Here is a 288,358-nt window from a genome sequence, read left to right on the forward strand (position 1 = left end):
AGCTAATATCTGTGCCAATCTTCCTCTATTTTGTGCGTGGGATGCCTCCACAGGACGGCTTGATGAGTGGCATATAGGTCCTGGCCCCACATCCGAACCAGTGAACCATGAGCCATGGAAGAGGAGTGTGTGAACTTAACCACTATCTGCTGGGCTGGCCCGTGGGCCAAATTTTTGTCTCTCCCATTTTTTTTTTAAATGATGTTACCATCTTGAATTTCCAACAAAAACAGCACCATATCCTCCTGTAGAATCATAAATATTAAACTAGAAGGAAACAAAAATTATTCAGGGCAAACCTTTCATTTTACAGACAAGGAAACCAACCCAAATTGAGGGCATATAGTGCTTTTATACTTGTATGTGTCAGCGATTTTATCATCTGTCTTGGAAAATAAGATAAAAAAAAATAAGATAAAATACAATTATTTCTTATTCAAATCTTACATTTATTTGCAATTCCTTTACATGAAATCAGGTAGAATTGACTTCTTTTTCTTTAACAAAAATTCAGTGAGCTGACTGGCTAGAAAAAGAAATTGTAGTATAGAACTGCTTCCCTTTCCTTGTGATTATGCCATATAAAACTTGCAACAAAAAATAGGTAAGTGTAACCCACGCAATGAAAGTAAATAGCTAAAGGATTTTAAGGCTTGAAAGAAGTCTTTTTGCAGGGAGAAGAGCAATTTGGATGTGAGCTACTGCTTCTGCATATTAAACACGAAGCTTTGTCTCGTTCACCTCAGTAGTGTGAGAAAGCAAAATCTGATTTGATGGGGGAAAAGGAAAAGACCGTAAATAAAAGGGTGTGTTGCTTCCTGAGGGACAATCTTCCTAATGGCATTCTGCCCAGAAGTCCTTTCTTCTTGGTTGAACCATGTGATTGGAATAAGTTGAGTAACCAGACTGAGATCCCAAACCAGGAGAGATCACAAAGTTGATCAATGCCTTCAGGGTCGAAACTTGAGCCAGTTCTGACCCTGAGGCCAGACTGGTCCCTGATGCTATCGAATAAACACAGTCAGGGAAACTCCAAATGTGATCTTTGTCTGGAGAAGCTCAAGGTCAGTGATGGGGGAGATCCTCCCCAAAGTTAGCTAGTCACAGGCACCCCAGATGTGTCTGAAGATACGATCACCCCTCAACACTATTCCTAGGCATTTCTTGCCAGTGGAGAAGTCTACCCTTGGGTACATGGCCAGATTCAGGAAGGGAGCACCTCCCTGTATTTTTCCCAGACACATCGCTCATCATGGCCATGACCTCTACCCTCAGGAAACCAATGTTCAAGAAGCGAAAAAGATGGGGCTGGCCTCGTGGCCTCGTGGTTAAGTTCGTGCGCTCTGCTTCGGTGGCCCAGGGTTTCGCCAGTTTGGATCCTGGGCACAGACATGGCACCGCTCATCAAGCTACGCTGAGGCGTCCCACATGCCACAACTAGAAGGACCTACAACTAAAAATACACAACTATGTACCGGGGGACTTTGGGGAGAAAAAAGTAAAAATAAAATCTTTTAAAAAGAAGGGAAAAAGACATGTGTTTCTCATCCACAGAAACATAAAAAGTAAATGCTGGAGGTTGCCTTAGAAATTTGAGGAGAGGTGGAAGCAAAAAACAGCCTTTGCAAATGACGAAAGCCAATCCAACCAACTCAAGTTCAGGCGAAGATGAAAATTAATAGTAAAATGATTTGAGGAGATAAAGGTTTTCTTAACATGCCCTGTTCATTTCCTGCTCTGCTTATATGCTTTCCCTGGCAGCAGGCCCTTAATTCTCTGTTTCTCTGACAATCCATCCATCTTTCGAGGTGCAATCAGGAATTCCACTTCTCCCATGAAGCTTTCTCTGATCCTCCAACCCACAGAGTTTCCGCCTTTACTATCTGTTTCATTCATTTGCCACTTAAATATGGCCTCGAGTTGCTTTTTAATATATTTATATATGTGCATCTCACCTTCCTGACCAGGGTGTAGACGCTTCACAGGCAGAGCTGTGTCAGTGACAGTGTCTAGCTGAACTGAGCACAGAACTTTCCAGAGGAGCCCAGGGGAGCAGACTCTCTATCAGCCCTGGCCTGGGTGGAGCCTTCCCAGCGTGCCCTGGGAGACTGTCTTTCGCTGACTCCCTACCTGATTGCTTTCTGGCCAAACAGGAACTACATTTGTCTTGCTTCTTTTCTCACCAGAAGGACAAGAGAACCTAAGAGATATTTATCTTTTATTCAAAAGATAAGGTAGCAGGGAATCAGAAAGTGTTATGAGCTGTCCAGGGAGGTTTATGATGGCAATTACCATTATCCAGATTGTTACAGTTTTCTTAGAAAACCAAACCTTTTCTTGTTGAACAGAGCTGGACTATAGGAAAAAAAAAAGGAAACAATGAAAAACCTTCCATAGCCTCTTTCTGGATGTTGTTACCAGGCACCTGAGGACTTGTTGTTTTTTTTTTTAAATAGATAAGTATACATTGTGTTTACAAGTTCACAAGTTAAATGTGGGTAGGTCCATAAAGCAAGCATTAACAATAAAAATACAGTCCGTACTGTACACTTAAAATGGTTCAGATGATAAATGTTACGTCACGTGTATTTTATCACAATTGAAAATTTTAAAAAATGCTGTCTGTGTGTGATACCAAGCACTAAAATGAGAGTAACAAGTTGAAAATGGAAAATGTGAGAGCACAAATTTATGGCGGGAGATGGGCTAAGCCGTTTTAGCCCAATTGAAAGGCAAGTGCCGTCAATACCTATGACATACCACAAGTTAGGTAAGGAAGAAAATGACCATTAAAGTTAACCATGGAATAAAGGGAGGCTTTTGTTAAGAAATCAAAATTTTACTTGGAATTCAAATGGAATTGAATTGCATAGCTGATTGCTATATTTATCAGATGTCTGTTTTTGTTTATATAATTCACTGGTTTTGGAAAAGAATATGACGTGAAGCCAAGAACTCTGATATTATATAGTGGAATATGTAACCTCATCCTTTTTCCCCTAAGTTAAGTCAGAACGTGCCAAGAACATAGAATTCCAGCTGGACAAAGGAGGTGAGGAACAAAGGGAGGAAATGGCGACTTTGGCCGGTGTCTTTGATGGGCATCTGCAGAGAAAGTAGAACGCTGGAGGCAGACCTCCCTGCTTAAAACCCTCCTCAAAAGCTTCCCCATAGTTTGTTGCAGCATTTCTCAAACATAGCTGACTGCAGAATACTTCCTATACATCATAGATTGAGAAAAATGCCACTAGGAGCTCAAGAACGACTTCATAATAATGATAATAGCTCGTGTTCACTGATACTTACATGCCGAAACTGTTCTGAGCACTTTATATACGTTGACTCAGAGCAACCTGCACGGTAGGTATTGCTAATAGCTCCCATTCTGCAAATGAGGAAACAGAGGCATAGACAGTCACAGAGTAAATTGTTCAAGGTCACAGAGCTAGTAAGGGATAATGTCAGGATGTGAATTGAGGTCGTTTGACTCCAGGGCCTTAATCACTGTTGTGGACTAAATGGCAGTGTTCCCTCAAAATGTACATGTTGAAGTTCTAATTTCAATGTGATGGATGGTATTTGGAGGTGGGGCCTTTGGGAGGTAACTAGGTTAGATGAGGTCTTGAGGGTGGGACTCCCATGATGGGGTTAGTGCCCTTGTGAGAAGAGACACAAGAGAACTCTCTCTCGCTGCATGCCCACAATGAGGTGGAGGCCGCCTACACCAAGAAAAGAGGTCTCAGAATGAAATCTACTGCCAGCCTCCAGAACTGTGAGAAGTAAACTGTCGTTTAAGTTGCTCAGTCTATGATATTTTGTCATGGCAGCCCGAGCAGACTAAGACAACCACTACACCACACAGCTCCTTCTGTCCAGCATGGAATTTTAAGGAATGGGTGTGTAAATGTTTAGGCCACAAGAAACATGGAATAGCATAGCAATGAATGCTGAAATCACAGGATGCCTAATGAGAGATGATTGTAGATTGGGAAGTGTTGCTGCCTCCCTTAGGATCCCACTGAGCATAGGCCCCCACGATTTCTAAAGGCAAGTGGACACTTACAGGGTAGAAACCATGTAAGTGTGTTAGTGTGTTCAATATCATTTTCAAAAATAAATTTTGTTTTTCAGAATACTTTTACATTTATAGAAAAATTGCAAAGATAGTATGGTACATTTGTTACAATTAATGAACCAATATAGACACATTATTGTTAACTTACCTAATGTCCTTTTTGTGTTCCAGGATGCCACATTACATTTAGTTGTCATGTCTGCTTAGGTTCCTCTTGGCTATGACAGTTTCCTAGACTTTCCAGGTTTTTGATGACCTGACAGTTTTGAGACATCCTCGTCAGGTATTTTGTAGACGGTTTCTCCTTTGGGATTTGTCTGATGTTTTTCTCATCATTAAACTGGGATTATTGGTTTTTAAGAGGAAGACCACAGAGGTAAACTGTCATTTTCATTACATCATATCAAGGGCACATACTATCAATATGACTTATCACTGTCGATGTTGACCTTGATCACCTGGCTGAGGTCACGTTTGTCAAGTTTCTCTTCTCCCCCTTTGCACAATGTTCTCTTTGGAAGGAAGTCACTATATGCAGGCCACACTTAAGGAGTGGGGAGTTATGGTCCTCCTCCTTTAGGGTAAAGTATCAACATAAATTATTTGAAATTATTCTGAATGGGAGACTTGTCTCTTCTCCTCCATTTATTTATTTATTGACAATATCTTTGTTCTTCATCCCCAAACTTTACTTCTTAGAGCATTCTTAGGTTCACAGCAAAATTGAGCAGAAAGTACAGAGATTTCCCATTTACCCCCTGCCTCTCTCCAACCCACCCCATCATCAACATCCTGCACCAGAGTGGTATATTTGTTACAACTGATGAACCTACGTTGAAACATCATAATCTATATGGGTTCACTTAGGGTTCACTTCTGGTGTTGTGCTTTCTACGGGTTTTGACAAACATGTAATGACATGTATCCACCACTGTAGTACCTACAGAATAGTTTCACTGCCCTAAAAAATTCTCTTTGTTCTGCCTATTCATCTCTCCCTACCACCCCATCCCTGGGAAACACTGATATTTTTATTATCTCTACAGTTCTGCCTTTTCCAGGATGTCATTTGGTTGGTATAATACAGTATGTGACCTTTGCAGATTGGCTTCTTTCACCTAGTCACATGCACTTAAGATTCCTCCATGTCTCCTCCATGGCTTGATAACTCATTTCTTTTTAACACTGAATAGTATTCCATTGTCTGGATGTACCACAGTTTGTCCATTTACCTACTGAAAAACATCTTGGTTGCTTCCAAGTTTTGGCAATTATGCATAAAGCTGCTATAAACATCTGTGTGCAGTTTGTTATGTGGACAAAGTTTTCAATTCATTCGGATAAATACCAAGGAGCAAAATGGCTGGGTAGTATGGTAAGTGTATGTTTAGTCTTATAAGAAATTGCCAGACTGTCTTCTGAGGTGGCTGCACTATTATGCATTCCCACCCAGCAAGGAATGAGAGTTCCTGTTGCTCCACATCCTGGCCAGCATTTGTTGTTCTTGTCACTGTTCTGGATTTTGGCCATTTTAACAGGTGTGTAGTGCTAACTTATTGTTATTTTAATTTTCAATTCCGTAATGACATATGACGTTGAACATCTTTTCATATGCTTACTTGCCATCTGTATAACTTCTTTGGTGAGATATCTGTTCAGGTGTTTTGTCCATTTTTAATCAGGTTTTTTCTTTTCTTATTGTTGAGTTTTTTGTTTTTCCAATTGCGGTAACATTGGTTTATAACATTATATACATTTCAGGTGGACATCATTATATTTTGATTCCTGTGTAGATTACATCATGTTTACCATCCAAAGACTAATTATCCACTACCACACACATGTGCCTAATCGCCCCTTTCGTCCTCCTCCTTCCCCCTTCCCCTTTGACAACCACCAATCCAATCTCTGTCTCTATGTGTTTGTTTGTTGTTGTTTTTGTCTTCTACTCATGAGTGAGATCATACGGTATTTGACTTTCTCCCTCTGACTTATTTCACTTAGCATAATACCCCAAAGTTCCCTCCTTATTATCACGAATGGCCAGATTTCATTGTTTCTTATGGCTGAATAGTATTCCATTGTGTCTATATACCACATCAGCTTTATCCACTTGTCCCTTGATGGGCACCTAATTTGCTTCCAAGTCTTGGCTATTGTGAATAATGCTGCAATGAACATAGGGGTGCATGTATCATCACACATTCATGTTTTTATGTTCTTTGGATAAATACCCAGCAGTGGAATAGCTGGATTGAGGGGCCAGCCCCATGGCTGAGTGGTTAAGTTCACGCGCTCTGCTGTGGCAGCCCAGGGTTTCGCCAGTTCAAATCCTGGGTGCAGACATGGCACTGCTCATCAAGCCACGCTGAGGCGGCATCCCATATGCCACAACTAGAAGGACCCACAACTAAGAATATACAACTATGTATCAGGGGGCTTTGGGGAGAAAAAGGAAAAAAATAAAATCTTAGAAAAAAGAATAGTTGGATTGTATGGTAGTTCTATTCTTAATTTTTTGAGGAATCGCCATACTGTTTTCCTTAGTGGCTGCACCAGTTTGCACTCCCACCAGCAGTGTATAAGAGTTTCTTGCTCTCCACATCTTCTCCAACGCGTGTTGTTCCCTGTCTTGTTAATTATAGCCGTTCTGATGGGAGTGAGGTGATTTCTCATTGTAGTTTTGATTTGCGTTTCCCTGATAGTTAATGATATTGAACATCCTTTCATGTGCCTGTTGGCCATCTGTATATCTTCTTTGGAGAAATATCTGTTCAGATCTTTTTCCCATTTTTTAATTGGGTTGTTAGTTTTTTATTGTTGAAATGTATGAGTTCTTTACATATTTCGGATATTAACCCCTTATGAGATACATGGTTTGCAAATATCTACTCCCAATTGTTAGGTTTTCTTTTCATTTTGTTGATAGTTTCCTTTGCTGTGCAGAATCTTTTTAGTTTGATGTAGTCCCTTTTGTTTATTTTTTCTATTGTTTCGCATGCCTAGTCAGACGTGGTACTTGAAAATATGCTGTTAAGACTGATGTTGAAGAGCATACTGCCTATGTTTTCTAGAAGTTTCATGGTTTCCGGTCTTACACTCAAGTCTTTAATCCATTTTGAGTTAATTTTTGTGTACGGTGTAAGATAATGGTCTACTTTCATTCTTTTGCATGTGGCTGTCCACTTTTTCCAACACCATTTATTGAAGAGACTTTCCTTTCTCCGTTGTATGTTCTTGGCTCCCTTGTCAAAAATTAGCTGTCCACAGATGTGTGGGTTTATTTCTGGGCTCTCAATTCTGTTACATTGATCTGTGTGTCTGTTTTTGTGCCAGTACAATGCAGTTTTGATTACCATAGATTTGTAGCATATTTTGAAATCAGGGAGTGTGATACCTCCAGCTTTGTTCTTTCTAGCGTTCCTTTGGTTATTCAAGGTTTTTTGTTGCTCCATATAATTTTAGGATTCTTTGTTCTATTTCTGTGAAAAGTGTTTTTGGAACTTTGATAGGGATTGCACTGAATCTGTAAATTGCTTTAGGAAATGTGGGCATTTTAACTATGTTAATTCTTCCAAACCAAGAGCACGGAATATCTTTCCATTTCTTTGTGTCTTCTTCAATTTCTTTCAACAGTATTTTATAGTTTTCAGTGTACAGATCTTTCACCTCTTTGGATAAGTTTATTCCTAGGTATTTTTAAAAAATTTAATTTAATTTAATTTTTTTTGTGAGGAAGATTGGCCCTGAACTAACATTTGTTGCCAATCTTCCCCTTTTTGCTTGAGGAAGATTGTCACTGACATAACATGTGTGCCAATCTTCCTCTATTTTATGTGAGATGCCACCACAACACGGTTTGATGAGTGGTGTGTAGGTTCCATGCCCGGGATCTGAACCTTCAAACCCTGGGCTGCCAAAGCAGAGTGCACAAACTTAACCACTACACCACCAGGCCAGCCCCCCTAGGTATTTTATTATTTTTGTTGCAATTGTAAATGGGATCATATTCTTAATTTCTTTTTCTGCTATTTCGTTGTTACTGTATAGAAATGAAACTGATTTTTGTATGTTGATTTTGTATCCTGCAACTTTACAGTATTCATTTACTATTTCTAAAAGTTTTTTGGTGGATTCTTTAGGGTTTTCTATATATAAATCATGTCATCTGCAAATAGTGACAGTTTCACTTCTTCCTTTCAAATTTGGATCCCTTTTATTTTTTTTTCTTGCCTGTTTAATCTCCACATATTTGTGGCTTTTCAGATTTTCTTCCTGTAGTTGATTTCTAGTTTCATACCTTTGTGGTGAGAAAAGATGCTTGGTATTATTTCAATCTTCTTAAATTTATTGAGACTTGTTTTGTGGCCCTAATATGTGATCAGTACTGGAGAATGTTCCATGTGCATTTGAAAAGAATTTGTATTCTGCAGTTTTTGGATCAAATGTTCTGTATATATCTACTAAGTCCATGTGGTCTATTGTGTCGTTCAAAGCCAAAGTTTCCTTATTAATCTTCTGTTTGGGTGATCTATCCATTGATGTAAGCAGAGTGTTAAAGTCCCCTACTATTATTGTGTTACTGTCAATTTCTCCTCTTATGTCTGCTAATAGTTGCTGTATATATTTAGGTGCTCCTATGTTGGGTGCATAGATATTTACAAGTGTTATATCCTCTTGTTGGATTGTTCCCTTTATCCTTATGTAATGGCCTTCTTAGTCTCTTGTTACAGTTATTGTTTTAAAGTCTATTTTGTCTGATATAAGTATTGCTACCTCAGCTTTATTTTCATTGCCATTTGCCTGGAGTATCTTTTTCTACCCCTTTACTTTCATTTTGTTAGTGCCTTTAGGTCTGAAGTGTGTCTCTTGTATGCAGCACATATATGGGTCTTGTTTTTTAATCCAGTTACCCATCCTATGCCTTTTGATTGGAGCATTTAGTCCTTTGACATTTAAAGTAGCTATTGATAAGTTTGTACTTATTGCCATTTTGTTACTTTTTTCCTGGGTGTTTTAATACTTCTTCTCTGTTCCTTTCTTCTTCTCTTGCTCTCTTCCCTTGTGATCTGATGGCTTTCTTTAGTATTATGTCAGGTTCCTTTCTCTTAATTATTTGTGTATTTATAATGGGTTTCTGGTTTGTGATTAACAGGAGGTTCATATATAATAACCTATGTATATAGCAATCTATATTAAGTTGATAGTCTCTTTAGTTTGACCTCTTTCTAAAAGCTCTTCTCTTTTACTCCCCTCCTCCCACTTTTTATGTTTTTGATATCATATCTAACCTCTTTTTATCTGTTATCCTCTTATCATGGAAATAGGTAACTTTAGTACTTATGTCTTTTAACCTTCATATTATCTTCATAGGTGGTTGATCTGCTACCTTTATTGTATTTTTGCCTTTACAAGTGATTTTATTGCCTTTTTTTTGGTAATTTTCTTATTCCTATTTGTGGTCTACTCTTTCCCACTTAAATAAGTCCCTTTAGCATTTTTTGTAAAACTGGTTTCTTGGTGATAAACTCCTTTAATTTTTGCTTGTCTGGGAAACTTTTTCTCTCTCCTTCCATTCTGAATGATAACCTCACCAGTAGAGTATTCTTGGCTGTAGGTTTTTTCCTTTAAGCACTTTAAATATATCATGCCACTCCCTTCTAGCCAGTAAGGTTTCTGCTGAGAAGTCAGCTGATAGCCTTATGGGGTTTCCTTTATATGTCACTTGTTGCCTTTCTCCTGTGGCTTTTAGGATTCTCTCTTTATCTTTAATTCTTGACATTTTAATTATAATGTGTCTTGCTGTGGGCCTCTTTGGGTTCATCATGTTTGGTGCTCTCTGTGCTTCCTATACCTAGACGTCTGTTTCCTTCTTTAGGTTAGGAAAGTTTTCAGCTGTTATTTCCTCAAATAGGTTCTCTGCTCCTTTGTCTATCTCTTCTCCTTCTGGGACACTTATAATACAAATGTTAGTGCACTTGATGTTGTTGCAGAGGTCCCTTAGACTGTTCTCATTCTTTTTAATTCTTTTTTCTTTTATTGGTTCAGCTTGGGTGATCTCCTCTAGTCTTTCGTCCAGCTTGCTGATCCATTCTTCTGTATCACCTACTCTGCTATTGAATCCCTCTAGCAAATTTTTCATTTCCAATATTGTATTCTTCATTTCTGATTGGTTCTTTTTTATATTTTCAAATTCTTTGTTGCCATTCTCACTAAGTTCATCCATTCTTCTCCCAAGATCATTGAGCATCCTTATGACTTTTTGTTTGAACACTTTGTCAGGTAGATTGTTTATTTTTGTTTCGTTTAGTTCTTTTTCTGGGGTTTTGTCTTGTTCCTTTACTTGGAACATATTCCTTTGCTGCCTCATTTTGCCTCTTTCTCTGTGCTTATATCTGTGTATTAGGTGGGTCAGCTATGTCTCCTGATCTTGGAGAGGTGGCCTTATGTAAGAGATGCCTTATGAGGCCTAGCAATGTGCTTCCCTCTCATAATCAGTTCCAAATGTTCCAGGAGTGATCCCTGTGGGCTACATATGTCCTTCTGTTGTGGCAGGATTGCTCTTGCTTCAGATGCCTAGGGAGCCTAGGTTGTCCTCCTGGCTGGCTGGTTGTAATGCTCAGCTGTGTGTGGCTGCTGTGGACACTTCAGTCACTTTACTGGGTGTGGGTAGCCCCAGCACAGTTTGCTTCAAGGTCTAATAGAACAATCCTGTTGCAGGTTTTCTGCTAAGTGAGTAGGCCACCAGTGTGGCTGGTTGCTAGGCTCAGGGGCTTACAATTTCTGTAGGCCTCCAGGCTGCAAGGCTGTTGTCAGCTCTCTCAGGATTGCAGCTGAGCAGGGTTGGCCCCAGGTATGAGAGCACCCAAATGTTTCAGGCTTTGGAAGGTGGGGCCAATCCCCTATGTGGCTGTTTGAGAAGCACAGGTCTTCTGCAGCTGACAAGCCCCATTGCCCACAGGGCCACACACAGTGTCAACACAGTCCTGCCCTGTGCATGCACCCCAACCCCCTGAAGCAGACCCAGATGCCCCACTGCAGAGGCCCTACACACTCCACCAACACCCCACAAACCCCACTTGCTCCTCATGCATGCCCTGCCCCACAGAGGTGGGCCTACTTGCCTGGCTGCAGAGGATCCAGGCTCACAGCCTATGCAGGCCCACAAGTTTCCTGAGAGCTTACTCTTGGGTGGGGCCAGCCCCAAGGGCAGGCTGCCTGCCTGGCTGAGCTGGATTAAATCTGTGCTCTATTGGGTGGGGCAGACTCGGGGCTAACTAGCCAGGGGAAGAACTCCAATGGCTTCTGCCAGTGTTTGTGTCAGCACACCTGTACTAGGTCACAATAATGGCTGCTGCCAATGTCTCAGTCCCTGGAGAGGTCTCACTTCTCCGAGATGCACTCAGAGCCTATTAGGTGAGTACCTTTTCATCAAAGGACTGTGCACCTTTCTTTCTGGTGATTTTAGGTTGCTTTCTGAAACAGGTGAATTTGTGCATGGGCCCTTTAAGGGCTGGCTTTTTCCCCCTCATGTCCTATCGCTTTTCTGGGGATATTTCTTGTTGTTGTTAGTAGCCAGCAAACACAGATATTATGATATTCGTCTTGGTGCTGAGTCCAAAGGATGCTTATAGTGGTAATGCTCCTCTTCTCAGGTCCTCCACTCCTCCAGGGTAGGCTGTGTACCTTAGGATTTCTCCTGCCCAGCTGTGAAGTGCCATGGCTTGCGAAAGTGGCCTTTTTTCTCTCCAAAAATGAATTTCTGCTTCTTCCATCTTAGTCAGGGCTGTCTCTTGTTGTGGAGGTTCTTTTTATCCAGTTTTCAGTTCTCTCTCAGGGGTAATTGTTCTCAGAGTAGTTGTAACTTTGTTGTGTCTGTGAGAGGAGGTGAGTTCAGAGTCCACCTATGCCACTATCTTGACATTTTTCTTATTGTTGAGTTTTAAGCGTTTATTGTATATTTTGGATAAAAGTTCTTCATAAGATGTATCTTTTGCAAATATTTTCTCCCAGTCTGCGGCTTGTCTTATTCTCTTGACATTTTATTCACAGAATGGAAGTTTTTAATTTTGGTGAACTCCAGCTCATCAGTTCTTTCTTTCCTAAATCATACCTTTGGTGTTGTATCTAAAAAGTCATTGTCATACCAAGGTCATCTATGTTTTCTCTTATGTTATCTTCTAGGAGTTAGTTTTGTGTTTAACTTTTTGTGTGTGTGTGTGTGAGGAAGATTGGCCCTGAGCTAACATCTGTTGCCAATCTTCTCCCCCCGTTTTTTTCTCCCCAAAGCCCCATTAGATAGTTGTATATTCCAGTTGTAAGTCATTCCACCCACTCCATGTGGGATCCCTCCACAGCATGGCCTGATGAGGAGGTGTATAGGTCTGCATCCAGGATCCGAACCAGTGAACCCCTGGTTGCTGAAGTGGAGTGTACGAACGTGGACACTTGACCATGGGGCTGGCCCCTGTGTTTAACTTTTAAGTCTATGATATTTTTGAAAGGGTACAAAGTCTGTGTCTAAATTAATTTTTTTTCACATGTTGATTCAAGGTTGTTCCACATAATATCTTTATATATATACATTTAAATAAATTTTGGAAGACAAATATTGATAACATCCTGTAACCTCTCATGGCATGTAGATGGCTGCAGGGCAGTTTGAGAAATATTGATCTTCTAAATAAAGACCCTCCAAAGCCTTGTCTCTCCCAACTCTGCAGACTTGGCTCTCAGAACTTTCTTTAGACATTCGGTCCTCCAATCAGACTGAGCTCTACCTTGTTTCCACCAAAATGGCCCCTGCTAAAAACCCTTCATCCTGGAAGTTCAGCTTTCACAATGGAAACTTCCCTGGCTGTAGCAATGTCTGTCTCCTCTGGGCTAACAGGATATTCTACTTATACCTCTGGTATAGCATTTTTCAAGTTGCATAGTAGTTGGTTCTTGATCTATTTTTCCTCTACCTTCTAGAATCTGTATTTTCTTTTTTACAACACCCCTTTTCAAGTTATGAGGCATATTTCTTCCCTTTTATTACCAACTAGGTAGGTGGGCCATAGACATATCCATTCAGGTACAGTCTTGCCCTGCCTGGGAACCAGTTGATATCAGGATGGTCATGTGGCTCTCTGCAGATGTGTGCATTTTGGGTAAAACAAAAACATTTGTGGGGTACATGCAAAAGCACACATGGATTCCCATGTACATACATCTAAATATTTAAAAGTTATGCCTTGAGAGAATAAATTGTTAAATAAAATATGTTTTATTCTCCTACCTTGACAAATATACCTTCATAATGACCTGGAAAGGACAATTTCAAATGCAAAATTCTTTCTTTATTTTTTTTGAGGAAGATTAGCCCTGAGCTAACTGCTGCCAATCCTCCTCTTTTTGCTGAGGAAGACTGGCCATGAGCTAATATCCATCCCTATCTTCCTCTACTTTATATGTGGGACGCCTACCACAGCATGGCTTGACAAGCAGTGCACAGGTCCACACCTGGGATCCGAACTGGCGAACCCCGGGCCACCAAAGTGGAATGGGTGAACGTAACCACTGTGCCACTGGGCTGGCCCCAAATGCAGAATTCTTAAACTCCTTGGAGTTCTGTGCTGGAATGGGGTGGTGCAGGAAAGGATGACTCTCATTCCCCCCTTCATCTGTCTGTGCTTCGCTTCCTGCTCTTGGCTCTCTCTGAGGGGCCTCATGTGCAAGACTGTGGGTATTCCAGCCTGTGGTCCAACCTCTGTCCACATCTGCAAACAGCTGCCCTGAGGCCACCTTTCAGGCCCAGAGATCTCACACTGGCAGTGAGGTTGGCCCTGGGAGGATGTACCTCAGGAAATGTCACACCGGCCCTGGAGGAAGAATCAGGGAGAGCCATTTGTGCAGAGGATTCTGGTGTCCCAAATACCTGGAGCATGGTCTAGAAGGGGAGGTGGGCTCTGGGTGGCCAAATCTCCTTGGCCCTGAGGATTCTTCATCCAGTGAGGAGAGATGCAGCTGGAGGAAACACATTTCTCAGCCTTTAATATGCATGTGAATCACCTGGGATCTTATTTGGTGGGTCTGGGGGTGGAGCCTGAGATTTTGCATTTCTAACAAGCTCCCAGGTGATGCCAATGCTGCTTGTACGAGGATCATACTTTGAATAGTAAAACTCTAAAGCATGGGTCCAAGGCAGAGGTCCCTCTTGCCTGGGCAGACTAATACTTTTAGCCAAAAAAGATATATTTGAGAATAATTTAATCACTCCCATGAATAAATTACCAATAGAACTTAGTACACATTCAAGTCACACAAAAATAATGTCTGTGTAATACAAACTTGAATGTGGCATCAATGCCCACACTTGGGGGGGTTCTTTAGTCTAGCATGATCAGGTGAGTGTTACAGTTTTCAGCCCTACCAGTTGGCATTTTCTTCCCCTTCTTGTACCCTGTGACCCCTTCCTGCATGTGGCTAACCTTGCGTCTTTCACTGACCAGTTATGGACATTTCTCTTAGGGATTTCTGTTCTTTCTGCAGACTCAAACACATTTTCTTATTCTTCCTCATCATTTACTTCACTCTTTTCTCCCATGTGCTTCCCCACACTCTCAGAACATTTCTTCTGGCAGTTTCTCCAGCAGACTTGCTGCTTTTCCAGGTTCTTTTGCCCTTTGCCCTCAGCCCTCAAGCCCACTTGGCGAGCCCATGCTGCTTCTCCTGCAGCTGCTGCCTCCTGTCCCCAAGCTCCTTGACATGATCCCCTTTCCTGATGCTGGAAAGCACCCTCCTCAAAGCCTGCCTTCTGGCGTGTGGAGGCAGCTTCCACCACTTCCATGTGGCAAGAGAAGATATTTATGCCTTTCGGAAACCTCATCGTTGGGGCAGGAAGTGACCAACTTCCTGGCAAAGAACTCCCAAGAACATCATTCCAAAGGGAAAAAAGAGAAAACATATCTCTGACGTACATGGGTGGTTTCCTCACTTTTAACTGGCCCTGCCCCAGCCCAGTGATATGCTAAAGGCTGAAGAGCTGCTGCTGGTGACAGAGGCCCACCCTGTGTGACCCTGTCAGGCTCAGGGCCTTGGATGTGGCAGGTGTTTAGCTGGCCTCCATTGAATCGAGTTGAATTTCCTGGGGCTAGAACCTTATTTCCTATTTACTCTCTGCTCCTGTTGATACTTTCACGGGGCACTGCCAAATAAAGTTAATGCATGAAGTTAATTTTTTGCTACAACTGAGGATTCAGCATATGTCAGAATGCTGAGTCAAGCAGATCGCACCACAGGGAACAGAGAGAGAATGCAAACTTTCTTTAGAAAGAGGAATGGTATAACACGGAGCTGGAAATTTCCCCATGCCCTACACAGACACACACACACACAAACCCACCAAAACCTGAAAACCAAAAAAATCTTCTGTGTTGACTGGAACACAAGAGATGTTTGTCTCAGGATTATGCAAGAGATGTTGGGGGAGGCAATAAACAGGCTCTTCCTAAACAGTGACATAATGATGTAAAAGGAGAGAAAACTGGTGCTCTCTCTATGATTGTTGTAGATGCTATGAGGGTGTGTTATATCCTAGCAATGACTGCAGGGGAAATCACTGCTGACTTTGGTGTCATTTTGAATTATTACTATTACAATAATTTTTTTCAAATCTGCCACTCCAAATTCTAATAGTCAAAGGTGTGCCTCCAGCTCAAAAAGATTAGGAACCACCACGCTACTACCATACAAGACTCATCAGGACTAGTCTGAAGGGCAAGACTGAAATAGGAACATTGGTCTTCAGAGTATAATTCCCTGTTCCTGCTACAACCTTCTTGCCCGCTGGTGCTGGCTTCACCTCAACATGGAAAACTTACTGCTCAATAGTTCTTTCTCCCAGGGTTAGTGGTTCCAAGGTATTGTCCAGCTAATCTAATTAACTCATCCATGCTAACATGCAAATGGAAGTGGGGCCTTCCTTCCATTCAATGTGCATTTTCATGGTGGGCTCAGGTGACCCCACCTCTGTAGTGCCTGTGAGGGTAGAAGACTGACACTTGAGGAGACCTTGGCAGGGGAGCTATTTCTGCACAGCTGTGGTCTTGGGACCCTCTTGTTCCATCCCGGCACACTGGCTTTCTCTATACACAAGTGGTGCTCATTGCTGTTATTTGCCTGATGGGCTGGTTGATTGACAGACTTTTCTGGGTAAAGGTCCAAGGGCGTTTTCCATAGCGGTGTCCTTTAGGATAGTGTTCAGGAAGTTTATCCTGGGGGAGTGTCTGGTGTAGCCATGATTCACACTGTAACTCCCTTTTCACATGAGAGCCTGCAGTGTGAGCCTAGCTGAAGCAGGTGGCTTTCCTTCACCCAAATCAGGAGATTGGGAGATGTATTATTCACCTGTACTGGTTGGACAGTTTAAGCTATTTGTTTTCTATGTATCCCATCTGTGCTTGCTTTCTTTTCTCCTCTTTGTCTTCTTTTGGATTTACTGAGCATTTTTTTGTGATTTCATTTTATCTCTACTATTAGCTTACCAGCTGTATCTCTTAAAAATTTTTTTGTTTTGGTAGTTGCTCTCTATGGTTTACAACACACATCTGTAACTTATCACAGTTTACCTTCAAATAACTTTATAATTTTATATCACTTCATGTATAGTGAAACTTACACTTCCATTTCTTCCCTCCTATCTTTTGTGCTATATACAGTTTACTTCAACATATTCTATAAACCCCAAGATACATTGTAATTATTTTTGCATTAAGCAATTATATATTTGCATTAATCAATTATATATATATACTTTTTTTTTGAGAAAGATTAGCCCTGAGCTAACATCTGATGCCAATCCTCCTCTTTTTGCTGAGGAAGACTGGCCCTGAGCTAACATCCATGCCCATCTTCCTCTACTTTATATGTGGGACACCTACCACAGCATGGATTGCCAAGTGGTGCCATGTCCGCACCCAGGATCAGAACCGGTGAACCCCGGGCCACCAAAGCGGAACATGCACATTTAACTGCTTAACTTAATTGGCCAGCCCCCAATTACATTTTAAAGAGATTTAAAAGCAAGAAAATTTTCTTTTATTTTTACCCTGCTATTTATCATTTCTGCTATTTATCATATCTTTATTCTTTTATGTAGATCCAAATTTTCATCACCTTCTGCCTGAAGAATTTCCTTTAACATTTCTTCTAGTGCAGGTCTACTGCCAACACATTCTTTTGGCTCTTCTTTGTCTGAAAAAGATATTTATTCTGCTTTTGTTTCTGAAAGATATTTTCATAGAGTATAGAATTCTAGGTTGACGGTTTTCATTTTCAGTACAGTAAAGATATTGCTCCACTCTCTCTAACTTGCAAAGTTTCTGGCAAGAAAAATGCTATCATTCTTGTCTTTGTTCCTCTGTACATTGTCGTTTTCCTCTGACCATTTTCATCTTTGTCACTAGTTTTTAGCAATTTGATCATGATGTCCCTCGATGGGACTTTATGTTTGTTCTGCTTGGATTTTATTGAGCTTCTTGTATCTGTGAGTTTATAGTTTTCATCAATTTTGGGAAATTTTCAGCCATTATTTTTTCAAAATTTTTTTCTCTCTCTCCTGGGACTCAAATTACAGGTGTGTTCCACCCCTTGATGTTGTCTCACAGGTAACTGAAGATCTTTTTTTTTTTAAGTCTTTTTTCTTTGGACAGTTTCTACTGCAATGTCTTAAATTCACTGGTCCTTTCTTCTGCATTATCTCATTTGCTCTTAATCCCATTCAAAGCATTTTTCATTTCAAATATTGCATTTTTCACCTCTAGAACTTTCATTTGGATCTTTCGTATCTTCCATTTCTTCCTTCATTGTGTTTAGGTTTTCCTCTGTCTCCCTAAGCATGTGAGGCACTTTTCTAATAGGTGTTTTAAAGTTCTTGTTTGCTAAATCCATCATCTCTGTCATTCCTGGGTCTGTTTCTATGGATCGATTTTTCTCTTGGTTGTGGATCGTATTTTCCCATCTTGATGCGTGCTTGGCAAGTTTTGCTTGGTTGCAGTATATTGTGAATTTTACCTTCTTGGGCACTGGATTTTGCTGTAGTTCTTTAAATGGTGCTCTACTTGTTCTGGCAGGCAGTTAAGTTGCCAACAGCAGTTTGATTCCTGTGAGGCTTGCTTTAAGCTTTGTTAGGGTGGTTCCTCAGCAACAGTGAGTCTCTGGGCTAATTTAGCCCCACTACTCTGACAATGCCCTTCTGAGGACTCTACCTGATGCTCTGTGTGTTATGAAGTCTTTCCACTCTGGCTAATGGGAACAGAATTCCATGAGCTCCAGGAATTTTGAGGGCTCTTGCTTTCCAGTGTTTTGTGTCTCCCCCGGTCCCTGCCCAGATTTATGTAGCTTTCTCTCACATGCACAGATCTGTACTCAGCCAAAGGCTCAATCTGCACATCTTTGGAGCTCACTCTCTGGGCGGGTCCCTCCTCTCTAATATGCTGCCTCTCAAACTCCAGCCATCTTGGCTTCTCTGAACTCCTATCTCTCAATCCAGTGAGGCCACCAGGCTCTGTTTGAGTTCCCCTTCCCAATGCTGCAGCCTAGAAACCATCTCCAGCTAGTCAGCTAAAGCAATCATAGGACTGACCTTATTTTTTTTTCCCCCTTTTTTTCAGGAACCACAATCCTGTACTGACTATTGTCTAAGGTCTGAAACCATTGCCTCATAGTTTGTCCAGATTTTTAGTTGTTTAAGATAAGAGAGTAAATCCTTGGAGTCTTTGTTAACTCCATCATGGCCAGAAACAGAAGTTCTCTCAATGCATATTTAAATATATAATATATGACATTTTACATCATGATGTCTTCACTTATTTTTGTCATTCGCAGATTTTTGTCATTTTTTCATTTTATTTCGTGATTTTGGTAAACATCATTTTAAACTGGGAGTCCATTAATTCACTTATCAAACAGCCATCAACTGAGTAACTCCTATGCTCCAGGCTCTGGATAAAGCAGTGGACAAAACAGGTAAGATCGCCACTCCCTGGGTGCTTTTAGTCTAGGGGAGGGAAGACAGGCCAAAGACAAGAAATAAATGAGCAAAACACAGAGTAATAAGAGCTGTACAAGGCGGCGATATGTTGGAGAGTGACAAGGGTAGGTACTGAAGACGGTGTTTAGGGAAGTCCTCTCTGAGGGAAGATATGAGATCTAAGTCCTGAAGGAGTTTAGGAGCAGCCATGTGCAGGAGTGTTCTGGTCAGAAAGAACATGAGGGCAAGAGCCCTGGGAAAGTGGCAAGCCTGGCGTGTGGGAGGGACAGAGGGAAGACCAGTTTGATTAGAGGATAACGAGCAAGTGGGGAAAGCGGTTCCAGATAAAATCAGGCAGGTAGTCAGGGGCCAAGCTTTTGTGGGACAAAGAAGGCCATGCGAGTGCATAATTTATTTACTTAATTATACCATTACATAATTGACTTATTCTTGCCCTGTTGAAACTTCAAGTTTTTGCTTTTTTTTGAGGAAGATTAGCCCTGAGCTAACATCTGCCACCAATCCTCCTCTTTTTGCTGAGGAAGACTAGCTCCATGCCCACCTTCCTCTACTTTATATGTGGGATGCCTGCCACAGCATGGCTTGACAAGTGGTGCATAGGTCTGCACTGGGGATCTGAACCGGTGAACCCCAGGCCACCAAAGTGGAATGTGTGAACTTCACTGCTGCGCCACTGGGCTGGCCCCAGGTTTGTGCATTTTAAAATGTTTTATCATAAACGACACACCAATAAACATCTTTGTTTGTTTGTTTTCTATGCTTAGAAGTATTTCAATATGGCAGAATTCCAGGACTGGGATTAAAGTGTCAGACGGTATGTAGCAGAGGCCGTTGGACCCCTGGGATTCCTTTTACAGTCAGGGGCGTCCTTCCACCAGCTGCTGCGGGGGCTGCTGATGACTCACACCTTGGATGACAGGAGCCTCCTCCCCAGATGCCTGAGAATGACACTCTCCACAGCCTACAGCTAGTGACTGGCTGGTGTGGGGATATAAAAACGCCCACCTCCTTGCCTCAATGCAAGACAAACTCTGCGGTGCCATTTATACTCCCCAGAGCTCCCAGAAGGACCAGGTTGAGGCCACATTTCTCCTGAGGCCACATTCCTGTTTAGCTTCTTCTCTTTCATTATTCTGTTCCCCTCCCTCCCTCTCAAGTTTCTTCTAGAGCACTTCTCATAAATATCACCTGCACAAGGATCCCCACATCAAGATTTCCCACTAGGGAACCTGACCTAAGACAGGATATGAAACTTTTGAAGATTCCTGACTTACTAAATTCTTATTAAGAATTCTATCTTTAGAAACATTATGTTCACTGAAGACAATCTGCCATTTACTTAGTTACCATGAAGAGCAGGAAGCACTTGCAGGTGGCTGATGGGTAGTTGAAGGATAACTAAAGGTCGTGAGTTGAAGGACTAATTGTGGTGGAATGAAGCTACATGTAGAATGAGGATTAAGATTCCATTGGATTTGGACAGGTTAGGAGTATGTTTGTGAAGACTTAGGAATAGCCAGACTTAACCTCAAATGAGAGTAGGCCATGTGGAAACATCCAGGTGAACTTGTTGCTCCTTTTTCTCAGCAACACTGAGAGCCTGCAAGTTACCTCACTGGTCCCAGAGCACATATTCCATTTTCCCCTAAAGGAGTCTGCCAGTTGATCCCAGAGGCCCTGTGGCTTTAAGATAGGAGGACAAGAGAACAGAAACACTAAAGCCAGGGGTGGGAGCAATGGTCAAAAGAAAGAAAGGGACAAATTGAGAGTTGGGAACGAGAGTTCAGACCAGGGGAGGAAAACTCAGGATATCCTGACAACCTGACACTTCAATCATGATTCTTCTTTTCTTTCCTCAGTGGAGAAGAAGGTAGTTCTCCGAGAAAGCTGAAGACGAGCAGTAGCTATTACACACACACATACACCGTCCCCCCACCACCAATTAGTCTTCCCCAATGCCCCATCTCCCCACCATCTCCCTATCCATTGAAGAAAGGATCTTAGATAAGGGAAGTACCCTCTTACTGAGAGTCTGGGCAGATTCCAACCTGGCTTCCAAAGTAGATGGTAGTTCTACTGCCAAGCATTTCTGAAGAGGCTGAGATCTAGAATCATTAACAAATTCAACCAAATGTGAGGAAAACGAGAAAAGACTACGTGCAGGAAGGCAGTTAGTCTTACTCTGGATTCTTGTGCTATGTCTCCCTATGTCAGAATGAGAATAGCAATGATTAAGTACACACCTGAATATACCCCTTATGTACTCAACACGGTCCTTCAGACTCTAAGGTGGCATGTCCATTGAGTTAACTTTCCAGGACTGTGGATGGGTCTCACTGAGCCAGTCACGGTTATAGTAATAACTAAAATTTGCACAGGACTTTACAGCTTCCAAAATACTCTCCAAAATATTGTTATTTAGCCACCATTCATCCGTAAACTAGTTACTCATTATTGTTGTTGTTTTAATTTTTTCAGGTGAGTACACTGAGAGTCAGAGCAATTAAATAACTTGCCCAAGATCCCATAGCCAAGAAGAGGCAATCCTTTTCTTCTGAGTCTGAATCCTGTACAGTTCTCACCCTATCCACCTGCCTTGTTCCCTTCTCTGCTTACTGGAGTCTTGCATCCTCATGTTCAGGGCTGAGTTCTAGGATTCTGGAAAGGGTAAGAGGGAGTTGGCCATCTATGGGCTGCTGAAAGCCTACTCTCTCAAGGGGACCTTCCCATATTTGCTGGAAGAGGAGAATTTATCCTACTCTTTTTTATTTTAGGGTACAGCTCCCAACTTCCTGGACATAAGAAGTACTTCTTTCTCTGCCTGATTTGCTCCTCTGTTGCTCCCAAGATGGTGGACCTCTCCATAGCAATGGGAAGACAGCAAGATGTATGAACCTACCCCTGGAAGCAAAAGCACTGACCTCACATAATTCCCTGGACATGTAAGAAGTGAGTGGGGGTATCTCTGGCCACTGTGAATGTTGAGCATATTGTTTTATAACCCTGTCCTACAGGCTCTCCTTTTCTCTCCCACATCCAGACCTAACTAATTTGCGATGATAGAACGCCATTTCTTTCTCTCATTACCATTAATTAAGTGCCATTAGGAAGGCAAATACTCTGCCTAAAACAAATAAATCACTTAACACATTCCAGAGACAAATTTAAATTATTTAAATTATTTTTAGATAATCTGTCCCTTTAGATTCTCCAAACCATTACTGTGTTCCCTAGTAGGAATAATTGAGAACTGACACAAAAAGAAACTCAAGGGAAGCTCAAAGTCCTGGGGCTATAGCTGACTTGCAGAGCAAAGCCTTGCTGTGGAAGGAAGTCTACAGTGATAGCATTTGGGAGAGTTTGTCATTCCGAGGAATACAGTGGTAGTAATTTCAGCATTTGTCAGCTCTGACTCATAGTGAAGCATGCTGCGCTGTGGGTTTAGACCGAGCTCTGGATTGGACGGCTTCCCAAGGCAGAGTCACCCAACAGGCCTGGGAAGCTCATTAATCCTCATCAGGGCGTGATTACTGTAGCCAAATCAAGCCATCCGTGAGCACAAATGCCCTGTTGAGACTCCCGGGCTGGGATGTCGGGGGCAAGACTGGTCCAGAAATGGGTATAGAAGAGCCTCTAGACTAGAGGCCCCCCCTCCCCTGCTCAAAGGAGCAAAGGCAGCTCAGTTCAGAGAGGGAAGGGCTGGGGCTGTGATGGTGGCAGAAGGGCGGAGACCAGAGGAGGATGAGTGGCTTCCCCTCCCCCCGAGAGTAGTCATGCCTGTCAGTCCTTGGCGTGACAGAGGCAAGCTAAACAGCCATGCCCGTGCCTGCAGGTCTGTTGGCCAACCCAAGAGGTCCTTTGGGGGTGAACAGAGCTAGAAGATTCTGCTTCTCTGGTCAGAAACATTGAGCACTGACTTTGGAGAGCCCTGCCTCAGTTTTGGAGACAACCAGGCAGAGACAAAAGGAAAAAGAAGAGGTGGTTGCCCTAGGAACTGCTGGGGTAACAAGGCAGAGTTCTGGGTCAGATACCAATGCTCTGAGAGGTATTTAGGAACAGGCTGTGGAAGTGCTTTGTGAACTAGAGTCCCCCTATTCCGAACATTCTATGCTTCCAGTTTCTTGGAGGAGACTGGATAAATATACATTGAAAATACACAAATGCTAAGCAACAGGAAATATAATGATGGCGTCAAGCCTCGGCCTTCTGCCTTGAGCATAGTCTTCATAGATTGTCGCCCTTAGCCAGGCCCCAGACCACTGACAGTAGGGCTGAAGACTGGCCACAGCGGACAGAGGGTGTACATGGGGATTCTAGCCGAAATTTCAGAGAGCTGCTTATAGAGCAGACTGGAAGGAGAGAACTGTATAAAAAGGACTCTTTTTTTCTAACTTGAGGCTGAAAAATCTCCTCTTCGCTCTTGGGGAGAGAGACTCTGCTATTGTTTCGGTTAAGACATGAGCTTCCTGAAGACTGAGAAGATGATTCAGGTACCTGCCCTGGAAAGGTGGCTGGTGGTGAGAGGGGTAGGTGCAGAGGATTCAGGGCTGATGTGGGATTCACTGCCTCGTCTGCAGTGATTTAGGCAGCCCAGGACCCTGCCTTCTGTGGGCCAAAATCTTGAGATAGGTTTCCCCATGCAAACACGCAGGCAGTTGCCATGTGGATTATCTGAGATGCTTCTGTGTCTGCCCTGTAAATGTTTCAAGGGAAAATCATTTAGAGGTTATGGTAGGAAAGGAGAGAGACATGATGTCCAAAAGCTAAGCAGATTCAGGCAGGGCCAGGAAGGTTTTCTAGAAAAGAGGATTTCAAATCTGCTTGACTGAGGAAGGGGAGCTATCTTCTGTCTCATGCACGATCTGCAGATGCATCTCCGTGTAGCTCATCTCGTCTGCAGTGGTGGTACAGCTTTTAAACATTCAAATTGGTCACATCTCCTTGGGTGGATTGGAGCAAACTGAGGGAGTTTACTGAGCTCCTGCTGCTTGAGGAGGCTGTGTAGTGCGTTGGAAAGCACCTGGGTTCTGGTGCCAGAAAGAGTTGGGTTCAAGTCCTGCCTGGGCCACTTATCAGTCGTGTCTCAAATAAGTCGTCGCTTGACCTCTCTGATTCCCCAGGGTCCTTAACTATAAAATGAGGATAATTACTCTACAGAGTTGGAGTGAGAATTAAATGTGACAATATACAGCACTGGGCCAAAAGCAGTTCCAGTTATTTCACTTCTGTGCATGTTAAAGCAGTCGGAGGGCAGGACCTGAGATGGAGATGGATTAAGGAGTTGGATGAACAGACATGCCCAGCTTGGGGCCTTAACTATGCCTTTCTCTAATGAAGTGCCATCTGGAGGAGAACCCACCTGAACCCAGGCTGCCCATTCAAGATAGTAGCCCCTCACTTCAGAGACGCCTCCACATAGAACCTGTGACAGGCCCAGGACACACGAGCCATGTGGCCCATGCCTCATCATTACCTTTGGCAAACAGGGTCTCCCATAGGAACTCCCACTAAGCCCAGGCTCTGTAGCTGTGCCTGGACAACACAACACAATCTCAGCATTAAGGCCCAGGGGTGGTGCCGTGGCCCTGTCTGTGGTGTGTCTCCTTGGCATTAACCATATGGGCTGAGAAATGAAAAGTAATTTCAAAAGGGGAAATATTAGTTAAGATCATGTGAACAAACTTCCAGTAGATAAACTTTTATTTTTCTTCTCATTTTTCAGCACTATTTGTGTGTCATGTATGAGAATATGTCTGTCAAGGCTTCAATGTGCCAAATAAGAAAGAGGAATCCGAAGTCCTGGGTTACAGCTCCAGCTCTTATTAACCATGAGAGACTTTGGGCAAATCCTTTAATCTTGTTGAGCTTCACTGATCTCATCTGTAAAATGGGGAGACTAGTGCCTCTCTTAAAGGGCTGTGGCTAAGATCAAATAAAATAATGAATGGAAAAGCTGTTAATGAACTAGGGGTAAAAGTGATACAAATGGCAGCTAGTTTTTGCATGTCAAATGTTCACTGATCATCTGCTTGAAGCATCTATAATTATTGGGTTGACTTCATAGGCTATCTAATGATATCTTGGCAGACACTTGAGCCTGCTCCTTCTCTGCTCATTCAATCTTTACCTCAGTCTCAGCCCTCCATTGGGTCAAAGGAACTGAGACACTGTTGACCCCATTGTGCCTGGGGCAGGTCAGATGTTCCTGGATGGTCATTAAAGATCTTAGGGACAGAAGTGATGATTAGAATCTGCTGGCGTGAGTGTGAGGAGCCTTTCTCTGCTTGCCTTGCAAACCCTCTCAAGGCTCAGGTTGCTCCAACCTTTTCTTCAATAAGGGTAACAAAATAAAAGAAGAGAAGAGAAGAGAAAAGATTCATGGGACACTGGGAATGGGATGCTGACTGCCATGGCCTCCAAGTTGCCCCACCCACAAACCTTCTATAAAACACTTGACTGCGACAAAAGAGAAGTGATCTTCTCTCTCAAGTTCTCTCTCTTAGCTTTTCTTCCTCATGCACTTCCCTCTCAAACACTCCAAAGTTTATAGGCAGCTGGCCCTGTGGTCGGGTGGGAAAGTTCCGTGTGCTCCGTGCACTCTGCTTCCATGGCCTGGGTTCACAGGTTTGGATCCTGAGCACAGACCTACTCCACTCATCAGCCATGCTGTGGAGGTGTCCCACATACAAAGTAGAGGAAGACTGGCAACGGATGTTAGCTCAGGGCAAATCTTCCTCACAAAAATACCGAAAAACAAAAGAAGTTTGCAGAGAACAAGGCTATAGCTACCTAGCTTGAAAACCAAAGAGTGGATGCAATTTCCAACCATTCTGCATGTGAGTTTACTGTTACTTGCTCATCTTGCTTTGAGCATAGACTACCCTGTCCTATCAATTTTCTTTCATTAAAAAAGTAAAACTATTTTCTAGCTATAAAATAATATATACTTGTTGTAGAAAATTTAGAAAATAAAGGAAATGATAAGAAAGAAAAAAAGAATTATCCATAATTCCACTACTGCTAACATCTTGGGTATATTTCCTTTCAGTGTTTTTATAGCCACAAAATGTGGATGATGTGTATACAGTTTTGTGTATTTTTCCTCTTAATGATATGACACGGAAGATTTCCTGTAATGCTAAAATTTTCAGGAAAACATGGATTTTAATGGCCACAATGTCCATTGTACAGATGAATCCTGAGTTATTTAACTGATTCCCTATTGTTCAATACTTAGGTGATTTTTATTTTTTTCCATTAAAAATAACACTCCTCTTAATATCCTTGTACATAAGTTTCCATGTCTCTGATTATTTCCTTAAGATTTATTGTTCTTAGTGCCATTGAATCAATTCTGACTCCTAGCAACGCTGTGTACAGTAGAGCGGAACCCTGCCTGGTCTTTTTGCGCATCCTCTCACCTTCTGGCACTATATCAGACAATGTTCCGCTGTTATTCATAGGGTTTTCCTGGCCAGTGTTTCAGAAGTGGGTGGCCAGGTCCTTCTTCCTTGTCTGGAAGCTCTGCTGAAACCTGTCCACCATGGATGTCCCTGCTGGTATTTGAAATACTGGTGGCGTAGCTTTCAGTGTCACAGCAACATGCAGCTGCCACAGTATGACAACCGACAGATCAACCGACAGGTGGTGTGGTTCCCTGACTGGGAAACAAACCTGGGCTACAGGAGTGAGAGGGCCAAATCTTAACCACTAGACCACCAGGGCTGGCTTTGCTTAACATAAATTACCAGAAACAGAACTACCCGGTCAAAAGAGTAGGAACATTTCTGAAAATCTTGACATAAGGTGCCAAATTGCCCGCAAGAAAATAAGTACCAATTTACCCTTCCACTAATAGTGTATAATTGTACTCATTTCACCACATGCCCACCAAGGCTTCAAATTATCTCAACTTTAATCTTCGCTATTGTAATAAGTGAAAACTGGTTTGCTTTATTTTTCTGCAGTTCTCTTGTCCTGTCATTCCAGCCAGGGTACTCATTTGCTTGTTTGCTGCCTGTTTGTTGTGTAAGCCCTGCCCTCTTCCAAACAAAATCAGAAGTGTTCCAACTAGATAATGAGCCCTGAAAGCCAGTAATTTTCCCTCTTTGTGGCTTCTGTGACCGGCACAGTGCGCCTCACATATGTGATACTGATACATGTTTGGAGGTTATTTTTGAACCACATAGAGACGCTCAGTACCAGAATAAGGTATTCTCTCTTCTGCTGATGTCCGTGGCTCTATTACATTCCCTTCGCCCAATTCTCATTGCTCCTAAATTTAATCTTAAATGCATATAACTATTTAGTAGTTTTGGGGGAGAAAAAACAAACAAAAAACTCCATCTCCTCAATTGGATTATCAGTCACTTGAGAGGAGGGGATGTGTCCTTTATTTCTCTTAGAAAAGATGAATACAGCACTGAGCATATGTGGACATTTCATTTTTCATTCGATAATTCACTCATTTAACAAGCATTATTGGGCACCCATTATATGTTAGGCGCTGCACTCCATGCTGAAGAAACTAGTTCACAGTCTGATAGAAGGAGTCGGGTATCGGGGCATACGGGATGTTACAAGAGCATTAAGAAGGGACCTCAAGCCCAGACTGGGGGAATCAAGGAGAGCTTCTTAAAGGAGACAGTAGCTGACAGGAGTTAGCCAATAAATAATATAGCTGAGGGGTTGAGTGTTTCAGGAAATGCTGGAGATGAGGCTGGGGAGTTGGGCAGAGGCTATTACTTATACAATGAGAATGAAAGCGACCAGTTTAGGGCTTTACCAGGCTGTGTGTAGGGACAATCCCACTAGCATCAATACCCAGCCCTCACAAGCTCTGCATCCCACCAGCTTGACTAAAGGAAGTCAAGACCCTTTCAAGAAATCAGTCATTTTAAGGGTCTTTTCCATCAAGTATAAGGGGACTCTCTGGAGAGAAAGTCCACGTTTCGATGAAACAAACTAGGTTATCACGTGCTACCACATCTATCCAGGCTGGAATTCTGCAGTTCCAAGTCTTAATGCTTCAACAAGGGTGCCAACACAAGGCTGGAACATTTTTCCTGTCATTGGCAAATAATACCCAGCAGTCTATTGAGCTTCATAATGTTGAAATTGGAGCATCATTGCTGCACCTGAAGACCAGGATTATTGCCACGGCTCTAGCAAAGTGGGACGGAAAAAGCTCTTACTGGGTACAGTTCAAATAAGGGTTCTACAGCAAGGCTGCCTGACTCCACAGTAACAGCTCTTTAAACTTCCACACAAGCCCCCTTTCTTCCAGGAGCCACACATGCTGCCAGAGTGGCTAGGTGAGACAAGTTCCAGTGTTAGCTTCCACAGTGAACCCAGAACACCATTCCCCTTGGGCTCTCTGGCCCAAATGCTGGATTTGATTCAAGAGGCCAGTTGCCTTCTTCTGTGTGATGATTTAGTTCCCAGGGCCTCCCCTACTTGTAATCATGCCTCCCTCAGGCCCACCCCAGTCCATCAGATGACTGAAATCCAACCAGAAACAAGGCTCAGACTCTTTCTCAGAGGCTGTACTGTTCAACTTCTGTGTAAATCAATGGATGTAAAAGGATATATGGAGAGAAGGTGGTTGCCTAACCATTCTTATCAAAGGCATTTGAACCCCATTTCCTGCCCAGACAACACTCCTGGCTTTGTTAAAGTACTTAGATTTTATTCTGGAGGCAAAGAGGATTCAATAAAGTTTTTATATAGCTTATTAGTATACTAATTAAGGATTAATATCCATAATATACAAAGAGCTCTCAGAAACTGATTAGAAAAGACAACCTAGTAGAAATGGGTAAATGACGTGAATAAGCAACTCATAGGAGAAAAAGTCCGAATGTCCAGTAAATATATGTAAAAGATGCTAATGAAAATAAAAATTAATGTAATATTACTTTATATCATTCAGACTGGTAAAAATTAGGAATGATAACACCTACTAGTGGTGAAAATGAAGAGGAAACAAATTCTCATACATTCCTGGATGAAATGTGGATTGCTACAAACTTTTTGGCAATCAGGCAAAGACTGCAAAATTTTAATACATAGCCCTTCAACTCAGTAATCACATGGCTGAGAATCTAGCCTATAGAAATAAAAGCACCAGCACAGAGGATGCATGTGCAAAGGTGTTTATTGCTGCATTGTTGGTGGTTGGCAGAAGACTGAAAACAAAGTGAATGCCCAGCATTAGAGGAATGATTGAATAAATCACAGTGTGCATGTGCCATAAGGAATTATGCAGCCATTTAAAGGTATAAGTTGATCTATAGTAACTGACTTGGAGGGATTTCCTTGAAGTGTGATTAACTGAGAAAAGCCATATGCAAAGGTGTATATGTACTCTGATCCAATTTTCAGAAAATGAAGACATCTAATAGCAAAACAACAACTCTAAAACCTTTTATGTGCTTCTGTGTGTGTGTGTCTATTTTTCCCATTGTGTCTTGCAGATAGGAGTGGCCAATGAAATGTAAGTGGAAGTTCTGGATGAAGTGTCTGGTGAAGGTTTTTTTGCTCCTGGTCTTCCCTTTTTCTTATCTGAAATAAGGATGTGACAGCTGGCACTTTTACAGTCATTTTATGGCTTTGAAGATATGACAGTGTGAAAGATTGCAAGGCAGACAGTTTGAAAGAACCTGGTTCCCTGATCACTTTGTGGAGCCCTGGACATAGTACATACAAGAACCAACCCTCAAGGGATTAAACTTCTGTAGTTGGGTCACTATTATGAGTAGCCAAACACAATATATGATTATATGAGCAGGAGGAAAAGGTATGAACGTATACACACCAAGTTCTTAGCAATGGTTACCTGGGGTGAAGGTGGGGGTGCAGGGAGTAGAGAAAGAGAGAGAAGGAAAGTACAGAAAAAAAGGATTTAATAAAAGGTGCCCTTTACTGAAGACAAAACAGCATTATATTATCCCTTTCGTTTACAATTATATATTGACTCTTTCTGGGCCCTCTTTGGTCCTACTTAAAATTATTCCTCCCTTAGGGCCATCCTGTGGCATCTGAATTCCAATGAAGGACAAAGTTCAGATAATTTTCTCATATGATTGATGGACATAAAAAGGTGCCCAAAAGGATGATCATCAAAAAGTTGATGGAGGAATGGGGGTATTTCAGGGTCATGGGATGTCAGGTGGTCATTTCTTTCTTCCTTCAATTTGTATGATAGTTTTAATTTTTATATTGATCTTGTATTATTTGCATAATCAGAAAAGAACAACAAAGCTATTTTCACTGTGAACAGCAAAAACAACAAAAGGTTGGAGTGAGGCAAGACTGGAAACAAAATCAACAAGGAGAGTATTTTACTAATCCAGGTAAGAACGATGTGGGATGAACGCAGGTGACAACAATGGAGATGGAGAGATGTCAAAAGATTTAAGAAATAATGCGGTAGAATCAATAGGATGTAGTGATTAATTGGAAGAGTGGGGGAAGGCAAGGTTTCCAGCTTAAACAAGTGGATGGAGACATTTGCCATTTCCTGAGATGAGAAACAGGAGGAAAAGCAACTGTTGAGGACATGGAGCATCTTCAAAATATTGATCCTATGCCCGACTCCAAATCAGAACAACGAGGCATGTGTTGCAGGTGATTCTAAGGCACAGAGATGTCTGAGAAACACTGGTGAAGACCCCAAGATGGGACCAGAGGACTAGGAACTGTGAGACTAGGAAAACATGGTCAGAGGAGAAGGAGGAAAGCAAAGGAGGATATGTCCTGGAAATCAACAGAAGAGGAAGTTTCCGATGATTAGCACTGTGCTTGGTGCATAATTGGTGCTCAATAAATATTTATTAACTAAACAACTGAAGGAAGGGACAGTGGTGTCAAACACTGTCTAGGAGTCAAGAAAGATAAGGGCTGTAAATTATCCATTGGATTTAGCATCGAAGAGGTTACCTTGAAATCCTGTGGGGTCAGTTTGCGTTGTTGAGCGGTGAGGCATGAGAGTAAAAGTGCAATGAGTTGATGAGTGAATGAAAGATGACAAACTATCACATCATAAATCTGGGTTATGCCTGGGAAATCATATTTCTAAAACATATTTTGTGATATTGAAAAATGCTCACTCTACCTATAATATATATAATTCTGATTCCGGTATAAACTAGAGGCATAAAGAGCTGATTTAAGAGTGTATGCTCTGGAGCCAGACTGCTTGGGGCTGAATCTAGACTCTGACACTGAGTCGATGTGCAACTATGGGTAAGTCCCTCACTAGGTAATGGTGAGCCTGGCACACAGAATGCACTCAGTAAAGAGTCAGCTATTAAATATTAGATATATACACATGGAAACCCAAAAATGAGTGGCAAGATTATATAGTAATTTACTGTATAGTTTTGTGCAAATGTTCTGTAATGAACGTGTACTACTTTTATAATTAGAGAAAGATGTAAAATGATATTTAACAACAACAAAAAAGCTTTGCTGTTAAATGAAAGATAAAGAAAAGGGATTAACTAAAGGGTATATGGTTGATGTTTCATATGTTCATGATAGGACAGACATTTGCCTGTTCCTGGCTTTTGGAAAAGAGCCTGAAAGGAGTTGAGGGTGACAGCTGTGGCAGCAATGTTTCTGAGGGGAAGAAGGGAAGGGAGCATGAGTGTGATTTGAGGAATCAGCCTTGGACAGGACGTCTTCCTGCGATAGGACTGGAAAGAATTTGTGAGTAGGTATGCCATAATTTGTAGGTGCAGAGACAGGAAGTTGAGGAAGTTAATGACTGATAGTCTTGATGTCTATTACAGATGCCAGCAAGGCTGTCTTCTGAGAGGGGGAAATTTAGAATAGCCACCAGAGGGAATGAAGGAGGAAACTGACACACAGAGACATTGCCAAGTGGCACCAAGCCTCTGGCTCTGGATGGAGACGTGACTCTGCCACAGCCCTGACCTATGTCACCTCCAGAGTAGCAGATGTATTCACTGTTCTGTCACACAGCTCTGGCATGCTTGTGGCTTGCTCTGGATCCTTGATTGAATTGCTTCCCACGTGAATTCCACTCCTTCTCCTTCTTACTTACAGAAATCCTACTCAGTCTGCAAGGCCCAGCTCAGGTTTGCTTATTCACTTATTCAGATATTCGCTCATCCAATTTCCAGTTGGTCTCTCAGAACCCCATGGCTTCTGGGTTCTAGAACATGCAAAAGCTCCACCTATGGCCTTTTCTCATTGATAACTGTGCTATCTGATCATGAGAGAGTCACTTCAGGACAGGGGCTTGCCTTGAAGTCTGACTTCCTGATGATTTTTGATTGGGGGCCAGTATTATATTCAGTCTGTGTATGAATGTACATGTGCTTCCTTTACTTCTGCTATTAGGGATTTCACTTACTGGAGGGGAAGCACCTGTAATCCCTGTTTGGAAAAATGTCTGCTTAATGGCAATTCTCCCGGATGTGACCCACTTGACAATAAAAGTTCCAATGGAATCAGGTCTCACTGTAGCCCAGTTGATGTGTAAATACAATCAGACATTTGGCTAGCTGGTTGGAAATGACTAGGTTCTCCAGAGAGCTTAATCCCCACCATACCTTTTCTCTGATTTTATCAGGATCTCCAGTGCTTCCACCTCTCCATTTTCTACCAATTCAGCCTACCTCCTGGCATGTTTCTTCTACATCCTGCCTGAAACCCATGGCACATCTTCTGGCATTCTTAGCATCCAAGCTCCCTGATTTTCCTATCACATCTTTTTTTACAGATCATCAGCCTTGGATCAATCCAGCCATCTCTTCTGCTTCTACGTCAGGGCTACTGAGTCCTTCATCAGGGCCTAGGTTTTTGCTCCAACATGGCCAGTAGGGATTTGAAGGGCCAAAAGACAAGGATTCAGCCCTGATGTCACTGGTGGGAATTAGCGGGACTGCAGGACCAAGGACTGGCCCCACAGTAGCCAGGACATTGGTTACATACAGGGAGATTGAGCAAATATATAATATATTGAGGATAATGAAAGCCAATTTTCCCAATGTTACTGAAGCGAGATACAAATACAGAAGGGGGAAGGCTAAAATAAATTCTGTGATGTTGGATTGGAATTAAAGGTATTGGGGAAAACTCATGGTTTTTAATAGATAGATGTGGAAATAGATATAGATGGGCATGCATGTATATATATTTCCTAGCTCTGTCCACTGAAAGGACAGGAGCCTAGAAGCAATTAATGACACCCCAGTAGCAATGTGCACACTGAGTACCCCGATTCTGGTTTATGAATATCACCTCCCACTAAAAGGAATCAAGCCTCCTTGGAGAAATGGCTGATTTCAGGACAAGGACAGGGAAGTATAAGATGAACCTAGAGCTTGTTACCAAAAGTAACAAAGTGCTCAAAGAACGATGGAGACATCATACCAAAAGGACACAGGAGATAACTTGAAGGAATTCCTATGGGCCAAATGTGGGGCAATTTGAAGATCAAAAAAATAATAATAGCAATAGATTATAAGTCATTGAATAAAATAGGAATCTATGAGTCCATACAATTGACTTTTAACAAAAATTAAGAATTTGTGGGGCTTATAAAATATGTAGAAATAATTAAATGTATTACAACAATAGCACCAAAGCCAGAAAGGTGGTAAATATAAAGATACTATTGAGGGGTCTGCCTTGTGGCGCAGCAGTTAAGTTTGTATGTTCTGCTTCAGCAGCCTGGGGTTCGGTGGTTCAGATCCTGGGTGCAGACCTACACACAGCTTGTCAAGCCATGCTGTGGCAGGCATCCTATATATAAAGTAGAGGAAGATGGGCACGGATGTTAGCTCAGGGCCAGTCTTCCTCAGCAAAAAGTGGAGGATTGGTAGCAGATGTTAGCTCAGGGCTAATGTTCCTCAAAAAAAAAAAAAAAAAAAAATAGGATACTATTGTGTGTTTCTTATATTATACATGACGTGATGTAATATTATAGTATGATTTCAAGATATATCAGTGATAAGTTATGGATGCACACTATAATTTCTAGAGCAACTACTAAAATAAACAAAACTCCATGAGAAACAGCTAAACGCCAATAGAGAAGATAAAATGGAACGCTAAAAAGCTTTTTTGCTTTATATAAAAGAAAGCAGGAAAGGAGGTAAAAAAGAACAGAGAACAGATGGGATAAACTGAAAATAAATAGCGAGAGTGGACTTGAACCCAGCTGTATCAATAACTACACTAAATATAAATGGTCCATTCACTACAATTAAAAGGCAGGCTGGATATAGGACAGTCCAGGAAGCCCTCACTATGAAGGTGTAATTGAGCAAATACTTGAAGGAGAAGAGGTAGCAAGACATGTAGATAACTAGGGTCAGAGTGTTCCAGGCAGAGGGAAGAGCATGTGTGAGACTATTTCAAAAAGGAGAGCTGATTAGCAGACACTGCTCGGAGATGAGGCTGCCTGAATTCTTAATGACTGAAACATCCAGAAATATTCCTAGAATATATTCTGGCAAGTTATCATGGCCTCAGAACTTTGCAGGAATAGCCCTTAGAACATGACTAGTTCTGATTCTCAACTATGCCTTTTCTGAGCTCATTTGTTCTCTATATTCTACCACAAGCTCCATTTGGAAGGCTTCAAAGTTTATGGTGATAATGATCACAGAGTCATGGGAATTAGGAATTGGAAGATATCTTAAAGGTCATCTTGCTCCAGCTTCATACTTGTGGCATGGCTGACAGATAATGAGTCCGAGTCACATCCAATGGAAATGACTTCACACCTCCCAGGGCTGACTCTTCATCTGATGGAAAGCTCTATTAGAAAGTTCTTTCTTCTGTGGGGCACAAACCTGCTTCACTGTAGCTGAATTTTTCTGCATCTAAGTGACCCTGATGAATGTCTTACCACATCTAGTAATTGAGACACAAAGTCCAAGAGCTTCAACTTGACCATTTGTTTCTTGGCTTTCATCACCTTCACAGGGCCTGTCAGATGGTTTAGGTTTCAAAACTTAAACCCTTGGCCTTCACTAAACCTTGCCAATATCTTCCGTCAAGAGGCTTCCTGGACTGTTGAAGGGAAAGTAAACCAAATGGGCGTTTGTTTCTCATCAGTGAAAGCAAAGTGCTTGCAGAGGCCAGCTGATCTATTTTTGTCTGTGGGTCATGGATGATTGCCAAGAATGAATAGAGGTGTTTGCCTGTGGTAAAGACCAGAGACAGGGGTTGGTGGAGATGGTTACTGATGCAGAAGAAAGGTTCATGAACAGGATTTGGAACCTGGGAACCTTGTTAAAATGGTCTTAGCTCTACCACTTTCAATCCCAGACCTCTCAGTCTCCTCCTCACTTGCATACTCTTATCTGTGGGCTCAGGACCACTAAGGGATTCATTCCCCTCCTAACAGGAAGTAGACATCAAGCCTTTGGTTGGGCCAGGTTTTGCAGTATGCTCATCTTACTGTATGATGCTCTGATTGCTGGTACCCTGAGTCCAAAGTGTCCTCTCTGCTATCCTCACTAACAGGGCTTGGCACTGCTTTGACTGGATGCAAGAGGCTGGGGTGGGAGGACATAACCACCTGAAGCAGCACAGAATGTCAGAGGAGTCAAGTTAATCTGAAGGATTTGGAGACTGACTCAGATTCAAAGACTGAGAGTAGGCCAGAGAAACCCCAACTCTACAGGTCCCAGAATGAAGGAATTTGAGAGCCATGAATTCCAGATAGTGGAATTAGGTCAACCTCCTACCACCACTAATCCCTGGAATCTCTCCACCTCTAGGAAGCTTCCTGTTTGCCCCCATTGGGTTCTCACTTGGTGCCAGTCTGACTTTCTTGGGTTTGCTCTCTATTCCTTTGGCAGGAACTGGAGCAGGTGTAATTCTCCTCGTGTTTGTTTAGAAATGCTCTCCACCAGTTGAGAGGAGTTCGGCCTTCCACTCAGTGTTTCGGTGGTTTGTTTCCATTCCTTTATGGCTGTGTTTATGATTGTGGTGCAACCAGTTGGAACTGAAATGTAGTTTCTTTGGAGACAGGGGTATTCTTTAGACACAGCATGAAATTCCTTGGACTGGGAGGGTCCTCAGAATGTAATACGATATCTCTACTGGCTTTGGAAGTATCAAGAATGGATAGGATCCTACTGTTATAACTAGAACTAGGGTAAATGCAGGATTCACTCATTTGTTCATTTACTCAGCTAACGTTTATGAGCACTTTTAATGTGCCGGGCACTATACTCATACCAGGAAGAAAAAGAAGGCCCCCGCCATTCCAGCCAAGATCTTCAATGTCGTCTCTCAAGTCCATCGATCATAGCACTGCCAGGTGAACCTGCACTCACTCATATTCACAGTTACTGAACACCTACTGTGTGCTGGGCTAAAAAGTTGGTAGGATATAGTTCCTACTCCCAGGAACTCACAGTTTGGTAGGAAAGCAAGCTTAGAAACACTTATCCTATTTCAAGTCCTATCTGGAATGAGTGAAATATGCTTGTTCTACCAAGGGCTTGGTACTAAAATAGAGCTATAATAGAAATGTGTGCAGAGTACAGGAGCATAAGAATTAAATTTACTTCAAAAGAGTCATTCATTAACAAGCATTTACTGCATACCTACCACATGGCTGGTGCTGTGCTTGGCAATCATGAAAAACAGCCTCTGCTTTTATGGAATAGAGTTTAGAAGTGTGGGCTTTAGAGTAAGAGAAATCTGAGTTTGTATCTTGGCTTTATCACTTACGAGCTGTGTGACCTTGGGCTAGTTACCTATGTAGGTTCTCTAGAAGTGAGAACCTCAGATTTCTCATCTATAAAATGGAGGCAATAACATCTACCACGTAGCATTACTGGGAAAGTTAAATGAGACTTTTTTTAAAGCACTTTCACTGTAGTCCCCCTTTATTCTAATCTACTTCCCTGTGTAAGAGTGAGTTAGTGCTTGACTGTTGCCCTAGGCTGTGAGCTTCCTAAGGGTGGTGTCTGTGTCATATTTAGTTTTATATCTACTGTGACTGCTGCTTCTTGTATTGACTGTCCCCAGCTCACATCTGGTTTAGAGTCCCTCACAGCTGCTTCCTCCTCCCATGCTATGGGCAGCATCCCTTGTCCGGGACCCTCTGGCTAGCCTGAGTTGATTCTCATCACAGAGGAACAATATAAATACCTGGGGCATGGAGCAAGAAGCTGGTATGGTTAAGCTTTCTCTTAGTTTCCTGCAGGTTTCTGCTATACCCCTTCAATTTTAACTTCCACCCACACCCAGGTTCTTGAACCCAGCTTGGCCTGACCCCTCCCTTGCTGTCCACGTCGTACTGCCTTGTCTGCCTGCTGCTGACTTCCTGGCTGACCTGATTCTCCATATCCAAGCTCACTGGCTCTCTGGGCCTCACTGATATAGCACTGTCTGCCTCAGACTGTGGTCACACAGGAGCCACCCCAACGGACTTCGAGCTCTCTCACCCTGACCCAGTGCCCTAGTGGACACCTTGCTATCAGCTTTTCTGCCTCAGCTGGACTTCTGTCCCACCCTGACCCACTCAACAAACATGCATTGAGTTCTTAAAGTGGGCCAGGCTCTGTGTTATGGAACACACAGAAGAATGACATGACCCTGCCCTGAACGACATCTATGACTGCCCCTGTCTTCAACCTCCTCAGGCTAAAAATGGTGCTGTTGGAAAAGAATTTTCCAGCCTCCGCAATGAGGTTTTCTTGCCCACTTTGATGAATAGACAGCAGTGTGCCTTCTGGCACGGCCCTAGAACCAGCCTTCTTTACCTGTTCTGCAAGAATTGCCCAGGGCAGGAAGCAGTAAATTGTAATGGTTATTGAGTACTTCCCATGTTCCAGGTACTGGGGATACAACAGAGAATATGATATACTTTCTGCCCTTGCAGAGCTGGGAATTTGTGGTAGGCAGAATAATGGCCCCCGAAGATGTCCATGTCCTAATCCTTGGATGCTGTGAATATACTACACTACACGGCAAAGGGAATTACAGTTGCAGACAGAATTAAGGTTGCTAATCAACTGACTTTAAAATAGGGAGAGTATCCTGGGTTATCTAGATGGGCCCAATGTAATCACAAGATCCTTAAATATGGAAGAGGGAGACAGAAGAGTCAGTGTCGGAGTGACGTGATGTAAGAAAGACTCTACTGGCCATTGGCTTTGAAGATGGAAGAAGCCATGAGCCAAGGAAGGCAGGGAGCCTTTAGAAGCTGGAAAAGGCAAGAAAACGGATTCTCCCTAAAGCCTCCAGAAGGAACACACCCCTGCCAACCCTTGATTTTAGCCCAGTGAAACTCATTTCAGATTTCTGACCTCCAGAACTTTAAGATAATAAATTCGTGTTGTTTTAAGCCACTAAGTCTGTGGTAATATGCTACAGCAGTGACGGGGAACTAATCCAGAGCTTGACTGGGAAGATGGGAATCAAAGAGAAGACGACAGTTCCACGTGATGAGTGCAGTGACAGGAGAAGTAGCAAATGCTTGGGGGAGCACACGGAAGGGCTCCCGGTCTTAGTGGGTATGGTGGGAGGAGTCAGGCAGTGCTTCCTGGAGGAAGAGGACTGGGCACCTGCAGGACAGGGAAGGAGCCAGACAAGAATCTGCTGTAACGGTGTGAGGGGGACAGTGACCCGGCCCAGTGAAGAGGTGGGGGAGGGTCTGGACTATGAGGCTGAAGGAGGACGCGGAGGGCTACTCCGGGCTGGCCTGTCTGCATGCACTTCCTCCTTTTTTGAGAGAAATTTGGCTAAAGTTTTTAAAAGGTAGATAAATAAATTGTGGTATATGCATTCAATGTATTATTATGTCTCAATTAAAAAGTAAACAAAAATATTATTTTCACAGAAAAAAATGCAAAAGGCACAAACCCTTTGACCTAGCAATTTTCACTGCTAGGAACTTATCCTGCACCTGTGCCCTCACAGGATCTCAGGAATGAATGTACAAGGAGGCTCTCCGCTGAATGGTTTCTAACAGTTAAAAATTAGAAATAACGCATGTGTCCATAGATGGGTGATTAGTTACCTCTGAGGTGTCCACGGTGTGACATCCCATGAAACATTAGAAACAAAAAGGCAGATCCATTTGGCCTGACAAGCAGAGTGGCAGAACCTTTATCCAAACCAGGATACTTTGAGAGTGGAGAGGGATTCTACTGATAATTATACTGGGCCAGAAGGTGTAAACCAGGACTGTTGCAGGCTAACTGGGACAGATGATCATACTACTGAGAAACAATAATCTCCAAGGAAGATTTTTAGGTGAAAAAAGCAAGATGTATCACAATATACATGGCATGATTCCATTTGCATGTGTGTGTTTTAAGAAAGGATACGCTCATAGTTACACATGCGTAAATGCTTTTTTATAAAAATATATAAGGAGCTGATTACCTCAGTCACATCTGGGGAGGAGAACAACTCCACACTAGGTACTTATATTCACTTTATACTCTACACTGTACTTAAATTACTTTTATAATAAAAAAACAAAGTTGACTGGGTACATATATTACTTTCATAATAAAACTGCAAATTCAAATAGTCACGGAAAGCCAAACATATTTTAAATAGGAGTTTGCTCCCACTCTTCCTCTGGTTCTTAAGTCAGCTCCCTCACCAGTTTCCTCCCTCTGGGTCCAGGCCTCATGTCCTCACACACCACTGAGTCTGAATCTCAACAGGTGCAACAGGAGGTGATGGGAAAACAAACTACAGTCATGCGTCACCTAATGGGGATCTGTTCAGAGAAATGCATTGTTAGGCGATTGCGTCGTTGTGTAACATCACAGAGTGTACTTACACAAACCTACCATACACATAGGCTACATGGTATTAATCTGGGGGGACCACCATTCTATATGCGGTCCATCATTGTCCAAAACGTCTTTATGCAGCGCGTGACTGTATAGTAAATAAACACATGACTATCACATATGATAAACCCCCCCTAGGTTTCCAGTTGGGACAATTATAAAGGTAGAGGCTGTTTTCCAGAGAAGAGCCTCTTCAAAGCTGCAGACTCTCCACTCACATCAGAGGGAACAGCTGCCCGCTTGTAGATAGTATTTTTCCTTTATATTCTCAAACCTATTGCTGGGTAGTAAATTCTTCCTCCCACTCCTTTTTCCCTCTGCACTGAAAAACGAGCACGTTTTACAGCTTTCCTCCTTTAGATGAGAAGTTTCTTCCAAGAAGGGAAGGGTTGAATTTTAGGTCATTTGTCCACCCACTTCCTGAGAAAAGTTCACTTCCTCCGGCCTTATTCCGGACCCCGCCTGAGAGCAACGGGGAAGGACTGTTCTTTGGCTTGGTGGTTTGGTCAAATGGCCTTTAGAGGGGTCGAATTTGTCTGAAGACCTTTTGATTTCCATGAATTTTTGTCACCCTGGAACTTCTCTCTCAAGGAAAAGGAGGGACTAAAAACAAGCAGTTCAAAAGATTGAGAGGGTGGAGGTAGTTTAACTGTTTCCTTGAACAACTTTTTAGTAGAAAGAACCTGTCAGACTCATTCTTTTCCTGCTCTTTCCCTACCCCTTATGACCACTTATCTTTTCTGGCCTGGGAGAACTTCCCCTCACAGCGAGGGGGCAGAAGGTGGGGGGAATAATAACACTAGTTAGTCGCTGAACTAGCGTTTTACCTAGTCTGTCTGCCTCAAAAGCCTGTGAGATCGCCACACATCTGGCCAGGCCCCTCTTCTCCTTATGGGAATTCAGCGCCCCCTTCAGGCAGGGCTCCTTTCAGCTGTAAACGCCCCTGCTCCTTTCACCCTCCAGACTGGTCTCTAGTTGCAAACCATCCCCATCCTTCCTACCCCTACTCATCATCCAAATACCACCCTCTTTTCACTGTACCCTTCCAGTGCTATCACTTTCATGAAGATTTCCCTGAGCACTGATGGTAAGCTAAAAAGATATTGGATTAAAAAATTCTTTAGACACAATGTGCAAAAGATTATTATCATCATTGACGATAATAAAATCATTGACTTTAGCTGTGGGGCACATTCAAGCTTCAGGCTTAGCCCAGTGGCAGCCTGTGGTGGAAGCACTGGATTCTTCAGGCTGCTTTTCTAAACTGTGACCTAGAGCAGCAGGCAGTACTGATGGCCTGGAGGGCCAAGGAGCTCTCCAGCTCAGGGTGAAAGCTAAGCCAGCCAGAACCAGCCCGATGGCAGGAGGTACAGGGAGAAAGCAGGCTGTAGTTTGCACATCAAATCCCAAACTGTTTTGCCTCAAATACAAAGGAGTCCTTTCCAAGAGGAAGTCCATGCCAGCTGCTTACCTGATGCCACCAAAACAATTCCTGTTCACTCTCTCTTGGAGTATGGCAGGGTAAGGTGTGGTCTTAAGACAGAAGGTGGACAGGCATTCAACCAGGTCCTCTGACCAGGGCATTCTGGTTGTCACTGCTCAGACCCAGGGGTTTCCATTTCCAGCTGTTAGTAGAAGGAGAATCTGGGCTTGACTCAGAGAATCATAAAATGTTAAGAGGTGGGGAAGGGAATCAAGGAAAAATCCAACATCCTCTGATAAGGGAAACGAGGCCCAAAAAGACTTCAGAAGTGGTTCCCAAATGTCGATCCTGGTATCTGTCAGTCTTCTGAAAAACGAAGAGAATAATGACAAAGTAGTGAGTTTAAAAAACAAGCTAAATTTATTTAATTTAAAAGATATGCCCTTTATTCTGATTTTACAGTCTTTCCTTAGTTTTAATGTTAAAATGCCTTTTCTTTTATGAAATGACGTTGACAGTAGATGGTAAGTGATTTTAATGCTCTTAAAAAGACAGTAACGACTGTACTTGAAATTCCAAAGTTTGGATACCCTGGGGTCAGGTTATTCACCAGTGGCCATGTACATCTAGTCAGGGGCAGAGCTGAGTTTGAATTTCTATTACTCATTGTTTTCTTCTAAGCCACAGAGACACTTCTGTATGACTTGAGGTAAATGATTTTACATCCTGAGCTTTAGATTTTGCACCTGTAAAACGAAGGATAATAAAATCTGCCCTGCGTCACAAAGTAATCATGAGGCTAAAATGGGATGATGGAGAAGAAAAAACTTTGAGAAGTAAAACCTTCACACTGAACAAGGGCTTGGCGTGATTATCTTATGTCAGTCAGTTGATTCTTGAGGCTCCAGCTGTGTGGATTATTTGCTTTGAAGACTAGATTAGTTTCCTAGGGCTGGCGGAACAAAGTACCACAAACCAGTGGCTTAAAACAACAGGAATTTATTCTCTCACAGTTCTGGAGGCTGGAAGTCTGGACTCAAGGTGTTGGCAGTTGTCATGCTCCCTCCGAAGCCTCTAGGAGATGATCTTTCCTTGCCTCTTCCAGTTTCTAGGGGCCCCAAGTGTTCCTTGGCTTCTGACAGCATATCTCCTATCTCTGCTTCCATTTTCCCACAGCTGTCTTCACTCTGTGTCTGTCTCTTCCAGTGATGGTGTTCTTTTTATATGGAAACCAGTCATGTTGGATTAGGGGCTCGCCCTACTCCAGTATGACCCCATCTTAACTTGATTTCCTCTGCAAAGACCCTATTTCCAAATAAGGTCACATTCTGAGGTACTGAGGACTAGGACTTCAATATATCTTTTTTGTGGGGGACACAGTTCAACCCATAACACCATCTTGGTAAATTTCAAGTTGTATTTTAAGTGGCACCAGCTGCCCCGACTTTAAGGAAAGCAAATTTCATTCTTTCCACCCTTCCAAGAAGAAACACGGTGAGGTAGAAACAAAGGGAAGTGGGGGAAGAGTTCTGGAGGGAAATTAAAGCAGCTGGTTAATCAACAAACAGAATCTTGGCTTCTGAGAGACTGAGCACAGTGAAAGGCAGTGACCAAAGCTTGAAAGCAAATTCCAGGCTGTGCTCACTCCTCGGAGAGCTCTCAGCTGGAGTGCGGCTCCCCCACAGCAATTTGCACTGCCAGGGAAAGGTGAAGGAACCACAGCTCCTTGAGTCAACACGCTTGAGCCTGAAGCAATATTTATTCATGGAGGGTCTGAGCTGGGTTCTGCTCTGCCTGGAGCCAACACACTGGTGGCAGGGGCACTGGTGTGCAGTCAAGCCTTGCCAGACCCTGGGGCCAGTTGAATCAACACCAGCGCTCTTCTTTCCTAGCTGCAGGCCTCCACTTCCTTCCCAGAGAGCTTTTTTGTTTGTTATCCTGATTCAAAGGTCAAAGGCAGCTGTGTTCAATTCTCCCAAGAACAAGGAAGGACGTGGTCACAGCAGGAATTCTGCTCAGATCTGGGGAAGAATCCACTCTCCACTAAGTTTGTGGACCCTTAAACACGTTCCTTGAGGAAGACAGGGCTGCATTATGGCTTTCACTGGCCCTTGGCACTTTGGCCTTTGTGGGCCCCTTCTTCTGCAAAAAAATACTAAAAATTATATTTTATATATTTACATTATATATATATATATTTATATTATATAAGTGGTATAAAGATAAGTATAATCCATACTGGATTCATTATTATATACCCAATATTATTACATTTCTTTCGTTCTGGTTTTAAAAGAACTTAAAATTGAAATATTTTTGTTGGCCCCTAAAATAGCATGAGCTCTCAGCACTGTGCCTACTGTGTCTATGGATAAGTTGGCCCTGGTGAAAGGCTATGCTTTTTTTAAGCATGTGGGTGTGCGGTAGGTAGAGTGAGAGGTGTGTGTGAGTGTGTGAGCGTGTATTAGATCTAGGAGATGATTTACAATCAATGCAGTCTGGACACAGGGGAATGACCAAGTTGACATTCTGAGACCCAAGTAAACTTGTGTTTATAAACTGTGGTAGACATCGGTGGCCCCCCAAAACCATACCTCCCATTAGTAACACTTTTTGAAGTCCTTTCCCACGTTGACTCTGGGGTTGGTTGTGTGACTTCCTTTGCCAATGAGATATTAACAAACATGAGACAAGTAAATAAGTGTTTGCACACTAGGGCTCTACTTCTTGAAATGCTTCCTTTTGGAACTCAGCCGCCATGCTGTAAGGAAGGCTAACCTGCTAGAGAGGAGGCCATGTGGAGAGGCCCTGGAGAATGAGACACCATATGGAGAGAGATGCCAGTCAACTCCTAGCTGTTCTAGTCTCCTCAGCTGAGGTTCAGAGATGTGAACGAAATGCACTTGGATCTTCCCATCACTGTTGAGCCTCTAGATGACTCCAGCTGCATGAGACATCAAGCTGACCAGAAGAACCACCCAACTGATCCCAGCCCATACTGTAGAGTTGTGAGTAAATAGTCATTTTAAGTCACTGAGTTATGGGGTGGTTTGTAAACAACCATAGATAATTGATACAAACACTAATTAAGAAGAGTGCACACACACACACAGAAGAAGCTAACCAAGAAGCCGCAAGATAGGATTTGAATATGTGGAAAAGAGCAACCTAAGCAAAGGAACAGCCAGAGCATGCCTCAGAACTGACTAATGACGCACTCCCAGGAATAGTGACATAAAGAAGCATTTTGCTATGTGGCTGAGGCACCCTCTCATTTCTCTCAGAATACACACATAGGTGGCAACCTACTCCACTTACTCATAAAGCCAGTCCTGATAAAAATTATTATCATTTTAGAAAACTAGGGCTAAATCCCCAGGACCCTAAGAGGGGCTTCTCCCTTAGGAAGGGTAGCCAGGAACAGCCAGGTTTACACCTTCTACTTTATAAAATGGCCAAATGCTAGGTCTCAGGGTCTTATTATTACCTATCCTGGTCCATCTTGCTTACTACCATGATTTGGTTTCTTGTTTATCTATGCACTACCTAATCTTTGGAGGTTAACTGCTTCTCTGCTATCTGACTTTTTGGTCCTCTGATGGCAGCACCATTGCCTGAGATCCAGAGCTGGACAATTAGCACATGGTACTGTAGTCGGCTGTTCACTGCTCTGCAATCCCCACTAGAGCACGAGCTCCTCAAAGGCAAAGATTTCTTCTGTTTAACATTCTGTCTCCAATGCTTACATAGTGGCTGACATATACTAAGTGTTCAATAAATGTTCAATGAATTAATGAGAAACCCAGAAATATGACAACCACAAACCCAGGCAAATGGGAGTGGAAGGCATACTGGGCATAAAACATCCCTAATATTTACTGGCACTTCTATTCCAGATTCTGTGCTAAGTACTTTATGAACCTTTTGTTTGCTCTTTTTGTGTTTAGCAAGTCTTAACCTCTGGAGAGGTTAAATTATTTATCCACAGAGCCAGAATTCAACTAGGATCCTCTGTTCCCAAGTCCATGCTACACTTTTTAGCTCTCCTCCTGGATACTGAATACTACCCAGCTATTCCTATTTGAGGCTTCACCAAACAGGGGCAGATGGACGGGAGACTGACAAGGGGGCTCCCTTTGAGAATTTTTACTTGGGTCTCAGGAAAGAACTTATCCTTGAGCTCGTGCTGGGGATGATTAGGTACAGACAGAAGACGCCCTCAGTCTTTGTAGATCTTTCCATGGGCAAAAGGAGGGAGAACTTGGCACCCAGCCGATGGTGGGAATAATAAGAATGAGCCCCTCCCAGACTCATGGCTCTTACTATTCTCTGGAAGGAATGACAGGCAGGAGAGGGCAGCTAGACCTGCCTATTCATCGGGTGGGGCATTACCACTTGACCCTATTTCTCTAAAGTTCCATGATTAAGATCGGGAGCTAGGGGTGGGGCAGGGGCTTGGCATTGGGGATGAGGTAAATGAGGTAAATTCGGGCTCTTGAAGGGCAGGGTGGAGCTGTGGTGACTCAGGGGGCAGGACCCAGTGTGGGGCAGCCTTCGGCAGGCAGGGGCAGATCTGAGGAAAGTGTCTAATCACATACCTGTGCCTGTGGCTTTGCAGGCACCATTTGGCAGCTGCAGTGCAGTAAGGTAACCTGTGGCTTGGTCTCCGATATCCTAGGCTCAAATCCTAGCACGGCCATTTACTATCTCAATGGTACTGCCAAAATCATTTGACTTTTCAGAGCTTCAGTTTCCCATTTTATAGTGTGGGACTAAAAAGCTGGGTTGGGGTGATGAATAAATGAGAAAGCAGCTGAAGGTCAGTTCCCCTCCAGCTCCCTGTCCTATTGGCCCTTGATATTAGGCAGAGCCTTCAAGGTGAGCTGTATCAGGCAGGGCCACATTTTGACTTTCATGGACCGCTTTTGCTTCCTGGGCTTGCTTCTTCCATAAAAAGATATTAAAAATTCCATTTCATGATTGCACTGATACAAAGATGAATATAATCCAAGCTGGATTTATTATCGTATATTCATTATTGTTGCACTCATTTTTCTTCTAATTCTAAAAGAAATTAAAATATTTTTGTGGGTCCCTAAAAGTATCATGGGCCCCTGGCACTGTGCCATGGATAGGTCAGCTCAGATCTCTTCCTTCTTTCTAAATCTTTGAGTCAGGTGACTCAATCAGGGTGACTCAGGACCACGAATTTACAATCGAAGAGACATTTTTCCCATAAGAGGTTTATTGGGTCAGTGAGAGTGTGCGTTGTACATGACTAAGGTGTTCCTGTGTTGGTCTTGGTGTATCTGCATTTCAGCATGTGGCTATTTTGGAGTAGAGGCAGAGTAGTATGAAAGCCTAAATTATAAAGTCCCTGAAACTTATTGGTTCATTCAACATATATATATATATATATATATATATATATATTTTTTTTTTTTTTGGTGAGGAAGATTGGCTCTGAGCTAACATTAGTTGCCAATCTTTCTCTTTTTGCTTGAGGAAGATTGTCGCTGAGCTAACATCTGTGCCACTCTTCCTCTATTTTGTATGTAGGATGCCATCATAGCACGGCTTGATGGGTGGTGTGTAGGTCCATGCCCAGGATCCAAATAGGCGAACCCCGGGCCACCGAAGCAGAGTGCACAAACAACCACTATGCCACCGGGCTAGCCTCCAACCAATATTTTTTTTGAGTATCTACTACATGCTAAGCCCTGTTACAAGAACCGGAGATAGAGTGCAATGAACAAAAAAGACAAAGTCCCTGATCTCATGCATTTTACCTTCTAGTGAGGGAAATAGACAAGAAATCAAAAAATTATGTCAGGTGGTAAATGCTAAGCAAGGTGGGTAGGGAGAGTGGGTGGTGGAAAGGTGGGAGTGGAGTTTGCTATTACATGTAAGATAGTCAGGGAACATGTCTTAGTCAAAGGTGATAATGGAGCAGAGCCCCAAAGAAATTGAGGGATGTGGCCATCTGGGGAAATAGCATTCCAGGAAGGAGGAAAGACAAGTACAAAGACCCCGTGGCAGGAGCATCCTCAGTGTGCTTGAGGAACAGCATGCAGGCCAGAGGCTGGAGCAGGGAGAGGGGCAGAATGGCAGGAGATGAGGTCAGATGGGTGGCACAGGGCCAGATCATGTAGGGCTTTGTAGCCTGTTGTAAACATTTTAGCTTGTAGTCTGTGTGAGGAGAAGGCACTAGAAGAATTTGTTAGAGGAGTGACATGATCTGACTTAGCTCTCAACAGGGTCACTTTGGCTGCTTGCATGGAATAGACAGGAGGGAGCAAGCGCAGAAGCAGGGAAGTCAGCTGGGAGGCAATAGTGTGCTCCAGGTGAGTTTATAGTGAGTTGCAGAGGGTCAGCAGTGGTAGGGCTGAGAAGTGGTCAAATTGTGGATATGAAGGTAGAGTCCACAAGATTTGCTAGTATATTATATGTCTGGGGAACTAGATAAAGAGAGGAGTCAAGGAAAATTCCAAGATTTTGGACTGGACAACTGGAGGCATGGAATTGACATTTACTGAAATGGGGAAAAGGGAAAGGTGTAGGGAGGACTCTGAGTATGGTTTTGAATGAGTTAATTTTGAGACACTTCTTAGACAGAGAAGTCTCAAGCTGAAGCACTGACTAGGGCTCTGTAGCTCCACATTGACTAGTCTTTGGATGTGGGCTGCCCCCAGTGAAAGAGTGCAGAAATGAGCCAAGAAAGCACCTTTCAGCTGACAGCATTGCCCAGAGAGGCACACAGCTGTGAGCCATCAACAGGCAATACTGCTGGCTGCTGAGGGAATACGCATCTTAGTCCTGAAGGGCAGACCTGGATGGCACATCATAGTATCCACTGCAAACGACCTCTTGCGCTGTTCAAATCCACTCCATCTGGGAACAGCTTCTCTAGGATTCTGGTCGGTCTGTTTCCTTGGGAAACTTATGGCAGGTTAGTGAGATGAAATAGCCATCCCTCCCACTGTCCCACTACTGCAACTAGTCTTGAGGCCACAGCCAATACTCAGCATCTTCCTCTTGTACAACCTATTCTACAGTCCTCTCATCCTTGGTAGACACCTCCACTGTTCCAAGTGGCTTACTTGGTGGTGTGACCCAGACCCTCATCCCCAAGGGATCTGAGCTGTGGGTCACCATGCCCTTCTCAGATCAAGGCTGCTGCACTTTCCATTTACCTTTACAATCAAGAAGGGGAGAATCAGGAGACATCCTAGTGGATTACATGAGTGCCAAATATATTCTTCCTTGCACCTCCCCATGTAACACAGCCTACCACATCCTGATGACCAGGGTCAATCACCTGAGCCAGTGTGGTGAATCCTTCTTTGTCTGCTGATCTCTTGGCATGAGGAGCCTGAAGTGACTAGTCGGAAGCCATGGCTTAAAACTTACTGGAACTCCTACAATACTTCCTCCTGGTAGAAGTATTCTCCCTTTGGGAACCAGGGCCTCTAGATCCACAAAGCCCAAAGCTGCAGGGACTGGAAGGACAAGGTCACTGGAGTGATGGTGAGTGAGTCCACTTCTTGGTTCCCGGACCAATGTATGCTGCCTATTGGAGACACAGCACCATACAATGGTTGTTGATTAGGATGAGTCTACATCCTAGAGGAAAATGCCCCAATTCTGCAGGATATCAACTCCAAGTTGGTGTCTCAATTGCATCTTTAAGCAGCCACTTCACCATTCCATCAGGCCAGCAGCTTCTGGGTATGAGATAGGACTAGGGGATACCATGGTCGTGTGCCCACTCCCATACCTCCTTTGCTGACAAGTGAGACCCACGGTCCAAGGCAAGGTTACACTCAATCCCAAGTCAGTGATCTAATGCTCTGTAAGCCTTTGGATTGTGGTGTTGGTCAAGGCTCTACTGGCAGGTAAGACAATACAAATCTAGAATATCAACCAGGAATGTATTCTTGTTCACTTAAATCTGTATTTGATAATTGTAAATGCACATGCAGTTGTAAAAGTTAAAACAGAGGTCCCATGTACTCTTTTACCCAGTTTCTCTCAATGGTACATCTTGCAAAACTATAGTACAATGTCACAACCAGGATATGGACAGTGATACAACCCAGATTGCCCCAATTTTACTTGTACTCATTTGTGTGTGTGTGTGCATACGCTTAGTTCTATACAATTTTATCACAGGTATAGGTTTGTGTATCCACCACACAGCGAAGATACAGAACAGTTCCATCCTTACAAGGATCCCTGTGTTGGCCTTTTATAACCACACTTGCCTCTCCCTCCCTTCCCCTATCTCTAAACCCTAACAAACATTAATCTGTTTTCCATTTCTAAAATTTTGTCATTTCAAAAATGTTTTATAAATGGAGTCATACAGTACATAACCTTTTGGAAATGGCTTTTTTCACTCAGCATAATTCCCTGAAGGTTCATCCAGGCCGCGTTCATCAATAGTTCATTCCTTTTTATTACCGAGTATTCGGTGGTATGAATGTACCAGTTAGTGTAACCATTCACTCAGTGAAGGACATCTGGGCTGTTTCCAGTTTTTTGGCTGTAATGAATAAAGCTTCTGTGAACATTTGTGTACAGGTTCTTGTGTGACAATAAGTCTTACTTTTCTCTGGGATAAATGCCCAAGAGTGCAATTGCTGGGTAATTGTATGCTTAGTTTTATAAAAAACTGTCAAACTGTTTCCCAGTGTGGCTGCACCATTTTACATTCCCACCAGCAATGTGTGAGTGATCCTGTTTTTCCACATCCTCACCAGCACTTGATGTTGTCACTATTTTTCATTTTAGTATGTGTGTAGTGATATCTAACAGCTAATGATATCGAATGTCTTTCCACGTGCTTATTTGCCATCTGTGTATCTTCTTCAGTAACATGGCTCTTCATATTTTTTGCCCATTTCCTAACTGGATTTTTTTTTTACCGTGGAGTTTTAAGAGTTCTTTATGTATTTTAGATACTAGTTCTTTGTCAGATATGCGCTTTGAAAATATTTTCTCCCAATTGTAGTTTGCCCTTTCATCCTCTTTACAGGATCTTTCACAGAACAAAAGTTTTTAATTTTGCTGAGGTCAAATTTATCAATTTTTCTTTGTATGGATCATGCTTTTGGCATCAAGTCAAAGAACTCTTTGCCTAGCCTTAGTGCCCAAAGATTTTCTCCTGTTTTGTTTTCTAAAAGTTGTATAGCTTTACATTTTACGTGTAAGCTCATGATCCATTCTGATTTAATGCAATATGTTTAATCCCAGTCAAGATAAGTTGTTCCCTCTTCCAGGGTGAAAAAGGCCCAGCGTAATCAACTTGCCACAAGTGGCTGGCTTGTGTCTTTGAAGGATGGTGCTGTATTGGGGGCTGAGCATCAGTTTCTGTTCCTGGTAGGTTGGTCATATGTGGCAGCAGTAGCTAGACCAGTCTTTGTGATTGGGAGTTTGCACTGAGGTGGCCAATGACAGAGGCCATCTGACATCAACTGGCTGAGTCATTCTATTTGGGTGTTTGGAGGCATTCTATTTGGGTGCTTGGCTTCTGGTGGTCTTCATACTTCATGCCCACTCCCATAGGTCTATCCATGTCTCTCCTCCAGACCTCCTTGTCCCTTATCTTCTAATCTTTCTTCTCCCTAGTCCCCTGACCAATATAGCCAAGCCATTCACCACTATGAATTCTTCTATATTCTTCACCTCAGGCTATTCTCTTTCTTCACAAGGAAATGACAAATACATGAAAGGTCTGTCTATTATGAAGATTTGCCCTCACCTGTGTTTCAGGGCTGCCCCTGGATGGGCTGTAATGCAGCACCAATCCATTTGTGGCTTGACTAGTCCATGAACCAAGACTGGCCTTTTCTTCCTCTATCAGCTGATCATGAGGGCCCCCCTGTGCGGTCACAAGTGTGAGCTGAGGGAGAGGTGGTAGATGACATGGGTGTCTGGAAGCTACATAGCCTTTCCAACTTAGCCTCAAAGTCAACACAGAATCACTACCATATTCATCTGTGAGAAGCACTCACAAGCTTTCCTAGATTAAAGGAGAAGAAATCAGACTCTACCTCTTGACGTGGGAAGAGCAAGGTCACATTGTAGAAGAGTAGGTGGGATGAGAGCTATTGGGTCATCTTTAGAAAATGCTCTGCTACAATAAGGTCTCTCTACTTGGGCTGGTGGGAACTTGAATGATTCCCAGCCCCATATGAGCTCTAGGAATTTTTCAGCTTACAGCTTCTCAGTAATTGTTCTTTCCCTGGCAGTTTTTCTTAGGCCTGGACTAATGAAGTGTCATCCTATGTGCACACAGCCTGGTATTCAGCCAAAGACTCCACTCCTTATACAGAGCTCATTCTCCATGTAGCTCTCTCCTTTTTGGCGTTTATCTAGCGAATTCTAGCTGACCTGGCTTCCCCAAACTCCAATCTCTGTCTCTTCAACTCAGCAAGACCATGGGGCTCTGTTCGGGTTTTCCAAACAATCTGTAAAATTGCAGTGGTGCTGTATCGGGGGGCTGAGCAATCTGAAAATTGCCTCCACCACTGAGGGCTCACCTCATTTGTTTCCCTTCCCTTAGGGACCACAGTCCTACTTACTTATAAGATTACTGCTTCTTGTCCAGTGTCTGGAAGTAGTTGTTTCATATCTTTGATCCAGTTTTTCAGATGTTTATGGCGAGAGAGTAAGTCCCGCTTTTCATGGGTGGAAGCAGAGCCTGAATATATTTTAAAGATAAAGCCAACAGGATTTGATTATGAGTTGGATGTAGGTTGTCACAGAGATGTCAAGGATAACTTCAGGGTTTTGGCCTGAAACTGGAAGGGTGGCATTGCCATCACCTGAGGTTAGATCAGATTTGGGGTGGGGTTGGGGTGGGGGTTGGGGGGGATGGGCGGGAGATGGGGAACGTAAAATTAATTTAGTTTTAAAAATGTTAAACTTGAGATGCCTGTTAGACATCCAAGTGGAGATGTCAACTTTTCAGCTGGATATACGAGTCAGGTGTTCAGGTTGGAGGTCAGGCTAGAAATATAAAATTGGGAATTGTCTCTGTTTAGATGGTATTTGAAGCCATGAGTCCAAATGAGATCATTAAGGAAGTGGGTGTAGACAGAAAAGAGAAGTCCAAAGACTGAGCCCTGGGGCACTCCAATATTAAATATTTGGGAAGATGAAGAGGAATCCTTGACTTGTTTGTGCCAACTCTCCCTTTCCCCCATCCCCACAATTTCTTCTCACTCCCATGACTGGGAGTCATCCTGTATGCTCAATCAGCCTACTCTTACTGCTTTTCTGTCACTGACTTCTGCTGATCTGTTTTGTCCTGTGGCCATCCAAGTTTGGGCCTGACAGATCAGTTCCAGGACTGATCTTGGGCCTTGGAAACTGCTACAGCCAATCTATGTCCTTGGAGTCCCCTGGAATTATTTAATATCCATCTGGCTCCATTAGGACTGACTCTTCTACCAAAGTCTAGGTTGGGAATAAGGCAAATGGCCCATGACTTTCAGAGAGAGTAGTGCCCTGCAGCCAGAACCCCTTATCATCTGCGGTGGTACCTCCCATGTTGAGAGCTCAGAAGAACAGGGAAATAGCAGATATATCATCCTAGACCAAGCCAGTTTCTTCTGCCTAAGATTCATCCTGCACAGTATTGCTGTGTGGACAATTTGGTAGTTTTCCTCTATTCTATTCACCTCAAAACTCTAAATTTAAAGGGAACTTTGTACTTTCAACTCTAACAATTAATGGCTAGATAGAGAAGGATGAGCCTGCAAAGGAGACTGAGCAAGAGTGGTTAAAGATATAGAAATTAAACAAGAAGAGTGTTGTATCACAGAAGACAAGGGAAGATGTTTTTGTTTAAGAAAGAGGGAAAGGTCATTCAACAATTCAACAGAGTCAAATGCTGAAGAGGCAAGATGAAGACTGAGAGATGACCATTCTACTAAACATGTATATCACTGATGACCATTGCAAGAGCTGTTTCAGTAGAACAGTGAGAGCAAAAGCAAGATAGGAGTGGGTGGAAGGGTAAATGGGAGGTGAGAAAGTGGAAGTATTTTGAGGAATTAGATTGCGTAGAGGAAGAGACAAAGAAGGCCACAGATGGAGGATTTGTATTCAGGAATTATTTTTTATTGAGAGAGCTGAGTTTGTTTAAACAACCATAAGATGGATCCATTAGAGACAGAAAGACTGGATACACAAGAGAGAGATTGGATAAATTACAGGTAAGGTTCATGAAAAAGTAGAGGATGGGATATAGAACACAAGTGGTGGAAATGCTCTTGGTTAGTTAGCAGGAAGAAAAACTCCTCAATTGTAACAGGAAGCAAGAAGGAAGGGTGAAGGTGTAGGCAGGTTTAAACATTTGATTACATATAGGAAGAACTCAAAGATGATGACTTGTGTGGAGAATGAGTGGGGAGGTGGGAGCACCAGAGGAGTTAGGAGAGTGGAGAAGGTTTGAAACAGTTGTTGATAGGAGTGTGAGCTGACGAGTGAAATGTAGTAAAATTTTCAACCACTCTTTGGTCTCACATGGAGCTAGGGATCCTGAATTATAGTAGAACCAATCTGCCTGATGGTAAGACTTTCTTCAGCAGTATTTGGTTGCTTGGGTGCAGGCAGGAAGGAAGCTGATGGATTGGTTCATTTGGTGTTGGGATTTAGCCATACAGGGGAGATGAAAGTCTCTCTCACCTGCTTGCAGGCCTGGGTAGATGGGGATGAGGCAGCTGCCTGGCTCTTCTGTGGAGGCATAGTCAAAGGGAAATGGGAAGAGGGTGGTTCCTCTGTCCTCACTGAATGAGTTTCCCTGCAGTTCACCTTCCAAACTTCCTGTCCCTGGGAGAACTGGCCCTTTGTTAGCTTGACAGATTCCCCATGTAGAGCTCAGCCCCCCTATAAGCCGTCTGCTGTTCTGCAGGCTTGTCAGGAACAATCCCTTTCAGTCTTCAGTGAGGTCTTTTTATACGTGCTGCTTCTTGATTCACACTGTGCTTGTGAGTACATGGGAGGGACAGAGTTTGACTCCTCGAGGAAGGTCACTGTTAAGGTCTAGTGAGGACAAAACAGCTTTCTTTAATGCTCCAACTCACTTGATACTCCGGTGCAAACACTGCCTATAAAGAGCAATGGGGCTTCTCTTTCCTCTGGCCCTTGGCTTCTGTGGAGAGTAAAATAGAATGGAGACACTTATTTTCTTCAGCTCTGGACTTTTTACCCAAGGAGGAGAAACAGGGCAGCCAAGTTATAATTTGCGCATGTGTGATATTCCTAACCTGGTCACTGGGCCAGAGTTGGCGTTAGGAAGGTAAGGGCTGGTGGTGGAGGATGGAAGGAGTGGTGGAATCAGGTTCTAGCTCAGGCACAGGACTCAGCTGTGGCTTCTACTGCTTAGAGAACAGAGGCAAGAGGGTGAACACAAGAGTGAGCCACTGATGGCTCTGCTGAAGAGTGGACAATGTCCCCCAAACGGGCTGGCTTTGAGAATAGGCTGGCCTTGGGAAGATAGCCATCCCCTACCCTGACCCTGACATACACACTCCACCCAGGGAAAAGCCAACCCGTGTTCCCTGTGTGTCTCTGCTCCCTCTGGGCAGGGGAACCCCATTAAATGATAAGCCACTATCGAACTGCTGAGGACTTGGAGGTGACTTGCCATCTCTGGGCCTGTTACTTCATCTACAACTCGAGAGTTGAACAGGATGATTTCTAACCTCCTTCAATTTGGGCTATAAATCTGACTGAACTGGAATGATATCAGATTTCAATTGTTTTATGGTCATTGGGTCCCAGGTCTTAATGCAAATTGGATGATAAATAAAGAGTCCCAGCACTGGTCACAGGGCCGGTGGAGGGAAAGAGGGAGAGGAGAGAATAATTTAGGATGGCTCTGCCCTGAAGAAAAGGTTGAGCTCTCATGGCTCTGACTCTACTTTTTAGGCCTCAGTTTCCTCAACCAGAAAATGAGACTTTGAAGTCTAGATCTTTAAGATGCAGTTCTGATTTTCTGTGCTGAATCTGTCTTCTGTCTTTTGAGCCCCAGAGGATAAATACTTACTGAACTATTTGCTTCGCATGTGTGCAGGGCTGTAGTGGAACATGATCCCTACGCTCAAGGAGCTCACAATGTGATTAAAAAGTAATAAGCCACACACACAGGAAAATATAGTATAACATGCAATATCAATTGCCAAATGAATAATACAGACACCCACAGGATGGCTCTCTCTGGGCATGCTGCAGGCTGAGGGAGCCACGATTAGAGCTTGCTTCCCCCCTTGGCCTCCTGCTACTTCAGCTCTCAGAAGGGGTTTCGTGGGGACCACACTGCTGGGTTCAGTTCCGGCTGTACCATTATAAACTTCAAGGAAGTTTACAACCTCTCTAAGCTTTAGTTTCCAGATCTTTAGGAGGGAATTAATGGAAGCACCTCCTTGCCAGTTGTTGTAAAGATTAAGCGAACTCTTGACAAACTAGGTACAGAGGGAATATATCTCAACATAATAAAGGCCATGTGTGACAAGCACACAGCTAATATCATAATCAACTGTGAAAAGCTAAAAGCTTCTCCTTTAAGATTAGGAAAAAGACAAGGATGCCTACTCTTACCACTTTTATTTAACACAGTATTAGAAGTCCTAGCCAGAGCAATTTGGCAAAAAAAAGAAATAAAAGACATCCAAATAAAAAAGAAGAAGCAAAATTGTCTATATTTGCAGATGCCATGATATTATACACAGCAAACCCTGAAGACTCCACCAAAAAGTATTAGAACTAATAAACAAATTCAGTAAGTTTGCAGGATATAAAGTCAACAGATAAAAATTGTGTTTCTATACACTAATAATGAACTATCAGAAAGAAATTTTTTAAAAAATCCCATTTACATCAAAAGAATAAAATCCCTAGGAATAAATTTAACCCAGGAGGTGAAAGATCTATACACTGAGAACTCTAAGGCATTGATGAAAAAAATTACAGAAGACACAAATAAATGGAAAGATATTTCATGCTCATGGATTGGAGGAACTAATATTGTTAAAATGTCCATACTACTCAAGGCAATCTAAAGATTCAATGCAATCCCTATCAAAATTCCAATGGTATTTTTCACAGAAATAGAACAATGATCCTAAAATTTGTATGGAACTGCAAAAGATCCTAAATAGCCAAAGCAATCTTGAGAAAGAACAACAAAGCTGGAAGCAGCACACTTCCTGATTTCAAGCTATATTACAAAGCTATAGTAATCAACACAGTATGGTATTGGCATAAAAACAGGACACATAGATCACTGGAACAGAACAGAGAGCCCAGAAATAAACCCACACGTATATGGCCAATTAATTTTGACAAAGGAGCCAAGAATATACAACGCGGAAAGGAGACTCTCTTCAATAAATGATGCTGGGAAAACTGGGCAGATACATGCAAAAGATTGAAACTGGACATCTATCTTACACCATACACAAAAATCAACTGAAATTCATTAGACACTTGAACGTACGACCTGAAGCTTCATAAAACTCCTAGAAGAAAACATAGGGGGTAAGCTTCCTCACATCAGTCTTGGCAATAATTTTTTGGACTTGACACCAAAGCAAAGGCAATAAAAGCAAAAATAAACAAGTGAGACTACATTACACTTGATAAGGGGTTAATATCCAAAATATATAAAGAACTCATAGAACTGATTGGCAAAAAAATCAAAAAAGCCAATTAAAAAATGGGCAGAGGAACTGAACAGACATTTACCCAAAGACATACAGATGGCCAACAGGTACATGAAAAGGTGCTCAATGTCATTAATCATCAGGGAAATGAAAATCAAAACCACAATGAGATATCACTTTATACCTGTTACTGTTAGAATGGCTATCATCAAAAAGACTAGAGATAACAAGTATTGGTGAGGATGTGAAGAAAGCAGAATCTTTGTGCACTGTTGGTGGGAATGTAAACTGGTGCAGCCACTATGGAAAACAATACAGAGGTTCCTCAAAAAATTAAAAATACAATTACCATATGAACTAGTAATCCCACTTCTGTGTATACATCCAAAAGAAATGAAAACAAGATCTTGAAGAGATATCTGCACTCCCATGTTCACTGCACCATTATTCACAATAGCCAAGATATGGAAACAACCTAGTGTCTGTCAACAAATGAAAAGATAAAGAAGATGTGGCACATATATACAGTGGAATATTATTCAGCCATGGAAAGGAAGGAAATCTTGCCATTTACAACATGTGTGGACCTCGACGGGGCATTATACTAAGTGAAATGAGCCAGACAGAGAAAGACAAATACTGCATGGTATCACTTACATGTGGAACCTGAAAAAAAAAAGGTCAAACTTATAGGAACAGAGAGCAGGAAAGTGGTTGCCAGGGGCTGAGGGGTGAGGGAATAGGGAAAGGTTGGTTAAAAGGTACAAAGTTTCAGCTGTAAGACGAATAAGGTCTGAGGATCTAATGTAAAATATGGTCACTATAGTGAAACACTGTATTGCATAATTGAAATTTGCTAAGAGAGTAGAAATTTTATGTTCTCACCAAAAAAAAAAAAAAGAGACAAATATGTGAGGTGATAGATGTGTTAATTAACTTGATGGGGGGGAGAATCCTTTCACAGTGTATACGTATAGATCAAATCACCACGATGTACACTTTAAATATCTTACATTTTATATGCCTATTAGACCTACATTTTTTTTTTAAAGATTTTATTTTTCCCTTTTCTCCCCAAAGCCCCCTAGTACATTGTTGTATATTTTTAGTTGTGGGTCCTTCTAAGTTGTGGCATGTGGGACGCCACCTCGCAGTGGCCTGATGAGCAGTGCCATGTCTGCGCCCAGGATTTGAACCGGTGAAACCCTGGGCTGCCGCAACGGAGCCCACAAACTTAACCACTCGGCCACGGGGCTGGCCCCCCTATACCTACATTTTTTTAAAAAAGGAAGTATAAATTAAATTTTAACATGCTCCTAATGAGAAGGCATTCCTCTTTTTATCAGCAAGGAAAGTTTTTAATTAGAAACAAACAAAAAGTTATGATCCAAACAAACAAAAAAAGTTGGGGAGATTATCCACGTAAGACATTTACATAGTGCCGAACACATAGTTAGTGCTCCATAATGGCCCCTTTCCCACCCCGACTCCCAAAGAAGCCCAGCTGTGGGAAAGTGACTCTAGATTAGAGAGGGCTCAGGACAGCTGGCCTGGTCTGATACGACCCTGGCTTAAGGCAAGATCACCCAAAGTCTACGTCTGTGTGTACAGAGGACCTGCAGCGGCAGGAGTAGAAGGAGTAGACCATTGTCTAAGTCTAAAGGTGATTTCTGCTTTCCCAGGAAAAGGCTCCAAGTGCAGGTGGAGTCAGGTCACGATGAGAGCAAGTGAAAGAATGTCAGGCAGTGAGGACAAGAAGGAGCAAGATGGTGGGTATACAAGGTAGGGTCACAATAGGGCCTGGAGCTTGTTCCAGGCACATAAAACAGCTAGTTCTGCCTGCATTTAGTATGGGATCATGGCTCTCTTGTTAAGTTCAGTTGTTTAGTCCTAGTATTTACCCAAACTTTTAAAGTTGCTCTATTTCACAGTCACACGCACACCCACGATAAGTCTGGAATTGAACTGGCCATGGATGGTATAGGACCTTCAATTTGTCTCCTTCCAACTCAGTTCATGACATGAAAAGACCTTGAAGCCATGGCCAATGGAATGCCTGAGTGTGGATAACATCTGAATCCATTAGTGTGTGGTGAGAAAAATATACAGTGTCATAAAGGGGGGGGGGTGGCTGGTACCAAATTATGTGTGTGTGTGTGTTTGTTAAGGAAGGTTTGGGCCTTATGGTAGATAGTACCTAGTATAGTGCCTAGCACACAATGGACATTAAATATGTTTTTTGGATAACTGAACAAATGAGCAGATGTATGACACTCAGTAAATATTTGCTGCCTATCTTGGTTCATGTCTTTAAAAATGGGGAGAATATAATTTCCTCCATAAACAAAGTTGATATTCCTGACTCACCATTAAAAGACCGTTCACTTGATATTTATGTGGTGTGATCTAGGCTCTAGTCCTGGCCCCATCACTAATTAGCCATGTGACCTCAACTAAATGACTAATTTTCTCTGTGCTTCTTTTTTCTTTTTAATCTATACAAAGAGGAAGTTGAACTGAGCACATGCTAAACCTCCTTCCAAGTGTGAACCTTTGAGATTATTCTGTGGTTTTGAGATAAGAGCTCTTGTGTGCAAGGTCAACTCAACCACAAAGGGACCAAACCCATGAAACTTGTTCCATTAGCATTGTGCTGGAGCTGAATTGCCCTACACAGCTTGAGTCAGGTATTCTTAAACACAGGTCTCTGGAGATCCTAGGGTCCATCAATGGGCTTCATAAGGTCTATTAACTTGCAGCCTCTCCTCACACTCTTATAAGCAACATTTTGTGTATTCTTGTGAATTCTTCTGGAGTGTATGTCCCTAGATTTCGAAGATTCTCAAAAATGTGGCTAACCCCCAAATGTTTAAGAAATCCTTTAGCTTTTCAGAGGACAAGTGTAGAAACCTATGCTCCTAATACTATTGCATTTAATCCGATAAATGAGTAAGTCTTGGTTGAAGCCATGGAAAACTAATGGAAATCAGAACAAAGCTCTGCACATTTCTATGCATGAGACAGTCTTTCAGACTACAGGTGAGTCTGAAACCCTCTTGACAGATCAATGACAGGAAAATCCAACAGAAGTCCTGACTGAAGAACAATAATCTTTGAGCTGGGTAGACTTCCACCCAGGTGGGGTTATCACAGAGAGGTCTGTGTCAGAAAAGTTCCCCAGTGTAATGATAACCTCTATCTCATGTAGAGATGTCCAAGACTGTCACAGACAGGTGGCCGTGATAGAGAATGGGCCCATGCCTGTAGCCATCAATGGTTTGGTTCCTAGACCGGCACAAACCAGAGACAAGCAGGCGGAGGGTGAAAGAGGCAGAGACCCGGTTCAGCTCTAATCACTGCTGTGCTGTAGAGTTCTTATGATGATTCAGTGCAAACCACTCAACCCTACTGGATGCCAATTCCTTTATTTCATAGGGGTATTCAACGTAAGAAGAGAGAACTTGAATTCCTAAGAAGAAATCCCAGGGAATTAACAGGGTTTACTTTTTAAGAAAAGGGGGAGGTAAATAGGAAGTCAAGATATTAATGGGGATTTACCTCAAGTCCAGACTTGGGGGTCGTGAATGGGTCTTAGGGAGATTCAGGGTTCAGGCAACCAGATCTACTATCAAAGAGCCAGGCGTGTCCCCAGTGCAGAGTCTTTGGATCTATCTGTTCAGCAGCAACTACCCAAGGGCTTGTTGCCAAGGCTCTTAAGGCAGGTTAGCTCAAGATGCCAAAGCCTTGTGCTCACAGGGTCACAGATTTGATCTTGATGTACACGCCACTGTTTCCACACTAGACTGAGCCCTCGCCCCAGCCAGCAGTTACACATGAGCATCACAGGGGACTGGCTGGGAGAGTGGAGTATAGATCCCCACCTTTGGAAATCAGCTCAAAGTACACTCTAGCTCAAGCTACACACCTTGACACCTCAGGTTTGGAGCCAAGTGTTTATATCCCGCACGTCATCGTCATTTTGCAGTAATTTTAAAAGAACATATAAGCAGGGAGAGAAGACAAGGTTTATTCCTATGGGCCTTTAGGCTGAGGGACTAGCCCAGAGGATCGACAAGTTGGACTGACTGGCGATTTCCTTCCGGAAGTGAGGACTCAGAATCCCCTGACTTCAGGGAAACCGCAGAGCTCTTCTTTCTTGCAGGGCCTATCTCTCTGGGCACTTCAGCCAGAGCCTGCAGGGCTGGTCATCCAGGCTCACAGCGAGAACTGTAGCTGAGTGTCAGGCACACAGAACTGGAGGGCTGGGCCTTTGACGACAGCTCCCAAAATAAGGTGCCAAGTCCTACTTCTCACTTTCCCCTTGCGCCCTGTGAGACACTGGCACTGGCTGTGGGGCCATTACTCAGCAGCCTGAATGTACAGAAATAGGCCGAGTGCACTGACCCAGGTGGTGACAGCTCTTTCCTCTGGCAGGTCCTGTCCTGGGGTGGGGGGCCCAGGCAGGGCTGTGTGGGGACATGACCTGGCCTCCCACTCTCATTTCTCGTCAGGCTGTAATCCTATTAAAGGACAGGACTTCACTTAACTTTCTAGGCCTTTGAAGGTGTCTCCTTGCCCCTGGGCAAGTTAACTGGTGAACACACTTTCTTGCCGTCTCCACCTTTTCAACACATACTCTTCCTACTTTCTTATCCTAAGTGAAAACCTGGTCTGCCTTGTTCTCCAGCCTTCTCCAGAGCAGGCAGCTTCTCTCCCTCCTCTGGTTCTCAAGGTTAGAACAGGTTGGCATTCTCCGAGCTCCTGTTCCTTCTCTAGGTCATGGCTCCCCCATCCCTCCCGGGCACACCATCTCATCTTACTGGCCACCACGTCCATTTGACTGTTTACTGATCTCCAGTACTCTCTTACCCTCCTCAGTGGCTTTAACACCTGCCTCACAGCTTTCCTGGCCACTGCATCCCTGCCACCTCAATTTTTTTTTTTTTTGAGGAAGATCAGCCCTGAGCTAACATCTGCCACCAACCCTCCTCCTCTTTTTTGCTGAGGAAGACTGGCCCTGAGTTAACATCTGTGTCCATCTTCCTCTACTTTATATGTGGGATGCCTGCCACAGCATGGCTTGACAAGCAGTCTGCACCTGGGATCTGAATCAGCGAACCTGGGGCCACTGAAGTGGAATGTGTGAACTTAACCACTGTGCCAGCAGGCCAGACCTTTTTTTTTCGGAGGAAGATTAGCCCTGAACTAACATCCGCTGCCAATCCTCCTCTTTTTGCTGAGGAAGACTGGTCCTGAGCTAACACCCGTGCCCACCTTCCTCTACTTTATATGTGGGACGCCTGCCACAGCATGGCTTGATAAGAGGTGCATAGGTCCGTTCCCAGGATCCAAATTGGTAAACCTCGGGCCGCTAAAGCAGAGAGCGCGAACTTAACCACTGTGCCACTAGGCCAACCTCCCTGCCACCTCTTTTTGATCCTTCTGATACCCGGGCTTCACTGTCATTTTGAAAAACTACAAATAACCCCAAAGTTTGTCAAACCTGTCACTCACTGTGAGGAACGTAATTTGGACACGGGTGTCAGAATGACCCATGTCATCTCAAATTCTAATAACTCTATTCTGATCACAACCCACTTAACTTCTACCTTCTAGGTATTTCTTCTTCACCTACTCATCCTTCCCAGAATCTCTAGCTTCCTCTATATCCGGCCTGGAGCCGTCGGCCTGCCATTTCCAGGGTGTTAACAGATCCCTCATTCTTTATTCTTCCCTGCTGAGTTCCCATCTTGGGTAATCCCTAACTCGGCTTTCCTTGCCTCTGCTCCCAGATTGCTGAGCTCTGCTGGAAATGTACAAGCTTACTGGGGTGTCTGAGCTCTCAACAAACCATTCCATCAAGACCATGTGTGTCTGACTCTCTTCCCTACTATTTGCTCTTCAAGGTAGGAATTTTGGCATCCTAGAACAATTATAAAAAGTTAAAACTTGTCTAGGCACTTTACACATACTAATTCATTTAATCCTCCAAGGACAATGAGGACAGTACTGCTATAACTTTTCTCCTTTTTTGATGAGGAAACTGGGGCTCAAAGAGATTAAGTAAATTGCATAAGGTCACAGCATTAGTAAGCAGCAGAGTCAAGATGAGAGAATCTGGGTGAGATATTATACTATGTCTCACCACCAGATGATCATAAGCTCTGTGGAAAGTTTGGTGACTTTCATCAGAGCTCCTGCTGCAGTTCAGCAATCTTGAAATCATCCCTTGTTCACTCCTAATTGGACACATGTATATTTTAATTCTGACTACCGTTTCTGGTCAATTTAGATCAGAGACCAAAGGCACTGCTTCAGAAGTCCTGGTGAGCATCTAGAACTTGAGTCTCCTTCCATTCTCTCCTGCCTCACGGCTGACTGAATTAGCTCCCATGTGAGCTTCCCTCGGGATAATACACACCATAACCCCAGACCCCTCTCACTGTTCAGCTGGGCTGCAGTGTCTCGTCTCCATTTTCTAGGGAAAGGAGAAGACACTGCAATTCTCATAATGGTTATTTCAAGCCATTTTCATGTGAATGGGCTTTGGAGCTGGGACTTAAATCTCTCCTCTACTACTCACTGGCTTCCATGGGAAAATGATTTAAACTCAAAGAAGTTTAGTTTCTTTATCTGTACAATGGGAATAATAATACCCTTAAGAGGGTTGTATTATTAAGAGCCTAGCAGCACAAATTAGGCACTTTTTTTTTTTGAGGAAGATTAGCCCTGAGCTAACTGCTGCCAATCCTCCTCTTTTTTTTTGCTAAGGAAGCCTGGCTCTGAGCTCACATCTGTGCCCATCTTCCTCTACTTTATACGTGAGACACCTACCACAGCATGGCTTGCCATGCTGCGCCATGTCCGCACCTGGGATCCGAACCGGTGAACCCCATGCTGCCAAAGCGCAATGTGCGCACTTAACCATTGTGCCACGGGCCGGCCCCAAATTAGGCACTTTAAATATTAGCTCCTTTCCCTTCTTTTCCCCACACCCACCCTTGTTTCTTCATTCTCTGCAGCTGACTTCAAAACCTTCTTTTTGGGTGATTCCCTCAACTTCCCTTATATCTCTATCAAAAACTTCTCATCGACAGTACAACTTTCTCAACAAGGAGTTGGCACTTTGAAGACAACAGCCTTAACGTTTTTCAGACCCTTTGTCACAGTAATTCCACTTGTAGGAATCTTTTAGGAACAAGTAGTTGGAAATGTCTATGTGTATTCTATAACATAATTATTCTATATATATTTTAAAATATTCTACATAATGTATAAGATTCTATATTCCATGTTTTTATAGACACACAAAGATATTTGTGGGGTTATTTATTCTGGAAAAAAATACAAAGTTTCTCTGTATCGTTGCTCATTATGTCTTCCTTCCCTCCTGCTTCTGAGAAACAAGTAGGCCCTTTCCTTCCGAGATTCAACTAGAAGTATTTTGTAAAAGAACTTTTTTAAAATGACAAAACTAATATATGCTTATAGAAAATTAGAAAATACAGTAAAAAAAAAATCACTTATGAGTCCACTCTCCAGTGCTGACTACATTTCAATGTACATATACATATATATAATTCACTTATACCTTTTAAAACAAAATTAGACATTACGCCTATCACTTGATAATTTATATTATTTCCTATCTTTTTCCTGTCATTACAATAGCATCTTTCCTAATGGCTATATCTTAACCTATCTAACCAATATCCTATGATTGTTAGAAGCAGTTAAGCTGTTCTTATTTTTTCAAGATTATACACAGCACTGTGATTCTGCAGCTGAATCTTTGGGCTCTTCCTAAATTATTTCTTTGCCCATCTCTGTTCCAGATACCACCGCTCACAAGCCTCCATTTCTGGGGCCTTGAGCCATGGCTTCTTCATCTCTCCCATAGCACGGGCCCTTGCCTCTGGTCAGGCTCCTTCCCTTTGGCCTACAAGCATTATTACAAAACTGCTCCAGGCATATCTATCCTTCAAAACTCTCCCCATTGATTCTCCGGCCTTTCTCTGAAACCCAATAGCCCTTCTGGTCTCAGAGGTAGGGCTCTTCCTTCTGCTTAAGGCAAACTTCTGGATCTCCTTCCTTCCTGCTTCCATCAATTATCCCCACTCCTCTCTTTAAACTCTTCCTCTTTCCTGCCTCTTTTCTCCTAGCCTATACATTTACTTAATCTTTCCCATTCACAGATCTTTTCCTGACCTCATGACACTGACCCTCCATGCCCAACTTATTTGCTATTTCCCATTTTCTCCCTGACACTGCCACCTGGCTCCAATATTACCCTCTACATTGTCAAAGGCAACTGACATGATTTTTTCTTCATCTTGTATCATCTTCATTTTCTCTTCACCTTCTCATTTCTTCCGACTTTATTCAATTTTACTCCCTGAAACTCTGTCCTGGACTGTTTCTTCCTAAAACGGCTCCTTCTCAGACACTTCTGTCAGCTCTTCTTTCTCTAATTAGCCTGAAATGTGGGCTTTTCTCCACACTAATGGTCCTCAAAGTGTGGTTCCCAGACCAGCAGCATCAGCAAAGCCTGGAAACTTGTTAGAAATGCAAATTTTCAGGCCCCACCGCAGACCTGAATCAAAACCTGGTGAGGTATTCACTCAAGTTTGAGAACCGCTGTGCTACACATTCTCCCGGGCCCATCTCCTCTATAAGCCCCACCTTAACTGTTCTTTTCACACCTAATACTCCTAAAATTCTTTCCACCTTAGACTGCTCTTGAGAGCTCCAATCCTATACATACAACTACCAACAGGGCATCTCCACTGGTTACCCGTTAGGTGTCTACAGGAAAATAATCTCCTCCCATAATCCTTTCATTTCAATTGTATCCCATTCCTCTCAAACCATACCATCTGCCCAGCTGCCAGTGCCAAGATCCTGGGATTCATTTGATTCCTCCCGTTTACCCATCTAAAAAAGCATTAGTTTGCCCTTTCCGGAGTCTCTCTCAAATTGGCAATGCCCTTTCATCTACACTGCCATTACTTTACTTCACTGAAGCCCATCCTCCTTACTGCTTGGATTACTAGAATCAGCTTCTAACTAGGTCAACTGCCTAAAGTCTGGTCCCTTTCCAATCTGCCCTCCACATTGCTACTGGAATTATCTTTCTAAAATAAAAATCTGATTGTGCTTGTCCCCTGCTTAGTCATTCAGTGGCTGTCCAGTGCCTTTGGAGATAAAGTCCAAACTCAGTATGGTGGCGCTGCAGGGGCCTTTATGCCCTGATCCCTTCCTGCCCCCGCAGCCTCATCTCCTGCTGTTCTTTACAGGTTCTCTCTGCTCCAGCCCTAGGGGGAAACTGGAATTACTCAAGAGTTCCTCAACCAGGCCACTCTTTCTCACACTCTCAAACTGTTGTTCAGGCTATTTCCTTAGTGAGGAATGCCCTTCCTTCACATATCATCTGGGAAATTTATTCTTCTCCAGGGCTCAGCTCAGAGTCAGCTACAGTATGGAACCTTCCTGGATGCCCAGATTCAGTCTGATGTGCTCCCACAGCCCCCATGTCATGACTTCCTCAGAGACCTTATCACACTGTGTTCTGTTCTCTTGCTGTCTGTCCTAGGCATGTGGGAGCAGCCTGAGGACAGACCTGTATGTTATCTTGGTTTAAGTGCAAGGCCTGACGCACGGTAGGTGTTCAGCAAACAGCTGCTTAACAAGAGGAAGACTCTCTTCTCTTTTCTTGGAAGGAATCTACATTTGCTGCCCATTTCCTAACCACCTCTATTTTTTCATTCCCAGACATATTTCATCCCTCTCTTGCAACTGAAATAGCCCTTGACAGAGACAAAGAAAGATGTGCTGACTGCCTATTAATCTGGCTTTATTTAAGCTCTCATCTTCATCAACTTCTCTGTGGCAGTGAACCACTCACTTCTCAAAGCTCTCTTCCCTGGGCTCCTGAGCTGACACTTTCTTAATTCTCTTGACTCTAGTCTGCACTCTGACCATACTTCTTCATGCTGTTTTCTTTCTTCCTCATGCTTTTTGCACCTGCTATGCCAGGCACTATGGCAAGCACAGGGCTGGATGGTGGGGATGGGATATGTGCAGTAATGTGCTGGTAAGCTGGCTGTCTGAGAAAAGAAAAAGGTCCTGATTTGTAGCTTTTGTCTATTCCCTGTGTAGATACTCTCACCAAGACTGATTTCAGGCTACCAACATTTAACCACCAGCTCACAAAATTCCTGAATATTTAATGATTGGCTGTCACGAGTAGGAGCCAACTCCAGCACACCACTGGGTATGCAGAAATGAATAAGACCAGTTTGACATCTAAGGAGGGTATAATCTGGTGGAGGGAATATAGAAATAACTCTAAGACTAATGTGATAAGCACTATTACAGTGTTTAGACAAGGCACTACGGGGTTGAGTGGAAGGCAGGCTTAATTAGGAAAACCTGTGAATACTTCCTCTGGGAAGGGAGGGCTTGTAAAGGCAGGGGGAAAACTATTCCAGGCAGAGGAAACACCTCAAACAAAGGCAGGATAGTACTTAGGGGAATGGCTAAAAAATCAGTAGGACTGGGATGCAAAGAATGCAGGATACCAGAACGGATTCTGCCACTATTTAGTTTTGTGATTCTGGTCAAACTGGTTAACTTCCCCAGGCCAGTTTCTGCATCTTTAAAATAAGAATTTGATTTCCATGACCCATTTCTGCCTTGATTTGATGACTGACCCTGGGAAGAGAAAGAAAATACAAAACTGGGGAAGAAGGAGAAAAGAAGAAACATATATAGTGTGGAGCTTTCAGGCAGCTAAATGCTGCAGTGTTGGCAATGCTGCAGGACCCTGCGTCTGTTAGTCTTCCCTGCTAACTTCTGGCTCAATCCCAGTTATGAAAACCCCACACCCATGTTTGAGCCATTGCATGGTTGGCTGAAAGCTCAGTTCTTTTCTTTTAAAGTTAACAAACATACTAAATACTGACAGTATATGTAGTAACAACTTAGTTCATCCTTCTGCTTCGAGGAACACAGGATTCCCCTTTTTTCTTAAAAAGTATCAAGAAGATCCCACAGGCTCCCCTAGTAATTTATTCCCTTTGAAATAATAATTATTGAGTCTGTCCAGAACTCCCCCATCCTCACCTCTTGCCTGTCTTCTCTAGAGAACTATCTGATCTTCATTCCTTTTTAAAAACCTATAAAAATATTTTGAGTCATAAAACAGATACCGAAAAGTGCATAAAACATAAATGCAAGATATTATCACAGAGCAAACACCCATGTAACCACCAAACAGAGCAAAAGACAGAAACTTGTCATAACGTAGGAAGTCCTCCACGTGTTACTTCCCAAGCACAACCCTCCAGAGGGAACCAGTCTTGATTTATTCTAATTATCATCTTTGTTTTGCTGTTTACCAACCACGGATGTACCCCACAAGACTAGTTCAGTATTGCCTGTTAACACTTGATATGAATGGAATCATCCTGTATGTATTCCCTTGTTTTTGCTTCTTTTGCCCAGCATTCTAACCTTCATTCACATTGCCAAGTGTAGCAAGTTCATTTCTCATTTTATGGTTATATACAGTATTATCAGTATCCTAGGTTATCCATTCTACTGTGGAAGGACATTTGGGTTGTTTCCAGCCTTTGGCTAGTAGAAATAATGCTGCTGTGAACATCCTTGTACACATGCCCAGTGACGTGAGCTTCCCCAGGGTACAGGGGTAGAATTGTTGGGTCATAGGGTATCTAGATCCTCATCTTTATCCTTCATTCTCTCCCTTATTTGTGGGAAAATCTTTCTCCACTTTTTCTCTTGTAAAGAATTCTAACTTCTGTACCTTTTTTCCTAATTTTCAATCATGTTTGTCGATCTTCTTTTGCTATCAGTACTGATTCTAGCGTCTGCGTCTGCGTATCACCTTCCTCCTGTAGTTAAGAATAGTTTCCTCTCCCAAGGAGTAATTTTGTTGCTGTTCTTGTTTATTACTTAAGTAGGAAATATATTTGGAACATTTTGAGAGTTCTTCTCTTTACAATGTGCACAAAACGGAAAGCATATATTTGATTAGTAGAGAGCCAGGGACAGGCTTCTTTCTGTGAGGCATTATAGTATGGGAATTAGAACTGCGGGGTTTTGAGTCAAACCAAATCCACAAGCTGCCACTTGCTGGCTATGTGTCCTTGGGCAAGTTCCTTCTTTTGTGCTTTAGTTTCCTTATCTGTCAAAATGTGGATAACAATTATACCCACTCATAAGGTTACTGGGTGTATTATATAAAACAATCTATGTTTGATCAAAGTTCGAGGTTTATAAACTTGGTCTTTAGGCTTGGAGAAGAGGAAAGACAGGCATTCAGAATGCCTTCAGGTTGCATAATGAGGATACATACTATGAGTTTGTATCCAGTGTTTATACTGAGCCTAAACATTCTGTCCACCTTCCTTGGGGGTGGCTGGCTAGGGTAGGAATGTGAGATGCTGCCTGTGGCCACAGAACACAGAGTGAAGTGAACTGGCCCATTTGGGAATCAAACCCATAACCCTGGCTTCATGCATTATTCAACTGGCCAAAATGACATGAAAAATGAAAAAGTGAATGAGATTAGAAATGCTGTCAAAGTAAACAGGAAGGCAAGAGGACACCACAGGATAACTCAAATTCACAAGCTGCTCTTTACAGGCTCCTTTCTTTGTGCAATTTATGGTACAGGAGAGTTGGCTGGAACAGAAACCATTCCCAATCATCAAAAAACCACATTCTAATTTTCCTTATCCTGCAGGCACTCCACGTATAATTCGAGACTTTGTTGCTTACATTTCTTGGTTTTAGGAAAGTTTTTCAAAGCCAAATACTTAATTACAGGTGCAACACTTCAAGGCCAATACCTCATTACCTAATTAGGGAGCTGAGAAATGTTTATCATAACCATCTTCTTCCTACCCCTGCCCTCAAGTTCTTCATCTTGACTTGTCTGCTAGACAACCTCTTGTGAAAACACTGATTTTCGGACTCTGTCTTTGTCTTTTTTTTGAGGAAGATTGGCCCTGAGCTAACATCCATGCCCATATTCCTCTACTTTATATGGGGGACGCCTGCCACAGCATGATTTGACAAGCAGTGCGTACGTCCGCACCCGGGATCTGAACTGGCAAACCTCAGGCTGCCAAACTGGAGCGCACGAACTTAACCGCTATGCCACAGGACCGGCCTTATCACTCTCACATAAAGTTATCTAAATCCAATAAGGCTTTTGAGGAAGCAGCATGTCCAACTTGATGTTAACTGTTGGGCCGAATGTTAACCCATTAGAGAGGCAACAATGCCTACTGGATTTTAATTTTCTCAGTTCCTGTGCCACTATTGTTTTTTCACAGATACACTTAATAAATCCTCCTATTATGCGTCTTTTCAAATAATTCTTGGGAAATTGTGTTTGAGTATATTGTAGGTGATGGGGAAAAGGTGGAAGAAAAATTAAAAAAGGGAAAAGAGTGGTGCTGAATTATCATCAAATAACATGGCATGACAATATTTGCTAACTTCATGTCAACATAGCAAGGCCAGATGGTTTATTTATTGTTTCTTGTTTCAGTAACATATATTACCTGGTAATATATTGCTAGAGGAAGGGCTCATTTGTATAAGTACTTTTAGACTCTGACTTTAAAAGTAAGGCTGTTAACAGGAAAGTAAAAATCAGCCCTTGCCATTTTCATTTGAATGAAAATGTTCTGGCACAAACTCATGAAGGGGATCCATGATGGTGAGACTATCTGTTTGCAGAGGTGCAGATGCCAGCTCCGAGTAAGAGAATGCCACATTCTGCAAGTTCCCGTAAGTTGGAAACCACGGTCTTGAACATCAGCAGTGACAGCATAATTTGGTGCTCAGATGCCAACTGAAACCCCAGTGTTGAATTTGTCCACTAAATTCTCAAAGAAATCTTGATAGTTGGTATTTTGGCACTGACAATGACAATGGCAACAAGTATTATTGGCATCAAAAAGAAGGCCAGGGAAGAATCTCATTAAGTGAGAGCAAAGAATCTAGAGTCTGCACAATACTTCTCAAATATTTGAATCTTGCATCCTACAAAATCAGAGCTACTAAGAGAGCAACATGGCCTGCTTTGAGCTTCAACTCTTATTCTATTGGCCTACTCACTGGCCAGGGAACACAATAGCCTAACAAGCGATCAAGACTTGGTGCTAAAGGCCAGGGAGCTGCAGCTTCCTCCCTAAATGTGAACACTTCTTAAACAATGCAGCAGAGCTGGGGGCAGCAGAGAGGAAATGGGAGGGTGGGCTCTGTGTGAGCAAAGGATTTAGTTTGCTTAAGAATTCAGTTTAGACTGCAAACTAGAGCTTCTTTAAACAGTGCCTGAGGCCACAAGAGTCATCAATCTCAAACACTGGGGAACTGGAGATTTTTTCCAGAGGCCTATTTGCTCCTTTTGAAAAGTGCTGCCAGGACTGGGAGGCACAGGCCTCCTTTGCTGGAAAAAAAAAAAAAAAAGCTTCCCAGGTGATTCTGATTTAGTCCCCATACCTTTGAGGGCCACAGCTCTAGTGGAATGGGAACAGGAATGAGTTTGAAGAACTGAAAAGTCCTTTAAATCCTTATGTCCATTTATCAAACATGGATAATAACTCCTGTCCTCCCTACCTTATGAGAATAACAGCTAGCAGTAATTGTTCAATAAATGTTAGCTATTATGCGCCAGGCACTGTCCTAAGTGCTGTTCATGTAATAACCACACAATCCCATTTTACAGATGAGAAAACTGAATCACAGAGAGGTTAAAGAACTTGCCCAAAGTCACATAGGCAAGGCTTAGATTCAAAGCCAGGCAGTTTGGCTCTAAAGATCATGTGTTTAAGTATTATTTATAATGTTGTAAAGACTATAACAAAGATATGCATGAGGAAAGCATCTTATTTTGAAAATTTAAAGGTGCTCTAACAAGCCGTTGAACAAAGTTCCTGGAGGGAAACGTCTGAATCAAGACAGCACCTGCTAGATAGTAGCTGCTCACAAACAATTTCATTCAAAGGACTCAAAATTTGGACCTTGCCTGTTTCTCAAATACTGATTTTAGACTACCAAAGTGCCATTAGATAAAGTGACTCCTTTGACAACCGAAAATGAAGGGAAGATCTCTTAGCAGACCAGGTGCCTCACACAGGGCTTGACACCCTGCTGAGTAAATAAATGTTGGCTGAATTGAATACCTTCCAATCAAAGGCATTTTGAAATGAGCTATTCATATTCCACAAAATAGCCTGAATACAAATTATTTAGAATGTCAAAACAGGAAGGGGCATGTGGCAAGTTAAGGAAATTAAAGAGAAATGGAGTATAAATGGAATAGTAAACCTTTGAAATTCAAAATAAAGAATCTGATTAGATATCCTTGAAACCCCCTCTCCCCGCTTAGCATGGAAGTGGGAGGGAAGAGCTTTTGGGATGGAACAAGCCTATTCTTTAATAACCGATAATACCTCTCATTTGTGTTGTACGTATTAGCTGTAGGTATACTCATCTGAACAAGCTGCTTAATATGCTCAGGTGATTTTTTTTAAGGCTGATTTTACTTTACATCATTCCATAACAACCCTGCACTTTTTAGCTTGCACTCAAATGTAGCTCAGAAATAAAACAGGGTTTTCTACCACTTTAGATAACAAAATAGTCCCGTATAACAAGTTGGGCTTGAATTCCTGGCATCAGATCTAATGAAGCAACAGATTCACCTCATGTCCAACAAAATGCTGTGTGTGGCCTGCTTATAATTTCCAACCAGTATCTAAAGAGCTAATGCATAATGTAGGTTTTTCCATAATTCCTGAGAACTTAATGAGTAACTGGTTGCTCTGTGATGTGGCATGATCTCAACCTAGAGCAAATAGTCTATGAAACCGTGTGTGAGAAGCAATGACATCTGGTGAGCAAGAGCTCACCTGGGCCTACACTCAGCCCTTGAGAGAATTATGAAGCAGAAACCACCCGTGCCTAAATGCCAAAGGAGTTTCTCCGGTACGACATTCTCACCCAGTCTCTCTTCTGACGCACATCTCTAAAATGCTGCCCACATTACTTAGTTGTGGAACAGATTTTCTCTGTGAGACTACTTGGCCTTTGCTTTAAGAGCAGTGTGAAAGGAAGTCCAGACCCTCTTGGGACTAGGAAAAGCAGAAAAACAGACCTAAGAGCAGTGTCTGTCTGCAGTGATAGCTCTTAAAAAGCATATGCTCATGTGATATGTGACCTATACAAGATCATGGCCATAGGCTAATTTCAAGCTGGGGGTTAAAGCAACATACACACATACGTTATGTCCAGGTATCCGTATCGCACAGCTGAGGTTTTAAAAAGTGCCCTCTATATGGTGTGTTCCAAAAGTCTTAGTGAAGTTTTAAGTGATTAGGGCTGGAGAATGGGAGTGGTGGGCTAAACATGCCCTCTGCCAGTCCAACAAGGGTAGCTACACATGGTCTTGATTTATCTTCAGTTAAATGTGCAGCTCAGATTAAAAGAGACATTTTAAAGGACCAATTAGTCAATCCTCACAAAAGTAAATTAAGAGCCTGTGTTGAAACAGCCAAAAGGAAACTCTAGTATAGCATTGTAGCAATAGCGCTTGGAGTGTATTCAAATAGAAAAGCTTGGGCTGGAAATACTTGTTTAGAAAAAGAACTACACTCCACCCTCCTTCATCAAGTAATCCAAACCGTCTTAAAAGCTCAAGGTCTGACCAAGCAAGATGTATTTTATTAAAACCTCTTTCAGCGTGAACTAGATCATATCCTTGAGAATAAACAAATTTTATTCAACGAACAAGTAGAAAGGATTCTTGAGTACTACTATAGTTCTTTTGTGTAGACTGCTTCTAGGTTAATGCAAAAAGCTCAGAAAAGGACATCAGATAAAGTAAAAGGCTTTATTAGTCAGGATCAGCTCAAAGTCTGACACCGACACAGCAGGGATAATTATTATCTCATTACATTTGACCTTTGGCACCCATCTGAAGTTCTATTTTCCAAGTGGGACCTATTACACCCAGTAGACTCTCAGCACAGTTTCTGACAGCCACATTTACCCCAATTTCCTTCAGGAAAGCTGTCAGGAGATGTGCAGGGATACAAAGAACAAAACCATCTACTTTAGTTATCCTTTTCTTTTTCATGAATTCTTTTTCCCACTGGCTTTCAAAGCAAGAACAATAGATAGCATTATTGGCAGGTATTGGTCATAAATAATACCTCCCCACAGTCTAATACACAAAAATCAAACACGAAAAATAAGAAGAGCTCCTAAATATTCAGTTAATGCTATGGTGTGCTTTGTTTCAAAAACAGCAACTCTACAGCTTCCCTTTATTTTTCTCCTTGGATAAAACCATAGAGAATCCATGTTTAATTGACCTACACAGTTCTGGTTGTTACAAACTTACATTATAAGAATCAAAGGAATTAAAGAGTTATCATTAAGAATAGATTTTAAAATCATGATGAAAATATGAATAAAGTCTACATAGTCCTCAGGGATATGGATAAAATGAATCAAGTTTCATGATTGGAAGGGGACTCTCTTTCAAGGACACGGTACATAGAAAGCAAATGGAACTTGTTTCTATAGATTACAAAGGGGAAAAACATAAAACAATGGTTCATTTCAAGATGATTGATACATAACTGTTGATTAAGGGAAGAGATGTTCAAGACATTTTACATATTATTAACTTAGAGTCAGTCTATACACTCTCTATATTAAATAAGAGAAAATTCCATGACTTTTTGGCTCAGGGCTATACCAGAAGGTCATAGCTTTTCATGTATATGAAGAGAATCCAAAAAATCAAGTTAAAGCCAAGATTTATTTCTTAGGTTCTAGATTTTCAGTTTGAGGCTATCTTCTTTTATAAAAATACCAGTAAAATCATTACTTTTTCTTAAAATATGACTTATTTTTTTTAAAAAGTTGCAGCCCCCAGAAAACTGAGAACTGAATTCAAACCCCAGCTTCAGTGTATGACTATTGATTTTATAATCTTCTTCCTCTAATAAATGGCAAAAACTATAACTTCTTATAGAATGTGATGTTGGATTGGTAACATGGTAAGATTGCTTGGTAAAAATACGGGGACCTTAAATCTCATATGGGAGGTATATTTGGTGGAAAAAAGACAAAGGTTTCTAGTGTTGTTCTCCTAGTTTCTCCAAAGAGTCGACATTAATCACTGCTTTTAAAATAAAGATGATTTTAGCTTAAGAGATTGTATTTTAACACTGAATCAACATAAATGTACTTATCTGAACATCACATTTTTACACATACTTAAGAAAAACTCACAAAAGTGTAGTGAAAAGATTATATATTTTAAATGAAATTATATTTGAGGCAGCATAGATCCAGGGGTCTTCAGCAGAAGACTTTGTCAGCAGTTGGCCTTCACAGACAGGCCTCCTGCGGTGGCTAGGCAGATCCTTTCCACTGTGCACAGAGTCTCAGAGTAATAAGATCTGAATCTTGTTTTCTGCCTCTATGAGCTGGGATGTCATTATTGTAGCAAAGATGCATAAGTTAAAAAGTGAAGACTACTCATTCAAAATGTTACAGAGTGGCAAACTTACTTTATGAAATTTAAACACAGCATTCATCCCAAGGAAAGTGTGCATACACTATGGTAGTAGTACCAGACTAGGTAAATCTCAGAGTAGAAAGAATTTTCTCTAAAAATGAAAAAAACGGTAGGTTTCTTAAAGACCAGAGTTACCAAGTCACTCTGCTGCATTTTTTATCTTGTTTTAAATGGGCCAAAGTTCAGTTAACTCACTCAGATTAGTATCTATAATTCTGTTGACTGTTCAGGACTACAGTAGTCATCTTGAGATTTTCTATGGAAGTATGTACAGATTTTCCTCATGGAGCTGGGCGTAATGGTGACCTAGAAGAAGAAAATTTAGGTTTCAGAGATTTTCTAAGATAAAGTTCAGCTATTACCTCAGCAAGTTATCACTAAAGAGTATTCCAGGTTAAGATGTCTAGAAATTTGATTATTTAGTCAGTCAGCCATTAGTCCCAAATATTTTGAAAGCAATGTCTCTTTTGGCTGATTTGTACTGAATATAATAAAAACTTAATAGACAGTATGCAAGGAAGGAAGGCATAGACTTTTCATGTGAGCAGAAAATATTTACCAGTTTAACCTCCTAATAGGAACCAAAGAGGTTACAATTACCATCCTCTTTGAAATCACCCTCCTAAATTTACAAATGATAGGTATTTAAATGGCAGCTGTTACCCTCTTCTGAAGAAGTCTACATTATCATCATGTACATAAAGAAAAAAATTCTTTTAAAGAAATTTTAGCTTCAAAGATTAAAATTATAATTACAGAAATGTCTTAGACTAGCACATTATTTTATAAAGCTTTTAAGATTCACACATTAGTGAAAACAACTTTTCACTGAAATTGCATTTTTGCTAACGCATAGCTGAGACTAGCTCCCCTGAAAAAATAGGAATTTCAGTTATAAACAAAGAGTAGACACAGTGATAATTTTGAGAGAAGAAAAGAAAAGACTCCTAATAGCTTCTTTTCATGTTCTGTAGCAAGGTCTTGGCTGGAGTTTGTGTTTGAAGTAATCTTTGAAATGTTTCTAGTTTCTTTCTTTTTGCTGAGGAAGATTTGCCCTGAGTTAACATCTGTGCCAGTCTTCCTCTATTTTGTATGTGGGTCACTGCCACAGCATGGCTCCTGACGAGTGGTGTAGATCTGCACCCAGAAACCAAACCTGGGCTGCCAAAGCAGAGTGCGCCAAACTTAACCACTAGGCCACGGGGCTGGCCCCTCTAGTTTATTTTTCCTAAAATTATGGGATAGGCTTTATGATAGTAGGTGGGGGATACGAATACCTTTTAAACTAGAACTGGCCTAAGGTTATTTAGCTTCTGTCCTTTAAAAGGGCAGACATTGCTGCTCATGATTCTTGGATTGGATTTCAATCATTCTACCATCTTCTCCTTAACACAGAGCGAGAGCTACTATGAACCACAGTGGAAAGTTCCTTAACGCATCTCCCCTCTTAACTTGTAAACTGATTAACAGAAGCTCTCTGTTCTCTTTAACTGGTACCCACAGCTCACCCAATGCTCACAGCTACTTCAGCCTCCATGATTATGAGTCACTTGCTTTTGATTCACAGTTCACAAACCTATTTGTGCCAGCAATATCTGTTTTTGAAATTATCTAACTTAAATATTAGTCAACCAATGAAATAGGAGTCCTAAAAAGATAAGTAAAAGCAAGCTGAATGTTTAAAAAAGTGTAGATACAGGGGAGTAGCCAAAAATATTAGTATGAGCAAGATAACTACAAAAGATTGGGGAAAAATCATAATCTAGAAGGATTCTGCACTTAAACTGCTTTGTAAATCCGTTTCACTTTATTTTAAATAATCATGAACTGTAATTACAAACTGGAAATCTATATATGGATCTTGGCAACTTGCCCATGAGCGGCAGCTTTATCTATAAGAAGGGGAGAGAGTTTATAAAAAGAGGTTGCCAGGGGCTAGGATGTGGGGGAAATCTATATAAGACAGGGAGGGAACAATGTCAAAGGAGAGGCAAGATATTTTTGAATTGATATCTTGGAAGATGAAGAAGGCTTTGATGAATCAGGCAACAGGGCTGAGAGGTACAAACCTCGACAGAAGAGATTTTAATGAGAGTAAATAGAGTTGCCAGATAAAATATAGCACATGCCTAGCTACATTTGAATTTCAAACAAACAACAAATAACTTTTTAGTATAAAAATGTCCCATGCAATATGTGTCCTGTATTTTTATGTGCTAAATCTGGCAACCCTAGGATTAAATAGATTTCCTGTTTTAAAAAAGAAGCATTCTGACTTCTGGGAAGAGATCTGTGCCTGCCCCCTTGAAGTTAGGGGCTATATCTTCTCACTGGGCCCCTTCAAGTTAAGAAATGCATCTTCCCACCATTGCTGACTTACCGGGCCTGGAGAAGTCTTTCCGCTCTGTCTTCTAGAATTGGGGGTCTGGGATGATGGACTTCGTGGAGATGAATTCTCAGCCTTCCGTTTGGCTGCCATGGCCAATAACCAGTTTTTATTCTCTGGGGAGCTATTCTCTTTGCCTACCACTTCAGATCCTTCACCACAAGATCCCAAAGGAAGAGGTAACGTTCCACAGCCTTCTGAAGCATAAGGACTGGCAGGAGAAGGAGGCTCTGAGATACTCATACTAGCTCCTTCAATCTTGCTGGGTTTGGTTGGACCGAGAGAGTCCTTACCAAGGTCTTCTTGGTTACCAGCAAGGCAGCACAGATCCAAATGAAGCTTTTCAACTGGGTCATCAAGCTCAGTCACACAGTTACAACTCTTCACACACTTTTGTTTCACATTCTCCAGACAACTTGAGTCTAGCCTCCTCTTTACTCTATTTCTAGACTCAGAGCAAGCCACTGCTTGGGATGATTTCAGGCTCACTGGAATGAGGGCTTTTCTTGGCGACATAAGCTTGGTCTCAGAAGCAGGTGGAGTGATGGGTGGTGATGAAGAAGGTGTTCGGGTCATCCAATTTCTAATGGACATCTTGAAAGATGAAGGCGGCTTGGGAGAGACCGAGGAGACGGAGCCTCTTCTGCTGATGGGAGACCGGGCCTTGGCAGGAGGGGTTTTAATGGAGAACGTGGGAGTATTTGAAGGAAGAGGGAGATCTCCAGCACAGCTTGGAGCACAAGCTGCTGATGATGGGGAGGAAATGGACGGACTGCTCTTTACTCTGGGGGCTTTGGCAGGAGTACTCTGGCTACTTGTCACTGTTACTGAAAAAGAAAAGAGCGTCATGAAAGTCAGAAGTGAAGCCATAGAAAACTTCGGAATTGTCGTCACTGAAAATTACAGCTAACTTAATCATTCAGGGGTTGATTTCCAAGTGAGTAGATTACATAAATTATTTGATTCTTACCACACCCTTTTAGAATATTCCTTCCCCTTTCCTAACTGCCAGCCTCCATCACCCAATTGTAAAACATATACTTGTAAAAATCTAGAAGATACAGAATTAAAAGAAAAACTTAAAACCATCCAGGTGAACCACTTTAAGCGTTTTTTTTCTATACTTGTACATGTGATATATATTATACACCTCAAATTTTTTCTATACAAAAATGAGACTATAATGTATATACTATTTAGTAACCTACTTATTAACATCATCATGAACATTTCCCATATTAACACAGACTCATAGTATCGTTTTTAATAGCTACAAAGTATTCTAAGGTAACAGTAAGATATTTAGGTTGTTAAGGACATTCTGTTTTCTTAAGTTGACATTAGTACTCCCATATATATTTTTGAGCAATGCTAGAGCAAAGAGGCCCTGCACAGTGGCTCTCAAACAGGAGTGCACAGGTTCTAAAATCTGACACGATCACTATGTGACTTGAGCACAACCCTTCATCTCCTCTGCCTCAGTTTCCATATCTGTTAAATGGAGATAGTTCTTAATCTCCACAAGAATTAATTCCATCAATTACTTGTTAAAGTTATCAGGCCTCATGTGGCTTTCCACCTTAACTTATAAATGGCTACTATTTTCCACAAGTCAAAGAATGCCAAAGAACGTTTCAGAAACACAGTTCTTGCTCTCTGTAAAGCAAATCAAACAGTGGATAGAACTCTTCTCTATGTGTCCTGTCCCTTGTTTACAGACAATGGCAAGTAGTTCTGGCAAATTCTAATGCTTCTTCTCCCTCAGGCCCCACCACAAACACTGTATTTTCTCACTTTCCTTCTGAGCTGTCTGTATTTCTGATATAGTGTTCCTGTCTTCAATTAACAAGGAAAGGGCATCTATTTATTTCTCAGTCACAAAGTCTTTGAATTATAACTGACATTTAATTCAGTTTAATTATTGAACCGCACTTATCCACAAGTGAATTTACGATGGGCTGACATAAAAATACAATCTCTCTTTTAACCAGAATAAAGATTTACAAGTACTAATTTCAGTCATTTAGTTACCCTGCACGTTTTACCCTGTGCTTTGCTCTACTCAAGTCAAACTGACCTTTCCCCAAACTTTTCTCATCAACCGTATCTTTAGAAACAGCAAAGTGATACCGCTCCTTCAATAAAGATCATTACTGGAAAACCCCATTTTGTCATGTGCTATGGAAGAAGAGTTAGTGACATGGACCTGTCCATGGAGCATCTGGTGATAGTTTTCACACTCATGTTCTACAGCCTGATCACAGTTATTATTTCAGGAGGAAAGAAACTTTCATCTGCTTCACTCCTCAGTGCAGGTCAACAGTCACTGCACAGCCCCTACAGTCATTAGTTCCATTAACGTGGGCTGAAGTGTACGTTTAGAGCAGAAAGTCCTAAAATAGTATTGGTCTTACAACATGCAGATTTAAGGCAGGATTAGGGGAGAAGGAAAAGCTGGGCCAGGGACAGAGCACATATAGAAGTTTCTGAGACTTGAGTGGCAGACATTTGAAATGCTTACTAAAGCTCAGTGGGAAATGTTATGTGGTGAAAAGTTGGGACATTTCCTCTCCCTTTATGATGTTATAATGGAGGAAGAAGTGGACTGTGGAGTCAAAGAGAAGATTTTGTTAACTTGAAGGTTAATAAAACTCTGGGTCAAACATAAATCTTTTTTTCTTTTTAAAACAATAATTAGATTATAAAAGTAATAAAAGTGCATGTAAAAAAAACTCAGTTACAGAGGTGAAGATGGAAAGTAAAAAGTCATCTTTTCAATCTTTTCATTTCACTCTTATGTTCCTGTGCATTCCACAATTTTCTACATGCCTATTAGCATACACATAGTATACCATATGTTAAAAAACACAACAGATTATTACACACGAAAGCTCTGCAATTTGCTCTTTTCTCTTAACAATGTATCTTTCTCTCTTTGCATCTCTTCATATAAGTACACGTAGATGCACTGCATTCTTTTTAACAGCTGAATAGTATGTCACTATGTTGGCCTACACATTTAAATATGACATGCCATTTAGAACTTCATCTACTTAGGTGCATCAACCCCTACTGACCCTAAGTACTACATGAGACCTGATGACACAGTAGCATGGACTGGGTCACTGCCCGAAAGTCAGTTCCTTTGAGGAATTATAGAGAATTTACTAATAATCAGTCAACTTGTAGCTTCTTTCTATATAAGGGTTTGCCACTGGCCTCATCCCACCTTTTCAGTCTTATCACATACTATATTTAGGATCCTGTTGCAGGAGACTACTCACTGCTTCCTGAACAAGCTGAGCATTGTCACAGCTCTGTCTTTGTTCATGTGGTTTTCTTGCCAAGTCTGCCCTTTCTTTGCCAGGCAAAAATTCTCCTAGCATTTCCAGGCTCTGAAAACAATGTTAACTCCACTGTGAAGATTTCACAAACTTCTTTCCTCCCATCCCATAGAGCTCTCTCTCCACTCCCACAGAAAGTAGGCTCTCAGAGCTTTTTGTTTATATACTTAGGAGAAATGTTTACAAGGTACTATAGTTTTTGTATCTGCCTCCTGGACTAGACTGTGAGCATCTAGAAGGCAGGCGATGATTTACTCATCTTTAGGCCTACCTAAAGCACCTTTGCTAGTACCTAGCAAAGAATTATTAAACAATGATTGTTAAATTTCGTTACTGCTGAGAGGGATGATGGTGAGGTTCTAGGCGTCAAAAAACAGACTCTGTAAGTATTCTGCTGACTTGTGAGAATGCAGCAAGCACTTCAGATAGAACAGGTAAGGTTTCCTTCTCTTTGAGATAAGGATAATCATCTTTGTCACTCATGACATAGAGACCAGAGGTTCTCAATCCTGGCTGCATACCAGACTTACTTTGAGCTTTATAAAAATACAGGTACTTGGCCCCCACCCCAGACCTACTGAACAATCTCTGGGGACACACAAACTTTTAAAAAGCTCCACAGTGGTTCTGATGCATAGCCAGGGTTGAGAATCACTGGCCTCGACAGTGCTATGAGATCTCTGGCTGAAACAGTGAAAGAACAGTAAGCAATAGAGCAGGTGTTGGCTGGAAAAGTAGGGCAGAGGGAAAAGGGGCTGTGTCTTGGGATTTAAAGCCTTCCAGTCGGTGTGTTAAAAGGGCCAGAAGAGAAAACTTCAGTCCAGAGCAGCAATGAAGGGTTAGGGTCGCAATTAGAAGCTTGGGAAAGCAGAGGAACAATTTTCAAAATTGCAATGTGATTAGCAGCGGCCAATCTGTTGCTGGAAGCTGGCTTATAGAGTAAAATGGCCAGTGTGTCAATCTTTGGTACTAACATCAGGTTGTTCTTCTGTAGTGTTCTTCAGAGTAACTCTAGCATCACTCAAAAATGGAGAAATCAACTCAACAACAAAAACTCAAACAACCCAATCAAAAAATGGGCAGGGGATATGAACAGACATTTTCCAAAGATATACAGATGGCCAATAGGCACACGAAAAGATGCTCATCATAGTGATGATCAGCAGGGAAATGCAAATCAAAACTACGCTAAGATATCACCTTACACCCGTTAGAATGGCTATAATAATCAAGACAAAAAAATACCAAACGTTGGAGAGGTCGTGGAGAAAAAGGAATCCTCATACACTGCTGGTAGGAATGCAAACTGGTGCAGCCACTACGGAAAACAGTATGGAGACTTCCCAAAAAATTAAAAACAGAAATACCACATGACCCAGCCATCCCACTACTGGGTATCTATCCAAAGAACTTGAAATCAGCAATTCAAAGAGACTCACGCACCTCTTATGTTCACTGCAGCATTATTCACAATAGCCAAGATGTGGAAGCAACCTAAGTGCCCACTGACTGATGACTGGATAAAGAAGATATGGTTTATATATACACAATGGAATACTACTCAGCCATAAAAAATGACAAAACCATCCCATTCACAACAACATGGATGGACTTTGAGGGTATTAATTATGTTAAGCAAAATAAGCCAGATAGAGAAAGACAAACTCTGTATGATTCTACTCATATGTGGAAGATAAACAAACACCTGGATAAAGAGAAGAGATTAGTGGTTACTGGGGGAAGGAGGGTAGGGGGTGGGCACAAAGGGTGACAGGGTGCACCTATAAGATGACTGACAAAGAATAATGTACAACTGAAATTTCATAATGCTGCAAACTCAGTGAAAAACCTCAACTAAAAAAAATGGAGAAATCTAGGTATAACTCCTGGTCTGGTCTTAACTTGAACTTTGCTTTGCTCTGTTGGTTCTACAGGAGGCAGTACTGCAGGGCAGTTCCAAGTATGTGCTCTAGAATCAGATTGCCAGGGTTTAAACTCTGGTGCTACTACAACTCCACGGCTGCGTGATCTCAGGCAATTCTAACTTCCTTGAGCTTCAGTTTTGGTTGTTTGGGGAATTAAATGAGATAATCCAAGTAGGTCCTTAGAACAACTGTGCTAGTATTCAATAATGGCTAAATGGTGCTGTTGTTATTATTATGGTCCAAATTTGGTCAACACGTGTAACTTTATCTGTGACTTAGTTTCCAAAACTAAGAATAATTAATGATACACTAAAAATATCTACCTAAAATCAACATACTTTTCATCAAAAATCTTAAAATGGTTACAGCCATTAACATAGAAATTCTACCTCTGGGAATCTATTTTAATGGGAGGGGAGGACCCTAAATTCAGGAAGAAAAAAAAGATTTTCACAAAATATTGGAAACAAAATGTCCATCTATAAGAAAACAGCTAGGTAAACTATGGAACATTTACTCAGGGGACTATTTAAAATGTTTTGCTAAACAAATAACATAGAAAGTGCTTGGAACACCATGTTCAGTGAAAAAAATCCCCAAGCAATCCAATGTATAAACAGCATAACTATGACTCTGTTAATAAGAATCTCTATGGATATGGGGGGAAAAAATCTCAAAAAATGACTCAAATGTTAATTAAAACTATGTGTGAGTGGTAGAAATAGTGACGGCTTTTCCCACATATGATTTTTCTCTTTTGTGTTTTCCAAAATTAGGGAGAGAAAAGTACATATAAAAACAAGGCAGCATGGGGGCCAGTCCAGTGGCATAGTGGTTAAGTTTATGTGCTCTGCTTTAGCAGCCCAGGGTTCACAGGTTTGGATCCTGGGTGTGGACCTACACACCGCTCATCAAGCCATGCTATGGCAGCATCCCATATACAAAGTAGAGGAAGATTGGCATGGATGTTACCTCAGGGACCATATTCCTCAAGTGAAAAGAGGAAGATTGGCAACAGATGTTAGCTCAGGGCCAATCTTCCTCTCTCTCTCTCTCTCTCTCTCTCTCTCTCACACACACACACACACACACACACACACACACTCACAAACAAATAAGGCAGCAGACAGACATCCCACACTCATGGATCAGAAGGCTTAACGTTATTAAGATGGCAGTACTCCCAAAACTGATCTACAGATTCATTGCAATCCCTATCAAAATCCCAGCTGGGGGGCCGGCCCGGTGGCTCAGCAGTCAAGTGCGCATATTCTGCTTCGGCGGCCCAGGGTTCGCCAGTTCAGATCCCGGGTGCAGACATGGCATCGCTTGGCAAGCCATGCTGTGGTAGGTGTCCTACATATAAAGCAGAGGAAGATAGACACCAGGGCCAGTCTTCCTCAGCAAAAAGAGGAGGATTGGTGGCAGATGTTAGCTCAGGGCTAATCATCCTCAAAAAAAAATCCCAGCTGGCCATTTTGCAGAAACTGACAAGCTGGTCCTAAAATCTGTATAGAAACACAAGAGACTCAGAATAGTCAAAACAATCTTGAAAAAGAAGAAGAAAATTGAGGACTCAGACTTTCCAATTTCAAAACCTACTACAAAGTTACAGTAATCAAGACAATGTGATATCGGTAAAGGATAGACATATATATCAATGGAACAGAACTGAGAGGCCAAAAATAAACCTTTACATTTATGGTCAATCGATCTTTCGCAAGGGTGCCAAAACAATTCAGTGGGATGAAGAATAGTCTCTTTAAAAAATGATACTGAGGAGGCTGGCTATCCATGTGCAAAAGAATCAATTTGGATCCTTACCTCACATCGTACACAAAATGGGAAGTAGCCCTAAAACTTAAAAAATCCTAGAAGAAAATATAGGAGTAAATCTTTGTGACCTTGGGTTAGGCAACAGTTTCTTGGATACAATATCAAAAGCACAAATGACAAGAGAAAAAACAAAGAAATTGGACTTCATCAAAATTAGAAAATTTTTTGTGTTAAAAGACACCATCAAGAAAGGATGGGGCCATCCCCATGGCTGAGTGGTTAAGTTCACATGCTCTGCTTTGGCAGCCTGGGGTTTCACCGGTTTGGATCCTGGGCGCAGACATGGCACCACTCATTAGGCCATGTTGAGGTGGCATCCTACATACCACAACTAGAAGGACCCACAACTAAAATATACAACTATGTACTGGGGGGATTTGGGGAGAAAAAGCACACACAAAAAAAGATTGGCAACAGTTGTTAGCTCAGGTGCCAATCTTTAAAAAAAAAAAAAAAAGAAAGAAAATGAAAAGACAATCAACAGAATAAGAAAAAGTACTTGCAAATCATTATATGAGAAGGGACTTATATCCACAATATATAAAGAACACTGACAACTCAATAATAAAAAGGCAAATAACATAATTAAAATATGAGCAAAGAATCTGCATATGAGGCATTTTTCCCAAGAAAATATACAAATGGCAATAAGCATACAGAAAGATGTTCAACATCATTAGCCATCAGGGAAATACAAATAAAACTACAATGGGATATCACTTCATACTTACTAGGATGGCTGTAATCAAAAAGATGAACATTAACAAGCATTGGTAAGGATACGGAGAAATTGGAACTCTCATTTTGGATGTTGAAAATATTCTAGAATTAGATTGTGTTGATGACTGCCCAATTCTGAATATATTAAAGACAACTGAACTGTATACTTTAAGTGAATTTATGGTATGTGAATATATTTTGACAAATCTCTAAAAAGATAAAAGCCTCAACAGGGAAAACAGCACAGGAATTAAAAAAGTAACAGCAAGTTTACCACACAGCTCTATTCTGAATAGACAACATAATAGTAATAACAATAATAACTCAATCTAACCAAAATTATGACCCTGTATTGGGAAGATAGCATAATGGGGAGTGTGAAGAGGTTTGGGAGTAGTGGGGACACAGGAAAGAGAGCTAAATCCTCATCTCACAAAGTAAGAAGTCAATAGATAATGTTGAAAACTACAAAAAAACTCCCAAAGAAATAGAAATGCACAAATATTATTTAGAGATATAGACATACATATCAAAGAATCAGCTAAAAGATTTGAAAGTAGTTGCTCCTGGGAAAGGGGAACTGTGAGGCAGGATGTCTGAGGACTGCTATTTATCTTATTTACCCTTGTAGAACTAGTTGACTTGTTAAACTATGACACCAATAAAATTTTAAAGACCTAAAACCAAAAATAAAGGCATCAAAGACTTTACTGAAGTAGACCCTCTGGAGTCCAGTTCTGCTTATAACATCTTGTGAGAGACTAAATAAGTCAGTCATTAGGAAAATGAGCATATATTCTGTCTCACCTTCAACTTCCCATTACCTTAGGCCTTGACGGCTAATGTAAAATGAATCTTTAAGCTTGAATTTCAAGCTTATTACTGTATATCTATTGATAACATCAGGATCCCCTTTGGCTGGTTCAGTGCTTGGAAGACTTTTGCTCTCGGTTCAGTCATTCTCTTCAGCACTATCCCCATCAATTCATGGTTATTATAAAATCCACATACATACCTTGGTTTCTCAGTTTCCTCATCTCCTTTTACAATAGCCTTGTCCTTTCACTCACTTAAGCCACTTATTCCTAGACCTTATTATTACCAATACCTGCAAATCTTTCATCATCTTAATTTCAATCAATTTTCCCAGCTCCCATTAGTACTCCAATTCCAACAAGCCTTCATTCTCAGAGGATCCTCAATTCACTGATCTTACCACTTTTACACTGTCCCTCAGCCCCATTATATCCTCACTTCCCTCCTTACCCAATTTAAATCCTACAGTCAGTCATTATAATCATCCTCTCATAATAATCTCATTATAGTCATCCTCTCTACCCTTAGCCCTTAGCCCTCCACTCACTCCGTCCTCACATACTTGTGGATTTAAACCACATCCCTGGTTAATTCCTACTCTCCACCTACAGTGTACTTGTACCTGTGCAGCAGACATACAACCACACTGACTGATCACTTTCAATTAATGACTGCTTGCCTCAAGTTGATCTTACACCCAACAATCATATGTCCCTGGTCCATTTACTGTTCTATTCTCTACGTGACTACTTCAAACCTTCTTATCTCTCCTCAAATCTCTACCACCTCCTTCCTCACCTTTATTCTCAGTTGATGATCCTGATTCCTATCTCACTAAGAAAACAGAAGGGATCAGAAAAGAAGGAAACTTCCACCAGTTCTAACCATCCCATCTATCCACCTACCTTCTCTGTGCCTGCATATTCTGCCTTCTCTCCAATTATCATGGATGAACTATCCAAGCTCCTGGGAAAGCCCTACCCGTCTACCTGTATATTAGATATCATCCCCTCACAAATACTTGAGGATACAGCTCTAGCCAATTTCCCTGCATCAATTTTCCCCCTCTCTACAGGATCCTTCCAATCACATACAAAATCCTATATTCCCATTAAAAAAATATACATATATACACACACATATATATACCAAAACAAAAACTTCAACACTGCTTCTTTCTTCAGCTAGCACTTCATTTCTCTCCTTTCCTTTCTAGCAAAACTCCTTGAAAAGGCCTTCTATACTTGTAGTCTCCAAGTTCTCTTTTTCCATCCTCCTAAACAACACTAATCAGACCACCGACACTCCACCAAAACTGCTCTCATTAAAATCAGCAAATAACCCTCACACTGCCAAACCCAAAGGTCACTTTTTACCCCTCATCTTGTGTGGCATGCCAAAAACACTTGACCAAATCCATCCCTCTCTCCTTTATTTACTCAGCTTCTAGGACACAATACTCTCCTGGTTTTTCCTTTACTCCTCTACTTGTGCTTGCTCTTTCACCTCTCCAACCTCTAAACAATGGGCTATTCCAAGGCTCAGGCACCAGACTTATTCTCTTTTCTATTATAGTTACCTTCATCTGTACGATGATGAATCACACGTTTATAACTCCAGCCGTGAATTGCAGAATTAAACATCTACCTGCCTCTCTGACATCTCCATTTGGATGCCTAAGAATCATATCAAACAATATATGCAAATAGAACTTCAGCTCTTCCCTCTCAAACCTGCTCCTCCTGCAGTGATTTCTATCTAGGTTAATGGCAACTCTATTCTTCTAGCTTCTCAAGGCAAAAACTCTAGCAAGTCATCCTTGATAACTCTCCCTCACATTCACATCTGATCCTGCAGCATATTCTGTTGGCTCTATCTTGTAAATATATCCAGAATTTGAAGACTTCTTATATCTTTCGGTTACCACTTACCAAGTCACCATCATTGTTTCCTGGATTATTTCAATGGATTTTAAAATTAGCTTCCTGCTTTTACTCTAATCTCTTTACAAGTTTTTTTCAACACAGGAGTAAGAACGATCAAGTTAAGAAAAGTCAGATCATGGGGCTGGCCCCGTGGCCTAGTGGTTAAGTTTGCGCGCTCCGCTGTAGGCGGCCCAGTGTTTTGTTGGTTCGAATCCTGGACGCGGACATGGCACTGCTCATCAAACCACGCTGAGGCAGCATCCCACATGCCACAACTAGAAGGACCCACAATGAAGAGTATATAACTATGTACCCGGGGGCTTTGGGGAGAAAAAGGAAAAAATCTAAAAAAAAAGAAAAATGTTTAAAAAAAAAAGAAAAGCCAGATCATGACATTCCTCTATTCAAAACCCTCTGACAGCTTTTTGTATGTCACAATAAAAGCCCAAATCATACAAGCACCTCATTTTCCACTACTGTACTACTCCCTTTCCTTCGCCTGCTCCAGCCACATCAGCCTCTTTGAGGAACAGAAAATACACCAGAACTGCTCCTGCTTCACTTTGCACTTCCTGTTTTGTCCGCCTGGAATATTCTCCAAAATATCCACATGGCTCACTATTTCACTTTCTCTACTCAAATGTTGTCTTTTCATTGAGGCCTCCCTGGGCACCAAATTTAAAATTGCAACAGCACACTTTGCCATTCTCCCATTCTTGCTTTCCTTTTTTCCCTAAAAGCACTTACTGTTATCTGACAGAGTACATATTTTACTTCTTTAGCTTGTTTATTGCCTCTCACACTAATATGTAAGCTTCATTTACATCTTTGGGATTTTTGATTCTTTTGTTCATTGCTGAATACCCATCAACTTAGAACAGTGCCTAACACACAACAGGTGTTCAATATTTTAAAAATAAATCCACCACTGTATTCCAGCACCTTGTGTAGTTGATAAACATAATAGTGCTCAGAAAATATTTATTGAAAAGAATGAATGTCAAGAAGATGGTGCTTTCTTTTAAAAATATACCAAAAGAAGATTAAACCTAGCTTATCACTCTGTACTGCAGAACTAAACCAATCAAAGCCATAAAAGGCTTACAAAAATGCATGGGATCCTTACCTAGGTCAGCTCTTGCCTCTTTTTTCTTCTGAGAGGCCCAACCCACTATGGAGAGTTTATCTCCTCCGGATTTCTCCTCTAAGCCTCTATTCAAGCGCCAGATTTTCAGTGTATTGTCATCAGAGCAGGTAGCAATCTGAGGAGAACCAGGAAGGGAGTTAAGAAGTTTCAGTCAAAGATTCACAACAAAGTAAAGAATAGATGTGTCTTAAGGACTCATGACTAGAGAATTTTATTTCATCTGATATTACAAAATAGAAAATGCAATTTGAAAGATCATATATTTCCATTCCATATACTTTCAGGAACCATTCCAGATTTCCAAAGAAGTGGACTCTCTAGTTTCTTCTTTATATACATTCTACTGGCATGTCTTTCATCACTACTTATTTCTTACCTAGCCTAAAAAGCTCTACTATAAAGCCAGGTTCATTTCATTTTATTCTCAAGAAGTTGGGCAAGTCATTATCTTTATCACCTTCTATATAACTATGAACTATATAATTAAGATACGCTTTTACTCTCTCTTTCTCTTAAATGATCAATCAGCGTATGTCACCAACATGCAACTTCTATGACTTTCTTCTGAATTTCCCTGTTCTGGCTTATTGCTAAAGTAATGGGATCATTTCCAAGATCAGACTCAATCCACGATTCTAGTCTACTCAAGTAGAATGAAACCATTCCTTTGAGATTCTTTTTCAGATAGGTAAAAGGAGCAATCTGGGAAAACAACAAGTTCACTGGGCTGAAAGAAGTTAAAAACAACCTTTGCCCCTTTAAAAATATCTGACCATTTCTGATCTTGGTCCCAAGCCTTTTATGGCAGAGAAAGTCCAGCTTCAAGAGCTGGTGGCAAATGGCCACTGGTACCCAGAACATTTGTTTATATAATTTCTCTATTTCAGTCACTAAAGAGAGAGAAAAAAAGAACACACGTTCTCTTAAGTCTTGGCCCCCAAGAGACTGGCAGCTTTTTCCTTTCCTTACTGGGAGGCCAAAAGAAGACACACATATTTAACTACTCAGCAAGAAATGCCTGGAATCCCCAGTTACTCTATAGTTTATTAACAAGAGTTATTATTTACAGAGCGCCTACTGTATGTCCGACAATTTACATTCTTCCTTATTCTCACAATATAAAAAGGCTTGTACTCAAATAACCTCATCTACAAAATGAGAATACAGTTATTTGCCCAAGGGCACCATAAGTAAGTGGCAGAGGTAGAAACTGAATCCAAGTTTTTCCAATTTCGAAAGCTAGATCCTTTTTTTTAAACCATATTTTACCTTCCTAACTCTAGGCTAGGGCCAAATAATTTTAAAGAAACTTTTAAAAAGGTGGTCATTAAACTAGTATAGGTAAACAGCCCTGCCATTTCCTTAGTCTTTTCTGTGCATGGAGATAAAGATAATATATGATGGTGGAAAAAAGATGACATAGTTAACTGAATAATTAAAAAACCATTCATCTTAGTAAGTCCTATGAAGATACAAAATTCCACATTAAAAGCAGATATTTCACTGGAAGTTACAAGAAATTCCAGACAAAAATGTCATCGGGATGTAATTAGTGGTGATTAAAGCAATGATTTCAAAAAGAGATCTATCATGAAGCTGACCACAGAAACGGTTATATAGTCATGCACCTATAATGATGTTTTGGTCGGTGACAGCCTGCATATCCAACAGTGGTCCCATAAGATTAGTACCATATAGTCTAAGTGTGTAGTACCCTCTAGGTTTGTCTTAAGTACATTCTATGATGTTTGTACATGACAAAATCGCCTAATGATGCATTTTTCAGAATGTCTCCTCATTGTAAAGCAACACATGACTGTACAGGGTTATAGAAATAAAAAGAAATCCACAGCAGTATTGGAAAGCTAGTAGGGATGCCATGAGTAGATCAGACCATGAGAAGTTTCTGGAATATAAAAAACAGAGGGAACAATTAGGCAACAAAGCCTCAAAACATCATACATTAAAGGGAAGATCTCTACAAAAGTGCGATTTCCTGTAAACCCAGAATAACCCAAAGACCAGATGCAGTGAGGGCTGGGAGAGTGAGTGGAACTTGGGCTACTGTTATATGAAATCCCTACATATACACGGAATTTGTTTGTTTCTGGCCTTTCTATATTTCAGGGTTTTTGTTTATATTTGTTTTAAAGTATCACTATTTTAAAAAAACTTAAAAGTGAGCTTCTTTTCAGAGTGCCTAAAACATTTTGAAGCTACTTCTTATGTAGTTTAGCCACAGATAACCTAACATATCAAGACTTCATAGTAAGCATTTTGTAGGCATATGAAAACCCAAACTGGTTTGTGAAGGACAGTCAAGACGTTACCTTTAGTATACTACATTGACAATATGTAGAAAGTTAAGAAGACTAGCTCTTCCCTTAGATTTTCTTTTTATCTTAGACTTTAAGATAAAATTTTAATGATATTAAAACTTAATTCTATGTTTAGGAAAGGAGTGACTAGGGAATCAGGAAATCCACTCTTATTCCTTAGTGCATAATATAATTTCTATTGGTAGAGAAGAGTAGAATATGTATGATTAATGCTGATATAGATCCTGGATGGTCTCTACATCTTTTAAATCTCTGTTTAAACATAAAAGTCTACATAATTCTCAAACTAACCTTGGGAAAACCTACAAATCTGTGATCTACTTTTTAAACCAACTACAGAGATTTGTTTACAAACCTTTGTGAAGTCTGATGGACACCAGCACACAGACGTGACCTCTTGAGAATGACCCAGGAGCACAGTAGGAGGATGCCAAGGTGTGGAGACCTACACACCACCAAAAAAGAGAAAAAACAAGTCAGCAGAACAGTCTTAGGTCTCCCAGATAGAGGCTTTGGATCTCTCTCTATTTGTGCCTTAGAGTTTTAGGGTTGTTACCAAAGACCCCTGGACATGCCTAGTATAATTTGGAAAAACCGTCCCATTGAGCAATGAAAATACTTCTAACATTCATCTGAGAAAACAGAATGAAAATAGCCAAAATAAGTAAATAATATGAGCTTAAATACCAGGACAAGTCTTATTTCAAATTAGGACTACCCAGCTATATATACACTGACTAAAATTCAAGACTGATATTATCTTTCACCTTTCAGCTGATAAACTTTCTGGAGGGATGAGGTCTGGCTGCTAAGTAATACACTTCAAGTGGAGTCCTGTTTCTATATAGCCTAGACATTTCAGATCTTCTCTAGTCAGCTATTTCCAGGAACTAAGTCCTGAAGGTACCTGACACATGCTAACAGCTCTTGGGACAAGAGGATAGGCTTTCTTCCAAAAGACTCACTGACTTTTACCAAAGTCCAAAGTTATACCCTTTCATTTTGAAGGGTATAAAACTATATTTTACATGGCACTTTGGTATCTTTTTTTGGAAAAAGAAAATTCCTCTAAAATTTTATTTCAGTTAATTTGCTTAAAGAAATCTTGAATTTTCAAGTAAGTATTGCCACATTTTATGTATACATTTATTTATACATTTTAATGTATAAAGAAGGGTCACAGTGTACAGTACTACACATGTGACTAAGAATCATATTTTCCCCTCTCATTGGATGCTACTACTGATATGCATTTGACAGCTGACTCATTCAAGAGCTGTCAATTCCTCTCAGAGGCCATGAGAATTAATCAGCACAATATGGAGTATAAACTCATGTGACTATTATTAGGATGTGCTTGAAAAAGAGAAATTATTCTTTTCACTTTTTTGAGGCTCTGAATCATTGCTCATTTATATGAAGAAAGCACAGGTAACTCTGGAAAGAATATTTGTGAAAATGACTAAGTAAACTTAGCAGATCCCTCAGACTATAGCGAAGAGAAACAACACACTGATTCATAAGGTCATCCAAATAAATTATTACTATTCCTCTCTTGGGTTAAATGGCATATATGTAATGATTCAAAAAGCAAAAGAAGACAAAGAGTAGAGTATAATTTGCCTTGTTGGGTTAATTAAAGTTTAACAGAAAAGGAAGCTTCTTCCTGAGTATTGTCTAAAAGGATTTCACTTACTGCCTACTCTTACAATAATACCACAGAGAACAATAACTCATTCTCTCACAAGGTAGCATATTTTAGAAAAGACTTTCAAGATAGTCTCTAACTACCTCAGTAGTCACAGAAATTCTCCTTCCTCCTCCATTTAGGATGCCCCAGACCATTAAGTTTCTCTTCCAAGCAGGACTGGTAGCAGCAAGTTAAAAGGAAGAAGAAATCCTCATGTCCTTCCTGGTAGAAACACATTATTCTACCCCATTGGTTTAGTCTGCTTCTTGCCTCTAGCTTATGATTTCATGAGACTGCCCCTGTGTCAGTTTCCTAGGAATTACAATATTTACAAGAACTTGAATGTGTGCAAAGGATTAAAATGCATTTCAAGAAAAACCAAACATCCACCAACAGAATATACGTATATTTCTGCATTTATCTATAGGATCTAAGAGAAAAAACAAAGGATAGATCCCTTTGAAAAACTTTTTACAATTTAATAATAAGGTAGGAATAATAACAATGACAATAAAAGTCAGCATTTATTGAATGATTACCATGAGCCAGGCACTTTACATAGCATTAAAAGTGGGGGGAAGGTACCTCAAAAAGTTAAATCTAGAATTAACTACCACATGACCCAGCAATTCCACTCTTAGGTATATACTTCCAGGAGAACTGAAAACATATGCTCAAACAAAAACTTGTACACAAATGTTCATAGCAGCTTTATTCATAAAGCCAGAAACTAGAATAACTCAAATATCCATCAACTGATGAATGAATAAATAAAATGTCTATCCACACAACAGAATATTCAGCTGTAAAAAGGAATGAAGTACTGATACATGCAACAACATGGATATACCATTAAAACATTAAGTGAGAGAAGTCAGACATGAAAGATCACATCTGGTATGATTCCATTTGCATGAAATGTCCAGAACAGGCAAGTCCATAGAGACTGAACACAGGTTAGTAGTTGCCAGGGGCTGGGGGCAGTGAGGAATGGAGATAAAGTCTTAAAGTGTATGAGGTTTCTTCTCAGAGTGATGAAAATGTTTGAGAATGAGATAGTGGTGATGGCTGCGTAATATTGTGATTATAGTCAAAATCACTGAATCATACACTTTAAAACGGTGAATTTTATATGAATTCTATCTCAATAAAGAAAAGTGGAGGGAAGGGCATGTTGTGGTCTGGAATGAGAATTAATGTCCAACAAGTTTTTATGAATGTTAGTAACAGGCGTTTCACAGTTTAGGACTATCTTAGTATGGTATAGTATACTTGTGACTACTTCAAAGAAGATTAACTTCCTCTAATGAAACTCAGGTAGCTTTTAAATCTTTCACTTTTATTCAGATAAGCTTTTATTTATAGTCACTTCATTATTATAAAAATATTACCATAACAACATGATTTCATTTTTTTTAAAAGCCTCCCTCTACTTTGAAGTAGGAAGAATGGACTATAAGTCTGAGAGACATTTACCTCCCTGCATTCCAGGGATGATCAAAATACAAAAAATTGTTCTCTCTTACATATTCTACTTGTTATAGTATAAAGACTTTAATTCAAGGCATGAAGAATCCCAAGGTTAAAACTCCAGAACTATGAAGGTACCTATAGAAGTAACTGGCTCTAACCTATAGACCTCATAAAACATTTTGTATACTTAAATATGCAAAAAAGATCAGCACCTTTCCTTAAAAAAATCTCCTTATTGCCCAGTTAGAAACCAAATCTAATCTTTATTTCTGCCATGAGATCATTTACACTTCCTAAAGTGTCAGGCTCAATGTTTCGCCAGTCAGCGGTAGAATGACTGTGCCAAATCAGTTTATTTATAACCACTTCAATACCATTCAGTGGCTACATCAGAAATGAACCAGGGAAGAGGGGCTAAGGGTGAGGGTGGGACAAAGGGTAAGAAATTACAAAGAAAAAATTTAATATTAAATCTTTTGATTTTTAAGTTTTGAGTCTCAGTATCAGACATTCAAACCATACTACATCTCCCCCTTTTCAGGCAGTGGTAAGGATTAAAAGGTCATTCTTTTTTGTCTTAAGATCTAAAACTCCCTTCTTTCACTGTTTTTTTTTTTGCCCATGGGCTTTTCAGTGTAGGAAAAATCCCAACATTTGAGAGAATTCTGTCCTCTTGGAAGCAGCAGGGTTATAAGACAACCTAACAGCCTGGATACTCAGCTTGCATGGAATTGTTTTTAAACTACCCTTCCTCCCCCTATTTTATCATGGAAAAGAGAAACTGAGCCACCTCACTAGGCAAATTCAATTTTAGGAGCAGTAAGCCTGCCAGGATCTCAAATATCAGAGCCTGAGTTACGTGTGGACAGGCAGGAGAACATCATGTCTGAACCACGTCATTGAGCACTAACATGTGACCCAGCCTAGGAATTCAGAAAGGGTCACTCATGTATGTGATAGCCACTGACTGAATGTCTGAAAATGGGTTACGAATAGCAGCCAAGTATCTTTACTGCATGTCTTTAAAGAGAGGACATATCCCTCAATCCTCATTCCTTGAAACAAACAAAAAAGGGCCTTTGTACTAGACAAGAGGGCTAGGAAGGAACTTTAAGAATTGGCAATAAAACTATACCTATAGCAACACACACACGATATATATAATTAGATACATAATTATGCATATATAATTAAGAAACTGATTTTAAATGATTAAAAAAATGACCAGTGCATAAGTATTTTTTGCATAATCCTTTATTATACTTTTTGGCATGTCTGAAAAGCTTTTTTTAAGAAGAAACTTAAAAAGATACAGACTTTGGTGGGAATAAAATCCTCTAGCCAAGTTGAAAGCCAAAGTAGAGAAAGGAATGTAGTAGGTAAGACAGAGAGGGAAGGAGAAAGGGAAAACAAAAAGATAGTAAAATAAGAAGCCTAAGACCAAATTTGAAACTCAAAATTTAAAACATAAGACAAGAGAAGCATTAGTCCTAGTGACATATTGCTAAAGTTTAAAGCTCAATTCAGAATTTTATAGACAAGCAGCTAGGTAAAAACTCACATATAAGGGTCTCAAGTATATATTTTATAAGCACATTTTCATTAAAAAATATAACAAATAAAAGAAAGAAATGTGCTTGTAGAAAGAGGCAAGACCAATACAAAAGCATCTTGGATAGAACAATATCTCCACCTTGTGACCATCTAGGATATTGTTACTAAAAGCTTTTAATAAGGCAGTGTTGCATTTTTGCAACTCTAGGTATACAGAGAAGTCATTATTTTAGTACTTCCCCCAGGCCCAGAGGAAATTAAACTGAAGACTTATGCTTCATATCTGACAGGTTCTATCCCTGTCCCAAGACAACATTAAAGATGTGACTTCCTAGAGGATGGCAGGACTAAGAATGATAAAATTTTCTCCTAAGAAGGGATTTGATACTATAGAATCTATGGGTCTATGAAGTTTTAGACATTATGACTCTAAAATCCAAAATGTGTGAATTCTGATCATTCAATTCACCCATGTCAAAGATACTTCTGAAATTACAGGGCAATCTAGAGGATAATTAATTTCTAGCCCTAGGAAAACAAGGCTTTAATGCTGCTCTTCTTTCTCTGAACTCCCACACGTTTCTATAATTAATTATTGCCACAAAAGCCATTTTTTTTAGTGGTCAGCAAGTGTACTTGTGTAACATTTCAGTTTTCTCTGCTGGACTTCAAATGGATAGCTTCACATTTCTTAGCTCACAGTAAAACTTTAGAATCACTGTTATTTACTTATCCATTCTTTTTTTTTTTTTTGAGTAAGATTAGCCCTGAGCTAACATCTGCTGCCAATCCTCCTCTTTTTGCTGAGAAAGATTGGCCCTGAGCTAACATCCATGCCCATCTTCATCTACTTTTTATGTGGGACACCTGCCACAACATGGCTTGATAAGTGCACACCCAGGATCTGAACTGATAAACCCCGGGCCGCCAAAGCAGAGCACATGAACTTAACCATTAAGCCACCAGGCTGGCCCCTAGAATCACTGTTATTTAAAAACAAAAATATATATATATAAATTTGTGTAACAGAAATGGGAAATCTATAAAATTAAAAAAATTAAATAATGCTATTAAATACACACAAAACTGATAATGCAGCCACATGTATTTTAGTAGCCTGAATATTAGCCACTTATAAGACGAGAGTAAAGAATACAATTATTATACAAGTATTTTTGAGTGAGTGTTTTGTACAAGGCTCCATGGATGATTTGGGTGTAGGATCCTAGGGCTCAAAATACTATACTTTGAATGAGTTTGAAAACACAGGGTGGAAAGGCAGTACAGTACTTTTTTCTAGGAAGCAGGACAAAGCAGTTAAGATTCTTCCAGTCTTCTGAATTCTCAATTTCTTGATAATCTGTGAAACTGTTGGAGGATATGGACTGCCAATTTCTGAGAAGCTCTGGCCATGAAAGTGTGATATATTCTGTGACGGTCAGAGTGAGGTTTTGGCTATATTAAGAGGCAAGAAGCAACTTTTACAGAACATTTGTTGTAGAAAAAGTTATTGGTACGTGTTTACACTAAACTTACCTTATCTTGGAAAGAAAACATATTTGCAAGAATATTTTAGTGTCACCTTTGTGGGGGAAGTTTGGCAACTTACCTTCCAGATGTAGGCAGCTTCATCACTTGAGCCACTGACTAAAAACTGGTCATCTGGACTAAGACTGGATTTAACATAAAAGGTAGAGTTCTGATGTCCATTGAAGACAGCCACTGCCAGAGGGAAAAAAATCAAACTACTTGGTTTCCAGTGTTCAAATAAATGCAGTCAGTATACATGTTATAACAAGTTTTATTAGTGTATTGACTATCGAAGCAGATGGTCTAGCTATATTCACCAAATAAAAGGGAACTGGACCTTGGTAGAAAAATAAAGGAAATCCTAGAAAGAGGCTTTATATTAGACTCAATCTCACGATCTAAACCTAACTACTTGGTGTGGAGCTGGCTATAGAGAACAAAGTGATGAAAAACATTCTTTAAGGACAAGAATGGAGCCAATGTTCAGTCTTTTAGTAAAATGCCTTTATTAGACCCTCTCTCCACACCCCATGGTAGGGCTTTTCCCATTGCATAAAACATTGGTCTTTCCCACTCTTAGACTTCAAATCTCTTCAGGATAAATTTCATATCTTATTCTTTCCTCACTAGATTCTATAGTGCTTTGAATAGAGTAGATCTCAAACATATGTTGCATGAATAGGTAAAAATCAGCGAAGAGTTAAGATTTATGGATAGCTTATCTGGGATGTGGGAATCTTTTTAATCCAGCACTTTAAATAGGTTGAATAGTAGAAATAACTAGTGGAGTAAACTATATATTCATATGTAAGATCCTCCAACTAGGTTAGGTTTAGATTTCTCACCATCCCATAGTAACAGGGCAAGTAATCCAATCTAGCATAATTTACTCCACAGGTTCCTTTATCGTAAGGAGACCAAAACCTGAGGCCTCCAGCATCAGAATACTACCAGGAAATAAAAGAAAAAAATCTCAATTATTGGAGAATTTAAGAATACACTTAGGCAGGAAAAAGAAAATTTCACTCCAGTCTTCTAACAGAGGGGAAAAGAAGAATTATTACAGGACTTAACAGCTTTCCATTAAGTGCTGAGAAGTCCCTTCCTTTTGCCAGATAAAACTGAAAAAAAATGTTGCATTTACAGTTTTTCACGAAAAAGTCTACATATCAAATATTCTCCACATCAAACAATTTTACTGTGAAACAGGATATAAATCAATTCAGATACATGTATTACAGACCTACCATGACAGGTAAAGCCCCACAAAATAAACAGTCTCCTTTATTCTGAATACAACTCCAAAACTATAATTGTTTATCTTTCTCAACTCTAAACTATGAATGGAAAACTATAGGCCAAATTTCCCACTAAACTTCTAGGTATTTATTGCCCTCTGCTGGTCTAAGAAAGACTAGCATAAAGTACACTTCAAATGTTTCAAACAATGTGAAAAATTCTTCTAAAACCTTTATTGACTTTAATTAGCTCAATTTAACCTTTCTGTGATGATTTGGGCTCTTAAAATACTTCATTAAACTGCTTCAGAGTTATCCTTATGCACATCACTTAGTATAACAAAATACTGTGAATTAAAAGTATGGGAGATCAAGTATTGAGACCAGGACCCTTCTTAAAGTTTTGAAAAAGACAAACACTTACCAGATGTCTCACAAACACATCTGTCTGTCATTCAATTTCTAAGGAACATTATCTACCTACCTAGGAGAGCCAATCAAATTATTTTAGGAGCAGAGAAAGAAGATAACTAAATTAATAAAGTGGCTTTGGGTACATTTGTTTGATGGTAGAGGGACAAACTAAACCAAAGCCCCTTTTAGTGCCACACTATAACAAAATGATATAGAAAGAGCTCCTGCACATCTAATAATATAATTAGGATTAGGCTTTTATCTTTGGGGAAAGATTTTTAAAAGTTTATTTTAAATAACCAAATTAGAAGTTGTCCAAGTTCTGATTCCATTCAGAAAAATAGTAAAAAACAGTTAAAATCTCTTCTCTTTTCCAAATACTCCTGCTTTTGTTTAGACAACACCAGACCTATCCAGGGCATTGGAAATGCCAATTGTGATGTTGCCACAGATATCAAAGTCCTAATAATAATGGCTTGGGGACAGTCTTTGGAAACTTCTGTAAGAGCCCAGCTAAGTTCTGTACTATTTTGAGATTTCTTGTTCATCAGTACATCTCATTTTGGTGGGAACTGGGTAGCTCTGGGGATTGGTTATAGAATTCAAAGTCTGTTTCTGACAGAGCTGTTACTGAGGAAGAACTAGGTTACTCATATGTAGCTTGCTTAGGTAATTGATAGTGTTCTTAAAATTACATAATCCAAATAACCCTCTTAGAGAAACTTTGGTGTGTAAAAAATGTCATTGATCAGCTTTAAAAATCAGATTCCACTTTAATTTTCTTGAAGAGAAAAAAGCTGAGGTTGGGGAAAACATCTAGAGATAAATTAGCCTCTGTCCAACATTAAGGAGAAGGCTGAGGTAGGCAGGAACTATTTGGGGGGCTTAAAAAACTCAGCCCCCTCATTTCAATGAAAAACCTCCAAACAGGACAAGAGCTGAGCAGAACAGCTTCTCTACTCCACAAAATTAAGACAATTCTAAATATATCCAAAGGAGCATAATTTCAGGAGAGATTCACTATTAAAATAAAATTAAGTCATCATATAGAGCAAAATTCTGTTTACTTGTGAAATCATCACAAAGGAAGGACAGCTATGAAATCACTGGAACCAATCAAAGACCCCAAAGTCCTGATATGTCTTAACCTGGTTTGAAAAGAAAAATCAACATTAAATTATCATTAACACAAAAGTCTGTAATAGTTTCTGGGTAAGAGAATTTGAATGTCTCAGCTCCTACCTGGAGAAGTCTTTAATCCAGTCATATTGAACATGTAGATGTTATCATCTGTGCAGTTAGCAAATAGAGTAGAGCCAGTGGAATCCAAAATCAGACTTGAGTATCCTGGAAAAAGGAAACTTTAGTTAGCATGTCCTGATGACAGGGAGAAGAACTGAGGTGAAAATCTTTTTGGAGGCAAAAAGATCATTCCACAAGAAGAATCATCAGAATTCTTCTTCTCCTAAATACATACAAACCAAAAATATTCTTCTGAGTTTTTATCTTTTGAACTTCAAAAAGATACAACCACATATTACAGTTTCTCAAGTCTATGTTGCTGAAAACTAGCTCGATATTTATTTTTTAAATTTTAACAAAATCTCACCTCTCCCAAAAAGTCCTACAGTCTATGCAAAGGCTTACCTAGTTTTCGAGTGCTGCTACCTGGGTACAGGAAAGACTTGGATGCTATGGGTTCTTGTCGATAAGCAGTATAATTCTTACGTAAATCCCATATTTTGATTATCCTAAAAACCAAGGTAAAGACAGTTATTTTGTAGTATTTCTCCAACTCCAACCAGTTTGAACTACGTTGAATGACAAATGACTTTTAATCTAACTCCTCTGGCACATCAACCAGGTACGGTGAGGATATCTCACTGGGAAACAGATTGAAGTAATGTCAGGTTTATGATTCTGGCAGAACGGAAACAGATGTGATCTGACCCAGTGATGGGTTACCCTGAGTTTACTTCAAGAGAGCGGAAAAGGAAGATGAACGTTGGGTGCTGATAGTCATTGTTCTATTGTTTTCAGGAAAAAAACGCTTCCTAAGCCTTTAACACTCTGCATTTAACCTCTGACATCACAAGCAACAAACTCTGTCCCTATGGTTATATCTCTCTATATAACTCCTTAAGTAATCTAGTCTAAACAAATTTTCCTATGAAATATTTCTTATTTAATCTATTGAGATAACTGTCTCAATCTTCTACATCTAGTTTGAAGGCAAGCTGAAAACACAAGCTTGGTAAACATGGGCAGTATCCTTGGAAACGGACAAAGCAAGCTCTCACAGCCATTCACAAGCATTACTATAACCTTTAGATAATCCTTTATTTGTGCCTGAGAATTTCGTCCACAGAAGAGTTTTAGTGTCTAGAGGACACAATGGAAATCCTCGTTTATTAAGTCATCATCCTTTTAAATTACATTTTTTGAAGGGAGGGTGTCTTGAGAGATACAATGAGCAAATAAGGGAGCAATGAAGGGTGCCTATATTCAAAAAACTTATATTCTAACAAAGCAACCAATCAAAAAGTACCACAAACTTATTTGGAAGCCAAAAATTCAGACCAATCATGGAGGGCAGGTAAGTGAAAATCATCAGGCCTTACTGTCAATCTAGTTAGATTACTCCCAGAAATGCCAATTACATGCCCAAAATCAGACTCCTTCTTTTAGGATATTACTAAACCTGAGAAGATAAAACCCAAAATAATAGAAATTTAACTCCTCAAAATAAGAATCACTGACTAAGTTATACTGCATAGACAAGCAAGCTACCTATCCAGCTTCTCTGCAATAGCATGAGCAGCTAACACTGCTATGTGCTAGACAATGTGCAAAGTGTGACACCTGTATCATCTCATTTAATTATTTGAGCAAGAGTCCAAACTAGGTATTTCCAGTGTGATGTGTAGTTCCTCTTCTCAGCTGGGTACTCACTACGTCGAAAGTTAAAAGCACACACATTCAATTATAATGGGACTGGGTGACTTCCCCATCACAGTTCATGAAAGAGATATCATCAAAAGAACCAAGAAATAAAGATTCTTACCCATCCACAGCTCCTGCTGAGACTAACGTATTCTCATCTTGAAAGAGGACCACAGTCACACTCTGCTGGAAATCCTAACAGCATAAAGAAGAAAAAGAAAAGAAGGAAATCCTATTTTGGCTATCACAATCTTCACCATCAAGGGGACCAAGATGCCAAAATAATGGCTTTCCCCCCCAAACTCTGAGTTAAGACCAAATCTTCCCTCTCCAATACTCCTAATCAGATATATATGCTGACCAAGAAGTAATTTTAGCAAGGAAATGACCTAAATATCATTAAGTTATAGTACATACTGTTAACACTTTGACTTGTCCTCAAGAAACAAACTAGTGATTAAAAGATTTTATTTCTATAAGCCTAATGGCTCTAAGTAGAACCAGCCTTACTAATCAGCTGTGTATTCTTAGGAAACTCGTTTAACTTTCCTGTGCCTGCTTCATCTATAAAATGTCACCACCTACCTAGATTATCTATAAAAGTCTCTAAAGAACTATGGATGAAAGATGATTACATGCTCTAATAATTTAAAGGAGCTCAACGGAGTTTTACCTCTTCATTGCAGTTAAAGTTTTCTTGGCTCAGAATCTGATTAAATGTCTGAAATTTTACTCATTTTAACTTTATCTGGCCTCCAAAGATGGTAACCCTGTCAATTTCTACTCAGGCCTATGTTCTGTTCATGGTATGCAATTTTAAGTCCTGATGTAGCAAACTGTATCATAGTAGTTAATATGATTCTTCAAACTACCCCCCCTTTCCTAATAAATCATATTATACTGTAGATGAGTGTATGCATGGAGATCTCTAAGGATGAGGCTCAGGAAGATGAATTTCTAACATGCTCCCTAAGTGACTCTTGCACCCTAGAGTTTGAGAACCACTGCTGTAGGTATTGAGTAAGTGTTAAGCAATAAATCACTGATACCAAAAAGAAATGAAGATTCTCACTCACTTAATCTATCGTTCCTATTTTATGCCCAAAAAATTCCCTAAAAAGAGATTCTATCCTACTGTTAAGATCTGCACACATGTATACAGCTATAAACCCTTACCACAGAAGGAGCAAGTCCTTTTGAATTCTGTTTCTTCTTGGGTTTTGAAGGGGTTTGCTTGTCTAAGGTATTGTGAGCTCCACTGATTTGATTCACCTGCCTATAAAATCCATCTGAAAGATATCCCAAGGAAATCGATTTAGGCTTCAGAATTTTATTCCCATACTGAACGTAACATTTGTACATAAGACCTCAAAATCAATTTATATTATTTATTAGATTAATGAAATTAGAAGCCAGTAGAGGTACTGTACTACATCTCCAGTGGTGAGATTATGACGTATAAAAAGGAAATAAACACACAGATATTTATAGAAGCTTTATTCATAATTGCCAACACTTGTAAGCAACCAAGATGTCCTTCAGTAGGTGAACCTATGAATAAACTGTAGTATATCCAGACAATGGAATATTACTCAGTCCTAAAAAGAAATAAGCTACCAAGATGAAAAGACATGGAAGAACCTTAAATACACATAAATACATATTACTAAGTGAAAGAAGCCTCTCTGAAAAGGCTACATACTGTATGATTCCAATTATATGACATTCTGAGAAAGGCAAACCATGGAGACAGTAAAAGATGAGTGGTTGCTAGAGGTTGGGGGGGCAAGATAAACAGGCAGAGCACAGAGGATTTTCAGGACAGTGAAACTATTTTGTATGATAGTATAATGGTAAATATATGTCATTATACATTTGTCAAAATCCATAGAATGTATGATACCAAGAGTGACACCTGCTGTAAACTACAGATGGACATTGTGTGATAATGATGTCTCAATGTAGGTTCATTAATTGTAACAAATGTCCAACTCTGGTGCGGGATGTTGATAGTGGGAGAAGCTGTGTGGGGATAGGGAGTAAACAAGTACAGAAAGAACAGCTCAATTTTGCTGTGAATCTAAAATTGCTCTAAAAATTAAGTAAATTTTTCTTAAAAAAGAAAGTATGCAGGGAGATGATCATTGCTTTCTGTTTAATGGCAGTATGGGGCAATGTGAACATAATTATATTTAATTTAATCCAATTCTTTAAAGCTGAAAAGAAATTTAAATCAAAAGATCATTTACCAGTGAGCCTATTAATAACTTCAATTCCATCAATAATTTAGGTAAATAGCATTACAGTTCAGAAGACAATATGAGGTAAATATGGATAATACTTGAAATAATCACCAAGATTTGGAGAACTAGAACAGTGAGCAGAAATGGGGGATTATGAACACGTGCCCCCTGGTGGTAATCAGATAAAATCACTAAGCCTTTCATGCAAAATAATAAAGTATGGGGTAATCCCACATTTATCAAATTTAAAGTGGAATTAGACTACCTTTTTTGTTGCACCTGGTGTCCCAGACCATAATGTTGCCGTCTCTTCCCCCTGTACAGAAGACAGCTGTGCGGAAACAAACAGTTTGTCAAGAAGTTAACAAAATCAGTCAATGACATATACATTTCAATTTAAGTTTCTTAGAACATCTCTTCTATGCTAGATACTGTCATTGGCAATGGAGATTAAAAATGAAAAAAACATGGCTCAACAACAAGAGAAAACAAAGCTGTAAAGGAAAAGGATTAAAAAGAGCTCAAAACACTTGTGTTAAACAAAAACTTTATAGAATAATTTTCTTTTTTTTTCCTGAGGAAGATTCACCCTGAGCTAACATCTGTGCCAATCTTCCTCTATTTTGTATGTGGGTCGCCACCACAGCATGGCCACCGCTGAGCGGTGTAGGTCTGTGCCTGGGAACCAAACCTGGGCTGCTGAAGCAGAGCATGTTGAACTTAACCACTAGGCCATGGGGCCGCCCCCTATAGAATAATTTTCTTAAAATCACATAAAATACTACATATAATAAAGTTATAATGAGAATAATGATAAACAAGGAATAACCAAAATATACTGAGTGTTTACTAAGTGCTAGACACTATCCTAACTGCTTTATATAAATTATTTCAATCCTTGTTATAAAATCATACTAGGTGGGCATTATTATCCCCTTTTTACAGATGAGAAAACTAAGGCACAGAGAGGATAAGTAACTTGTAAAGGTATTCTTGGCAGTACGAATCCAGAGCCTCCACTCCAATCCTCCAAAATATGGATGGATCCATATAAAATTTGTATGGATTGAAGGAAGGCAATGGGATTAGAGAACAGAGCATAGGGGAATTTCAATTTATTTGTAATATTTTATTCCTTAAAATCAAACCAAAAAAACACTGCTTCCTGTACAGAAAAGTGAGCACTCAACAAACCAATCTATCTGCATTAGTTGTAAACTGGACAAAATATTAAGACAACTATCTGAGGGCTCTATAGAGATTAAACAAAAACATGCAATTTTTGGAGGGGAGTCAACACATGAAGCAAGGATTGGTCTGGGTTAAGTAACTGGGTTTTTTTGTGGTTTTACTTTGAGGGCAGCCACAATTGCAGCATCAGTACCAGGCAGCTAAAATGCCAAGAGAAAAACCTGCCATCTTTCAAGCCAGAGGCACTAGGAAACAGAGAGCTGGGATAACAAGAGCTGCCAGAAGGAGGGGACTCTTGAGAGAGTGAGAGAAAGAGAAACCCTAATTCTGTGTTTAGACATGGTGCAAGTCTCTGGCTGACCGTTCAACCATATATAGTCACGTGTTGCTTAACAACAGGGATACGTTCTGAGAAATGCACCATTGGGTAATTTTGTCTTTGTGCAAACATCATAGAATGTACTTAAACTTAAATGGTATTGCCTACTACACACTTAGGCTACACAGTACTAACCTTATGGGACCACTACTGTATATGCAGTCTGCTGTTGACCGACATGCTGTTAAGTGGCACATGACTGCACGCAAGAGAAAACTAAAAGCAACTTGTAACTAAGACTTAAATTAAAGAACTGAATTGAGATCTGTCCCACTGCTCTCCTGCAGGTTTGAAAGTTTGCAATTTGAGCCTGAGTTAATTGCTTATTAAAACAAAACCATCAACTCTCTTCTGAGCAATATAACAGAATCCAGAGTCACAAAGCCCAGGATGTAATAAATTACTTGATGTATAGCGAGACAGGAAAATGAGTCATTTTCAAGGGAAAAGAAATCAACAGAGGCCAACCTGAAACAATCCAGATGTTAATTTATCAGATAAGGTTGTAAAGCAGATATAACTAAGTCACGTGAAGTAAAGAAATAGACTCTCATGATCAATGCAAAGGTGAGAAACTCAGCAAAGAAAAAAACAGAACTTATCAAAAACAAATGGAAATTTTAGAACTGGAAAACACAATTTCTGAAATGACAAAATGCATTGGATAGGCTTAAGTACAGAATGGAGAGAAAAAAGGAAAAAGTCAGTGAACTTGAAAACAGATCAATGGAAATCGCTCAATTTGAAGAAGAGAAAAAATAAGATTGAACATGATGCTAAGTGAAAGAAGCCAGTCACAAAAGACCACACATTGTATAGTTCCATTTATATGGATGTGCAAAATAGGCAAATCTAGAGACAGAAAGTAGTTTAGTGGTTGTGTAGGGTTAGAGGCAGATGGAAAGTACTGCTAATGGGTTCTGGTTACTTTTTAGGCTGACAAAAATGTTCTAAACTTAGATTGTGGTGACAGTTGTACAACTTTATAAGTACATTAAAAACTATTAAAATGTGCACTTCAATTGGGTGAATTTTATGGTATGTTAATTATATCTCAAATTTAAGAAAATGGAAAAATACCTAACAAAGCTTCAAGGATTCATGGGACAATTCAAAAAGTCCAATATATGAGTAACTGGAGTACCAGAAGGTGAGGAGAGAAAATAGGGCAGAAAAATATTTTAAGAAATAATGGCAGAAAACTCCCCAAATTCAGTGAAACATATTTGTAAATTTACAAATTCAAAAAGCTCAGCAAGCCTCAAACAGGATAACTTTGAAGGCTGCCTAGATACATCATAGTCAAACTGCTGAAAACCAAAGAGAGAGAAAATCCAGAAAGCAATCAGGAAAGACAACACATCACAAGAAGGAAATGATCCAAATGAACAGACTTCTCAACAGAAGCCATGGAAGACAATGAAACAACATCTTCAAGTAATGAAAGGAAAAAAACCGTTAACAAAGCAGATTGATTACAACCACACTCAAACTATAAAAAATGTTAAGGGAAGTTCTTCAGGCTGAAGAGAAATGGTATCAGAGGACAAAGGAAAGATGGTATTGCCAGGGGGAAATCATGAGTTCAGTTTTAGGTATGTTGAACTTGAGGTGCTTGCAAGAGAGGTTAAAGCTGGAAATATAATCTGGTTAAATACACACGGAGTGAAAAATAAAACAAAATTGGAATGATGAAACTGTCCAGGGAGAAGGAAAGGAAGGGCAAATACCAAATCCTGCCCCATGTCAACACTGCAAGTTAGGTAAAGAAGTGGAATTCACAAAAGCAACTATGAAGAAATAAACAGAAAGACTGAGACCCAGAGGAAGTGGTATCTCAGATTCAAAGAAAGAAAAGAATTTTGAATTTTTATAAATGGCCACAAGTGTCAAATATTACACAAGTAAAAGAAAGGCTGATTTCAGGAAGAGAGCTAGGAGTGGAAAACAGATTGAACCAAGTTGAAATGAGGAAATTTAGCCAGCTTTCGATTATCTTCAAGAATCTTAGAGGAGAGAGAAAACAAGATAGCTAAAGGAGAACACAAGGTTAAGATGTTTTTTGGGACAGGCCACAGACATGCTTGAGGCTTTCCTATGGAGAAAGCGCCAATAGAGGGAGAAAGCTTGAAGATATAGGAGCTGTGGGGACTAAGTGATGGTGTATCGTCCTGGGGAGGATGAAGATGTTTCTCAACCTCAGCTGCACATTGGAATCCCTTGAGGAACTTAAAAAAAATAGATGCCTGGCCCACCTCCCAGAGATGCACATTTAATTGGTATTCTTAAAAAACATTCCCAGGCAACTAACACGTAGTTAGGGTTGAGAACCAGTGGTCTAAGGAAGGAAGGATTGACCTTGAACTGGAGAATAAACAATGAGAGAGAAGGTGCAAATCTAAAGGTAAGTTTGTAGAAGGAGAAATGGAAATTTACTTACAATCATTTTTAATTATCCACCAGAACTTCTACCACTCCTTTTTCCACACGAAACACAAATCTGTGAGTCAATTTCCCTTGTTTTCAGATGGTCCATATTTAGGGAAGGCAAATTCTACTAGTATGACTATGTCCTATTAGGATTATTGGTATCCTGCCCATGTGGGGCTGAAAGAACTGGATCAATGATCTTTCCTACCATGCTACCTATCAAAAAAACCACTAAGCACTTATATAGTCCTCAGGGTGTTTTTTTTTAATACATTCACATCTTACTTCATTTTTATGCTTATAATATTTTTGTGAGTTAAATAGAATAGGTATTAATCTCATTAAATTAAGAAATGAAGGTCCAGGGAGATATAAATGACTTTGCTCAAGAACTCAGAGGCAGAAACGAGAATAAAACACAGGGCTTCTATGTACGGTTGTAAAAGTGTGCCTCACACTAGGGCATTTGGCTGAGGAAGTAGGGGCTAAAATCTAATATGTTTTACCAGCCTAACTATGTGGCCTTAGGAGCAGTGTCCAACCAGACTACTTCACACTAGGGCACCTGTGGACTACTGGGAGTCATGACAAAAGCTACCTACCCCTATTTCTAATTCAGTGCTTTTTCTACTAGACCACATAGCTTCAATATACAGTTTTAAAAATTAAGCAAAGGGGTCAAAGATACGGTGTTTTCCTTTTCTATTACCCTTTAAATAAATTACCTTTAGTAATATAAATTTTCACAATCTTAAATTATTTTTATAAACTCAGAGTGAACTCTGACTCAGGAGTGTAGTGAACTAAACAAGCATATCTAACTTTATACAATAGATGTGTTAATGAAAAGTTACAGAGATAAGAAACTATGCCATATATTTCCTCTTCAAGGTTCCAGTCTCAACAGCACCCACAGTAGATTAAAATTGACCTTTTTGATTTTAGGTCCCAGATGGTGGTATAGGAAAACCCTGAATTCACCTCTCCCACAGACACATTGAATTTACACCTAAATACAAGAGCAATTCTTTCTGAAGAACTGAGGGCAGATTGAATAGCTTCTGCACAACAAGCAATAGAGGCACCACACAGAGAGGGGTAGGAGAGATGGAGATACGTATCCATGGGAACCCCACTCCCAACAGACAACCTGCAGGTTATCATTGAGGTGCCTGCCCTGGGGCACAGCGAAAAAAAAACAGTAGTTTAAAGGGCACCTAGACTCTATGGGAAGGAAATCCTTTTACGAAATCTGTCAAATAGGTAAGAAATTGCTGGAACTCTCTCTGGGGTCGTAGGTGCTGGCAAGTGACATTTTTTCCCATTTTTTGTGTTCCTCTTTCATCATGATAGCACAGGCAGAAGAATGGTCTAGACAATCTAGCTGGCCTGCTAATGCTGCCCCAGTGTGCCCTGGGTCCCTGACCCACACCAGCTCCCACCATCCCCGCAAGATGGCCCTGGCACAGTGTGCCCTGGGACCCCTCCGACCCATGCCTGCTCCAGCCATCCTGCCAGGGCAACCTGAACACAGGGCACCCTGGGAATCCCCCGGCTCACACCTGCGCCAGCTGTCCAGGCAGCCCTGGTATTATTGTACCCTGAGAGCCCCTGGCCTGTGTCTGCACCAGCTCCAGCCATCCTGCCAAGGCAGCCCTAGCACGGGCACCCTGGGGCAGCCTGGCCTGTGCCTGCTCCAGCTCCAGTTTTGCCAAGGCAGCTTGCACACAGTATACCCTGGGACTCCCCTAACCCACAAGCATTCCAGCTACAACTGGCCTGCCAAAGCTGGCTGGCACACACAGTCTACACAGGGGATGCTCCTACACAAGGCCACTCCTTCAAGACTAGGAGAGGTAGCTGCTTTGCCTAATTCATAGAAACAAACACAAAAAGTCCAACAAAATGAAGAGACAAGGAATACGTTCCAAACAAAAGAACAAACCTCCCCTAAAAAACCCTAATGAAAAGGAGATAAGTAATTTACCTGATAAAGAGTTCAAAGTAATAGTTAAAAAGATGCTCACTGTTATCCGACAAAGGGTTAATCTCCATAATATACAAAGAACTCACACTGCTTAACAACAAAAAAACAAACAACCCGATCAAAAAACGGGCAGAGGACATGAACAGACATTTCTCAAGATATGAATATGGCCAATAGACACATGAAAAGATGTTCATCATCGCTAATCATCAGGGAAATGCAAATCAAAACTACACTAAGATATCACCTTACACCCGTGAGATTGGCAAAAACATCCAAAACCAAGAGCGACAAATGTTGGAGAGGTTGTGGAGAAAAAGGAACCCTCATACACTGTTGGTGGGAATGCAAACTGGTACAGCCACTATGGAAAACAGTATGGAGATTTCTCAAAAAGTTAAAAATAGAAATACCCTATGACCCAGCCATCCCATTACTGGGTATCTATCCTAAGAACCTGAAATCAGAAATCTCAAGAGTCCATTGCACCCCTATGTTCATCGCAGCATTATTTACAATAGCCACGACGTGGAACCAACCTACATGCCCAGAAACTGATGATTGGATAAAGAAGATGTGGTATATATACACAATGGAATACTACTCAGCCATAAAAAAAGACAAAATTGGCCCATTCACAACAACGTGGATGGACCTCGAGGGTATTATGTTAAGCGAAATAAGCCAGTCAGAGAAAGACGAACTCTATATGACTCCACTCATAGGTGGAAGTTAGTATATTGATAAGGAGATCTGATCAGTGGTTACCAGGGAAAAGGGGGGTTGGGGGGAGGGCACAAAGGGGGAAGTGGTGTACCCACAACATGACTAACAAAAATGTACAACTGAAATCTCACAAGGTTGTAATCTATCATAACATTAATAAAAAAAAAAAATACTCTGCCAATATGTACTCACCAGGTATAACCACAATAACCTATTTTTTAAAAAACTTTTTCCTTCTTTAGACAATAAAGCTTCTATGTATTGGGTGAAAAAAAAAAAAAAAGATGCTCACCAAACTTGGGAGAAGAATGGAGAAACACAGCAAGACCTTCAACAAAGAGTTAAAAAATATCAGAAAGAATCAATCAAAGCTGAAGAATACAGTAACTGAAATGAAAAATACACAAGAGGGAACCAACAGCAGATTAGATGATACAGAAGAATGAATCAGCAATTTGGGAGATAAAATAGTGGAAATCACCCAATCAGAAAAGCAAAAAGAATTTTAAAAAATGAGGATAGTTTAAGGGACTTCTGGGACAACATCAAGTGTACTAACATTCACCTTACAGGGGTCCCAGAAGGAGAAGAGAGAAAGGGGCAGAATACTTGCTTGAGGAAATAACGGCTGAAAACTTGCCTAACCTGGGGAAGGAAACAGACTTTCAAGTCCAGGAAGAAAAGAGAATCTCAAACAAGAACCAAGAGAGACCCACACCAACACATCTAATGAAACTGGCAAAAGTTAAAGATAAAGAGAGAATCTTAAAGGCAGCAAGAGAAAAACAAGTCATGTACAAAGGAACCCCCATAGTACTATTAGCTGATTTTTCAGCAGAAACTGTAGGTCAGAAGGCAGGGCATGATATATTTAAAGGGCTGAAAGGAAAAAAACCTAGCAACCAAGAATACCCTACCTGGCAAAGTTATCATTCAGAATTGAGGAGACATAAAAGGTTTCCTAGACAAGCAAAAACAAAAGAAGTTAATCATCACTAAACTGGCCTTATAAGAAATGTGAGGGGCTGGCCTGGTGGAGCAGTGATTAAGTTTGCATGCTCCGCTTTGGCGGCGCAGGGTTTGCAGGTTCAGATCCCAGGTGCAGACCCACACACTGCTCATCAAGCCATGCTATGGAGGCATGCCACATAAAAAAATAGAGGAAGACTGGCACAGACGTTAGCTCAGCAACAATCCTTCTCAAGCAGAAAGAGGAAGATTGGCAACAGATGTTAGCTCAGGGTCAATCTTCCTTACCAAAAAAAAAAAAAAAAAGGGGAAATGTTAAAGTGTCTTCTTTAAGTAGGAAACACAAAACTAGAAATAAGAAAACACGAAAGAAAAAATCTTAGTGGTAAAGGCAGATATTTAGTAAAGGCAATGGGTCAGCCACTTAAAAAGCTAGTATGAAGTTTAAAAGACAAAAGTTAGTAAAGTCAACTACAACCAAAACAAGTAGTTAAGAGATACATAAAATAAAAAGATGTAAAATATGACATCAAAGACATAAAACATGGTGGGGGGAGGAAAAATGTAGTGCCTTTAGAATGTGTACAAACTTAATTGACCATCAGCTTAAAACAGGCTATTTTACATATGGGTCATTATATATGAACCTTATGGTAACCACAAACCAAAAACCTACACTAGAATCACAAAAAACACAGAGAAAGGAACCCAAGTGTAACACTAAAGAAAACCACCAAACCACAAGTGAAGAGACCAAGAGAAGAAGAAAGGAACAGAAAACCATAAAAACAACCAGAAAACAACCAACAAAATGGCAATAAGTATATACCTATCAATAATTACTTCAAAAGTAAACGAACTAAACGCTCCAATCAAAAGACAAAGGGAAGCTAAATGGATAAAAAAACAAGAACCATGTATATGCTGCCTACAAGAGAGTCACCTCATATGTAAAGAGACACAGAGACTGAAAGTAAAGGAATGGAAAAAAATATTCCATGCAAATGGAAACAAAAAGAAAGCTGAGGTAGTGATAATCATATCATAAAAAATAGACTTTAAAACAAAGACTATAACAAAAGACAAACAAGGACATTACATGATGATAAAGGAGTTAATCCAAAAAGAGGATAGGCATGCCATGCTTAACAACAGCGATAGTCTGAGAAATGCATTGTTAGGCAATTGAGTCATTGTGCGAACATTACAGAATGTACTGAAGGGGAACAAAATTTGCCACCCCAAAATATATCTCTTTAACATGAGGATTATTTTAGGCTGATTATTTTTAAGAAACGAAAGACTCAAAGTTTTTGTAACCTCCCCCTTGTTTGGCTCCCCTCTATTCTTCTGCGTCTGTGTGGCCAAACACTTGTTTTCCAAATATTTGCTTCTTTTCCTCTACCTGTGAATTGCCTTCCTTCCCTTTGAAGTCCCTGACTCTCCCCACACCCAACATCTTTTGTCTTTAGCTGAGGAAAGTATTTAAGCTGAGGGCTCAGCCATTTTGCTGAGTTACTCGATCTTCCTGGGTTTTTTTTCCCATGTATACACATTATTAAACTTTTGTTTGTTTTTCTCCTGTTAATCTGTCTCATGTCAATTTAATTCTTAGACCAGCCGCAAGAACACAGAAGGACAGAGGAAAATTTCTTCCTTCCCCACAGTACTTACACAAACCCAGATGGTAGTCTACTACACACCTAGGCTATGTGGTACTAATCTTATGGGATCACTGTCAAATAGGCAATCCACTGTTGACTGAAACGCCGTTATGCAGTGCATGACTATACAACATTTGTAAATATTTATGCACCCAACACAGGAGCACCTAAATATCTAAAGCAAATATTAACAAACATGAAGGGAGAAACTGACAGTAATATAATAATAGTAGGGGACTTTAATACACCATTCACATCAGTGCATAGTTCATCCAGACAGAAAATCAACGAGGAAACATTGGGCCTAAACAACACATTAGACAAGAAGGACTTAATAGATACACACAGAACATTCCATCCCTAAACTGCAGAATACATGTTCTTTTCAAGTGCACATGGAACATTTCCCAAGGTAGATCTCACATTAGGCCACAAAGCAAGTCTCAATAAATTTAACACTCAAATCATATCAAGCATCTTTTCCAACCAAATGGTATGGAAATCAATTTCAAACAATACAACTTTACATCTAAAGGAACTAGCAAAATAAGAATAGCCAAAAGTTAGTAGAAGGAAAGAAACAATAAATCAGAGCAGAAGCAAATGAAATAGAGACTAAAAAAATAACAGGAAAAAAATCTATGAAACTAAAAGCTGGTTCTGTGAAAAGATAAACAAAACCAATAAACCTTTAGCCAGACTAAAGAGGGCCCAAATAAGTAAAATCAGAAATGAAAGGACAGAAGTTACAACTGGTATGAAGAAACACAAAGGATTATGAGACTACTCTGAACAATTGTACACCAACAAACTGGAAAACCTGGAAGAAATGGATAAATTCCTAGAAACACATAACCTGCCAAGACGGAACCATGAACAAACAGAAAATCTCAAGAGACCAATTACAAGTAATGAAATTGAATCAGTAATTTAAAAAGTTCCAAAAAACAAAAGTCCAGCACCAGAGGGCTTCACGGGTGAATTCTAGCATACATTTAAAGAAGAGTTAATACCTATCCTTCTCAATTTATTCCCAAAATTTCAAGAGGAAGGAATGCTTCGAAACTCATTTTAGGAGGCCAGCAGTACCCTGATACCAAAATCAAACGAAGACACCATAAAAAAAAGAAAACTACAGGTCAATATCCCTGATGAACATAGATGCAAAAACCCTCAACAATATACTAGCAAACTGAATTCAACAGAATATTAAGAGGATCTTACACCATAATCAGCTGAGACTTATTCCAGGGATGCAAGAATGTTTCAACATTTACAAATTAATCAATATGATACACCACATCAACAAGACGAAGGATAAAAATCATATGATCATCTTAATAGATGCAGAAACATCTTTTGACAAAATTTAACATCCATTTATGATAAAAACTCTCAGCAAAGTAGGTATATAAGGAACATAGCTCAACATAATAAAGGTCATGTACGACAAAACCATGGCTAACATCACACTCAGTGGTGAAAAGCTGAAAGCTTTTCCTCTAAATCAGGAACAAGACAGGATGCCCACTCTTGCCACTTTCATTCAACATAGTATTGGAAGTCCTAGCCATAGCAATTAGGCAAGAAAAAGAAATAAAAGGCATCCAAATTGGAAACAAATTTAAAACTGTCACTATTTGCAGATGACACGATAACAGATATAGAAGACCCTAAAGACTCCACCAAAAATCTATTAGAATAAACAAATTCAGCAAAGTTGCAGGGTACAAAACTTACATACAGAAATCAGCTGTGTTTCTATACACTAGTAATGAGCTATCACAAAGAGAAGTTAAGAAAACAATCTCATTTACAAGTGCATCAAAAAGAAAAAAATACTGGGGGGCTGACCCAGTGGCACAGAAGTTAAGTTCACAAGTTCTGCTTCAGTGGCCCAAGGTTCACCAGTTTAGATCCTGGGGGCAGATCTATGCACCACTTGTCAAGTCATGCTGTGGCAGGCATCCCACATATAAAGTAGAGGAAGATGGGCAACGATGTTAGCTCAGGGCCAGTCTTGCTCAGCAAAAAAGCAGAAGATTGGCAGCAAATGTTAGCTCAGTGCTAATCTTCCTCAAAAAAAAAAAAAAAGAAAGAAAGAAAAAAAGAATAAAATACAGAAGGTGTCATTGGGATCATGGTGGAGTGAGTTGTTCCCTTTGTCTCTCCCCTGTAAGTTAGAACTAAATGGACATCCATTAACCAACAGAGGATTCCCTATACAGCACAACAGGATGCCTGAGAGATCCATGCAGCTACGCATCTGAAGGTAGGTGGACTAGACCCCAGGGAAGCAGTGGAACCAGGGGAGCAGCCCCTTCCCCATCCCAAGTGGCAGCAATCCAGGTTGCGGATCATAACACAGCGGCCAGCAGACAGTGACTGGTGGTGGAGGCAGCCTGGACTGCGCACAACACTTGGGCTTGTGGAGGGAAGATAGCCTGGCCCAAGGAAGTGTCCACTGTGCTATGGTGGCCCTGATCAGACAGGCCTGGCTGGCACCAACAACAGAGAGCTGTGCACAGCTAAAAGCTGAGGCGGCAGGAACAGAAAAAATAGGCCCTGCCCTCCTCCCCTATGGTGGCACATGGAATCTACAATCAGAAGGGACAGGAACCACAGGAGAATTGGTGACTCAGCAGCGGGGGCTGTATACAAGTCTCTGGGTCCCCAGTCTCCCACCAGCAAGTGACACTCATGAACACAGCACCCCGGGTAGCAAGTAGTGCAATAAGCACCCCAAGACAACCTGGGAACAGCAGCACAGGTGGTACATGGGGCAGCAGCTTCCAAGCCTGAAGAGAGCCAGTGGAGGAACACTAGACCCAGGTGACCAGGACCAAAGTGATCAAAGCCGTATCCAAATAAGAAAAAGTGATTACTACCTCTGCACTAGCAGAGGACCAACTAATCAACACCATGAAGAACTACACTTAACATGGCAGAACAGAAGGAAAACGACAACTCTCCAGAAACCAAACCCAAAGTCACAGAAGACTACAATCTAACTGACTCAAAATAGCTATCAGAAAGAAACTCAATGAGTTACAAGAAAGACAGCTCAAAAAGAATAAAATACCTAGGCATAAATTTAATCAAGGAAGAGACAGATCCATACTCTCAAAACTATAAGACATTGGTAAAAGAAATTAAAGAAGACACAAACAAATGAAAGATATCCTGTCCTCATGGATTGGAAGAATTAATATTGTAAAAATGTCCACAGTACCCAAAGCAATCTACAGATTCAAGGCCATTCCCATCAAAATACCAATGGCATTTTTCATAGAACTAGAACAAAAAATCCTCTAATTTGTAGGGAACCACAAAAGACTCTGAATAGCCAAAGCAATCTTGAGAAAGAAGAATTAAGCTAGAGGTATTGTGCTCTGTGATTTGAAACTATATTAACAAAGCTATAGTAATCAAAATGGCATGGTACTAGCTCGAAAACACACACAAAGAGCAATGGGATAGAACAAAGAGCACAGAAATAAACCCATGCATATACAGTCAATTAAATCTATGACAAAGGAAGAAAGAATATACAGTGTGGAAAAGACAGTCTTCCAGAAATGGTGCTGGGGAAACTGGACAGTTATATGCCAAAGAATGAAACTGGACCACTATCTTACACCATATACAAAAATAAACTCAAAACAGATAAAAGACTTGAATGTAAGACCTGAAAGAAATCAGACAGCCAGCTTTTTGACATTGGTCTTAGCAATATTTTTTTGGACCAGTGTCCTCAGGCAAGGGCAGCAAAAGCAAAAATAAACAAATGGGATTACATCAAACTAAAAAGCTTTTTTTTTTCCTTAAAGATCGGCGCCTGAGGCAAAATGGCGGGGTGAGCTGACCCGGGATTCTCTCCCCTCCAAAACACAACAAAAGATTGGAAGAACTGAATTTCAGAGAATAAACATAATGCCAGCTCGTTAGAGACCTACAATACCAAGAAGGCGGAGATCATAAACCTAGCTTTACACCTTCAGAGGCGCTGGAACGGTAGGAGAGAACATCGCTCCCTCCCCTAGAGTCTGCGATTGCTGCGGCGCGCGACCGGGGGATCATCCAGGACTCCTGCCACTGATTCAGTGGAGACCCGCTGACGGGGGGAAAGCTTCCGTCGGCGGGAACCCTATAAATCAAGGGCCTTGGGAGACCAGAGAACAGAACTGATCTGAACCCAGACCGGCACGTGTGAGTAACAGCCCCTCCCCCACAGCAAAGCCAGTGGGCGCAGCCATCTTGCCCCAAGGCGGAGAGCTAACACGCCGCTCTCGACCCCCATCTAGTGGCGACAGGCTGTAACTGCAACTGAATTCTACCACCATGAGAAAAAACCGCTCCTCTACCATCCAGCAATTTATAAAAGCCCCAGACCAGAAGGAAAACAATAAAAACACAGAATTAAGTCCTGAGGACTTGGAATTAGGTAAACTAAGTGATAATGAATTCAGAGCAGCTATAATCCAAAAACTCAATGAGGTAGAGAGAAAGATAGAGAAACAAGCCGAGTTCTGGAGTTACTTCACAAAAGAGATTGAAATCATAAAGAAGAATCAAACAGAATTACTTGAGATGAAAAACAGAATGGACCAGATAAAACAGAATACGGATTCCCTGAATGCCCATGTAGACCACATAGAGGAGCAAATCAGCATAATCGAGGACAGACAGGCCGAATGGCGCCAGACAGAGGAAGAAAGAGAACTAAGAATTAAAAAAAATGAGGAAAATCTCCGAGAGATAATGGATTCAATGAGGAGTAAGAACATAAGGACCATAGGAATTCCTGAGAATATGGAAAAGGAAAATGGAGCAGAAAGTGTGCTTAACGAAATTATTGAAGAGAACTTCCCAAATCTAGGGATCAACGGAGAAATGTGTGTAGAGGAGGGTTTTAGATCTCCTAGATTTGTCAATGTAAAAAGACCCACCGCAAGGCACATAATAGTCAAGTTGGCAAATAGGAATGATAAGGAAAGAATACTCAGGGAAGTAAGAAAAAAAAAGAGAATAACCTATAAAGGAGCCCCTATCAGACTGTCAGTGGATTTCTCTACAGAAACCCTACAAGCTAGGAGAGAATGGAGTGATATATTCAAAGCTTTAAAGGATAAAAACCTTCAGCCAAGAATACTCTATCCAGCAAGAATTTCCTTCAGATATGAGGGAGAAATTAAATCTTTTCCAGACAAACAAAAGTTAAGGGAATTTGTAACTAAAAGGCCTCCATTACAAGAAATCCTCAAGAAGGCTCTCATATTTGAAAAAAGAAAAAAGGGAGAAAGGGGACACAATCCACAGACTAGGGAGACCGATGGATAGAACCAGAACAGGATAGCAAATATTCAACTATAGCATTAGGGTAAAAATAAGGAAACTACCAAAACAAGGACGATCTTAGCACTCTAACTACAAATTAATAAGATGAGTTGGAATAAAAAATGAAAATAATTATTTAGGAGGGGAAGAGCAAAGGGACTAAATCAGTATTGGTCGAGTAAGTAAGAGACCACCAGAGAATAGACTATATTATACATGAGATTCTAAATACAAACTTCAAGGTAGACACTAAAATAAAGTACAGAACAGAGTCACAAATCATAGATAAGGAAAAATCTAAGAAACCCAGCATAAGAAATTGCAGTATTAAATGGGTAGTCTAAAGCACACAGGAAAAGAAACACAGGAAAACAAGATAATGAGCAACAGATTGACAGCATTAAGTCCACATGCATCAATAATCACTCTCAATGTGAACGGATTGAACTCTCCAATAAAAAGACAGAGTGGCAAAATGGATTAAAGAAAAAGATCCAACAATTTGTTGCCTCCAGGAAACACACCTCAGCCGCAAGGACAAACGCAGACTCAGGGTGAAGGGGTGGAGGACAATACTTCAAGCAAATAGCAAGGAAAAAAAGGCAGGTGTTGCAATTCTCATATCAGACCAAGTGGATTTCAAAATAAGACAGGTAAAGAGAGACACAGAGGGACAATATATAATGATCAAAGGGACACTTCATCAAGAAGAAATAACGCTTATAAATATCTATTCACCCAACACAGGAGCACCAAGATTCATAAAGCAACTATTAACAGACGTAAAGGAAGATGTTAAAAACAACACAATAATAGTAGGGGACCTCAACACCCCACTCACATCAATGGACAGATCATCCAGACAGAAAATCAACAAGGAAATAGTGGAGCTGAATGAAAAACTAAAACAATTGGACTTAATAGACATATATAGATCACTCCACCCTGAAGGAGCTGAATACACATTCTTCTCAAGTGCACATGGAACATTCTCTAGGATAGACCATATGTTGGGAAACAAGGCAAGCCTCTACAAATTTAAAAAAATTGAAATAATAACAAGCATCTTCTCAGATCATAGTGCTATAAGGCTAGAAATTAATTACAAGAAAAAAGCTGAGAAAGGCACAAAGATGTGGAGACTAAACAACACAGTACTGAACAAGCAATGGATCATTGAAGAAATTAAAGAAGAAATAAAACAATACCTGGAAACAAATGAAAATGATAGCATGCCATACCAACTCATATGGGATACAGCAAAAGCTGTATTAAGAGGAATATTCATTGCAATACAGGCACATCTTAACAAACAAGAAAAATCCCAAATAAGCAACCTTAAAGCACACCTAACTGAACTAGAGAAAAAAGAACAAATGAAGCCCAAAGTCAGCAGAAGAAGAGAAATAATAAAAAATCAGAGCACAAATAAATACTATTGAAATGAAAAAGGCAGTAGAAAGGATCAATGAGACAGCTGGTTTTTTGAGAAGATAAATAAAATTGACAAACCCCTAGCCAGACTTACAAAGGAAAAAGGGGAAAGCTCAAATAAACAAAATCAGAAATGAGCGAGGAGAAATAACAACAGACTCTGCAGAAATACAACAGATTATAAGAGAATACTACAAAAAACTATATGCCAACAGAATGGATAACCTAGAGGAAATGGATAAATTCTTGGACTCCTACAGTCTCCCAAAGCTCACTCAAGAAGAGGCAGACAATTTGAACAGACCAATCACAAGGAAAGAGATTGAAACAGCAATCAAAAACATCCCAAAGAATAAAACCCCAGGACCAGATGGCTTTCCTGGGGAATTCTACCAAACTTTCAGAGAGGATTTAATACCTATCCTTTTCAAGCTATTCCAAAAAATTAGGGAAGATGGAACACTTCCTAACACATTCTATGAGGCCAACATCACGCTGATACCAAAACCTGACAAGGACACCACGAAAAAGGAGAACTACAGGCCAATATCACTGATGAACATAGATGCAAAAATTCTCAACAAAATTTTGGCAACCAGAATTCAGCAATTCATCAAAAGAATCATACATTAGGATCAGGTGGGATTCATACCAGGGAGACAGGGATGGTTCAACATCCGCAAATCAATCAACGTGATACACCACATCAACAAACTGAGGAATAAAAACCACATGATCATCTCAATAGATGCAGAGAAGGCATGTGACAAGATCCAACAGTCATTTATGATAAAAATTCTGAACAAAATGGGAATAGAAGGAAACTACCTCAACATAATAAAGGCCATATAGGACAAACCCATAGCCAACATCATACTCAATGGGCAAAAGCTGAGCGCCATCCCCCTGAAAACAGGAACGAGACAAGGATGCCCTCTATCACCACTCTTATTTAACATAGTACTGGAGGTCCTGGCCAGAGCAATCAGGCAAGAAAAAGGAATAAAAGGAATCCAAATAGGGAGGGAAGAAGTGAAACTCTTGCTGTTTGCAGACGACATGATCTTATATATAGAAAACCCCAAAGAATCCATTGGAAAACTGTTAGAAGTAATCAACAACTGCAGCAAAGTTGCAGGGTATAAAATCAATTTACATAAATCAGTAGCATTTCTATACTCCAGTAATGAACCTACAGAAAAAGAACTCAAGAATACAATACCATTCACAATTGCAACAAAAGGAATAAAATACCTTGGGGTAAATTTAACTAAGGAAGCGAAGGACCTATATAATGAAAATTACAAGGCCTTTCTGAGAGAATTGGATGATGACATAAGGAGATGGAAAGACATTCCATGTACATGGATTGGAAGAATAAACATAGTTAAAATGTCCATTCTACCTAAAGCAATCTACAGATTCAACGCCATCCCAATCAGAATCCCAATAACATTCTTTACAGAATTAGAACAAAGAATCCTAAAATTCATATGGGGCAACAAAAGACCCCGAATTGCTAAAGCAAGCCTGAGAAAAAAGAACAAAACAGGAGGCATCACAATCCCTGACTTCAAAACATACTACAGTAATCAAAACAGCATGGTACTGGTACACAAACAGGTGCACAGATCAACGGAACAGAATCGAAAGCCCAGAAATAAAACCACACATCTATGGACAGCTTATCTTTGACAAAGGAGCTGAGGGCATACAATGGAGAAAAGAAAGTCTTTTCAACAAATGGTGCTGGGAAAACTGGAAAGCCACATGTAAAAGAATGAAAATTGACCATTCTTTTTCACCAGTCACCAAAATAAACTCAAAATGGATTAAAGACCTAAAGTTGAGACCTGAAACCATAAGGCTTCTGGAAGAAAACGTAGGCAGTACACTCTTTGACATCAGTATTAAAAGGATCTTTTCGGACACCATGCCTTCTCAGAGAAGGGAAACAATAGAAAGAATAAACAAATGGGACTTCATCAGATTAAAGAGCTTCTTCAAGGCAAATGAAAACAGGATTGAAACAAAAAAACAACCCACTAACTGGGAAAAAATATTTGCAAGTCATATATCTGACAAAGGCTTAATATCCTTAATATATAAAGAACTCTCGCAACTCAACCACAAAACATCAAACAACCCAATCAAAAAATGGGCTGGAGGCATGAACAGACATTTCTCCAAAGAAGATATACGGATGGCCAATAGGCACATGAAAAGATGCTCATCATCGCTGATCATCAGGGAAATGCAAATCAAAACTACACTAAGATATCACCTTACACCCGTTAGAATGACAAAAATATCTAAAACTAATAGCAACAAATGTTGGAGAGGTTGTGGAGAAAAAGGAACCCTCATACACTGCTGGTGGGAATGCAAACTGGTGCAGCCACTATGGAAAACAGTATGGAGATTCCTCAAAAAACTAAAAATAGAACTACCATACGATCCAGCCATCCCACTACTGGGTATTTATCCAAAGAGCCTGAAGTCAGCAATCTCAAAAGTCCTGTGCACCCCAATGTTTATTGCAGCACTGTTTACAATAGCCAAGATGTGGAAGCAACCTAAGTGCCCATCAACAGATGAATGGATAAAGAAGATGTGGTACATATATACAATGGAATACTACTCAGCTGCAAAACAGAACAAAATCATTCCATTTGCAATAACATGGATGGACCTTGAGAGAATTATGTTAAGTGAAATAAGCCAGCGAGAGAAAGATAATCTGTGTATGACTCCACTCATATGAGGAATTTAAAACTATGGACCAAGAACAGTTTAGTGGATACCAGGGGAAAGGTGGGGTGGGGGATGGGCACAAAGGGTGAAGTGGTGCACCTACAACATGACTGACAAACATTAATGTACAACTGAAATTTCACAAGATTGTAACCTATCAATAACTCAATAAAAAAAAAGACAAAAAAATAAAAAAAAAAAAGATCGGCACCTGAGCTAACAACTGTTGCCAATCTTCTTTTTTTCTTTCTGCTTTTTTCTCCCCAAATCCCCCCAGTATACAGTTGTATATTTTAGTTGTGGATCCTTCTAGTTGTAGTACATAGGACGCTGCCTCAACCTGGCCTGATGAGTGGTGCCATGTCTGTGCCCAGGATCCAAACCAGAGAAACCCTGGGCCATGCAGCAGAGCGTGCGAACTTAACCACTCGGCCACGGAGCTGGCCCCTAAAAAGCTTTTAAACAGCAAAGGAAACCATCAAGAAAACAAAAAGGCCACCTACTGAATGGGAGAAATTATTTGCAAATCACATCCAATAATGGTTAATATCCCAAATATAAAGTACTTACACAACTTAATATAAAAAAAAAACCCTGAATATAAAGTGGGCAAAGGACTTGAACAATTTTCCAAAGACATACAGATGGCCAACAGACACATGAAAAGATGCTTAACATCACTAATCATCATGGAAATGCACATCAAAACCACAATGAAATACCACCTCACACCTGTCAGAATGGCTATTATCAAAAGACAAGAAATAACAAGTATTGGTGAGCATGTGGAGAAAACGGAACCCTCATACACTGTTGGTGGGAATATAAATTGATGCAGTCACTATGGAAAACAGTATGGAGGTTCCTCAAAAAATTAACAGAACTACCATGTGATCCAGCAATTCCACTACTGGGTATTTATCTGCAAAAAACAAAAACACTAATTCAAAGAGATATAGGCACACCCATGTTAACTAATACCTTCATTAATAATACTATGCTCAGCATTCTTTACAAAAGCCAAGATATGGAAGCAAACTAAGTGTCCATCGACAGATGAATGGATAAAGAAGATGTGGTATATATACAATGGAGTATTACTCAGCCATAAAAAAGAATGAAATCTTGTCATTTGCAACAACATGGATGGACCTAGAGGGTATTATGCTAAGTGAAAGCAAAATAAGTCAGACAGAGAAAGACAAATACCATATGATTTTACTTATATGTAAAATCTAAAAAATAATACAAGTGAACAAACAAAACAGAAATACACTCATAGATACAGGAAACAAACTGGTGGTTACCAGAGCAGGGAGGGGTTGGGGGGGCAAGTGAAACAGGTGAAGGTGATTAAGAGGTACAAACTTTCAGCTATAAAATTAATAAGTCTTAAGGATATAATGTACAGCATAGGGAATACAGTCAGTAATGTTGTAATAACTTTGTATGGTGACAGATGGTAACTAGACTTATCATGGTAATCATTTCATAATGTATATAAATATTTAATCAATATGATGTACACCTGAAATTAAGAGGATAGTGTGTGTCAATAAAAAAATATTGAGGGGCCAGCCCGGTGGCATACTGGCTAATTTTGTGCGCTCCACTTCAGCAGCCCGGGGTTTGTGGGTTCAGACCCCAGGCACGGACCCACACACTGCTCGTCAGGCCATGCTATGGTGGCATCCCAAACACAAAGTAGAGGAAGATTGGCAACAGATGTTGGCTCAGGGCCAATCTTCCTCACCAATCCTCTCAACAAAAAATGGACCTTTTCCTGAGTCCAAACCAACTCAACAACTCAGTTTAATATTCCTAAATGCTCAGATGAATAAATGAAAATATTTCTTTTAAAAATAGCTTATTTTTTAATGACAGAGGAGACTGTAATGTTTGTCTCTATTATTCTGAGATTAAAATTAGATTAATTCAGCCACTTCTTTGAGATGAATGTTGGTCTATTTGTAAGAAAAATATTTAGTGAGGAACAAATGGAGAAAGAAGAAAACAAAACTTGAAATGAAGAGCTCATTCAGACACCCCTGCTAAGTTTTTCCCTAGCTGCTATAGTACTGTTCTGTATTATATGACTCTTTAAATCTTCCTTCTCCATTATAACGGTAAAATAAATATAGAAAGATCAATTGCGAGTAAGTAATAGTTGGAAACATAGTAAGAAATTCAGCCATTTAAAGTAATTACATGGTAAATTTTAGGTAGAGAATCATGTCCAGTTTATTAGGTTTCCCACCACAGCTTTACATCTCATTTAAATTTTATAAGTAGAGTTAAAGTAACCATTTTACAAATAGAGTTAATCAGTGTCCAGAACAGGGTTTTGACTTCAAAGGACACTCAAAGTTGAACAGAGGTATTGTGGCTGCTTAAAATTTTTACCTTATCTGCAAGATTAGACCAAAAACTACCTGAAGATGCTTGACTTTCAGGGAAAAGCTAGAGATAATGTCCATAAGAATGGGACTAAACCCAACTTTATTTCATTGAAGTTTTCAGTCATATTAGAATCTCAATCCTCTATGTAGGTATAGCAGCAACTTTTACAGTGGAAAGGGTGGAAGCAATTGCGGCTTCTTATTACCTCACCATAAAGGAGGATATGAAAGAGGAGATGAAAGGATAGGCACAAACCTACCTTTCTCAAACTTAGAAAAAGCAACTGACTTGAGGCTGCACTGATGACCTTTGCACGTTCCAATGAGCTCGCCAGCTTTTACATCCCAAAATTTGGCTGACTGATCACCTGCTGCAGTAACCTTTCAAAGAAAGTATCACAGTTTAATAAAGCAACCCTTTACCAGTATTTACCCAGATCCTAATAAAATGAAAGTCACTTACAAGTTTAAGTTCACCAGGGACCCAGGCCAGGTCAAAGACAGCATTCCAGTGAGCCATCCATTCTAAACAAAGAAAATGGTGAATGTAAAATGTCTGGACTGTTTATATTCCAGTCTAAAATATTCTATGGTAGTGATATCAATAGCAGTTTAAATGCCTTAAAAGTGGTAGTGAAAAGATCGGTGGTCAGTATCCTATGGTCCATGGGCCAAAGAGAATTTATGGACTCACAGACATTACACATTCTCTTCATTACCACATAGGACTACCATTTGATATCAAATTCTTTTCCATGAGATGACTAATATATCCTCTAAAATGGAATCTTTCTGAAACATTCTCCAGTTCAAAAATCTCCATCTCTGAATAGGGTCTAAAGTACTTTAGTTTGACATTCAAGGTTCTGCACACTTTGGCCTTAATCTCTGTTGCAAAGCTTATCTCAGTGTTTTCCACATATCGTATTCCAACCAAACTGGATCGTTCTCTATTTCCTTATTATATCCTATCTCTAGGCCTTTGTTAATGCTTTCCCCTCTGCCTGGAGTGTCCTATTCTATCTCCATTGGTCTAAATACCACAGTCCAACTCAGATGTCCTATCCTTCATGAAAAATTTTCCTCTCCTTCATTACTACATGAGAGCTTTCTCTTTGACACTTGTGGTGCTTTCTTTGTACTTTTTCTACATCATTTAGTCTTTATTTTATTTTAGTTATTTCAACACTTGACCTTCTAGTTCCAAATTATCAGCTGCTTAAGGTCAGCAGAACTTTACTCAATGAATGGAAGATGCTTGATCAATATAAATATTTTAAAGCAATGTTTCCCCCAACCACATTAAGTGTAAAAGATTTAACTTTTTAAAAGAACTATTTTTAATCCTAAAATGTATTTTTCTTACATTACATTGCTTCGCCATGGTTAACCATTATTGACATAAAGATAGCCCACCATATATTTTCAGGCTAGTCCTTAAAAAGATTTAATCAGAAGGGTGGAATGTATTCAAATAATTTATTTGAGGCTTTATGAATTAAAAATAATGTTAAAAATTTTTGACCTAGACTTACCTTTGATACACTTCTTTCTACTGGTTTGTGATTCTGTGTTATATAATCTAACGAAGCCTTCTTCATTGGCAACTGCTAGTATATGCTCCATATTGGGAGCTAAATAAGAAATAAAGAACAAAATATATAGAGAGTAACACAAAAATTTTAAAGCTCTATAAACAATTTATTATAGATTAATTGAAAGCTACAAGGTAAACACAAAAGAATCTGTTTGAAAAAGGGGAAGATGATTCTACCCAAACAGCACCTGGTATGGTACAGAGGTAATCTGAATTAAAGATTGCTTAAAATTTGCCATAATATCTAATTCAGTAAATGACACAAAACCACCAAAATTATCTTCAGATAATCTCTTACTTAGAGAAGGGCTGAATCAAGGGTGGTACTTAAACAAAAGAAGATTTGTAGTGGCCAATGGCAAAAAAAAGGTATCTGATAGACCAGCAGGCTGAGTCTATTAGTTTTAAATTCCCTTTTCACAACCTTTTACTTTTCCTCTTTTAAACTATTAACAGCGGGGACAAGTACTTCTATTTCTGTTCATATATTCCCCAATACATTACAGATAGAGAGAGATTCAATCAGATTAAAGGGATATCTACTGGACAAAACAGTTTACATGATGCCTAAACCTTTGCAACACGTTCCCTCTATCAGTTGAAAAAAAAATGATGCTATAATAGTCCTATGCTTTATAAATACATAATTGTGCAGAGATTAAGAAAAGTCTACTTCATAAATCTGGAGAGAACAATTAGAAAAACTCTACCATCTATCTAACTTACATTTTCTTGAAAGGGAGACACCTCAGTATATTTTTCCCATAATTGTGAAATAGCTCATTTCTGACCAAGCCTAGCTTAGATAGTAATTCTCTTACCAGAAGAGAAGGTGCATCCAAAAGGAGGAACTGGGACCCCCGTTTCTCCATAAGAAGTGTGCTCATCATTATTGTTGCACTGATAACCAGTTAGAAGGGATTGTAGAGGGTATTGTGAAGACCATCCTAAAATAAGACACAATTCCTTATAGAATTCCAGTATCACCATATTTCAGTACTTTTCACAAATGGAGGTAAACATTTGTTTTAAAAAGCTTTATATACTTAATAGAAATCCATTCACTATTCATGGTCCTCTGGAATACAGTTTCTGGTATTTTCCTAAGGAAGAAATGAAAGAGCACTCCCAACTTCTGGTGAGGTATAGGTTTGGGCCTACCATCTTACATGAAGACTCTTACTAGTGTACTTGAGACTGCAAGAAACAAGTGGACTTGGCACATTAAAAAAATTCTACCCCTTCTCCCACACTTTGGTGACAACCACAAAGACTACCATAACCATTAAAACTGCCATTCTCTTCAATTAAAATTTTATGTTTTTAGAGTTTCTAATTCAACATGACTGCAAACTCTTAAGTTACTAGCAACATCAGACATAATCCAATGGGCAAAGAGTCAAAGGAAATACTGTACATCAATGTGCCTACTGTAGCCACTAACATACTCACAATATACTAATTTCACTTCCTCTTTCCTTTCCAGTGCCAAAATTCTAGGATTCTAAAATGTTAATAGCAACAAGTCATAGTATCTTAAAGTATATTAGAGCAATTTTAAAGTAAAGCTTTATGTACATACTGCAACAGTACAATTAGTTAGCCCTGGCTAGTAGTAGTAGTAGGCTCAGGGAAGTCTCTAGAGGAGGTGAAATCAAACTAAGTCTTGAAAGACTAGTAAGTTTTCAATAAATATACAAGAGAGAGGAAGAAATTCAGGGTGGAGGGAAAGTTTATTCTGCTTGGGTCAGAGACCTAAGGTGTACTATGGTCCTAAATAGTAAACCATCTTCAAAGATTTGTTTTATCATTTTGATATGTGGGTCACCATATTTTAAAAATGTATGAGCAACATTCATTCAATAAATAGTTACTGAGAACCAAATGTTTATTAAGCATTGGAGGAAACAATGAAGCTACAATTTATTGAGAGCTGTCTAAATAATTAACAAACTCACACTTTGGGGTACTTTTAATTCTCACTTTTCATTAAAAATACTATTTGGAGAAATACCTTAGTCTGACAGAACCTCAGACAAATCTAGTTTTGGATGTTCATAGAGATAACTCGAAGGAATCAGTACAAAGGAGGCAAAGAAATTTAATTCAGATTTAGTAATTATTCCTGGGCGGTATTACCTCTAGGTCAGATATCACTGTAAACAAGCCATTAAAGACCATTAAAAGAATACAATTAGTTATGTTGTAGAGTTCACAAACATCCATCTACAGAATGATTTAAAAAACAAAGCCTCTGCTCTAAAGTTATGTAAATATACACTTGTAGTTTGGGATTTTAAAAAAATTTAATGACTGCAACACAGGAATTCAAAGGGACTGAATCTTGAACAATTTAGGTGGAACTGAAGATCATATGCTCTGGAGACCTAACTCTTTATAAGTAAACAGTGACTCCCTCAACTCGGACTCGTTGCCTACAGACTAATATCCCACACCAACACATGGCCTAAGGTGGCTTAGTCATGAGTCCCTATCTACCCCTCCATTTCTGCGGTCCCCACAACACACGCTTCACGGACCAGCTCCTTAAACTACTTTTGGATCCTTATGGTGCTATGCTTTTCCCAACAAGAACTTGTAATGCTGCCCGCAACGACACTCATTTGGAAAAGCCTATTCTTTCCTCATTATACAACTTAAGCCCCTCGGGTTACACGCAGATTTTTCAAGGGGTAGCTGAGGACATGAGAGTTTTCAAAGAACCAATTTACAGATACTCAACTTCCATATATATGCATTTCTAAAATTGATCTTTCTGAGAAGGCTGTAGCTCTCTTTTTCCCCGTCTCCCTTCATCAGTGCCTTTCTCCTATTTTTCAAAAGATATATCCCAATCTTGCACTTTGCTTTCACTGAAGATATAAAAACTTCCGGGATCCCAACTAAGAGACAATTGGATAATTGCTTTAATAAAGGCATTATAAACACCCAATTTCATCTCCTTAAAAGAAATGAATACATACTTAAAATTTTACTTTTTGCTTAATAATTATCAAAATTATTAACCTACCTTGTTTTTATCAATTGCATACTACTAATAATTGTGATATTTCAATCCAGAAGAAACTTTTAACACTTGGAGCCTTAAGATCACAGAAAATTTCAACTTAAATGTATTTGTTTACACAGAGGAGAATGATACAGTGATAAATAAAATAATTTTTGAAGGTAATCTATAATCAAATTACCTTTGGAAAAATTCTGTGGGAGAAATAAAGTGGTAATACAATCAGGGGGAAAAAGCAACTACATAGACTATCTAGCAGTTAAAGAGTTTGCTCATATTTTAAAAAAAGGATTCATGTGAGTATCAACTCACTAAAGTATTTCTATTAGACACATTTTAAAGAGGGACATAGCATTTTTATTTTAAAATGCCAATATCCACATGATGGCCAGAAATTAGATCCTTTGCATCTGTTTAAACTTACGATAAAAACTTTTAAAAGCCAATTTAAAAACACACAGAAGAGTAATCAGATTTCCATTTTAGAAAGATCATTGGCAGGAATATGGAGAACAAACTGGAGAGAGGGAAACTAATAGGCCAATTGGGAGACATAATCCAGACAAGAAGGTATTAGGGCCCAACTCAGAGAAATGGAATGGTAAGCATAGAACAGATCCAAGATATGATGAAGAGGCAACATCAGTGGGAATACAGGAGGATGGATTCAAGAGATTTTAATGGAAATTTCTAAATGTGTATCTTGAGGAGAATGAAGGAATTTTGATTGACTCTCAGATTTCTGGCTGGGAAAACTAGTTTACAAGAATAGGACCACTCCCTAAAGTAAGTAATATAGCAGGTACGGGGGAAAAGTGAGTTTGCTTTGGGGTACGTAAGTTTGAGATGCTTGTGGAACTGAACATCTGGGTAAAGACACTCATAAAACTTTTATAGGAATGGATATAAAGTACACGGAATGCAAGGTTACAGGTAGGAGTGGAAGAAGCCCTGGTTCCGGCTATGATGATCCATGGGAGTAGGAAGAGAAAAGGACCTAGGATGGAACACCAACATGGAAGGGGCAAGGAGAAGAAGGTCCTATAAAGTTCAGTGCACAATACATAAGAATGAAAGAATTTCAGTGTCTAACGCTTAACAACGAACGAGCAGAGAGGGAAGAAGCAGACGGACAGATTGGAGAATTAGGAGAAAATCTGTCACAAAACAGAGGCTAAACAGTTTGCCCCACGTCACACAGATAGCAAGGAGTGGAGCTGGAATTAAAACTCAGGCAGTTTAACTCCAAAGACAGAGCTCTTAACCACTGAGCAGTACTGCCACTCATGACACAGAGGATAGAGAAGTTACTCAAGCAAGGGGTCCCAGGAGAGACAGAAAGAGGGGCATTTAGAATATAATTTGAAAGATTATCTAAGAGAGAAGTAGGTAAAGATGGTATAACATTTTAGACTGGGGGCAGGAAGTTGAGGGGCTACTCTTCAACCTCCTTCTCAATATCCTTTTCCTAGACTCATGGATTAAATATAAAAAGTTCCCTTCTCAGATTCTTTTCTTTTTGTTTTCCACGTGGTTTCAAAGGGAGAGAAGACCTAGGACATCTTTAAATGCATGAGATTTCATTTCTAACCAAGCTTAATCTGGGTAGTAACCCCCTTATCAGAAACTTAAAAAGTTTCAGGTTGATGACACCCAAACCTAAGTTTAAAACTCCTACTGCGAATGTTTTAACCTTAGGAACCCCAAGAACTGTAGCGAATAAGTCGGATTTCCACATCCGAACACGGAAATAGGTCCAAGTTATCCCGTTAAAGTGACAAACAAAACATTTTGATCCCATTTCTGTAAAGAACAATACAGATTACCTCTGGCATTCAAAAACATTTGGAACAATATACTTCAATCCGTTAACAGGGGTCATCTCTGGGGGATGTGGTTATGGGTATTTTTCACGCTATTAATTTCGAATTTTTATGCCCATGGAGTAATCAAGGGGAAAAAAAAATGTTGACCACGCTAGAAGCTCGTGTTCTCTGCTTGACTGAGTTCCTTAACAGCGAGCGGGTCCTATTCACGGGTGTTTACAGCAAATAGTAGGGCTCACTAAGATTCTGCAACAAATGAATGAATTAATCGAGGAATACGAGTCTTGACGATCTCACCAGACTGTCGAGAGAACCACATCCACACAAAAACGCACGCGTTTTCCAGTTAATGTGCAACGCGGACATCAGCCGTAAAGGAGGCCAGTCAGTTCAACGTCCCTCCCTCCGTCAGCCTACATTCCGATTTAAAAACTCCCGATTACGATTAAAAGTGTCCCAAGGGCACGAAAATGCAGCTTTCTTGAGTAGTTCTTGCGAACGCGAACTCATTCTGGCCGTGGGAGAAGGGCCCCGGGGGCTGGGAAACTGAAGCGGAGTCGGCCTTGGTCCGAGGTGTTGTTCGGGGGAGGTGAATCCCGCCAGCAACAAGCAGCAGTTATGGCCGTTACTCACCATTTTTCGGGACGCCAAACTGGGGCTGGCGGAGCACCGAATTGAAGAGCATCTGGGCCGGAAGAGAAGACTCAACTGAGGGAAGAGCCGTGGAAATGCCCCCAGGTTCGGCAGAAAGCGTAGCTTGCGCTCTTCAGAACACGATTCGTTATTGCCTCCAACTCCCGCCACTGTAAGCCCCGGCCACCAAACTCCCCGCCAAACTGACGTCACGCCCTCTGATTGGCTCCCGCCGTGGCGTCCGGGCGCCTCCAAGTCACTTCCCCCCTCGAATCCCCGCCTCCTTTTCTCCCAGCCGCGGGAACCTGGAGTTCACGAGCTCCCTGAGCGCCTGCGCGGGGGGCCGCCGAGGCGCTGGCGAACGGCGGGGTGACCAGGGCGCATGCGTACCACGACTTGACAGAGCGCGGAGGAAAAATCCGCGAGAAGGTGGTGGAAGAAGATGGCGGTGCTGGGGCAGAGTTTGCAATCTTTCTGAATAGGCTAGTCGAGTAACTATTCGGGTCATGGCGTCAAACTCAACTAAGTCTTTCTTGGCAGATGCCGGCTATGGCGAACAGGAGCTGGATGCTAACTCTGCCCTTATGGAATTAGACAAAGGTATTCGAAAGAGCGGGCTGAGCCGGTGAAACGGGCGTGGGGGGAAGTGGCGCCACCAGGCGGTGGTAGCCTCTGGAGAGTCCGGGAAGGCGCATGCGGGTAGCTTCCCTGGGCGGGGCCGGGTGCCTGCGTTCTTGGTGGGTCCAGAGCTTTTGCAGCTTGGGGAAATTGCAGGAGAGTTGCAGCGTCGTTGGATTGGCCTTGCACCAGTTGAACAAGCAGCGAGCTCCATTCGTGGTCCGGTTTTGACCGCTTGAGGGCACAGTCTCCCGGTTTTCCAAGCAGTTTCTAAAAATGCTCCATTGAAATTGTGAAATTATTTTTCAGTACGTTCAGTTGAGACCAACTCTTCGCCAAGAGTGCTAAATAATAATCTTGCACTGGTGTAGCGATTCATTTGATTTTGTAACTCTGTTACCTGCAGGTTATTAGGCAGATTATGTACGGCCAAGACCATCGGAAAAGCATAGCCCCTGCTGCTTCTCTGCAGCCAAATTCCACGAGTTTTGTTTCCTCACGGGGGCGGGGAGGGGTGGTGCTGGGGGCGCCGCTTAGTGAGTTGGAGGAGGTTTGGAGTTAGACTGAGTTGAATTCCACTTCCGCTCATTTTATGATCGTGAACAGCTCACCTGACTTCTCTTAATCTCGATTTTTTGTCTGCAAAGTGGGTACAATACTATTGAGCTGACGAGACTGTTATAAATTTTAAGTGATATAATGGTATGCAAAAGAAGCACTTATTAAATGCTAAAGAGATAGGCCTTCTTTCTAAGATGCGGGGATGGGGAGGCAAGGGCAGATACTTGTCAGTAAAGAACTTGAGTGTTAAAATGTAACCTTTGTTTCAGTGTACTTGAGTGGTTTTTATTGAACGGGGGCAACATTTTGTCAATTGGTATGCAGTTAATTCTTGCTTAACCATGGCCAGTGTATGATGTATTGAGTACTGAATTAGAGGTTAGAAAGATCTAATTTGACTTTGAGTCACTTCCCAGCTCTCTGAGTTGGACATTGTATTAACTTTCTTGGGACTCTGTGGTTCTGACTTGTTTGCTTTTTAACCTGTAAACATTTCTAGTGGGTTGGTCTAGATAAAGGTTTCTTAGACTTTTTAAAAAACTTTTAACTCCTTTTGATCAACACAAAAATGTGACAACAGTCCAATGATATAATCCTTTGGTTGAATCACAGTTTCTTTAGTGCATCCCCATCCACCAAGAAAATGATGGTGAGCTTTGCTTTCTCTTCTGAAAGCTCTAGGGCTTTTCCCCTCAGAAATATAAAATTGTGACATTAAATGTGTGTTTTAAACGCTACGTTATCTTCTCCTCCCCATTCTGATAATTCCTTCCTTATTCCCCAGTGAAAGTTGCAGGTCCAGATATCTGATATCCATAGCAATTCTAAAGACATTTTCCACCACTCTGCTCCCATCTGATGGGATGGGAGCACACTTCACCCATCTGGTGAGGTGGGCTCATCTCGTAATGACAATAGGACAGTGGTTGTAGAACAGAGATCAAGATGAGATTCTGAAGAAATTAGAAATCTAGAATTGTTTAATTCCTAAAAATTTGCAGTTATGGTAAGAAAAAATATAACACAATTTTTCATTCTTACAAGTTGAAATAGAAATATTTCATATCTATAAAAAATAAATGGGTGGCTATTGAGTGTTTAACTGTAAACCGCGTGTGAGTCCTACATATTAAGTAAGTGATCGTGTTCAACCTTGCCAACAATGCCCTGGGTGAGTATTTTACAGATGACTGTCAGGCTCAGAAAGATAGTTTGGACAAGACCAGAGTAAAACTTTTGTTGTTTTTCACCTCACCATGCCATACCTTTTAAATCTGTTAAGAAATTAGATTATGGAAATAGCCAGTTTCATTAAAATATAGTTTAGTATTTTAAATATTGAGTCATTTCATCCTTTACCTGTTAAAGTATTTCTGTTTTATGAGCCAAAAGTCAGAGGGTCAGAAGGCTGTAAATTACAGCTTTCTTTTAGTTCCAAAACTTACAGACCAGAGTTTCTCAAAGTGCACGCCAAGGAATACTGTTTCCGAAGTTTTTTGTTTTTTGGTGTTTTTTGAGGAAGATTAGCCCTGCGCTAGCATCTGCTGCCAATCCTCTTCTTTTTGCTGAGGAAGACGGGCCCTGAGCTGACATCCGTGCCCATCATCCTCTACTGTATATGTGGGGTGCCTGCCACAGCATGGCTTGCCGAGTGGTGCCATGTCCGTACCCTGGATCCGAACCAGTGAACCCAGGGCTGCTGAAGCAGAACATGTGATCTTAACCACTGTGCCACTGGGCTGGCCCCCCAAAGTATTTTAATAGGACTTTCTCCCCTCATAGCCCTTCTCCCTCCCGCCCCAAGACAGGCAGACACTCAGACACTCACACACGTGGCTTATTTGATCAGGCTTTATACTAGAGAAACAGCAGCGAAACAAAACAAAGCCTGCATCCTTATAGAGTTTATATTCTAGACAGAGAAAACAGACAATAAATATAGTAAGCATATGTTGTCACAGATCGTGATACATGTTTTAAAGAGAAATGAAACAAATGAAGGGGGCTGGAGAAAACTGTGTGTGGGGTTGGGATTGGTTTGTTACTTTATATAGGATAGTCAGGAAAGGTCTCATTGATCAAATACAGGAACAGCAAGTGCAAAGGCCCTGAGATAGGAGCTTGCTTTGCATGATATATCTAGAGCAGTGTGATAGGCAGTGAAGATAGAAAGAAAATCAGAGGCCAGTTCATGCAGGGCAGTGCAAGTCATTGAAAAGGCTGACTTTAATTCTGAAGGAGATGGGAAATCACAGAGGATTTTCAGCAGAAGTGTGGCATGATCTGACTTATCTTTGAGAAGGATCAGTCTGGTTACTGTGTGGAGAGTAGACCGAAGAGGGAGGGTCAGGGTAAAAGGAGGGAGGTTAATGAGAAGGCACTTTTAACAATCCAGGGAAAAGAAAATAGTGGCTTGGGCCAGAGTGGTTACAGTGAAGCTGAGTGAAGTGCTGAGATTCTGGATATATTTTGACGGTAGAACAAGATTAGCTGATGAATTGGATAAGAATGTGAGAGTAAGAGGTGAGGAAAACTTAGAGGTTTTTGGTCTGAGCTACTGCAAGTACATATATTACCTTTTACTGAGTGAATGAAAATCAAATCAATTCGGGACTATTAAATTTGAGATGTCTCTTAGACATGTTAAGTAGGCAGTTAGGTAGACAGATGTCACAATTGAACTCCATTATAAAGAAATATCTTGTGGCACTAGTGTCCTAAGAAACAGACTTGGGAAATGCTGCCATTTACAAGCTTTTATATATTTATAAACTGTTGCACTTTGTTCTGAGCTTTTTGAGCAAGCATGGCAGTAAGCTACTCATTTCTAATCTCTCTAGGAATAGATGGATGCTATTTTGAAGCTGACTCCAGGATGTAGTTAGTAACACATCATTCATGTGATAGCCATTCATTAATTCAACAAATATTTACTGATCACCTCCATTGTGTTAGGCATTTTACTCAGACTTGGGCTATATTAGTGAACAAAAAGCTTTAAGAAGCTTGCTCTCTAATCTGGGGAGACAGACAGGGCTAGATCTGATATGGCCTTGTCAGTCAGCACGAGAAGTTTGGAATTTATGCAGAGTGCATTGGGAAGGCATTGAAAATTTTTAGGCAGAGGACTGACGTGGATTGGTTTACATTTTTAAAGACCACTCTCGCTGCTATGTACAGATCTTTCTATCTGTCCCTTTTTTAAAGTTTTAATCTGATAACCATTTCGAGTGAGTTTCTGTGAAGACTGAGCATATATAAGCAGAGTTAAGTATCATAATCAAGTACAACTTACATTTATCTGACACATTCATAATGTGGATAATCATTACTGTAATATAGGCATTATAAAAGACATATCTCACATAAATTACTCTATTACTGTAACTTTTTCATTGATCTAACTTCTGCATAGTAAGTCTAAAGATTTTTAGGTCAGCTTATAGGGAAATTGTCCCGATGATTTAGGGAAACTTATGCAAGACCTCCTTCACTTTGAGTGGAAAAGAGAGAGTCTCCCTTAAGTGACATCACTCAGCCTATCTGCTGTCTGTGAGGTTAGCCTTGGAAAGGATGAGGGGAGAGAGCAATGGGGAAGAGAGTGGTTCCCCTTGCAGCTGGGCCGTGGGAAGGGAGGAAATTTAGGGAGTGGAATTGCTACTCAAGATGTTGGTGAACTTAATATTGTGTGAAAAACTTGATGGTGTGCTCAATGAAAAATGTAATTATGAAATAGAAAATTGATATAAATCAGGACAACTATTCAATCTCCCTAATTTTCCCTTCATGTGCCATCACCTCACCTATGTTCCAAATATATGAATTCTCAGACTGCAAGAGACTGTAGCGGAGGAAGACATTTCCTCTGCCCTCTCTGGGTTCGTCTGGCTGGAGAACGAATTAAATTCACATGAGACAGAATAGCAGGAGAAAATTAAACAAAGCTTTGTAACATGTATACATGGGAGAGGTCAGGCAAGCTGAGCAACTCGCCAAAATGGCTGAAGCCCCCACCTTAAGTATCATCTCAGCTAACGACAAAGGAGGATGTTGGGGGTGGGGGGAGTCAGTTACAGGAGGTTACCAGAAACAGGAGTAAGATTATTATGCAGATTTAAGTCCTTGCCTTTGGTATTGATTAAGAGTTTCTAGAAATAAAGTCATCCCCTTTCTTCTTCCTGGTACAGAGAGGGAGGCACCTTTACAGATAGAGATTTCCTTTACAGTGTAAATGTCTCCTAACAAAGGGCAAGCAAGTTCCACTCCTCAGAGCCTCCTTCCCTGTCCCAGTTTATCAAAAGCAACCAGCCCAATAATCCTCATGCCAAAGAGACGTATCTTGGGGTGGCCAAGACCAGTCCCCCATAAGACCAAGATTGGCACAGATGTAGTTGTTGTTATGATAAACAACTATGAGGCCTTGGCTGTATCTCCATATCCCCTACTAAAGAGAGAGGCCTCTGCAGCCAGGTTTGTACCAGGTGACAAATTCCATGCTATGACTGATAGATTCAAAAGTGGACATGTGACCCACACTGAGTCAGTCAAATTCTTTCTCTTGAGAATCTGTATTACAAGGTCAAACTTGGTCTGACAGTATTGAGAAGTAGACCTATAAGATCAGGTAGAATTGAGGCTAGGGTCAGAGTCTTAACAACTCAGAGCCACATAAAAACTGGCATTAGGGGCCGGCCCCGTGGCCGAGTGATTAAGTTTGTGCACTCTGCTTCAGGGGCCCAGGGGGTTGCCGGTTCGGATCCTGGGCGTAGACATGGCACTGCTCATCAGGCCATGCTGAGACAGTGTCCTATATAGCACAACCAGAGGCACTCACAACTAGAGTATACAACTATGTACTGGGGGGGCGCCTTGGGGAGAAGAAGAAACAAAAAAAAGAAGATTGGCAACAGTTGTTAGCTCAGGTGCTAATCTTGTGGGGGGCTGGCAGAAACAGCATTAGAAAGGACTGATTCTGAAAGCCTGGTTGGTGATCCCTTGATGGACCATGAACTGATCCAAAAATCCAAGGCCCTTCTCCAGTTCTTACTGAAATTCCTAGACTCATTTTTATGTACGGCTAAGAGCTACTGTCTTGTAACTTACAAAGTGAGTTGCGAAATATTCCTAAAAGTCAACATTCATAAAATAAACTTAATTCATGATCCTAAATCAGTATTCTATTTGCATATTGCATGATATTGCATACAACCCACCATGTGCACTTATGGATAATTTTTGAAATTTGAGGGAAGGATGCTTTATTATTAATGCATCATCAGTTGAGTTCACAGTCATTTCAATGATTTCTATTCCTGCTTTTTAAATATAACTTACTGAGACTTTGCCATTATCAATTTATGAAGCTTTGGGTTGTTAGGTTACCTTATAATGTGTGGTCTATACTTCTGTTTGTATTTTTTCTCCCCTCCCTGCCTTTTTAAACCAATTTTTTTTTTGAGGAAGATTAGCCCCGAGCTAATATCTGCCACCAATCCTCCACTTTTTGCTGAGGAAGATTGGCCCTGAGCTAACATCTGTGCCCGTCTTCCTCTATTTTATATGTGGGACACCTGCCACAGCATGGCTTGATAAGCGGTGTGTAGGGCCGTGCATGGGATCTGAACGGGCGAACCCCAGGCCCCGAACTTAACTGCTCTGCCACTGGGCCGGCCCCATCCCCTCCCCCTATTTTTAATGAATATATTTTAAGATGTATATGTGTTGTGTTATGGTTCCATTTTGAATCATCCTCACTCCTTAGCTAAAGCAAGGAGTGTATATAATGAATTCTCTTAAAATGTGCTTGTATGGTAATGTGTATTAGCAGTGTTCTTTGTTGTGGATATTGGTCCTGTTGGTGGTCACTTAGCATCATTTGAACACCCTCCCTGTGCCTGAGGAATGTCCCACATCCTGAGCCCTGTCTCCCTAAGGTGGAAGCAAAAACTCACTTTCATAGTTTCCCTTGCAAGAGTGCGGAGTGTGAACTAGGCCCTGCCAATCAGACAAACCTCCTCCAGGCTCCGTGATTTGGGAATTTAGAGATGCAAGAAGGCAGAGTCAAAGAGTATACTCGCAGTTCCCTGCCCTGGTAGCATCAATGTTCCTAGTGTACAGTAGCAGCAGCAATGGCTACAACATTCCTAAATGACAGCAGAGCTAATTGTAACATCTGGTGTTTCCTAGCAACAACAGTTTTCCTCATCTAATCAGTTTGGCAGTGTGGTGTTAGGTGTTCTTAGACGTTTAGCCTTGAAACAGTTTATTGGGTTTTTAATACACCTTTTTCTGCCTCATCAGCCAAAGTTAATTTCTGTTGCTTGCAGCTCGGAACTCTGACTGATACATGCTACCTGGAAAAGTTTGATTAATGTACATCACAAACCCCAAGTTTACTGTAGTTTATGTTTTTTTCCTCAATTCCCTGGAATTTGTCATCCCTCAGAATTATGCTACTCTGAAATCACTAATTCAAATATCCTTTCTTTAATCTTAGCCTCTATCCTCTAGTTGCGTGCTAGAGGTGCGTTTTAGCGTAATGCTTAGGAGCAGAGGCTCTGCAGAGGCTTGCCAGGATATGAATCCCATCTCTGCCATTTATTAGCTGTTGTTTCTTAGGAAGGTTACTTAACTGTTCTTTGCCTGTGTCCTCATCTTTAAAATGGGGATAATAGTACCTAACTTCTATGATTATAGTGAGAGTTTAATACATGTAAAGTGCTTAGTAGAGTGTCTGGCATAGAATAAGCACTTAACATGCATCAGCAAGCCAGCCCTGGTGATCTAGTCCTTAAGATTCAGGGCTCTCACTGCCATGACCTGGGTTTGTTTCCCAGTCAGGGAACCACCCTCTGTTGGTTGTCCTACTGTGGTGGCTGCACATTGCTGTGATGCTGAAAGCTATGCCACAGATATTTCAAATACCAGCAAGTTCACCCATGGTGGACAGGTTTCAGCAGAGCTTCCAGACTAAGACAGACCTGGAAGAAGGACCTGGCCACCCACTTCTGAAGAAATTGGCCAGGAAAACCCTATGAATAGCAGTGGAGCATTGTCTGTTAGAGCGCTGGAAGATGAGAGGATGGCGCAAAAAGACTGGGCAGGGTTCTGCTCTGCTGTACATGGGGTCGCTAGGAGTTGGAATCGTCAGCACTAACAACAAATGCATCATCATCATCATCATCATGATTAACTGCTGTTAACTATTCTTTATTTTCATTCAGACCTCAGTATCTGTCTACTTTTCCTTACCTATCAGTCTCTTCCTGTTTTTACTTCTTTATCCAGCTTAGATTTCATCATCTCTCATTTCATTAACTTCATTATGTTTCTTAACAGTACTTTAGATTCTCATCCAAGGTTCTATTCTAGTCATGTGTGCCCAAAGGCAGCCAAAAATTGCTGGAAAAAGTCATACAACAAGTTATGTGGCTGTTATCAGAAATGATATCAAACTCAAACTGGCCTTCAACACACACCTGCAATGCTACAGTGTTTCTTTGGTCAAGACTCTCCCACCTTCAGTGACATTTCAGATCTTTAAATTTTTCAAAAAAGCCAGAAATCCTGGGTTTTATGTGAAATCTCATTTCATTTTTAAAATTTGACAATGGATTCAAAAGCTTTAAAAACATTATATTTATAAGATCGAATTATTCTGTGGACCAGATTCAGCAGCCTGCTGGTTTTCTAACTCCAGTATAGTCACGCTAGACAAGTAAGATACAAGTGGCAGAGGGTGTCTTGAGGATCTAAGTGCCTGCCTTCTCAAAGCAGCTAAACAGATGCCTGGGCCCCTGGCCCAGAGATTGGTAGGTTTGGAGTGGAACCATAGCATAGGTATTTTTGAAAAGTTTCACAGATGCTTCTGATGATCAACCAGAGCTGAAGATCACTAGCCTAGCAAAATGTTCTGCACATTTTAAGTGCTAAAATAAGTTTAGAATAATGAGTTTCACTGCTTCAAATGAATTTTAAATGAATAAGCAGTTTACAGACAACCAATTTTAGTTCTCCCTAGTCTGCCTACATGTTGCAACTGAATTAAGCACTGTTTGACTCCAGGTGCTGAAACGGAAGAGATCTCTGTTTCTTTGGTAAGAGAATAGAAAGTAAAATTTAGAAACAGCAATCACATCCCTTCAGCTTAATCTCTGGTCTTACAGTGGCATTCTTATGATCATTGGTCTTGTGATAGGGCATTCTTCCTCAAGTTGGTTGTAGCTAGCAACAGAAATAAAGTGGATAACCCATCAGAACAAGATCTGACTGTCCTGGGCGCCCATTTTCAGGTGCTTGGCTTATCCTGAAGTTGAAATTGGCCTAGAGCAAGCAAGATGGGTACTATACTGCCTCAGCCTGGGCTTATTGCTAAATTGTTATTAGCCAAAGCGGAGTGCGCAAATTTAACCACTGGGCCACCCAAGATATTCATTCTTAGTGAATTCTTTTTAAGGATTGAACGTTAACTCTTTTTGTTTGTTGGTGGGTTTTTTATTTTTAAAATTAGATTTATTGAGGTATAATTTGTATATAGTAAAATTCACCAAATGTATCCAGTCATATGAAACCACTACCACGGTCAAGACATAGAACATTTCCTTCAGCCCCAAAACTTTCCTTGTGCCCCTTTGTAGTCAGTCCCCTCTCTCCAGCCCCTGGCAACCACTGATCTGTTTTCTGTCCCCATAGTTTTGCCTTTTTCTGAGTATCATAGAATAGGGTCATACAGTATACAGTCCTTGGGGTCTGTCTTCTTTCACTTGGCATGATTTTGAGATCCACCCATGTTGTTGCATGAATCAGTAATTGGTTCCTTTTTATTGCTGTATAGCACTCCATTGTATGGATATACCACAATTTGTTTATTCATTCACAAATAGTTGATGGTCATTTGGATTGTTTCCAGTTTGGGGCTATTATGGATAAAGCTACTCTGAGCCTTTGCATGCAGATCTTTGTATAGACATCACCAGGATATATATTTAGAAGTAGGGTTGCTGAGTGTATAGGCAGTGTATGTTTACCTTTATAGGAAAAGGCCAAACTGTTTTTCAAAGAACTGTATAGTTTTGCATTCCCACCAGCAATGCATGAGAGTTATAGTTGCTCCGTATTCTCATTAGCACTGGTATTGTCAGTCTTTTTAAGTTTTTTTGCCATTCTGGTGGATGTGTAGTGGTATCTTATTGTGGTTTTTAATTTACATTTGCCTAATGACTAGCAGTGTTGAGAATCTGTTCATGTGCTTATTTTGCTATCCATATTTCCTCTTTAATGAAATTTCTCTTCAAATCTTGCCTATTTAAAAAATTAGGTTGTCTTATTGAGGTATAAGAACTATGGATGAAGTCCTTTATCAGATACATGTTCTGTAAATATTTTCTTCTAGTATGTGGCTTGTCTTCTCATTGTCTTAACAGTATCTTTTGAAGAGCACTGAAGTTTTTAATTTTGATGGAGTTCAACTTATCACTTTTTCATTTTATAGTTTGTGCTTTTTGTGTTTTATCTAAGAATTGTTTTCTTAACTCAAGCTCATAAAGATTTCCTTTATGTTTTCTTTTATACGGTTTATAATTTTAGCTCTTACATTTAGGTCAATGGTTCATTTTGAGTTAGTTTTTGTATATGGTGCAAATTAAGGATTCTCTTTTTTTTTTTTGCTTATGGATAGCCAGTTGTTCCAGAATCATTTGTTAAAAAGAGTGTCCTTTCACACTGCATTATCTTGGCTCCTTTGTTAGATCATTGATTTGAGACCTTTCTTCTTTGCTGATATAAGCATTTAATGTTATAAATGTTCCTTGAAGCACTGCATTAGCTACATCCCACAGACTATACTTTCATTTTCATTCTGTTCAAGATATTTTTCTAAATCATTTCTGATTTCTTCTTTCACCCATGGGTTATTTATAAATGTGTTGTTTAATTTCCAAATATTTTGGAATGGTCTAGATATTTTTCTTACTGATTTCTATTTTAATTCCATTATCGTCAGAGAACACATAGTATGATTTCAGTCCTTTTAAGTTTGTTGAGATTTATTTTATGACCCTGAATATTCTTAATCAACTCAACCTTTTTAAAAAAATAGTTTCTTTTTCATTATTCTCTATCTAAAACTGGCAGTTTACCAAATGACTGTTTCATATGCCATTTTTATATTTAGGAGGATAATGAGTTATAACTGTACTTTACCTAATTGTTAAGAATGATCATTATTTTACTGTGTAAATAATTTTACTGTGTAATACTTTGTTGGTGTTTGCTCTTTTTGCCTTATTACAGCCACAAATTTGTAAGGTATTCTTCCCTTTTTTATGCTTTCCATAGGTTTAAGATCTGGCAAACTTGGTGAACAGTGTGAGGCAGTTGTTCGCTTTCCCAGGCTCTTTCAAAAGTATCCATTCCCTATTCTCATCAATTCTGCATTCCTGAAGTTAGCTGATGTTTTCAGAGTTGGGTAAGTCTTTATAAAGCCTCAGCATCCTAAAGCACTTTGTCCATAGTTCTTTGTTTTATATTGTGGTCTTTATTCTTTTTGCCTTTTAGGACTTCCACATGGCTAGATACCATTTTAGCTGATGCACATGGCAGTTTGCAACGCTTTTTGATGTGACATTTAATGGCATTTTAAGCAAAAATGAAGAGTATAAGTCAGAGAGTACTTATTTTTGAGGGGAACAGGATAAATCACATTAACACCACCTTAATATATTATTGTATGTTTTGGAAATATCTGTGACTTTGCACAGAGAAATTTCTGATTTAATAGCTTATTTTATAATATAAGATTACATTGACTGTGAAGTGCCTGAAACATGTAAGCACTGAATAAATACCTATTTCTTTTTTTCTCCTCCCCAGTCCCTCTCCCACTTCTTTCCACCATTCTTCATGCATTCATGTGCTTATCCATGCGCCAAATCAGACTTGAAGAAGAGATGTTGTAGACTCAACTTGAGAGAGGAGGAGGGCCACCTGACTTCTTGGCCTTGGTTAGAATATGATTGAGGAGGTTTAGTTCAGTTCCAGGGCCTCTCTTTATGTCACTGCCATTTTGGTGCAGGCCTGCAGGCATTGCTGACTGCTTAGGCTTAGGACTCACCTCGGGTATAGACCTTAATGCTTACTAATGAGACAAATAACAAGATTGAAAAATATTGGCCTATTGCTAAAATTTAATATCATTAATGTTGCTATGATTCCTGATCAAATGTTGCTTTCCTAAAGTGCTCTAATTTATTTTCTCTCTGGTTTTTCATAGAAACAATTTTCTGAGACTCTGTGTTCTCAAAGTTACTCAACAAAGTGAGAAGCATTTGGAGAAGATTCTAAATGTGGATGAATTTGTGAAGAGAATTTTCTCTGTGATTCATAGTAATGATCCTGTAGCAAGAGCCATCACACTCCGGTATATTCTTTTGCTTTAATGAATAACCACAAGGTTCTTTGAGTTGTGATTGTGTACCCAAAAAGGCAGTATATTTACTTTTTAAATTAGGAGTTTACTTTTGTTTTTTTCAACTAAGACTCAATGCAAAAATATGGTTACCATCCCAATCTGTAAATGCTTTGCAGTTACTACCTATGATACTGTTTGGGTTGTAAATTGTTGCCTAACTTGTGTTTGAAACATTCCTCTTTGTAGGTAGGTGTTCTGATCCAATAACTGGGATCTGAATATAGCTTAGTGTCAGCTCATTTTGGGGTATTACTCATCTGACCTTGTTCTTAGTGTTTCGTGTCACTTTTCTCTGTTCGTCCTTAGTTATGTGCTCATTTTTGTATGCAATAACTATGTTTGATCTCCTTGGAGAATGCCAGATATAACCATTGTAGTTTGTTCAACCTTTCCTTTTCTTTCTTGGCATTAGAAAAAAATTTTTTTAATTTTGTTAGAATTTCATTTTGTAAGCCTATGTCCAGCTTGAGCCATATTCTCTTTTTAGGTTTGCCGTCTATGGAATCAGATGTATAATTTTTGGATTTTTGAAATTCACTTTCCTAAATTATAGGGCTCATTTCCGACTTGCCCTGCCCAGACAGTCCTCTTTTTAACCATGAAGTCCAGGATGTCCCTTCTTCCCTAAGTTTCCATTTTTTTGACGTCAGGAACCAGTTCTTCCCTCTTGTTCAGAATTAAGTGCTTTGTCATTCCTTTGTCTTTTGAGTGATTGAATTGTGTGCAGTTTTGTATTTTAGTCAGTTAATTGATTTTATCTTTTAAAAACTGTATGTAACAGAACAGAATTTAAATTTAAGATGTTCTTACCTTTTGGTTCAGCACATTCACTTACAGGAATTTTTTCTATAAATCATTTTTAAAAGTTGGTGAATATATGTGTATAGATGATCATAGTATCATTTTTGTAAAAAGTGAAAAATTGGGGAAAAATCAGGTACCGATTTAAGAATAGTTAATTTATGGACCTACTGTATAACTTTTAAAAAATGAAGTAAGTCTGTCTATTAACATAGAAAGAGATAACGTTAAAAAAAACAAGTAGTCAAGTGATATCCATTTTGTTAGCTCATTTTTGTAGTGACACTAATATATGTGTTTATATAGGCTCAGAAAAAATGTGGAGGAATATATACTGTTAACGGTGATTGTTTTTGCCAGGGCTCATAGGGCTATGGATTACAAGAGACTTTTCCATGTGGTTTTGTAATGTTTGACTTGTTTTACACAAGTATAGGTTAGTTTTTTGATCAGAAGACAACAATAAGAAAGATAAATAATAGAATTTAAGTGATGGAATGAATTTCATAAATAATGTAGAGCTAGTTTGAATATTCCATTCATTTTGCATGCTTGCCCTTTTCCAAGTCATGGCAACTGAGCTTTTCCTCAGTTCTTCCTTTGAGGCACTGTTGCTATCAGTAAAACCAGAGATTTCTTTTTTTTTTTTTTTGAACATTGGCACCTGAGCTAACAACTGTTGCCAATCTTTTGTTTTTTTCTTTCTGCTTTTTCTCTGCAAATCCCCCCAGTACATAGTTGTATATTTTAGTAGTGGGTCCTTCTAGTTGTGGCACGCGGGACCCCACCTCAGCATGGCCTGATGAGCGGTGCCATGTCCGCACCAGGATCCAAACCAGCAAAACTGGGCCCCTGCAGCAGAGTGCGCAAACTTAACCTCTCGGCCACAGGGCCGGCTGCAAATCAGAGATTTCTAGAAAGCTTCCAGAAAGAGAAGATTCATTGATTGATAAAGATCACTTTAAAGGAAAAAAAAAATCAGATTGAAATTGTATTTTTCAATAATAGCACTTGATGCAAAAAGTATTAAAGGAAAAGAAATTTGAGCTGAAAATTTTATAGAGTCCGATTGCCATTTAAAACATAGTACAATAAAAAGATTCTCAGATACAGGAGGCCTTAGATAGTTTGCCAAATAGGGATCTGTTTTGAAAACATTCTTGGTGTAGGTACTCAATTAGGAAGAGAAAAAATAAAGCTGGAAGATATGGGAATAAGAGGTGATCAAATAGTTTTATGAAGTTTACAAATTTGTAAAGTAAATATCAAAGGCCAAAACAAAAGGTATATTTGTAACAACTCAAAACTAATATTCTAGACAGTATCAACACAATATGAGAGTATGGAGCCCCTTTAACTAGAATATAACGTTTTTGAATAGCCTTGGAAATTTTTTTCATGATTTCATAATTTTTGCATAAGTAAGAAAATGACTTAAAGTAAAAAGTATTTTTTAATTTAGTGTATTATCTAAATGTATTATTTAGATACATGTAAATGTATCTAAATGTAGTATACATTATAAAGTATTTAAAATACAATCTTTTAAAAAGTGTAAATTAAACTTTAATTTTGCCAGTAAACAAGTGATAAACACTGTATCATTTACTACTTTAAATTAATTATGTAAGAAACAGCATGATTTGTCTTAAAAAATTTTTAAATGACATGTTTGGTTTGGGGCTGAATATATTAAAATATAGGTTAAAATTTTTTTCCCAACATTTCAAAACATTATTCCAACATTGTGACAAAATTTTAACAGTAGAGCAAAGATGAAAGAGTTTTACAGTGAACACTTGAATGCCCCCCATTAGATTCTACTATTGATCTTTTATTAAATTTGGTTTATCACATATCTTCCATCCCTCTATCCATTCATCAGTCTATCTTATTTTTTTTAATACATTTCATCGTAAATTGAAGATAGTACACTTCCCCCTAAATACTTTAGCATGTATATCATTAAGTAGAGTTCAGTTTGTTTACAGGGTTGTCTACAGGGTTTTTTAATTTCAAATTTACTTACAATGAAATGCACAAATCTTGTATGTACATTTGCTGAGTATTGACAAATGCCTCCAGTAACCCCCAGCTCCTATCAAGATATAGAAATTACCATCACTCCAGAAAGTTCCCTTATGCCCCTTCCTAGTGGGTTCCCTCATCCATGTCTTGAGAGACCACCATTTTTCCTAGTTTTTCCCATCATAGATAAGTTTTTGTCTATTTTCCAGCTCCATAGAAGTGGAATCACACAGTAGGTATCCTTTTGTGTAAGGCTTCTTTCACTCAGTGTTTTTGAGATTAATCCCTGTTGTATGTCAGTAATTCGGTCTTTTTTATTGATGAGTAGTTTTCCGTTGTGTAACTATAACAGTTTATTTATCTGTTCTTTTATTGATGAACACCTAGACTGTTTCTAATTTGGAGCTATTATAAGTAAAACTGCTATGAACATTTTTGTACAAGACTTCTTGTGAACATGCTTTCCTTCTTGGCAAATATATACTTCAGAAAGAAATTGCTGAATCATAGGGTAGGTGTATATTTAGTTTTATAAGAAACTGACAGACCTTTTTCCAAAGTGGTTTTAACCATTTTATATTCCCATCAACAATGTACGAGAGTTCTGGTTGCATCACACCTTTGGCAACCTTTAGTGTTGTCAGTCTTTTAAATTTTAGCCATTCTAATGGGTGTGTGTGGTTTTGATTTTCATTTCTCTGAGGGTAATGATGTTGAGCACTTTTTCCTGTGCCTTTTGACCATTCTTACATCTTCTTTTGGGAAGTATCTGTTCTAATCTTTTGCCCATTTTCTTTCATTAGATTGTTTAGATTTTATTACATTATTTGTCCTTTTATTATAGAGTTGTAAGAGTTCTTTCTGTATTCTGGATAACTGATCCTTTGTCAGATAGATGTTTTACAAATCATATTTAAAAATAGATAAAAACTTCTTTCAGGGGCTGAAAGCCATGAACAGAATTACTGCCATTTTTATGCTCTTCATTAACTTATATTTCAATATCATTGTTTCTTATGTTTTCTGTCTGTAAGTATAAATTAAATAATATATGCCTCAGAATAAAAACAGTTTCAAACTGTGTAACTGTCAAAACCACCCCAGATGCTGACAGTGTAAAACCAAGTCGCTGCTTATTAATGTTGTAGCCACTGACCTCTGTACAGCTGCTTTCAGTTTGTACTATGAGGTCTTCAAAATGTTCTGCTTTAAAAGGGGAAAAATCAGTAATTACTTTTGTAATTTAAAAAGTTATGTTAGCTTTTTGAAACCCTATTTGGGAAGGAGTGGTCTAGTCAATTAAAGAGAGGTTCAGCTCGTGTGCAGAGGTAGAATTGTTCCCAGTCCCAAATCACATTCTAATGAGCTGACATGTAATAAATCACTTTCCTTGATGTTAAACGAGAAAACTAATACCTGCCTTAACAGATTCACTTATTTCCTCTATGGTAAAATGCAAAAATGTGCCCAAAAATGGTTTTAAAATCACCATAGAAATGTAAAGAACCCAACTATTAAAATGCATCTTTGAAAAAGTATTGAGCATACAAGTGATTGTATTTTCATTCCTTCCATGGTGAAATATTTGACTACAATACTGTTTTTTATAAAGAAAAAGATATGGTACAGAAAGGATCTTAATGTTTTATAGGAATGTGCTTTTTCATTGAGAAGTATTATACTAGTACTAAGAAAAAGGAGTCTGTTAAGGAGGAAAACAAAGTCTACAAAGAAAAGATGGGGCTGATAAATGATAGATCAACATTAAGTATGTCTTTCATCAACATTTTAAGTATTCAATGAATTAAGTACTCATTGAATAGAAAGTTTGGTGTAGTATGTTTTAAAGAAGGTAGATTAAAATGGGAACTCTGACCTCAAGGAACTTGCTTTCTAGAAGAATGTATTAAACACGTGAAGAAAAGCAACAGGTGATGCCTTTGAAATACTAAGCAGTTTTAGAGTCAGAATAACTTAAAGAGGAGAGAGAATAGGGAAGAGAAAATATTCTAATGATATTTTACTGTTTACCCATTACTTTAGACTTATAAATTAAAACAACAAATGATGTAATCTACACAGAATTTGGAATACATTATGATGTACTTCTGAAAACTATGTAATGTTATAAGCCAGTCTTACTGCAATAAAAAAATAAATTAAATAGAACAACAAATGGAAGAAGAAACCAGAAGATATTCATGATATTTGAAATGTAGTGCTACATATTATTTATAATATTACCAGAAATGTTTTGACAAAGTAGTGACCAATGGGATTATGCTTTTTTGCCCTTTTGTATTGCATAATAACAAACTATTAATCAAGATATATCGGTATTAGCCTAGTCTTTTTCTTGTATAAATAAAAAAAAAGCCATTTGTTTTTTTTTGAAAAATAACTCATCTAAGTAATTTCAAAACTTTCTTTTCAAACTGAGTATAAATGACGTTATTTAGCCCATTTTAGTATCTTATTTATAAGAGCGCTAATACTTAGGTCTAGTTGATTATCTCCATAAGATAATTAGGTGAAGACATATCAAGTTGGAAGATTACTTAGGACGTTACTTTGAGGAAGGTTGTCATCGATGGAACTCTCTTGTTTATTGCAGTGTTTTGCAGCCTTCTAAAATGCATACCTTTCTGCTGAAAAGATTTTTCAAGCCTTACTTTCTGCAGTTTCTATTACAAACAACAGATCTTTTTCCTTTTCCAAATTTATAATTTTATTATAAAGTAGACTAAACTCTACCTTCCTCACTCTTGCAGATTCTGATACGAGCTCCAGGGGACGTCCTCTACCCCTGTTCTCTTGATGTTGAGGAGAGATTTGAAAATCATGGTACCAATATTTAGTGATGTGGGAAAAAAGACTGAAAAGTCTTGCTTTTTTTGCTTTGTGAATCTGCTTGATAGCAAAATGTACTCTTAATGCTTTACTAAAATGGATTTCTTTATACAACATTGGAAAATTGATATTTTCGTGCTTTAATCATTTAAAAGTTTCATTTCTGGTCTCTGTTTGGTACCTGGGATGCGCTTCAAGGTGATTTTTTAAAGTTTTGCTCGTGTTGGATAAAGCCTTCGTAGTTTTTCTGACATATTAAAATATGGAAAAGTGTTTAGAATTTGAGTCACTGCTTGATTTCTCAAGTTGATGCTGTATTGGCCTGAGAATTACGGAATTACCTACAAACTTTAGTTTTGGTAATCTAGCTTTGCTTTTGCTTCTTCCTTTCTTGATCTTGAGCTTATTATATTTCCCTTTTCTTGGGTTTCTCTATTTCTGTAGGATGTTGGGAAGTCTGGCATCAATAATTCCCGAGAGGAAGAATGCTCATCATAGTATTCGTCAGAGCCTGGATTCACATGATAATGTAGAAGTTGAAGCTGCTGTTTTTGCTGCTGCAAACTTTTCTGCACAGTCAAAGTAAGCATAGACCTTTGAATAAATTGGCTTCCGAAGAAGAGATTTTGAAGGAATAATTCATCAATATATATATAAACACTAAGTAATACAGAAAAATGTAAATGGCAAGATGTGTTTTCTAAGAGAGTTTATATCATATTGGGGAAACAAAACTAAGTAGGTAAAACAGTAAAGTTAAGTACAAATGTTGGCATCAACTGTAAATGAAATAGGAGTTTCTCAAAGGACGGAATCAGTGTAGATTAGAATGGTTGAGGAAGCCTTCGCTGAGGGCAGAAGCTGTGTACACTGAAGAGCCTTCCCGAAACATATACAGCCCTAATACTAAATTGCTGCTTGCTTGTTGTCTTCTCAAGTTTAGCTTTTTGGCATTAGAGCCTTGCACAGTTTGACAAAGACAGTAACTTGAGTTCAAACCAATTTTAACCTATTTGGAGTGTCATATCCTACACTATTATCTTACAGAACAGTAATTTTTCTTATGGATGAAATGTTGACATGGTTTTATTACTGTGTTTGACTTGCTTGCTTACTGTCTCTAAAAATGTATAGTATCCCCTTTATTGACTGATATCAAAAGTAGTGTTACTTTCTGGAGGACCTTTTGGTAATATGTATTTTGTAAATATGTGCATCCCTTTGACCTAGAAAATCCACTTCCCAGAATTTATCCTAAGGAATTAGCAATGTGTACTGATATTTATTTGTAAAAATGCTAGTTGTAATGTTATAATAAAAAAATTAGTAGCAACCTAAATTCCAATCAATGTGCTTAGATAAATATGATCATACAATGAAATACTATATCAGTTTTTATCAGATATATTTTAGAAATATGTTTGGAAATAGGTTACATAATATCTTATATGAATTACAGATTTAAAAAAAAAAGTATTTTGGGGCCAGCCCAGTGGCACAGCAGTTAAGTTTGCACGTTCTACTTCGGTGGCCCGGGGTTCACCAGTTTGGATCCTGGGTGTGGACCTATGCACCACTTGTCAAGCCATGCTGTGGCAGGCGTCCCACATATAAAGTAGAGGAAGATGGGTACAGATGTTAGCTGAGGGCCAGTCTTCCTCAGCAAAAAGAAGGATTGGCGACAGATGCTAGCTCAGGGCTAATCTTCCTCAAAAAAATAAATAAATAAAATAAAAAACCAAATATTTGTATTTATGGAATAGAAAAAAGACTAGAAGGATACATTTCAAAATATTGTGTCTGGGTGGTAAGATATCATCTTATTTTTGTTTTCTTTTTTATAAATTTCCGTATATCCTGCCAGGAGCCTGTTTTGGTATTATAATCAGATGAATAATAAATGTTATTTTTTTAATAAAAAGTAGCATTTCCATTAAGAACCTCTGCTAAATTGTGGATAAAACTTGAAATAGTTAATCATCACCTGTCTTTCTTCGTATTTTAATTAAATGCATATTCATCTCTTCAGCTGCTCTTAACAGACTTTCAGAATTCCAGGATTACTCGTTGGAAAAGGAGAGTAGAGAATAAAAAGCATATAATCTTTAACTTACTGCTCAAAATTAGTAGATGTGGCAGTAATTAAGATAAATATCTGAATAAATACAATTGCTATTTGTGCTTTTAAAAATTGGCATTTTTTTCTTATTGAGAATCATTGGTATTGAAAGAACTTTTTAAAAATTACTTTTATTGGATAGGAGCTAAACCTAGTGAATGTTTATCATCTGATTACCAATGTCCAGGTATCAGTACTTTATAATCTGTCAGATTAAATATGTACTTCCAGTAGCTACAAAAATAGTTTTCTAGATTTAGATGATAAATTTATATTTTGGTGATTAGATTCTATTTATGAGAATCATTTTTGGTTGAGTTTTTCTCGTTATCAGAATCTAATTTTATCAGTTATGGAATTTCTCATCTGTCTTGTAAAAGATTAAGACGAAGTAACATAGAAATCTCATGATTCTTCATTTATAAAATTCATGACCAATAAACATTTGAATTAACAGTTTATGTTGAAGCGGTTTTTAACATACCAGGCTTCAATATGATATAATTTGAGATATTTAAAAATACCAAGTTAATGTAATAGGAAAGCCTGAAGGAGCTATCTAAATGTATCAGTGTGAAATTAACGAAATATATCTTTTTTGAAATTAGCATTTACCTCTTTCTGCAGCAACGATGAGCTGGCTTGGGATCAGATATCTCAACCAATACTGATGGATTTTTGTCTTACTATCTCTATTTATCAATTTTAGATCTTAAGCAAATTAGAGATAACTGGCCAAATAAGAGCTTGAGAATTTATTTAATCCCTTTTCCCCATCTACTACCATAACCACATCTAACTTGTTCTAAAAAAGGTTAAAATTTATATTTTTAAAGAGCTAGTCTCTGGGTCACAAAGCAGGAGTTGCAAACTCAGGTGCCTTCAGGGACCAGGGAAGCATTGTCAGTGAGAGAGGTGTCCTCTAGTGGTGACTGTGGTGAACTGGCCGTCTAAAAAGAGTGTCTGCCCCTTAGCACCAGCCAATTGTGACCGTGCAAAAATGAATGCCCAGTGTTGTCAGATTTGATTTTTGTTTTTGGTGGGGGGAGTAGCTAGAAAATCAGGTTATTCTGTTTGGTCTCACCATATGATACTATATATTCTTAACACACATTCTTAATGTTGACATTCAGAATTTTTAAAAATATTATTAGATTTAAAAAAAAAGAGAAAACTTCAGACTTCTGATTTTCAGTTTATTGGCCCTAAAGGCCTGTAACATTTTAAAATTTTGACTTGTTATAAAAGTTGTTATATAGTTAATGAAGAAATACTTATTGAATATCCATCATGTCCGGACACTGTTCTAAGCACCAGGAATAGAGGTGGAAAAGATTAAGGCCCTGTTGTTACGTAAACAAAACAGTTTCAGATGCTTGTTAATGTTACGAAAAAATGAAACAATTTTGTGATTAAAAAAATAACGCAGTTTTGTCCTTGTGTTAATGACCTAAGTGAACTGCTTTAGATAGGGTGATCAGGGAAGGCCTCCCTGAAGTGGTGACATTTAAGCTGAAACAATGATGAAGAAGAGGCAGCAGTCTAGAGGAAGATTATTCCAAGCAGAAAGAATAACAAGTACAAGAGTGCCCTGAAAAGTGAACAAGTCATCTATATGTACCTCGTATACCTCTTGCCTTATACTTGAAAGACGTTTGAAACTTACTTTTTCCTCTTGAAGGTGAAGCTGATATCTTAGAGTAGTAGTTTTCAAACTATTTGGTATCAGAATCCCTTTATACTCTTCAAGCATTATTGAGGTCCTCAAAGAGCCTTTTTTGTTTATGTGGATTATAGCTATTGACATTTAGTATATTAGAAATTAAGATGGCTTAATTTTAAAAATATTTATTAATTCATTTTTAAAATAACAAATTCCTAATACATTAACATAAAAATATCTTTATGAAAGTAATTATTTTCCAAAACAACTTGGTGAGAAGAGAGGCATTGTTTTACATTTTTGCAAATCTCTTAAATGTCTGGCTAGATTCTCACATCTGTTTCTGCATTCAGCATTTCTGTTGCAATATGTTGTTTTGGTTAATGAAGAAAAACCAACCTCTCATAGCTATATAATTGGAAAAGGGAGGAGTATTTTTAAAGGCTTATTAGGTAATTATGAATATTTTTCTTTGATGCTATGCCGTAACTAGGCAAATGGTTTCTAAATAGTTAATTGCAGTGTGGACTCTAAAACCATATCAATGAACTTGTACTATGTTGCATTGAAATCCATTGGAATCTCTTATCCGTGTGTGGTTTTATAACTTAGGCATTAGTCTTTTGGAAAATACTGGTTCACTGTTACGCAGGTCTTCCAAGTGTTGACCCATTTCATTGTATAACATCAAAGAATCACATTTGTTACTATCACCACTGATCTCATCAAGAAAGTCTTTAAACGTTAAGCTGTCAAGCTCATGGTGACAGGTAAAGTTTTTTGAAATTCTAATTTTTGCTTAGAAGCTCAGATTGGCAGAAAATTTTCCCAGTTATTTTTCTTAAAGTTACAAGCTTACTTTATTCATCTTTGGAGAAAATGTCTGCCAGATAGCCGCATCTGAATAACCATGGAGTTTCATGAAAAAATCACTAGGTCGTCTGATAATTCAGATGATTGCATGGTGCTTTCCCTGGAGACAACCACTCTGTACTTAATGTGTGCTTTCCATTTTGTCAGAAAATGTTAAAAAGACAATTACTCAAGGGTTGAAATTTAATATCATTAGTAATTTTCGCTGTTTTATCAGGGACATTTGTAAGTACAACTGGCTTGCTTTCTTTTTTAATGTGAGTGTGCAGTGGTGAAGAATACAGTGACTGCTGGTACAGTTCTTGCTAAGGTGCCAGCAGTGTTACTCACCGTTTGGCACCAGAGATGAAGATATCAACACCGTTGTTCCAGGACAAACCAAGAGATTAAAAAATGTTACTCACTTTGAAAATTTCAGTGCAAATAGTTTTTGTTGCCTAGACGTCACGTAAAAGATGATGTTCTCTGGTTAGGTGGTGCTGATACCAGACAATTACAGGCAAAAGAGCACATGCAGCCTTGTCTGTAGATTTGTCAATTTGTAAGGCAGAAATAAAATTCTGCAGGTGACCTATAACTCAGTCTTCATCTTGGCAGCTAAATCTTTTATTTGATGAGTTACTCTAATGTTGAAAAGCGGCAGTGCCTTGATTTCTTTTACTGACTTTTCATTCAACAGGTATTCATCATTGTCAGCTGCACAGGTCTCAACTGTTATGGACTCTCCTCCGGCCAGTGCATTACGATAGCTTATCCTCTTATTATTTCTAGTTTAAAAAGCTGTAGTAAACAATTTTTTGCTTTTAAAGAGCACATCACATCTACCTTCAAAATAGTCTCTTTTTTTTAATTCTAATTTATTAGTCTCAAAATGAAACTGCAGCTAAACTGGTAGTATAATACTTTTTGAAATGTTTTGTTTTATAAGGCACAATAAGCTAAATTATTAACATCTGTAAAGTGGAGGGATAGCTTTAGCCATATTTTTTTGTTTTTCTTATTTACAATTTTGCCATTTTTTTAGAATAGACTCCTCCCTTCCTTGAGTTAGAAAACTCTGTGCTATGTCAATTTCATCTTTTTCAGCATCTTTAGACCTACACAGTACAGCTGTGGGTTGAGAAAATGAATCTTCTAATCTTTTTCAAACCAATGATTCGTTCTTAAGTATAAGAAAAATACTTTGCAAATAAACTTTATTTTATTTTGGAATAAAGTATTGTTAAATACTAAAATAGAAACAATTTTAGATAAAATTTTAGAAAAATCTTTCAAAATTTTATTGCAAAGCACAACAGAGTATGCTTCCTGATGTGTTTCTGCATAAGCACAAGGAAAACTGCCAGATTTCAAAACGTTGATGTATTGAATGGTAATGAGGTTACAAAGGTTATAATAGATACAGTCAAAGATAGTAAGAGCACAGGAGAAGAAATGAGAACAAACTGAGTTAATCTCAGAAAACATTTATACAGTAAACCTACTGTCTTAGAAAATTCTAGAAAACACAAGAATACACAATCACACGTTCCATTAGCTGTCAAGAGATCATTTATCATGTAGCCTGTGGAAAACTCCACTTGTGAGAGAATGAAATTGAAAATGGCAAATGATATCTTAATGGCAGGAAATGTTTTATGTAGACATCCATTGAACTGCAGAGGGGAAGTATTTCATGTCTTATGTATCATTTATTGTGGCTAAATGAGCCAAGTTTGATCATATTATCTGTATTATCTTTCCTTACATATTGTATAATATTTTTCACAAATATTCATGTTATTATTAACTTTTGCAACATTCAGTGGTATTTCTGTTGCAACAGAATCAAGTGCAGCACATTGGAAAATACTTTACACATATATAATATAAAAAAACATGGCTGACTTTAAGTAGTTTGGCTTTTAGTAAGATTTTACTCTTATTTCCTGCTGCATTTCTGCTACTTCATACTTGCTCTGTTTTTCTAAAATTCAGAATATTCACAATATGTTTTCTTGATTATTTAACCAACTGTTAATTAAAAATATATCCTAAACCAATGTAGATTGAGATGGTGACCTTGAATCTTTCAGACAATGTCACTCAGTGATGCCAGTGGCAACAGCACTCGTAAACCAGAGCACCTTTCCTTGAATACCACATGAGAACAGTGTTGGTGTAAGCCCATTGCTGGTGGGAATTTGGGCAATTGCATTTCTTACCCCACCCTTGGCACCTAGCTGCTGGAATATTAGTTACAATTTGGAGTATTGTGTTTCTCCTGTGCTGATTGTGTTCTGTTTCAAGTCCTTAGAAAACTTAAGCAAATTTAATTTTTCTGTTTTAAAGTTTTTGCTGTTCTCTCTTTCCAAAGGGATTTTGCTGTAGGAATCTGTAACAAAATCAGTGAAATGATTCAAGGTATGTATGCTTCATTTAGTATTATGAAGTTACCTAATGGGATTTATATTAATAATAGCTGCTAACATTTATTAAGTACTTATTATGTGCTGGTTGCCATTCATTCATTTATTCATTCATTATTAAGCATCTTGCAAATGCCGGAAGTGTTCTAGGTGCTTAGGATACAGTAGAGAACAAAACAAAGTCCTTGCCCTCGTGTAACCTGCATTCTGGTGGCTGAAGAAGGGGAGTGGCAACAGACGAATAAAAATATGACCTATCAGGTGCTGTGGAGGAAAAGCGAGGTAAGAGCATAGTCAGTCCCTGGATTAGATGGCAGGGTGGAAGGGGAGACTCTTCTTTTTATGTATGTTGATCAAGCAAGGCTTCTAATGAAGTGATATTTGAGTTAGAAAGGCAGATGTTTAGGGGAAGAACATTCTGGTCTGTAGCTCTCTCTCCAGTATTCTGTTGTCCCTCCGTTGTCTTCTACTTGCAAATAAAATCATAGCCAAATTTCTTACTGTAGCCTTCAAGGCCCTGGTTTTCCAAATCTCGTCTTCCATACTATGCTTTACATTATTAACCCCATTTACGCTCATAATATTCATAAAAGGGAGTTCTGGGGCTACTGCATTGCACAACTCTGGAGACCACTACTTTCTTTGTATTTTTCCAAATGGCATGTCTTTGAATTGTGCAACTTGGCAGGCCTGGAGAGGTAATCCTGTTATGTCTGTTTTACAGAAAAGGAAGTGGAGCCACAATAAAATCACTCAGTTGAAGACCAAGATATAGGGGTTGAGCTTTGTCCTGTTCCCTTTTATTCCTTTGTCTTTTTTCCCCACCACTAGGAAAGGGCTCTCCTGCAGAAAGCTCTCATTAGAAGGAAGCATCACTCATTCATTGAGCAGGTTTTTACTGAATGCCTGCTGTATCAGATAAGATCTCAGTGGAAAACAGATGTCACACTTGAATTAAGATAATCCAAGGAGGATTTAATGAAGAAACCATTTACAAAAGTGTGGGCAGGGTAAACTCTAAGAGATAATGTAGTCCTGCACCCTTTTAGTATGCAGGGGAAGAGTGGTACTAGAAACCTGGAGTCATGTCAGGAGGGCCACTTTGGAAAACTGACCTTCAGTGTGATGTGACCTGATGTGACCCTGCAGAGAGGAAACCAGGGAATAAATACTTTGATCTCATTCTTCTTCCCATCTCCTGCTGGGGCTCTCCACCAGCTAAATCTGAACAGAGGGCACATAGTAGGAGTTGATGTCAGCTATACAGGTGATCCTCCTAAATAGGTAATATTAGCTATACAGGTGAACGTATCCTACAGGTGATGCATTGAGGTTAATCTTCATAGAATAGGAGAACCTCCTAGGGTGCTGGAGCATTCTGTATATCGAGGTGATGGTTATATGGGTATATTCATATATAGAAATCCATTAATATACACAGTTAAGGTCCATTATTGTTACTTAAGTTTTAGCTATAAGAAAATTAAAGCAAAAGAACAGGAATTAGGAAGTTGAAAGAGATGGAGAGAAAAGCACAGGAATGGGAGTGGGGGCAAGGTGGAGGAAGATTGGAGCCCAAGAAACAGAAGAGGCAGGGGAGTTTTAGGAATAAAATATCCTTACATTTAATTTTAAGCTTGTGTTTCTCCAAAGTTAGAATCTCTGAATCTCCCTAAACCTTCAATAAAAATGTCTGTAAACACAAAGAATCCTTCTGACTACTGGGTTGATTGAGAATAGACTTGCAGAGAAGGGGGTTGGGGGGTATGTGAGACAGGAGTCTGCCGTGAGGGAAGGCCTAAGTAGGGAGAAAATTTAGGAGACTTTTGTAATTATCCAGTCAAGAGATGGTCATGGAAATGGACCAGTGTGGTAGCAATGGAATTGGAAAGACATAGTCACATTTGGGTTATATTTTGAAGATAAAACTAACAAGATTTGCTAATAAGTTTGAATTTAGAATGTGAGGAAATAAGGGAATCAAGAAAGACTCCAAGGTCTGAGGAGTTGTAATGATGGAGTTCTCATAGACTAAAATGGGAAAAGTTTTGGAGAAACAATTTCGTGGTGATGATGAGAAGTTCTCTTTGGGCTCTATTAAGTATGAAATGCTTCTGAGACCTCCCAGTGGAGATAACCAGGAGGTAATGGGATATATAAATCTGAAGTTCAGAGGGCACGGGGGAGGAGTGGGAAGCAGTCTTTTAGCATATAGCTGATAATGGAAGCCATGGGATTACATCAGCTCACTCAGGGAAAGTACATTGGGTGAGAAGAGCGTTTATTACTAACCCCAAGGAATACCAGAAATTGAAGTATGGATAAAAGAGGAGACTACAAAGAATGAGAAGGAGCAGTCAGAGAAAGGACAAAAACCAAGAAGAGTATGAAAAGACAGAAGCCACTGAGAGAGAGAGTTTCAAAGACAGAATGGTCTGCAGTGTCCAAATGTATTTGGTACCTTAAGCGTCAAAATGATAATAACATAAGCATGATATGACACTGCAGAGAGAAAACCAGGGAGTAGATGCTCTGACCTCATTTTTCTCCCTCTTCATCTCCTGAGGCTCTGTGCTTTGACCAAACCCAAATAGAGGCCAACTAGCAAGGGAGTTTGTTGATGTAAGCCACCGCTGGAAGTTGAAATGCTGTCATATATTCACACTAACAGTTATTTCACAATGGGAAAACCAGTGATCTGCAGAGTATAAATTAGCTTTTGGCATATATGCTGTACATTATGATTGACAGTTTTTTGTACTCTATCACCACAAAGCCATGCTGTGGAAGAAAAGAGTTTTTTGGTCTATTTAGTTCTGATGTTGACAGGAAAAGATGCATTGGAGTTAATCCTCACGGGGATTCCTGCTGTGTATGCAGTAAAGAAAGGCATTGCTATACCAAAGTTCAGAGAGCTTCGGAAGCACTCCACACACAGTCTGTTCACGTCCTGATCTTGACTTAATGTTGAAGGAAATAATTAAAATTGCAAATAGAATCAAGTTGTAGCCATTGAATGTATGAGCATCTGTGTATATGTATTTCTTTTTGGTATGCTATGAGAAGACATAGGCAGCAAATATGGCTTTACTTTCTCTTGTGCCTTTTTAAGGCATTTTCTGCTATCAGCATGTAATTTTATAATTACTGAAAAATTAATGTTATGATAAATACTTCTGGAAAAAAACTATTGAACTTATTGATTAGCTTTACTGTAGTTATCTTTAATATTATGAACATACTATTAGCATACTATTTGTTTTTAAATGGTCATTTTGCTAATTGAATCATACCTTTTAAATCTGGAATACTATAAAGGGTGATGATGAGAGGTCTCTAAGAATTACTTTTGTATCTAGGTTTAGCCACACCAGTAGACTTGAAGCTGAAGTTGATCCCCATCCTACAGCACATGCACCATGATGCGATCCTGGCGTCCAGTGCTCGTCAGCTTTTGCAACAGCTAGTCACGTCCTATCCTTCCACCAAAATGGTGATTGTTTCTTTGCACACTTTTACTCTACTTGCAGCTTCATCTTTGGTTGATACACCTAAGCAGGTAATTTCAATTTTCTTTAAACTGCCTTTTCTTCAGTAAACTTGCGTATTATGTGCTAAAAAATAAGTAAGGCATGAATTTTGATAATACTAAAGTCTCTTTCTCTGATAAAGATCAGTTTAATTTCCCTTTGCTTGTTTTTTCCTTCTCTATATTCATAGTACTAATTCTTAGGAGCCTTTGAGGGAAATGAGGTGGGGTTAGGGGTACATAGCAGAGCATGGAGTTAGCAGTAAAGGCAAGAAGGGATTGAATGTTAAAGGCCAGGCCCTGTGCTGGAACCTTACAAGTTAGGTGATAGTATGTTTTTATACATGAGGAGAAAGAGATCCAAACATGGGCACATAGCTGATAAATGACAGGGCTGCAATTTGAAACGAGCCCTGTCTCAAATCTGAAAGTTTCGCTAAACCACACTGCATCACTAATGATAATTTCAGTGACAGTGTTGTTCATGGAGTGACATTTCCTTTATAGATTCAGCTTCTATTGCAGTATTTGAAGAATGACCCCAGAAAAGCAGTAAAGAGACTTGCTATTCAAGATCTGAAATTACTTGCCAATAAAACACCACATACTTGGAATAGGGAAAACATTCAGGTATGTAGAACTTTGAACATTAAAATTTTATATAGAAAAATAATACAACATTGTAGTAGAGTAAATTGTTTTGCTTTATATTTTTATATCATCTTTGTCATCTAAGTGTTTGAAAATGAAAAATTTCTAAGAGCATTGTTGATATTTGTGGCAGAAATTATTTTATAAGTGGCAAAGTACATAAAACTTCTATGGTTTAAATTTTTGTCTTAGTGAATTAGACTTGTCTCTCAATATCTTGTTAATTTTCCCATAGCAGCACTAAGGCTAATTGAGAAACCCAGTTAAATTGTTTATTTTATTCCTGTTTCCTTTACTCAATTTAGGGAGAACGATTTTGATGCTATGATTTATTAGGAAGAAGGTGCTGGATGGGTAACTTGACAAAGTATCTTTCTCCTTTTCACAGAGAGGGAAAGCCATTTTTAAGTTTTCTTTTGTAAATGCAAGAGCAGATCTCATCTATCTCTCGACTTTTAATGTGACATCTTTATAGCATTTCTGAGGTTAAATTAATGTTTTACATTTATTTTTTGCTCAAAATGAAACCCTATTTGTTTACCCATTACTGATAACAGATGTACCATTTTCTAAAAAATGCTATTTAAGGTGAAATGGAAAATTAGAATTCAACCTTTATTTTCATGGTGTTTATTCTCTCTTGGTATCATCATAGCTACAATGTCACAAAAACCTTTCAATTTCAGATTAGTGCAAGTAAGCTGCTGTGTTTGTTTTTTGTTTGCAGTTTCTAAAGTTTCAATATATTATGATTGATAGTCACAAATATCCCAAGAGATAAGGGTGGTTATTAGTATTTGCATTTAGTAGATGAGCAAATTAGCGGTCAGAGAGACTTAATATGCTTAAGAGAGCTTTTTAAGAGGACTTAATTAAGAACTTAATTAGGAGATCTCTGTCCTCTAGTGCTTTTTCTTCTAAACCATACTGTCTTTCCAAGAAGAGAATGTGCTCAGTCACTTTAGGGAACCTAACCCAGTAAGAGCACTGTATTGTTTCTTCTCATTTGTTTCTTATTGTGAGAGAGATCACACATACAGAAAAGTATGTAAAATGTATATTTAACAGTTTAAATAATAATTGTAGATGAAAATCCATGTAGCCACCATCTGACTAGAAATGGAACACTGCCAGATCACAGAGCCCTGCCCCCTTCCCTCACGTAGTCCTCCCTGATCAGAACCTTAAAACCTACCCAAAGGAAACCACTATTGACTTCTGTGATAATTATTTCTTTATTCTTTATAGTTTTACCATCTATATATGCCTCCCTAAAAAATATTTAGTTTTACTTGTTTTCACTTCTTTTGCTCAATATTCTACTTGTGAGGCTCATCCATATGGTTGCGTATTTTCCCCTTTAATTGTTATGTAGTATTCCATTATGTGGATAGACCACAGTTTATTTGCTATTGATGGGTTATTTCCATCATGGGGCTCTTGCAAACAATGCTGCTTTGAACATTCTTCTATTTGTCTCCTGGTGCACATGTGCAAAGAGTTTCTTTAGAGTGTATACCTCAGAGTGAAATTGCTGACTTATAGAATATGTATATCTTCAGCTTTACCAGATAATGTCAAACTGTTTTCCAAAGTGATTGAACCAGTTTACATTCCAAACGGCAGTGTAGGAGAATGCCCATTGATCCACATCCTTGTCAACATGTGGAACTATCAGACTTGTACATTTTTACCAGTTTAGAAGTTGTAATTTTAATTTGTAATTTCTTGATTACCCAAGAAGTTGGACATCTTTTTAATATGTTTATTAACCATTTGGATTTCCTCTTTTGTGACATGGCTATTCAAGTCTCTTGCTTATTTTTCTGTTGATTTGTAGTCATTCTTTATATGTTCTGGATACCCGTACTTTATTGCTCCTTGGTAATTCACTATACAGTTCGGAAGCAGCTGGTCAAGTTGCACTTAAAAAAAAAAATTGATAGTTTGATCAGGATTGCCTTTAATAGAAAGATCAATTTGTAAGAAATTGTCTTTACAATGTTAAGTCTCCTAATGCATGAACATGTTATATCATTACGTTCTCTTTAATGGATCTTTTGCCTGTCTATTTTGTCTAATATTAATATAGCTAGTTCAGCTTTCTCCTAGATGTATTTACATGGTAGGTTGTATTTCAGTCTTTGTATTTCAGATATGTCTTATGTTAATTCTGCTACAAAGACCTTAGAACACGCTTTAACTCCATTTACATCCCTCCAAACTGTTATGTATTGTTGTCATGTGTCTTAATTCTGTCTTTTCCTCTCAGTTTTATTATTGTTTTATGAACTCAGTGATCATTTGGACCTTCCACTGTCTTTGCTCTTCTTGCATCTCAAGCTTTCTCTCTGGAATACTTTTTCTTGTGCTTTTGGAAAGTCCTTTAGTGATTGTCTGTGTGGTGAAGTTCCCAATATTTTTGTTTGCCTGAAAGTGTCTTCATTTTACCCTCAATCTTGAAAGATGCTTTGTCTGGGGAATAGAATACCAAGGCATTGAGGATATGATTCTATTGTCTACTCCTTTCCATTATTACTGCTGAGAAGTAGAAGTACTCTTTGAAGGAATTTTTTTTTTCTGCTTATATGTTTTTCTCTTTAATTAGGTGTTCTGCATTTCACTATGTAATGTCTGGTTGTGGATTTCTTCTATTTAAATTATCTAGGTTATTGATTTTCTTGAATCATAAGATTGGTGTCTTTCAACAGTTCTAGAAAATCGTCAGCCATAATTCCTTCAGATATTGCCAGTCTCTCTCTCCTTTCCTTCTGGATCTCTCATTAAATATATGTTAGCCCTTTTATTAATCCCTTATGTTACTTATCTTTTTATTTTCCATCTCTTTATCTCTTTGTGCTGTGTTCTGGATAATTTCTCCTGATATATGTTTTAGTTCAATAATTATCTCTCCAGCTAACTGACATTTTTTCAGATCTGTTTCTGCTGTCTATTTCTATTGATTCTCTAATGTAGTACCCTTTTCCCTTGTATACTTGGCTGTTTTTCACCTTGAGCTACTCATTTTCCTTGGAAAGGTATGTGTGGGAATTCTTTAAGGCCCAGAATGGTCCACACAGAAATCAAAATATAGTGATGTACACTTGAAATTTATATAATGTTATAAACCAGTGTTGCCTAAGTAAAATAAAATTAAAAAGCCCCGAATGAAAGTGCATTCCTCTAGAGAAGATTTGCATTTGCTTTTGTTAGATAGAGAGGTCAGATAGTGATAAATGCTATGATCAGGAAAGAGGATTAATGAGTGTGGGAGATGGAGGTCGCAATTTTAAATAGGGTGGTCAGGGGAGCCCTCACTAAGAAGTTGACATTTGAGCAAGGACCTAAAGGAGGGAACACCAACCTCATGGGCCTCTGAAGGAGGAGCGTTACCAGCAGAGACCAGCAAGAAAGAGCCTGAGGTGAGAGCATCCATGAGTGTGAGGTCAATGTGACTCTAAATAAGGGGAGATGAGTAGGAGATACTGTTAGACAGATGGTTGGATGGAGGAGCAGATCATTTAGACCCTTGAGTCCTTTGTAAGGACTTTTGATTTTTACTCTGCATGACATGGATTGCCATTGGAAGATTTCAAGCAGAGGACATTATCTTTTTTTTTTCAATTGAAATATATTTGACATATAACATTGTGTAAACTTAAGGTGTACAACATGTTAATTTGATACATTGATATATTGATATATTGTAATATGATTGCCATTGTAGCAATAATTAGCACCGCTATCAAGTTATGTAATTATCATTTCTTTTTGCTGGTTAGTATAATCAAGTTCCAGTCTCTTAGCAAGTTTGATAATTATAATACCATGTTGTTGTCTGTGTTCACTATACTGTGCGTTAGATCGCTGGAACTTATTTACTACTTGTTGCAAGTTTGTACCCTTAGGTAACATCTGTGCTATCTCCGATCCCTACCCCCAAGTCAGACAGAGAAAGACAAATATTGTATGGTATCACTTATACGTGGAATCTGAAAAGGCCATACTCAAAAACAGAAAGTAAAATGGTAGTTACCAGGAGATAGGGGTTAGGGGGCAGAGGACATAACCTAAGTCTAAAGGTCTCTCTCTGGTTTAGCTATGTTGAGACTGGATTGAAGAGGCTCAAGGAAAGGAGAAGGGAGAATATTTAGGAGGTGATTATCAATAATCCAGTTAGGAAATACTATGGTTACCTGAAACAGGGGGTTGTGGGGGTAGCAGTGAGAAGTGGTAATATTCTGGGTATATTTTAAAGGCAAAACTGATGGGTTACTGTCAGGCTATATAAAGAGTATAAAAGAAAGAAAGGATGACGCTAAGGTTTTTGGCTTCAACAGACTGACTTGGAATGAGTAAGACCCTGGGAGGCTTATTTCTTGAAGAGAAGATCAGGAGTTCAGTTCTGAGTATATAAAGTTTATGGTGTCATACATCCAAATGGCGATGTCAAGGGCATATGAGTCTGGAGTTTAGTGAATACATCTAGCTGAAGTTAGAAATATGAGAGTCATCAGTTTATGGGTGGTGTTTAAAGCCATGAGACTGGATGAGTCATCTAGAGGGAGAATATGGATTAGAGATTTAGGGAGTGATGAAATGAGAAAGAACCAGCAAAGGAGCCTGATAAGAAGCAGCCAGTAAGAGAGGAGATAAGTCAGGATAGTATTGTTTTATAGGAAGAAGGCTGTGATCAACTGTGTGAGATGCAGCACTGTATTCTCCAAGATGAATACTGATAATTCACCTTTGCATTTAGCAGTATGAAGTCATCAGTGACCTTAATGAGAGTGATTTTATTGGAGTATTGTGGGTAAAAGAGTGATTGGAGAAAACAGGAGAGATATAGGAGACAGTGAATACAGACAATGTTTTTAAAGGAGTTCTGCTCTAAAGGGAGCGGAGAACTGAGATGGTACTGCTAAAGAGTATATTGTTTGTTTGCTGTTTGTTTTTTTTATCGTGGGAGGAGTACAGCACATTTTATATTGATGGAAATGACCCGATAGAGCAAAATTCGTGAATAAGTGAGACTAGAAGGGATCCAGTGTACAAGTGGATGCGCTCTATCTAGTTCACATAGGGACAGGAAGGAAGACAGAGTAGTACAATCAAGCATTGCTTCACAAGGGGAATACATTCTGCGAAATGCGTTTTCAGGCGATTTTGTTGTTGTGTGAACATTGTAGAGTATACTTGCACAAACCTAGATGGTATAGCCTACTATACTCTAGACTATATGGTACTAATCTTATGGGACCACTATCGTATGTGTTGTCCATTCTTGGCCAAAATATCATTATGCAGCGGAAGACTGTATATGGGCAGTAATGTAGGTGGGTGGGTAGACATTGTATAAGAACTTGTAGAAAGTCTCTTGTGATTGTTTTTATTTTTTTAGTTAATTAAGAAACATCATAAGGTGTGAGTGAGAATGGAGGATGCAAAATGAAAGGTTTGAAGAAACAAATGCAAATAAACTGGCGAAATAAAGGATTGCCAGATAGTTAAGATATTTTGAGTGACACAATATGTGGTGTCTGGCATATACATAAAAATGCTTTTTTAAGAGTAGTTCTAAAAACCTATATTAAAGGTAAGATTATTCCAGTTTTCCTTCTTGTATACTTTAACAGACTGTGTTGTTGGGATTATGCTGTCTTAATAAAATGAATTGTGAGCTTTCTCTTTCTTTACTCTGGAGTAGTTAAGAGCTGTGACAGAAATTTTCAATCTCCTGAAGGTATAGCTTAAAAAGTGCCATAAGTCCATCTGAACCTGGAACTTTTTCCAGAGACAGTGTTTTGAGAATGTTTCCAATTACATTGTTATTGCCCTATGAAAGTTTTCTACTTCTTCTTGTGTCAGTTTTGATAATTTTTCCATTTAATTCATTTTTCAGATTCATTAGTATCAATATGAAGAACACTTTATAATTTTTAGTGTCTCTGTATTTGTAATTTCATTTTATTCTTATTATTGCGTTTGTGTTTATATCCCCCTTTTCTGGACTAGACTTGCCAGAAACATGTCTTTCTTATCTTTTTCGAGAGTTTGGCTCATTTATTTTTATTCTTCTTGTTTAATAATGAAAGCACTTAAGGCTATCAGTTTTCGTCTTAGTGCAGATTGGCCATATTCCATAAATCATCTCTAGTGTTCTCATTGCTATTAATTTGAAATGTATTTTTTTAAAGTCAGATTTATTGTGATATGATGTATTTACAGAAGCCTTTCTAGGTATACAGTTCAGTGAGTTTTGACAAATGTATATAGTTTTGTAGCAACCACCACAATTGAGATATAGAACATTGTCATCACCCCAAAAAGTTCCTTTAGGCCTGTCTGTAGTCTGTCCTTCTCCCACCCCCTGACTGCCACCGATCTGATTTCTGTCCCTGTAATTTTCCTTTCCAGGATATAAATGGAATCATACAGTATGTAGCCTTTTGGGTACGGCTTCTTTTACTTAGCCTGATGCTTTTGATATTCATACATGTTGCATGAAGCAGTAGTTCACTCCTTTTTGTTGCTGAGTACGGTCCCAATGTATGGACACACCACCATTTGTTTATCCATTCACAAGTTGATGGACGGTTGGATTTTCCCTTTTTTTGGCTCTTATAAATAAAGCTGCTATGGTACAGGTCTTTGTAGGACATATCTTGGGTAAATAAATACCTAGGAGTGGAATTGCTGGGTTGTGTGGTAAGTGTGTTTAACCTTGTAAGAACCTGCCAAACTGTTTTCCATAATGGCTGTACCATTTTACATACCCACCAGCAATGTATGAGAGTTCTGGTTATGCATACTTGCAAGCACTTTTTATTGTATGATTTTGTAATTTTACATATTTTAATAGGTTTGTAGTAGTATCTCATCATGGTTTTAGTTTGCGTTTCCCTAGTGACTAATGATGTTGAGTATCTTATAGGCTTGTTATCCATATCTCTTCTTTGATGAGGGGCCTATTCTAATCTTTTACGTGTTTTTTAAGATTATCTTCTTGTTTTTGAGTTCTTATATATTCTGAATATGAATTCTTTATCAGATGTGTATTTTGCAAATATTTCCTGCCAGTATATGCCTTTAATACAGTATCTTAAAGAGCAGAAGTTTTTTATTTTGATGAAATCCAGTTTATCAATTTTTTTCTTTTTTGGGTTGTGTTTTTTGTGTTTTCTCTAGGAAATCTTTACCTAACTCAAGGTCACAAAGATTTTCTCTTATGTTTTCTCCTAGAGATTTTAGAGTTTTAGGTTTTATGTTTAGCTCTCTGTGATCCCTTTTGAGTTGACTGCTGCAAATGGTACAAGGTAGGAATCAAGGTGCATTTGGATAGCCAGATGTTCCAGCACCATTTGTTGAAAAGACTGTCCTTTCTCCATGGGATTACCTTAGCATCTTTGTTGAAAATCAGTTGACCTTATCTCTATAGGTCTATTGCTGGATTCTATTCTGTTCTTTTGGTCTGTGTGTCTGTGCTTAAGTCAGTAGTACATTGTCTTGATTACTGTAGCTTTAAAGGAAGTCTTGGAATCAGGTAGTGTCACTCCTCTACCTTTGGATTTCTTCTTTGAAATTATTTTGGATATTCTAGCTCCTTTGCCTTTCCATATAAAATTTAGAATCAATTTGTCAATTTATTTCTTCCTTCCTTCCTTCCTTCCCTCCCCTCCCCTCTCTCCCCTCCCCTCCCTCCCTCCCTTCCCTTCCTTCCCTTTCTTTCTTTCTTTTTGGGAAGACTGGCCCTGAGCTAACATCTGTGCCTGTCTTCCTCTGTTTTCTATGTGGGGCACCTGCCACAGCATGGCTTGATAAGCGGTGCTAGGTCTACGCCTGGAATCCGAACCAGCGAATCCCAGGCCGCCAAAGCAGAGCGCACAAACTTAACTGCTATGCCACCGGGCTGGCCCCTGAACTTGTTAATTTCTGCAGCAAAGCCCACTAGGATTTTGACTGGTATTTGCATCTCTAGATCAATTTGAAGAGAATTGACATCTTAATAGTTTTGTTTTCTGATCCAGAGCATGCTATAACTTTCCATTTATTGAACTCATCCTTCATTTCTCATCAGCGGTTTTTAGTTTTCACTATACAAATCTTGCACATATTCTGTAGACGTACCTATAAGTATTTTATGGTTTTTAGTGGTATCATAAAGTTTGTTTTTTCTTAAATTTCCATGAGAGCAATTTTGATTTCCTCTTTGACCCTGGAATTAATTTAAATAATGTTTTCTCTTTATTCTTTTTTTCCAGTTTTATTGAAATATAATTGACATACATCAGTGTATAGGTTTAGGGTGTACAGCATGATGGTTTGAGTTAGATATATTATGAAATGATTACCACAGTAAGTTAAGTTAGCATCCATCATCTCCTATAGATACAATAAAAAGAAAAAGCAAAGAAAGAAAACAATTTTTTTCCTTATCGTGAGAACTCTTAGGATTTACTCTCTTAACTACTTTCATATATATCATAAGACACTATTAACTGTAATCATCATGTTGTACATTATATCCCTAGTAGTTACTTATATTATAACCAGAATTTTCTGTTTTTGAACTGATTAGCTTTTTATATTTGTCGGTGGAATTTTTGTTGTTGCTAACCTTTTGTTATTAATTCTTAATTTTAAAGTTTCTTTGTGGCCCAGTATAGGATCACTTTTTGTAAATAGTTCATGGGATTTGAAAAGAAGGTATATTTTCTATATAATATGTTCTATATAATTATATAGAAATATATTTCTATATTTTTATTTCTATTCTATATATTTTCTATTCTATTATTCTATTATTTATATTTATATATTTATCTATAATATATAGATAATATACAATATATGTTATGCATTATATATTATTATAATTAATATTATAATAGCATTCAATATAAAGCTATATAGAATCTACTTTATTAATGATATTACTCTAGTGTACTATATCTTAAATTAGTTTTTTCTCTTTGATCTGAGAAATTTTGATAACTCATTAGCTTCTCATGCCAATTTATATATAACAATTTTAACTTAAAAATGTTAATGCTACTTGTTCCACAGATAAAACTTTTATTAAAATTAGAGACTCCTCTCTCTCTTTTTTAAAGCTTTTTGCCTCAAATTCTTTATGTATTGTTAATATTACCACTTGTTTATTTTTCTTTGCATATATCGATCAGGTCTTTGCCAATTTTATGCTTGACTTTTCTCTGTCATTTAGGTTTGATTCTTATCAAGAGCGTATGTATGGTTAAATTTATCTCTTTAGACTTAATCTAAATCTTTTTTAATAGTATAATATAACTTGTTTACATTTATTGATACAACTGAGGTTTTTTATTTACTTCTTCTGTCTTCTTTTCTGCTGTTTATAATGCATTCTTTTTGTTTCCTTTGTTCTGTTACTTTCCTGTTATTTTGATCATTTTCTTTGTTCCTATATTCTCTAGTGAATTAAAAGATTTTAACATGCTAATTAAACATTATTTTTACTTTCCCTATCTCTGTATTCAATATATATTAATATAAGAACTTGTGTATCTCTTTTAAGAATGAAAAGTATGGCGGTTGAAATGTTGCAAATTTTAGCAGGCTTAAATTCTCTTTTTTCCTCCCCTTCATTCCCCTCCCTCCACACATCTTTTAAAATAATCTGGAATTTAATTACCAATCATCATTTTTTATGCTATACATAATAAATTTTTTCATAGTATTTGCATTGAACTTTACAACCACATTAATGTTACTTAAATGTTAACTGTTTTGTGGATTTTACAGGTTACTAATGTTTCTTTATTATACCACATCTTCCCTTGAGTATTTATTCTGATTTATCTTTCCTATAGCTTTTTTCTTTGGTTATTTTGAATTGAAAATATATATTTTTTAATATTTGTCTCTCCCACAAAGAATTTTTTCCTACTGTGCCTGAAACCAGACCATGTTGATTTTAATTAAATGGATTTGGTCAAATAATCGTTTTTTCAAAGCCTAGATATATTTTTGAAAATATTGAAATAGAGCAGGGAGAAACAGTTCTAATGATTTAACCCTTAAAAGTAGTAGTTTGTTGGGGCTGGCCCCGTGGCCGAGTGGTTAAGTTCGCGCGCTCCGCTGCAGGCGGCCCAGTGTTTCGTTGGTTCGAATCCTGGGCGCGGACATGGCACTGCTCATCAGACCACGCTGAGGCAGCGTCCCACATACCACAACTAGAAGGACCCACAACGAAGAATACACAACTATGTACCGGGGGGCTTTGGGGAGAAAAAGGAAAAAATAAAATCTTTAAAAAAAAAAAAAAAGTAATAGTTTGTTGATTTCAAATTTGAATTTTCCTCTCAATTACCAAGAATAATTATTTTTTTCCTAGGGCTTCCTCCCTCCCTCTTTTCTTTCTGTCTTCTTTCCTTCCTCCCTCTCAGCCAGTCTTACCACTGCTGATTGATTTTTGAGTTTTGGTATTTCAAGTGCAAATTGTGTCCATTCCATTGCTACTTTTACTGGTGTGTTGGTAGGTATTATAATTTCCATGTGGAATCAAATATTCCAGGTTTAAAGGAAATGCTTTCATTGTGAATGTTTCAAAAACCTGAAGGAAGGAAAGGCCTAAATCAAGGCCCAAGTGTAGTGCGTTATTATTACGGTAGTCAAAAACAGACTTAATTTCATAGGAACAAAAATGTTTTTTCATGTGTTTATATTTTTCTTTGGAGTTTTTTATGCCTTGTGAAGATAAATATCTATTTTAGTTGGTGCTGATCTGTATTAATAGTGTATACTATTCTGATGTTATAGTCTTATCTAAAGAGGTTGATTTATGTAACCTCTGTGTTACAAAGCAAAAGATTATTTGTTCTGGATATTCTCAAAGACATAATTTTATTTTTGGCTTTCTCTCTCCTGTGAGTTCTGATTTGTACCTTACCTGATACTAGAAGGAATGACAACTTAAGCCTGAGAAGTCGTTCTTTTCATCTTTTTCCTTGTAGTTGGTACAATAAGATAGACAATTTAGAGTTGTTATGTCTCTGACAGAGTACTTTTAAACATAACACTTTTCTTTGCTTTAAAGATTATAAACTTTTTGCCATGTTCCTTTCTGGAACACTTCCCTGGTGGCCGGTCCCATTCTAGGGTGGAGGAGAAGCCCCTATTTAGGAACTGACCCAGAAAACAGTAATTCAGGACAGAGCCTCGGTTGAGCAGTGAGTTAAACCAGCATGGAGAGAGAAATTCAGAGCAAAGAGTCAGTGAAGAAGACGGTGGTGGGGAGTGAGATGGGGGCTCCATTTGAAGAGTCGGTTTTCTCCTTTTTTACTGATGTGAAAAATGGTTCTGGTACGAACAGGTTTGTAGGAGGTAATGTCCTTGAAACAGAAACTTGAACCAGAACCAGATTTCATCGTGGAGATATGATTGATGTGCCATGTCTGGGGAAGTTCACGATGTGCTCTGTTAAGCTCACTAATTTTGAATTAACAAGCCTTTAAATCAGTGTGTGTTTACTGAGAGCATTTTAGGTACCCAAGACTGGGCTAAGTGACAGAAACTAGAAGATAACATAGTAAATAATTTTATCATAAGATTTTTCTAACATTTTGTTTAGTTTTTCAAATAGTAAAAATCTTCTTCCTTCTTTAAAATTGCTAATATCATTATCTTATATAAAATGTCTGGCTTTCCTTCTCGATTATTCCAAAAGGTTAAATGTCTGTTATACACAGAGCACTCTATAGGGCATCATTTTGAATACATGTAAATACAGGACACAGTCCTTAACCTCTGGAGCTGTTTGGTTGAGTATTTTATTCCTAAGTACAAGCTAATTAACAATACAAGGCAGGACAGTTTAGGCAATAAAAAGTGGATAAATGAAAATGGCTTAGGTATTTGAATAAGTAACTAAAAACTGTAATATTACCTAATCACAATCACTTTTTAAAAAATGCTTTCTTTTGAACTTCAAAAACATCTACATCTGCTTTTCCTTTTTTTTTTAAAGATTGGCACCTGAGCTAGCAACTGTTGCCAATCTTTTTTTTTTTTATTCTTGTCCCCAAAGCCCCCCAGTATATAGTTGTAGATTCGAGATGTGGGTGCCTCTGGCCGTGCTATGTGGGATGCCGCCTCAGTGTAGCTTGATGAGCAGTGCCATGTCCTCGCCCAGGATCCGAACCGGCGAAACCCTGGGCTGCTGAAGGGAGCGCAAACGTAACCACTCAGCCATGGGGCTGGCCCCTGCTTTTATTTCTTCATCCCCTACTTTTTATCTAAGACACTTTCATTTAGATCTCTTTCCCTATCACTTTGCTTAGGTACTTAAAAGCTCACTAGTCTTCTTCTTAATACTAAATCCACAGGCTTTTTCTGCCTTTATCATCTTTTCTTTGAATATATTGGACACTCAACCTACCCTTTCTCTTGGCTTCTTTGGCACCTAACTATTCTCACTCATTCTTTCTACTGTCTAAAGGGTACCTTCTCTGTATTCTTCACTACCCCTTTTCCTCAGAGTTGAATCTTTGAGTTGAGTTGAGTCTGAGTGCTTCCTTCCATTTATTTTCTGCTGTTCTGATGGCTTCCCCTAACATCAGTATGTGCATTCTCCAGCAGTCTAGTCCTTTTACCTGACGTTCTGAATTGCTCTCCAGCATAGTAGCTTGTAGAGGTTGCAAAGTGCTTTGACTCTCAGTAGCTATTTAATCTTACAGAAATAGATGTCACCCCTGCTTATATATTATTTTAAATTTTTATTCATTTCTTTTAATGCCAATGAATTCATGTGTCACAAGCTACAAAAGGATATATAGTAAAATATTTCCCACTTCTTGTGCTGCCATCCACTCAGCTTCTTCGCCCAACGGCAATCAATGTCTCATTTCTTGTATGTTTTTCCAGAGAGGTTCTGTTGAAAACAGCCATTCTGTATAAATCTTTACCCCATTTTACAAAGAAGTTGAGATTCAAAGATTCAGTAATTGGCTTGGATCACAGATATGGTAAGTGGCAGAGCCAGAATTCTAATGTGAGTCTTCCAATTAAAAATCTGCTGTATCTCAGATTCCAAATGCCTCGTGGATAGTTCTTCTTGGACTTCATAGCTCTTCCTGTTTTCTATCCTTCTTCTGAAATTAGCTTATCCCCATAAATTCTCAGTCTTTGTAAATAGAATTAACATTGTCTAATCATCAGATTTGGAATTTTGTAATAATCATTGAATCCTTTTTGTTTGTTCCCTTCTATATAATCTCTTTCAAAACATCTCTCATATGCTACCCTCCATTCCTACAACCAAGCTCTAGTTCAAGCCGTCATCAATGCCACTTGCCTGGATTGCTGCCGTAGGCTGTAGGTTGGCTCCTTAACTCAGCTCTTTGTTAACTTGTTCCATTTACTATTGCCAGAATAATCTTCCCTAACAATTCAGGTGACGTTCCTCTCCAGTGGCTTCCTTTTTCAAGTTAAATTACTCTGCCTAACTTTCAAGGCCCTCTATAGTCTGGCCTAATCTTTCCTATTCAGCGTTTCTCTCCTAGCGTTCATCACTTTTGGACATATCTCCTCTTAGGCCACAAATAAACACTCCATATTCTGGCCTAATTGCCACAATTTTTATTTGCATCACCTAGACTGTCTTCCCTTCCTATCTTTCAAGGCCATTTCCATTTCTTCCATGATAATTTTTGCTGCTGCTGTTTTTGTTATTAACTAGGTCTTTCTTTCAATTGAAAAAGTATACGTAGACTTGATAGAAAATGCACCACGTTCAAAAGTGTACAATATGTGAAATAAAAGGCTGTCTTCCATCTGTTCCCTCAGATCTCCTCTGCAGAGGTGATCACTGTTACTAGTTTCCTATGCCCCTTCCTGAATTTTTTCATCCGTATGCAAGCATATGTATGTCCCGTCTTTTTTCTGTACAAATGAAAATATACTATATGCATGTTCTGAACCTTTTATCACTTAACAGTGCATCTTGGGGAACATCTCATATTAGAATACAGATCTACTGCATTCTTTCACTGGCTGTGTGGTCCTCCCTTTATATTCCCAGTCCCCCACTGATGGACATTAGAGTTGTTTCCAATACTTCTACTGTTACTATTTACATTGCTTCATTGACCGGTTTGTAAAAAAAAAAAAAAAATCACCTTTGTGAACATAAACTTCTAAAAGAGGAATTTTGAGGCTCAATGATACATGCTTTAAAATTTTTATATTTAATGCTAATCACCCACCAATGAGTTTTACATTTTACCTTTCTATCAACAGTGTGTGAGAGCACCTATTTCCCCATGCTATAAATATTAAACTTCAGTCTTGGCCAATCTGATTAGTGAAAATCAGCTCTTATTTTAATTTAAAATTTTCAAATTATGAGTGAGGCTTAACATATTTAAAAGCCATTTTTATAAATTTTATCTGTGAACTACTGATTTTTCTATTGAGTTGTTTGCTTATTTATTAGTAAGAACTTTTCATAAATTAAGATTGTTGGGCTTTTGTTGATCTTACATGATATGAAGTTTTTTTCCAGTTTTGTCAGTTATCTTATTTTACTTTTTCTTTTCCCATCTTAACTCTTAGTACTTTTTTCAGTTTTGTTGTTTGTTTGCCACAAAAAAGAAACAACGGTCTAGTTTAATTTTACCCAGATGACTGGCCAGTTGTCCTTGAACTATTTATTGAATAATCCCTCTGATTGGAAGTGCCATTATCATATATCCTGTGTGTGTTTGAATCTATTTCTGGGACCAGTTCTCTCCTTGCTTTCTCTGTCCATGAGTAGGAAAAAGTTCTTTGACGTCTATAGGTTTATTATACATTTTAATATTTGGTAGAGCTTCTTTTGTCTCTCATTATACTTTCTCAGAATTTTTCTAGATATTTGCTAATTTTTATTTTTCTGTATGATCTTTAGAAGCAGATTATCTAATTCCCCCCTCAAGACTTTGTTGATATTTTTATTTGGGTCATATTAAATGTATTGTTTAACCCTTTCTGAAATTTTATTTTTAATTTTTTCCCCTAGTCTTTAAATTTTGCTTACTTTCTGAATCTTTCTCTTTGTGGGAGTATGAGAATAGGTTAATTTAACAGAGTATTTATATTATATTTAATTTGACCATTTATGTTACATGCAGTAATGTCATGGAGTCCTGCAAGTAAGTATATAGGATGAGGCAAGAGTCACTATACTGTGAGCATATATTTATAGTTGACTGCACTGAAAGAAAAACTGGTATCTTGTTTTTAATAATACCTCAGACCACCTTAGTCAGGAGTAGAATAAATGACCTGAAATGGAGGAGGGTAGGTAGCTCACTCCCTTATAAACCAGATAGAATGCCATACTATTATCATTATTATTTTTTTTTTTTGAGGAAGATTAGCCCTGAGCTAACATCTGCCCCCCAATCCTCCCCTTTTTATTGAGGAAGATTGGCCGTGAGGTAACATCTGTGCCCATCTTCCTCTATCCTTATTTTTTAAAAATATACATATATGACATAATATTCATGTCTCTCAGGTAAGCAAAATATGGTGGAAGTTCTGCTTGTGAGGACTAAATAATACATAATTCAAAGAGGTCTTAATAAGTCATTCATCAAGACTTTTTTTAATAGGCTTTATTTTTTAAAACTTGTGTAGCTTTACAGAAAAATGGAGAAGATAATACAGAGGTTTCTCATAGACCCACACTCAGTTTCCCTATTGTTGATATTTTACATTAGTATGGTACATTTGTTACAATTAATGAACCAGTATTGACACATCATTATTATTAACCAAAGTTCGTACTTTGTTCTAGTTGCTTTAGTTTTTAGCTGGTGTCCTTTTTCTGTTCCAGGAGCCCATCTAGAATGTTGCATTATATTTAGCTAACATACCTCCTTAGGCTCCTCTTGACTGTAGCAGTTTGACTTAAGTTTTTTATCATGGAAAAAAGTTACAATTTTTCTAAAAGCTAGAAAATTTAAAACGAGTAGACAATTTCAAAGTCTATTGATGTTTTAATTTCTGTGTTCCTTTCTCTTCTGCATTTCAGGCACTCTGTGAATGTGCCCTCCAGACTCCTTATGACAGCTTAAAACTTGGGATGTTGTCTGTCCTCTCCACGCTGTCAGGGACCATCGCCGTCAAACATTACTTCAGCATAGCTTCGGGTAAGGAGAAGAAAGGAGATAATACATAGATAATGTGCCAATCCCTTTATTCATGTTACTGTTTTAAGTTGTTTCCTCTATAAAGCTTTAGAATCAGGAAAGGTTTCAATCTCATACTTGGTTATATGCTAGTGATTTATTTGAAAATGATTTCTTAACAAATGCCTATACTAATAAAATCTTGCATCCTTGATCTTAAGGATATTGTTTGTAATAGATTTTCCCTTTTTTGAGTTATATATGGGTTAAACATTATTTTTGAGAATGCTTAAAATAGCTGGTTTGCTTTTGTATGTCTCTGACTCAAAATGCCCTTTGGATTTAAGTACATTTCAAAGGCCAAGTGGTGGTAAATTTTAAGAGCAAATGTCATGCGCTTCCTTTTAGGGATGTTATCCCTCTGGAAAATGATTAAAATAAAACTTTACGCCGGTTCAATAGTGCTTTCCTAGTTGCCTGTTCAAGATGATTTAACTCCAAAATGCCTTTATTAATGCCTGGTCAGGAGCTTGCTTACTTAACAGACTTAAGGCCAAAGTTGTTTGTTGTTTTGTTTTAATGCAAGTTTTATGGAATCTCTGTTGCTTCCTTTTCTAGTCAGTTAGTTAGATTTGAATTAATTAAAGAACTACAATGTACGTGTCCTTTTTATGGCACAGCATATGAACTTACTTGGTAAAGGGAATTCCTGCCATCTAAGCCCTGATAGGAAGCTGAAAAGACCTGATATTCTATTGCCAAGCCTCGCTGCCAGCTAGGGTGCACATGTGTGGTTTGGACTCAGCTTATCATTTTCATACCGCAGACTGAATTGGGAACCTGTAACAAGAAGAAGTAGGGATGTGGGAGAATCCATTCTGGTGATATGGCAATGACCACAGCAGCATCCAGTTTCCAGGGTTCGCTGTAGCTGTGGATGTTTGCTATATCTGATACCTTTGGCAGCACTGTAAGCTGTGACATCAAGGAATCAGTAACAATGGCAGTGATGTCTTCACTGGATTCATTCCATGCATGGTTTGGGCTCTGATCTTGGTTGGTGTCTAGCCTTGCATTTTTCCTGTCTATTTTCTGCACTGAGTTTTCCAGCCTTTCCAATAATTCTGAGGTACTTCTGTATCAGTTATCTCTTGCTACATAATAAATCACCTCAAAACTTAGTAGCTTAAAACCATGACTATCTTATTTGCTCTGAGTCTGCATATCAGCAATTTTGATGGCCTCAGCTAGGCAGTTCCGCTTGTCTCACCTGGGCTCACTCACAACACTGCAGTCACTTGGAGCCTTGACCACACTCGATGGTCTCGGGGCCTCGTTCACAGCTAGAGGTAGAAAGGCTTTCAGCTGAGGCACCCTGGTTCTCCTCCATGTGGCTCTCAGCAGGCTAGCTTGGGCTTGTTTACATATGCGCTCAGGAGTCTAGCTGCAGCCGAAAGAGGGCAAGCCACCAACACACAAGCACTTTTCAGCACTTTGCTTACACATTTTTTAATGTCTCCTTGGCCAAAGCAAGTCACATGGCCAAGCCCAGATAGTAAAGAAATAAACACTTCTTAATGCAAGGAACTGGAAATTACATTGCAAAAGGGCATGCCTACAAGGGATGGGAGAGATCATTGCAGCCTTTTTTATCGAAAATCTACCGTATACCCATTGTGCTTTCAATAAATTCTTCTTCTGCACAAATCAGCCAGTTTCAGTTTCTTAGCTTGCAGTTAATATTCTTGACTGACATCACACTTTGAAAGAGCTGCAGTAGGCAGAGTATTGGTTGTATCTTATAATTTATAAGAGCCGTCCCATACAAGGTCTCATTGCTTCTGTACAAGTAGCCTTTCGATTGAGGCACATGCAACGGAGTTTATAAGTATTGAAGCTGAGGCTCACAAAGTTTCAATATGTCCAATGTCACGTACTAATGAAGCGCCTGAGCCTAGGCCTGAACCCAAGGGTTCTGACTCAGGATTCTTTTTTATACTAAACTGACTTGTTTAGTCAAGATGGAAGGTGACTTTCTTTTTCTTTATTTTTTACTTCCAAAGACATTTCTACATTGTGTCAGGTTATAATCGTCAGTCAGTTCTCAAGCTAGATATTTTATTTGTCCTTTTATTGAATTTTGTTAAATTGCAGTTTGTTTATGGAATTAAGCAAAAGGCTTAAGTAACCAGACTTGGTGATGTTCACAAGAAATAAAAGTCAGGGATTTTCCAAAGTTAGATTATTTCCATAGATAATAAATGTTTAGTATATTTTCATTGATTAGATGTTTTTTGATATAACCAGGATAGTTTGTAAAAGAAACTTAAATTTAGTGTGTCTAAATTATTGCTAGCAAATGGATCTTAAGCGTGTAAGATGTTCAGTGTCACACATGCCTAAGAAAAATGCCAATTAAAACAACACCTAAATACTTTACCAGTCCATCAGATTTGCAAAGATTCAGAAGTTTGATAATATGCTCTGTTGACAAGGGTGTGGGTAGACAGGTATTCTCACTCATTGCTAGTGGAAATGTAAATTATTAAACCTCTGCATAGATGATTTAGAAATACTCATCCAAATTGTAAATAACCCAGAAATTCCACTGCCAGGAATTTATCTTACTAATATATTCACACATTTGAGAAGTGACATATATACAAGGCTATTCATAGCATCACTGTATGCAATAGCAAAATATTATTCATCAATAGCAGATGCCATAGCATAAAAAGGTCCATCCATAGAGAACTCATGAAAGAAATTATGATACATAACTCCAATAGAAATCAATGCAGTTTATTTTTTAAAATGACATAGAATAATCTTCATGATGTATTGTTTAAAGAGAAATAAAGCAAGATGCAAAACAATGTAAAAAGGAAAAAGAAAGAAAGAAACACGTATTCTTACAAATTGACAGACTCTCTGGAATGATACATCAGAAACTGATAACACTGGGTGGATGAGGAAAACTTTTCACTCACTAACGTTTTGCCTTCTTCTATTTGTTGAACCTTTCGAACCATGTGAATTTACGTTAATAAATAATTTCTAAATAAATAAAAATTAAATTAAAAATGATTTTATCTGTAAAAAAATTAACATAGAAAAATGCTCAAAAATATTGTATTTTAAAGACAGAATATTGGTCAATTTCTGCTTATCCTGATTATGAATTTTTAAATTGTATTGGTCTACATAGGGGAAAAAGATTTAAAAGAAATATTCCAGAAAGTTAACAGTAAGGTCGTGCTGGGTTGTGGGATTTGGGATGATTTTTGTTTTTTTCTTTGGATTCTTCTGTTTTTTCTAAGTTTTCTGTGATGAGTCTTGATAGGACAGAGCAAGTTGCAAAACATGTTTGTAAGTTTACAGGTGAATCTGCATTGTCCATATCACATGGGCAAGAAAAATAACAGAGGAAATAATGATTTCTGCAGTTTTGAAAAAAATGAACATGTATTTTCGTCTTTCTAATGCTTTGCCTATTTTAGAAACATTGAGGCTTTACCTAAGCTAGTACTTTTATGTTAAACTGGAAATCAATAAGGTGACCATATGTGCCACAGTGCCTGGGATAGTCTTGGTTTATGCCGGTTGTAACTAGTAATAGTGTCTCTTTCAACCTCAAAAAATATGATCACCCTTGGTATGAGAGACAAGGTTGAAGATGGTAGGAATCATGGAAAAATAAGCAAGGGAAAGGAAGACAGGAATGAGAGACTGCTAAGAAGTTGAATAAGCTTTAATCTCCTTATTTTTTTGAAACCTACTCACTTATAACTGAGATCTTCTCTATGATAAATAAAAACATTCACAGCATAAACCTTATGTTGCAGAGTTTCAAGTGTGAATTTAAAAAGTTGCTGCAATCTATAGCATAGAACTTAAGGTATAAAGCATGAGGGTTAGTGCATAAGTAACAACTTTTATGACCTTGATGGCAAGATGCTTAAAATCTTTGGGCTTCAGTTTCTTCTGTAAAAATAGGGTGTTGAATCAGATGAGCCCAAAATCCTTACCAGCTCTGAAATTGTGAATTCTTATGTAAACCTTTTGAGATATAACTATATGCCAGCAATTGAGGTAGGAAAAGCAAACAAAATTTTTATTTCTCTTTTCTTTCCTCTCTTGAAGGTAAGATGTTATTTGACAAGAAGCCTGTGGCGACATCCATTTTAATGAGAATCCGTTTGAATTCCCAAGATACAATCTATAGTTGTTTTGGCTTTTGCTGTGTTCCTTAGTCAGTTTTTATTAATAGTTTTGTGGGAAAGTCCTATATTGATTTTAGATCTTAATCATTACAAAACTGTTAGCACATACCTTTTCTAAGTACCTTGACAGGAGAAAGAGAAATGGTGATGTATATTGATAATGAGCTAGAGGTAGAAAATTTTGTTAAAGTTTGTTGTTAGGAATTTTCTCTTGAAAATGAGAAAAATGAACCTATAAGCTGAACTGCTTTTGAACCATATAAATGAATTAAATCTATACTACTTTTCTCTACTTGTTTAGGAAATGTAGGTTCTTCCCCCAGATCCTCTGATTTAGTCAGATTAGCCCAAGAATGCTGTTACCATAGTAACAGGGGCATTGCAGCTCATGGAGTGAGAGTCCTAACTAACATCACCGTCTCTTGTCAAGAAAAAGGTAGGTTTGACCAGGACTGACATTATGGATAAACTTTTGGATTGGAGCTTGGGCAGAATTATGTGTTTGTTTGGTTTTTTAATCCCTTATTATTTTTAGCCTGTGTGCTTTTCTGTGTTAGTTACATCCTTCTGAAGTGTTCTTAGAGCAAATTTTCTCAAGACTACTTAATCTGTTGAAAAAGAAAAGAAAATATATGAGGACCTTGGAATTGGGATTGTGGAACTGAAAGGTTTTATGGAGCATTTCTCATTTCCTTCCACTGCTTACCTTTGCATGTATGGTGCTGTGGATAGGGATTGCTTATGACTCTATACTGTGATATAAGACAATTTGTTCACCTGTACAAAAACCTGGAAAATTTAGGAAAAAGCGTCTTATATTATCAAAGGGCTTATATAACGAATAATTTCCCCCAAGGGCAAGTGAATTAACAGAGTAATGTGAATTAAATTTTCATGAAATTTATCTCTAGGTATCTATAGCATTAAACTGATTTGCGTGATTAAGGACATGCATAGAAAATAACGCATGAAAAGATGCTGTAGTACCACTATTATATACACCTAGGGAGGTCGTTCTTTATGGTCCTACTTAAAACATTAATAAGATTATATGGGGTCTTCATTACTTCCTAATAGTGGTTCAGCTTTCAATAGAAAGTTACATCCTAGGTTAAAATGGACTTGCATAATTTATGTCTAGTTAGGAAGATTAACACATACCACGTGGTTTGCCATTCCTAGTATTTTCCTTAGCTAAGCTGGTGACACTGTTTCAGTGATGCTTTATTTGTACCTTTGTGGCTTTAGCTCTTGACTTAATAAATATAGATGTAAAATATATTTTTTTAATATTAGTTTCTGGTGTACAACATAATGATATTATATTTCTATATATTGCAAAATGATCACCACAGTAAGTCTAGCTAACATCCATTACTGTATATAGTTATAAAAATTTTTTCTTGTGTTGAGAACTTTTAAGATCTACTCTCTTAACAATTTTCAAATATGCAATACAGTATTATTAACTGTAGTCACCATGCTGTACATTACATCCCCAGGATTTATTTATTTTATAACTGGGAGTTTGCACCTTTCAACCCCCCTCACCCTTTTCTCCCAACCCCCACCCTCCCACCTCTGGCAACCACCAATCTGTTCTCTGTATCTATGAGCTTGGGTTTTTTATTCATTTGTTTATTTATTTTAGATTCCACATGTAAGTGAGATTATACGTGTTTGTCTTCCTGTCTGACTTATTTCACTTAGCATAACGCCCTCAGGCTCCATCCATGTTGTTGCAAATGGCAGGATTTCCTTCTTTTAATGGCGGAATAATATTCCATTGTGTGTGTGTGTGTGTCTGTGTCTGTGTCTGTGTCTGTGTGTCTGTATGCATGCATATATGTGTATCATGTTTTCTTTACCATTCATTCATTGATGGACACTTAGGTTGTTTCCATATCTTGGCTATTGTAAATAATGCTGCAATGAACATGGGGGGTGCATATATCTTTTCAAAATAGTGTTTTCATTTGCTTTGGATAAATAGAAGTGGAATTGCTGGATTATATGGGAGTTCTATTTTTAATTTTTTGAGGAACCTCCATACTGTTTTCCGTAGTGGCTATAGCAATTTACATTCCCACCAACAGTGCATGAGGGTTCCCTCTTCACATGCTGGCCAACACTTGTTATTTCTTATCTTTTTGATAATAGCCATATCTAACAGATATCTCATTGTGGTTTTGATTTGCATTTCCCTGATGCTTTAGTGATGTTCAGCATCTTTTCATGTACATTTTGTCCATCTGTATATCTTCTTTGGAAAAATATCTACTTAGATCCTCTGCCCAGTTTTTAATGGAATTATTTTTTTTTGCTATTGAGTTGTATGAATTCTTTATATATTTTGGATATTAACCCCTTATCAGATATATGATTTGCAAATATCTTCTCCTATTTGTAAGTTGCCTTTTCATTTTGTTGATGGTTTCCTTTGCTATGCAGAACTCTATCGTTTAATGTAATGTATATATTTTTATAATCTCTAATAAAGTAGTGAAAATATCAAAGTCTGAAGATAGCCTTTAAATTTCATAAGTAATGCCACGTGTACTTTTTCAGGAAGGTTAGCATTACACATTGAAGTGTTTCCTATGTTAGACCTCTTAACGTTTTTTTTCCTAAATGCGTATGTGTGCATTTAATCATCTGTGCTTGACCACTGTAAAACTTAGTGTTTTTCCTCTAGACCTTTTGGCACTGGAACAAGATGCGGTCTTTGGCCTGGAATCCCTCCTGGTACTTTGTAGTCAAGATGATAGTCTGGGTGCTCAAGCCACTTTAAAGGTGAAAACATCAGTTATTTTAATATAATGTCTCTTTTCATTGCCTAAACTAGGAATTGGCAATCTTTCTGTAAAGGGTCAGATAGTACATATATTAAGTTTTGCAGGCCATACACTCTTTGTCACAGCTACTCAGTTCTACCATTGAAGGACAAAAACAGCCATGGGCAATGTGTGAAAAAAAGGAAGTGTGATGGGTAGCCGAGTTCCTATAAAATTTTACTTACAAAAAGCAGGCAGGATTTGACCCAAGGGCATTAGCTTGTCAACTCTTGGCTTAAACAAACATTTGCCTCTATCTTCACTTTCAAAACTAGCATTTTGACCAATGTTATTCCAAAAGACAAAGTAAAAATCTGAGCTTTGGCCTATTTTAAGTTGTAATAAACACATATAATGGTTGTAGACAATATAAAGAAAAGTTAAATAGGCAGAGCTCCTTCACTTTGGGAAGTTTGTAATCTGAGGTAACACTGATAAGATCACAAAAAACTGATGAAATAATTGTAGCTAAATTCATAAATGTATAAGTGTATATTAATTTCCTGAGTATAGAAACCCTAGTTTTTAAACCAAGTGAAGAATTATTGTAAAATTTTTCACTTTCATTTAATTATAGAAATCATCTTAGAGATATTTAAGATTTTTAAAATATAAAGTGAAGCTACTCTTACTGGAGTGAAACATGAAATATAATTTGTGATGGTATAAAATTAATAGGAAAAATAGGGTTAATAGAAGTAAAAGTTAAGTAGACATTGGAGAATATGAGAACTATAGCTTGTCTAAGGTTTGGTTTGAAGGAAGTCAAGACTTATTTTAGCATGTTAAGAGAAGGTATGATGTGGTCATAGTGATGAGCAATAAAGATATTAGTACTGATGAGGATTTTTAGGCTGGTTAATTTTAAAATGGTTTATGATGAGGATTTTTAGGCTGGTTAGTTTTAAAACTACAGATGAGATTCAGGCTCCAAGGAGTGGAATTTGTTTGCCCCTTTGTTGGGAAACATTTACATTTCTAAGGGAAACCTCTATCTGTGAAGATGCCTCCCTCTCTGTGCCAGGAAGAAGGGGGGATGGTCTTATCTCTAGAAGCTATTAATCAATGCCAGAGGCAAGAACTTAAGTTGGTTACTGTCTGGCAACCTCATGTAACTGACCCCCCCCCCCCACAAATACTCCTTTGTCTTTAGCTGAGGATAAAATTCAAGCAGTGACTTCTGCCATTTACTCAATCCTGTTTGATTCTTATCTAAAAGTTGTGGGACCGCCAAATGGCCGGACCCTATGGGCACTGATACCCCTTTAACTTTTTTACATATTCTTTGTCTTGTAAAGAGATAACTCACATACCTATGCCTTAAATTTGGCTCTAACCCTCAACTTGGGGCAGCAGCAGGAGCTCTGACTGCCCGTGGGTCTTGTCCCCACACACCAGCTCTGCCTGCCCATGGGTCCTGTCCCCATGCCAGCGGGGGCAGCAGCAGGAGCTCTGCCTGCCCGTGGGTCCTGTCCCCACGCACCAGCTCTGCCTGCCCATGGGTCCTGTCCCCATGCCAGTGGGGGCAGCAGCAGCTGCTTTGCCTGCCCATGGGCCCTGTCCCCATGCTACACTATTCTCTAAATAAAAGAGCACTACTGCCAGATCTTAAGAGTCTAAGAAATCTTTCTTTCGACTCCTCGGCTCACCGACCCCGCATCAGTACCATTAAATAAAAGCTGATAATCAAGGGGCCAGCCCAGTGGTGTAGTGGTTAAGTTTGTGTGCTCTGCTTCAGCGGCCCGGGGTTCACTGGTTTGGATCCTGGACACAGACCTATGCACCTCATCAAGCCACACTGTGGTCGTGTCCCACATACAGAATAGAGGAAGATTGGCATGGATCTTAGCTCAGTGACTATCTTCCTCAAGCAAAAAGAGGAAGATTGGCAACAGATGTTAGCTCAGAGCCAATCTTCCTCCCCAAAAATAAAGCTGATTATCAAGAAGTGGGGAAGGAAGTGGACAACATGTGTTTGGCAAGTGATTCATCCCCAGAATCCCTTTGGAACCACAATACATTTATTTAAAAGTTTAAAAAAAAGAGAGTAAACCAAATCCTTTTCCCACCAGTTGTCAGTGTCAAAGCACTGGACTCAGGACAGTGGGACATACATAGATGGTCAAGAAAGGTCCCTGTATAAGAGCAACTCCCCATCTAGAGAATACTGACATTTATGTAAGGGATAATAATCCCAAGCAGAATCCAGTAAGTTCTCTGGTAGTACAAACAAAAGTGCAATTCTAGTGAGAAGACAGAGTTGAGAGCGATTAATTTCAACTAAGGATATTAGGGAAGACTTGAACATAGATGTCATAAGAGTTGAGCCTTGAAAGATGGATTAGAATTTCAGTACAGTAATGTGCTGCATAGTGACATTTCAGTAACTGACGGACCTCATATACAATAGTATATACAACTGTATAGGCTAGGTGTGTAGTAGGCTACACCATCTTGGTTTGTGTAAGTATGCTCTGTGATGTTCACAATGACAAAATTGCCTAACGATGCGTTTCTCAGAACATATTTGTGTACTTAAGCAACACATGACCATATTGAGGAAAGATCATTTGAACCCAAGGGACCACTGTTAAAAGACGTGAAAGCAGAAATGTACGTGTTATGTTGGAAGAATGGTGAGTAGCCCCTGTGGCTGGAGGACATGATATGAGATTGGAAAAGTAGTTTGCAGCTTGATCATGGAGAATATCAAATACTACGCTAAGCAGCTTTGGCTTGATTCCATAGGTAGTGAGGAGACATTAAAATTTTGAAGTAATGGACATACTCTAACCTTTGTTGTATTATTATTATTTAAGTGTGTCTGTTATGTGTCAGACTTGTTGAAGGCTTGTATATACATTTCTTTCAATCTTTACAATAACCCTGTCTAGTGAAATTTGTTCTCCTTGTATACTCATGAGGAAATTAAGACTCAGGGAGATAAAATAACTTGTTCAAAGACCTAGCTAATACAAGGCAAGCTCCTTCAACTCTGGGTCTGTCAGACTCTAAAGTCATCATTATGTCTTCCTAACATCTGAAAGCCACATGGTTGTAATATGAAGGGTGGGTTAATGGGCCCATCTTTTCAAGAGGTTAGAATTAGGGAGAGATTATGTTGTGGTAGAGAGAATGGAAAGAAGCTAAAGAGGTGGATATTAGAGACTTGACAAAAGAGGAAATGACTAGATTTAGCAACCAGTTGGCTATGTAAAAGTGAGAGGACTGCTGGGTTTCTACTTTTGGTAGGTAGGATATTACTGATGCCGTTACCTAGCCTGAATAGAAGCTCTAAAGGCAGTTGGTTTGTAGATTTCAGTTGAGAAATAAGAGAGGAAATTAGAAGACTCTTCCCCACATCAGTGTGCTTAAGAGTAACCTGGGGCACTTTTTTTAAACTGCAAACTCTCAGTAATGCAAACACCGAAAAAAAAGTTAATCTATTAAGTTTGGGATGGGTAGGGCCAGGAATCTATTTTTATTAGCATCCTAGGACATGCTGGCACAGGTAAGTTTACAAACCACACTTTAGAAGCAGTTCTTGAAAAGTAATGAAAGTGTAGTAATGGTGACATTCAATTGGCATATATTTTGCCTCCTCAGTGTTATACCTTGTGATTTTCATCTCAACTCTTTTTTTAATAGTCTTAGATTGAAATGAGTGGTTAATGTACAGTCCTGATGTGTTATTTTAGTTTTAAACATTGTACATTTTGCAGATCCTAATATGGGATTCAATATGTCTTATGTTTCTTATAAAGAAAAATGTTATACCTACAAAAAAGCTTTCTTAATAACTTATACAAAGTTCTGTTCTTTGAAGCTTCATTTAATACCTTTAAAGTGTAACCGATCCATTTTCTATTCAATGTGCAGATTGCTCTGAATTGTATGGTGAAGTTGGCCAAGGGCAGGCCCCACCTTAGCCAATCAGTGGTTGAGACCTTGTTGACTCAGTTGCACAGTGCTCAGGATGCTGCCCGGATCCTGATGTGCCATTGCCTGGCTGCCATTGCCATGCAGCTGCCGGTGCTGGGCGATGGAATGCTCGGTGACCTCATGGAGCTCTACAAGGTGATTGGACGATCGGCCACAGACAAGCAACAAGAGCTTCTGGTAAAGAGCTGCTTTTTGAACCTGCTGTGGATGAATAGAATCCAGTTTAGTTGGAATTACTTTAAAAAGTCAACATTACTGTTTGACTTCACTTAAAAAGCAAAACAAACAAGTTAAAATAATTATCTAAGACCAAGAGCATGTTGAAGTCAAAACAGAATTGAAACCATAATCTTTTTTACTAGTTCCACTTTTGATTTAGAAAGCCCTATTTAGTTCAAATCTGAAACTGCTTTCTTCCTAAGTTCTGTCTAGTCAGCTTAGTGTAGCCAAAGTCTTCAGTCTGATGTTTTTGTTTTATTACAAGGAACAAAATGAAAATGAATTTTTTTTCTTTCTTATACAAAGCAAATAAATAATGAACTAAACTCTGTTTTGTACTTCCAAAAATATAAGTGAAAGACCTAATGATAACAGTGACCACAAATTAGTCCACATTCCTCTTTTTCCAATCCAGGACCTCTTTAGCTGTTTAGGATCCCTTTAAGTTTCAGTATAGTCCTAGCGTTGGGAGATGAGCATGCTTTAGAAAGAAATAGAAGGCAAGGAAGTTATAGAATAATGTTTAGTTGAAAATTCTCCAGGGCTGAGAATAGGCTACCCTCTAAATAGACATAAATTAGATGTAAGCCTTAAATTGGCCACTCTATGTTGTTTGTGCTCATCCAGATTTAGGGCTTAGGAAAAAGTGTAATGAAATTACCTACTCAAGAGCGGTTTACATGTAATCCTCCGGGGGGCATTATGTAAAAGATTGCCCCCATCTCATTTGCTATCAGGAAAAGTTACTCTGATGACGAGGTGACAGTGGTAATGGGAATGACATCATTCAGTTATCACAATATGTATGGATCTTTGTATGTATCAGCTTTGGAATACTAAGAAGCAGTTAGCCAAGTTTATTTTTTCTTGAATCCACATTCTTGGCTAATGTTCCTTATCCTTTGTTTGTTAGGACTACTTTAAGGCAATTTTCAATTATGAAATATAATATTCAAAAACTGTCAGGAATAATATGAAAATTCTTGCATCCATCACCTATCTTAAGAAAAAAATGTCACCAGTACTGTTGAATTGTACATCCCCGTGTACCTCCCTGGGAGTGTCTTCTTCCTTCTCCCAGAGATAACCACTGTCCTGAATTTGGTGTTTATTATTCCCATGCATGTTGTTATACATTTACTACCTAAGTAATATGCAACATTATTTTGCATATTTTTAATATTATATAAATGTTATCATACTACATGTAATCTTTTGCATTCTGCCTCTTTTTACCTGTTTTGTGAATCATCTATATTGATAAGTGTACCTCCACTTTATCCATTTCACTGCTGTATAGTGTTTCATTGTGTGATTATATCATAATTTATTTATATTTATAGGCATTGTTTCCAATTATTTGCTATTATAAACATTGCTCTGAGCAATGGAATAAATTAATGACTTCAAAGTAAAAAATTAATAAATGTGAAAAGAAAAACGTCGTTCTTTTTTGATGGGCTCTCATGAGTTTTTCTCTCTTTTGGGTAAAGTTATCAATGACATTGGATAGAATTAATGATTTTCTTGATTTTCTTACTTCTTGCTCAATCTTAGGTGAGTTTGGCCACTGTGATTTTTGTAGCCAGTCAGAAAGCACTGTCTGCTGAAATAAAGGCAGTAATTAAGCAGCAGCTTGAAAGTGTCTCCAATGGGTGGACTGTATATCGAATTGCCAGACAGGCATCCAGAATGGTATGTATTATCCTTGTGTGTGAACTGGTTTGGTGAAAATGGCAGGTTACAAACCTTAGCTTGTGTGATTGTTACTCCTCATCAAAACTGAAAATAAAGATGGAAGTACTTTTTAGTTATGGAATTGAAAGATGATGAAGGAAAGGACCTAATTTTTAATTTTTCCTATATAAGAATTGTATATATGTTGTTATGGGGAGTTCCCCAGGAATTCCAAAACTATGGGCTCTTTCTGGCTCTAGGTTGTTAATACCACTTTCATTTTGCGCTATACCCTCAAAACCGCAGTGAAACGGGAAATGCTCCCTTCTCAGCCACATGGAAAACCTAACAGTTTTTATTTATTTTGTTTGAGAAGAAATACAGAACTTGGATAGTATGGAAATCCTTTGAGGGCAAGTCCGGAGAGGAAAGTTTGACTCATTATTCTAAGTGACTGAAGCACATGTTTTCATTGTACAGTGTTTCTCAAATGGAAGGAAGAGCACTATTGACAGGACAATTCTTTATGATACCCAGTTGTCCAAGCGTCCAAGCCCTGCAGGACACTGAGCATCCCTGGCCCCCAGGCATTAAATCGCATCACGTTGCTTCCCCCCCCCCCCCCCCCCCCCCGCCCCCGCAACACACACACGTAACAATTCCTCCCCAGTCATTTCCAGAGGCAGGTGCAGTATTCCTGCTGTTAATCTCTTCATGGAACTTACTGGAGCTCCCTCCCACCCCGATAAATAGCTCATACAGAATGACATACAGTAAGTATTTATACTTTCTATATTTTGAACTAAAATTCTCAACTTGGGTTATAGTTAATTTCGTTTATTTTCTCTTTGGAACTGTTTCAGTGAAGAATTTCAGGCATTGTGTTACATAAAAGCAGTTCAGCGTATTTTCTCTGAAGTCTCAACGTATTATGTAATGTGAGGAATGATTGTTAAAACTTAGCCAAGGTTTCGGTTTGTCTTTTAGCTGCTATGTCAACTAATTCAAGTGTAAGAACCTCATCATGTACCCCCTTTTTTTTAGGGTAATCATGACATGGCCAGAGAGCTTTATCAGAGTTTGCTGACTCAAGTTGCCTCGGAACATTTCTACTTCTGGCTGAATAGTTTGAAGGAGTTCTCACATGCAGAACAGTGTCTCACTGGGTTGCAAGAGGAGAATTATAGTTCAGCACTTTCTTGCATTGCTGAGTCTTTAAAATTCTACCACAAAGGGATTGCTTCCTTAACAGTAAGTCCTCTGAACTCTCCCTTGGTGATGATGACTTGTATGAGAATGGTCTCCCCTCTCTTCTTGAGTTTTCCTGTTTTAACTACCCTGAAAGTTTTGCTGATATAAATATTTGGCAATATGAAAGTAGTAAATAGGACAGAGAAGTAAATCTTTCACCCTTCCCCACTTTTTAACATTGATAGGTTGATGAAAGTTTATCATTCTGTTTTTATCAAGTACCGCGTCAGGTACCATGTATGAAGAGGACTACTGAATCCACGCAGAAAGGATAAGTGGAGATAGGGTCCCCCCTTTCTAGACTCCTGTTAGTAAGACCCCAATACCACCACCAATACCACCATCAAACATAAAGCTCCCACCGCATCATACCTGGCAGCTACTCACTAAGGAACTAGAGTTTCTTGCTTTGTAGATAAAAAAGAAATTATCAAGGATGCCAGTGTCCCACTTTTTACTCCTCTGTGATATCATCCTATTCCAAATTAACAGCCAGCCAGCTACTATTTCCGTTTTTTTCTGTGAAGAAAGTAAAGGGGTTGCAGAGAGGGCAGACCTTTAACATTTCTTATGTTTCCTTGAAATTAATTATATTCCTAAGTACCTGTTCCTTAAAATGAGCATTTTCTGTGTTAATGCAAGGACTTTTTCCCCTTATGACTAAAGACTTCATATAATCAACATTAAACATTTTTTAAGCATTGTCACACAACTTTTAAAATTGTGTGTATTTAGATAGGGCCGTAAAACTTTTGGGACCTTTTTACATACATTTATCACATAATCTAAAATATTTTTAATGGTGGGCCAACCCAAAAGAAATGCTTCAAAATAGAACAAAGAATAAGTAGATGTCACAGAAGAGACAGTATTCAGACTAATGTGAGTACATATCTTTTGAATTATGATGTTTTTTTGGCTAGGGTTGTTTGCTGTTTTAAAACAGAAATATAGGAATTGGCTCCTCTCCATTTTAAAGGGTAGCATTGACTACTGTGGTTATTTCCTCTTGATTATTCTGGGAAAACGTTGTTGCCTAAATCAGGCTAATAAATGCGTCAGAAAATCAGAAGTTGCAATTATTGGTTCCAATCAATAGAATTATTTCGTTTTCTAGTTTATGTGGAGCAGAAAATTGTTAATCATTCAGTACAGTACATGGTGAGAACTGTGAAACACACAGGCTCACAAAACAGTGAGGCAGATAGAATTGATATTATGAAAAATCCTATTGGGTATTTAACAGTCTTTTAATGATTTGTGTGGTATGTGTATTTAATGGGTCTTGGCAGTAATCAAAGACTGAATTCTGACATAAGAAGAAAGTACTTGATAGACAGACAGAAGGCCCCTGTCTTAGTCTCCACTCTGCCATTAACACATTGCGACCTAAGGCAGGTTATTGGGCCTCAAATCATCTTTTTTCGAAGTGGAGTTCTTTTATTCAACAGACTGTAAGTGCTTGCTATATGTCAGGCAATGCTTTGAGGATAAAAAAAATCAGGAAGCGATTCTCCACTTGAGAATAGTACAGAGGGGAAGGCAGTATGATCCTTACAGTCGTTTGGAACTTCCCACATTTCTGATTCTACTGTACTGTCAGGGCTTTTTAAAGATTTCTTTTTTTAGTCCGCTCATTGACAAGTGTAGATTTAACAGTAGCTTTCTGTCTAAGTATGGACTGCCCTTTTACTGCCTGACACCTGAAGGATCTAACCTGAGATTATACAGCTATAGGATTGTGCTTTTTACGTGCTTCGACCAAACTAAACAGGAGAAGTTCAAAAAGAAGTTCTCTGCTTATGGGCACCCTGTGGCAACATTGGGTGTTTGATTTCCCAGCCCAGTGATTAATGAAAGAGTTAACTTGCTTCTAGGGAATAAAAATTATAGAAAGTGTTTGTATTAGTTTTCTGTGCTGTGTAACAAGCTACCACAAATTTATTGGCTTAAAACAACATCCGTTTATTATTTCAGTTTCCATGAGTCAGAGGTCCAGGCGTGGCTTAGCTGAGTTCTCTGCTCATGTTGTCACAAAGTTGCAATCAAGGTGTCAGCCAGGACCAGTCTTGTCTGAGGCTCAGGAATGCTCAGGGTCCTCTTCTCAGCTCAGGTAGTTGTTGGCAGAATTCATTTCCTTATAGCTGTACACCTTGTGGAAGCGTCAGGGCCGGCAGGAGAATCTCTACCTTCAAGACCCTCTTTTCATGGGGTCACCTGGTTAGGAGAGATCCACCCAAAATAGCCTCCTTTTTGATTAATACAAAGTCAGTTCATTAGGAACCTAAATTATATTCTCAAAATCCATCACCTTTGCCTGTTCCATTAGAAGCAAGTTACAGATTCCGCCCACACTCAAAGGGAGGAGATTATCCAAAGTGGATACCAGGGGCTGTGAATCAGAGGAGCCATCTTAGCATTCTGCCTACAGTGCTGGATTTTTATTTTTTATTTTTGTTTTTATTAAATATTGAATAAGTATAATATCTATGTATATATTATGTAGGGTATATTAAAAAATACAACAAATATCCAAGTATACCTAGAACCCAGTTTAGGAAATGAGACATTTAAAATTCATGCGTGATCCTCTGTGTTTATATACCATTTCCTACCCCACAAAGGTAACCACCATCCTGAATCTTGTGTGTACCATTCCATTACTCTTTTTCTATAATTTTAACATGCTTTTTTGTAACTCTAAACAAGGTACTGTTTTATGTTGCTTGTTTTTAAATTTTATATAAAAAGAAATCATATATATCTTTCTTTGACTTGCTTTGATTATCTAAATATGTCCCTAAGATTCATCTATCTTGTTGCATGAAGCTGTAGGTCAGTTTTACTGCCGTATAGTGTTGTGTCATATGAATATACATCGTTATTTTCCCATTCTAGTGTTGATGGAAGTTCTGATTTTTCCAGTTGTTTGCTGTTGCAGGCAGTACTGCTATGCACATTCTTGTACGTATCTTTTGATGTACCTATGTGAAGGTTTCTCTAGGACAGTGATTCTCAACTGGGGATAATTTTACCGCCCAGGGGACATTTGGCAATGTCTGGAGACATTTTTGGTTATCCAAAAGTGTTTGTGTTAGTTTTCTATTCCTGGCATTTAGTGGGTAGAGGCCAAGGATGCTGTTACACATCCAGCAATGTGCAGGACAATTCCCCTCAACAAAGAATTAGTGAGTTCAGAATGTCACGAGTGTGTGCAGGGTGAACACCCCTCCCTAGGCAGTGGGCCTCAGTCAGAACCGTGTGTCTCCCCCTGCTCCAATTTAGAAGTGTATAGGGATGTTTCTGTTGTCGCAGTGATAGAGGGGTGAGGGCGACTGCTACTGACTTTGATGGTCAGTGGCTAGAGATGCCTAATCTCCTGAAATGCCGAGGACACTGCTGCCCCTATCAAGAAATACTGTTCTAAGGTCCTACCTAGGAGTCGAATCGCATAGGTTATGTGCATCTTCAATTGACTAGCTAATACCAGGAATTTTTCCACAGTGGTTTTACAAATTTATAATCCTCCCAGCAGCGTATAAGAGTTCCTGTTGGTCGACATTTTTCCCCTCACGTGGCATGGTCTGGAGGTTCTGTTTGGTATTTCCCAAAATACTAATACAATTAAACTTTTGAAAAAAATTTACTTTGTTGAGGTATAATTGACATATAATGTTATATTCGTTTCAGGTGTACAACATAATGATTCATTATTTCTGTGTATTGTGAAATGGTCACTACAGTAAATCTAGTTATCATCCATCATCATACATAGTTACAAATTTTTTTTTTTCTTGTGATGAGGACTTTTAAGATCTATTCCCTTAGCAACTTCCAAATATGCAATGTAGTATTTTAACTATAGTCACCATACTGTACGTTACATACATCCTTATGACTTACTTATCTTATAACTGGAAGTTTGTACCTTTTGACTCCCTTTACCCATTTCACCACCCTCCACCCCAGCCTCTGGCAACTACCAATCTGTTCTGTCTATCTATGAGCTTGGTTTTTGGTTTTGTTTTACATTCTACATGTAAATGAGATCATACAGTATTTATCTTTCTCTGTCTTGACTTATTTCACTTAGCATAATGCCCTCAAGGTCCATCCATGTTGTCACAAATGGCAAGGTTTTGTTCTTTTTTATGGCTTAATACTATTCCATTTTGGGGAGGGTGTATATTTATACACACACACACACACCCCCTTTTCTTTATCCATAGGTTGTTTCTATATTTTGGCTATTGTAAATAATGCTGCAGTGAACATGAGTGTGCATATATCTTCTGGAGTTAGAGTTTTTGTTTTCTTTGGATATATACCCAGAAATGGCATTGCTGGATCATATGGTCACTCTATTTTAAGCTTTTTGAGGAACCTCCATAGTTTTTGAGAAAAACACTATGTTTTCCATAGTGGCTGCACCAATTTACATTCCTACCAACAGTGCACAAGGGTTCCCTTTTGTCCACATCCTTGCCTCTACTTGTTATCTTGTCTTTCTGATGATAGCCATTCTAACAGTGTGAGATGAAATCTCATTGTGATTTTGATTTGCATTTCCCTGATAATTAGTGATGTTCAAGATCTTTTCATGTATCTGTTGGCCATCTGTGTGTCTTCTTTGGAAAAATGTCTATTCACGTCTCTGCCCCTTTTTTAATTGGGTCATTTGGGTTTTTGCTATTGAGTTGTATGAGTTTTTTAAATATATTTTGGATATTAACCCCTCCTCAAATATATGATTTACAAATATTTTCTCCCATTCAATAGGTTGCCTTTTCATTTTGTTGAAACAATTAAACATTTGTTTCATGTTTGGCCATTGTGTTTTGTTTTTTTCCTGTGAAGTACCAATTGAAGTTTTTTGCATATTTTCCTACTAGGTTTCTCTTTTTCTTATTGATTTGTAAAAGTTTTTTATATGTTTTGGATACTAATCTTTTGTAGGTTATTTTGAGTTGTAAATATTATCTTCTGATTTGTGGCTTTTTTTTCCCCACTTTCTATGTTTTGGTGAACAGCAGTTCTTAATTTTAATGTAGTCTAAGTTATTGATCTTCCTTTTTGTTTTCTGTTTTAAGAAATTTTTCCCTGCTTCATACTCCTTTTCAATCACTACCTTCACCCGTCTCCCCAGCAGTAACCACTATTTTGATTTCTAAGCCTATATATAGTCTTGCCTTGTTTTTCACCATTATTTAAGGAATCACACAGTCTTATTCTTTTGATTCTAGCTTGTTTTGTTCAGGTTTATGTTTGTGTGATTCATTCATGTTTTTTATTGCATGTTGCAATAGTTCATTCTTTTTCATTGCTCTGTGATACTCTTTTGGATGACTGTTACGGCAATCTATTTATCCAATTTGTTGTTGAAGAACATTTGGGTTCTTCCCAGGTTGGGGCTATTAAGAATAATTCGACTATGAACATTCTTAATAGGTGTGCATTGCTTCCAGATGGTTATGTTGTGTCATAGAATATACTTAGGTTCAGCTTTCATAAATGCTGCCAAACAGTTGCCCATGGTGGTTTCCAATTTACACTCCTATCAGTATAAACTCCTTTGAGGGTTCATAGTGCTTCTTGAATTTATAGCTTGATGACTTTGATCAGTTTTGGAACATTAACCATTAACTCTTCAGCTATTGTTTCTCTCCCTTTCTCTCTCATTTGCGACTCCCAGTGCTCCTGTGTTAGTTCTTTTCACCATATCTCATATCTTTCATATTCTGTGCTGCATTTATCATGTTTTTGTCTCTCCATAGTCAGCTCTAAATATTTTCTTCTGACCTATCTTCTATTTCAGTAATTCTCTCTTACATTGTGTCTAATCTGCTGTCAAACCATTCCTTAAGCTTTAATTTCATTTATTGTTTTTTTTCAGTTCCAAAATTTTCATTTGGCTGTTTTATATTTTCCAGTTCTCTGCCAGGATTCTCTATCTTGTCATTTACTTTTTTTAATATATTAATCATAGCTATTTTAAAATTCCTATCTGATATTCTGTTATCTGGATCTATTGTGATATGTGCCTTTGACCTTTTCTTCCCTCTTGGGTTGGGGAATTTTGTCTTTTTTGTATGTTAGGTTATTTTTTATTTAGTCTTGGACAATGTGTGTGAAAAATTATAGTTATTACATCATCCAGAGCCTTAAAATATTTTTCTCTGCTTTTGGCAAGCAGTTAGGCTAAGGGCACATCACCTTAATCCAATCAGGGATTGAACTGATTCAAAGCTAGGCTTCAGTCCTTGGAGGGCCAGTATATTTTTGAGTTCTCCTACCTCCTAGGGTATAGCCCTTTGAGGTTACAACCAAATCCTGAAGTGTTTTCCACAGCCCTCCTCCTAGTCGTGTGAGATGGCTGAAAGCTCTGCTCAGCTTCTCAGACTTTGAGGAGTAGCTTTCAAATTAGCAAATATCTCAAGGCAGGAAATGTCACCAAAGGTCAGTCTTACCTCCTTGGATTTCCTTTCAATCCATGATTTTGGCTCTCTAAATCCTTGTTGCCTTAGTAGCTCTTCAGTGCTTTCAAATAGATGTTTTTAATGTTGTATTTAGTTTTCCCAGTTGTTCTTAGCAGGAGGGCTGATTTAAAACAATCTAGTCTACCTTTGCTTTAAGGTTAGCTTATTCTTTCAAAAACTGAGCTTATACTAAGTGAAATAAGCCTGTCACAAGAAGACAAATACTATATGATTTCACTTATATGAGATATCTACAAATAGTCAGATTCGCAGAAACAGGAAGTAAAATGGTAGTTTCTAGGAGCTTTAAGTCCATAGTTTACATTATGGTTCACTCTCATTATGTGTTGTTCACCACTATATATTTTTTTCTTTTTCTTTTTTTTTTTTTAACTGAGCTTATGAGGTAGTTTTCTTTTCAGCTACATTGGTTTATTTAGCTACCTCCATTTAGAAAACAAGATATGTACTGCACATCAGAAATTCAGTAAAATTGCATTCATGTTTAACACAGATTTAACTCTATATGTTTAGGCAAAAAAAAAAAAAGAAAGAAAACAAGAATGAAGAAGAAAAATAGCTGTTTAAATAATGGGGAAGCAAATAGCAATTTAAATACTGGAGACAGTTCTCAATTAGCTGATACCCCAGAGTGAGCATTAAAAGAGAGCTCTAAGTTTGCTGTTCTTCACCTGACTGTGTTGAATTTTCTGGAAATAATTCCTTCCTGAGGAATTTTCAGGGGTAATTTTGATTATATTCAATTTTTGCCTTACCGGCTGACTTTAGAACCCAACTTCTGTCTAAACTTTAGCCCCAGTGTAAAGAAATATAAATAATATCCCTTTTCTTTTTCATTGGCGTTATTCATACTGCTGTAGTCAAAGTTTTGTTTCTTATACGTTTTCTGTCTCTTATGGACGATGTACCTTTTAAAATCTTTGACCTTTATGACAATCTGTCTTTTCTGTGTTCTTTTCGAACATGTATACTATATCTAGCATTGCTTTCCTTCCACATAACACAATCCAAGATGCACAATCACTTTCAAAGTTACCATCTTATATCATCAATCAAATATTCAGCAATAAATCCAGAGTGGCAGTAAATCTCCCTCATTGTAACTACTTCTTGCTTCTCTTTAAGTTTTATAATGCATATTAGGACGATATTGCCCATGTTTTTTGTCTGGTAGGATGGTTTGTACTGTATTTATATAACAGTATCATATACACCTACTTGTATCCCTGACCCTTCTAAAGTTGCTGACAAGCAGTGAATTAAAAACAGCAAGTAGCAGCTTCAGGGGCAGAGGAGGGGGAATTTGTCTTCCTATAGGAGCAGATCACTTCTCTAAGAAATTTAAAACAATTGAAATGGTCTCTTTAATATTCTAATCTGTGCTGTTTCATGATTAGAACAAAGCATCCCAAAAGTTTGAAAACCACGGAACTCAATATATTGAATGCAGTTATTACCTCTAGCTTATATAGTTTTATATGGATGTAGCTTATATATATTATCAAGGGCCTTTGCAGTTTGAGAGGGATACTGGAGCAAGTGTGTGTTCTTACAAAGGATACAGGGCATGGCTAACTATTTCAGAGGGTAAAATATGAATGCTACCAAATAATAAAACTTATCATTTGATACTTAAAAGTAGAGATAACTACACACTTGGGTCAGTGTGTGATGCTTGGCCAGATGGATAATATTATAACCAACTTCTAGGACTCCAAAGTCACATACTTGGCTCTCCTGCTGAAAGAATAGTGTGAGACAGTATCTAAGAAACAGCATCAGCCTGTTTTAAGTGAATCTTCTCAGAGAGGAAAATTGATTTCACTAGGCCTCCATTTAGTGTCAAAATAGCATATTTTTAGTAGGCCTTTTATTGAGAACACTGTGCTAGGTTCTCCACTAGGGCAGTTGCTAAACAGTTGAAAGTTGTCTTACTTCTCTGCCCACACTGGCTTAATTTACAATTCTTTGTCCTCTCTACCTAGCTAATGCTACTCTTTGCTGTCCAAGGCTTATCGCTGAGACCCCTCTATCCCATTGAAACTTATTTGTGTGTTATGACCTATTCTTCCTTGATGGCCTGTCTGTGCATTCTAAAGTGTCTACTCAGAAATTCTTTTTTAAATTACTCTGGGCTAGCAGTGGAAGAAGGCAGCCATGAGGTAACATGTTTTTTTAACAGTGACTGTCTAGCAACATATTTCTTCTGCCCTTCTACCCTCCCCATTTCAAACTTTTAAAAATTCTTTGAATGGTTCCAGTGATGAGAATTTCAGGTTAGGAAGGTAGGAAGGTGATAAAGGGATTTGGGGGGACTGATGATGTCCTTGAAGCATTCCTCATACGATACCTTACTAATGTTGATCTAGCCAACCCATGTGTTGTGGGATCTTTGTCAACGTAGGAACTAAGGAACCTGAATGTTGATGGAACGTAGTTTTTCAGAGCTGATGCTAGTAGCAATAAGTTTTTCTTTCTAATATCACATCATTTCCCTTATAATGTAGGTGTTTATCCATTAGTGTTAGAACTACTGCTCTTTTGCACAGATTATGACAAATACTTTGTACTGCACCATCTTGCTGTTATGTTTACTTTGTCTTAAATGTATCTTTTTTTCCCCCAGGCTGCCAGTACACCATTGAATCCCTTAAGTTTTCAGTGTGAATTTGTAAAACTCAGGATTGACCTTCTGCAAGCCTTCTCCCAACTCATCTGTACTTGCAATAGCCTAAAGACAAGCCCCCCGCCTGCAATCGCCACCACAATTGCCATGACCTTAGGGAATGACCTTCAGAGGTGTGGTCGCATCTCCAATCAGGTGTGTCTTAACTTTATTTTCAGTGCAGTTTTTATTTACACTTCAGAGGTTTTTGAGGGTAGTTTTGAGATGAAAAATTCTGAAGTTTAAAAATCAGTGGTGTGACTCACAAGCTTTAAACATCAGATGCTTATTAACTCAGCTGTCTAGCCAAAAATAGGCTGATGTCTCTGTAGAACAACCAAGTGATTGATGATGTCTCTCTAGATGCTGCATATTTATATAAAGAGAAAAGACAGACATTTGAAAGAAACTTTGGGATGTTTATAACTATGTTAATTATTTTAGTGGAACTTAAGCTAAAAATGCAATGTTTTTTGTTTATGTACGTCGTGTATAAATTATAGTCTCTTGCACACTTGTAGTTTCTTAACAAGGTTTATAAAAATGAATAGAATGAAAATGAAAAAGTTGAAATATTTTTTGGATTTTTTTATTGTTTGAGGATGGGTTTTTTTATGTTTTGTTTTTTGCGTTGTTTGTACAATAATGATAGCATGTTTGTTTATCATAATTGATATTTTCCTTCTTTATAGATGAAACAGTCCATGGAAGAATTCCGAAGCCTTGCTTCCCGATATGGGGATCTTTATCAGGCATCTTTTGATGCTGATTCAGCAACTTTGAGGAATGTAGAACTGTATCCTAATCTTGCCCCAATATTTCTTGTTCTTTAAAAATATTCTTTTAAATTTAGAGTGAATATTTCAGATAGGCTTAACTAAAAAATATAAATTGAGTAAGCCAAGAAATACTATAATTAATAATTTCTCCTTTGAAATCTAGTATAAGCAGTATAATTTTACTTTTTAAGTTCAACCAGGCTTTAAAAAAAAATTGGTGACTCAATGGTGGTGTTTCTCCACCTCTAGGAAGAGTGTCCAAAACCCAGGGCCTGCCAGTGTTGCATACTTAGTGCACACTTGGGCTGCAACAGACAACACACAACATTTTCCCACCAGAGAACCATTTTCTGTTTTGTCTCACCTCTCTTGTCTTCATAGCTAACAACCCTAGTTCCCAACACCTTTATTAATGATCTATACAGTAGCTTTAGTCATCACTTTTGTTCCTTAAGCCCTCTGTAAGTTCTCCATATTTTCTTACTAGCAGCCTCAAATCCTTTTTGAAGGGAAGGAAGAGATAAATTGTTTTCAAGTTGTAGGACCTATAAATCAGTACTTCTTGGCATTTTGATTTACTGATCGAAAACTAATGAATGCTATGGACCTTCCCCTACAAAATGCATATATGCACATAGCCTCCAAAATTTGCATACAGTTTCAGGATGGTAAACAGACCTCTTTCGCCCCAGCCTGTAATCTTCTGGGGTAACCATGCTACAAACTACTGCTGTTGTTGTTTTTAACTTTCATCAGTGAAACTCCTGTATCTAAGACTCCTATATCTAAGATATCTGTTTTTATCCTACATAAAAACAGATCTGTGATTGAAGCCCCCCCCCCCCCCACCGACATTAGGCAGCCTCTGAAGTACCCTTCCTGGAACAGAGTTTGAGAATCACTGTTACAGACAACATATAGCCAAACGGAAAAAAACAAACTCTAGACTATTTGAGTCGATAATATATGGTTACCTTCACTAAAAATGCGATCCTGATCTTGACTTATTTAATATTCAGATGGAATAAAGCCTATAGATTTCTCTCTTTTCATGTGTAACCTTAACATTAATCCAGACAGCAGCAGAGCTGTTTACTGATATCTCACACAATAGAAGCCCTGATTTTGGATCCAGAATCAGCAAGGTATTTAAACAGTTTACATTACAGAATACTTTCAAATGTGTAATCTTACCTGATCATCACCACAGTATTTTGGAAGAGGTATTATGGAAGAAGAAACAGCGAGGAAGAGCTTCTCCAGCATGTAGCTAGTGATAAAACTAGGATTTTCTGACTCCATTGTTTGCTTACCTCCTGCCTCATGTTTTCAAAACATTGACTTGGAAAAATAACTGAGAAGAAGTTCTTTGAATTTGACAATTTTCTTCTTGTATATTATAGCTAAACTTTGATGTGAAAATTGAGTTATTAATATAATTAAACTTAAACTTGAAATTTTTATTCTTTGGTTTCCCAAACAAAAAGATATTCTTCTTCTTGCTTTATTAAGATTCATCTCCTCTCTCCCATTAACTAATTAATTATTTAAAATGTTTTTATTAAAGAATGATCCATGTTTTATCCCATTATAGTATTCTGTTTTGGTATATGCATTTTCAACTGGGAATTTCAATTATAATTCCCTATCTATTAAGGCCTGTGATTCCAAGATCAGTTTCCTCAAAGAGAATATAATTAACAAAGCATTTTAATTTTCTCTATCCTAAAGCATTGACCTACCATTCCTTTACACAGCAATACCAAAATCCTTGCCTTGTGTTTTAAAGTGCTGCCTACTCTCAGACTAGGCCACTTGGCTATTTTTCTCCCAACTGATCCAATCCATTTTCATATTTTTAAGAAATACTAATTTTTACTTATCCTTTTCTCATCTGTGTTCATTTCCCCCTCAGACTTCTAGCGTTTTTTTTTAAACAAAGTCCTCCCTTGTAAATTTCAAAATATTCTTAAACTTCCATATTTTTCACAATCTTTGCCATTTAATTGACACTTCCAGGCTCACACCATTTCTAATTGTGCCATACTCAATTTTACCTTTTAGCATACAAATATCATTGTACTGTTGGTTGACGTAAGAGAAATTAGTGTTTTTCTTGATTGACTTTTTAGCAGAGAACTAGGCACATTGTCAGGAGGGATGGGGTGCAGGGAGTTATCTAGTCAGCTTATGCATGCTACTCTCTCTCCCCTTTCTACCACCTGTCTTCACTCTTCTCCATCCCCTTTCATCCCCCAAAACCATTCCCCCAGCCTTTGCCCTTCGTAGCAATGAAAAAGTGGAATAGAAAGCTTGTACCTTGAAGGAGGGTTCTTTGGATTTCATTTGCAATTGTGTACAATTGCACAGAATAGATTCCCTCTAAAACTTACGTTCTTGATATTATATATTTTATGCCTTAGAAGTAAAGAAGGACCTGCTGCTAAAAAGAACCTCAAGAGAATGAAGCGTGATGTTGATATTTCACTATAGTTTTTACAAAAATCTGTGTATCTGCTTCATAGCCTAGCAGATTTTTTGGGAGAAGAGACTTTATCTTACTCAACTTTGTATCTCTAGCAACTAATATAGTGCCTGAGCCAGTATCAATAAATGTGGGATAGGATGGGGTAGATGTTTATAATTATGAATGTTATTATCTACCTCATACCAACTTTTCAGGATTATCAAGAAAAAATATTTTGAGATGCTTGTCCATCACATTTATCTTTTCTAGCTTCTTATTCACTCTGTTGTGATTCCTTTGCACTTAACATTTATTTCTGTTGCCTGAAAAATAAGGCAACAGCTTCTGGCCTCGAAGACATTCTAATACAGGACTTTTCCTTCTGTTGTAAACAACTAGAAACCTGGATAAGCATATAAATTTAAGTATAAGTTTAACTGTTTTCGGACACTGGGCAGTAGGCAGCTTAGGAATGTAATCCCTCAGAGAAGCAACACAAATAAGGTAACCCCTATAACAGTTTGCTTTCCTCTGCCTGGAGGCACTTTTTTAGACTGCCTCTCAGGGAGGAATAACCAACACAGAATGTGGTAGTCTTGCTTAGTTGAAGAGGTAGAGATCAGGGTTCACAGAACCAGAGGAAGCTAGAATTTGTAGGGCTGAGTACAGGAGAGGAGAACCCCTCACAGAAAGAGCTCTAGAAATCTGCATAGGCTGTGAGTCTTTGGCTGAATGCTAAGCTGCACATGATATATGGTGAAACCCCACAGGCTGGGCAAGAAAACAACTACTAGGGAAAGAATAATTACCAGGAAGCTATAAGCTGAAAAATTCCAGAGCTCACACGGGGCTGAGGAATGTTTGAGTTCCAACCAGCCATACTGTAGAGACCTTGTTGGACACCTAGGGCATTCAGAAGAGTCACACCACCTTAGTAGTAGTAGGGCTAAAGCAGCCCTAAAGTAAAGACTGCTCTAGACCTGGCCTAACAAAGCTTAAGTAATCCTTGAAAGATTTAGGTCTATGCAGAAGCAGCTTGACTGTCTACCAAAACAAAATCTAACATTCTTTAAAGACAGCAAATCCAAAAACTCAACAGTGTAAGATCCACAATTGTAGCAGACGCTCAAAAATTACTAGACATGAGGGGGCCGACCCAATGGTGTAGTGGCTAAGTTCAGCACACTCTGCTTCAGTGGCCCAGGTTCACGGGTTCAGATCCTGGGTACAGACCTATACCACTCGTCAGCCGTGCTGAGGTGGTGACCCACATATAAAATGGAGGAAGATTGGCACAGATGTTAGATCAGGGCTAATCTTCCTCAGCAAAAAAAAAAATTACTAGACATGAGAGGAAGCAGGGAAATGTGACAAATAACCAAGAGAAAATTCAGTCAATTAGAAAAAAGACTCATAAGTGACAGACAATGTAATTTAGCAAACTCAAAGTTTAAAACAGCTACAATTAGTATTTTCAAAAATTTTAAAGATAGGATAATGAGGCAAAAAACTAAAGATGTAAAAAGAACCAAATGGAGCTTCTAGAGCTGAAAAATACAGTATCTTGATTTTGCTTTTATTTTTGAAGGATATTTCTTAACTTTTTTTAATTGACGTCATAATAGTTAATAACATTGTGAAATTTCAGTTGTACATTATTATTCATCAGTCACCATGTAAATGTTTCCATTTACCCCGTATGCTTACCCACCCAACCCCCTCTCCCTGGTAACCATTAATCTGTTCTCTTTGTCCATGTGTTAGTTTATCTTGCACATATGAGTGAAATTATACGGTGTTTGTCCTTGTCTGGCTTATTTCACTTAATATAATACCCACAAGATCCATCCATGTTGTTGTGAATGGGATGATTTTGTCTTTTTTTTATGGCTGAGAAGTATTCCATTATATATATATGCCACATCTTCTTTATCCATTCATCAGTTGATGGACGCTTGGGTTGCTTCCACATCTTGACTATTGTGAATAATGCTACAGTGAACATAGGGGTGCATAAGTCTCTGAATTGTTGACTTCAGATTCTGTGGATAAATACTCAGTAGTGGGATAGCTGGGTCATATGGTATTTCTAGTTTTAATTTTTTGAGAAATCTCCATACTGTTTTCCATTGTGGCTGCACAAGTTTGCATTCCTACCAGCAGTGTATGAGGGTTCCCTTTTCTCCACATCCTCTCCAACATTTGTTGTTTTTTGTCTTGGTAATTATAGCCATTCTAATGGGTGTAAGGTGATATCTTAGTGTAGTTACAATTTGCATTACTCTGGTGATTAGTGATGTTGAACACCTTTTCATGTGCCTATTGGCCATCAGTATATCTTCTGTGAAAAAATGTCAGTTCAGATCCTCTGCCTATTTTTTTGATGGGGTTGTTTGTTTTTTTGTTGTTGAGTTATGTGAGTTCTTTATATATTTTGGAGATTAACCCCTTGTCAGATATGTGATTTGCAAATATTTTCTCCCAGTTGGTGGGTTGTCTTTTCATTTTGTTCCTGGTTTCCTTTGCCTTGCAGAAGCTCTTTAGTCTGATGAAGTCTCATTAGTTTATTTTTTCTTTTGTTTCCCTTGCTCTAGTAGACATGGTATCCAAAAAGATCCTTCTAAGACTGATGTCAAAGAGTGTACTGCCTGTATTTTCTTCTAGGAGATGTATGGTTTCACATCTTACCTGAAAGATAATTTTGGTGAATATAGGATTCAAGATTGATTAGGTTGTGTTTAACAGTAGATTAGATACTGCAAAACAAAATATCAGTGAACTTGAAGACATAGCAATAGAAATTATTTAAATTGGACAGTGAAAGAAAAAAGGCTGAAAAACTGAACAGAGTCAAAATTGGCCTGTGGGTCAGTGTCATTTGTACTAATATCCATGTAACTGGAAATCTTAGAAGGAGGGGAACAAGGGACAGAAAAATATTTAAGTGGCTGGAAATTTTTCATGTTTAATTAAAAATATAAACCCACAAATCTGAGAAGCTTAATGAACTCCAAGTAGGATAAAATTAAAGAAAACCATAGCAAGGCACACATTATAATCAAATTGCTGAAAACCAGTGATAAAGAGAAAAATTTAAAGCAACCAGAGAAAGAAGATAGAGTACATCGAAGGAGAGAAAGATAAGAATTTCCACTAACTTCTCATTAGAAGTAATGCAAGCAGAAGACAACTGAAGTAACATCTTTAAAATCCTGAAAGAAAAAATGTTAATGTAGTTATTCTATATTCAGTAAAAGTATCCTTCAATAATTAAGACAAAATAAAGACATTGCCAGACAAAATCTAAGAAAATTTATCATCAGCAGACCTGCACTACATGAAATGTTAAAGGAACTTCTTCAGGCTGAAGAAAAGTTATTTGAGATGTACATTTAGATCCACAAAACAGTGAACAAGCACTAGAAATGGTAAATATGTGAGTAAATATAAAAAAACTTTTCTCATTTTTTTATTTTTCAAAAAAGATACTGATCCTTTAGAACAAAAATAATAGCAGTGCATTTGGGAGTTTATAAGACATAGAAGTAAAATGTATGAAATACGACAAATGATGGAGGTAGGGATGGAATTAGTACAGTTGTAAGATTCTTACATTTTATATGAAGTTGTATATTTGAAGATAACTTGTGATAAAGTAAAGATGAATAAACTCTAGAGCAACCACTAAAATATAAAACAAGTCAGTCTAGGAGATAAAATGGAATGCTTTAAAAAAAGCTCAGTTAATCCCAAAGAAGACAGAGGAAGAGGAAAAAAACGAAATGGTCAACAGATGCAGAAAGTAGAAAAAAATCACAGTATATGATAGACTTAAACCCAGCCATACCAATTATTACAATGAATGTAGATGGTCTTACTCTAAGTTAAGTCAGAGATTATCTGACACTGGATAAAAAAGTGAAACCCAACTATATGCTTACCACAAGTAACCCATTTTAAACACAGAGACACAGATAAATTAAAAGTAAGTAAAAGGATGGAAAATGATATATCATGCAAACCCTAAAAGCTATAGTGACCATAAATGATATCATACAAAGTGGACTTCAAGACAAAGACTTGATAAAGAGTTGCATGTCATTATGATAAAGGGATCAATTCATTGAGAAGACAGAATCCTAAACATTTATGTACTTTGTGACAGATCCTCCAAATATATGAAACAAAAACCAGCAGAACTGGAAAGAGAAAGAAGTTCATAATTATAGTTGGAGTTTTCAACACTTCACTCTGAATAATTGACAGAACAACTTGCAGAAAATTACTTAGAATATAGAAGACATGAGCAACACTACCAGCCAACCTGACCTAATTGACATCTATACACTACCAGCAACAGCATACACCTTCTTTTCAAATGCACTTGGAACATTTACCAAGATAAACCATACACTGGGTTATAAAACAGATCTCAACAAATGTAAAAGCATTGAAATCATGTAGAACATGTTATCTGACAGAATTAAATTAAAAAAGAGTAACAAAGTGATCTCTGGAAAATCTTCAAATGTTTAGAAATTAAACAAGACTTCTAAACAATCCAATTGGTCAAGAAATTACAAGGGTAATTAGAAAATATGTTAAACTGAATGAAAATGAGAATACCACATATAAAAACTTGTGAGATGCAGCTAAAGCAGAGCTTAGAGGATAATTTATAGCTTTAAATGCTATAATATATATATTATATATAAAAGAAAGTTTAAAATCAATAATCTAAGGTTCTACCATATAAAGCTAGGAAAAGAAAGATCAAATTAAACTCAAAGTCGTTAGAAGACAAGAAATAATAAAGAGTGCTAATCAGTAAATTAGAAATAAACAGTAAAGAAAATGAATTAAACCAAAAGCTGGTTCTTTGAAAAAATAATAAAATTGATAACACTAGCTATTTGAGCTATCTTGAGCTATTTGAGCAAGGAAAAAACACAAATTACCAATATCAGAAATGAAATGGTATTAATACAAATCTCATAGACATTAAAACAGATTAAAGGAATAATAGCTTTGTGCCAATAAATGTGATAACTTAGGTGAACGGGAAAAAATTTCAAATATTCTTCATGAACATAGACATAAAAATCTTTAAGAAAACATGTAGAAATTGAATCCAGCAATATACAAAAGGATAATACATTAAGACCAAGTAGGCTTTATCCCAGGAATGCTAGGTTTAACATTTGAAAACTAATTAGTCTAATTCACCATACTGCAGAATAAAGGAGAAAATCTAAAGTGGAGGACTTACTAAAGATTTCAAGACTTAGTATAAAGCTACAGTAATTAAGATAATTTGATGTTGGCTTGAGCGTTGAATGGAGAGTCCAAAATAGACACTCACATGTGTGGTGATCACTTGATTTTTGACAAAGATGCTACAATAATTCAATGGGGGAAAGGATAGCCTTTTCAACAGATCATGCTAGAACAACTAGGTATCTATATGGGGGGAAAAATGGATCTTGACCTTAGGTCACATCATGCACAAAAATTAATTCCAAATGTTTCATAGACAAAACCATAAAAAATCAAATGCCTTGGGGCTCGCCCCGTGGCCGAGTGGTTAAGTTCGCGCACTCCGCTGCAGGCAGCCCAGTGTTTCGTTGGTTCGAATCCTGGGCACGGACATGGCGCTGCTCATCAAACCATGCTGAGGCAGAGTCCCACATGCCACAACTAAGGACCCACAACAAAGAATATACAACTATGTACCAGGGGGCTTTGGGGAGAAAAAGGAAAAAATAAAATCTTAAAAAAAAAAAAAAAAAATCAAATGCCAAACTTTCTAGAAGACTACATTGGAGAAAAATCTTTATGACCTTGACGTCAGCAAAGATTTCTTAGAACACTAACAGCAGATACCATAAGAGAAAAATTTGCTTAATTGGATTTAAATTTTTACAGTTCTACTCTTTGAAAGAAACCATTAAGAAAGTGAAAAGATAGGTCACAGGAAAAAAACTGAAACATAATCTATCAAAGGACTTGCGTTTAAAATATTAAGAAAACTATACAACTCAAGATAACACAATTTTTAAGAGTTGACAAGAGATTTGAACAGACACTTCAAAAAATAAGATATATTAATATCCAGTAAGCACATGAAAGATGCTTAACATCATTAGGCATCAGAGAAATGCAGATTAAATTCACAATGAGATACAGCTAAGTCCCACTAGAGTAGCTAAAATGAAAAAGACCTCCAACACCAGATATTAGTGAGGATGTGGAGGAGCTTGAATTCACACATTGTTGGGAATGCAAAATGTGTCGGCCACTTTGGAAAACTGTTTGGCTATTTTTCAATAAAGTTAAACATATGTTTAGCATATCACCACCAATTCTGTTCTAACTTATTTACCCAAGAGAAATGAAAACATATTTCCATAGAGACTTGTACACAAATTTTCTTAGCAGCTTTATTTTAATAGCAGAAATTGGAAAGAGCCAAGTGTCTCTCAACAGGCAAATGGATAAATAAATTGTAGTATATCCATAAAATGGAATAGCAATAAAGATGAGTGACCTATTGATATATGCAAAACATGAATGACTCTCAAAAACACTCTGCTGTGAAGGAAACCAGATACAAAATAGTACACATAGTGTGACTGTTTATATGAAATATTAGGAAACATAAACTTCATTTATAGTGTTAGAAAGCAAGTCAGTGGTTCCCTGGGGCCAGAAGTGGGGATTAAATAAAAAGGGGTATTTCAATTGGGTACATTTTTGTGATTTTGTAACTTACCTTTCAACAAAGTTTATTTTCAAAGTAAGGGAATATTTCCTTTTGTAGAAGGCAGAGGAATGTATTCTTAATTTAGACCCTTTTATTAGCAGGTCACTTTGTAAAAGACTTTAACTTATTTATGCTTTATTTGTGTGGTATGGTTTTCCTTAAAGTCCATTCTATAAGTGAGGTTTAGTTTTTGTCTTAAGGAAACTTAAAATAGACTACAGAGCCAGCCCTGATGGCCTAGCAGTTAAAGTTTGGTGCACTCTGCTCTGGCGCCCAGGTTCGGTTCCCAGGGACAGAACCACACCGCTCATCTGTCAGTAGCCATGCTGTAGTGGCAGCTCACATGGAATAATTAGAACAACTTACAACTAGAATATACAACTATGTACTGAGGCTTTGGGAAGGAAAAAAAGAGAGAGGAAGATTGGCAACAGATGTTAGCTCATGGCAAATCTTTCCCAGCAAAAAATAAAAAAGAGTACAGAACAGGGAACAAAGCTTTGGAACCAGGCAGATATAAACACAAATCCCTTATCACTCACTCTTAGCTGTGTGAATAAATCCATGTTATTTCATCTCATTAAGCCACAGATGCATAAACTATAGGTAAATAATGATGCCTGTCTCATAGAGTGGTTGTGATGGTTAAATGCAATAGCCTGTGTAAAGTACCTGGCTGAAGTGCCTTGCACGTAGTAGCATTAAAAGGATGAGAAGGGAATAATAAGAACAGTGTTATGCCCAACGTAGTTGTTACCTATACTGCATTTTCAAATAGCCCTCTTGAAGTTTAGTTAGAATGCAGGAGTTTTGCCTTCTTTTCTCACTTAGAAGTACTTTCAGAAATAATCTTTGGGTTTGAGGCAGTAGAGGAAAAAGAAGGAAATCTAGGTAAAACTCTTTCCACATCTCCATATGCTGGCTCTCCTCTGACATTCCTGTGCATTTCATCTCCGTGCTTTAGATTCATGCCGTTTCTCCAGGCGTGAATGCCCTCCATACTTTCCTTCTCTCCCCATCTTGTCTATCCTAATTGTCTAGTGACTGTTTCAAGACTGACCTCGTCTAAGATACTCCTCGGCTCCCTCCGTATTCTGATCTATTATTTGAATATCTTTACTGGTTATTTGGCACTTATCTGCTGGCTTTATTATCATATGTCTCTTTCACCTCATGGCAGGGACAAGATTTAAACACTTTATACTACCTAACAGCCAAAGTGCTTGACACGAATACATGGAAGTCATGTCTGGGTTTGAATTCCAGCTTGTCACTTACTGGTTATGTGTCTGAAGACAAGTTACTGAGGCTCTAGAAGCCTCAGTTTCCTCATCTGTAAAATGGAAATAACAGTGCCTACTTCGTTATTTTAAGGATTAAATGGAATGTGTGGAAAGTATTTAGACATTAAAATAGTTACTATTTTTGTTGATTAATTGATATTGATTTTGGCTTCAGTTTCCAGGAATATGGATCTACCGGAGCAGCCCATGCTGATAGCGAATATGAGAGAAGAATGATGTCTGTATACAATCATGTCTTGGAGGAGGTGGAATCACTCAATCGGAAGTATACCCCTGTTTCTTACATGGTAAGTGTCGCTTGTTTTATTGAGTTTTTATTATGTGGAAGTGGGTTTTTATCCATCTGTGGTACATGCTAACTGTGTAACTTCAACAAATTACTGTGCCTGTTTCCTCTGCCTGTTTTGTAACAGAGTTAATATAGTGCCTACCTGGTAGCATTGTTGTGAGGATAAAATGAGATAATCCGTGAAAGCACTTAGAACATTCGTAGCTGCAACATAGTCACGTTAACAGGTCAAATCTGCTCTACCGGGATGCAGATAAAACTTTTCTTTTCTTTTTTAACAATTTAACTGAAGTTGAGTAGTTCTCCTTGGCTACATATTAGAATCAGTTAGGGAGATTTAAAAAATACAGTAGTCCCCTTTATCCACAGGGGATGCATTCCAAGACCCTTGTGGACGCCTAAAACTGCAGCTAGTACCAAACCTTGTGTGCACTATGTTTTTTCCTATACGTACATACCCATGATAGAGTTTAATTTACAAATTAGGCAGATTCACATCAATAACTAGTAATAAAATAGAACAATTATAACAATGTACTGGAATCAAAGTTACCGTAGATCTTAGCAACTTCAACATATGATTTTTTTTCTTTTTTTATTAAGTTGGGTACTTTCACATTTTCACTTAAAGGAAGCTCGTTACGGCTTCTCTTTGGCATGTCCAAATTGCCAGCATCACTACTTTTGTGCTCCGGGGCCACTAGTAAGTAAAATAAGGGTTACTTGAACACAACACTGGGATACCATGATCTAATAACCAAGACATCTACTAAATGACTAATGGGCAGGTAGTATATACACCATGGATATGTTGGACAAAGGGATGATTCACATCCTGGGCGAGACCAGAGTGGGATGGCATGAGATTTCATCATGCTAGTCAGAACAGCATGCAGTTTAAAACTTATGAATTGTTTGTCTCTGGAATTTTCTATTAATATTTTCCGACTGTGATTGACCATGGATAACTGAAACCGCAGAAAGAGAAACCACAGGTAAGTGGGGGACTACTGTACGTCAGTATCCAGATACCTCCCCAGACCAATTAACTCTGAATCTCTGCAGTTGAGGCCTAGGCATTAGCATTTTTAAAAGCCCCAGGGTGAGTCTATAATGCCACCAAAGCTGAGAAGAACTGGCCAATTGAAACAGGACAAACTGGGCTTGCTGTCTGACGGGTGACGCCATTGGTGTCTTTTAGTATACTTGTCCGCCATTAGCCTGCTGAAGCTCTGCTGCCTTTGGCACAGTCTTCTCCCCTGACTTCCCAGACTGACAGATGGACACACTCTGGCCCAGATTTTTGCCTCCTTGTCTGGCCATTCCCCTAGGACTCCTATAAAAAAATATCATAGACTGAGTGGCTTAAACAACAGACATTTGTTTTCATAGTTCTGGAGGCTGGAAAGTCCAGGATCAAGTGCCAGCCAGTTTGGTTCCTAGGGAGCACCCTCTTGTTGGCTTTCATCCAGCCACCTGCTCGCTGTGTCCTCCTGTGGAGAGAAAGAGAGCTCTGGTCTTTCTTCCTCTTCTTAGAATGACGCTAATCCCATCATGGGAGTGCCATCCTCATGACCTCATCTAACCCTAATGACCTCCTTAGGCCCCACTCCAAATACCAGCACATTGGGAGTTAGGGCTTCAACATATGAATTTAGGGAGGACACGCATTCAGTCCGTAACACCCAGTCTTTGAGCTTTACACCTTGGAGAGTTTCTCTTGCCCTGCCCTCACATGAGATGCCAGTTTCCAGCTCTCTTCTGGCTCCTGCTCTTTCCATGCTGTACTCACCCTTTATCAAGTGTTTTAGAAGAAACTGGCAGGCTGTGTCATTAAGGGATTAAACGAGATTTTAAGGACAGATACTTTCCTTCACATACCGCTTTCCACATGAGATCCTCGATACGTATTTGCTGAATTGAGTTGTCACAGGTAGCTGTTGGACACTGAGATTGGTTGCTAAGGGAGATTGTAAAGATTATCTTTGAAGGAAATGACATACATCTGTGTGAGACACTGATTAAATTATTTTCATAGCCCTCTAAGCTCCACCCTAAGAAATTAAATAGATGCCAAACAGTAACTCAGGTTTGATGGCGTTGAATCCACTGAATATAATGGATAGAATGGGAAGTTTCTGTGCAGTGGGAGACACGTACAGAGAAAAGAGCCCCAGGTTCAAATTCTGCCTCTGCCACTCAGCAGATTTTAGACAAATTACTTAACGTCCTTTTCTATGATATGGAAAAAATATCTACCTTATAGGGTTACTGTGAAGTTTAAATGAAATAATGCCTATTGCCTAGAACAGTGCCTGGCCTGGTATATAAGGAGTGGTTAATAAATGTTAATTCCCTTCTTCTCCTTTTGCACATTATATTTCATAGATTTGATACTTTCTGAGCCCCAAATTCAGTTCAGCAAGTATTTCTTGGATCCTAGGAATAGAAAAATGACAAAGCACCAGGTCTTCCCTCAAGTTGTCCATATTCTAATAAGAAAGATTATGTAAACAAATAAACACAATACAGTATATGTGCAGTAATAGAGCTCTGCACAAGGTAGGTTGTGGCACAAAAGAGAAAGTAATTCATGTCAAAGGATAGGGAAAATAGAGTGAGGGTGCAAGTCAGGGAGAAGATGTCTTTGCGTATGAGTTTTGCAGGCAGACAAGGAGGGGTAGGGAATTTCAGGCAGAGAACAGTATGTTGGGAAGCAGAGGCATGAAGTAGCAGGGTGTCTTCTGGGGACAGTTTGTTATTGCTGCAGCGTAATGGACAGGCTAGGGACCGGAAAGATGAGACTAGAGAGCTAGGCTGAGGCCAGATGACAAAAGCCTTTGAACACAGTATTATGAAATTTGGACTTTATCCTGTAGGCACTGGAGAACCTTTTAGGAATTTTAAATGGATGGAGGAGAGAAGTAGTTAAGATTGTACATTATTGTTATATAGAAGCAGAGCAGGTAATGGCTTGGAGGACATAAAATTAGAGGAAGGAAGAGTAGTTACAGACTTCTGCAGTAATCCAAGGTAAGGGTCAAATTAGTATAATGGCTGAAAAGTATCTATTGGACTTGGCAGTGAAGAGAGTCGGGGTGATGTGCTAGTTCTGCTGGTTTTCTAGCCATGATATGTGATGTCACATCTCCAGACTCTTATTTTAATAGTAACCTACTAGCATACCTGTGGGCATGTGCCCAGGGGCTAATGGCCTCAGAGGCAGTCCACCCTTTCCCAGTGGGTAAGTGCAAAATATCCATCTACTCTTTTTTTTTTTTAAAGATTTTATTTTTCCTTTTTTTCCCCAAAGCCCCCCAATACATAGTTGTATATTTTTAGTTGTGGGCCCTTCTAGTTGTGGCATGTGGGATGCCACCTCAACATTGATGAGCCGTGCCATGTCCACACCCAGGATCCGAAGTAGCAAAACCCTGGGCCGCCGAAGCGGAGCTTGCAAACTTGGCCACAGGGCTGGCCCCCACTTTTAAAAGGGAGAATGGTGCTTTTTTGCCCAGGGAACAGCCTGAGGTCACTTGGAGTCCTTTACGTCCATCATTAAAGATGGTTCTCTCCTTAAACACCTCTGTGGCATCAAAGGTGCCATCACAAGCAGGATGTTCCTGCAAATGCTTCCCAGATTCCTCATTGCAGGAAGATGAATAGTGCTGTTTTGGCAGTTAAACCTGAAGAAGTAGAACCAATGTCTTTAAGTCTGTGTGTGGTTATCTCAAGTAATAGACCTGGTATTTTTATTATGAGTCTGTGAGGCACAAAGTGTTCAATAGCCTGAAACCAATGAGGAGTGGATTCTTCTGCCCAACTTTTTAAAAATGTTTACAGCATGGGCAACTAGGTGCACCTGCTTGGAGGCAGGAGCTTAGAAGGACAGGCAGCGTACTGTATAGTGCAATGGTTTTCACCCTGTGGTGCTCTGGGGGCCACTGAGAGGGGAGGAGTCTGAGGAGGGGATGGTAGACCAAGCGGCATGGTTCTGGCTCACCCAAAGTTATAGATATTCTGATGGAGCTTTAATATATCTTTTTCCTATTAAGTTTGCAAATAATTGGTGAAATAGAACAAAATCACTGAAATAAGGTTCAGATAACCCAGATTCTAGTCCCAGTTTGTTCCATCACCTGTCTCAGTGACCTGTGACATCAGCAAAATTGAAGATTGGACTGAGTGATCTTTACAATATCTTCGATGGTCTCACAGGAGCATACTTATCTCCAAACTCATCAGGTTGTATACAGTAAATATGTACAGCTTTTTGTATATCAGTCATACCTCAGTAAAGTGGTTTTAAAAAAAATAAAATATCTTTGAACTCTTAAAAATTCTGGTTCTATGACCCTTTTCACTAAGACTCGAAGGATTCACTGTAGTGTTTCTGTTTCTCTGCAGTTATGCTGGGGTTTTCAAAAAACAGTTAAATTTGTGAAGTAGATTTTAGAAATAAGGTATTCTATTAAAGTTTGAGAATTCCATAGAACAGGACCATATAGTCATCCTTAATCTGAATTCCAGTAAGTTTCCGCCATTGCTCACTCTCTGAGGACCCATGGCCGTAGGGACAAGGAAGCCACCTAGCAGAGATGGGATGGAAAGATGAGGGCAGCTCATAGCCAAGGTTCCACTTGGGATTTGGTGTCAGGCCTCAAACATTGATCTGCTGCTCTGGCTTCTTTACCATGCTCTTTATCATACTTTGCCATATGATAGTTACTCTGTAATTTAGTGTCTAATGTAATTGTATAATAATATGTCTAGTAGCTCTAAGCTCTGTAGAAATACAAATTTTGCATATTGCTTGGCCTTGAGGAATGTGAATTTTCTCCCTTCTGTCATTTACTTTTTATTGAATATTCAAAATAAAGATCTGTAACTGTACTCTTTGACACAAATGATTTGGCAAATGTACACAATTCCTGGGTGTTACGCCTATTTCCTGATTGTTGTGTACTTCTGTAATAATCATATGAGCACTTGTAGTTTTTAAACTTCTTCCTGAAAGTACCATTTGTTGATGAAACTTGGAAGTTTATTTTCATTTGATGTAGTTTCTTTTTCTCTCCCCAGCATACAGCATGCCTCTGCAATGCCATCATTGCTTTGCTGAAAGTTCCTCTTTCATTTCAGAGATATTTTTTCCAGAAACTACAGTCTACCAGCATCAAGGTAATAGAGGAAGAACACTAAGGTTACTAGAAATGGAAAACCCGGTTATCTTTGGAGGATTACGTGGAGCATAGCTCTGCCTCAGGATCTTACCTTCTGTTTTGATAAAACTTAGACCCTTTAGTTGTAAGCTTTTCCTCCCGTCATCAAGTGGTTTGGTGAAGGGATGGGATTTGGGAGTTAAACCCTCTCCCTTCTTACCTGTCAGTGCCAAATGCAGTGAGGCAGGCATTTGGGTGCCTGGAGTTTTCCCCTTGTCGCCAAGAATAAGTTGAGTGATTTTGCTCATAGTAGCCTGCAAGGGTCCTGAGCTAAGTCCATGTCTGATCAGCCTGTTCACGCCTGTCTTAGAATGAAGCAGGTCCAAAACATCCCCAGTCCTACCTCCAAAGCACTTTTCTCTCTGCATAACAAGTTTTGAAGAGCTGGCCAGTGAATAGCTTTAGTATTTTAAAATATTTAAGCCATTCAAAATTCAAAAGCTGTTTTTGATTCAAAGAATGGAATTGTTGGGAAAGGAGGAAAATTGCTATTTCTGTGAGATTTCCTGGCTTATCCCTGTCAATGAATGTCTTCAGTGCCCTTTTGCATCCATTCAAATGCTTTTGATTGCAAATAACAGAACATTCCATTTCAAAATGACCTGAATCATAAGGAAAATTGATTATCTAGATGAGAAGTCCTAAGATAGGATGTGTCCAGGGTTGATTAGTTCAGTGACTCAACAACGTTATCAAAATTACCCAATTTCTTCCATCTTTTAATTTAGCGAGACTTAAGCTTTCCGTAATTGGAATGTATTTAGGATTTTAAATATGTTTTTAAAGAAAAACTACTCAAATGAGAGGTTAAAAATGTCATTTAGTTCATTTGTGAAAATTGGCTTTTATACCATGGTGACTTGATTGTGTATGTAATCTTAGAATTTTAAGTTCATTTGTATTTGAATTTAGTCTATTTAAAATTACCTGAGACCAAAGAGCTAGCAGCTGGATGTGAAAATTTATGTAGTGCATTTCCCTACTAGAATTGGTTCATTGTCGAAGAAATGCCCCACTAACAGAAATTGAAAGAACAGTGCCTTCACTATTCTCTAATCCTCTGTTACCCTCAAACAGAACTGGGGTTTGGAGTAAAAAACCCAGTGGTATTTAAAAGGAGGCATTAAGGAAAAGGAACCCTTGACTTTAAGGGTACAGCTGTCTGGTTGTCCCAGCACAGTCAGGTCATTAGATTGGGGTTAGGGAGGGGGATTGTATAACATGTTAACCTGTAACCAGTGATTATCAAAGACATGTTTGTTGGAAGCAAGCTTGTTCTCAGTTGTTAGCATTTATTTTAACATTGGTGTTCTAGCTTGCTCTGTCACCATCCCCCCGGAACCCTGCAGAGCCCATCGCTGTCCAGAATAACCAGCAGCTGGCGCTAAAGGTAGAGGGAGTGGTTCAGCATGGATCTAAACCAGGACTCTTCCGCAAAATTCAGTCTGTCTGTCTGAATGTGTCTTCCACTCTACAGAGTAAATCCGGACAAGACTACAAGGTAATTTAGAAAAGAGGCAGAATTGCTATGCAGATTTTATCAACTCATTGATAAGGTTTTCGAGTTTTTCGCGGTTAAGCACATGGCAGTTATACTTCCCAAGGGATCAGATGGACGTAAGTTAAAAGTACATGTTGGAGTTTGAGGGGGCTGATAAACAGTGCTTCCCTCTTCCCTGCCTGAAGCAGTTGGTAGACAAAGCTTGCAGGCAGACAGAGATCACGATTAGAGCTGCAGGCAGACCTATGTCTGACAGCAAGGACTTCCTAGCCTTGTACTCTGAATGGAATTTTCCCACCTGCCCTCAGCCAGCACACACAAGAGTCTGCCCCTGTAACACCGATGGCAGAGCACCCTGATGGCCAGAGAAGAAGGGAGAGAGAAGGTGCTTAGCTTCCCGTGCCCAGTTCCCACCCGAAACTTACCAGTCAGTAGGATTCACCTCCTCCCCTGGAGACCAGTACTGTTTCACTCTGGTGAAAGGTCTCTCCACATGGAGGGAAACTTCAGGAGTGGGGAATGTCTCCTTAATGCCCCTGCCCCCCAAAAGCACACATCTACTTATTTTTCTATAATTTAAGTAAATTTTAACACTTTTTAAAAAAGAAAAAAGTATATAGCATTGACATTCAGTGGTCAGATAACGTAAAGTCTTTTCTGGAGGTTGTAAACCTAGGAATTTGCTTCTTTGAGAAATCCTGAGGTAGGTTAACCAAAATCATGCTTATTTTGTTAGCCAAAGCTAAGATTCTGAATGTGTGCCCATGAAATCCCAATGTTCCGCGTGTAGAATGTTCCTTTCCTTAGGCATCTCTTTCCAGTTCCTTAGTGGTTTATTCTCAGTGAATGGGGCAAGGAAACAAGTACACAGTGGTATGCACAGAGTTGTTCAAATGCCCAAATTGATTGTCTCCAGGTTTATTGGGGGCCTACTTCAACTGAGGTCCTTAGCAAAGAAAGGTGTATCAGATATAAAAAGACAGCATTTTGTTCTCTTTGGTGGTTTTAGGCCAAAAAGCCAAGGGAATGTCTGGTTTAAGCCATGATTGCTTTTTTCACTCTCTCTGGCACTCTCCCCACTCTCTGATAAGGCTCAACCTTCATTCTCTTCTCTCCCTCTCTTCGACTTCCATGACACAAAGCGTGGTGCCTTATGCAGCCACTCAGTAAATATTTTGGTGAGTGATGGAAAAAAAATCATTTACTGTATTTGGAGTAGAGCTAATTATATTTGGGTGATCTCTCTTGTCATAGATCGCAGTGAGAATTTATGTAGTTAACTTATCCCTGTCTGCAGCTCTCTCCTCACTTTGAGTTTAAAAGAACAGTAACCATGATTCTGTTTGTTCCTTGTATGTAAAGATTTCTACTGTTAAGAGAAAAACATTGTAACCGAGCAGTACTGGTCTTTTGCTTGTTGACTTCCCCTCTCTCGAAGCGTTGATTAAAGTCGGGAAGCTGACATAGTGAGCCAGGTAGTACATGATTGCTTTGTAACGTTATGTGCAGCGAGTTTGCAACTTAAAATGCATCATCCATTCAGAATGCTCAGGTTCCCTAGGCCTATCGCTGGTCCTTTTAAGGAAGTTTTTGTTTGGTAGGCATATTCTTCAGGGAAATAAAACCCTACGAAAGTTGAATGTGCAAACAAAAAACAAAAAAGGACCTATAAGTAATTCTAAGATCTTGAGTTGGTTGGTGACTTCATTTCATTAACGTCACAGATAAATGTCTCTGGAAAACTGTCCTCATGACAACTGCTTATTGTGACACAGCTTTAGGGCACATTTATATAATTAATTATACAACAGAAATGCACATAAGCCTAGAGCAATCTGGTCAACTGTTCATTCCGGTTACCTTTATATGTTCTCAAAACATGTCTCTCTTGACATTCTTCATGCTGGGTACCTGTAAGGTGCACCAGCAGGTGTTCTGTTCTTTGGAGGACAGAAGCACAGTGCCTGGCTCAGTGAATGAACGAGCCCAGAAACCTGTGTTTTGTGATGTGTCATACTGCCAGTGTGAACAAGGCGCTGGCTGTTAAGTGGACAGTGTCCAAGTTCGGAAGTTAATTTGTTAAAGGAGGGAAGAGTCACTGCATTCCTTAAGTAATGTAAAACCAGACCAGGCAGGGGGAAAACCTAACTTATATTTACTCAGTCTTGTTCTTTTTCAGTCAGATTTCAAACTCCCTGAAACAGGTGGTTGCATCCTGTTGCTTCAGCTTCTCTCTTCACAGACTAAAGAAAGTGGGAACTGTGGTGAGGGTCGTGTAATCAGGTGTAGGGGAGGAAAGTGCTTGGTCTGCTCTCTTAGCGTCTCTAACTGAGCCTAAGATCAAACTGACGTCAGGGCAGATGAACAGGAGAAAAGCATACAAGTTTTAATGGAATTTTACGTGTATAGGAGGGTCTTCACAAGAGAATGAAGACCCGAAGAAATGGCCAGAGCAGAAAGCTCATGTACCTTTTAGACACAGAAATGAGAAATCTGTGATGAAATGACAAGATAAAGAGGTTTGGGTTGGGGCAGTAAATTGGGGGGCAGTGACTAGGAGGTGTGATGGGGCGCGGAGGGACACTGCAGGAGGGGAAGGGTTATTCTCGTAGGTTTGTGCAGATCCATTGCAGCATCGATTCCCAGCCTCTGATGATACGGATGTTCTTCTCTTCCTGGTGCGAGAGACTCCCTTTCTCACGGGAAGTTTTATGGCCTGTTTTAGGTAAAAAGAGGCAGGTCAGGGAGCCCTTCCTGCATCAGTTGTTTCTCAAGTGCTTTTAGCTTAAAATAATCAGTTTGCCAAAGGAGCATATCTGGGGCGTGTCCTGAACTCCTTCACCAGGGAGAAAAGCCGGCATACGAAGGGGTTGAGAAAGGCTCTGGGAGCTCATTCTGCTCAAGGAGAGTGAGGAGGTGGTGTCACTTCATGATTAATGGTCTCGGCTCTGGAGGTAGCCTCCCTGGGTTCAGATTCCAGCTCCACTGCTCATTTGCTGTGTGACCTTGGAGAAATTACTTAACCTCTCTGCCTCAGTTTCCTCATCTGTAAAGCAGGGATAATAATAGTGCCTACCTCTTGGTTGTTTGCAAGGATTAAATAAGCACTTAGAACAGAGCGTAGCTCCCAGTAAGCACTCAGTAAATGTTAGTTATTGTTATTTAACTGTTCTTTCATTCCAGATACCCATTGACAATATGACCAACGAGATGGAGCAGAGGGTTGAGCCTCATAATGATTACTTCAGTACTCAGTTTCTATTGAACTTTGCTATCCTTGGAACACACAACATTACGGTGGAGTCTTCAGTGAAAGATGCCAATGGCATCGTGTGGAAGACTGGTCCCAGAACTACCATATTCGTAAAATCCCTGGAAGACCCTTATTCCCAGCAAATCCGCCTACAGCAGCAGCAAGCCCAGCAGCCGTTACAGCAGCAGCAGCAACGCAATGCCTACACACGGTTTTAGCCACGTGAGGAGTGCATTGCGGACTTGACAGGAACTGATCAGATTGGCAAAAATAATGTGCTTTTTCATATGGATTAAGATATGAAAGTTATAATGTGGAGTCCATTTATTCATTGGCTTCTGTAAGGTAATATTGTGGAAAATTTTTTTAAATTTAGTCCGAGAAATAATTGGGTTCCTAGCCAGAAAGATTTTTTTTCCTTGTCCCTTCTTAAACCGAGACTTTTATCTCATATTTAACATTTTATTGTTTTATTATTGTTTTTTCTGTTGCTGAGCCTTTTTCTTTTAAGATAAGTCCCGTATTGGGATCATTGAATTAGTAAATTTGGTTGCTTCTCTACCAAAATACATCACTTGCTAGCTTAGCTGGCACAGACCTCTAGTTCTGAGCCAGGCTCTGGGAAATTCTGACGCGTTGGGTGCAGGGTTTACCCTTGGTAGTAGACACTGAGTCCTCTCGGAGGTGGACCTGAAAGTGTTCCTGGAAGCATCCGGTCTTCTGGATTATGAGAGCATGCAGTCTAGCAGAATTAAAATATTCTGTATTATTTCAACTACTTACCTATCTCTTCTATGCTAAAGCAATCTTAATTTATTGTTTTAGTATTTAATTGACCCGAAGAGCAGCTAACAGTTACTTAGATTGGAGATTAATTGTTTTGTCTAATATGTGTGTGATTGTGTATAATATACTTTTTATATTCCTAAAAGTGAAAAAATCACTCACATTTAATATCTGATTAATGTTTTAAGTTGAGAGGGCAGATCTTTTCCTTTGATTGGTTTGGTTTCTTCTTGGCAAGTTATGTAATGTTAGACTTGATTGTCTAGAAAGAACAATAAAGATATAAACACAACCTCAAATTAGTTGGGATGCTCAGGGAATAGAAGTTTTCTGGTTAGCCAGAAAACTGCTTTTTTTCAATTTCAGTGCAGGTTGGAAACCATTATAAAATATAATAAAAATATACTTTCTTGTCTTAACTCAGTATACGGGATACAATTTAACTGTTCTTTCTTGATCTGGGACATTCAGTGCTGTGGGCTCATGATTTCTCAACATCAGGCGTCCCAGGATTGCAGGTACTGGTGACATGGGCAGTTGGGCTGGGAGCAGGGTATATTCCCTGGAAGTTTCCTTTTTAAATAAATCTCTCAATTTCTCTACTTGTGTTTTGCCTTTTTCTCTTTAAAGATGACATTGGCTCAAAGGAAGGATGGAGTTTAAGGAAAAAAAATGAATGGGTTTTTTTTTTCTTGTCATGTGGCCTCTAGGGGTGAGAAGTGATTGAACTCAGGTCCCTCTAAGATGGCTTGGCTCCGTGAGCTGTTGTCCCAGCACAACACATCCTATGTCCAACGGCCAGAGCATTGTCACAAAACGTGTGTGAATCTCCATGTTCACTGGAGGACATCCCTTTAAGTGTGGCCCAGTTGTATCCAGTGTAGATTTGCGCAGTCGCGACAGCCTCTGGGAACATAACCCTTAGGAGGAACTGCCAGAGGCAGGTGGAGGACGTGTGCAGGACCTTTGCCCTTTTACCAAGTGTAAAGAGAGCTGAATCAGAAAGCCTGGGTTCCCTTTTTCACTCTGATGAATTAGCTGTGTGACCTGGGACAAGTCGCTTCATCTCTGTAGACTTTAATTTGCTTGTCTATAAAATGACTGAATTAGACTGAATCTCTTGACTCCAGGCTAGAGTTTTGTGATTAGGTGACTGAAAAACTGAAAACCAAAAAAAGGTTCTTAAATTGGGAAAAATCTTTTTTTTTTTTAAGTTGCTGTTTTCAGAATGAAATTTTATACTGTCAATTTCAGGTTTCTGGTACTGTTTCAAAGCAGAATTCTCCAGAAAAGAAGCAAATCTTGTAAGCCACAAATTCCTCTGATTCTCTTTGAGACCTTCCCAAATATTATGTTGTTAAAAGATAGGCTTTTGATAGCTGTAGTTATAAACTCTTTGGTTTGATGTGCTAAAGGACCCCTGGCACAAATTTGGAAAGGAATTTATTAAATAAAAACAAATCCAAATAGCTATGAAGCCAAGAAGGCTATTTTATTTCAGTGTGTGCACCAGATCCAGCTTTGAAACGCTCTGATTTTGTGTTTGGTATAGTATCTACTGCATTTTTGGCATCAACTGTTAAACAGTTATTTGAGTTGAGGGGAAACTTTATAATTTCAACACTGCACTAATGAGTAGAAAGAAAAAGAAATACTCAAGGAAGGATGCCGAAAAGAAAGATACACATCCTGATTGTGAGTGAGCGTGTTTCCTGAATTGAGAAATAGGGATATTTTAAAGGGCGCTGGCTGATTGATTCTAGGAAGACAGGACTGATTTTTCTCAGGGTTTAGTGACTTTACAGTATAATCTGGTGGCTACGAACCTCTGGAGCCACACTGCCCGGGTCCAAATCCTATCTCTAACTTTGTGACCTTGAACAAGCTACTTCATCTCTCTATGCCACCGTTCCCTTATTCCTAAAATCAGGAAGCGTAATAGTGCTTCATGGGGTGGGTGTGAAGATTAAGTGTCTTGATACAGAATTAATATATGTAAAGCAGTTAGAAGGTGCCCAGCACATAGTAAGCAGATATATAGGTGTCTGCTATTATTACTACTACTATTATTGTTATTCCCTAGTATTTTTCACAGTCTTAGATCAGTTCTTAATCTTAGCATTTTATTTATTCAAAATAAACGTTACCTTTTCTCTGCTACTAAACAGATTTAAGCTATCTTCCCTCATACTCAATTTGGGTACATTGAGTAATAAAAAAGTAACTTAATGTTGACCTGAACAGAATGGAATTTCTGTCTACTATAGTGCTGTAAATCCTATTTAATTAAAATATTTAAAGACAAATGTACGAAGAAAATTATGAAAATATTTTCTAAAGCTACTGATTACCTTCAGTGGTGATAGCGATAGCATATTGATTTTTTAGAAATTGAAGTACTCTTATATTCCAGCTTAAACTAAGAAATCTTGTGATATGAGCTTTCAGGCTCAAACCAACCAAGGTGGCAGGTAATTTGTAACTGGAGGCTATAAGTCATGTTTCACATTAAGATAAGGTTCAGAGAAGAACAATCCAACAAGACAAGTTCCTCAGACCAAAGTTCCAGAGATGTCAGTTTAAGATCTATTTATAAGACTCACTTGCTGTGGACCCTGGGTTAGGTTACTTGATCTTTCTATGCCAATGTCTGCCTGCAGTGTATTGAAAATAAGATGACCTGCCACCTGGTATGTAGATTCTATGCAGCGCTGTGCAATAGAACTGTCCGTGATGATGGAAATGTTCTAAGTCTGTGCTATCCAGTACAGCCACTAGCCACATCTAGCTATCGAGTATCTCAAATATGGCTAGCATGACCGAATGCTTTATTTTCTTTTATTTCAGTTAAGTTTAAATAGCCTCGTGTGGCTACTGCCTATAGAGTTGGACAGTGCAAGAGTGAGCAGTGGAGAAATGAGATTCACTGTTACCCTAGGACCTAGATCGCTCCTAAGTAGGTTTCTAAATAAGGGGTCTCCAGTGGAATTCTTAGACACACCAAAGGTTGCTCGTGGGAGGGTGTGTAGAGGACAAGGAAGTTATTTGGGGTTTGTGCGTTTGCTTTGCTCCTGGTGATAATCATAATGTGTTGCTCAACCAAACACCCAGCCGTCTTCTTTCTATAATGCACCCTTAGATTTAGCCTTTATCAGTCGCCAACATTAAAAGTATGGTGGGATATACTGAGAACTGCAAAAGTCTGGTGAACTGGCTTAGATTTCTTACCAACAGCACTCCGGGAGGTTATGGTCTTCCTTTCCGTTTCTTGCCCAAGAACACAAAGACCTTTAACACAAAGGGCTGTGTATTTCATTGGCTTGGCTGGGGCCAGTTCATTATCCTGTGTATCTCCCAGTCTAAAGTTCCCATTCTATGAGCAGTTTAATTTTTAAATATAATTGGGATTTAAACAGAACGAGTCTTGTTTTTCTCCTTAAATAACACACCCAGACCTGGAGCCATTACTTTCCAAATTCTAATGAAGAATGCTGAATGTCGTAAATTTACTGTTTACAAATCTGCTACAGTTACAAAACATTTTTCTGCCTGTATTTTTTCCCTCATCCTCCTGCTTGCTTGCTCATCTCTCCCAGAGCAGTTCTGTCCTGCACAGTCACGTTTGTGGGGCAGTAATTGTCCTCTTTGTTTATTATTTAGGTCTGGTTAAAGATTGAAACTTGATGAATTGAGTTTGGTGATTGTCTTCCTTACAGATCACATCTACGGGTCTAGCACCTGCCTAGTGATAACTAGCAGGCAAACTGAGACTAAACATATTTCTATTGCTGTTTCCAGGTAATTTTTTTAAGTAAAATTATAAAGTGAGATAATACCGAATTGATTAGAACAATCACAAAAACAAACATCTACCCAATACCCTCAAAAGTCAGAGTGAGTTAAGGAAAATCAGATTGTATGCAGAGAAGAAATAGTCTCTACTTCACTTTTGGTTTTCTGGGGAGATTTCGCTTGTGAATTTTGGTGATTATTTGTGGCTGTGAATCAAAAATGTTTAAAATAGAGGACTAGGACAAATAAAATAGAGCTGAATTAGACTGAGGAATTATGGGGAGTTGTCAATGGTCAGTTCTGTTTCCCAAGAACCTGGAAAGTGAAAATAGGCTGTTCCCTCCCCGGACTGGAAACAGTGAAGCTAATGAGGCATTTGTGTGTCATCTCACCCTGAGGAGATGAACAGAGTGACGGTGAATTGTTAACACTGTGTCCCCACCTTGCTTTCCCTTCCCCACCTCACCTACCAGCAAAGGCTGACATCGTGTGAGTAGGAGGGTCAGCTCTGAAGTCCCCTCCACAGACAGAAGTAGATGAAAAGCCTACTGCAGAAATGCAAGCGGTGGAGTGGGCCTTTTGTGCTGTGAGCCTGCCCCCAAGCCAGGCCCTGAGCTGAGCAGGGGTGGGGAACGTGAAAGGAAACTGACAGGGAGAGCCCTCAAGCTACTTGTGGTCTCATTTGACAGAAAAAGACCTCTATTTTTAGAGAATGTGGAGAGGGCTTTATCAAAGCTGTTGACAGAACAGAAAAGATGCCATTTCTGAAATTCTAATAGTATCTCTTGTGTGGAGCAGTCAGGACAGGCTCCTGGGTAATTAGAAAATTGGCCGTCCTTTGGCATCTTCTTTTGCAGCGCTTGGAATTGCAAGGGTCCCTTTCTTCTCAGGGAGCCTCTTCTCCACATCATCAGAAGCAATTGGGTACCTACTACTTGAAAGCCAGAGAGGAACAAAACTGCATTTGGAAAAAAGATACACCCCTGAAGTGTAAAGTCAATATTTAGCCTTGAGGAGATAGGAGTTTACGCTCAAAAAGAATTCAATATTGTCTCATGTTGCAGAAACTATTGCTGCTTCTGGCGAGGCTGTTGGATGACACAAACCCCTCAATGTCACACTTCAAGGTGTCAGGGTATTAGGGAGAAATGACTGTAATCATGGAATCACTTAAACAACATCAGATCTATCCTACTTAGCGGTTACAGTGTCCCCCGGGACACTCAAAAGCATATTAGTGCTCGCGAGAATTGTCTCTCACAGGGAGTGAGCACATTTGGAATCTCTCCTTGAGGGCCCTTGACATAGGAGAGGGCCCAGGAGTCTGCCCTAAGCGCTTCCTCCCGTGGCCTCCTCCCCCAAATGGCTGACCAGGAGCAGCTGATGGAAAGCGCCTTCCCTTCATCCTGAGTACTGACGGTAACTCAGCTGACGTCACAGGGCACTGTGGCTCAGTCAGCGACATTTGTCTGAGCAAGAGTTTGTGAACTCAGATTTCCTGGATCTATGCCAAAGGCACAGCCACCCGGGACACAAACAATTTTGAAAACAGGTGACCTATTATTTGTTGACCACTTGTTTATTGAACAGATACAGGGTGCCAGGAACTGGGAATACAATGATGGACAAGCTCCTTGGGTTCACAGCTGCACCACTCCTTGTTTCTGCACAGACCATGGGAGGGAAGGCTGTGAGAAACCCACCTTGGCCGTGATCATTTTCTCCAGTGAAAGGCGAAAGGAATGTGTTTGGACAGGCCTATCCAGGTCACAATCACTGCTGTTTCCTGTGTGGCCTTTCAGACAAGCTGCCTCAGCCTGAGCATGTGCTCCTTTGGTATCTAACCATCTTCACAGTTCGCTAAGTTTTTTTCTTGTATCCGACCTAAACCCTTAACGGTAATCTTAACCTCCTGCTTCAATTCTCTCTGTTTGAGGGAGATGGAAAACTTCCCAAAACCTTGGTCATAGAGAAATTGCTCGAATCAGAAGGCAGTCTCCCCGACCCCCAACTACACCACATTGAAAAACCCATCTGTCCTTCCGGACCCAGCAGAAAGACCCTCCCCTTGATGCCTCCAACCAGGCTTGATCATTTGTATCCCTCCGCGCCCAGTATCTAACCTTGTGTGCGGTTCACTGCCTGACCGTCAGGGTTGCGGTAAATGTGGACAAATGGTGGCTAAAGTGACTATGTCCTGTTAATGGAACAAACAGCTCCCTCTGTTGTCCCACACCCCACATCAGCCCCCTGGCTATTCTCTGAGTCTCAGTTTCCTCTCATAACATCTCTGTGAGCCTTGGCTTCTTTATGTGAGAAATAGGGCTAATAACTGCCCTGTTAAAGAGTTGTGAAAATTAAATGTAATAATCCATGCACAAAGCCTGCTGCTTGGCAGGGGTCTACTCAGTGGTGGTTGCTTTCTGCCTCTGTGTTGAAGAGGCCAGCATGGCCAGGTGGCCCAGAGAACAGCGGAGAAAGCAACCACAGCCTCATAAACCAGTGATGTTTCAGGTCATCTCTGCCTTAAAGGAAGATGATGTTCCAGTCATTTGAGGACCTAAAGGGTCTACAATTTCTTAGACTCAAGAGGAATTTTTTCTCCTGAGAGGAGGCATATACAGGCATCAGGCTTCCTTGTCAGCACAAGCCTTGAGCCCTGGTGCAGAGGAAAAACCGGGAAGTGTCACCAGCACGATGAGGCTTCTCGGTCATTCTTTCTGAGTTATTTAGTAACTGCAAAATAAATGGGCTATTATCCCAAGTTAGTTCTTGCCATCAGATCTATTGGACATAAGCCCTATGATTCAATGGACGTTTTCTACCTGACTGATCAGAATTATTTCCCTACTGACAAGGTTTTGGAGATTTGCCATCTTCCCCAAACACAGAACATGAAGCAAGGAGACTTACAATTACAGTAAGAAGTGTAGGTGGGGTAAAAGGAAGAACTTAATGAACTGCAGAAATAATTAAATCCTGAGGGAAGGAGTCATTTGGACTGTGTTAGCTGTTCTGTGCAACCACAGAGATGGGTTTGCCAACAGCCTCTCTGGAGGCAGAGGATGGACTCTCTGACCTCTTGGTCCCATTCCATCAGCAGGGTCTCATGCAGGCTGCAGACTCCCAGCTGAGGGCTCTGCATGGGAGGTGGAGTGTGGCCCTACTCCCCACCAAACACACACCCTCCAGACAGAGGGCTCAGGCAGTGCAGCTGCGATATAAATAACCACCACATGACTCTTTCTGTCCTTAGAGCAAGTGCCTCTGGCCATTGGCCAGAATGGGATGGCGAGAACGGGAGAAGTAGCAGGGGGCAGGCCTGACAACTGAGAAGAGGGGGATGGTGAAGAGGTTAGGTTTTCTCTCACCCCCTAAGTGTGTGTCCTCGTGTGTTTATATGAGATATGTGTCTAGGCAGGGAGAGGAGCTATCCTACTTCTGAGGACTGGGGGCTGTCCACAGTGTATCCTTCCTTCTGTTCCCACTGCTGTCACCCTAGTTCTCGGGCTCATCACATCTTCCTGGAACGTCGCTTTTGCTTCCTGTTTTCCTTCCTGCTGGTCTCTGTCTCCTCCGAGCAATCCTTATCTGCCATGGCTTCCCAATTCGCTAGTCTGGTCCAAAACTTACATTCCCCTTGGGGTCCCGCTATGGCCAGAATTCTTCAATCTGTCATTTAAGACCCTCCACAATGAGCCTAGCAGCCAGGCCTCACCTCCCCCAACACTTCCATGTGTGTTCCAGTCTGCGGTAAAACCAGCTGCCTCGGCACCCCATGAGCTCAGTTCATTCAGTCCCACCATCATGGCTTTGTTCATATTTTCTCTCCATCTGAGTACTCTTCTCTCCATCACTGAAAAACCTGTCCACCCTCCACGTTCTGATTCTCCAGCCAGGCACAACAGTCAGGATTCCTCCACAGCCTGTGTCATATTCAATCTTGTGTGAATCAGTCAGGCTGCCTGGCCCTCGGGGTCAGCATAAAGGCGGACATGAGATGGCTAAGGGTACCATGTCCTGCTGATGAGAACAAACAGCTCCCTCTGCTTTCCCACCCGTCATCAACCTCTGACTATTCTCTGGCCTCCAGCCCTAGTTCACATCCCTGTGTGGAGCAGTCCTGACTGGTCTGCCTGCTGAACCAGTGTTCTCCTCGAACGCAAGAGCTGTGAGCAAGCTTTTGACTATTTCTGAGCTCTGAGCAGTGCAGAGGCGGGAGCACAGCCCACCGGTATTACAGAGCCCAGTGGGGGCCTGGCATGCAGCTCAGGCTCTGATCTGAGGTCTGAGGCAGGAGAGAGTGGACCGGTGCCTAGAGCTTGCAAGAAAGCTAAAAAAAAAAGATGCTTCATCCTTTTCTTTCCTTAGAGCCGTCATCACTCTCCTCCAGCAACATCCTTCTTTTGGTCAGAATTTAGAGTAGGTTGTGGCTTTGGGTGATTTGGGTTTCACTGTTTCCAGCCAGGTTCTTCCCTGTCCATCCTTCCTCCCTCCTTCCCTTTCTCTCTCCTGACCTTCTTCTTCATGGACTGATCGAGTGTATGTTATACGAAAAGCAAGGCAGCAGTTCAAGTCCCTGCTCCCAGGAAGATTTGGTGGGAGGTTGTCACGTGTCAGGGTGATCAGTATTTGTCAGTGGTGCCAAGGCCTAGCTGAAGTGCCAGAATCACACTGAGGTGAGGCTTAAAATGTACACCACATTATTATTCTCACTGACGGAGGAGGTATGTAAAGTGCTGCCCGGGAGACCCTGTGGGAGGTGGAGTGGGCAATGAAAGACACCAAGGTCGAGATAGGCAAGCCAAGGAAGCCAGAGGTGCCCTTCAGTCTGACCACTCCAATCCAGCCTGACTCCAGAGCCAGCTGCAAATCACACTCACAGAGCTCAATTCTGATGCTTTCACTCCTACACGGATCATCTATTAGATTGCTGGCCAGCTCGCGTCTTCCCCTCGCATCCCCATCCCCATGTGCTTTCACCTACACCTACTCCACAAGGTTTGGACCACAGGACCACCCTCTGGGTGCTGGACCTGTGACAGGTCACCTCGGAGTCCTCCAAGACCATGTTTGTTGCTATACAGATGGTAAAAGAAGACAGCCCAGCTGAGTTCCTGCACAAGGTTCCCTGAGCTTCCCTGCTGTCCTTATAAAGCAGTGAAATAATCATCTTTGTGTTTTCCCTCGGGGCGCTCCTCGATATGTGATCTTTCCTTGGTCAGAGGCATCCACAATGCCCTGAGGAGAAGTGGGGGTTAAAACAATAATGCAAAGACAAAAAAGAAAACAATGTTCAGTCTTTTTAAAAAATCCAAAGTAAGTTACTGAGAATAAAAAGATATTGAGAATAAAAACAGAGTTTTGGCTATAAAAATAGAAGAGTGAAAGAACAGTTGGATAACCGTGGCCGCTTCAGACCTGCTCACATTCTCATTGTTCCCTGAACCCCAGTGCCTCTCGCACCTCCAGGCGTTTGTATGCACTTGGCCTTTGGCATGCCATGCTCTTCTCCCCATAGTTCTGCCTGGCAAGCTCAGTCCAATTCTGAAGATTTACCCAGATGTAAAGTCCTCCTCTCCAAGAAGCTTTCCCCGAAAGCCCCACAGAGCTGGTTGCTACCCTAGCCTTCTGGTCTACCGTCGGTTAAAGCACTCAGCTTCTCATAACCTTCTGCTTGCATATCTGTTTCCTCTTCTCTCTAGGCTGTGAACATCCAAAGTGGCAAATGGAGTTCATCTTTGTATTCCTGGTGTCCAGTATGGTGCCTGGCACATAGTAGGCAATCAATCAAGTTTAATAACTGAATGCAGAATTCAGCTGCGAATGACTGAGCCCTAATACAGTTTTGGGTCCTAGGAGCATAGTCATTGAGAACTGATTGTAAACTCAGGGCTATTGCCCAACCAGTACTGGGCATTTCTAGTTCTCAGTCCTCAATTCAATAGCTCAACTGCTTAGGTGACCGTAGCAGTACTGTAAAGGGCCCAGCTCTCCCTGCCCAGCACTCGGGCAGCCTAACAACACTTCAGCCACCGCTGTGGCCATGGGCTTCCTAAGCCAGCAGCATAGCCCAGACCCTGCAACCTCCAAGTAGGAGTCAGACCTGGGTTTGGCTCCTTTGTGACCAAGGCGAAGCTTCGTCATCCCTGCCCCTGGGCTTCAGTTTCTGCCTGTGTTGTGTGGTTGTGGGTCCTACTTAGAAAGCTCTTAGAGATTCCTAAAAGGACTGTGATTGTACAGCCACAGAAAGGGTGTTATGTCACCGTGGTATAAGAGCACAGCAAATAATGTGAACCAGGAATAATAAGGGCACTTATTCCCAGAAGCACATTGATTGAAACCACAAAAGCTCCTTGGAACAGGGCTTGAGGATGGTAAAAGCCGGAGCAATCAACAACCCCTGAGGGAGGGGAGCCCATGCCAGGCGATTGATGGAGAGTTCGTTTGGTGGTTGTTGGCAGGCAGTTTTGTTCCCTCAGGTGATCTCACTTTGGAGAAATTTCCCTGCTGTTATAAGCCCAACCTATTTGCTGGCTTCTGGGGAGAAACAGCCATTACTTCCACTCCTCGCGTAAGAAGCGAATTGGCCTTAGCACAGCTCCATTCACTTTTCATTCTCTGTATTTTGAAGACAAGTCTCCAGATAATGGAAACTTTGTCATCACTTTTGCTTCTAAAATCTGCAGAGGGATCATCTGGGTCATGCCTTGACCCAGTCATTGCTACCTCTGGTCAGCAATTTCGGAAAACTATCCAGATGCACCACATCTGTGAAAAATAAAATCACCTTAACAAATAGGTCATCCTGGAATGGAAAAGTATGTTTAAGCATGGGTCCAACAGCAGAAAGGGCAGAATCTGCAAAGAAAAAGAATGGTGGCTCTGCACAAAAATTTCAAACTTCTAAATGACAAAAAGCACCATCGACCAAACTGTAAGACAAAAAGACATTATGCTGAGCATTATGCTAAGAGAAATGTCAGATAGGAAGACAAATAATGTATGATCTCACTTATATGTGGAATCTAAAAACACCAAACTCATAGGTACAGAGAACAGATTGGTGGTAGCCAAAAGTGGGGGGGGGGGGGGGGGGGGGGGGAGGGAATGCAAAACGAATGAAGAGGGTCAAAAGGTACAAACTTCCAGTTATAAAATAAATGAGTCCTGGGGATGTAATGTACAGAATGGTGGCCAGAGTTAATAATACTGTACTGTGTATTTGAAAGTTGCTAAGAGAGTAGATCTTAAAAGTTCTCATCACAAGAAAAAAAAGTGTGCAACTATGTGTGGCAATGGATGTTAACTAGACCTATTGTGGTGATCATTTCACAATATATACAAATATTGAATCATTAGGTTGTACACTTAAAATTAATATAATGTATGCCAATTATATCTCAATTGAAATAAAACAAATTGTAGAGAATATATTTGCAACATTCATAACAGACTTAACAAGTATTGTCCTTAATATATAAAAGCCTTTTAAAATCACTAAGAAAAATACTAGCAACCCAAGAGAAAAATGAGTTGAAGATACAGAGAATGCACTAAGGAAAAATACAATGGCCAATGAACATCTTTAAAAAAATAAAAGAATGAGGGAGTGACGTCAGCAACATGGTGGCATGAGCTCACACAGGACTCTCTCCTCTCCAAATTACAACCAAAAAGGGCAACTGCTTTCCAACTAAAAAAAAAATCCTAGTAACAGAAATTGTCGGTGACCCACAGCAGCCAAACGATGGAGGGTGGAGGCTGGAGCCCCCCTCGGAGGAGCTGGAACGGGGTAAGAGAGAACTTTCTTCCCTCCCCTAGAGACTGGGATGGCTGCCACAGGTGAAGGAAGGAGTAGGGGGAGGGGCCGCACATCTGCAGGGATCGTCCAGCACTCCCACAGACCCATGCAGTGGAAACCCTCTAACAGGGGAAAGCTTTTGCATGGGGGAACCCCAGAAAGCCAGGGCCCCGGGAGACGAGAGAGCAAGAGCTGACCTGCATCCAGGTCAGAGTGCAAGAGAAAGCACCCCTCCTTCCCCAACCTGCACTGCACGCAGCCATCACAGCTGAAGGCAGAGGGCTCAGAACGTGCGGCTCTTGATCCCCATTTAGTGGCGACAGGTTGTAACTGCAACCAAATAATAGCATCATGCACAAAAACCGCCCCTTGACCCTCCAGCAATTTATAAAAGCTCCAGTCCAAAAGGAAAACAGTAAAAATACAGAAATATGTCCTGAGGACTTAGAAATAGGTAAACTAAGTGAAGATGAGTTCAAAATAGCTATCATCAAAATACTCAATGAGGTAAAGGGAAATATGGAGAAACAACTAAACGAGTTCTGGAGTTACTTCACAAAAGAGATTGAAACTATAAAGAAGAATCAATCAGAAATACTAGAGATGAAAAATACAATGGATCAGATAAAACAGAATATGGATTCCCTGAATGCCCGTGTAGACACCATAGAGGAGCAAATTAGCATAATCGAATACAAACAGGCTGAATGGCTCCAGACAGAGGAAGAAAGAGAACTGAGAATTAAAAAAACTGAAGAAAATCTCTGAGAAATAGCTGACTCAATGAGAAAATGCAACTTAAGAATAATCAGAATTCGTGAGGGCATGGAAAAGGAAAATGGAGCAGAAAGTGTGCTCAAGAAATAATGGAAGAGAACTTCCCAAATCTAGGGAGAGACGAATGTGTGTGGAGGAAGCTTTCAGATCTCCTAGATTTGTCAATGTAAAAAGACCTACTGCAAGGCATATAGTAGCAAAAATGGCAAAAAATGAATGACAAAGAAAGAATACTCAGGGCAGCAAGGCAGAAGAAAATAACCTACCAAGGAACCCCTATCAGACTTTCAGCAGTTTTCTCTATAGAAACCTTACAAGCTAGGAGAGATTGGACTGACATATTAAAAATTTTAAAGGATAAAAATCTTCAGCCAAGAATACTCTATCCAGCAAAAATATCCTTCAGATATGAGGGAGAAATTGAATCTTTTCCAGACAAACAAAAGCTAAGGGATTTCGTAGTCACAAGACCTCCACTACAAGAAATCCTCAAGAAGGCTGTCATACCTGAAATAAGAAAAAAAGGGAGAAAGGGGTCACAAAACACAGAGGAGGGAGACAGATAGATAGAATTGGAATAGGATAGCAAATATTCAACTATAGCATTAGGATAAAGGGAAGTAAATCACCAAAGCAAAGACAATCTTATCACTCTAACTACAAACTCACAACACAAGTTGGAATAAGAGATGAAAATAGTAATTTAGGAGGGGAGGAGGAAAGGGACTGAAATAGTCTAGGCTAAGTAAGTAAGAGACCACCAGAAAATGGACTATGTTATACACGATATTCTGAATACAAACTTCAGGGTAGCCACTAAACTAAAAAACAGAACAGAGACACAAAACATAAATAAGGAAAAATCTAAGAAACCCAGCATAAGAAATTGCAGAAGTCAATGGGTAGGCTAAAACACACAGGACGAGAAACAAAGGAAACACAGGAAAACTGGAAAATGAGCAACAGAATGACAGCGTTAAGCCCGCATGCATCAATACTCACCCTCAATGTAAACGGATTGAACTCTCCAATAAAAAGACACAGAGTGGCAAAATGGATTAAAGAACAAGATCCAACAATTTGTTGCCTCCAGGAAACACACCTCAGCTCCAAGGACAAACACAGGCTCAGAGTGACGGGGTGGAAGACAATACTCCAAGCTAATAGCCATCAAAAGAAAGAAGGTGTTGCAGTACTTAGACAAAACAGACTTCAAGATAAGGCAAGTAAAGAGAGACATAGAGGGTCAATATATAATGATCAAAGGGACACTTCATCAAGAAGAAATAACGCTTACAAATATCTATGCACCCAACACAGGAGCACCAAAGTTCATAAAGCAACTATTAACAAACCTAAAAGAAGATATTAAAAATAACACAATAATAGTAGGGGACCTCAACACCCCACTCACGTCAATTGACAGATCATCCAGACAGAAAATCAACAAAGAAACAGTGAAGCCAAATGAAAAGCTAAAACAGTTGGACTTAATAGACATATATAGAACACTTCATCCAAAGACAGCAGACTACACATTCTTCTCAAGCGCACATGGAACATTCTCAGGGATAGACCATATGTTGGGAAACAAGGCAAGCCTCTACAAATTAAAAAAAAATTGAAATGATAAGAAGCATCTTCTCCGATCATAATGCTATAAAGCTAGAAATTAATTACAAGAAAAAAGCTGAGAAAGGCACAAGGATGTGGAGATTAAACAATATGCTATTGAATAAGCAATGGATCATTGAATAAATTAAAGATGAAATCAAAAAATACCTGGAGACAAATGAAAATGATAGCATGCCATACCAACTCATATGGGATATAGCAAAAGCTGTATTAAAAGGAAAATTCATCACAATACAGGCACATCTTAACAAACAAGAAAAATCCCAAATAAGCAACCTTAAACTACACCTAACTGAATTAGAGAAAGAAGAACAAACAAAGCCCAAAGTCGGCAGAAGGAGAGAAATAATAAAAATCAGAGCACAAATAAATGCTATTGAAACAAAAAAGGCAGTAGAAAGGATCAATGAAACAAAGAGCTGGCTCTTTGAGAAGATAAATAAAATTGACAAACCGCTAGCCAGACTTACAAAGAAAAAAAGAGAGAAAGCACAAATAAACAAAATCAGAAATGAAAGAGGAGAAATAGCAACAGACTCCACAGAAATACAATGGATTATAAGAGAATACTATGAAAAACTATATGCCAGCAAAATGGATAACCTAGAGGAAATGGATAAATTCTTGGACTCCTAAAATCTCCCAAAGCTCACTCAAGAAGTAGCAGACAATTTGAGCAGACCAATCACAAGGAAAGAGATTGAAACAGCAATCAAAAGCACCCCAAAGAATAAAACCCCAGGACCAGATGGCTTTCCTGGGGAATTCTACCAAACTTTCAGAGAGGATTTAATACCTATTCTTTTCAAGCTATTCCAAAAAGTTAGGGGGGATGGAACACCTCCTAACACATTCTATGAGGCCAACATCACGCTGATACCAAAGCCTGACAAGGATAGCATGAAAAAGGAGAACTACAGGCCAATATCACTGATGAACATAGATGCAAAAATTCTCAACGAAATTTTGGCAACCAGAATTCAGCAATTCATCAAAAGGATCATGCATCATGATCAGGTGGGATTCATACCAGGGACACAGGGTTGGTTCAACATCTGCAAATCAATCAACGTGATACACCAGATCAACAAACTAAGGAATAAAAACCACACAATCATCTCAATAGATGCAGAGAAAGCATTTGACAAGATCCGACAGCCGTTTATGATAAAAACTCTGAACAAAATGGGGATAGAAGGGAACTACCTCAACATAATAAAGGCCATATATGACAAACCCACAGCCGACATCATACTCAATGGGCAAAAGGTGAGCGCCATCCCCCTGAAAACAGGAACAAGACAAGGATGCCCTCTATCACCACTCTTATTTAACATAGTACTGGAGGTCCTGGCCAGAGCAATTAGGCAAGAAAAAGGAATCTAAGTAGGGAGGGAAGAAGTGAAACTCTTGCTGTTTGCAGACGACATGATCTTATATATAGAAAACCCCAAAGAATCCATTGGAAAACTTTTAGAAGTAATCAACAACTACAGCAAAGTTGCAGGGTATAAAATCAATTTACATAAATCAGTAGCATTTCTATACTCTAATAACAAACTAACAGAAAAAGAACTCAAGAACACAATACCATACACAATCGCAACAAAAAGAATAAAATACCTCAGGGTGAATTACTAAGGAAGTGAAAGACTTATACAACGAAAATTACAAGGCTTTTCTGAAAGAAATGAATGATGACATAAAGAGGTGGAAAGACATTCCGTGTACATGATTAAAAGAATAAACACAGTTAAAATGTCCATTCTACCTAAAGCAATCTACAGAGTCAATTCCATCCCAATCAGAATCCCAATAACATTCTTTACAGAAATAGAACAAAGCATCCTAAAATTCATATGGGGCAACCAAAGACCCCGAATTGCTAAAGCAATCCTGAGAAAAAAGAACACAGCTGGAGGCATCACAATCCCTGACTTCAAAACATACTACAAAGCTACAGTAATCAAAACAGCATGGTACTGGTACAAAAACAGGTGCACAGATCAATGGAACAGAATTGAAAGCCAAGAAATAAAACCACACATCTATGGACAGCTGATCTTCGACAAAGGAGCTGAGGGCATATAATGGAGAAAAGAAAGTCTTTTCAACAAGTGGTGCTGGGAAAACTGGAAAGCCACATGTAAAAGCATGAAAATTGACCATTCTTTTGCACCATTCACCAAAATAAACTCAAAATGGATCAAAGACCTAAAGCTGAGACCTGAAACCATAAGGCTTCTAAAAGAAAATGTAGGCAGTACACTCTTTGACACCAGTATTAAAAGCATCTTTTTGGAAGAGATGTCTTCTCAGATGAGGGAAACAATAGAAAGAATAAACAAATGGGACTTCATCGGACTAAAGAGCTTCTTCAAGGCAAAGGAAACAGGACTGAAAAAAAAAAACAACCCACTAACTGGGAAAAAATATTTGCAAGTCATATATCTGACAAAGGCTTAATATCCATAATATATAAAGAACTCACACAACTCAACAACAAAAAATCAAACAACCCAATCAAAAAATGGGCAGGAGACACGAACAGACATTTCTCCAAAGAAGATATTCAAATGGCCAATAGGCACATGAAAAGATGTTCATCATCGCTGTGCATCAGGGAAATGCAAATCAAAACTACACTAAGATATCACCTTACACCCGTTAGAATGACAAAAATATCTAAAACTAATAGCAACAAATGTTGGAGAGGTTGCGGAGAAAAAGGAACCCTCATACACTGCTGGTGGGAATGCAAACTAGTGCAGCCACTATGGAAAACAGTATGGAGATTCCTCAAAAAATTAAAAATAGAACTACCATATGATCCAGCCATCCCACTACTGGGTATCTATCCAAAGAGCTTGAAATCAGCAATTCCAAAGTCCCATGCACCCCTATGTTCATTGCAGCATTATTTACAATAGCCAAGATGTGGAAGCAACCTAGGTGCCCATCAACAGATGATTGGATAAAGAAATTGTGGTATATATATAGAATGGAATACTACTCAGCCATAAAAAAGAACAAAATCGTCCCATTTGCAACAACGTGGATGTACTTTGAGGGAATTATGTTAAGTGAAATAAGCCAGAGAGAGAAGGACAATCTCTGTATGACTCCACTCATATGAGGTATTTAAACATGTGGACAAAGAGAACAGATTAGTGGTTACCAGGGGAAATGTGGGGTGGGGGGTGGGCACAAAGGGTAAAGGGGTGCACCTACAACACAACTGACAGACAGTAATGTACAACTGAAATTTCACAAGATTGTAACCTATCATTAACTCAATAAAAAAAGTTAATACACATACTAAATATTGAAAAGATAAATAAAATAAAACAATGAAATAAATGTAAGGAAATAAATGCAAAATTAAACAATGAGATTTAAATTTTTACCTATTAGATTGGCAAATATTTTTATTTCTAGTGGTAAATGGTGAGTTCACATTTGACGTTACCTAGGAAAGCTAACAATAATTATATTCTATGACTCTGACATTCCATTCCCAGTTTCTCCTAAAGAAACATTTGCATTTGGGCATAAGAAGGTTGGGCATGCGAGAATGCTTATAACGTCCCTGTTTGTAATAGCAAACACTGAAAGAAACCCAAATATCCATCAATAGATAAAAAGATATATAAAGTGTAATATGGTCACATAATAGAACGCTACACAGTGGTAACAATGAGTGGTTACAGCTACACGCATGAACATAAATTGAGTGTCTCAAGTCAGTCACTCTGATTTCATTTGTACAAATTTTATGATATTTGAAGTCAGAATATTGGTTCCCTTTGGAGGGACATAGTAATTGGGAGGGGGCCGATGAAGCCTTCTGGGGTGCTAACGGTGCTCTGTGTCTTGATACAGGGGTGTGTTCATGATGAGAAAATTCGTCAAGCAGAACACTTAATGATTCATCCACTTTTTTTATGTATGATGTACTTCACTAACAAACATTTTTTTGAAAGCAAGTCGCAAAAGAATACATCCATGAAGTGCAATTTTATTTATATAAAGGAAAAGCATGCAAAATGAAGTCAGGTATTGTTAATGGATGCCGGTACACGTGGTAAAACAAAAGAAAAGTAAAACCCGATAGAGACTCAACTCAGGAAGGTGAATGGTTCTTCTGAGGAGGGCAGAGGTGGGGTCAGAGGGCAGAGGTGGGGTCGGAGGGCAGGGCCTTCTGGGAGACTGTGATGTTCTGGCTCCTAACTCAGGTGGTTGATTCACAGGTGTTTTATTAGTCTTTATGTCCTTCATGTGTTAGAAATATTATTTTCATGTATTTAATATTTAATAGAAACTAATTTGAAATTATTCTTAAAAGACTTTGATACCACTGCTGTCGGAGGACAGAGCATAAATTGGTACAATTTTTCTAGATGGAAGAATGTCTCTGTGCCAAAAATCAAGTAAAGATTACACTTCTAAGAAGTTTTCCTAAGACAATGATAGAGACAAGAGAGCAGAGATATAGAAAAGGACACTTATCAAATATGGTTTATTATGACAGAAATTAAAAACAACAAAGTTTTAACAATAGGAATTGATCAAACGAATTATACTAAGTCTATAAAATGGAGTACTATGTAAGTATAAGATTCATGACGATCATGTACGTCTGTTGATTGCCATGGACATATGTTCACAATATATTCTTGAGTGAAAAAAATAAGGTTATAAAACAGTAAGCATGGTACGGTATGAGCTCATATATTTAAAAACTATATATTTTCATGTATTGGTGCAAAAGCTCTGGGTCTGTGCCCTCTCTGAGGCCTCACAGTGGATATGGTGAGTAGCATCTTAAGACCCCGTTAGAGGTCATAAAGAATGGGGTGATGGTCTTGGTGGGATGGAGAAATGCAGAGTCAGGGCCACAGTCCCAGAGGCTGAGAGCACTCAGGGTGTGGAAACACCCCTGCCCTCCAGTCAGGTGGCCCTTGGTCAGTTCCCTCGATTCCTGCCCTCTCCATGGCCTTGCCATGGTAAACACTGTGGAAGGTAGCTCTTTCTAAATGGGACATGTATTACTTAGAGAGATGGGTATAGAGGCAGAGGGTTGTACATGGAAAGAGAACAGAGGTTGGGGTCACTCCAAAGTGTGTGGCGTCCCAAATTTGTCATTTACCAGCTGTGCAACTTTAAGGCACATTACTTGAGATCACTGGATCTCAGTTCCCTCGTTGGTAAATTGGAGATAACACAACCTACAACATAGAGTTCTTGTGAGGATTAAACGTGAGCACAGATATAAAGTATGTAGCACGGACTAGATGCCCAATCTGACAGCTACTTGCTTTATTCTTGTTTGTAATAAATTATTCTTCCTCTTGCATGTTCCAGGTTCTCCTAGTCTTCGCCTGGTTGTACTCTGCTGTTCATGTCTCATATCAAACTGGGCAATGGTGTCCTTCGTAAAATTTAGGGTGCCTGAATCTATATGAAGAAAAGGATGCTGTTGGACACTTGTTCTAACTCTTGGACAGGGTGCCAACAGAGGCCCGAGTCACCATCCCCAGCCTCTGCCTGCAGTGATGGGACAATGGTATACAGCCACAGGGCCCCAGCTCAGGGAAGAGTCGAGTGACACTGGAGGGGCTGGATGGAGATAAGTAAGAGTCAGCTGCCTGGATTGGGGATAAGCCCTAAGGTTGCTCCCAAGCCTGAGATACCACGATTTCAAAATCTTTCTCTGTTTACTTCATTGATCCAGACAGATTAGCCAAAGCCTAGAGAGGCCAGCTGACTCAGCCAAGGTGGCACATTGAGCAATGGCTGGGCTGAGATTACTGGCCCTGGCCTTTGAGCCATTATCACAGAGCTGGAAGAGACCTTGATCCCATCCCAGTGGAAATTTCAAACTCATGCCTTCAGCATTCAATCAGCAGCATACCACATTGATTTTCATTCGTTGATAATTTTCGACTCAGTTTTTACTATGTTGATTCATTTAAAAGATATTTATTTGGCATCTACTATAGGCAACACTCAGTGCCCATTAAGTTCTCTTTGAGGATATTTATTTCCTTCTCTGATGACATTCCCTAATTGGAAATCAGAGTGGGAGACTCTGGACAGGACGGCCCGGCGTTTGCCTTAGCTGGATGCCAGTCTGTGTTAAATCTCCAAGCTGCCGACCAGACACAGTCTTGTGATTGGAATGGAGAGTAGGAAATAGTGTCAAAGTGAACAAGGCAGAGGTCAGAGAGGAGGGTAGCTTGAGACAGCAAATAGCACAATGGTAAGGTGAGGGGGAACAGGATCAGATCTTCCCATGAACACATGGAGGAGATGTGAAAAGATGAAAGAGACGTAGTGATCAGAGAAGAGAAGTACAGAGATACAAGAACTGGGTGTGGGCATAAGCAGAGAAAGGAAGCACGAAGCTTCCTTGTCAGGGTCCACCCAATACCGTTTGTACTAGGGTTAAACCACGGAAGTAGAACCACTATGAGTATTATGCAATAAGAAATTTATTATAAGAATTAGAGCTTACACAATTGAGTGGGGAACTTGGAGAATAAAGATCTGAAAAGAGGAATTGAAGGATCACAGAAAAGTTGCTAACCAGCCCTGGCTCAGGTGAACAAAATGAAGCTTACAGAAAGCAAGGCAGGTCTGGCTACCAGAATGGGACCAGCAAGGGGCTAGTGTAGAATCTTGGAAAGAACATTGGCTCTTTGTGGCTGCTGCCTCTGTGAGTTTGCAGCAAAGCACCTGATGGTGAGCATGGGGTCACTCTTGGTCAGCAGGGCCAGCGGTCATGGAGCAGAGAAGAGTGGGGACACACGGGAGCCTGGCTGCATCTCTGTGTCTCTCTCACCAGCTCCAGCCAACAGCGGTCTTCAGAGAAAGCATGATGGCTCTGCTTCACTGCTGCCTCCCGCATCTAATGCAAACTCACTTTTGGCCAACTCTACCCAGTCATTCAGGGAAAGGGGTGCTGGGAAATTCCAGCATAACCAAGCTGACCGTTGAACAATCCAACACCCTGACTGAGGAAGCACTCAAACACACTCAGTTCTCAGACACACGGAGCCTCAAAGTTTCAAAAAAGTATACGGTAGAGAGAAAGGCCGTCAGAGTGTTTCTGTCCCTCAAGACTCTGGGTTGCAAGTGACAGAAATCCTAAAACAAACTGGCTTAAGTAAAAACAGATGCTTTTGGGAAAAATCTTGGGGTAGTTCAAAGAATTAGAATAGTTGTGGGATAATGCCAGGATAGTCAGATGGAATTTGACACCATAAAAACGTGCTCTTTCTTTGTTTCCATCTCTGCCTCTCACAGCTTCGTCTCTGGAAGGTGGTCCTATACTCCCAAGCTTCTCACATGGCAGCTCTGGTGTCACAGTTATATAGCAACTTGACCAGAAAGAAAAGTTAGTTCTCTACGCCAGCTTTATTTAGAGAAAGCCCTGATTTTTCTTTTTTCTTTTTTGGATTGGACCGTGGATCAATCCTCATAACAATTGCTGTGGCCAGATGAGTAGGATGTTATTAGGGTTAAGCCAGGGTCACATGCTCACTCCTATGGCCTCAGAGGAATGGGCCAATATCCTTTGATCAGCAGCCCAGGACCATATGGAGGAATTAAGGAGCAGTTCCCCCAGGGAAGAAAGTTCTGTCCCCAGAAGAGGGGAAAGAGATGCTGGGCAGACAGAAGTAACAGCTGTCTACGTTGGTGTTCCAGGGACTGAATGAAATGTTCCTCAAGTTCATTCTTCTCATTCTTACCCATTTTCTTTAATGTTGTGGCTGCCAGAGCAAGTTTCTAATCACGCTCAACTGTACTCCCAAGAGAGTTGCTACAAGGGAGAAAATATTTCAGAAAGGGTGATGATCAGGTGATAATAATCAGCTCCAAGACTTAGAGAAACTGAGCAGGTTGCTCAAGGCCACTCAGTTATTTAAAAAGGAGGACGAGTTCTCTGACAGAATATCCCCACAAAACACGTTCACAGTCTGCTTTATAGATCACCCTATGGAGATTTGGGCTACTATGAATCCATTTCCCAGGACCTGATCAGATGCTTTTCTAAGACCTGAAAAGGCACACTGGGGCCAGAGTGATTACTCAGAGGTCAAAGAATAAAAGACATTACTTGGATTCTGACCAGAGTGGAGGCAGGTCACTATGGTTCCTGACGTGTGTGTGTGCAGACTGCAAGGTAAGAGCAATGGCACTGAAGTCATATACATATTCTCTAGGAGAACAAAACATATCTGAGATTAGGGTTTGGGGTGCCCTGAAAAAGGTAGGCAATTTCATTGTTGTCTAGGTTGGCTCAGTTATCCACTCTAAACACAGTTTAAAATGCTCAGATAGATAATCTAAGACATCTTTTCAGCTAACGGTGTAATTTATCTCCCCTCTCCTGTTTGTCTTTTATACTTCGTCAGCGGTTTCCACACTTGACTGTGCATCAGAATCACCTGGAACTTAAAAGAAAGTTCCCAGACGCCAGGGCCCCTGCACCCCCAACTCTTCCTCCCACCACCCATTTCAAGCTCATGGAGGATTCCGGTACGCAGGCACGATGGAAAGCAGCTCTTCATGCTGCAAAATGCTCTCCATCTTTCAGAGAGATGTTGTGTGCTTTATTTGGCTGATACCCCACAACTGTGGGAGCAAGGCCAGGCTGGGAAACTAAGGACATGGCAGTTAAATGGTGTTTTTAAGGTCCGACAACTTGTAAGTAGTAGAACCAGGTGCACTAGAACCTGGATTCTTTTGCTCCTGATCCAAACGGAAAGGGCACCTAGGGCTTGGTCTTGACCCACTGTGGAGGAGTAGCAGGTGAAAGAGGGCTGGCTAATGAGAATAGATCCTCCTCTGTAGGTAATCGATTAAAGTAATAATCTTAGGCAGTATCCAGAAACGAGCACCTCCCATAGGCAGAGAGTTTCCTAAAAGGCACCATCCACCTATTCTTTCCTTCCCAAATGAAGGTGCCCTCTTTTCCTGCTCTGGCATTACTGCTGTGTGACCTCTGGAAAGCTGCTCAACCTCACTGTTTCTTGGTCTCCTCATCTATACAATGAGAGCATTGGGATTGGGTGGTTTCTGCTTTTATGCTACATTATTATATCTGTTCAGTGAAGAGCCCTTGGACATGATGTGATTGCAAAGGGCTGAAAAGAGCCCTCTGCTTTCTTAATGTCTTTTGATGCCTTGTCTTTGCTTTTCGGACAAAGCCTTTCATGTTGCAATAGGGTATAACGAAAAGGTTAAAACGTGACAATCCCTGGAAAATGCACTTTATGACTCAGTCTGATTCAACTGAAAAATGAAAATGATTGACAACAAAGCGAGGGGGAAGTGTGCAGAAAAGAAAGCAGGGAGGCTGCAAATCCATGCAAAGGAGTGGGGAGAAAGAGCTGAAGATGCCCTCTGGGGCTGGAGTTGATAAAAGAGAGGGGTGGCAACAGCAAATGTGGCTGATTTATTGCAGTTTTGCGTGAGATAGGTAGGTCCTAGATGGATTATTGAATGAAAATTTGAACTCTGATCCCTTACTTCTGCCCCAACCCTTCTGGAAAGCCTTACAATCCTTCCCCTCAGATTTTCTACTACCCCAAGCTCAGTAAGCGTGAAATAGACACTAGTGTCCTAAATTAAGGAAACATTTCTGTTGGCCCTTGGCCAACTCGGCTACAAGAACTGGGAGGAGGAACCCAGAAGCTAAGAAGGGAATACAAAGAGAAACAAAACCATAAGAATGAGACCAGGAAGACTAAAGCGCCTACAAAGAGGAGCCTCACCAACCATGACCGGCATTAAAAAGGCCCATTGGGTCATGTTCAGAGCAAGAAGATGGGCTAGTCCCACAGCCTGGGAAACTGCAGTGTCAACAAATGACAAAGGGACAGAGGAACCATTCAGCTCCTAAGTGCTTGCTTTTTTTCCACTCTTGGAGACATGGGCAAGTCTCTGAATACCCAGGCTGAGGTCAGGGCCTGGCACATAGTAGGAGTACGATAAAAGTTTGTTCAGTGAATGAAGAATGAATGGGAGGAGGATGAAGAGGAGAATGTTCTTCAAGCTGAGAGAGCCCAGGATGGTCGAAAAGGTCCTGAGAGGAGAAGTCTGTACTGTCAATTCAATCCAAATCAGGAGCAAAAGGTCTTTGTGGTAATCTGTTCCTTAGGAAACAGACAGAGATGGAGATTGTGTGCAGGAATTTTTGCTGAGGATTGCCCTTGGGATCCACACCTATGAGTGAGTGAAGGGAGTAGAAATTGGGCAGAAGGATAAATTGATCTGTGATGCAGATACAACAAACCCCATAGGATTGCTCTTCAGAGTTGGCTCACCTTGAGGCTGGGGGCTGGGTCTTCATACTTCCTCATCAACCAGTCACTGGATACAGACTACACTCCTAGAGGAGTTGTGACTTTGGGCCACCTGTGAACTGTCAGCAGCTAACACTCCCAACAGTTGAGGGAATGAGTGACTCGGTCTTGAAGAAGGGATGTGTGGGCACACCACAGCATCCACTATAATAATTAATCCATTCTCCTCATTTTGTAGATGAAAAAAGTGCAAAGTTGAAATCATATAGCTGGTTAAGAGCAGAGCCAGGACATCCCTCGAATGATGACCAGAGGATTCCCACAGACTTAGTGTGCTTGGAATTTGGTATGGGATTTGACAGAGCCATCAATACGGATGACAAGGAGAAGTGGAGATTAGATCAATGGTGCCCAAACCTAGCTGTCTTCAGAATCATATGGAGGACTGTTAGAATGCAGATTCCTGGGCCCCATTTACAGAGATTCTATTACTGGAGGGTCTGGGGCAAAGCCTGAGAATCTGTATTTTAACAAGTGCCCACACGATTTCTATATGGCCTATCTCCCAGCCTGTGCTTGGGAACCAGTGGCTAAGACAATAGGACATTGAGACGTCACTCTGGAAGGAGATCTCAGCTGGTTCAAGGGGACTGACTCCTAAACTCTGTTCTAGGCAACAAATTTTATCAACAACTTGAAAGCTTTATCAGAATATTTAGCCAATGAAGAGAATCCCCAAACTAGAAGAGATTTCTAATACTTTGGATGATTGAATCAAGATTTCAATAGGTGGCCCTTAAGTATGATTTTGTAAATTGATATTTATTGACACTGAGAGGTGCTCATGATGTCTTAAATGAGAGAAAGCAGCAGAGAGGAAGTGGGGTATGGAGGTTTAGAGCACAGACTCTGGAACCTAATGGACATGGCATGGGTTCGAATCCCAGCCCCATCACTTACTCGCTATACACTTACCTGAGCAAGTTTCTTATTTCCCTGTGTCTCAGTTTCCTCACCTATAAAGTAAGGACAATAATATATAACCACAGTACTTACCTCATAAGGTTATTGTGAGGATTATGTGAGTTAATATGTTTATGCATATTTATACCTGTGCCCAGTACATAGCGCGTATGCCTAGCACTGTATAAACATTTGCTGCCATTGTGTGTAATTGTTTCAATTATCTGTTGCTGTTGTAACAAACTACCCCAAAATTTAATTGTTTAAAATGATAATCTATTACTTCTTATGATTCAGTTGATTGTTCTATATCCCTTGGTACTGACAGGGACGCTGGGGTAATTGAAAGGTCCAAAAAAGGACCTCATTCACATGGGTGATAGTTGACACTGGCTGCCATCTGGGAGCTCTCTGGTCTTCTCAGACACAGGCTTCAATTCTCCATGTGGGCCTCTCCAGGAGGCTGGTTAGGCTACCTCACGTGCTGGTTGGGCTCCAAGAAGAGCCTTCCAAGAGATGAACACAGAAGCTGAGATCTCTTAAGGCCCAGTCTTGGAAGTTCCCCAGTGTTGCTTCCACAATTGGTTAAAACCAGCCTCAGCCTCAGCCCAGCCACAGGCGAGAGGAAACAGACCCCACCTTTCAATGAGAGGAGTGGCAAAGAATTAGCAGCACAGAGGTTTAACCCCACTTTTGTAAAAACGTGTGCATGTTTATGCATAGAAAACGATATCTGGAAGAATATATACCAAAATGTAAACAATAGTTAGCTTTAAGAGGAAGGGTTACAATATGCTTGTTATTCTCTCCTTTATCCTTTCTTACTTTGCTTTTCCCCCCTGAATTTTCCATAAGAAATGTATACTACATTTATAAGAAAAAGTAATTTTCATAGTTTGAAAAAATATATGAAGATTTAAAAACTAATATGAGCCAAAATTGTGACAGTTCTATCCCAAAAAGAAAGAAAGAAAGAAAGAAAGAAGAAGGAAAAAGAAAAAACTAGCTTAAATCCTACACAGCATTAATAAAATCATAGTAGCTAGATCTAGAACAAAGGTCCTAATCCCGCTCCCCTCAGCAGTCATACCACGCCGGAATGTTATGTGCAGTGCTGGATTCTGAGCTCTAAGAAGGAGTCACAAAGGGAAACACAACATATCAGGGTGAAAGGGGAGACAAAGAGTCTGTAAACTGTCTCTTGCGGAGAAGGATTTAAGGACACTCGGGTTGAAGAGAAGAAGAGGCTTAGCCGGGACATGATATAGTGAGCCAGGCCCACATTCCGTGTGCGAGGACGGCTGTCATGGGGAAGAGGTGTTAGTTCTGGCCCTACAGAATTAGGAACAGTTAACGGAAGTGACACAGAGGCAGATTTGAGATTCTTCACACAAAGAACTCTCTAAATTGTAAAAAAATAAAGCTGGGGTGAGCTTCCCAGGAAGGCAACAAGCTCCCTGTTCAAGTGGAGACCAGATGCCCATGTCTCAGGGCAGGAATCCTGCCTTGGGGAGGTGCCTACCTAGAAGACATACCAGGCCTCTTCCAAACCCCAGCTTGCATGACGGTCGGCTTAAGCGAGAGTGGAAATAAATCACATGGTCATTTGTTCAGGAAGCTTAAATCTTACCCTGGCTAAAAGCAGTGGCTCGAAATAAATGAGTTCTCAAGATTCCTTTTATGAGTCTATAAACAGATATTGCCCTTGCTATGAAAACATGATGAACCAACAAATATTCAAGTGAACACTAGACGTGTGGCCGTGTCCCGGGTATTAAGATGTGGTCTCTCAGCCCACAGGTTTGAAGTTTAATAAAGAGGAAAGACATATAATCACCATAAAACTTAACACTCCTAAGTATAGTCATTACAGATGAGTACCTGGGGGAGCGACAGGGGCCCAAAGAGTAAATGATTGATTTGTACTAGCAAAGATGTCTGGGTAGGGGGCTGGTGTGGAGGTGGGAGCTTTAAGTTATAACTAAGAGATGAGAGATGAGAAGGATGGGGGCTGAGGCAAAGGAAGAGAGGATTTGTCCCACATCTTTATGTTAATGTAAACAGATTTGGTGGAAGAAAGAAGGCTGCATGCCAGTCTCCTGGACTGGGCTTTCCCAAAAATAGATGACATTCTATCTTTATTGACAAATACAATAATTATAATCACCTCCATTTACTAAGAACCTACTATACGGTAGTTGCTTTACATATATGAACTCATAAAATCTGTTGAATAATCAGGTAAAGCAATGACTATTATCTTCAGGGACAGGGTCCAGAGATGTGAAGAACTATGGTTGATCTTCTTTGGGGTGCCTGCCTAACTCACAAGAACTCTTACAACTGCCCCTTGCCCACAGTGGTAGTTTCCAGCAGCCATCTGTTCAGCATGAACGCTGCTCTCCTGTCCTTAGCTGAGTCAGAGACTCCCCCAGGCTTCTGGAACTTTGTCCAAAGAGAGATCCAGCCTTTCCACGGGGTGGGAGCTGTAAGATGGAAACAAGGATACTGTAGGCAGCCGTATTCTGCTATGCTGAGACAGAGAGAGGGAGAGAGACAGACAGACAGAGAAAGCACAAGCTCAGAGAGAAGCAGAGACAGGGAGAGTATACCACGTGGTTCCTGGTGGGCAGCCACACACTTACCTGGTCCTGGTCCTTCCTGAGACCTGGACACCTTCCTGCCCTCCGGTATTAAGAGCAGCCCTATATCTTTACATTAAATGGACCCTTTTCACTTATGCTAACTTGTGTGTCTATCACTTGCAACCAATAAATTCTTACTAATACAAGTAATTTCACATCTTGCTGAAACAGTGGGGCATTGGGATTTCCAACTTAGGTTTGTCCACTTCCAGAGTCCAACCATTGCGACCTCCTCGCTCTTTTCTGCCTGCTCCAGAGTGGCAGTTTTAGGGTAACATTTCCTAAAAGGAAGTGTGGTGGGTGAGCTTGCTCTTTGCTTCTTCAAGGTGGTTCCTGTGCCGATTAAGCATCACCAGTCTGATAACCAGCTGCCTGATGACGGCAGGGGGCTCCCCAGCAGTATTCCAACTAGTTCATGCAGTTCCGTAGTTCCCCATCATCACATTCTCCCTTGAGCATGCACCTTTCCTATTAACTTGTCACTTCCCAGGTGTTAATGGCATGCCACAGAAACAGTTGCTTTAGGAGCTTGGGTTTCTACGACTATAGTGGCTGCCCCAGCACCTCAGACCCTGCACCTGCTCTCTGTATGCTGCTGCTCACTCACTCGTCAGAGCTGTCATCCTTGACATCCCTCCTTGGAAGCCTCCCTTTGGCCTCTGCCCACAGACTGGCCACGTGGTTGGAATCCCTGAACCTTGTACAGATGTTATGATAGCTCTGATGACATGTGTGTGCTTTCATTTGCTTAGCCACCTGTCTCCCACTTATGGCTGGGAGGGCAAGGTCTGTGTTATATTTGTCTTTGTGTCTCCAGCTCCTATCACAGTGGATGGCACATAGCTGGTGTTTAATAAATGTTTGTGGAGTGAATGACTGAATGAGTAAATGAATCATTAAAGAAACTCATTTCTTTCCCAGATTCATTTCATTCACTGTCTCTGCACTCTGACATATTGGCTATGCTATGTTTTATTTTGCTAATTAATGTTTCTTTTAGGACAATTTTGGCTTCCCTGTTTTCTCTCTGTTCCCCTGGAGGCCTGTAAAGCCAAGTCCTTCCTCCCCTCTCCTTCTTATACCTAGCACAAGGCTTTACAAGCAATTGGTGTTGACACATGGGTTTTTTCTTGTGTGTTTAGCGTTTGTTTTACAGAGCTCAAAATAATAATCCTGGTGCTTATTCTTCCACAGGGAATTTCTCAAATGGTGATTTCTTTACTGTCCTGTCAATTTCCCTCCTCTCCTTGTGGCTGGCCACCTCTTGACAGTGGACATAGTCCCATACAGGACATAGTTCAACATAAGTGACCTTTGGTTGAGGCAACCCAGATGGGAATTTTCTCAACTCTTTGGAAATAGAGACATCTGGGTAATTGTCCCGATTGACTTGGGGAAATCTGTCACTCTTCTGCACTATCCAACTTGCCTGAACAAGACAAACAAGAACCTGAGTGACCACCAGGAGCTCACCACCCTCCTTGCCCATCAGGTAGCAGGTGCATGTGCACCACCACAATTTGTTCTCTCCTTTACCCTGGTCATATCTCCCAGTCTTCTTTGAAGGTAGATATGGCCAAGCGGCAAAATTTCCACCAAAGGAATGTGAGCAGAAGGAGTGTGTGCCACTTTCAGGCCTGTGCCCCAAGACCTAGGTGTGTCTCCTCCCCTTCCCACACACTGGGACTCAAACAAGGCAATGACTCAATCCGGACTATTCAGATAACATCAAAGCCTAGGGGATGGAGGAGCAACAAGATGCAAGAAACTTGGATCTCTGAATGACCACGTGGAGCAGTCACCCACTGCCTGAAGTGCTCACCCTGCACTGTTACCTGAGAAAGAAGTAAACTTCTGTCTTCTTTATGGTGTGGGATTATTGATGAGTCTCTTTGTTAGAGCAACTCAAACTAATATAGAAATTGGTGCCAAGAGTATGGTATTGCTGTTGCAAAAACCCAAAACATGTGGCATTGGCTTAGCAGAGATAAGATAAAGGAGATAAGAAAATTGATATTGTTTACTGCAAAGCCAGTGTCCTTGTTATGCTAAGGCAAAAACACTTGGCAAGATTGTCATCTACAATAATTTGAAGGCCAGACCACTTGCCTACCAAGCCCCTAGCTACAGAGGAAGAGGTTGCATAAAACCACAATGTTAGTGTATACTAGCCAATCTTTCCTGTGTTTTAGCAAGAAATTACAACAGAGTGTAAGCAGGAATTGGTCAGATTGCAGAGAATATCAGGAAGTGTGGATCCTTCCAGAAGTAGAAAAGTCAATTGCTTATGTATACAAAACAAGAAGAGATAAAACTATAGTTACTCAAAGCATTTTTCAAAGGCCCATTAAAACTTCTCGGCCAAACCAAGAGCCCAGGCCTTCCATAAAGATGAGACTAAGGGTCTAGGAATTTGCATTGAAGCCTACTGTTTTCAGTGGACTCAAGGTAGCCACCAATAAAACGAGAGAGAAAAATCATTGATTGATCAAGGAAGCAAAGAAACAAAGCAGCTTTAAGAACTATATTCAGACAAGAACTTTGGGAGTAGTGACTAGCTCATGGAACGGACTGAAGCGTTCTTAGTTTTTGAGTCAGTTACACAGCCAAAGGAACTAAAAGCCTTGTGAAAAAAAGTCTCTTGGTGTTTAAGGCATAAAGCAACACTTGGACCCCAACATCTGCACCAGCAGGAAGCCAGCTGTGAAATTTGTACAGCTCCAAAAAGGGCTTAATCCAAAGCTCATTTCAAATGTTGGGAGAGAGGGAGATAGATGAAGAAGAACCTCCCAGAAGGCAAAATCATCAGCCACAAATGACAATGGACAGACCTCTTCCATACTCTTTTACCACTTCCTGCCAGCTTGGATTAACCATGCGGTTGCATATAGCTATTGGGCATTCATTTTCATTGACCAATAGTACTCCATTGTAAGAATACACCATCATTTATTTATCCATTCTATTGTTTATAGGTATTTAGGTTGTTTCTAGTTTTTTGCTATTATGTTATGAAATTGTTTTACATATTTCTTGGTGCACACATGGACAGATTTTTCTGGAGTATATTCTTAGGAGTGCAATTGATGGGCCATAAGGTACTTGATAATGCCAAACTCTCTCCAAGTTATTGTACCAATTATACTCCCTCCTGCAGTGTATCTGTGTTCTCTTTGTTTCATACCCTTGTCTACATTTGTTATTTTCAGATAGTTTAATTTTGCCAATCTGGTGGATGTATAATAGTGTCTTGTTCGGGTTTAATTCACATTTTCCAGTTACTAATGAGGCTGAATATCTTTTCACTTTGTTTATTGGCCATTTGGGTTTCCCCTTTTGTGCCTATTCAAAACTTTTGGATAGAGCTATTGGGTTGTCTGTCTCTTTTATATTAATTTTTAGGAATTCTTTTATGTAACAACTAATCACTTACATAATGTCGCAAATATTTTCTCCCACTTTGTGGCTTATCTTTTCACTCTCTATCTGATCTTTTACTGAACAGAAGTACTTAATTTTATTGTGGTTCAGCTTAATTTTTTCATTCCTCAATCTATATCCCTCTCTATCTATGGTTCACATTCAGAATTTCTGAGAGATGATATAATTAGTTGGCCAAGGACAGTGTTGGCCAATGTGGTTAGATGATTCTCTCATGCAAGACCATTTCTTAGGTCCTGGGCATCCTATAGATGTCTGCTTTGGGATCAGTGCCAATCTCCAGCCCTATTTGCTGTCTCTAAGATAGGGGAGTACCATTTAAAACAATAAATGATGGGGGCAGGAGGAAATTAGACAAAGGATAAGATAGTCAAGTGAAGAAATATTATTCACTGACAATAAAGCTCTTAATAATCCACATCCAGAGATGAAGAAAATAAACAACAGGAAACTTCTTAGAAATTATATCATTCCATAGTAGGGGACTTTGCAACTCAAATATTTCATGATTGAATACTTAATAACAATAACCCATCCTAAAATGTGATTTATAGATAGCTTATTGATTAGATTATGGTGATCCCAAAGTTATCACCAGGAAGTAATAAGCTTAAAACTTCATGAAAGTATGTTGAAATGGGAACTACAATTGAAATCTAAAACATGGCAGCCCAAAGTCTGGAAAAAAAAGTCAGTGAGTTCAAATTTGCCAGTGTTCATCAAGGAATTTCCAAGAGAGAGCTGGACTGAATAGACAAGAACATTTCTGTCACTTCAGGAAGATCTGTTTCTGTTTTAGAAAATAACTTACCCTACCAGAAACTCAAATGAGGAGAGGAAATAATGGGTACATGTGGAGAAAATTGCTCTGCAGGCAAGATCCAGAGAACTGTACTAGAATCATGGGCTCCCTCAACCCAACAAGCATTTATTGAAGGTCTGCCGCGTGACAGATACTGCGGTGGATGCAAAGTTGAAAATAGAGTCCCTGTATCAGTCAGGACTCTTCATGTTGCAAGTTACAGAGAACTAGGCTCCAATTTAATAAGCAATTCTTCTGGCCCATGTAAATGGAAGTTCAGAGGTAGGTAGGCCAGGCTTCAGGGTTGGATTAATTCAGTGGCTCCTGGGTCATCTCCCCTCTGTGGACTGGCCTTATCTTCCAGTTGGCTTCCCACATTGTGGCAAAGGGCTCTTCTAGACACCAGGATTTACAAAAGAGAGGAAAGCTTTTATGGAGGTTCACTTTTAAAAGCAAAGACGCTTCTTTCCCAGAAGCACCTGGCAGAGTTCACTTGATATTTCATTGGTCCAACAGGGCCACACACTCCTTTCAAAATCAATCCCCAAGTCAAGAGAAATGTTGTGCGTTGATTGGTTCAGAAACCCAGGCCTTGGTCAATTGCCTTGCAAGCAGCATGAGACTACCTCGAGGCAATAAAAACCCACCTCTTTAGGCTGGGATCATCTTTCCCCAAAGGTAACAGGCCAGAGGGTAAACACTTGAGTGAAAATTAGAGTACAATCAGGGAATGGTAGAAAGGATGTTGTGCCATCTTCCTATTACAGTCTCAGTCTGCAGGGAGCTTATAGTTTAGAGGGGAAGACAGGGTCGTAATCTACTCTTAATGAAAAGGGACAGGTATGGGAGACTAGAGTAGAAGGCCGTTTATAGCACCTGAGGGATCAAGGAGCTGGGTCAGGATAGATGCATTTTTGAAAGACACTGAAGTAGAACTACATTCTGAGCTAAGAGTGCTGGATCCAGAGCACAGGACAGGAAGTGTAGTTTAGAAGAAGGAGGCAGGAAATTAGTTAGATTTATAGTAACACTGAAACGTCCAAGTGAAAATATCTGGAGAAAATTTGGGACCAGACAAAGAGGGAGAGGTTGTGTTGGAAGCCATCAACATAAGAGAAATGACGAGAATAAGAGCTACATTTTATTAAATAAATATATTTATATGTTATATATAATTTTTATTTTATTATATATTAAATATAATATATATATGTCAGACATGTTCTAAGCATTTCATTGGTATTATTTTTTCTGATTCTCACAATCCAGTATAGATAGTCTTGTCTCGATTTTACTAAAAGGGAAATTGATGCTCAAAAAAGTAACTCACCAAGGCCATCTATCTGATCAATAGATGAGTAGGATTCAAACCCACCTACTCCAGAATCTGGGTGCTGGAGCTATGAACAAAGATGAAGTTATCCAGGAATGGAAGAGTGTGTTTCCAGTCCTTATTTCCAAAATGCAGTGATCCTCAATTTATGTGGATACCTTGACATTTTATTAAAATATTTGTTCAAAATTATTTTGTTGTCCACAGCTCTTTTCCGCCCCCTACATCTCCTGGGGTCCTTCTGGCTACAAGTAACTGGAAAGTGACTCAGCAAGCCAAAGCAATAAGGAAAAAGTATTACCTCAAATAACAATATGTCCCAAGGTAGGGCAGCTCCAGGGTTGATTAACTCAGCAACTCTGTGTCATCAAGAACCTTGGTGATTTCCAACCATTCTGTATCTTCAGCAGGTCAATTAGGTCCTTTAGCTACCTCGTCTGATGGGCAAAAGATAACTGTCAGAGTTTAAGTAACACATCTAGACCTGACAAGGTCCAAGTGGAAATGTCAGATCATCTCTAGTGTGTCCTTTTTTATTAGAGAAGAAACCTTTCCCCAAAGCCACCGGCAGATCAGCTGTCACATCTCGTTGCTCTGAATTGTATCACACACCCACTCCTAACTAATAACTAGCAAAAGCACTGGCAAAGTGGACAGGATTACTTAACTGGCTTAACGAAGTAGATAACCAAATGGAAGACAGTGGATTAAAGGAAAAAAAAAATTAGAGTTCTCTTAGAAAGGAGAAAGCAGTGGGCTGGGAGGTGGGGGGTGGGGTAGCAATGGGGAGAAGTGGGAGTTTGGCGATAAGGACATTGAACTGGCAATCAACGTCTGCTACGTTTTCATCTACATCATGCATTCTCAACAGCAATGATATCCCCCCAAGAAGACAAAAAATTGGTTGGGGGAGGACTTGAGTCCTTTTATGTGTAAAACACAAATTTACACATAGTACATGAACAGATATACAGTCTATCTATGTATGAAAATTCCATGGGGGAGGGGGTGAATAGGGAAAAGATGTCTAAAAAGGCTCCTGAGGCAGGAGTGGTAATAATGAAAAAAATGTTGAGAAACACTGATCTATATCAGTGTGCCTTTATCCAGAATTGGAGGCTCCTCAAGAAAAAGCTGTGTAAAATCCTTCTGTGAAGTACTTAAGGCAGCATTTTAAGGAAGTGAGCAAATAGGAATTGCTGTGAAGCGTCTTATGATACCTGTGGTGATTATTATAACTCGTCAACACTCTGACCTCTCAGTGTCTTCTCTCTCTGTCTGGTCCAGACCTGTAAATATAACAGCAGCCGACATTCATTGAATGTTTTATTTATGTCATTCACTCTGCTGAGTACTTGACAAGCATTAACTTGTTAAATGTTCCCAATAAGCTAGCAAAGTGAGTACTCTTATTATCCCCATTTGACAGTTGAGGAAACTGAGGCACAGAAGGGTTAAATAATTTTCATAAGAAAGTGGTTGAATGGTGATGAGAAAAAAACTATTCAGTATCAAAAATGTCAAAATGGAAAGTCCTCACTTTCCACAACAGCACAGGACTGTAAAAATAGCCGTGCAAGCTGAAACCATGCAAGGCGATCTTAATAAACAATGAGAAAAATCACAATGATTTTGTGATTTTTAAACATTTTTGTCAAAACATTTAAAATTCTCTTACTGTCAGTTGTAAATGTATAGGGAAATGAAAAAATAATAAAGCTAGTATTTATTTAGTACACTGTAATTGAAACACTGAAAATAGAAGTGTTTTATTTCTTTGTAAAAAGCATATCAAGGGCGGTTTGAACAGTGCTTGCCTTCTCATCACGTAACATGCAGTTCAGACTGAGCATCTTTTCTGTGCCTTCGTGAACTGTCATACTCCTTTCTAAGTTTGAATTAACTTCCAATATTTTATCCTCTGAGCTTTCAATGTTGTGAAACACTTCTAAGAGTGCCTTCAATGTGAAGATTTTTCCTGGTGTCACTTCCTCTGGGACATCATCATCCTTTTCATCACAACCACTTACGGCCATGAGTGTGGCTTCGCTCAGTTCCTCTGGCTGCATCCATAGTCTGGAACTGCAACAATGTCGACATCCCCACAGTCAGCCATTTCTCTACAATTCCACCTATGTTCAGCTTGGATTTCAGTTGAATGTTATCGTTTTTCATTTCTTTGATGCATTTTCATTTCTGTTGGCCAATTCTCACTTTTGATTATCCATTTTTGTAAAATGTCACGTGGGTTTATTACTAGGAGACAAGGAAGCAACTCAGCGTATGCTTTCCTGTCTGCATGTGAACTCAACAACAGATGGGTAGCAACCAAGAACCACTGAACAGACTTTGAAAGAAGTGATGTGGTATATCACTGATCATGATGTGCATCTGATTCTTATGCAGTGATTTGTGCACTAAGAGCTAACAGCAAAGTTTGTACCTTATGCAATTACTCACAGTTAGTATACCATGGTAACTGAAATTTGAGCTGTGTTGTGGGGAGACTGGTATTATTTAACTAAACCATGATAACTGCAATCTATGCATAACAGAACCTGCAAAGTGGGACTGCCTGTATATACAAGGTAGGCAGATTGATATAATAAATCCCCATGTGTTCATCACGCAGCGTCAACCATTATCAACTCATGGCTAATCCTATTCCTGCAACACTCCCACTGGCTCTCCCCTTCCTGCATTATTTTGAAGCAGATATGAGACATCTCATCATTTTATACATAAGTATCTCTATTTGCAATTTAAAATGGAGATTTGAATCCAGCTCTGTCAAATTCCAGAGTCTGAGCTCTTAATAATTACACTCTACATCTTCCTGGAGAAGATAGGAGATCTGGAGAAACGGAATGGCACGTTAACAGTATTTTCTCCTTTCATCTTGACAACGACTCTGTGAGGTATTATTGTCTTCATTTTTTCTGATGAGGAAACTGATGCACAGAGGAGCTAAGTAACTTGTCCAAGATCACACAGTGAGTGAGAAGTTGAGTCAGGCTTTAAATTCAGATCTGCTGATTCCATATCTCATTCTCTTTCCTGTATATCACACATGCACGGAAGGGGGTCCTTAAACTCCCATCATTGACTTTCTCCTGTGCTCAGCCTCCTGCACCAGTTAGGAAACCATAAATTATTTCCTTCTCTCTGCACCTGCAGTCTTATTCAAATATGCTTTCAGTGAAAAACAAAACAAAACAAAACCAGACAAGGACTCGGCACAAATCCTTGTGCAGATGTTTACCTCTCCCAATCCTAGGAGAAACGGTTCCTACTGGCAGGAATCCTACTTGTCAGGATCCACAGTCACTGCATGCTCTGGAGCCTGGTCTGTAGACAACCCTCCTCTGCACGTGTCTTCTCTGCTACTGACTCAAAGAAAAGCCTCACGGAGCAGGTTACTGGATGAAAACCTGGTGTGCCTCCCACTCCCAGGCCTTATCTGGGCCTGCGTTCAATCCCTCTCTGCTTCCTGCTTAAACACCTCAGTCCTTGGCTCTAGAACTCCTTGTCCTGAGCCTCTGGTGAGGCAAGGCACATTGCCTGGAGTCCTCTGAGACTGTGGAAACAGCAGAGAAGAGAAAAGGCAGGAGGAGAGCCGGAGGGGACAGAGAAAATAAACGCTGCGTGTCAGTCTATCAGCACCTCTCTGAACCCTGCTACTAATTCTAATGGGACTTGCTGTGCCTCAGCTGGCGATCCCTCAAGCACGAAGAGAAGAGGCCTTATAACGGCCCCTTAGTGCTCACTTTCCTTTCTTTTTCTACTACAGGTTTCTGATTTTCCTGTGAACCTTCTATTCCAGAACAAAAGCGTATTTTCTCTCCTGGTCCTGGAGAGAGTCAAGTGGGGCAGGGTCCTCTCGGCCCTCTGTGGCTGCAGTTCCCGGACAGTCTCAGAAGTGAGTTTGGGTGTGGCTAGGACAAGGATATTTAAGGAAGGAGGCCCGAGGCACCAAGAACAGAGGGACTGGGAGCTGCCAAAAGAAGGAAGAAATGGGTGGCTTGGCTTAATGTCTATTTCAGTACCAGGCACTGTCACCTTACATATGGCATCCCATCAATTAAGATGGACAGTTGCTATTTTGTTTGCCCAAATTCAGCTCCCCCACCCCTCAAATCCCTATTTTTGGTAATACCGTTTAGAAATACCCTTTCCTCTGGGGAATCTCCTCTCTTCATGTCACCAGAAGATTCTGGTGGGACTGCCAATCACGAAACCTTTCTCCCCTCACAGGGATGGGCATGCAACCCAGATCTGGCCAATCAGAGACTTCCTTGCCACCTGAGCAGGCGGCCTCCATCACTTCCTGCTACAACTGCAGTGAGCCTGCAGCTGCGTAGGGGTGAGAAAAGGGCGAGTGCAGATATTTATTATCCAGGCATCTACCAAGGGAAAGGAGTTTGCACAGGCCGTTTACAAGCTATGGCAAAATAGCCCACAGCCCATCAACCCCATCCTTTCTCACATACCAATGGAAAAATAATTCAAGGATATTATTGAGGAGCCATTGCAAAGTATCTTTTGGGGGATTAAGTGCATATGCGCTTTAGCAATTAGGGCATAAATGATTCATATTCAAATTGCAATGCATAATTGTCTTTAGGTATAATTACTGGAAAATTAAAGGCCAAAAAATACAGTTGAAGCAAATATGCAACACTCGTCATTTTAAAGTTAACCAAACAAATCACAACTCACTTGATAAGGATAAAGCTAAGTTAACAGTAAATTATAATTAAAAGCAAGAATGGCAGCAGTCGAAGACCTTGATCCACACATGGCAAGACTGAGGGTAGACTAATGACAAAGCACTGGTCCAGAAAATGTCAGCGTGGGCAAGACTCCATGAGAGCTTTCCTCAGAAGCCAAACTTCTTGGTGGAATATTAAATTAGAATCTTGAATAAAATTTGGTAGCTCATTGATTTGGTTTATGAATTCCAAATTAGATTAACCTTTAATAATTCACTTAGCAAGCTATTAGTAAGTCAGTCTTAGCTGTCCATAGAAACAAGAGTGTATGGATTTGAAAATAGTTCATCCCAAAGGACTAAAAGGAAGACTTGCTTTCTGGGCTCAGTTTGAAGCTCATCGGGTGGGCCTTGGGTAGCTTTTGAGAATCACTGGTGGGAAGGCTCTGGAACACAGTTGAATTGTTCTTCGCAGGGGTCTTAGACCAAGGCGGGAGTGAGATACGAGATCTGAGAGCCAAGGATGCCTATTCCAACTCTCTTGCCTTCTGGATTGAATCATGCCAGGATGTCAGGGTAAACTGCATCGTTCCAACCTGATACTCCCAGTTAGGTTAGTGTGGAGGTCAACATGACTTGGAAATTTTTCACACCTGCTGATGAAAAAAGCAAACTCCTCAAAGCAGTGAAGATGGATGTTGGTGACTCATAGAACAGTTATGATATTTTATTTGTGGCTAAAAAGTTAAATGAAGGAAAGAGCAGGAAGCAGGCTGCCAGAAAACCTTGGAGCACCAGTCTCCAAAGGGTACAAGGCCTCAGTGTTTCTACCTTAGAAACTTTTACCTTAATAACCTTAGAACACTTTACAATTGTGCAACACTTTTAACCTTTCAAAACATATCTGCATATGTTACTGTAATCTCCAGTGAGGAGGTGTAATTTCTGAGGCGACATGAGGCAGCTGGCAGCTCTCTGACCAGGTCTTTCTTTCCTATTTCCTCAACACTCTCCTTCCTTCTCCTTGGGTTCACCTCCATCCTGAGTTACCCTTTCTCTCTTGTTCTTCCTCTTCAGTTTCAGTTACTGCTTTAGTAGCTGGCCCAGGCCTTGTTTGTTCTTGAAATGAACCTACAGGACTTTTGAGGGTTACTCAGAGTAAAAGAGGTGGCTGACTTGGGATCAAAGTCTAATTCAATCTAGATCTTTTGGGTCCTTTTTTAAAGATCAAAATATTTGACTTTTCAGTGAGTCAGACAGAACCCTTCATGTAAAGCCCCCTCACTTCTGGATAAGTTGTCCTAGGGAAGCGGCCTTACGAATTGTGAGTGACTTGTGCATAGCATAGCACATCTCCTGTCTCTAGCCTCACTGAGTCAGCCAGCAGCAGTTTACAGTTATCTTTGTTGTGAAATCTAGACTTTGGTAATTTGGGGAGTGTTACGGGTTGAACTGCATCTCTCCATCTCCCTGCCCCACTCAATGCTCATGCGGAAACCCCAACCCCCAGTGCCTGTGAATGTGATCTTATTTGGAGATGGACTCTTTAAAGAGGTAATCAAGTTAAAATGAGGCCATTAGGGTGGGACCGAACCCAATATGACCGGAGTCACTATTAGAATTTTTATTTAAATTTTATTTAAATTTATTTAATTTTTGTTTAAATTTAAGAATCATTTTAAGAATTAAATGAACTAATAGATGTAAAAGCACTTTGCAAATAGTTACAACGAATACATATACATATACATAAACAATAGTTTATTACAATGAGGATGAAAGGAACTGGGATTAATGTAGTAGCAGTCCCTGGCTACCATATTTAAAACTAGTGTATTTTAAACATCACCCCCTTTCACACATACACACTGACTCCCCTTCCTTAATGTATTTGTCTTTATACAACTCTTACCACATTCTAACATACTATACATTTTACGTATTTATTTTGCTTGTTGTCTGTTTCTTCCCACTAGAAGTAGAGCTAATGAGAAGGGACTTTCTGTTTTGTTCATTGCTGTCTCCCGAGCACCTAGAACTTTCCCTGGCATATGGCAGGTCCCCAGTACACACTTGTTGGATGAGTCATAAGTGAATATTTTCATCCTCTCATCATCAGGCTATTGCCTACTAATCCTTTAAGACCTAACAGTCATCTTTAGGAAACCTCCCTAAGCCACTTTTCTCTAGTTTGAGGCTCCTCTTCTATTCTCTTAAATGGGTATTTCTGTCATTGCACTGACCACATTGCATTACCATGAATCCCTTGTTGTGGATCCCTGAAGGTAGGAACCACCAAGATGTATGTATCCTGTATCCCAAGGAGGTGGCTCTGAGCCTGACTCTTGGTGGGCACTCCATACCTGATTGCTGAGTCAGCCAGTACTTAGTGAACGAGGAAAGGGCATTGGGAAAAGCCAGGTCAGAAGTGTCTCACTAGGATAACAGTGCTGGTGAAGATGAGGAGAAAAGGGAACACTTGTGCACTGTTGGTGGGAATGTAAACTGGTACAGCCACTATGGAAAACAGTATGGAGGGTTGTTAAAAAATTAAACATATAACTTCTACATGGTCCAGCAATCCCACTTCTGGGTATACATTTGAAGGAGATGAAATCACTATCTCAGAGAGATATTTGCACTCCCGTGTTCATTGCAGCATTGTTCACAGTAGCCAAGATATGAAAGCAACCTAGGTGTCCATCCATGGATGAATGGATAAAAAAGATGTAGTATATATATTTATACACGCACAAAGAAATATTATTCAGCCACAAAAAACAAGGAAATCCTGCCATTTGCAATATCATGGATAAACCTAGAGGGCATTAGGCTAAGTGGAATATGTCAGACAGAGAAAGAAAAATACTGTATGTGGAATCTAAAAAAGCCGAACTCATAGAAACAGAGAGTAGAATGGTGGTTGCCAGGAGCTGAGGGTTGGGGAGAGATGTTGGTCAAAGGCTACAAACTTCCAGTTATAAGATGAATAAGATCTGGGGATCTAATGTACAGCATGGTGACTGTAGTTAACAATACTGTATTATATACTTGAAAGGTGCTGAGAGAGTAAATCTTAAACGTTCTTACCACAACTGCAACAAAAACAAAATGGTAATTATGTGAGGTGATGGATGTGTTAACTAATCTTATTGCGGTAATCATTTTGCAATATATGTGTGTATCAAATCATCACTTTGTACACCTTGAATTACACAATGTATGTCAATTACATCTCAATGAAATTGGGGAAAAAGTAAAATAAAAAAAAAAGAAGTGGCTCACCAGGGGTGCTGACCTTATAGCCCAGGGTGGGTCCATGAACAGTCAACAGCATCGAACGCTCAGAAGGAAAGCTACCCTCATATGCTGTTTTAGGGGCCCCAGAGGAAACCATAGTGGGCAGTGAGGCGAACCATGAGGAGGGCTTCATGGTTTTGAAATAAAAGAAATAAAATTAAAATCAATAAAGCAGAGCAGAGATATGCAAAGCCACTTTAAAGACCAAAAAATGAAAGGTTCCTGGATGTACAAAACAGGAGTCTCATCTGATGAACATATTAACATAACTGAATTCAGGAGGAGTTCCCCTGGGACTAGGGTGTGGAGTGTGGGTTGTCCCACTAGAAACATTGGTTAGGGAAGGGAGAACTGAAGGCCTGTGTCAGCTGAGCCTGGCTAACAGTGCATGGACTGGGGATGAAGACACCAGACTTTCCTAGGAGGTCTTTGATGGAAGTGAAACCCGAGAGGTGGGGGCAGGGCCCATCTGGGAATGGGAGAGCCCTGTGTGACCAGGAAGTAGTGCCAAGGATGGGCTCAAACATAACAGAGTGATTCAGGCTAAGAATCTCCTGCCCCTGTGAAGCACAGTGTTGCTGTTTGCATTTAAAAAGGGAAAAGTGCAGGAAAGCAAATCTATAAAGGTCATTAGGCTCCGGGTGAAGAATTAAGGATCTCAGGCCATGCTTCTTGTCTGCAAAGAATGAAGAAAGGCATCGTGATTGACAGACTGACCCACCTTTGGGGTTTCACAATCCTGGGGAGCAATAATCATCCTTTTGTCTGTTCATTCATTCTTTCAAACATTTTTGAGCCAAACCCTGTGCTAAATCCTGGGGATACAAAAATAATTGTTAACAACCAGTGCAACTAAGAACCGTATCCTCCTGGATCTGTATAATCTATAATCTAGTTCAAACAAGCATCCTCTGGCATCCCCCCAGGGGTTTGGAAGGGCAGCTGTAACGGTGGGACCGCAAGGTTAACCAAGCAGAGCAGAAAGCTGTTAGAGGAGAGACATGCCAATCCACCTGGGGACATGGGACCGAAGCCTCACAACCTCTTGCTGGGAACATTGCCTGGGACCCATTAGAGCAGAAAATATAGGCCAATTAGGCCACAGTCACTGCCACTGATAAACACTTAGCCAAGTGGGCAAAACAAGAGAAGATTTTAGTTAAGTAGGTCTTTCTAGAATACCAGCAGAGTCACTGGAATGAGTTATTGACTTTCTTCATCAACAGTGAAAATTTTACCAGGGTGCCTGAGACAAAACAGATTTTTATGGTCCCTCTCTTGACTCTGCCAAGACCTGCTCACCTGAAGCCGAAAGATTAAAGTGAGCCTGGGCTACACGTCCTCATTTTAAATATACACAAACATTCTCTGGGCTTTGAAAAGTGAATTTCCCCAGGAAACACTTTACACAAGTAATTCTGTAGACTGTATGTATTTTGTATTCTCTGTAAATTTGGTAAAGATTTTGCATATTAGAGACAAGAAGTTATTTGGTGAGAAGGAGAATAGATAGTCCAATCTTTGTCCAAGTCATCATCTGTCCCCCATCCACCAGAAATCGGCTGAGAGTTTACTCTGTCCGCACTGTGCTGGGTACTAGGGAGACGGCGCAGGACAGAAGGAGAAGGTAGACACACAGAATGCGACAGCTAGTCCTCAATAAGCTTCCAGTCTCATGGGGGGCGGTTGTGGATTGGGTCCCCTGGGTCTGAGATGGAGATTTCGGATGAAGAAGTTTATCGGGGGGTGTTCTCAAGAACAACATCTGTGACGGCCTGAGAAAACCAGGATTGGACAGAGGCGGGAGTTAGCCCATCTCACAGGGAGCTCTGAAGCTGAGATGGCCCTTCAGAGATGTCCTGAATTGAGGCAAGGGAGATGTGCCTTTGTCCTCTTTATTGAATGTCAGTGGGTGCAGGCATCCCGCCTGGGAGGGAGAGTAACCTTGGACAAGACAGCTCCCTTCTGTGGAGGGAAATTCCTGGGGAGGGACTCAGCTATGAGCTTGCAGCAGGCAGCATCCCCAGAAGTTGGGGGAATTCATGTTTTGGCCACGAAGGTGGGATCTGGGTAGCACACCACAGTGTTCACTATGAGAGAATACAACACAATGACACAAAGTGTGATGTGACATCATGGTGCTGTAATGAAGGTACAGATGTAGTAGTGTGAGCATTCAGAAGGTGCAGGGACTACATCTGATAGGGAAAAAGGAAATTTTTTTTCCGAGGAAGTTGAGGTCCCTGGGTGTGTGCCAGCCCCCCACCCCTGACTCTGGAGAAGAGCTAAAGTGATGGAATCACACATTCCAGCTGATGGGGAAGGAGAATGGAGCAGATGAGAGGAGTTAAGATGACTGCAATCATCTCCTTCCCCAGCACTTCCAGAGTTGCAGTCCCAGTGACCAATCACTTCTAGCTCCAACATTTAATGGTTTCCTCAGGGTCAGGAAGCCCCTGATAACACTGGTAGAGAGCTGCCCACAGGAGCCTCTCTCATATGTTCACTGACTGCTCCACTGATGGACTGGCTTACCTGACTGTTTGGTCCAGGAAAAAACCAACCTAAGATCACCCTAGAATTCTGAGTCCAAATGGCACTTTTGCTAAGACAGTGCCTCCCATTTTCAAAAATTTTTGTTCCTATCAAGCCAAGTGGGGGTGTCAAGACTAATGAACCTACAACAACCTTTCCAAGATCAGAGTGGATGGAGAAAGTGTAAGATTCTCCACCCTCTGGCAAGGCAATGGGTAATTTTCTCAGTTTGGAGATTTATGTCTTGTCTAAGATAGAGAATTTCAAGGGGCGTAACTGAGCAGAATTATGAAATTGGAAAGGTACATGTTGCAATTTAAGCGGTAAATCCATGGGAAAGCTGTTTCCATTAGCCCGGAGGACATGCCACCGCTTGGCAAATGCCATGCTCTGACAGGCGTCCCACGTATAAAGCAGAGGAAGATGGGCATGGATGTTAGCTCAGGGCCAGTCTTCCTCAGCAAAAAGAGGAGGATTGGCAGCAGATGTTAGCTCAGGGCTAATCTTCCTCAAAAAAAAAAAACAAAACACAACCTGAAGCATGGTTTCCTTCCCAGTTCTTTGCACAAATTTGTACTCTCCAACACATACTGTTCTCTGCCAAGGTTCAAAACTGTGACTTCAAGTAAGCAAAATTAAACAAATAAAGCAAAGCACTGCAGTCCTATTCTAGATAGGGCCTCATTCTCCTACCTGGAAAATACAGAGATGGGTCTTACTTAATTATCTTTATTGCCAGACCCTTCCATGATGAGAACCATGAATTATAATGATCTGAAACAGCTCAATTGAGGCCTATTGGAAGGTATAATAATCTATTGCTGCATAGTGAATTACCACAAAATTGAGTGGCTTAAAACAACAAACATGGGGCTGGCCCAGTGGCGCAGTGGTTAAGTTCACATGTTCCCACTCTGGTGGCCCAGGGTTCGCCGGTTTGGATCCTGGGTGCGGACCTATGCACAGCTTGGCAAGCCATGCTGTGGCAGGCGTCCCAAATATAAAGTAGAGGAAAATGGGCACGGACGTTAGCTCAGGGCCAGTCTTCCTCAGCAAAAAGAGGAGGATTGGCAGCAGATGTTAGCTCAGGGCTAATCTTCCTCAAAAACAAAACAAAAACATGAAACAACAAACGAGTATTATCTCAGTCTCTTTAAGTCAGGAATTTGGGAGCAGCTAACAGCATGATTGTGCTCACGGTCTCTCATGAGGCTGCAGTCAGTATGGCGACAGGGCTGCACTCATTTTAAGGTTTGACTGGAGGTAGAAGATCCATTTCTAAGATGGCTCAATTCAGACAGCCATCAGCCAGAAATCTCAGTTCCATGCCACATGGCCCTCTCCTCACGACATGGCATTTGGCTTCCCTTGGAGCAAGTGATCCCAGAGAGAGTGACCAAGATAGAAGTCACAATGTCTTAGTCTCAGAAGTGACACCATGACTTCTGCCATATTCTGTCCATTAGAAGCGGTCACTAAGTCCAGCCCATAGTCATGGGGAGGAAAATGAAGCTCGCTTCACAAGTTGAAGGGAGGCAGATCCAAGAATTAGTGGACGTAATCAAAACCAACATAGCAGGGCATGTGAAGGAGAGTAATATAGAGCCACAGAGTGAGCTCTGAGCAAAACTGTGAAATAGAATCTCATCTCGTGGTCAGTGTCACCCCTGTGCCCTCATCCCGCCCATCCTCACTTCTTTGGCTCAGCTTCTCAGATGTGTTCTGACCTCTCCTTCTTAGTCCATCCCAGCCCATTATTTTATCCCTCTCTAGGCTTTCTGTGCCACTAAGGAGATGGTCAGATAAGCTATGTACTAATCCCCTCCCAGCTAATGCCAGCATTTCATTGTTGCAACCTCCCTCCGCTGTGAAAGAGAAGGCACTCATCTTGGAGAAAGAATGAATTTAGAGGCAGCTCCCTGGAGGGCATTGTGGGGTGACTGCACCAATGTACTCACAAATATAGGGTGTCTCCTAGGGAGCCTGCATGCAGCAAAGAACCAAGAACAGATGTCCAACATGCTACATCCCCCAAGCCTGCTCCGTTCTGTTCTACCCTCTGAGGTAGGATAAGCTCCAGGCCTGGTGAGGGCTCCCTCCAGGGGAGTCCTTCCTATCAGCCTCTGCTTCTGATCCTGCATTGGGACCACAAGCCCAAGAGAGACGCCTCCAGCCCTTATTGAGAGAACATAGTTCTGTTGCCTGAGCCCCGCTGTCCTCTCTCCCATGTTTCATCAATTCAGCTAAACCATCTCCCATCCCAGAGTGGACAGCAGACTCAAACCAGTTTTTGGAGTCCTTCTGGGTTGGGCCTCCAGGGCCGTTGTTAATGACTGTGTACTCTCTGGAGCCAACCAGCCAGGCCTGGGTCCAGCGGGAACACAGGGAGCTGGATCAGTAGTTCTCAGATTTGCCTTCAGTGGTTGGTTCCAATCACCAGATGATGGAAAAAGTCCTGCTGATGTTCTTCAGGGGTCCAAAGAGAGCAGAGCCCACCTAACATCTAAGCTGAGTGCTAAGGGATATATCTCCTCCTCCATCTCCTGCTTCCTCTCCTCTCCCTTACTATGCCCAGGTTCAGGCTCTGGTGACCTCTAACTAGACAATTGCAAGGCCCTCCCTACGGTCCTCCAGGTCCTATTTGGTGCACTTTGAACCACACACTACTTCTGGCTTGCTCATTTGGTTATGGCCCTCAACAACTTTCAGTGGCTCTTTAATTCATCTCCCAAATTAAGGATGCATTCTACTCCATGATTTTCCAGCTGCATGCCCTACCACTTGACTTCCTCTATGTGGTTATCCAGCCAAATTAAACTCCAGATTGTTTTCCAAACCTATTCTGACATTTTCCCACCTCTACTTACATTTTCACTTCAAGCCACGTCCCTTATGAATGTATGTAAACAATTCTGAGCAAAATTTTAGCAAATCAACTCTAACAATATATAATATAGAAGAGGATAATGCATCATGACCAAATAGAGTTTATCCCAGGAATGTACTGTTGGTTTAGCATTTGAAAATCAACTAATGTTGGGGCCGGCCCCTTGGCCGAGTGGTTAAGTTCGTGCACTCCACTTCGGTGGCCCAGGGTTTCGCTGGTTTGGATCCTGGGTGCGGACATGGCCCTGCTCATCAAGCCATGCTGAGGTGGCGTCCCACATACCACAAGTAGAAGGACCGACAACTAGAAATATACAACTATGTGCTGGGGGGCTTTGGGGAAAAAGAGGAAAAATAAAATTTTAAAAAAAGAAAGAAAGAAAGAAAATCAACCAGTGTAATTCATTGTATCCATTTTCCATTGTTGTATAAAAAATTATCACAAACTTAGCAGTTCAAAATGATACAAATTTATGATCTCACGGTTTCTGTAAATCAGAAGTTCAAGCAGGGCACAACTAGAGTCTCACCTGGCTGACATCAAGGAGTTGGCCATAGCTGTGGTTCTCATGTGGGGCATGGGGTTCTCTTCCGAGCTTGAAGTAGCCCTTTATTGTACCTCTTTCCATGGTCTATTTTATTGTAGAAATACTTGCATCTTTGTCCTATCTCCACTAGATCCCCTGCCCTGAAGGCAGAAACTGTCTTCTTCATCTTGGTTTTGCGAAGTTGGACCAAGATGTCCAAAAGTTCTGGTACTTTCTGCTTGAGCACATTATAACAGTGAATAAAGAGAGAGTCATTTCAGGTTATATATTTCTACCATTTTTCTATAGAACTTGTCTGCATTCCTCTCATTTGGCAGTACTTTCCCCATTCTGGTAGTCAGCATTTCTAACAGCTGCTTGGCGTGGCTTTCAATTAAACACAGCCATCTGTAAAAGGTACATTGCCACACAGCCCACTACTGCTCTAGAGACAGTGGTGGTAGCAACAATTACTATTTCTTCTTTATAGTCTAATGGGCCAAGGGACTTTTTTTAGAACTCTTACCCAAACATGGGTCTACCATTTCCGGATAAGATTTTCATTTTAAGAAATTGCATCCAGCAAATTGATCTAGACATTGACATATCTGAGGAACCGGAACAAATACCCATACCCTCAACTAGGGGGCTATCCTTTGGCATACAATTCAAAGCAGTTCCACGCTTCTCCCTGCCTCTCAGCTGTACCTCCTTTGAGTCCTTTTCTCATTTTCATGTCCAAGTGTTGGGCAAGACAGAATTGTGGCTAGAGGAGCCTCCAGGGGCTCTGCCTCCCTTCTCGCATAGCTCTCTAGCTGGATGAGGTCAGTCAGTTAAATACGTTCGGGTATGCAATACTAGTTAACAGCTCAGGCTTTGGAGCCCAACTGTCTGGGAATAAATCCCAGTACTCAGTGGTTAAAGGTTAGCTAATATTATCTGTAGAACTGTTGTTAGCAACCCTGTCTGTATATTCAAATTAATTGGGAAGGCTTTGAAAAATGCTGATGCTCAGAGCCCCATCCTAAATCAGGGCTTCTCCTCTGTGACACTATTGACATTTTGGGTCAGATAATTCTTTGTTGTTTGGGGCTGTCCTGTGCATTATTAGATATTTAGCAGCATCCCTGGCCTTTACCCATTAGATGCCAATAGCAAACCTCCCCCCTCTCAGTTGTGATAACTGACAGTCTCCAGACATTGCTAAATATACAGTAAGGGGAAAAATTGACTGCAGCTGAGATCTACCACCCCAGATCAATGAAATTATAGTCTCTGGAGATGGGGCTTGGGCATGGGTCTCCCCAAAGGCAGATCCAGGTTTCGTGGGAATTGAAGCTTATAAAATTTGGGGATCCCTCTTTTACAAAAAGAATAAAAGTTACAAAATTAGGTATCGAAGTGAATATTCATTTAGAATGAGTAAAGAAATCACAGCAAAATACTGGTGACTTGGAGATTCACATCTCCTTTTTCTGAGATCACTGCAGGCAATCTACCAGCAAATTGATAACAATCTGGCTTTCCTTTCCATCTAGAATACTCTACACCTCCCAGCGTTCACAGGGGCCCTGAAGTTTAAGCATCAGGAGCAAGCTTTGTAGGAAATCTACCTCTGGGTCTTCCCTTGCTGCAGCACACTTCTCTAGATGGAGGCCAAGCTGGGCAGAGCAGGCACAAGGCCCACAAGGCCCAGTTACCTTAATCATAATTTCAGAAAACTTGGCACTGGAAGGTAGGTCTGAGGTGGGCAGGGAGCACAGCAAGAGGCAATTGAGATTGCAGCCAAAACTGAAGTCTGGGGAAACGTTACCCTGATCATGAAACAAGTAGTTCCAACAACTGTGCTGAGCTTTGGTTTCAGCCTCAGCACTGAGATCCTGAGCAGGATAACTGATCAAAACTCAGGATGGGGTGATGGGGGCCAAGCAGCAAGGAGAGGTGTGCCTCACAGGTCAGCACAATCACCTTCCATGCATTCCTCAGGAACACTGAGTCCCAGGTCTGCCCAGAAACCAAAGGAACCAGGCAATGGTTAGTCACACAGGCACCCAACAGCCATAACTAGAGAGCCAGATTCCAGGGCTTAGAGAGTAGGCTTACTTCTCAGCCCCATAAGATGAGGTTGTAGGGAGAGACTAAGCCTGTAAATAGTGAACTCAGCTATGCACTGAATGTTTGTGTCTTCCCAAAATTCATATGTTGAAATTCTAATCCCCAATGTGATGGTATGAAGACGTGGGACATTTGGGAAGTGATTAGGTCATAAGAGTGGACGCTTCATGAATGGAATTAGTGCCCTTATAAAAGAGATCCCAGAGAGCTCCCTGGCCCCACTGTGATATGAGGACACGGTGAGAAGCTGGCAGGCTCTGAATCAGGAAGCAGCTTCCCACCAGACACTGAACCTGCTGGCACCTTGATCTTGGACTTCTCAGCCTCCAGAACTGTGAGAAATAAATTTCTGCTGTTTATAAGCTACCCAGTCCATGGTACTCTGTTATAGCAGCTCAAATAAACTAAGACAAATTCTTTACCTTGGTTAGGAGGGCTCCAGAACTAAATATAAGGAGGAACAGCTGGAACTGGGTGGGGAGTAAGCTGTGAACCACCTGTATTATATTGGGAACTGTGGAGGAAGAGAAAATGAAGCCAAGGCTGACACAGGGTAAGGGCCACTAAACAGAGGCTATCTTGATTCTGTGGATGGAAAATGGAGGTGGACCTTTCAGCTCTTCACAACATCATTGAGGTTGCCCATGGAAGCATCATGGAACCAGCTAAGATAAAGGGATGAAATTAGGGGTTTTCTAGACCTGTGAAATCAAAAGAGTTGAACCCTCAAGTCACCCCCACAATTTGGGTTGGCCAGATACTCATTTTATCAGAACTAGGATGAGGACTACTTGACTATGAGCTTTGTCCCTCAAGATTAGACAGATATATCAAGGATCACATAGGCTATTTCCATGAATTCTCACCTTTAACACATTTAATAGATAGTATTTATATTATCAATATTATTACTGCTATCATTTTAGAACCAAGATTCTTGACAACTACTGTACCTTCATTCTAGAAGGACAGATTCCTTTTCATTCAGAATTCCTCTGGCATAGAGGTTTGGGGTGAGGTCTTTGGGGAGATTGACTATAGCATGTGTGATGGCATGAGGGACAAGGCAGAAGAGGGGGTTTTCTAGTCTGACTCCCCTGGTTAACTGTACTCAACTCCTCACCCTACCTGTGTTCCAGTTATCCATAGAGTATGGCTGCATGTGCTCTAATCTTTATATCATAAACCATCAGGGCCAAGGCAATCTAAAAACTAAGGGGTGTTTAGCTGACAATTTAATCAAACAAGTCATCCCAGTGAACAAACAGACTCTCTACCCAGGCTCCAAGTGTTTTTCTAACCATCGGGGTTTGAATCATTCAACTAAGCTAGAAAACAAATTTTAACCAGTGATTCATGTGATTCATCCTCTTCCATATTCTTTTATCAACTATGTTATCAAAGTTTCTATTGGGACATAAATTCATCTTCTTCTCCCTTTCCTTGTCCACTCATTGAGAATCCTGCAAATGGATAAAGAAGTGGTCCAAAGCAGGCAATGGTAAGAGAAAAAGCAACAAGTCTGAATAATTTTCAAACCAGAACTTTAAACCACCCCTTAAGCAGTGAGAACAAGTTGTGTAACCTTAGAAGTATGTCTTCCTCCCCCCCCAAAACCCAAAGTCTTCCCTGTCATAGTCCATAATTCTAGGAACCCATATTTCCTATGTGAAGTTGCTGTCTTATTCTTCCAAATCCTCAGGTTTGTTATTTGCAAAGAGCAATGTTTAGATCTTTCTTAGAATTATGTTAATTTTCTAACACTACCTCTTTCTGTGCTTTCTCTTTTAACCTGTCTAATACAAGTTAGACGCCTGAGATTTGCCCCCACTCTCCCAGAAACAAGCTGCTATATCCACAGCCTCTAAAGGGAAGGTTACAAAGGAGTTAGAGCATCAGTTGTGTCCCTGATAATAAGGTCTTTTCAGTTCCCAACTGTGTTGAGATCTGAGTCCAAGTCTGTTTGAGCCAGGCCTGTCTGGCTTTGATGTCCACAGTCTATCCACTCTTCCCGACTGCTCATTATCACAGGAGAAGGATATGGAGAAGGAAGAGGAAAAGAAGAAGAAACAGAGATGTTATAGATGGTTTGCTTGTAAGAGAATTCAATATCAGATTTTCATACTTCTGAATGTAACTCTCCATCAAGATATTGTTAATAATTAATAAGGTAATATCCTATAAATAACTGTACAGCTTCCTCACAGGATTGTTATAATGCTACTATTAATATTTAATAGGGTAATGATACTTAATAATACCTAGGAATTCTTTAAACCTACTTCACAAGGTTGTAGTGAGAAACAAAGATTGAACATATAAAGTGCCTGACACATACGTGATATTTATTAAGTAGTAATTACTACTGATACTATGAATTTGGTGGAAACACATGCTCCAACTCTGAAATAAGACAGACCTGAGTTTGTGCGACCTTGAATAAGTTATTTAAAGTCACAAAATCTCAGTTTTCTCATCTATAAATGGTAGGAAATAGTTTCTACTTCATAGTGTTGCTGTGAAGATTTAATATGATAACGCCTATATTTAGTGTTGTGCTTGTCATGGAATAAATACTGTATAAATATTAGTTATTATATTAATGTTATTATGGGGACCTTATCATTTTGTTTTTGTTTGCTTTGTCCCTAATGTCATCACACATGCTATTTCCTTGTTAACGACATCACACGCCTTTTTGTTCCCCTTTCGGAATATCAATGCTTTTGACATTCTTAAATCAACTTGGAAGAATTCCATTAGCTTCCTTCCTTCTGATCCTCATTGAATCTACTTTGATCACTTTCTTTTCCCTTAAATTTTCTAGATCCTCTCTCTTTGTCATTATTTCTTTAATTTAGGACACTCTTGTTACACAACCCATTATTCAAACCCAGCACATCTTGCAGCTTGGAAACTCTGTGTTCAACAACAGTCATGCCCTTGATTATAACCATGATACTAGATTCATATCTGCAGCAGTTAACATCCAGTCTTCCACCTGCCTGCCCTTAAGCCCTCCATTACCGTGAGTGAGAACACACCATCATTTTATGTTACCTTAGCAATACCTGGATGGCTTCTCTCACCTGTGGTTGGCATCCTACTTTGTCTCTATTTCTTGCTCAATTGTTCTTAAAGCCTGTTTTCTTTCTTCTTATCCTCCTCTTACTTGCAGTTTCCACTCCTTTTTGAGGCTATAATAATGTGATTTAAATGTATCAAAAATCACTTTGAACATTAGTGGACTCAATGCACCAATTAAAAGATAGAGATCATCAGAGTAGATCAAAAACAAGACCTAACTATATGTTGTCTACAAGAAACCCACTTTAAGTATAAAGACGCATATAGATTAAAAGTAAAGATATGGAGAATTACAAACCATGCTAACACTAATCGAAAGAAAGTGGGAAGTAGCTATACAAATTTCAGACAGAGCAGACTTCAGACCAAGAGAACTTATCAGGGATAAACAGGGAAATTACAAAATGATAAAGAAGGCCAATACTCCAAAAAGACATAATCCTTAATGTGTATATGCCTAACAACAAAGTGTCAAAATATGTGAGGCAAAAACTGGTAGAACTATAAGGAGAAATACATGAACCCTCTATTATAGTAGGAGACTTTAACACCCCTCTATCAGAAATGGACAGATCCAGCAGGCAGAAAATCAGTAAGGACATAGTTGAATTCAACAGCATCATCAGTCAACCGAATACTATTGACATCTATAGACTACTTCATCTGACAACAGCAGAATACACATTCTTCTCAAACTCACATGAAATGTTCACCAAAATAGACTGAACTCTGGGTCATAAAACACACCTTAACAAATTTAAAAGAATAGAAATTATACAATGTCTGCTCTCAGACCACAATGGGATTAAACTAGAAATCAATAACAGAAGGACAGCTGGAAAATCCCCAAATATGTGGAGATTAAACAACACACTTCTTGATAACATAGAATCAAAGGAGAAATCTCAAAAGAAATTTTAAAATATTTTGAACTAAATGAAAATTAAAATATAACTTATCAAAATTTGGGGCTGGCCCCGTGGCCGAGTGGTTAAGTTTGCGCGCTCCCCTGCAGGCGGCCCAATGTTTCGTTGGTTCGAATCCTGGGCGCGGACATGGCACTGCTCATCAGACCACGCTGAGGCAGCATCCCACATGCCACAACTAGAAGGACCCACAACGAAGAATATACAACTATGTACCGGGGGGCTTTGGGGAGAAAAAGGAAAAAAATAAAATCTTTAAAAAAAAAAAAATTTGTAGGATGCAGGAAAAGCAGTGCCTAGAGGGAAATTTATAGCATTGAATGCATATATTGGAAAAGAAGAAAGCTCTAAAATCAATCATCTAAATTTCACCTTATGAAACTAGAAAAAGAAAAGCAAACTAAATCCAAAGTAAGCAGAAGAAAGAATAAAAACTAGAGGAGAAATCAATAAAATTGGAAACAAGAAATAGAGAAAATCATCAAAACCAAAACTGGTTCTTTGAAAAGATCAATAAAATCGATAAGCCTCTAGCCAGACTAAGAAAAAAAGAGAGAAGACACAAATTACTAATATCAGAAATTAAAGAGGGAACATCACTACAGATCCCATGCATATTAAAAGGATAATAAAGAAGTACTATGAACAACTCTATGCTCACAAATTCTATAACCTAGATGAAATGGACCAATTCCTTTAAAGACAATGTGCCGAAACTTACACAAGAAGACATAGACCATCTGAATAGGCCTATAGCTATTAAAGAAATTGAACCAATCATTAATAACCTTCTAAAATAGAAAGCACCAGGCCTAGATGAATCACTGGGGAATTTTACCAAACATTTAAAGGAGAAATTGTACCAACTCTCTACAATTTCTTCCAGAAGATAGAAGTAGATTAAGTACTTCCTAACTCATTCTATGAGGCCAGCATTACTCTGATATCAAAACCAGTGCAAGATACTACAAGAAAAGAAAACTATAGACCAGTATCTGTTATGAACATAGATGCAAAAAATCCTCAACAAAATATTAGCAAAACAAATCCAGTAATGTACAAAAAGAATTATATACTATGACCAAGTGGGATTTATTATTGGTATGCAAGGCTGGATCAACATTTGAAAATCAGTTAATGTAATCCATTACATCGACAAGCTAAAAAACAAGAATCATAGTATCATATGAATAGACGCAGGAAAAACATTTGACAAAATCCAACACCAGTTCATGATAAAAACTCAGTAATCTAGGAATAGAGGGGAACTTCCTCAACTTAATAAAGAACATCTTCAAAAACCTACAGCTAACGTTATACTTAATGGTGAGAAACTCAAAGCTTTCCCACTATGATCAGGATCAAGGCAAGGATGTCCCCTCTGATCACTGCTTTCCAACATCACACTGGAAGTCCTAGCTAATGCAATCAGACAGGAAAAAAAATCCCAATCAAAATGTCAGCAAGTTATTTTGTGGACATCAACAAACTGATTCTAAATTTTATATAGAGAGGTAAAAGACCTAAAATAGCCTATTTAATATCGAAGGAGAAGAATAAAGTCAGAGGACTGACACTATTCAAATTCAAGACCTACTATAAAGCTACAGTAATCAAGACAGTGTGGTATTGGTGAAAAAAATAGACAGATCAATGGCACAGAATAGAGAGCCCAGAAATAGACCCACATAAATATAGTCAATCGATCTTTAATAAAAGAGTAAAGACAATGCAACAGAGCAAAGATAGTCTCTTCCACAAATGGTGCTGGAACAACAGGAAGTTGTACAAAAAAGCGGATCTAGAAACAGACCTTACACTTTTCACAAAAATTAATTCAAAATAGACCATAGACTTAAATGTAACACATAAAACTATAAAACTCATATAAGATCATAGTAGGAGAGAATCTAGATGACTTCGGGTATGGTGATGACTTTCTAGGTACAACATAAAAGCCACGATCCATGAAAGAAATAACTGACAGCTGGGCTTCATTAGAATTAAAAACTTCTGCTCTGTGAACGACAATGTCGAGAGAAAGAGAAGACAAGCCAGACCAGGAGAAAATATTTGTAAATGACTCATCTGATAAAGGACTGTTATCCAAAATATAAAAAGAACTCTTAAAACTCAACAATAAGAAAACAAACAACCCAATTAAAAAATGGGCAAAGACCTGAGCAGATACTTCATCTAACTAGACATACAGATGGCAAGCAAGCATATGAAAAGATGTTAAACATCATATGTCATTAGAGACTTGCAAATTAAAACAACAATGAGATACCGCTAACATCTATTAGAGGGGCCAAAATCTAAAACACCGACAACACCAAATGCTGATGAGGATGTAGACCAACAGGAACTTTCATTGATCGCCGGTAAGAAGGCGAAATGGTACAGCCGCTTGGGAAGACAGTTTGGCAGTTTCTTACAAAACTAAACACACTCTTACCATACAATTCAGCAATCATGGTCCTCAGCATTTAGTCAAGGGAGTTGGAAGCTTACGTCTACATAAAACCCTGCACACAAACGTCTATAGTAACTTTATTCATAATTGCCAAAACTTGGAAGCCAACAAGATGTGCTTCAGTAGGTGAATCAATGAACAGTGATACATCTAGACAATGGAATATTTTTCAGCACTGAAGAGAAATAAGCTATCAAGCCATGAAAACACATGGAGAAAACTTAGATGCATATCACTAGGTGCAGGAAGCCAATCTGAAAAGGCTGCATGCTGTGCGATTCTAACTATACGACATTCCGGAAAAGCAAAAACTATGGAAACAGTAAAAAGATTACTGGGTGCCAGGGGTTAGGAAGAGGGAGGAATGAACAGGCAGAGCACAGAGGGTTTTTTGGGCAGTGAAACTATTCTGTATGATACTACAGTGGTAGATACATGTCATTATACATTTGTTAAAACCCACAGAATATACGACACCAAGAATGAACCCCAAAGTAAACTATACGCTTTGGGTGATAATGATGTGTCAATGTAGATTCATCAATTGTAGCAAATGTTCACTCTGGTGCAGGATGTTGATAGTGTGAGAGGCTGTGTGTGAGCGTGAGGGGAGGAGTTATATGGGAATTCTCTGTACTTTCTGTTCAATTTTGCTGTGAACCTAAACCTGCTCTAAAAAAATAAAGTTAGTTAAGTAAACAAAAAGGATAATGTGTACATGTGAGAATACACGTAACATTAATTTGTCTTTAATATGCCATGACTTTGATATTTATCTGTGTTTTCCTAATACATAGTTGTTGAAATAGTGTCTAATTCTGAGACCTCTTTTGAGATCTTAAGGCTCAAGCCAAAGGGTCTTCCTAACACCAAATGCCAACTCCAGGCATCCTTTATCCTCTTTGGCTTTTGGGGCTTTATTCATAATGCTAATCTCAAAATTTATAAGGCTTTTTCCAATCAATGCTAGCTTCTCTAAGAAACCATTATAAACCCAAATGTTTTTCATTAGGAGAATACACAAATAAATTGTGGAAATTTATAACACTTGGTATATTTATACTATACAGTCATTAAAATAAATGTATTCGAAATATGTGTTTAGACATTGTGTATTAGGCAAATGTTTATTAGAAATGTTAGCTCTTGGGCTGGCCCCGTGGCCGAGTGGTTAAGTTTGTGTGCTCCGCTTGGGCGGCCCAGGGTTTCACTGGTTCAGATGGATCCTAGGCGTGGACATGGTACCGCTCATCAGGCCATGTTGAGGCGGCATCCCACAAGCCACAACTAGAAGGACCCACAACTAAAAAAAATGTACATCTAGATACTGGGGGGATTTGGGGAGAAAAAACAGAAAAAAAAAAAAAGATTGGCAACAGTTGTTAGCTCAGGTGCCAATCTTAAAAAAAAAAAAAAGAAATGTTAGATCTTGAAAATGTGGTTGGTGACAATACCAAGTTGTACAATATTACATATAGCATACTATTTTTGCATTTATTTGTATTCATTTATATTTTTAATGACATTATTTATGCAAAGTATAAAAACGCAATAATAGTAACCAACAAGAAAGGAAGAAGGAGGGCGGGTGGGACCGGCGAGAGAACACAGGGGCTTCAACTGTATTTTCAAAATTTTCAGAAGAATCTATTATGAAACTTCTTGTTTTCTCCCAAAAGGCCCTGAGGGGTAAAAGTACTTTAAGTTTCCTGGCCATTTTGTAAGGTAATGCTTTCATTTGACCTTAAGTTGCACTTTCAATTTTGAGAGGCATACCTAATTCTGGCGTTCGGAAATTTGTGAACTTAATTTTGTTCACTCTACCTTTACCATTGCAATTTTATAGGCAGTACTCATTAAGAATATATTTAGAGTTAACCAGACCTAGGAGTAAATCTCAGTTCTATCACTTTGTGGTTTCGTGTCAGATAGGTTATTTAATTCTGTTTTCTTGTCTGTAAAATGGTGGCAACATAAACATTTCTTTCTGGTTGTTGTGAGGTAATATATGTAATAGGGGCTGACATAAAGCTGGTACTCAGTAAACACCAGCTTCTTTAAGACTTAAATCATATTCTTTCTTAGTCTTTGGACTATTCATTGAATGAATGAATGAATGCCAGGAAAATTATATAGTCAACAATGAAGTAGGTATATTGAGACAGAGGGCTAGAGACTTTACATGGAAATATGAGTAATAAGGTAAAATATCAGTCACAGTTTGTGGATAAGTGTGTTTTAGAGATAAAGAAGAATAAGTGAGCACTTTCAAGCACACCATTGAAGATGAGGCTGATATATCCTCATAAAATGTGTGATGCGAGAAATTAATTAAATTGTCACTACTACCCTCAAACTACCATCAAAAGCACAGATAGGTCTAGTAAGGTCATACGATAAATCACAAAGATTACCGTAGTAATGACAAAATCAAAGTCATGACCCAGAATGACTAAGAAAGAAATGGGGGGCGGAGGTCGGGAATTGTATAAGTTAGACAAGAAGGTGTGCTGTGGGTTTGAATGTAATAGCAGCGGTGGTTAATATGTGATCTTCTTAGGTACCTGGGTAATAGACAGATGAGCTCCCTAACAAACCAACAATCACTAGAAAAATCAGAATAGTAAATGTCTTGCTTCCTCTTTTGACCACTTTAGTTTTTGAGGCCTTTAGAACAGAAAGTGGCTAGGCAAATATTTCTCAAAGCGTGGTATGTCTCATCAGTAAGAAGCAAATAGATATCATGTGTCTCCAGAGGGGATAGTCTGAAAAGGATACATCAGTTATGTAGGATCCTAGCCAAAAATGCATAACTCAAATCTAATCACTAGGAAACATTAGCCAAACCCACAGTAAGGGATGTTCTGTAAAATAATTGGCTTCTATTCTTTAAAAAATGTCAATGTCATAAAAAACACAGATAGGCTGGGGCACTGTTCCAGATTCAAGGAGACAAAACAGATGTCACACTCAATACAATATGTGATCCCTGGATTGTATCCTGTATGGGGGAAAAAACATTGCTACAAAAGGTATGATTGAAGCAATTGATAAAATTGGAATATGGACTGTCTATAAGATAAAAGTATCTTATCGATGTCAAATTTCCTGAATTTGGTAACTGAACAGTGGGTGTGTAGAGAGAATATCCTTATTCTTAGGAAATACACCCCGAAGTTTTAAGAAGCCATAGGGAATGATACGCAACCTACTCTCAAACGATTTAGAAAAAAATTGTATAGAGACAAATAGAAAAAAAGAGGGATTGATAAAGAAACTGTAGCAAAACATTTAAAACGGATGAATCTTGGTAAAGTGTATATGAGAGTTCTTTGTGCTATTTTTGCAACTTTTATGTAAATTTGAAATTATATCAAAAGAATAGTTCTTTTTAAAAAGTGCCCGTGGATCACCTGAATCAGAATCCTGAAGCGCAGGACTTGCTAAAGACACAGATTCGTGGGCCCTGCCACTGACTACTGAATCAGACATTCTTAGGGTAGAGCCTGGGAATTTCATTTTTAAAAAAATCACTCCAAGGGGCCAGCCTGGTGGCGCAGCGGTTAAGTTCATGCGCTCCGCTTTGGCGGCCCCAGGTTCCCCTGCCTGGATCCTGGGCATGGACCTGTGTGCCACTTGTCAAGCCTTGCTGTGGCAGGCATCCCACATATAAAATAGAGGAAGATGGGCATAGATGTTAGCTCAGAGCTAATCTTCCTCCAAAAAAAAAAAAAAAATCACTCTTGGAGATGGTTGCGCATGCTAGAGTTTGAAAACCACTGGGATGAATTTCAAACAATTTTCTTAGTTTAATCAATTAAATGCCTAGAGGAAGAAAGCTGTTATTACTCCTAATAGCTAAAATGTATCACGTGCTTATCATGTGGTGAGGACTGTATATATTTTATTCAATTCTCACAATAATTTCTATGAATTACTATGTACTCTTTTCACAGATGAGGAAGTGGGGCATAGAGAGGTTAAGCATAAATTGCCAAGGTCACATGCTATTAAGAGATGGAGCCAGGATTTGAATCCAAGGACAAACTTACTCTAGGGCCACACTCTTGCCACAATGCTATTGAGCCTAGCTGGGAAACCACGTGCTAAGGTTATAGGCTTTGGCTATCATATAGCCAACACATTGTTTGTCTCTTGTGAAGTCAATCCTTAATTGCATATTAAGGAAGGAAGCAGTGGTACAGCCAGAGCGATGAGTTCATGATGACGCATGGAATTCTCCCTGCCAATCCTCCATCCTGGTGACAAAGCCTTGGCTCTGTGACTTAGATAAGGCCACAGCCTATTTGTTCTTCCTGATCGCTACTGTGATTTTCCCACCCACCTCGTGGATCCTTTTCAGCCTGCAGGTTTCAGGCTGGGTGAGGTCTGGATATGCCTTTAGCAAGGATAGGTCCACCTTTACTGTGGGAGTGTTTCCTCAATGAGGTTGAATGTCAGCATAGTGTTAAACTAGGAAAGGAGTCATCCCTCATGAAACCAAAGTAGTGACTCGACTGAAAAGAAGTAGGCTTTGCCCAAGGGTACAGCTCAGCTGGTCCTGCCTCCTCTGGCCCATGGCACTGCCACCCCTCTGAGGCCTAGTCCTCTGCAGAGGAAACAGCCAGCCCACAGATGAAAGCCTGAAGAAGTAGGTCACTGGACTCTCGACAATAACCCTGTGAAGTTAGTTAGGCAGGCATCAGACTTACTGCTAATGTGGACAGGGCTGGACTGGAAACTAGCCTTCCAATTCCAATGGCCAAAGTCTTTCCATTAAACCCTGCTGCTTTCTGAATGAAAGAGATCAATACTGACACTTTTTTGGAATCATGATCTCATGTATTTATGTAGATTGGTAAGTGCAACCCTTGAGGTAAAAAGGAAAACTGTGTTCTTCAGCTGCATCTAGGTGAAATGCAATGTATGGAGAATTAGCAAAGACTTTTGTTATTGAGAGACTCATCCTTTCTAACTAGAAAAATGGAAATCTTTCAGCAAAAGACATGTCACTATTTTGAAGGGATTGAAGACCCCCCCTCCCCCCGCAGCTCAGCCCCACCACAGTGCAGTTATTGCAGTCCTCAAGAGTCTTCAGGTGGATAGCAGATGACATGATCTTTTATACAGAAAATTGCAAGGAATCTACTTAAAGAAGCTATCACAACCAATAAATGAGCTCAGCAAGGTTGCATGACACAAGATTAATATGCAAAAATTAATTTCTATATACTTGCAAGGAAAAATCTGAAAATGAAACTAGGAAACCAATTCTATTTGTAACAGCATCAAGAAGAAGAAGATACTTATGAATAATGTTAATAAAAGAAGTGCCAAAAATAAAAAATAAAAATAATAAAAGAAGATCTTAACAAATGAAAAGACTTAATATTCTTTAGATGGCAAGATTCTCCAGGTCACTATGAATGCAATGCAATCTTCATCAAAATCCCAGCTGGCTTCCTTGCAGAAATCAACACGGCAATCCTAAAATTCATAAGGAACTTCAAGGGACCCAGAATAGCCAAAACAGTCTTAAAAAAGAAGAGCAAAGATGAAGGCTTCACACTTCCCAATTTCAAAACTTACTACAAAGCTACAGTAATTAAGATAGCACAGTACTGGCATAAGTAAAGACATATAAATCAATGGAGAGAATTGAGAATCCAGAAATGCACCCTTGCATTTATGGTCAGTCAATTTGACAAGGCCATCCACTGTGACTAGACAGCCACATGCAAAAGAATGAAGTTGGACCTTTACCTCACACCATATACAAAAATTAACTCAAGATTTAGGAGTTAAAATTAAACTCTTAGAAGAAAACAAAGATGTAAATCTTAGATTTTATAATCGTTTCTTGGATCAAGCAATGGTTTCTTAGATATGACACCAAAAACAGAAGCAACAAAAGAAAAAAGACAAATTGGACATCATCAAAATTACAAATTTTTGTGCTTCCCTATCAAGAAAGTGAAAAGAAAACCCACAGAATGAAAAAAAATATTTGTAAGTCATACATCTTATAAAGAACTTGTTTTTAGAATATATGCTTTTCCAATTTAGCAATAAAAAACCCCAATTAAAAAAGGACAAAGCATTTGAATAGATATTTCTCCAAAGAAAACACACAAATGGCCAATAAACATGTGAAAAGATACTCAGCATCATTAACCATCAGGAAAACGCAAATCAAAACCACAGTGAGGTACCACTTCCTATACAGTAGGATGGCTATAATCAAAAAGAGGGAAAATAGCAAATGCTAGCAAGAATGTGGACAAATTGTAACCCTTATACATTGCTGGTGGTGATATAAAATGGTGCAGTCCTTTTGGAAAACAGTCTGGCAGTTCCTCAAAAGGTTAAACACAGAGTTACCACATGACCCAGCAATTCCACTCCTAGGTATATACCCAAATGAATTGAAAACAGAAGTCCATGTAAAACTTGTATATAAATGTTCACAGCGACATTATCCATAATAACCAAAAAACTGGAAACAACCTAAACATCCATCAACTAATGAATTGATAAATAAAATGTGGTATATCCAGATAATGGAATATTATTTGACAATAGAAAGAAATGAAGTTCTGGAGCCCGCCCTGATGGCCTAGTGCTTAAAGTTTGGTGCTTTCACCACTTCAGCGGCCCAGGTTTATTTCCTGGTCGTGGAACCACACTACTCATCCATCAGTTGCCATGCTGTGGCAGCAGCTCACACAGAAGAACTAGAAGGACTTACAACTAAGATGTACAACCATGCACCGGGGCTTTGGGGAGGAAAAAAAAAGAGGACGATTGGCAACAGAGATTAGCTCAGGGCAACTTTTTCCCTGAAAAAAAAAAAAAAGAAATGAAGTTCCAATGCATTCTACAACACGGACAAACTTTGAAAACACTATGCTAAGTGATAAAAGCTAAACACGAAAGGCCACATATTGTGTGGTTCCATTTATATGAAATGTCTAGACTAGGCAAATCCATAGAGACAGAAAAGAGAAGAGCAGCTTCCCAGGACTGGGGACCTTGGGAGGAAATGGGAATGACGGCTAACGGATACAGGATTTCTTGTTGGGGTGATGAAACGTTCTAAAATTGATTTTGGTGATGGCTGCATAACTCTGTGAATATACTACAAATCATTGAATTCTATACTTTAAATGAGCAGACTATATGGTATGTGAATTATATCTCAATTAAGCTGTTTTATATACATATATGGATATATATCCATATGTTTACATATATGACCCTATATTTATATATATAAAAAAAGAACCTTTAGGTCTGTGCCTCTTCCTCCCTTCTTCTCAGAAATAGCAGTTGCTCAATAGATACTCCTCACTACTTAGCATTTTGATGCTTTTTA

The 288,358-nt window shown here is 39.6% G+C and overlaps 2 protein-coding genes across 2 annotated transcripts; one reads left to right on the plus strand and one right to left on the minus strand.

Moving 5' to 3' along the window:
• Nucleotides 1-73,932: 73,932 nt before the first annotated feature.
• Nucleotides 73,933-133,700, minus strand: DTL (denticleless E3 ubiquitin protein ligase homolog). The gene is made up of 15 exons (XM_046682616.1): nucleotides 133,525-133,700; nucleotides 128,859-128,984; nucleotides 127,976-128,074; nucleotides 126,904-126,965; nucleotides 126,701-126,821; nucleotides 105,436-105,501; nucleotides 104,104-104,216; nucleotides 103,049-103,122; nucleotides 101,632-101,735; nucleotides 101,227-101,331; nucleotides 98,412-98,524; nucleotides 92,441-92,530; nucleotides 89,726-89,861; nucleotides 78,028-78,860; nucleotides 73,933-75,953 (listed from the first exon to the last, which is right to left on the minus strand). Exons 1-15 carry the CDS (start codon nucleotides 133,574-133,576, stop codon nucleotides 75,855-75,857), a joined length of 2,193 nt encoding a protein of 730 aa, XP_046538572.1. The 5' UTR covers nucleotides 133,577-133,700; the 3' UTR covers nucleotides 73,933-75,854.
• A 240-nt stretch (nucleotides 133,701-133,940) lies between these two features.
• INTS7 (integrator complex subunit 7) lies at nucleotides 133,941-225,517 on the plus strand. Its single transcript, XM_046683180.1, has 20 exons — nucleotides 133,941-134,124; nucleotides 145,039-145,168; nucleotides 145,973-146,119; nucleotides 152,294-152,431; nucleotides 158,861-158,907; nucleotides 162,272-162,471; nucleotides 162,949-163,071; nucleotides 179,147-179,264; nucleotides 183,768-183,902; nucleotides 186,162-186,259; nucleotides 190,180-190,419; nucleotides 192,019-192,156; nucleotides 193,183-193,389; nucleotides 202,513-202,707; nucleotides 203,244-203,347; nucleotides 204,407-204,475; nucleotides 214,019-214,151; nucleotides 219,236-219,334; nucleotides 220,691-220,876; nucleotides 224,060-225,517. The coding sequence occupies exons 1-20, from the start codon at nucleotides 134,031-134,033 to the stop codon at nucleotides 224,345-224,347; spliced, it is 2,889 nt and encodes a 962-aa protein (XP_046539136.1). The 5' UTR covers nucleotides 133,941-134,030; the 3' UTR covers nucleotides 224,348-225,517.
• Nucleotides 225,518-288,358: the final 62,841 nt, after the last annotated feature.

Source organism: Equus quagga, chromosome 13 (genome assembly GCF_021613505.1).
Source record: "Equus quagga isolate Etosha38 chromosome 13, UCLA_HA_Equagga_1.0, whole genome shotgun sequence".
NCBI classification, from domain to species: domain Eukaryota; kingdom Metazoa; phylum Chordata; class Mammalia; order Perissodactyla; family Equidae; genus Equus; species Equus quagga.

Excerpts from the sequence above, each read along its gene's own strand:
- INTS7 (XM_046683180.1), top strand. The coding sequence starts at position 134,031 with ATGGCGTCAAACTCAACTAAGTCTTTCTTGGCAGATGCCGGCTATGGC. Across the intron at positions 203,348-204,406 it reads ACTTTGAGGAATGTAGAACT|ACAGCAGCAGAGCTGTTTAC; the intron begins GTATCCTAATCT and ends ACATTAATCCAG. Across the intron at positions 214,152-219,235 it reads ATACCCCTGTTTCTTACATG|CATACAGCATGCCTCTGCAA; the intron begins GTAAGTGTCGCT and ends TTCTCTCCCCAG.
- DTL (XM_046682616.1), bottom strand. The coding sequence starts at position 133,576 with ATGCTCTTCAATTCGGTGCTCCGCCAGCCCCAGTTTGGCGTCCCGAAA. Across the intron at positions 89,862-92,440 it reads GTCCATCAGACTTCACAAAG|ATTGCTACCTGCTCTGATGA; the intron begins GTTTGTAAACAA and ends GGTTCTCCTCAG. Across the intron at positions 78,861-89,725 it reads AGAGGCAAGAGCTGACCTAG|TAACAGTGACAAGTAGCCAG; the intron begins GTAAGGATCCCA and ends TTTCTTTTTCAG.